The 259,141-nt window shown below is 37.5% G+C and overlaps 2 protein-coding genes across 16 annotated transcripts in view; both read right to left on the reverse strand.

Annotated features, from left to right (window-relative positions):
- Positions 1-7,492, reverse strand: part of GFI1 (growth factor independent 1 transcriptional repressor) — an 11,375-nt gene extending 3,883 nt beyond the window's left edge. The window contains exons 1-6 of one of the 5 annotated variants that reach the window (XM_070486837.1): positions 6,783-7,492; positions 4,132-4,342; positions 3,634-3,816; positions 1,336-1,811; positions 956-1,237; positions 1-98 (exon numbers count right to left, since the gene is read on the reverse strand). The exon at positions 1-98 is cut by the window's left edge and continues 68 nt beyond it. In XM_070486837.1, coding sequence (XP_070342938.1) covers positions 1-98; positions 956-1,237; positions 1,336-1,811; positions 3,634-3,816; positions 4,132-4,246 — 1,154 coding nt within the window. In that variant the 5' untranslated portion in view covers positions 4,247-4,342; positions 6,783-7,492. Of the gene's footprint in view, positions 99-955; positions 1,238-1,335; positions 1,812-3,633; positions 3,817-4,131; positions 4,343-4,487; positions 4,644-4,698; positions 5,160-5,179; positions 5,326-6,782 lie in introns of those variants that run through there. The other 4 variants (XM_044749434.2, XM_070486839.1, XM_070486840.1 and 1 more) reach the window with 4 other exon arrangements.
- Positions 7,493-25,702: 18,210 nt separating this feature from the next.
- On the reverse strand, positions 25,703-242,978 carry EVI5 (ecotropic viral integration site 5). Of its 11 annotated transcripts, none has more exons than XM_044748907.2 (20): positions 242,507-242,978; positions 199,934-200,163; positions 182,627-182,816; positions 181,747-181,971; positions 180,866-180,940; positions 176,403-176,528; positions 174,503-174,646; positions 173,189-173,278; positions 172,987-173,084; positions 154,194-154,254; positions 145,837-145,890; positions 143,695-143,727; positions 142,988-143,134; positions 122,434-122,568; positions 119,543-119,683; positions 118,223-118,381; positions 103,057-103,203; positions 95,145-95,240; positions 67,398-67,493; positions 25,703-30,963 (listed from the first exon to the last, which is right to left on the reverse strand). In XM_044748907.2, exons 2-20 carry the CDS (start codon positions 200,080-200,082, stop codon positions 30,649-30,651), a joined length of 2,481 nt encoding a protein of 826 aa, XP_044604842.1. In that variant the 5' UTR covers positions 200,083-200,163; positions 242,507-242,978; the 3' UTR covers positions 25,703-30,648. The 11 variants fall into 11 exon arrangements, with proteins under 11 accessions (XP_044604842.1, XP_070342936.1, XP_044604841.1 ...); XM_070486835.1 differs by lacking the exon at positions 242,507-242,978 and adding an exon at positions 241,936-242,462 and having other exon boundaries at positions 25,703-30,958; XM_044748906.2 differs by lacking the exon at positions 242,507-242,978 and adding an exon at positions 241,936-242,462.
- Positions 242,979-259,141: the final 16,163 nt, after the last annotated feature.

Consider the following 259,141-nt stretch of genomic DNA (forward strand, 5'->3'; position numbering starts at 1 on the left):
GGGTAGGGCCGGGTGTCTGAGTGGATGAGCAGATGTGTGGACAGCGTTGATGACCTCTTGAAGCTCTTGCCACAGATCTTACAGTCAAAGCTCCGTTCCTGCGGAGAGGAAGATGTGGCATTCCTAGTGCAATCATCTAGGCTGCCATTCTCCTCACCACTAACCAGACCCTAAAATCCCCAAAGCCAGGGATCTCCTTTCGGGGGCCCCCTTCCACATAGCCTGCCCCATTATCCTCTCTCTACCCAATTATTATCAAACTCCACCCTCCCCACCCTATCCTCTTCCCCTTTAACACTTTTTCTACCCAAACACTTTTCACCCACATCCCTCCACACCCCATGGCAAAACCTATCCCCACCCTGCTTTTTTTGACACCCATTTACAAACACTTCTCCAACCCCCTCAACAGCAGGCTTAGACCTCAATCACTCCAGATGTCACCTCCCTCCAGCCAGTGTGGTGTTGAGGGAGATAGGAGAATACTGTTTGTAGTAAATAAATCTCCGTAAGTAAGCATTCTCCTGTCATAGTTGTGTACCATTTGCTTGTCCTCCCTCAGTCTGTCAGCTAAACTGTAATTGTGGAGACGTCCTCTTAGGGACCTGGTGTGTTAGAGGATTCTCACATGCCCGGCGCCTGGAAGTTGGGCAACAAATATTTATAAACGAATGAATGAAAGAAGAGCTGCTCGATGTTCTAAATGAGCTGAGATCCCTCCTTTTCAGTCGGGAGGGGTCAGTGTGGATTAAGTGGCAGCCATTTAGTGAGAAGAAGCGAGGCAAAGAAACAAAACTAATAAATCTGATAGATCAGCTGCAAGAGTACATACAAACCCTCCTCAAACCCAAAGTCAACGATCGGGAGCACACTGTGGAGACTCACAATGACGCGACGGCAAGCTCTAGGGCTGCCTCTAGGCCTGAGCCGACCACCACCACCTCTCCCTACACACCTGGGCAAAAGGACGTGGCGGAGGAGACTGGGGGCAGTCCCGGGAAGTCCAAGGAGAAGGCTGCCAGGCAGAGAGCGGCTGGGGCCGCACAGAGAACGCGAAGACCTGACGAGGGCGGCGCGCGGCCGTGCGCCCGGCGCTTACCTGTGAGTGCACGGCTTTGTGCTGCTCCAGGCTCACCGCGTGCCCGAAGGTCTTGCCGCAGATCTCGCACGCAAAGGGTCTCGTGCCGCTGTGGGACCTGCGCACGTGCACCTCGAGCCCATGCGGCGTGGAGAACACCTGCGGCGGATGAGGCCGGGGAGAAGGCCGCTGAGAGGGGCCCAGGGGCGCGGGCGTCGGCTGGGCGCGGGGCGGGGGCGCAGGCGCGGGAGCCTCACCTTGCTGCACTTGATGCACTTGTAGGAGCCGCCGCCCAGAAGCAGGCGGGTGCACAGCAGCTCCGACTCCACCTTGACGCCGGCGCCCTTGTCCGCGTGCAGCCCGTGGCCGCGCTCGGGGTACAGCCCGCCCGCCGCCGCCGTAGGCCGCTCGTACAGCCCTGCCGCCGCGGGCCCGAAGTCGCCGTAGAGCCCCAGGCCCGCGCCACCGGCAGCGCTGCCTCCCCCAGGCGCCCCGGAGCCCGCGCCGCCCGCAGGCCGCTCCGGGCCGTACAGCGCCGCGGGGTGGCCCGGCTCCGGGGCGCGCTCGCAGAAGAGGCCCAGGCCGGCGCCGCGCTCCAGGGCCGCGCACGGCCGGTAGTTCTGCACCAGGTGCCGCAGATCAGAACCCGCCAGGCCGCTCCACGGGTACGGCTTGAACGGCAGGCGGAAGGGCTGAGCTTCGTCCAGCGACGGGCACACCGACTTCTCCGAGGCTGTGGAGGCACAAGCCGGTCAGGCTTAAGACGGCGGGGCGGGGGCCGCCTGGCAGGGTCTGCAGTCGGACCCCCCAGGCCCCCAGCGCTCGTGGGGCGCTCCCTGCTCCAGGCGCCGCGCTAGATGCCAGGGATGCCCCCAGGATAAAACGTGGGCCTGGTCCCTGGGGCCTCGAGGACCACTGGAGGCGGCAAGGCAGCGAACAGATTAAAATGACATCGAGTGAGGAGTTAGGTAAATTCTGTGCCAAGGCAGCAGAAGCGCACGACGTTAAAGGGTCTTTTCTGGCTGAACCAGCGCACTGGCGGTGCCATGGAGAAAGGAGCGCCACGCTGTCTGCGCTTAAAAAACCCTCTGGGCTGAGCTGAGCTGTGCGGGAGGAGAAGGCGGCGACCTTTCCGGCCCGGGACAGCGCACATGGGCAGAGGGCCCAGCGCCTAGCACCGGCGTCCTCCCGGCTCCAGGTCCCCACTCCGTCCTTTTGCTTTCCTGGGATCGATAAGGAGGGAGGCAGAGGACAATTAAAATATGGCCTGGCCTACCCGAGACGCTGTGTGATAAAAACCGGGAAAGCGTTAACATTCCTCAAAATTATTAAGTACCCAGTACAGGTAGAAAACGGGCAGCAGAAAGGGGACTTCGGGCTTGAATTGCCTGCCACATTCTCCCCATTCCCCTTCCTGTCATAGTTTAACGGAAAAAGAAAAATCTGAATTTCTTAGAGGATAATTTACGGTTAAAGTTTAGCCACCACCTGCAAGGGGAATGGCTTTCCGAATTCATGGCCTTCTGCACCCCGACCCTCGTGAATTTTGCTAAAACCAGATACCCAACATACACTTTCTCTAAGTGCACACAGATTCACAAATCTGTTCACACACAGCGCGGACTCCAGACTAGGTGCCTCAGGGAGAGGCGTCGCAGAGGGTCCGGCGGCGCCCAGTCCTTGCGGGGCGGTGTCCTGCACAGCCAAGAAGAACCCTTGGGTCCCGGCTCCCCGACACACTCGCAGGAGCTGTGGCTTTAGCCAAGTCAATGCGCTGAGGGTGGGAGGGGCGTGCGGGTATCTTTTAAAACTAGTAATTGCAATCTGGAAATAACCGGCCCTTGGCGGAAGCCGGCTGGTCTGCGCTCTCCTTCCCCCGGCCCGAACCCGAGACTCTCCCCTACCCAACGCGCAATCGCTCAGTTTGAGCGAAACTGATTGCTGTCTGGAAATGAAACCAGAAGGCTGGTCCCCAAGGCTGGGCCAAGGGGGCAGAACGAAAAATGAAATAGGCTCCCACTCCGCGCCAGCGAAGACCTAGCGGGGGGCCGAGATTTTCGTCCCAGCCCAGCCCCTCCCGCCCGCGCCCAGCTCTGCCATGCCCAGCCCGCGGGAGCCAGCGTGACTTTCAAAGGCAACCACTCTTCCCTCTCAGACTGCCCAGGTCTCCGTTTGTTTAAGATACGGGGGTCTGGATTCTGGGATCCCAGCTCTTCTTAAACAATCATCTCTGGTCAGCAAAACGAAATGTCGCCGTTGCTGCCGGTTAAGACGACTCATTTTTTCTCTCTCACCCACCGGCTCCGCGCGAACGAATGTTAGGGACGAACAGCCGCCGCCTCGGATCCAGGCGGCAGACCCCTCGAGCAGGCCGTCCCAGTCCCGGAGAAGCCGGAAGCCTCCCCACTGGGTCCCTCGCCCCACGAACAAGCTCCCTCCTCCCGGAAAGACTCTCCTCCATCTATTTAGCCTTTCTGTGCCCAAAGCTGCTCAACTTCATTCCTCACTGCGGGGTCCCTGTCGCCTGGGCCCCAGAGCTCCCAACGGGTCCCTACCTGGAGACACAGAGGGCGATGGGGGCCTCCAGAAGTCCTCAAACTCAGAGCTCGGATCGCAGACGCTGTCCTCACAGCTGCCGGGGGACGCGGAGGCTCTGTCGGGGGCCTCGGTCAGCTGCGCCTCGGGGGACAAACGGCCCCGGGGCTCCGCCTTCGCCCCGCCTGCGCTCGAGGTGCTGTCTGCGGGGAGGAGGCAGGACGGGGGCTCAGGCCAGGCCTGGCTGGGCCCGATGGTTCTGAAGTGGCTCCCCCAGACCGTGGCATCCGGGCGACCTCCTCTCTCCCCAGACCTGTCCGGGAACCCTCCCTCCCGGGAGGGAGCAGGGAGGCCGTGGCACCTAGGTGGCAAGCCTGGAACAACTCGGACGGTAGGAAATAAAAAAGGGCAGCAAAGGGAGCGTCGGGGCCGCCCTTCTCGGTTCCTGGGGGATGGTGTGGCGGGGCGCAGAGTCTATGGACCCAGGAGAAGCCCCGCCTGGCCCGCGCGCCCCGCACCTGCTCCGCCAGGCGCCAGTGCACTGTCCAGACGGAGGGAATAGTCGGGTCCGGGGGAGCGCGGCTGGTGGTAACTGTGAGCCTTCTTGCTCTTGACAAGGAACGAACGCGGCATGGTGGTCGGGCGCGCTCCCCACTCTGCTCCAAGGGTCCCAACACTGTCAGCCCACTGTCACCCGGAGTTCTTGCTCAGCCCCAGCCAGGCGGAGACCTGCGAGAGGAGAACCGGATGGAGACGCGGGTCAGCACGCTCCGGGGCCCAGGAGTGGGCCCCCGGGCGGAGAGAGAGCTCTGGCCGGGGAGGAGCGAGGAAAACCCGCGGGAGGAGGGGCTTGGCCCCGCTGCGCCGCGCTCACCAGGTGGCACTCGGACAGGTGGCGCGAGCCCGCCGCTGCCGCCACAGCTCCGCGGGAAAACCTGTCCCGGGCCCCGGGCTCAGGCCTCTTCCTTTTGCCCTGCCCACGCCCCTCGGCCCCTCCCCTTCCCTAGCAAAACGCGGTCTGGCAATCAAACCCTCCAGAGAACCGAAGTCCCCAACCGGCCAGTTACCCCAACTCGACCACTCACGGCCTGCCGGCTCTGCTTTGGGCTGGGGAGAAGGGCGGAGACGCGCAGATCGACTTAGGGCGGGGGATGTGTCGGTGGTCGAGGACCGGGGAGGGGCAAAGAGCCAAGCCTTCCCAGAGCCGGCGACAGACTGGCATGAAAGGGGGGCAGGGGCGGGGCGCACTAGGTAGGCTAAGGGGTGGGGTCGGGGGGACAGCGGCAGAAGGACTAGGAGCATTAGAGGCCGGAGAAAGAAGGCAGGAGGGTAGAGGGACAGGAAGGTGAGGGGAAGGAGGTGGCAGAGGACCGACCCTGGTCCCGGGAGGAACTCGCATCCGGCTCATTTTGCTCGCCCCTGATACTTGCCCCACGCGGGGAAAAAGTTGGCCCGGAGACGCGGTTGCGGCGGGAGCAGGCAGAGTCTGGGGTGAGAGACCCCAGACCGTGGAGACCTAACCTCGGAAAGCAAGGCCCAGGAAAAAGCACTTTCCATTCTGCTCACCAAAAACTTCGTCCTGGGGAAGCCGAGCCCGATCCGCGCGCTGGCTGGGAAACGCGCGGTTTATCGGAGTCCGAGGAGAACCAACAATTTAGCGGACGCGGGAGAGGACAGGCTGCTCTGGCAGGCCCCAGAGAACCGGGTCCCGGCGCAAACCTGGGAGGGACCTAGCTGCCCGCTACGCCGTTCTCATTAACCCCCAATCAGTTCACCTAATCCCGGGGTCGAAACCTGAGCCCAGCAGGGAGGCGGGGCAGCGGCTACTGCTCTGCTCGGGGTTCGCTCCGGGGGCGGGACCAGGTGGGCTCGGAGGTCTGGGGAAAACGAATCTGCCTTGGTCCCGGAGTGAGGGCGATCGGGGCCAGGTCTACAGTCCAGCTGCAGGCGCTTCGGGCACTGCAGCGCTCCGCGGTCTGCGCTAGTTCAGAAACAAGGGGTCTGGGACGCCTGGCCCGGGCAGGACCCCTCGTCTTAGGCAGCCAGACTAGGAGCCGCGGGGCTCCCAGGGCAGGATGCAGGACCTGGTCTAAGTCTGCGCGTTGGTGCTTCGGGCTCAAAACGAGTTCTCGGGGACTCGTTCCCTGGAAGGCATTCCAGGCCCCCAGTGTGTCCTCTTCCCCGGGAGAGGAGTGGGGACAGGCCTGGGAGAAAAAACGGCTGGGGCATTTAGCGGATACCCTAGCGACGTTTCCCCGCGTCCTATGTGCCAGAAGGCCCCTTGTCGTGAGGGTGCTGCCCGCCCCTAGGGTCCGGGCTTCAGGAGGCTTCGGGGTGCTGGGCGCCCCTAGGGCGCAGTTCTGCCGCTTCAGTTTTCCGTGCGCCCCGGCGTGAGCTGCCCCTTCGGCCGTATAATTAGACACCACAAACGCAAAAACCAATTCCTTAAACCACCATGAAACTCAGAGGAAAGAGAAAACGGGGTGGAACGGTCCCGAGGGCCGTGCCGCGGCTTGGTCTGCGTTGGCGCAGAGTGGGCGGTGTGGGGGTCCGGGGGCAGCTGTCCGCGCCGGCGCTGAGGCTGCGCCGGCCGGGACCGCGCGGGATGAGGCTGGCGTGGAGGCGGCTGCCCGACCCTGGCCACGGCCCCACGCTTCCCTCGCATCCTGGCTGGCTCTGCCGGTTCCTGCGAGGGCGGAGTGGGTCGGGGGGTGGTAGGGCCGAGGGCTGAGTGCGTGGGAAGGCGACCTCGCGCAGCAGCTGGCGGCTGAGGGGCGGGGCGGACCCCTCAGCGCACGCGGGCCCGCTGGGCCTCTCGCCACGGTCGGGGCCCGGGAAGGCGGGAGCTAGAGGCGCGGAGAGGGCAGCCTCCGGAGCCCCGCCGCTGCCACCTTCCCACCAGATGTTTCCTTCCCGGGGGGATCCTGCTCCCCTGCAGAACCACTGAACGGCCTGGCGCGCGTCCCCTGCGCCGGATCCCGAGCCCCGCCGTGCGGGTCGCGCCGGGACCCAGCGGGTAGAGCTCTCGCTCGGGGCGCCGGCCCAGCGGGCGGCAGCAGGTGGGAACCCGGCAGCGCCCTCTGGTCGCCCCCGCAGTGCCGGTGCCCCGCCAGTTCCCGCGGCCGCCCCCGCCAGGGAAGGAGGCGCAGAACAGGCGCAGCGGACCTACCTGCGGGGTCAGGGCGCGGGCACAGCGCTCCGAGAGTTTTCAAACTGAGCTGCTTTCGGGAGAGACCTCGCTGTCTCTCTCTCTCTCTTTTTTTAATCTCCTTCCGAGCTCAGCCCCCAAAACCACAAGCTTCACTTCCTGAGCGTTAAGGAGTAGCTCGCGTAGCCCTCTCAGGCCTGCCCCCCAACCCCCGGCGGGCGGCGGGGCGCGCTCCTCCTTTGCGCAAGGGGCTAGGAGGCGGACAGGGTGCCCGGCCTTTCCCGCCGCCCTCCCCGGCGGCCTTCTCGTTTTTTTTCTCTATGGGACGGCGGGGGATGGGGAGACCCGGAGGGCCCAGACACCCAGGCACTAGAAATGACTCGAAAGAAAATGAACTATTCTTGGCTCCTGGGAGACTTCCGTAGCGAGAAGAAGTCACAGATTCAGGACACAGATTGACTGGAGAGCCCGGGGGTGGCAGCGCCCAGCTCCGAGGGGGCCTCCCGGCCCATCTGGCCCGGGACCCACCCCCCCCAACCCCGCCGCCTGCTTGGGCCGCGCCGCCCCCGGGTCGGGGCCGTGAATCACCGGCCCGCGGTGCCGCCGGCCTGGAGCCCAGCGAGTGGCCGCGGCGTCCGCAGAGCGAAACCTGCCCCGCGGCCCCGAAATAGCTTGTTGTGGAAACACTTCGGGATAAATACGCCCAACGAGGCTGAAAATACCTTGACACCCAATCCGAGAGGTTTGCTCATTTCCCTTCGGATTTAGGTAATGGTTAAATTTGGAAGAGGTGGGCGAGCGCCGAGCCCCCGGCAGAGAGGGCGCTGGCGGCGCGTCCCGCGGGCGCCCGGCGTGGCCGGCAGGCGCGCCCCCCCCAGGCGGCGCTCGCCGCGCGGGCCCGGGTCTGCAGAGCCCGCGGCTAATTTCCGGTGGTCAGAGCTGCAAAATTAAAGAGCGCGCGGGCGGGAGCGCGCGGGGGCCGCGAAGGCGGCTGCTCGGCGGACCCCGCCCTGCCAGGGCGAGCCAAGGCGAGCGGCGCCTCGGGAGCGGGCTCCGCCACCGCCTGCAGTCCTCCCGGGGCACCCGGTCCCGGGGGGAGCGGTAAAGCGCCGTAAAAGCACCACCCTGATGAGTACTGAAAAGTAACTCTTCGCTAGGATTGTGTGTTCCACGAGGGTAGGCGCTGGATCTACAGCATTATGTTTCCGGTGGGCTCTTAAATGTCTGTGGACTGAGTAAATGAATAAATGGCGTTAATTAACTAATGAGTTTTACTAATAGGACAGGAAAAAATTAAAACCGCACCCGTAAATAAACAAATGCAACAACCTTCAACGCTAGACTGCTCTGTCATGATCCACAGTGTGGCCTGTTGTGCATACTTAGAGCCCAAACCCTTTCCTGACGAGGGTTGTTGTCGTTGTAATTATATTAGTTTCCTGAATGAATTGAGTTAGATTTTGATCACTACTTCGTGCACAGTAAGTCTCTAGCGTCAGATACCCGGACAAGGGAGTGGTGCTCCTGAGTTCTTGCAAAATAACGTACCATATTTTAGATTAATCCAAAATTGTCACGGATAAAAAAGTTCTTCAAGCCCTTCCCCTAGAGAATGTTTTTTAAGTGATTTTTAATTTGCATTGTTAAATCTGAAGATTTGCGGAAAATATTTGGTTACCATGGCAGTGCTTCAAGCATGCTTTAATAAATAGGTTTTACATAGCCATGGCTGCACACCTACTGTGTGCCAGGCACTGGACCATAAGACACATATCTTAATTGTCTGCCTAGTTGTCCTCTTACACTACTGTTCATTTGCTCAACACACCCTTTCTTTATAAATAAATCCAGAGGTAAGCAATCTTAATCAGAAGGATTGCAAATATTGATTAGCTGAAGAAAAATTAAGGTCATTTTGACAAATTTTTCTTCTTGTGTTCTTTGTCCTGGCCTAAGGTATAAAAATCTTAAAACAGTCTAAAACAAATCCTTCCCTTATTCTTTCTAGCCTATGCAACAGCAGAAAAAGGCAAAATTTAAAAGAAAATGATAAATGGGACAAAAGGAAATTTATCAATCATGTTCTAGAGAAATGGCTGAACCATTTCCTTTGCACATTAGTTAAGTTCAAAGTGAAAATTTCTTGAAAAAGCACTGTGACTTTTTAGCAGTTTAGTTGAGTGTTGCTGTTTGAAGTATCAGAAAACATGGGGAGGCTATGAAGGGGACAAATAATCACCTTGCGTTTGACCTTAGATTAGATCCCTCTCATTCAGATGAAATCTAGTCACCTTGCTTTGTTTGCCCTTCACAGCCTCTGAGTTTGCAGAATAAAACAGGGGACTGGGACAGGCACACGCAGAGAGATGCATGTGGGAGGGACACGACATCGAATCCCCCTTTATATGTTTTACGTTTTGAACCAAGTGCGTATTACCAATTCGAATAAATAAATATACATTAAAAAATATTTAACTAGAGAGATCAGGTCATTTCCCAAGTGTGTAGTGGTAAAATGTGATTCCTACACTTAGGGGGAGCAGAGGAGAAAGGTAAGAAGAGGGGCACCTGGAGAGGTTAGGAAACTTGCCAAGGAGCAGCGAAGTGCCAGATGACCTCTCATTTACTGCTAAACTGAGAGCGAAGAGAGTAAGACACCCTGCAAAGTGCGCATTTTTAAAAGCTAGAAAGAATCCCTCCCCCCAGATTTTTCTTTGCTGCTGAAATGAATTTAATGGTAAGCAGAACATAGGCTTGGGGCATAATTTTCTGTAAATACTGGTTCCCTCCAAAAGGATGTTAAATTTACTAATTTTGTCAGTAATTTACTAACTGTTATTAAATAACAATAATCATGTATATGTAGATGCCAAATAACAAATGATATGGCAAACATTTCCAAGCTCTGGTGAGCGGCCCATTTATTTCAAGCGTCATCTCATAGATCAGAATTTCCCTACAACAGAAGATTGGAGACATTTTAAAAAAGAAAATTGTAACAGGATATTACTAGTCTCTTGTTTATTTTTTTCACAAAGCTTTACAATTACCATCTCTGTTCTATCTAGGGGAGGCATCAGAAGAGTGGGTGACCCCGAAACCCCCGAGAGGGGTGATGCCCCTATTTCCAGCATACATTTCTGTAATGTCTGCCTCATTTGATCCTCTCAGCTATGCTGCTAGGAGGGAAAAGAGTCCAGGCTTTTTGTAGACAGGGATTTGTGGGTATCAGTCTCTGTTCTGCCAGTTACTAGCCCTGTGACCTGGAGCAAATGAGTTCAACTCAACCAGCCTCAGTTTCTCACCTGTGAAGTCAGAATACCCACTTATCTTGCAAGACCTTGCACAGGGGCAGTCCTTTGATTTCCACTCTTCACAGGTTCCCCTGGGAGCCCAGAATGGAAGAATGCTCCCAGTGAGGGGGTCCTAGGTTTAACTTCCTTCTTCCAGGTCTTGCTTCAAATTATTCCAACTTTGCATAAGTAAACTTCATTACAGCAATTTGCAGGAACTTTTCTTTTTACATCAAAGTTCAGGGAAAAATTATCAGGGACCTATTTTCATTTCTAGACATTCTATGGATTTATTTGGGGGAAGTTAAATAACTAACTTGTTTCAGGACTTAGTTTACCTGTCTTTAAAACCGGAAATGCCTCCCATGTGTCAAATACCGTGAGCTCCTGGCTGAGGAGTAGTTGTGGGAAATACACGGAAAGTAAAATCAGTGTTTAATAAACGCAGTAAAAAAGTGTTTTAAATCACAAGTTGGGACTGGGCATGAGGCTCCTCTGTAAGCCACATAAGAGATATGTCTATAAGGAGGTGGTGCTTTATTTTTTAAATATATTTTTGATTATAAATTATATTAAATATAATTTGATAAAGAAAGAAATCCCAGTAAAACAGCTTTCCAGTATTTTTGCTCTGCTTCTTTAAAAGAAACATAATTGTAATCATATCATAGACACGAATGTGTATTCTGCTTTTTTCACTGAATATTATAGTACTTCTTTCTGTTCTCTTTACTTTTCAGATTTTCTTTGGTTGAACAAAAAACTATTTTTATAGTAAAAATCATGACAATCACCTTCCTTGCTTTTACATTATCTTTCATCATTCTCAATTGCTATAAAAAGGATTCTATCAACTAGCTTACTATAATTTCCTCAATCACTCCTGTCTTAGTATTTAGCTCGCTTTCATTTTTTGCTATGTTAAATAATGCAATGAAAAGTTTTCTGGATATAGCTTTGCCCACATTTTAAATTGTTTCTTTAAGATATACTTTTAGGGGTGGAATTTCTGGATCCAATGATGATTTTTTTGTGTCCCTTGATACAGCCCAGAAAAAGTGTTTCGGATAGCATGTTTATGTAATGCATAAGCCAAAATAATTCATATCACTTAACAAACAGTTAAAAGATTATAAAAATCAACTATGGAAAAATTACATCTTGATTAAAGATCAGACATAGAACTGGTTTTTATTTTACGTACAAGAAGTACTTGTTAGACAATGGCCATCATTTTGTCCTCATAGTATTAAAAGACTACTTAATTTTTATCTTTGGATTCGCTGTCTTGGTGTCTTGGTGGATGTAGTCAGACGGAAATAAGAGTTATATTTTTTTTCTAAACTGTGTGAATACAAGCAAAATAAATGCAGGATGATAATTATGTGATGCCTTAATTGTTAGGTAATATAATTGTCTCCCTTCTACTCTTATGAGTAGCTGGCTATCAAAATAATACTCAAATGACACTCTAAGTCAGAATAAGATTTGATGGTATCATCATTTATGGAAAATGGGTAATGCTTTTTTACCAACATACGCAAACATTGGGAAATGGGGGAAAGGAGAAATTTGGAGATAAATTAAGACTTACACTATGAGTAAGACCCAATCTTATAGTAATATTTGGAACATTTTCAACCATGAGGAAAAATATTATTTTAATAAACACTTTGGGAAAGATATATTTAAATCTTGTCACGTTATAAAGTATATTCTAGTACTCCAAAAACTTTAAATTAAACTTTTACATAAAGGATTTCAAACATCTGAAGAGGAAGGGTGCTGTGAGCTTTAGTGTTCAGAGTTCAAATAAGAAAATTGTTAACCTCAACACATATATATTTTTACATTGTTCCTAAGAACAGATTGACTGAATGAAGTGTCATCTTATGAGTGGGCTGCATGAGATGACTCTTCATAGAAACAAACCCAGCGTGAACATTTATAGAAAAAAAGGAGTAGATTTTAGTTGGTGAATGGAAAATGTAACGAGAGAGAGAAAATGTAAAATTATTTTTCTTTTGAGTTTTTCATCATTTCCTCCAGGATGTTTGGTGATCATTTACCCTAACCCCAGATGAAACACTTTACCTTGAAACAGTAAAGTCTACATATTGTGACTTTTAAAAATTACTCACAAAACACACCTCCCCTGGAGGTGATGTCTGACCCAATACCTAGAGATAAGAGGGCAGTTGAGGCTCCTGGAGACCTCAGGCTGGCTGAGGATCAGCCCACATGAATACCCCCGCTCTCCCTCAGAGGCCAACCCCCGGGCAGACAGCCTGAACCGGTGGCAGGCAGATGCAGCCCACTGGGTGTTCTAGCTCTGCCGCTGTGCTGCCTCATGGAGGAGAAGGAAAGGCTGGAAGTTCTCCAAGGCAGGCATTAGAGTCATTTCTCTTTCCTGCATAAGGACACCAGTGGTTTAAGAAGCCCAGTTTCTGATAACTAGCAGCTTTTTAAAAGCCAACCAAGTCTGTTGATTCTAAATCTTGCCTCTTTGTACCAAACCACACTGCTCCAGCACAGGAAGGAAATGCCTTGAGCCAAAAGCCAAATGCCTGTCATGGGCTTGGGAGGTGATGAGGATGGTGGAGATCATGCTAATGACTAGGTTTTATTGGTGGAGGAGAGAGAACACATTCGGTCACCTCCTGCTGCAAGCTTCTAACCCATCAGTGAAGCAGTGGGGGTTATCTGGCGTGCTGCTCATCACAAACCCAGGAAACAGCGTGAAATGAATACGTTCCTGAACATGGCATGGCTATATGATACAACATTTGTAAAGTAGATGAAAAAAAATTAAAACACACTTCCATATTCCACCACCTTAGTTTAACCACTAGTAATATTTGTGTTTTTTTCCAATCTAAAAAAAAAGAGTCTAGACGGAGCTTTTGCATACTACAATCATACTATATAATTGTCCATTTAGATGCTATCTTATGATCTTTCATTCACCTTTTACCTAACAGCTGGATTCTCTTTTTCCCTACCATAAATGATGCTGTCATTTTCTTTAAAACTGCATTTGGGTTTTTATGTATGTATATTTCTTTCTTTAGGATTGATTGCCAGAAGTGGAATTACTGCATCAAAGGGTAAGAACTTTTTAAAGTTTATGAACACATATTGACAAATTATTTTTCCAAATGAGTGTAATAATTACACTCCTGCCAAGAAAAATTATAAATAACACAGTAACTCTGGGGCAGCAGAATATAGTAATTAAAGGCATGGACTCTGAACCAGATTTCCATAGTCTGGAAATTCTGGCTCTGTCATTTATTATCCTTAGCCAAGTTCTTTAACCTCTCTGTACTTCAGGTTTTCTATCTTTAAACATGATCACAATAATAGCATCAACGTCATAGGCTGTTGCACTGCACAGATGCAACAAGTTAATAGATGTGAAGCATAGAGTAGAGATTTACTAAGTCATTTAATATAGTTATTATTACTGTATGCCAGGCACTATTGGAGGCCTTTTTGCACATTATCTCTAACCATCCCAATAAACACGCTGTGGAAATAGACTTGGAAAGCTTTGCCTTCCCCAGATCACATAGCCAGAGAAGACAGAGCCCAGATTCAAACCCAGGCCACCCTGGCTGCAGACCCTGGGTGGCCTCCAGGAGGTAGGCCTCAGGGCCTCAGTGTGGGAGCAGTAGCTGGCATACTCCACACAGTGCCCGGGACTTGCTGGGAAGCATTTTAATATGGATTTCTGACATCCGCAGTCAGACGGACAACCTGAGACTCAAGCTCCGTTCGCTGGCTCACAGGCCTCATCTCCCACAGGAGGCCTTGGGTTCTGGGCTTTCCAAGATCACCTCCAATTGTCACTGTCTGTGTCCTCATCAAATTGAGTAGTTCATCGGGGCTGAAGCTGATAGAGGAGTGCCAGAGGATCATTGCCTCTTCCTAAAATATTCTTAACTATTCCTGTTGTCAGGTAAGGGCCAATTCAGCAGTAGGAGCCACCATGAGCTTTCATTTGAGCTTTAATTAAAACACTCTTACACAGCACACACACACACATCCCACACTTAACCCCCAATCCCTGTCTGTTGAGAGAATGAGCAGGGCTTCTGTACAAATCAGGGTTTGCTTGTGTATCTCACAGTCTCTTTGTTCACTACTGAAAGAGAGAACATCCTGGTGGCAACAAGGAAACACAAAGAATAGCACCGGAATGACCTCTGCCTCAGGATGTAACCAGGGTGACCAGCGTGGAGGCTGACCTTAAAAGCAGCCACTGAGGCCTGAAGGATGGAAAGGCCCAGTGCTGGAGGGATGGGGTTCATGGACTCAGATGCACAATTCAATTTAATTCAACAAATACTTATTAAACATTGGTTGAGTGTCATGCACCATGCCATATGTGGGGTACAGAGATGGATATGGGGGGAGGATCTCTTTTCTTCTTTCACCCACCAAAAAATGAATATGGCAGGGAAGGTGAGTAAAAGAAAAAAATTAATGAATGAAGAATATTTCCCTCTTACTCTGAGATGCCACCTGCCCTGGTGTACAGAGACTTTTCTTTTGAGCAGTGTGATGGTTAATTTTATGTGTCTACTTGACTGGGCTAAGGGATGCCCAGATAGCTGGTAAAACATTATTTCTGAGTGTGTCTGTGAGGGTAGGGTCTCTCTCCCTCTCTCAAGTCTTGATTTGGGACATCCATCTTCTCTTTCATCTTGATCTGCTCCTGCCCTTGGACATTGGGGTTCCTGGTTCCAGGACTTCGGCATCCATGACCTACACCAGCGCCACCTCCCCACCATCATCCCTCTGCCTGCAGTTTTCAGACCTCCAGTCTTGGACTGGAGTTACGCCATCAGCTACTCTGGTTCTCAGGCTTTCAGACACAGACTGAATTATACTATTGGTTTCCTAGTTCTACAGCTTGCAAATCGTACCTCCACAACAGTGTGAACCAATTCCTGTAAGAAATCTCCTCTTATATATGTATACATGTATCCTATTGGTTCTGTTTCTCCGGAGAACCCTAATACAACCAGTCAGCACACTGCACAGTTTCTGCTACAGATCTGAAACTCATGCAACATGAGTGGGGGATGAGGATTTTGGAACATCAGAATATTCTACCTGTTTCAGAAGAATTTGATCTGCTTTTTGCACAAAAACATTTTTGCTTCTGGTTTGGGAAGCATTTTGCAATTTGGATTGTGGAAAGGCATATTATTCTGGCATATTCCATCATGCACCTAATGAAAACTTCTTAATGTTTTTGCTTAGGATTCTCTGAGGAAGGAGTCAGAAAGGGTAGGTGGAAATGTTTTCTTTCTTTCTGTTCCTTCCTTCTTTCCTTCCTTCCTTCGCTCCCTCCCTTCCTCCCCCTCTCTTTCTTTCTTATCACAAAGTTGAGATTAACTATTACTATTAACTTTTCTTGATACCAAGATCAGATATATTTCTCTCTGGGATCCTAAAAAGTGGTTATTATGTGATAGAAATGAACAATATTCTCATGAATCCTTAAAATAGATGCAGCAAAAGCTGCTGTTTCTCACAACACTCAATATATGTTGTTGACATCATACAAAAGTACAGTTTGGTAAAAATTCTACTTTGGGAAACTACGGCACTGTCTAGCAAGGTACCAGCTGTCTATTGATCTGGTTTAATCCGTGGATGTGTTTTAGACTAGACTGTCTGAAAAAGTGCATAAGCTGGTGTATGCTTCAGATAATCCTCCCTGAAAATTGCTTCTCCCTACTGAGTTTTTAATAAATATTGGATGACAAGATGAGATTATACTCCTAGCTAAATCCTGGAATGCAGTTATTCTGAGTTGTCTAAATTCAGACCCTCTGCCTTAATAGACAATTCAAGGGTAGAATTTGACCTGTTAAGAAAGCTGAGGTCCCTGAGGACAGCTGGTTGTATAAAAAGCTTTTCTCACCTACATGGGAAAACCGAAGTCAGGTGTAAGCTTTTCCTGAGGAAATTGTTTTGAGTCTGCGTAGCACACAAACAAGATCCTAAAAGGTCACATCCATAGACCATGACCAAAATAATATTTTCCCAACTTTATATCTTCAACACAGAAAAATTTAAAGACTAGTACAATGATCATCCAAACAATTCCAACTAGATTCAACACCAAAATAACCTTAATATAAATTTTTTTAATATTAGCCCCAAAATAAAATCTTAATTAAGCACTCCCAGAAGTCATAACTTTGAGTAGTGCTACCTCCTGCCATACCCTCCAGGATAAAGCATTTGTGATGTACATGGAGGTAATTAAACAAAGTAACCTATATAACAGTGTTATAATATTATAAACAGTTAGAAGATAGGAAATACCTACCAGATACTTACCAAATGTAAATTTATTTTGCAAATATCCAACCTTTCTGGCAGTGATTAGCCAGGAGGGTTTTATCAGGAGCTCTGAGTTTTAGATAATAAGAATCATCTGACATGCATTTGGAATACTGTAGTGCTTGCTTTTTTGGCTTTTTTTTTTTTTTTTTTTACAAGAGAAAGGAGTTGTCTTGCTCATCTACAGAAACTGTTTTATTGCTCAGGTTCTTTAAGGTTAATATAAGCATTAATAGGGGGCAGCGGATAGAGTGTATCTGTGTTGAACTTGCGCAGTTGGCCCCACAACCAATTCCTGTCAATAGACCTAAAGGCTGAGAAAGCTCAAAGCAATAAAAAGTGTAATGTTGGCTTTTAATGGACAAGCCATGTCAAAAGTCTGCCTATTCCTTATGTACAATATTAGCCTGAAAAAAACCCCGGCTTGAAATTTGTCAATCAAGCTAATAACTAATTTTTATTGGTTGTGGACTATGAGATTGTGCCAAGTTCTTTTCCCATATTATCTCATTGAATTCTATAACCCTATGAGGGAGGCAGTGTTATTATTATTATTCCTATTTTATGTGTGAGGAAACTGAGGCTTAGAGAGGTAACTTTGCCCCAAATCACACTGTTACTTAATGGGATCCAAACCTAAGTGGATTTGGCATTAAAGCCCAGACTCTTACTTCTTTGGTTCTACTGCCCCCCATAATAAGCAAACACACTAGATGGTCCTTTATTCAGGTTGGCTTTTTTAAAGATGAGGTGAATGCTGCACTTCCGCCAGGCCTGATCATGCCTATAGAGAGAACAAGTCAGCAGTACCTCTTGTTAATAAGGATCAGAGCTTGTAACCCACAGCAATTCTTAAACAGCTCTAGAAATAAAGTTTTGGGTGCTTTATTCTCTTTTATAAACTTTTATTGATGTATAATTTACATACCGTGAAAGTGCATAAATCTTGAGTACAGCTTGGTTAATTTTTACATAGCTATACACCTGACTCAAGAGCTAGACTATTTCCAGCATCCCAGGTACTTTATTGAATTTGTAGTTTTTAATCAGTCGCTGAAAGTGGGAGACCATTACTGAGCTCTGGTTAGAATTTGGCTTGGGAGCTATGAAAATCTAGGCCACCGACCATGGTTTGTAGAGTTAAGTCAAGTGAGTCAACTCACATCTGGGATGCCACTCCATCATCTTACCTTGGAGACGGTGTTCAAACTGCCAGATCTAATGGCCTGACTCAGTTTCTTCCACAAGTTCAAAGCAAAGGAGGTTTTATTGTTTTTGTTTTGTTTTGTTTTCCTGGAAAATATCAAACATATATAGATAGAATAGTAAAACGTACCCTATGTACCCATCACCCAGCTTCAACAGTCAATCTATGGCTAAACTTGTTTCCTTTATCTCCCCACCCACTACTCCCCTCCTCCACCTGACTATTTTGAAGTAAGTCTCAAATATCATATCATTTCTTCTGTAAGTATTTCAGGATGTCTCTATAAAGAATAAGGACCTTTTTTAGCAACAACTTTTGAGGCAAAGACAAGGTATAGATCTTTAATTTCATAATAAAGTTATACATCTTTAATTTTATAAGGGTTAGGTGGCCATTCCAGATTTTGTTTCTTCATCATTAATCCTGCTAAGGTTTTCTTGGCTACCCAGCAGTCCTTGACAAACATATACTAGGAAGGCGATACCTTCATGTTCAGTGAAAACTGGTTATGAGTTTTCTACATCCAAAGAAGTTCATTTTAAATTCAGCTAATGGTAAATCACCAGGTGTCTGAAAGCTCTCAGCCACCTCACTCTTCTCAGTGCTCTGATGGCCCTAATCTAATTCTTAAGTATTATGGCGCTAAGACAGGGGTGCTCTTAGTTAAGACAGAGAAAAGATAACTCTATATGTAATCCAGAGCATTCATTCTAAGGATGGTTAGAAGCATAATAGCAATCATATATGTTGTAACTACAATCTGTGAAGCTGTCTCTCAGATTTTGTTGTTGTTAGTGCCGTCAAGTCTATTCCGACTCCTAGCGACCCTGTGTACAGCAGAGTGAAACCCTGCCTGGTCTTTTTTTCGCCATCCTCTCACCTTCTGGCACTAGGTCAGACAATGGTCTGCTGCTATTCATAGGGTTTTCATGGCCAATTTCTTTGGAAGTGGGTGGTCATGGTCTTTCTTTCTAGTCTGTCTAGTCAGGAAGCTCTGCTGAAATCGGTCTACCATGAGTGACCCTGCTGGTATTTGAAATATTGGTGGTATAGCTTTCAGCTTCATAGGAACACTCAGCTGCCACATTATGAGAACCAACAGATGGGTGCTGTGGTTCCCTGACTGGGAAACAAACCCTGCTGTGGTGCTGTGAGAGCACCAAATCTTAACCACTAGACCACTAGGGCTGACTATCTCTCAGACTAGAGGGAAATTTCCCCCAAATGTGTTTAATACCACAAGTTTCCATTTATAATAAATATATGTTTTCAGTTTAAATGAGCTTGTTTCCAAAAGTATGTTCCATAAGGAAAATGAACATTCTTTCATGTTACTAATGGGAATGTTAATTTGTGGAGGGTAAATTGGCAATATGTATCAGAAAAAAGTACCTAAAATATACATACCCTCTGATCTAGGAAGTCCACTTTTAGTAATATATCATAAGGAAACTTACTTCAAGCAGGTTCACGGCAACAATAGGAAATACATGCACCACAGCAGAACATTGGTTAAATAAATTAAAGAATGTTCATATGATGTACACCCATAAAAATATGTAGAAAAAGGTAAGTTTAAAAAATCAGGTCACATAACAATGCGTACATATATTCCCAATTCTGAAAAATAAACTAGCTAACTAACTAAGGAAAACAAGAGAGAAAAGATGGGAAAAGTTAGAGGAGCATCCAGGAGCACCAGCATCTCACTAATAGAATGGGAAAGGAAATTATCATAGAAATAAGAAAATATTTCCAATGTGAAGGACGTAAGTCTCCCCATTGAAAGGATCCAGTAAGGGCCCAACACAATAAATGAAAAAAAGCCCCCATATCAAGGGACATCATTGTGAAATTTCAGAACCCAAAGATATCGGGGGATACTAAGCAGTCTCTGCCATCCTGCCCTGTCAAGCACATAGAACAAAATCATTTTCAGTCTAGCAACATCTCACAACATTTAACTCCCATGCACTTTCCTTGGGAGGCAACTGGAGAATGTGGTGTAATTACCTAGAATTTGAGACTGATAATAAAGATGAGAAAAATTCCATCACTTACTAGCTATATAACCTTGGGCAAGTTACTTAAGCTCTTTATGCATTAATTTCCTCATCTGTAAAATGAAGGTAATTATATCGTTGTGAGGATTAAGTGACTTAATCTATAAAAAGTACTTAGCTAAATGTAATGAGGTATCCTGGAATAGATGTTGGAATAGAAAAAAAGGACATTGGTGGAAAAACTGGTAGGAACTGAATAAAGTCTATAATTTAGTTAAAACTATCATACCATTAATAATTTCTTATTTTGACAAATGTACTATAGTCATGGTAGACATTAGAGGAAGCTGGGTAAATGGTATTTGAGAACTCTCTGTACTATTTTTGCAACTTTTCTGTAAATCTAAAATTATTCCAAAATAAAAGATTTATATTAAAAAAAGTACTTCACTCCTACCTCATACCATATACGAAATGGATCATCAACCTAAATGTAAGAGCTAAAACTATGAAACTCCTAGAAGAAAACATAGTGACCGAGAATTAGGTAATGCTTTCTTAGATATGACAGCAAAAGCATCAGCAACAAAGAAATAGACGAAATGGACTTCATCAAAATTAAACACTTTTGTGCTTCAAAGGATACCATTAAAGACGTGAAAAGATAGCTCACGGAGTAGGAGAAAATATTTGCAAATCATATATCTGATAAGGGACTTGTATGCAAAATACATAAAGAATTCTTACAATTCAACAATAAAAAAACACAAACAACCCAAATAAAAAATGGATAAAGGATTTAAATAGACATTTATCCAAAGAAGATACGCAAAGGGTCAATAAGCACATGAAAAGATGCTCAGCATCATTAGTTATTAGAAAACTGCAAATCAAAACCACAATGAGATACCACTTCAAACCCACTAGGAGGGCTATTTTAAAAAGTTGGGGTGGAATAACAAGTGACAGCAAGGATGTGGAGAAATTAGAACCCTCATACATCAATGGTTGGAATGTAAAATACTGCAGACACTTAAAACAGTTTGATAGTTCTTCAAAATGTTAAACATAGAGTTACTACATGACCTAGAAATTCCACTCTTAAGTATATACCCAAAAGAACTGAAAACCTATGTCCACACAGAAACGTGAACACGAATGTTCAAGCAGCATCATTCATGATAGCAAAGAACTAGTAACAACCTGAATGTTTATCAACTGATAATGGATGGACAAAATGTGGGATACCCATGCAATGGAATATTATTCAGGAAAAAAAAAGGAATGAAGTACTAATGCATGCTGCAACATGAATGAGCCTCAAAAACATTATGCTAGGTGAGACACACACAAAAGGTCACGTATTGTATAATTCCATTTATGTGAAATGTCCTGAATAGGCAAATCCATAGAAACGGAAAGTAGATTAGTAGTTGCCAGGGACTGGGGGGAGGAGAGAATAGAGAGTGACTGCTAAGGGGGATGGGGCTTGTTTGGGGGGGGTGATGAAAATATTCTGAAATTGATGTGAACCATTTTCACTACTGGTGATGGTTGCACAACTCTGTGCCTATACTAAAAATTATGTAATTGCATACTTTAAAGCCTGAATTTTATGGCATGTGAATTATATAATAATAAAGGTGTTATTTAAAAAATGTACTTAGAATGGTTGTTGGCACAAAGTAAGTACCACATATCCAAATATTCACTGCCTGTCCTTGGAAGAGTCTTAGTCAGGTGACTTGCCTTATCCAATGAAATGTGGCTGGAAGTGATATCACTTCCTGGCAGAAGCGTTAGGAGCCAGCATGTCATCACCATATCGCCTTTCTCTCTGCCATAACAATCGTCAGTGTTCAAAATACAAGTAGCTTCATCAGCCCGGGTCCCAGAGTAAAAAGAGTGTAGAGCAGAGCAGCAGCCACCCTTTGATGGACATGTAGTGGGTGGGAAATGATGTTGTAAGCCACTGAGATTTTAGGGTATGTGATAATAATAACAACAACTAGTATAATTACCACCACTGGCAGAAATTAGGAATTAGAGACTGTCGGGCCATCACCTCAAACAATACATTTGTGTGGGGATACCATGTAGACAGCAGAAGTACAGAACTTGAGTGCAGATGAGCAGTCAGGGCAGGAGAAGGAACGTTCAGACCGATGACTGTCTCCTGAGAGGCCTGTGCTGGCTCTGGGGATTTGGAGGTGCAGTGCACGGGCCCTCCTTCGGCTTGCATGGATTGAGCACTCCGTGTGTGCCAAGCCCCTTTGGGCCCTGGTACACACGCTGCCTCCAGTCTCACCGAAGAGCAGTTTGGTGATGAACAAGCAGCTTCTCCAATTTTGACCCACAAATAAACAATTCTATTTTAGAGAAATTAGTGAAGCAAATGAAAGGCTGTGGGATCTGCTTAAAATAGCTACAGTGTCAAGGGCCATGAGCCAGACCAAACAACACACCTTCCCACACACCCCACTTGGGCCTGTGATTACTCAAATCCCAGCACTGGCCCGGGAGCTGCCTGCCAGGAGCCTCCCTCCGAAGAGCGCAACTGGAAAGCAGTTTGCCAGAAAAGGGCAGGGCTGGCCTGGCCTTCGTCGTTGAACTAAGAGTTAACTGTGGGTGGGGGAGGGGGGAGCGCAGGACATTTTTCTTTATATTTCTCAGTTTGCGCTTAACATCACGACTCTCCACTGTTTGGTTTTCCACCTCCTCACCTGGCAGTTTGCTTCTGCAGATCTGGCAGCAGCCCAGCCGGCTGAGGAGGTGGGGGAGAGGCATGTGGCTTGGAGACTTCTCTAGGCTGAGCAGCCTAAGCCTGACCAGAAGCTGATCTGGTAGAAAGCAGGCTGCAGAGATGAACGTTATCGGTGCACCAAAGGTTTACAACTGTCTCTTTGTAAATGGAGGGTGGCTGCCCCAATCCGGTGAAGGGCACAAGGGCAGAACCCGGACCTTGAAGCATACAAAACAGAAGTGACAAGGCAGGGCACTTGGGGAGTAGATGTCATCTCTTCTACTCACGGGGAAGAGTCAGCCTGGTCGGGGCTACACAGGTTCACACACAATTGTGCCTTGAAGGAAGAAGTCCAGCAAACTTCAAAGAGGGGCCTAGCCCTAGTCCTGGTGTGGGAAGGGCAGAAATGACACCACAGACCAGGAAAGCCTCTGCCTGGAGAGGAAGAAGAACTCGTGTTGGGGGAGGAGACAAAGTTTGAGGTGCGGTGACTTGACTGGCTGCTCTGGTCTGTTCTGCTGTGGAGGGCTGTGTGCAATGGCTGCCTGTCCCGCCCCCTGAAGCGGAGGCAGGGAACAGTTAGGAGCTCCCAGGTGCATCTCAACTGCCACAGCATCTTTCAGCCCTGGAGTCTCTCATGTGTACAGTATGCATTTCCTTTAAAAAAAAATCAGAGAAACAACATCTTTAAAGTCAACTAGTTTCTTTCCACCTGGCCCTGCTCTCTCCTGTTACTGAGGACAGCCTCAGAGAAGATTCTTTGCAGTCTCTGAAAAAATGGCCTGCCCTGAGTGACAAGGGGGTGAGGACACAGCAGCGGATTGATCGTACAGTAGCAGCTACCTTCTAAGAGTCAATTCAGGAGGATATAAAAAGGTTCTCTGGGCCTGAAATCCCACACACAGGTCTAAGATGCTTTATTTCTAGACAGCCTTGGAAAAACCTCGAGTGCAGGAGAGATGTAGCCACGCACTCAAATCAGGAGATATTAGCACCTGGGTAAGAGCAGGTCATTAGGTGGGGGACAATGGGGCACAGAAAACAGTTGTGACAGGGATTGTGGGCTCTGCCCTGGGTGGAGAAGGGCTTCTGCATGGACAGGGAGTGGGGAGGGGGCACAAGGAGGCCTGTCCCCCAAGCTGGACGTAATCTCTGAATTCCCATGGCGTTGCCTGTACCCTTGTACCTCTCATTCCACGTGTGAGGACAGGAGTTGGTCTGTTTCACCTTTGCCTCCTCAGCAGCGCCTGGTCGACCCTTGGGCAAAGCAGTCATTCAGCAATCAGCGACTCTGGAGCTGGGCTGCCTGCTTTGGGATTCTGCGTTTTCCACTGACATTTGTATTTCACAGATGTTGTTTATCTCGTTTTAACAGTGAAGAAACTGAGGTACAGCGATTTATTCAACTATTCATTCACTCACTCAACAAATATTTATTGTGAGCCAAGGCACTGTTCTGAACACTGGAGACAGAGACAAAAATCATAAAGCTTGCATTCTAGTGTGGGTAGACAGACAAAAACAAATGAAGATATAAAGTGTGTAGAACTTCAGACAGTCATCAATGCTATGGAGAAAAATAAAGCTGGGAAGGGGCTTTCAAAAAGGGTCAGAAAAGGCTGCCTGTGCAGGTGACACTTGAGCAGAGACCAGAGAAGGTGGGGAGCTAGCCTTGTGGGAACGCGGCAGAAGACCATGCCAGGAAGGGCCAGGCCCTGGGTGGGAGTCTGGTGCACAAGGAGCAGCAAGGAGGCCCTAAAGTTCTGCGACTTGTCCAGGTTTCAAAACCACAAAGCTTGAGTCCCAGTCAAGCGCTAGAATTTTACACCTAAAAAAACTGTTTTTATTTCATGGGCACTGTAAATTTCTTCATGTTTTAGGGTTTTTTTCCTTTTATATATATCTTTATTTGAACATACTTATAAGCTGACTCTGATTTTAACATGGCTTTTTTTTTTTTTTTACCATTTTAGCCATTTTTAAGTGTAAAATTCGGTGGCATTGAATAATTCAGTGTTGTGTAACCATCACCAGTATCCATTTCCAGAACTTTTTCATTATCCCAAACAGAAGCTCTGTATCCATTAAACAATAACTTGCCTTCCCAGCCCCCATAGCTTGGTAATGTTTACTCTGTCTATGAATTTGCCACTCTAGGTACTTCATACCACTGGATCCATACTATGTGTCTGGCTTATTTCTCTTAGCAAGTTTTCAAGGTTCATCCATATCGTAGGATGTATCAGAATTTCATTCCTTTTTATAAGTTGAATAATATTCTATTTTATATATATACCACATTTTATTTACCCATTCATCTGTTGATGGTCATTTGTTGTTTCCACTTTTTGGTTATTGCAAATAATGCTATATGAACATTGGTGTACAAATATCTGTTTGAGTCCCTGCTTTCTTTTGACGATAGTCACATGCGCGTAACATTTTGGTCAACAATGGACCACATATATGACAGTGGTCCCATGAGATTAGTGTGTGTTGGTTATACCATCTAGGTTTGTGTAAGTATATACTACAATGTTCGCACGACCACGAAATCACCTAATGATGCATTTCTCAGTACATATCCCTGTTGTTAAGCAACACGTCTATATATATATCTAGAAGTGAAATTGCTAGATCAAATGGTAATTCTAAGTTTATATTTTTTTAGGAACTGTCAAAACCTCTCCACAATGGCTGCACCGTTTTACATTCCAAGCAGCAATGCAGAAGGGTTCTAATTTTTCCATATCCTTACCAACACTTGCTATTTTCTTTTTTAATAGCCATCTTAATAAGTGGCACCTCATTATGATTCAGGTTCTACTCTTCTCACTGACTACTAGAAACAGTCAAATTTCTGTTCCATTTCAATAGGTGTATATATTTTTAGTTTTAGTCCTAGTGGCTCTTTGGTTTTTGACCCACTTCTAAATTTATACCAGAGATTCTCAATCGGGGCAATTTTCACTCTCGGTCTACCCTACTGGGGACATATGACAATGACTGGAGACATTTTGGGTTGCTACAACGAAAGGAGGAGATGCTGCTGGCAGCTAGTGGGTAGAGGCCAGGGATGCTGCTAAACATCCTTCAATGTACAGGATGGCCACCTGCAACAATTTGGCCTCAAAGGCCAATACTGCGCAGATGTAAAATCCTGGATTATAACTATCTTGTCATATTTCATATATCTTTATAAAGTGCCTTAAATCCTTTTGGGAATAAAGCAGAATACATAGTGAACTATTGTGTGTTTTTTTTTTTTTTAGATTGGCACCTGGGCTAACAACTGTTGCCAATCTTTTTTTTTTTTTTTCTGCTTTTATCTCCCCAACCTCCCCCGTACATAGTTGTATATCTTAGTTGCAGGTCCTTCTAGTTGTGGGATGTGGGACGCTGCCTCACTGTGGCCTGATGAGCGGTGCCATGTCTGCGCCCAGGATCTGAACCCTGGGCCGCCGCAGCGGAGAGCGCAAACTTAACCACTCTTTTTTTTATTTTTTATATGATATTGTGATAAAGATGCAGAGGCATAACTTTCTTTTTATAAGAGCCTCTATATGTATATTCAAATTATATAATTGGATATATTTATTGAATTAGTTGCTAATTTAATAACCTAACATACAATGTAAGATGAAAATACTGCCATTAATATTTTCAAAAAATTAGCATGTTCCTGAAGGAAATAAATCTAGCTATCTGGCTTTTCATTAAGCTGAAAAATATCATGTACCAGGCGCTCTGTTTGGCACTAATTACACACTGGTAGACCAGGTGGATACGGTCCCTGTACCCACAGAGCACAACGTCACCAATGAATACCTGGTGTTAGGCCAATCATTTCTTACCAGTGTTTTGATGCCTCTCCCTTTTTTTTTTATTTTTTTTATTTTTTTATTAATGTTATGATAGATTACAACCTTGTGAGATTTCAGTTGTACATTTTTGTTAGTCATGTTGTGGGTACACCACTTCCCCCTCTGTGCCCTCCCCCCACCCCCCCTTTTCCCTGGTAACCACCGATCAGATCTCCTTATCAATATACTAACTTCCACCTATGAGTGGAGTCATATAGAGTTCGTCTTTCTCTGACTGGATGCCTCTCCCTTTTTAAGTTAAATAGTTGAAGGAAACAGAAATTCTTGTAAAATGAAAAACTTTAATTGTTTAAAGCAAAGGCACAAGTAAACATTTTAGGTTATCATACAATGTTACAATAAGAAATTCCAACAGTAAAATGAAATACATTATAATTTTGCATCTCTATAGTATATCTAATGTATTATTCTATCATCTCTTCTTTGGAGTGAAAAGAAGGGATAGGTAGATCAATGGATGTGATGTAAAAACTTGGATTATAAATATCATCCACTCCACTTCTAACTGGAAATTTTAATTTCAGTAGAATGAATTAAAATTAATTTTTAAAAAACTTACCATTTTGTTAATAATAGAGCAGCAATAACTTTCAGGCTAAAGCTCATTGTTTTAATAAAGTAAATCACTGATTTCATGAAATGTTAGCTGTCGACGTCTGGTACTAGACAATAGTCAAGCTGGCTAAGAAAGGGCTTTACCAAAACACAATCCACATACTTATTTTACTTTAAATCTGAAAATTATAGTGTATTCTGTAAACAATAAAGAAGAATGAGGAACCAAATCATTTCTTATGCTGGAAATAAAATACTCAAAAAGGTCTAGATCTTGTTTTCAATCCAAGGCACTATCTGGAGAGTAACAAGCTGCATCATGTACAGAGCTAAGAAAAAGTTGTTTTTATCCTTCCAAAACAGCTGGCCAGTTAGTTGGGACTTGATGTCTCAATTAGTCATCAAACATTGAATGCCTAATATCAATAAAAAGGGTAGAAATTGTGTAAAGTTACATCTTTGACTTCTTTTTCCAGGAAGAAAAAATTTACCACTTATTTTTTAAAAGGCTGTTAAAATACTATCTTGATCTGAAAGGTCTGTTTCATCACCTCAATGCAGTTTCCATTTTATTCAGATCACTTGTAGCCTCCACTCTCAGCATTTCAACCCAGGATGGCAATGACACCAGGCAGGTAAATATCCTAAGGGAGTAAGTTTATTTTTTATTGTGAGTTTTTAATTTACTTCATTCACTCTCTCTGCCCTCTCGAATAAATAACATTTAAATGACACAAAAATACCAGAGATTAAATAAAATCTATCAAGAGAACACTGTCCAATGCCTCAAAGTCTTAACTTGAATGAAATGGAGTCAAATCAGAGCATAGCATCCTACTGCATTCTAAAGGCCAGAAGATTTTAAATGCTTCTAAGGAGTATTTGAGTCAAACATGTTGAAGGAGAAGACTGCTGTTTCTAGTTTTCCGTTGTCCAAATTACAAGAGTATCAACAGATTAAGGTTTACTTACCATGATTCTTTTAACACCGAATTCCTAGTAAGAAACAGTACTCAGGAAATTCTCTAAGAATATCTTTCAAAGTTTAGAATTTAAACATGATTCTAGAAACATGTTTTTAAAGTCAATTATAACACTGATTCAATGAAGCATACCCTAAAGGTCAATGATGCATGCTTTAAAGAACAGTACTGGGCTTCTGGAATTCTTTCCTTTCTTACTCCACTTCCAAAGGTACAGATATCTGTGCAAATTTGTCTATGGCATCAAAGAGTTCATGCTATAAAATAGCTGGTACACTTCCCATTTGGAATAGTTCTAAGTATAAGATCCACCAGGAAATTTTAGGTTTCCAAACCCCCGCTCGATAGCAAAAGCAAATGGTTTGACCTTCTACGGAAACAAACTGAAGAAGTAAACCTACATTCTAGAGTATCTAAATCAAGGGTCAGCAAACTTTTTCCCCAAAGAACCATAGCAGATATTTTAGGCTACTCAACTCTGCCACTGTAGCACAAAAGCAGCCGAAGACAATATGTAAATGGATAAGCATGGCTATGCTCCAATAAAACTTTATTTCTCAACACTGAAATTTGAATTTCATATGATTTTCATGTGACACAAAAACATTATTCTTTGGATTTTTTTCCCTCAACTATTTAAAAATGTAAAACCCACTCAGCTTGTGGGTCATGTAACAACTGGGAGCTGGCTGGAATTGGCCCATGGGCTGTAGTTGCTGTTCCCTGGGCTAGATCATTCAGATTTCTTGATGCGGGGGTCAAAGCAATCACGTGGCCATGAATCATCTTATTTCACTTGAGCATCAACCAGTAAGGAACCCCAAAGGAGAATTCCAAAAGCACCAGTTGGATAATTCTGACTAGTATCTATGCTCATATGCTGGGGAAAGCTTATGAATGTTGATACTCATATATCTATACATATATATATATAAAATTAGGAAACACATTGAAATCAAATTTATTTAAATCATATTAATTGTCAGAAAAGCAGGGAATCGAGAAATTCATTGGCTGAACCTTTTCAAATGCTTTGGTGTCAGAGAGATCTGGATTAAAATCTTGGTTCTTCTATTTACTAACTTGTGACCGCAGGTAAATTACTTAACCACTAGAATTTAGCCTGGTACTACAGACATAGCAGGCATGTTTTCAATCTTCCTTCTCAATCAAATAGCTACAAAAGGCTTGCTGGAAAAGCCTAGTCCATGATGTACCAAAAGGCTTAACTCCTGGTTTTAGACAGAAAACTGTTTTTGTTTCTTCTACGCCATTCTGTCACATACTTTTTTTTCTGCATGTAACATACTGTGCAAAATTGTACTTCCATATATACTGAATTCTACCTTCCTCTTTTCCTCAAAGGCTATTTTTTTCCATAGGCTGCTGATGAAAACGTGAGTGGAAAGCATCCAGTCAACACATTCTTGTCATCTTTCCATAGTGTAAGTGTAATTTGGGTGTTTCCTCCAAAATTTATCAATGACAGGCATTCAGTTTTCTAGAAAAAAAAGTCTAGATGATAAAAAAGGAAGAACTGGTAGGAAAGAATTCTTATGGCTTTATCTATAGATTAGTAACTACAGAATCTGAAGATACTGTTTATAGATTGTTTGCAGATATAATTGTTGTGTATCTTGGACTTCAGTCCATTGCTTAAATTATATTAAGTAAAATATTCGCACTAAGTAATACGTGCTATAATCTCATGAAAAATTTATTAGTTACATATACATGAAGTAAAAGATTTTACCAATAGTGTTTTTGAACAAGCATCAGTTATGAATTTGCTAGTGTTGAATGCTAAGCAAAATACTAAAGCTATTAAATATTAGTGTTTGGTTTTATTTTCAATTTTCTTTTAACCTATTATTTATAGAAGTCTTGTTAGAATGCTGAAGGCAGTCATTTTGCAACATGTACATTCTCCATATAAAATAATGTTCAATGTTGGCTGATGTAGATTTACAAATATGTACAAAAAAATATATTTGTAGTTAATCTACTACTCTGACTGGTAAGCAACACATGGAAGCATCATATGCACGTAAAAATTAGAAATTAAAAAAACCTTAAAACTCTCAAGACACATAACCATTAATTTGTATTTATAAAATTACACAGAAAAAAGGCTTTGTGTTTGGGAACTTTCAGTGGCCCACTGATAAAGCAGTACAGTCATGCGTTGTTTAACGATGGGGATACGTTCTAAGAAATGCGTGGTCAGGCGATTTTGTCGTTGTGCAAACACCATAGAGTGTACTTATACAAACCTAGATGGTATAGCCTACCACACATCTAGGCTATATGGTACTCATCTCATGGGACCACCATGGTATATGCGGTCCGTCATTGACCGAAATGTCATTATGCAGCGCATGAGTATAACTTTAACTGAAAAAAAAAATCCCCCAAACACAAAAATACAAGATAAATCAGATGTATGGTCAAATGTTTGTAGACAGATGCCCTCAAAACAAATGGGAAAACATAAATATACAATTTGTTCACTGAGCATAAAATATTGCACAAGAGCAGTTTTGTCTGAAGAAAATTCAATTTTCCATAGTTCCAAACTTTAAAATGTGTTCCCACATATAGATATAATTGCATTTTCTAAACAAGAAACATTAATATTCAGTAATACTGTTAGAACCTTATTTTCCCCATTAACCATACTCCAGTCTATTTTATGGCAATGGTAAGTCAGTGGTGAAGATTTGGCAAAGATAAAAAGGCAGATAAGATAAAATATATGTATATATATGTACATATGAAACAGATATGTTCCAAAAACCCTTAATCATATGATAACTGATCCCTTAAAAAAAGCCACAGTCTAAGTCACAGTGATGGTCAGACAGTGGTTGAGTATGACTCTCTTCTTCTTGGGGGCCGCTCCTTTTGAGCCATTCGATCCCTCTCTCTGGTCTCCAGCACACTGTCTTCTGTTTCGCTTTCACTGCCATCTGCCACAGCGCGGTCCAAAGACATCGGGTCAGATTTTCTGTGCAAAGGAAAACCAATGCCACATTCCCGTAAGGGATTATCTATAAAATCTTCATCAGAGGAATGGGATGATTCGTCATCTCCTATTAAATGGTTGACGATGTGGATTCCATCAAAAGGGGGTTGGCCTGAGAAGCCCCTCTGGCCTTTTAGGCACCTGAGCTGTCAAAACAAAATCCAAGTTAATATACTCAACTGGGGGAAACACACACATCACTCTAAGAAAGCAAACATTTCATATTTAAAGAAGGAGACACCTTGATCTTTTCCCATTTATAGATATAATAGTAACTACCAATTTTTGAGTGACTCCTGTGTGTTATGTAATGGACACATAACTTGTTATTTTAATTGAATCATCACAACAGTCCTATTATCCTCATTTCAGAGATTAGGAAATGGAGAGTCAGGTAGAGTAACTTGCTGAGGACACATGGCTAATAGCAAAGTTTAAATTCAAACTGAACCTTCATTATACCAGAGATAATATAATGTACTATGTACTCATCACCTAATTTCAGCAATTAACACATCATGGAAAATCTTGTTACGTTACACCTGTCTGGTCTCTGGATTATTTTAAGGTAAATCTCAGACATCCTATCAGTTCATCTGTAAATATTTCAGTGTGCATCTCTAGAAGACATGGATTTAAAGACCATACTCTGAACCATCACACTCACTGTCTTGAGAGCATGCCCCCATAATTCTGTGAATGATGAAAATGATTTACAAATCATTAAAATTTGCTGCAAGTCTCCATCCTGTTATGACATCCTAAAGACCACCACACCACTACCACTCAAGGCAGGAATGCTTCTTCCCACTAACGATATCTCCTTCTGCATGGGGTGAATGCCAGATGTGTATTACATTTCTGCCTTTTCTCCCCAGGAAGAAGGAACGACCTCTCACCAAGGAGTAGGGGAGAGAAATGACATGTTGCTCAGCTCTTATCCCTCTCAGTCTATCTTCAAGAACCAGATTCTGTTTCTCTAACCCTGGAGTTTTACAGGGCCAGACCCTCATGTGGGAAAGGTTGTGGAGATCAAATGCTACCTGCTACTTGGTGGGCAAGTCTGACTAATTCTAGAATTCAGTACTGAAAAACCCATTGTTGTCACACATCTAAACCACATTCTCCAAAACCAGTTTTATCATGATTAAAGGTGATTTCTTTTCATCATCTGCCACTTCTTTGCCTAAAATCCCTCAAATTCCCACCCTCCACCACAGATACTACCACTTCCACTACCATATAATTAAGACATCAATGCTGTCCTCAAGAGTTTGTTTTAAATATAAAACAATTTTGATATTGTCACTTAATTTCTCCCATACACCATGATTTTTCTCCTACAATAAAAGCAGAAGAGTTAAAAAGAAATCCAAGACAACAATAAAAAGCAGTTAACTACCAAAATCTATCTTGACTATCAAGAATTTTGCTGAAATATACTCCATGTGTCCTACCCTTATTACTCTCAACCTTCAATTTTGTTTCTCAGGGACAAATTCCCGGTCTCTTACCATCTTTCAAATCTTGAGATAAAGGCAATGTGAAATATTCAGGAAATATTACATACACTTTCAAAACTAACGGTTCTGAGAGTAAAGACATTACAGCTTTGCCATAATACCTCCCAGCTTTTCCTACAGACTTCCAAGAAGTGAAGAAACCTTAGCACTTCCTTGTTGGAATGAGACAATGGGAAACAAGAAGGATGCTGGGACTCAGTAGCACGATGTCTGCCTTGGGCAAAACCTTTAACCATAAAGAAATTCCTGTGCCCTAGGCCAAGAGAACAAAATTATAGTGAGGTACAATGTAACTTAAATAACACCTTCCTCCTTGGCAGAGAAGAGACATACACCTGGAATTGGATCTTTAGGGCAAGGGCACAGAACACCACAGACACCTCCCCACGGTTGTGATACCCACTGCATTACTACAACTGCCACGTTCTGATGCAACATCCTATCACCATATTGCAACACATGATTTATAGCTCCAAGTGTTAAATTAAGTCAGTTAATCTCTTCCTTTCTCTCTTTTCCCCAGGCCCTTTTGAAGAAATAATATGGAACACGTGTCTTCCTTCTTCCTGGCTGTTATAAAGGAGGAGCATGGCAGAAGAACCACAACTTCCCAATTGTTTGGAAAGCTGTAGCTTTCCTTTGCTCTAACAAAATTTATTGTAATTAAAATGCTGCAGCCTCATATCAGATGTAGTAAGTGACTTCAAATACAATATAAAACCAACTACAGGTTGAGGGGTCCTTCCCTCAACGTCAAAGGAGATGCAGTTAACGCTTCTTTGAGAATTGCTAACATAGAATAACGAAGGCATAGAGGAATTCTTTGGTGGAAAGAAGAAAAAGGTGAAGGTAAGGGACTATCTGGTAAAACTGAAGCTGTCCCTGAGTTATCTCCTGGACCTAGGAGTTGCGTACAGATTCTCAGAGTGAAGAGGCCAGTGCAGGCCCCGAATGTGGACATTTGGGCAAGGACTTCCAGGGGACCGATTCCAGAATGTGGGCTAGAAGGGGCTGGACTTCAGGAGGGGATGTGCTCTGGGACTCCTGTGAAGAGGGGTTCGGCTGGAAGAAGACCAGAGCTGGGCCCTCTGAAGTGCAAAGCCTTGGTTGCCTGGATCTAAGAGCTGTACTGCTTATCCTTATTACTAGATTTTTTAGGAGCCAAGTATATTTAAACTACAACAAAAAGCAGACAATTAACCTTCTCAACCTAACCTCCCCACAAAAACTTTCAGGGATATCATTGGTAGCAACTTACATTAGCATGTCTCAAAATATGGTCCACTGATCATCTGCATTAGGATAACCAAGGATGTCTACCAAAAATGTAGAACTGCTCCCCAGATCTAAGGAATCAAAATCCTGAGAGTGAAACCCTAGAATCTATGTTTTTTACAAGCATTTCAGGAGAGTTTTATAGACTCATTTTGAGAATCACTGTGGTAGCGGCTCCTCTGTTCAAACCAAATGGGGCTGAGTGAGAAAGGAGGTGATTTACCTGAACTAGAACTCTCAATTATTCAAGACAACAGTGCTTCTGACCTGTGAACACCTGCCTGTGTGTCTAGCACATTCAAATGGACCCCATGTTTCAGGAGTATAACCAAGCTGTTCCCAGCCAACTCCACCATCACAACTCCACAAGGCGCGGTCTGTTTAAATGTCTTTTCCTGAAACGTCTCCTGGTATAAGGGTAGGGTCTAGGAATATAAATATTCAAAAAAGCTGAATAACTTTGTTGCACATCTCAGGGTAAGGACCACTACGCTAGGCAATGGTTTGTTTGGGTCAATCACAGGATCAGGAATCTGACAAAAGCTACTGACTGTCTCGAAAAGTACACGCGCATACTTTAGCATACCCTTTTGAGGCCCATTGTCGCTTCTAATTTTTGGTTAAATACTATGGGAATATCTTCATTACACTAACAACAACAACAACAACAAAAACTTTAATTGTGAACTGCCAGTCTATACTCATATCATGGAAAAGAAAAAAAAGGATTATTTTTCCAGATGAAATTAGACATAGGTTTTAAAGTCACTGAACGTGCCTGGAAGCACTTTCGAGCTTCACCAAGCAAACAGAGCCACCGGGACACTCCAGAATTTTAAGTAAAGGAATTCTTCTCTGGTGAATCTTGGGATTCTCCAAAGAAGGAGCTCAGCTATATTACCCTACAATGACAGTCATAGTCAGAGAACCCTACCCAGGCATTCAGAACTTCCTGTCAGCTTTTTAAGTTCTCCAGTGTTAAAGTTTAAGCAGAGAGTCAAACTTATCAGACATCTGAGAAAAGCATCTAAGAGAAGCCAGAAAAAAGGCAACTAGGAGGAAACAGACTCTCTGGGGAGATGAAAGCTTAAAAAAAAATCATTTATTCCCTCTGAAGATACTGCATTCATGTAAAAAGAATGGGATACTCTAAAAAAGAGGTCTTAGACGTGAATTTCTCTAAACTGAAAGGCATGAGTTTTGAGACCGAAAAAGCCTATCAAGTGTCTAGGACAATGGAGAAAAGTAGACCTAGACTATGATATATCCCAATGAAATCTCAGGACAATGGGAAAAAAGAAAACATAAAGCATCTGGTTGAAAAGAAAAACACGTTTTACACAAAAGAATCAGAATGGTATCAGACTTCTCAACTGTAAAGACAAGAGAGCAGTGCCTTGAGAATTCTGAGAAAAAATAATTTCTAACCTACATTTCTTTTTTGGTGAGGAAGATTGGCCCTGAGCTAACATCTGTGTCAATCTTCCTCTATTTTGTATGTGGGATGCCACCAGAGCATGGCTTGATGAGTGGTGTGTAGGTCCACACACAGGATCCGAACATGTGAACGCCTGGCTGCCCAAGCAGAGCACATGAACTTAACCACTATGCCATCAAGCCAGCCTCTCTAAATTACATTTTAAAAAACCATAATTATCTTAAAAATTTTTTTATACCCACTCCAACTACCGATTAAATATAAGGCTAAAATATGAGTTAAAAGCTGCAAAAACTTAAAAAGACAAACAAAAAGAAAACCTCTTTTGGGTCAACTATGAGAACTGGAATCAGATAAAACCTTTTTATAATTTATCTCCCATAAATGTTTTTCTTTCAGAAAGGTAAGTGATATGCTCCACCAAAATGAAGCATATCAAGAAAGAAAGAGACATCCTTTTTTTTTTTTGATCCAGGAAAAAGGAAGTCCAATACAAAAGTGAGGCAAAAAGAACACTAGGATGACAAAAAAAGCTCCCAAGATGACGCGGTGCAGGAGGCCTAGAGACATCAGTCCTCACTGAAGTTGACTGGAACAGGTCAGAGGAAAGATTTCAAGAAGGTAAAATTAATAGTATACCTAAATTGTTTGAACAGGAGAGATTAACACATAACAGGAGATTTACATGGTACTAGAAGAGAGTTACACATAAGAGAACACACCAAGAAAATGAAAAAACTAAGATAATCATTCAAGTAAATGCATGCAGGTAAAATAATCACATTAAGACACTGTTTCCATGCAGTTGAATGCTATTTGGCAATAAAAAGAAATGAAGTACTGACACATGGATGAATCTCAGACACATTAAGCTGAGTCAAAGAAGCCAAATTCAACAGACAATATATTGCATGATTTCATTTATATGAAACGTCCAGAACAGGCAAGTCTATAGATCAGAAAGTAGATGGGTGGCTGCCCAGGACTGGGGGAGAGGGGAGGAGAAAGGGAGTGACTGAAAATGGACATGAGGTTTCTTCTGGGGTGATAGAAAATATTCCAAAATTAGACTGTGGTTATGGTTGCACAAGTCCTTAAATACATTAAAAGCCATTGAATTTTACACTTAAAATAGAAGAACTTTATGATATGTAAATTTTATCTCAATAAAGCTGTTTAAAATAAACTAGAGCCAGAAAAACAAACAACCTGCCTCCCCAAACACTGTTTTTCAAACTTTCTTGATAAGAACATCTTGGAAACTTGTGAAAAATAAGACTTCCCAGGCCTATCCTTGGTCTCCAATCCAGAGGAGAGGCCTGAGAGGCTGCAGCGTAAGCACCTGTATGCTGGATGTTCTGCCGTGAATGGCATTCGTAGACCTAAAGATGTAAACGTAAACTAATGATGCAGATCTTGAACACTAATGTAAACAAAATTATATTAATTGGAGGCAGGGATGAAAAGTTTGTGTTCATGGTGAGGGTGGAGAGAATGAAAAAGAGAGAAATCCTTCTCCATGTCAAGAAGCCAACAGATTGAGCCTAAAACTGAAAAATCAAGATGAAAACAGTAGCCTCTAAGGAACAGCAAAAGTGGAGTCTAACACTGTTTTTTGCAAAAGTCTTTTAATTAGCTCTGACTCTTCAAATGATGTGCATAATTGTAAAAGTTTTTAAAAATTAAAAACACTTCAGAAAAGAGAAAATATATGCTTCATCTAAAATTCAACAATAAAAAAGGGATGAAGTCAAAGCTGGGGAGTCCTTCCTGCTCCCTCAGTCCTATCCCCTACAGGTCCCAGTATCAGGAGTGTGGTGTTACCAACTCTAATTTTTAATTTAATTCTATCAGGTCAAGGTTGTAGAGACAGCCAGTCTCCCAATTTTCTTTTTGTTTTAGAAGCAGCCTGTCCAATTACTGAGCAATATCAAAGACCGATGCTAAATCATAAACAAATATTGTCACAAAATTATCAGTGATTTCTTGTACTTCTTTTTGTGTGGGCATTTTCACAGAGACCTTGAAGGCATAAAAAACTGTCAAAAAACTATCTTCGATATAATTCTAGTTTTATCATGTACATACTACATAAGCAACATATCAACTAAGGTAATTTAGAAAATAAAGCAATTCCACAACACACAATCCTGAGATAATCCCATTAACATTTTAATGTATCTTTCAAGACGATTTTTCTAACCTGATGTACTTTTCAAAAATGGATTGGCCACTAAGTATACTGTTCTATAACCTGCTTTTTCACTTAACAACATATTACGCGTACTTCTCAGTGCCGTAATCTTTTGACGGCTGCATGGTATCTCACTTAGGAATGTATCATGATCTGTTTAACCAATCCTTTTGTTGGGAAATTGAGGCTTCCGCTGCCTCACTGTTATAAACAGCACTCCCATGAACATCTTTGAACACACGGCTCTGCAGAGTTGCCTGATTATTTCTTTAAGACACACAGCCAGAAGTACAAAATACAGTGCTAAGTTTCAGCGTTCTTAAGGACCTTGACTTCTATGTTTAAGCTGTCCTCCAGAAAGGTGGTGTTAATTTACATTCTCAAAACACTGCCTGAAAAGTTTGGGTTTTCCTACAACCTCACACCACTCCCCTCCCCCCCCCCCCATTTTTGCCAATTGGAAAATAAAAAGTTTAAGATTTTTTATTATGGAATATTTTTTAAAATATAGAGAGTAATTTAGTACACTCCTATGTTGTCATCACCTAGCTGTAACGAGCATCTAATTACAGCCACTTTTGCTTCAATGTAACATCCCATCCCTCCAACCCTGGACTATTTGGAAGTAAATGAAAAAGGGTTTTTAAATACCTTTGGCCTGTTAAACCAGAAGATCTTTTAGAAAAATACAATACATAATCTAATTCTGTCCTTCAGACTATTTTATCCCCAAACATGACTATGTAAATAAGTAAAGACAAGCTTATTGTGCTATAAATGTTCCCTTCTAATGAATGTCTTCTGGTTTCAATAACATTTAAAAATAACTTATTTTAGGTATTAATCAGATTTGCCATTTTCTACACAGTATCTCCTAAAACAGCCACAACTACCAGAGAAATGATCACACTGGCTATTTGACTCAGTGAGTCACTCTCGAGTCCTTACTTCTGTGAGAATGTTAGTGATGTTAAGAGCATCCTTCTGACTTTCTAATTCTCTAGACGAGCAATTAATAAATTATGTTACGTATAAGAACCACCTGGGATTATTATTTCAAAAATATACAGGTTCCTGGGTCCTACTCTGAGATATGTGGATTCAGCAGGTGGGGCTCAGGAATCTGTATTTTAAACAAGTACACTAGGAGATTCTGAAGTGGGTGATCCATATCACATTTTGAGAAATATTGCTCTAAATGGACTATATTTAGGGATTTACTATGTTAGGATCACGTTAAGAAAATTTCATAAGGGTAAATAAATTTGGATTAAGGATTTCTTGTTTATTTATCACTGCCATCATCATACTGGTCACTGTCATATTTTAAAAATACAATGGCCTAAATGTGGACACAAAACCAAATAGGTGAAAAAAAGCAAATCAAAATGGAAAGAATCACGAAGCCAGTAAATATTTTAAGTCATGACTTATTCTTTGGGGTTTACAAACAGCCTCACCATCTAGTTTCAAGTCTAGGCTCCAGGGGGTAAGTGTTTCATGGGATTCATCACCGAGGAGTACCATCCAATTTTAGATGTCTCAATGTCCCAGTCGATATCCAAGTGAGAGAACATGCGGGTGAATAAAACAAAGTCAGAGTCTTCTCTTCCTCCTATCAAATGTTAGTCTTCAAGCTCAAATTTTACTCAGAGGATCAGCTTCATATGCAGGGGATGAATTATATCTTTTAAAGGACCACATGTCTACCCTAAGCTTACAGGCCTTGATGGAAAACCTACTTCTTAATACAACAACTCAAAGTCATATGAGAGAGACACACATGGGTGAGTGTGTGTGTGTGTGTGTTCATTTGTTAGGGGACGTGAGGAGGCATTTTGTTATAGTAAGATACGACTCAGTTCACAATTGGTGCTGATGACAGTGCTATGCTGATAAAATGCTTCTAATACATCTTGATGTTTCTTGTCTAGATTAGTAATTTTAGGCTGATTTTTGCAGTATAAAGTTAAAAATTTTTAATTAAATTTTAAATTTCTATGTTTGGAATTTCATGTATTAAAAACGATTAGGTACTGCTGCCGGAATTTTAAAAAACATCCCCTATGATTAGCTCATCAGGCATTGGTGCCATTACCGTCAGCCTACTGCTTCTTTCGGATCTAGGCTCTCCCATGAGAGCTCTAGAAAAGTTTTACTGTAATTGCACTCTAGTTTTAGACAGGTTTCAAAGACCATCTCTAGGGAAACTCAGGAGCTTTAAAACACAAACACACAAACACACACACACACACACACACGAATGAAATAAAGCTTTCTAAAGAGTGGAGCCCTTTCCACGTATTTGAGTAGGGCCCTGGTTTCTCTCTGAATGATTAAGTCTGTACCAATCATTCTTTCTGGTTAGAAAGTATCATGTGGTGTCACACATCTGAAAAGTCCCAATAGAGAGATGAAGCATGTGATCAAAGTATGAAGGCAAGAGAGAGCATGGGAGGTCTGAAGAACGGCTAAGCAGTTTCGTATTAGGCTGCTAGGGGTGTTGGGATTAGGGGAGTGACATGGAAGAATATTAAGTGCATGTTTGCTAAAGTCAAAGAAGTCAATCTGAAAAGCCTACATACTGTATGATTCCAACTATGTGACATTTTAGAGAAGGCAAAATTATGGAGACAGTAAGTAGACCAGTGGTTGCCAGAAGTTCGAAAGGAGAGCAGGAATAAATAGGTGGAGCACGGGGTTGTTAGGCAGCGCAATTATTCTGTATGATACTGCAATGGCAGATACGTGTTGTTATACATTTGTAAAAACCCACAGAATGTACAAGACAAAGAGTAAACCCTAATGTAAATATGGACTTTGGTTAATAATATATCAATATTGGCTCATCAGTTGTAACTTATGTATGACACTAACACAAGATGTTAACAACAGGGGAAAGTGGGGGAAGGCATTGAAGGGGTATATCTCTCCACTTTCTGTTCAAGTTTTCTGTAAACCTAAGACTGTTCCCTAAAATAAAGTCTACCAAATTTAAAAAATTAGATGTTCTATGGTATTTTTCTATGGCCACAATGCTATACTCTCAAAACTGCTTGAGGAAATTTGGAGAGTATGTCTTTTTCAAGACAATGTTTAGGCTCATGTTTTTAAAAAGTAAGATAAAACACAGTAAAGTATACCGATTTTAAGTGTACAGGTTGATAAATTTTTACTTGGGTATATGCCCATATAACTATCACCCAGATCAAGATATAGAATGTTTCCAGCACCCCAGCAGGCCCCCTTGTGTCCTCTCTTCTCCCAGGGATTACCCTACATTCCCTCAAAGGTAGCCATTATTCTGATATCTATCACTATGGAATAGTTTTGCCTATTCTTGGACTTAAAGAATCATATGGGATGTAGTCATTTGTGTCTGGCTCCTGTTATTCAACAATATGTCTGTGAGATTCATGCAGGGTGGCATGTATAGCAGTATTTCACTTTTTCCAGTGCAGTGTAGTATTCCATTATGTGACTATATCATAATTTATTTATCCATTCTACTGCCAATGGCCATCTGGGGTGTCTGTAGCCAATTACATATAATGCTGCTATGAATATTCTTAAATATTGTTTTTTGATGGATATAAGCACTCATTTCTCTTGAGTATATACCCAGGAGAGTAATTGCTGAGTCACAGAGAATATGCGTGTTAAGCTCTAGTAGATGTTGCAAAACCACTTTCCAAAGTGTTGTAATATAAGATCCTTAATTTTTGCCAGAGTTTCTGCCTTACCTTCTGCCAGGTTGGTTGTCAAAGCAAATTAATGATCCCTTAACTGATCATACCACATAACTTCATTCCAGGTTCTTATTAGAAAACATAACATTGAATTTTAAGCTATCTAATCATGTTAGTGAAAACATGGAATAGTAACTCTTGTAAACTGGTAGTAGAAGCGTAAATTGGTAAAGCACTTTTGAAACTGGTTTGGCACTATTTACTAAAGTTGAACATCTACATACCCTATACCTAGAATAACCATACATTATAATTTGCTTGGGACAGTCCTGGCTTTTGCTTGTTGTCACAGCACAATTGTTAATAGTGTCCTATTTTCATTCTCAAAATTGTCCTGGTTTGAACAATAAATAATACCCACTCAGCAAACCCATTCCTAAGTATATGAACAATAGAAATAAGGATAATACACTAAAAAACATTTATAACAGTGTTCACAGCAATTTTATTCATAATAACCCCAAATGGAAATAACCCAAATAAACAGTAGAATGAATGAACAAATTATGGTATATTCATACAAGGAGATACTCTCTAGTAACAAAAATGAATGAACAGACTACTGCTACATCGAACAACAGGGATAAATCTCACGTGTTGGGCAAAAGAAAGCCAACACAAACTAATTCATTCTGTATGATTTCATTAGTATAAACTTAAAAACCAGGCAGACCTAATTCGTGATGCTAGAATTCAGGACAGTGAGGAGATGAGAGTGGGTACTAAGTGGCAGGAATGATGAGGAAGCTTCTAAAATGCTGGCAATGTTCTAGTTCTTGACCTGCGTGGTTGGTAAACGGGCATGTTCATTTGTGATAACTCATCAAGCTAGACACTTATGATTTGTGCATTTTTCTGTACATATCTTATACTTAAATAAAAATGTCTATTAAATAAAAGCCTAAGAAATAATATCCAGGGAAGATTGCTGGAAAGACATGCAATTGCCATTCATTCTTCTATGAGTATTTCTAAATTTTACCTTTGGACCTAAGCAGGTGATCACTAAGTTATGTATTTGGACTCCACTGTTTTAGGCCATTACAAAATTGCCCTTACTTAGATGTTAGGCCGTTAGCCTAACACTTTCCTGTTCTGTACATTTTCCTGTCCCACATGTAGACTCATAAAAGAAATTTATTTCAAATTTAAGAAAGGAAAAGAGTAACTGGTTTGGTTTTGTCTTTTATTAGACACCACAAATCTTCAATATATCACATTCCCTGCTTTGCTCTGGCTCCCAAATATGTGGCCCACTCTGATACTGGATGCATCTTTTGTATGCTAGTATTAACTCTGATTTTACTGATTTTGCCTTAGAACTAATTCTTTTAACTATCTGATTGAACCATATGATATTGCTGTTTTTTGTAAATGAAAGTACAGTACAGCAAAGAAAGTATCAGTAATTTCATTTGGTTTAATTAACCTAATATTTGGTTATTTTTGTATTATATGTATTCATGCAAACTGCCTCAAAATCTTTGGGGAACAAGGTAGGGTATAAATCTAAAAACAAACATTTACCAGTGTGCATATTGAGTTTCTTGATTTCAATTATTGTTTAGGTGTATTCCAAAAATAAGGTCATCAATAAAACCTTCCAAATATGCTTCCAAATTTATTTGTAGCTTGACTATTTTGATAATAAAGTAGTTACACTCAGAACAAAACCCCCAAATAATCTACTAACAAAATAAAAAGATTAAAACTGCTTGCTTTACTTTTAAAAGTATTTCTTTTTTGTTTTCCAGTATTATTTTGATATTAATATTTTAAAATATTAGCATTTTTATAAACCATTATCATTTTATATTTTAATAATTAATAAGAATAATTAATAGGCATAAATGTTTCCATACTTTAATATTATACCGACTGACACATATACAAACATATATATGAGTGTATTGTCTATAGATACGTTTTTTCCAAATTATGATTTAACACTGCAATTAAACATCTCTTTACTTATTTATTTTATAATTTTTTTTTCTTAAGATGGACCCTGCGCTAACATCTCTTGCCAATCTTTTTTTCCCCCTCCTCTCCAAGGCCCCCCAGTGTACATTTGTGTATTCTAGTTGTAGGTCCTTCTAGTTGTGCTATGTGGGACGCCACCTCAGCATGGCCTGATGAGCCGTGCTAGGTCCGCGCCCAGGATCAGAACAGGTGAAACCCTGGGCTGCTGCAGTGGAGTGCGTGAACTTAACCACTCAGCCATGGGGCCAGCCCCCTAAATATTTAAAATCAGCACTGTTTGGAAAAATACGGAATGACTGGTTGCTGTACATATATTCTATCTCTTCCGTTAGCTCGTGATTGTGGGGATTGTTTCTTAATCATTTTTGTATCCTAGAACTTAGCATTCTGACTAGACAAGAGTAGGCACTTAAGAAATGTCGATGAACTACACTGAAAAGGCAGCAGGATTCTTGAGAAAAGCCCAGAAGTGCTGATTATTCATCCCATCCCTTTACATGTTGAATGAGAATATCAATAAGCAGACAAGAGGGAGTGGTAACATACAAGACCCAAATAACGTACTGTTTTCTTACCTGATGTGCACTGCTTCATCATGTTATGCATTAAGAGACAGAGTAAAAAGAGCAACATGTACAAATTATTTAAATAGTACTTATGACATCTAAGATACTCATTACGACTTAAAAAGTTAACAAAATCTTAACCTCTTACTATCAACAAAGAGATTAGATATTTAGGATTTCTCTGAATATATTTAACAATAATGACCTAAGAAAGCATTTAGTAACTAGAAAAGGAAAGTGATAAGCTAAGATATTATATAACTTATAAAGAATAAAGCACAAAATGCAGTATAGTTAATAAGAAAACAGGAAACTGTCATGTTCATAGTCTGATGAACGTAGGTTTTGACAGGAAACAGCAGAGTTTCTAACTGCATGACAGTAAAAATTCAAACACTAAAGAAGAGTATTAAAAAGCGTTACAGCTATTTCACATAAAAATTTTCATAAAAATTTTAAAGCTGGGAGAACCTGCAGGGATGAATATTCTGAAGCCCCAGAGGACTTCATAATCATTAAGGATACATTTTAAAATTTTTTGGTGAATCTACTTCATTAGATAAACCACTAAAGGTTAAGAGAGAAGTTTCTTTTGTAAAACAGAGAAGTGTCACAGTTTTAGAGATTTGTAGTCTTTAAACATAATTTCTTAATAAATAATAGAGAAATCTGTGCTAAGAAAATTTGATCATCTGGGCTAGTGTATATGTGGACAGAGGACACACCATGTTCTCTATGTATTTGCTTTCTTCCAGCATATTATAGAATACCGGTAATTTGAAGAAGTTAGGGTTGATTTTTACAGTTGATTTTAAAGAGACACGACAGGTTATTCTTCCTCAATTTTAAAATGTAGAGGTAATAGAATTAATAATAAACCCCTATATTTATATGATGCCTTACAGTTAAAAGTGCTTCCATGCATATTATTTCAAGCTAAAAATTTTTCCCCGTGTGCGTGATTGGAGGTTGAACTGTGCAGGCAACTACCACTTTCTGAGATTCAAAAGAAGAAGAAGGACTGCACTGAGTATTCTGAAAGACAATCAATCCACAACAAAGTGGAAAAAAGTCATCCACACACCAAAAAAACCCCTAACCAAATGAACTTTGATCACTACTAGACAGGGTTTAAACCATTGAAGTGAGTCATGTGACACCGAGTGAACTGCAAAACAGTTGCAGTAAGTTTCCAAGACTGAGTCATATCAGATTATCAAAGCTCCTATTTGTGCATTTGGGTTTGTATAATCAATCTTTGTAAAACATAGAGCTACAGCTTTTAAAGACAAATGTAACATTCCTGTAAGTGGTGTACAATATTAAAAACTTTAAATTACTGTACATTACACTTTGCATGGGAAGATGGACATAAAGTCCAATGATCACACAGTGTTTTATTTTTAACTTTCTAGAGACTTTATTAGTTTTTCCTCCAAAGTTTAATCAGTAATTTTGTTGGATTATTTATATAATAGTCTTAATAGTTTTTTCAGTTTTCAAAATTTAAAATAAACGTAAATGGAAAATGATATGCTAAATTTATTCTCAATAATAAGCTTCTTTAAAAACTAAACTGTACAAATGACAAAGAATAAAACTAGCAATAAGTAGACAAAGCAAAAGATTTCCAGTGAATCAGAATAGAAACCCAATAAAAGTGACCAATTGGAGTTCATGACTTTTTGACCACTGTGTTATATAGACAAGAGCCAAAATTCAGACCTACAGTACTTAAAAGTCAAATTAAGTTAAAAGATTCAAGAATTTTATTGAAATAACATAAAGTAGACAATGCTTAAAATGTTTTTGGCTTTAAGCTAAGTAAGTCATTTTTTAAAAGGAGACGCAACACTTGAAGTTAAAAAATTATAGATTTTCTGTTAAATGTATAAAATGCAATAGTTAAAACACATTTTTATAAGCAAAAAAAAAAGTGTACCCACATTTATAGGTGAAAAAAGGTGCAAAGCAAAGTGTGGAATTGAAGAAACTTATACTGTGCTTTTGTTACCAGGGAAGAAGAAAGAGGGAAAAAATAAAAGTCATTTACAAAGAACTTTTAGTCTTTCTATAGCATACTTAGATTCATCCAGTATATAGTGGGACAAACAAAATGAAACTGCCATTGTCCTCTTCCTGGCAGCTGACACATCTTGATAAAATTGAAACCATTAACATTATTTAGAAGGTACTCTAATGTCAATGGCGATGAGGTTAGGAATATATGAGGTTCTATGTAAATTTATGACCAATTACAGGAAATAAATCACTTCACACTTGTTTCACTCTGAACTTTTAAAGCTACATCAAAGTACCGCGTACATTTCACTTGATTTAACCTTTAGCTGAAGCACTGAAAAAATTCAAATCTTTAGCAAAACATCCTCATGAAAACGAAGTACTTCTTTTCTATCTGGATTGAACTCTGTGAGGAGAAATTATTCTTCTCTAAAACTAAATCATAGGTTTTATCAGTCTATCCAATCACTTAACCAAATTTTAAATCATTCATCTGATAAGGAACTTATATCTAGAATTTATAAAGAATTCTTACAACTTAATTATAAAAGGACAAATAACCCAATTATGAAATGGGCAAAGGATCTGAGTAGATATTTCTCTAAAGAAGATATAAATGGCCAGTGAGCATATGGAAAGATGCCCAATATCATTAGCCATCAGGAGAATTCAAATCAAGACCAAAATGAGATGACATTCACACTTACCAGGATGGCTATAATGAAAAAGAGAGATAATAACAAGTTTTGACAAGGATGTGGAGAAATTGGAACCCTTATACACAGCTGGTGGAACCTTACATACAATCATACGGCTGCTTTGGAAAACAGTATGGCAGTTCCTCAAATGGTCAAATATAGAGTTATCATATGACCCAGTGATTCCACTACTGAGTATAAATTCAAGACAAATGAAAACATATACTCAACAAAGGAACTTGTACTTGAATGCTTGCAGCAGCATTTTTTATAACAGCCAAAAAGTGGAAACAACCTAAATGTCCATCAACTGAAGCATGGATAAATAAAAGTGGTATATCCATATAATGGAATATTATTAGGCAATAAAAAGGAATGAGGTACTGACACATGCTACAACATGGATGAACTTTATGCTAACATTATGCTAAGTTAAAGAAACTAGTCACAAATGATCACATATTGTATAATTTTATTTAAATAAAATGTCCAGAAGAGAGAACCTATAAAGACTGAAAGTACATTAGTGGTTGCCAAGGGCTGGGGGAAGGGGGCTTGGGGGAAACAAAGAGTGTCTGCTAATAAAAATGGGATTAATTTTTAACGTAATAAAAATGTTCTAGGGGCAAGCCCGGTGGTGCAGCGGTTAAGTTCGCACTTTCTGCTTCTTGGTGGACCGGGGTTCGCGGGTTCGGATCCAGGGTGCAGACATGGCATCACTTGGCAAAAACCCATGCTGTGGTAGGCGTCCCATGTATAAAGAAGAGGAAGATGGGCATGGATGTTAGCTCAGGGCCAGTCTTCCTCAGCAAAAAGAGGAAGATTGGCAGTAGTTAGCTCAGGGCTAATCTTCCTCAAAAAAAAAAAATTCTAAAATTGCTTTGTAGCAATGGTTGCACAACTCTGTGAATATACTAAAAACCATTGAATTGTACACTTTAAATGGGTGAACTGTATTGTATGTGAATTACATCTCAATAAAGATGCTTTTTTATATATATAAATCAGATAGCCCTTTTGTGGGTATGTTTCCAATGGAGATATTACCAGATTGAAAATAAATAATTTTCTATTTAGGAAATGTAGAAAACTTAATTGACTAAAAAAAAATTCACCAACAATGTTAATCTTCAACATCCAGTTTTTCCCTCAGCAGAAAAAGAAAAAGAAATAGTGGCTACCTTCTACAGCTTCATTTTAAACAGGCAGAAAATATTTGCAATTAAAAGTTTAACCCTTTAGACTGAAGTATTAAGTAAAAGGCGATGAATGCATTTGTAGTATTCATTTTTTTCAGAAACTAAAACTCCTGATGGAAAAGTAATTTTAAAAATACATAATTTACATTTATAGCCACACACCCACACTATTTTGTCACTGAACACAAAATAAGCTTTCAAACAGACAAGGTTAGTATCCCTCTGTTCCTCATTCTGAGGTGCTCACAGGCTGCTTAGTTAAGATTGGGCACTTGCAAACCACATGACCTCATGAATGCTATCTTATCATATCAGAGGTTCCTCAGAATGACCACAACAACTTAAATCAGACAGGCAGCAAAGTAGCACTAAGTCTTTGACACATATTATTGGTACGACATTTTTAGCTGTCCAGCTTGCGGGGAGTGCAAATCTGATTATCTTATGTCCAACTGCATCTGTGAGATATGGTCCCTGGAAAGCACATGATTTACTGCACTAAACACTTCCAACCACAATGTAAAGTTTTTAGTTTTTGTAAATCTGAGAGACCTAGCAATTCTCCTTTAATTGACAGTAACTTTGTGAAGCACATTTTCAAATGTTCCTAGTTTGAAAAACTGTCAATACTATCTTATTGCTTCTTTAAAAAACCAGCATTTTAAAATTGAATTACTTGATGCAAAAGAAAATGTTTTTAAAATGACTTACTATATTTCAAAGTCCTGGCATGGTAGAAGCAACTCGACTTTTATATTTAAGAATGAATAGCACTAAAAAAAGAATGTGAAGTATTGAGTAGCGTGGTGGGTAATAGTAATTAGACCGAAAAGATTCAAATTGGCTCTGAAATGAATCATTTGGACCAAGGCCTTAAGAGGAATATAATTCAAAATATAATCAGGGAAGAAGATTGCATTTTATGGATTTCCTCTTGTTTGATTAAGAAAGCTTCACCTTCAGCCATCAGATCAATCCCTCTAAATGTTATTTTCAGAACCACATACTAAGAACAAACTGGTCAGGGGAAGTCTCTCTCCCTCTGGTGTGAGAGATGCCCCTCTCTACTGACTTCCCTCCTACTTTTATAGCTGCTCCTTCTCGGTCTCCATCGTGAGCTCTTTACTTCCTCCAAACCTTTGTATATCATGACCTCTGTGCCTAAAATACCCTTCTACTCTCCTTTTCCTGGCTATCTTCTGCTCCTTCTTCAATACAGAGCTTAGGCAGCCCCATGCCCAAAGACTTTTTGACACGCTTCTAGGCCATGGTGCCTATGGTTCTACCACAGCACTGCCCATACCTTCTGCTTCTCCCTACCAGTCTGAACTCCTTAACAGCTGGGCCTATGACTTCTGTACACTTAGCACAGGACTGGGATAAAAAGTACTTTAAAGATCATTTAGCATAACTGTTTTGGCATGTAGAAACTGAGGCAAGGCCTGAGGCATGCCTGGGAGCTGAAAGATGTTCAGATGTTGATTTTATACTGATTGCATGAATATATGAAGTCAACTGGCATCTAAGGTCACACAGTTAATCAGTGGCAGAACTAGGCATAGAATCCAGGTCTTCCGACTCTAAGTCCACTGTTCTAAAGATGACAGTTTGGTTTTTCAACCACCTGTAGTAAGACGGAGAACAAAAACAAAACTAAAGAAACCAAACTTATCAAATTAAAAAAAAAAAAAAGAAAACAAAAATCCAGAACTGCTATTAAGAATCTGGTAAATTGCATTGATACAGATTTTTCCCCCTCTTCTCCATCTTACGGACGTGTTTAGAAGTCCTGGCATGATAATGAAAGGAGAAAGTAAGAGTTAGATGAAGAGTAGCAGTAATCAGCTTCTGAATAAATGAAAGAAGCTTTGAGTAAATGAGTAAGTTCACTGGACTTTAAAACTGCAGTTCATTTTGTTTGTCCATATCAGGTTGAATGAAATCTTCATGTACCTCCCATCAGCATCACTCTAAATGTTAACAAATATATTTACTGCTGTAGTCAGGCTAAAATCTTATCAGCATCATACAGATTATTGAAATGGTTTTACACATTTATATCATTTTCCTCATGTCTGAGATCAAAGAGTATGCTATTAGATAGTCTCTTTGCGGGAATGCTGAAAGAAGTCTCTTCCAATCTCATTGAATTAAATCCGCTTAAGAACTGCTCTAAGTAACTATAAAATCTGTCACTGTAGGCTTTATAGTTAGCTCTATTTCCTTTAAAAAATGCTTCTCAGGGGCTGGCCTGGTGGCGCAGCTGTTAAGTTTGCACGTTCTGCTTTGGCGGCCCGGGGTTCGCCGGTTTGGATCCCGGGTGCGGACATGGCACCGCTTGGCGAGCCATGCTGTGGTAGGTGTCCCACGTATAAACTAGAGGAAGATGGGCATGGATGTTAGCTCAGGGCCAGTCTCCCTCAGTAAAAAGAGGAGGATTGGCAGCGGATGTTAGCTCAGGGCTAATCTTCCTCAAAAGAAAACAAAAATAAAATAAAAAATGCTTACCATTATCTGTCTTTATTTCTTATAACCCAAGTGGTATTTAATATGCAGTTTCCCTTGAAATGGTTTCTCATGACTTCCAATCTAATTGTCATAGAGTAATTGTTGGGACTACTTATTAAGCAATTTACAGATTAGTACTAACAAACATTGTTTTACTCTCATACATTGGAAAATCTAGCTATACTCATTTGATGTAAAAAGTACTATTAAAAATAACTTGCCACCTAGCACCAGAGAACACAGAAGTGCTCAAACACTACTGAAGCCAGCTTCAAAGAGCTGCCACTGGTCAAATCTAGGACAGTTTGAACACCAAGAGAACTGATTGAATGTGTGTGTACACAGTACTATGTTAGGACTTCTGAGAGACTCTTAAGAAATATAAGGCTGAATAAGACACAGTCTTTGCCATCAAGGAATTCACAGTATATCTTACTCCTGAGCATCAAGGAGAGTATAACAACCATTAATTAAAATAAATGAAATTAAGTGCTGTGTTATCCCCATTTCTGAACTATTAAGTACTCATTATCAGTACTAACCATACAGTCTTTATCAAATTAACTGTTCCACTTTTCCCCATCGGACTGCAAATTTGTCAAGAGTAAGACTATACTGTACTTCCCATAGTGTCTGGCACAATATCAGAAAAAAAAATCCCATCATCAGATGGGATGATACAGCTTAATATCCAAATCTCACTTTATAATTCCACCTGGTTCTGCTTCTTGGCCAGCAAGATATTATCTCTTGAGGATATTTATTTGGTCCTTTAATTCTGAGTACCAGATCCAAATCCTTAGTTTCAGATTGTCTAATTCTTTTCCTTATCTTTTAAATTTTCCTTTTCCAGGTGATATTATTTTCTCATCTTACTCTCTCCTACCAGACCTGTCTTTTCTGTCATGCTCTCATGACTCAACTCTAGTTCCTTAATGAAATTACCATCATTAGAAACACACATTTTCATTAACAAATTTAAAAATTTTTTTCTACCTATCGGAGGAACAGGATACATACATATATATAATTGGGTAAAAATACCTCTTTTTATGAATATAACATAAAGTTGGAAAGTGGTCTAAAAGTTTTGAATAAAAGTAAGGTATTCTCTGTGGGATTATTATAGTTTTTCTCTGAATGTGGTATATTATATATTCTTTTTGTAGGCAAAGAATGAATGGAAAGATACAGAGTCCTCGAGATTAAAAAAATTAATCTAGAAACAATTGCTGGAAGTTTGGTCACCAGTTAAATAACAAACTCTTGAAACAGAATGTATTGAAAAGCTGAGCTAATTTATGTCCTTGGGTAAGCTTGTCTTTCTTAAGCAATAGGTATAGATGAAATTGGATTGACAATTTTTATCTACTTCTATGCTTCTGGAAATGTCAAATTTGGCTAGAAAAATCTCAGTTGCCTCTGTTTTCAGAAAATCATATAATATTTAAAAGCTAAGATTTTAGTGGCACCCACTGGAAACTGAAGCAGAATCTGAAGCGTCAAATCAGACCAATTCCCCATTCTCAGATGGAACAGAAGTCCAGAACCTGATGCTGAAAGAAAAGTAAAGAAGACTAAGTGAGAGGAAATTTCTACTAACTAGACATTGGGTTCTCATCTGAGAGAAGTAATTAATTTTAATTCAATTAAACACTTAGGGAACTCCTACTCTATCTAACATGTGATCGTTAAGTGGGTCAGCAGGATTGTGATAGGGCAGTGGGATGGAGGGGATCAGAAGCCAGAATGCCCGGGTAGTAGTTCCGTCTGTCACTAACTCGCTGTGTAACTTTGGGTAAGTCCCTTAATTCTTGGGCCCTCAGCTTCCTCATTTATCAGGTAAAAACCAGATAAACTTTAAGAACATATCTGGCTTAAAAAAAAAATACAAATCTGAAATCTCAGCGTTAAGTCTCTTTTACATGGTGATACTATTCCAGATATAAAACACTATACATTGTACAATAATTTCTTTAATCTTATGACTTCAAATAAGATAAATTGCTTATCCAAGATAAAATGGAACAAATAATAGGAATAGGAGTAATAACACTCATTTAAAGAAGTCATTAAGAATGAATTTTTTATTCATAAATGGAGATTGTAAGATTAAAAAACAGTGCTAAACATTTAATTCAAGTGCCTTAAAGCAATTCTCATGAGTACAAACGTGATCTCTCATTATCTACGTGGGACATTTTGTTGAGGGAATAATTTCTTTTATTAAGAAGCTGCTGCACTGGGAAACCTAGCACTTCTTTTTTTAATGTTATGATAGATTACAGCCTTGTGAGATTTCAGTTGTACATTATTGTTAGTCATGTTGTGGGTACACCACTTCCCCCTTTGTGCCCTCCCCCCACCCCCCCTTTTCCCTGGTAACCACCAATCAGATCTTCTTGTCAATATATTAACTTCCACCTATGAGTGGAGTCATATAGAGTTCGTCTTTCTCTGTCTGGCTTATTTCACTTAACATAATACCCTCGAGGTCCATCCATGTTGCTGCGAATGGGCCAATTTTGTCTTTTTTTATGGCTGAGTAGTATTCCATTGTGTATATATACCATATCTTCTTTATCCAATCATCAGTTTTTGGGCATGTAAAACCTAGCACTTCTTACTGTAAAACATACATGAAAGTTTATAACTCCACATATTGAAATTTTTCTGAAACAGTAATACTAAAATCAAATTATCAGCAGCCATCAATAAAAATAGAAGACACTATGTTTGATTCTTATTTCTGCCTCCAGAAGTATACTGTTGCTATGAAGCAGCTTGTGAGTAAGATGTCAATGCTATGCTAGGTTATCGCTCTATAAACTAGATAATTACTTGGAGCTTTTCAAGACTTAAAAGGAAATCAAGACTGGTAGAAATAGTATAAAATACGCAGCCAGTTAAAAAAACAAAAATAGTATCATTCAGTTAGACATAAAGAGAAAAAAAGGCTGCCAATAAGTACAGAGCCAAATAACTAGTTCTTTTCTACCTTTAATACGCTGGTTTAATGCCTAGATGAAGACCAATGGTGAAAGAGTCTCTAAAAAGCTTCTTTTAAAAAAATTCAAGTTCAAATGATTTTATTAACTACCTTTAAACTGAAGAATATAAGCACATGGGAACAAAAAGATTCCAACAGCATAAAAGGGTAATCTGTCATTTGATTTTTAAAGTTCCTTATTTCAAAAGCCCTAGTTTAATAACAAAATGAGCACACATATTAAGCATATTAAGAATGTTTAGGACATTAAACATATTTTTTGGCAGATATTTAATTAAATCCATAGCTCAGGTAAAGAATAAACAGAGTTAACAGAATTTAAAAACTTAAGGAGTACTCACATATAAACATTTTCTAAGCCAATCTTCAGTGAGGGCTTTGTTTAGATTTTCTTTTATTTATTTAAACTCCTAATTTTGTACTTGGCTGGTAGAAATAAAAGAAGATTCTTATGATGACTTAAAAAACTCCTCCACACCAAAGGAGACACGATGACAGAAGACCTTCTGGGTACTGGAAACCAGCCCAATGGCGATCCTTAGAAAGAAAGGGGGGGGTTCACCTACCTGGGTTTATGTTGCTTACAGCACCCTATAACAGGTTTTGTTTGTTGTTGTTTTCTTTGCCAGCCTTGTCCTGAAATAGCTTACATTTCTCTAATTTCTTCAGGAAGGGGGTCTCAGTAATTGTTCAGTGAGAGATCATTCCACCTAAGTTCTTTCATAAATTATCCATCATTCTCTGATAAATGGTAAAAAATGCTGAAGAAATCTCTCCTAATAAATTCAGTCTTCAGAAGGATCAGTGACGTTTAAAATCTAACTAAAACAACTACGTTAAGTGCTCCCTTCTCGAAATGGAGGCTCTTGTGTCTCCACACTCACCAGTTTTCCTCCTATCCCACTGGTGGTTTTGGTCTCCTTTGCTGGCTCTCTTGACTTTAAAGGTCAGGAGTGCCACAAATTTGCTTCTGGACCCCCTTCTCTTTATCTATGAATGCCATTTATATGCCAATAACTACTAAACCTGTTTTTAGCCCTGACCTCTTCTTAGAACTTCATACTCACATAGCTATTGCCTACCCGGTATTTTCATTTGATGTTGAACAGGAATCTCAACCTTAATGTAAACAAAACAGAGCTCTTGATCTCCTGCCCTTCCTCAGCCTCAGGAAATGGCACCAACCACTCACTTAATCGTCAAGCCAAAAATCTCTGGAGTCACTGACTGTTTTCTCACGTTTCTCATACAGTCCATCAGCAAGTTCTCTACCTCTAAAACACACCTCTAACACATCTACATTGCTAACATTTCCACTTCTCCCACCCTTCTAAGCCACCTTTGCTCTTACCTGGACTATTTTAACAGCCTCCATTTCCCGTTTCCTTTCTTGCTCTCCTACAATCAACTCACCACAGAGCAGGAAGGGCCAATCAGATCTCATCAAAGTGCTTAAAACCATCCAAAGGCTTCCCACTAAATCAATAAAAAACCTGAACTATTTATCCTGGCTTACAAAGCACTGTATTGGACTTGACCCCATCTACCTCTCTAATCTTATCATCTATCATTTTTTTCGCACCCTCTACTACACTCCAACCACATTAGTATGGTTCCTCAAAAAGTCCCTTCATTTTCTTCTAGGGTCTTTGTGCTAGTTGTTTCTTCTGCCTGGAATGTTCTTTTCACTGATTTTCACACATCAGGAAGCTTCTTAGCACTCCTATCACAGCTTATACATTACCTTACCAGCAAAGCCTTTTGCAATAATCTATTCATTAGAAACATCTTCATGGAGTACTAATATATGCCAACATTGTTCTGGATGCTGGGGGAAGGTTCTTAATATTACTAGTAATTAGGGAAACACACATTCAAACCATAATGAGAAACCTCTTCACAGCCAAAGAATGACTAAAATTAGATAAAGTCTCACAATCCCACATGTGGATGAAGACGAGAACACTAAGAACTGTCTTCACTGCTCATGGGAGTGTAAACTGGCGTAACCACTTGCAGCAATGTTCTTAACAGACCAAACCGGAAATAATTCAAATGTTCACCAACAGCATAAATAAATTGTGGTATATTTATACAAAGGAAAATTATATAGCATTGAGAATGAATAACCTACATCTACATTTAAGAATAACATAGTTAAGAAGGATCCAAGATGGCGGTGTGAGTATCCTCTTTGTGTCTCCCCCTTTGAATCCACAACAAATTGGACATTCATTGCTTAACAAAGGATATCCATACAGCATCTCGGGACGCCTGAGAGACCCACGCGGCTACACATCGGAAGGCGGATGGACTTCCCTCTGGGAGGAGGTGGAGATAGGGGAAAATTCTCCAGCACCGACCGAACAGCCTAGTACCTGCAAGTGGCTTTCTTCCAGCGGATGCCCCCAGAGCATCGGCACACACCTAGGGCAGGAGGGAGCGCACACCAGAGGAGCGACGGTGGAAACAGGTGACCAGAGCCCTACCTAAAGCCCCCTGCAATTACACCTAAACCCAGAGGGAAGCTTCAGAGTTGCACACCTGAGTCCGTGGGGAGAGCCTCTGCCCGCCATTGGCGGGGAGGCCCCGCCCAGTGGCCACAGTGCCTGGAGGGTCCCGGAGAGAATCCCAGGTGGTGCGGCAGCCCACCAGCTGCCGCTGCCCACCCCACTGTCTGCCGGGCAGGGCACGGGATTGCCGGAGGTCTCCTGGGAGAGGACTGGGGCTGGGTGGTCCTCCAGCGACCGTCTCCACGGACTGGGGGGGATACTTCAGAGTTCCGCCCGGGCAGGAGGCAAAGTCCCTACCTGTCATTAGCGGAGAGGCCCCTCCCAGCATCCACAACACCGGGAGGGTCCCGGAGAGGAAAATACCAGGCAGGGCAGCAGCTGGCCAGCTGCCACTGAAATCAAGGTCTCCAGCTATCCCCTAGACAGGGCAAAGGGCTCCCCGAGATCCTAGGGGAGAGGAGTGGGGCTGGGTGGAGCTCCAGCGACCCGGCTCTGTAGCCTAGGGGGAAACCCTACAGTCTCACAGCAGCCTCAGAGAAAGCCTCTGCACACCACTAATAGAGAGTACCCATCCGGCAGCCACAAGGCTAGAAGACCTCGGGAAAAAAGTAGCATAGCTAGGTGAGCTAACCACAGACTGCAGAAGATGCCCATGGCTCTGCTGTGACCCATAGTGGACAAGTGAGATTTTGTGGGCGCCGACGTGACAGAGCTGCAAATATAAGTGATCCTGCCCCTGGCCGCTGGAAAAGCCCATAACACCATGGCAGACCGCAAGGAGGGAGCACGTCTAGGTGGTCTGCAACAGTAGGCACCAGTAGCCTGAAGCCCCCCCGTGACGGCCCCCACAGCTGAAGAGGGAACCCACAGGACCACTGTGACTATGAGGAGGGGCCCAGGCCCAGTTAGCAACAGCTGATAGGGTTCCTGGTTGGTGCAGTATAAACAGCTGCTCCCCCACCACACCAGTAGAAACAAGTGGAAGGAGTAACTAAACTCAATTTCTCTGCGGAGGCACAAATCTACAACATCAAGCAATATGAAAAAATCTATTAAATCTCCAGAACAGAAGGAAAATAACAAATACACAGAAAACAATCCAAAAGAAAGTGAAATATGTAACCTAAATGATGATGACTTCAAAACAGCCATCATTAAAAAACTCAATGAGTTAAAAGAGAATTCAGATAGACAACTCAACGAGTTCAGGGGCTATGTCACAAAAGAGTTTGATACTATAAAGAAGAACCAAACAGAAATACTGGAAATGAAGAACACAATAGAGGAGATTAAGAAAAATCTAGATGCACTGAACAGTAGGGCCGATAATATGGAGGAAAGAATTAGCAATTTGGAAGATAGGAATATAGGAATGCTGCAGGCAGAGGAGGAGAGAGAAGTAAGACTAAGAAGAAATGAAACTCTCCGAGAATTATCAGACGCAATTAGGAGATGCAACGTAAGGATTATAGGTATACCTGAGGGAGAAGAGAGGGAGAAGGGGGCAGAAAGCCTATTCAAAGAAATAATGGCTGAGAACTTCCCAAACCTGGTGAGAGAGATGGAACTTCATGTGACAGAAGCCAATAGATCTCCAAACTTTATCAATGCAAGAAGACCAACCCCACGGCATATAGTAGTGAAGCTAGCAAAAGTCAACGACAAGGAGAAAATACTAAGGGCAGCCAGGCAGAAGAAATTAACCTACAAAGGAACCCCCATCAGGCTATCAGCAGATTTCTCAGCAGAAACTTTGCAGGCTAGAAGAGAGTGGAATGATATGTTCAGAAATCTGAAGGACAAAAACCTACAGCCGAGAATTCTCTACCCAGTGAAAATATCCTTCAAATACGATGAAGAAATAAAAACTTTCCCAGATAAACAAAAATTAAGGGAGTTCATTGCCACAAAAACTCCTCTTCAGGAAATGCTCAGGAAAACCCTTATTCCTGAAAAATCAAAAAAAGGAAAGGGGCTACAAAACCAAGAGCAGAGGAGATAAGTAGAAGGACAACAACAGATTAAACCATGGGACGAGAAACAAAGGAAATTGAAGAAAACCAGAAAACAAGACATAAAATGGCAGCGGTAGGCCCCCACATCTCAATAATCACTCTAAATGTAAATGGACTGAACTCCCCAATCAAAAGACACAGAGTGGCAGGATGGAGCAAAGAACAAGACCCAACAATATGCTGCCTCCAGAAAACACACCTCAGCCCCAAAGACAAACACAGACTCAGAGTGAAGGGATGGAGAACAATACTCCAAGCTAATAATGAACAAAAGAAAGCAGGTGTCGCTATACTAATATCAGACAAAGTAGACTTCAAAGCAAAACAGATAAAGAAAGACAAAGAGGGACAGTATATAATGATAAAAGGGACTCTCCACCAAGAAGACATAACACTTATAAATATATACGCACCCAACACAGGAGCACCAAAATTTGTAAAGCAACTCTTAATAGAACTAAAAGAAGACATCAACAACAATACAATAATAGTAGGGGACCTCAACACGCCATTAACACCAATGGACAGAACATCCAGACAGAAAATCAACAAGGAAATTATAGAATTAAATGAAAAATTAGATCAGATGGACTTAATAGATATATATAGAACACTTCATCCAAAAACAGCAGGTTACACATTCTTCTCAAGTGCGCATGGAACATTCTCAAGGATAGACCATATTTTGGGAAACAAAGCAAGCATCAATAAATACAAGAGAGTTGAAATAATATCAAGCATCTTTTCTGATCATAATGCTATGAAACTAGAAATCAACTACAAGAATAAAGCAGAGAAAGGTGCAAAAATGTAGAGACTAAACAACACGCTTCTGAACAAACAATGGATTATTGAAGAAATTAAAGAAGAAATCAAGCATTATCTGGAGACAAATGAAAATGTGAACATGACATACCAAATCATTTGGGATGCAGCAAAAGCAGTCCTAAGAGGGAAATTCATTGCAATACAGGCTCATTTCACTAAACAAGAAAAAGCTCACATAAGCAACCTCAAACGACACCTAACAGAATTAGAAAAAGAAGAACAAACAAAGCCCAGAGTTAGCAGAAGGAGGGAAATAATAAAAATAAGAGCAGAAATAAATGATACTGAAACAAAAAAGACAGTAGAAAGGATCAATGAAACAAAGAGTTGGTTCTTTGAAAAAATTAACAAAATCGACAAACCCTTAGCCAGACTCACCAAGAAAAGAAGAGAGAAATCTCAAATAAATAAAATTAGGAATGAGAGAGGAGAAATCACAACAGATACCAATGAAATACAAGGGATCATAAGAGAATACTATGAAAAACTATATGCCAACAAATTGAACAACCTAGAAGAAATGGACAAATTCCTAGACTCCTACAACCTTCCCAAAGTGAATCAGGAAGAAATGGAGAATCTGAATAGGCCAATCACAAGTAAAGAAATAGAAACAGTAATCAAAAACCTCCCCAAAAATAAGAGTCCAGGACCAGATGGCTTCTCTGGAGAATTCTACCAAACCTTCAAAGAAGATTTAATACCTATCCTTCTCAAACTATTCCAGAAAATTGAGGAAGATGGAGTACTCCCTAACACATTCTATGAAGCCAACATCACTCTGATCTCCAAACCTGGCAAGGACAACACAAAGAAGGAGAACTACAGACCGATATCACTGATGAACATAGATGCAAAAATCCTCAACAAAATTCTGGCAAACCGAATACAGCAATACATCAAAAAGATTATACACCATGATCAAGTGGGATTTATACCAGGAACACAGGGATGGTTCAACATCTGCAAGTCAATCAACGTGACACACTACATTAACAAATTGAGAAACAAAAACCACATGATCATCTCAATAGATGCAGAGAAAGCATTCGACAAGATCCAACATCCATTTATGATAAAAACCCTCAAGAAAATGGGTATAGAAGGAAAGTACCTCAACATAATAAAGGCCATATATGACAAACCCACTGCCAACATCATACTCAATGGACAAAAACTGAAAGCCATCCCTCTGAGGACAGGAACAAGACAAGGGTGCCCACTTTCACCACTCCTATTCAACATAGTACTGGAGGTGCTGGCCAGAGCAATTCGGCAGGAAAAAGAAATAAAAGGAATCCAAATAGGTAATGAAGAAGTAAAACTCTCGCTGTTTGCAGACAACATGATCTTATATATAGAAAACCCCAAAGAATCTAAAGAAAAACCATTAGAAACAATCAACAACTACAGCAAAGTAGCAGCATATAAAACCAACATACATAAATCAGTAGCATTTCTATACACTAACAATGAACTAACAGAAAAAGAACTCAAGAACTCAATCCCATTCACAATCGCAACGAAAAGAATAAAATACCTTGGGAAAAATTTAACCAAGGATTTATACAATGAAAACTACAAGACTTTCTTGAAAGAAATTGACGACGACATAAAGAGATGGAAAGACATTCCATGCACGTGGATTGGAAGAATAAACATAGTTAAAATGTCCATACTACTTAAAGCAATCTACAGATTCAACGCTATCCCAATCAGAATCCCAAGGACATTCTTTACAGAAATTGAACAAAGAATCCTAAAATTCATATGGGGCAACAAAAGACCCCGAATTGCTAAAGCAATCCTGAGTAAGAAAAACAAAGCTGGCGGAATCACAATCCCCGATTTCAAAACATACTACAAAGCTACAGTGATCAAAACAGCTGTACAAAAACAGGTCCACAGATCATTGGAAGAGAACTGAAAGCCCAGAGATAAAACCACACATCTACGGACAGCTAATCTTCGACAAAGGAGCGGAGGGCCTACATTGGAGAAAAGAAAGTCTGTTCAACAAATGGTGCTGGGAAAACTGGACAGCCACATGCAAAAGATCGAAAATTGACCATTCTTTTTCACCACACACCAAAATAAACTCAAAATGGATCAAAGACCTAAAGATTAGGCCTGAAACAATAAGTCTTCTAGAAGAAAATATAGGCAGTACACTCTTTGACATCAGTTTCAAAAGAATCTTTTCAGACACTATAACTCCTCAGTTGAGGGAAACAATAGAAAAAATCAACAAATGGGATTTCATTAGACTAAAGAGCTTCTTCAAGGCAAGGGAAAACAGGATTGAAACAAAAAAACAGCCCACTAATTGGGAAAAAATATTCACAAGCCACTTATTCGACAAAGGGTTAATCTCCATCATATACAAAGAACTCACACAGCTTAACAACAAAAAAACAAACAACCTCATCAAAAAATGGGCAGAGGACATGAACAGACATTTCTCCAAAGAAGATATAAGTATGGCCAACAGACACATGAAAAGATGTTCATCATCGCTAATCATCAGGGAAATGCAAATCAAAACTACACTAAGATATCACCTTACACCCGTTAGATTGGCAAAAACATCCAAAACCAAGAGCGACAAATGTTGGAGAGGTTGTGGAGAAAAAGGAACCCTCATACACTGTTGGTGGGAATGCAAACTAGTGCAGCCACTATGGAAAACAGTATGGAGATTTCTCAAAAAATTAAAAATAGAAATACCTTATGACCCAGCCATCCCACTACTGGGTATCTATCCTAAGAACCTGAAACCAGAAATCCCAAGAGTCCTTTGCACCCCTATGTTCATCGCAGCATTATTTACAATAGCCAAGATGTGGAACCAACCTAAATGCCCAGAAACTGATGATTGGATAAAGAAGATATGGTATATATACACAATGGAATACTACTCAGCCATAAAAAAGGACAAAATTGGTCCATTCGCAGCAACATGGATGGACCTTGAGGGTATTATGTTAAGCAAAATAAGCCAGACAGAGAAAGACGAACTCTATATGACTCCACACATAGGTGGAAGATAACATATAGACAAGGAGAACTGATCGGTGGTTACCAGGGAAAAGGGGGGGTGGGGGGAGGGCACAAAGGGGGAAGTGGTGTACCCATAACAAGACTAACAATAATGTACAACTGAAATCTCACAAGGCTGTAATCTATCATAATCTTAATTAAAAAAAAATAATCCTACCGCAAAAAAAAAAAAAAAAAAAGAATAACAGTTAAAATCTCACAATTTAGAGCAGGAGAAGCAAGACAGAAGAATATATACTATAATAAGCCATTTATATAAAATTCAAAAACTTAAACTATTGCATTAGAAGTTGAGATCATAGTTATCTTTGTGGAGAAGGGAGTAAGTAGTGACTGGGAAGGGTATGAATGGGGCTCTGGGGTCTATTTCTTGGACCTGGGTGGTCGTTATATGGGCTGATCACGTCCTTTGTGGTAATTTATTGAGCTGTAAACTTGTTACCTGGGTACTTTTCTGTATATTTCTATACAAAAGTTTTTAAAGAGTTTCTGTTCTTTAAATTAGTCAAGTCTTATGATTATGAACCCATTCTACTATAGAATGTTAAGAATAATAGCTGGTGAACTCATACTAGAAGGTCTCTGTTATTAAAAAGCAATGAAGAAACTGTCATTTGGTCTTAGTAGCAGGAATAGTTGTGGCTCTTCTAACCAATTGGTCTGTTTTTATCATACAGACATTCTGAAATGTTTGAAGTGACCAGGTTTCCCATTTTGTGTTGACTGCTGAAAACCTTAGAGGCAAGTTTGAGGCCCACTTACAAGATATATATGGAGACTTTTGCGGTATGCATTTTTGTACTGGTCTTATTCATGACTCCATACTATATTCCTACAAGTCTTCTTTCCTTTTGCTCACAAAATTGTAGTTTGCTATTTCGTATCACTTACAAACTTGCTTCATTATATCTGGAACAAGGCAGGGTAGTAATGAATAAAAACGCAAAGGCTTTTTTTCTTTCTTTCTTTTAAAAAATATATAGTTTGTTTTTGTTTTATTTCATTCTAGTTTAATCCTGAATTCCACCTTCTGCCACTTACTGGTTATGTGACTTTGGACAAGTTTATTTAGCCTTTCTGAGCCTATAAAATGGCAATAATAATAAATTTCACACGATAATTGTGAAGATTAAAATAATTATCCAAAAGATCTACACCTGATTTAGCAACTAACACATAGAAGTGTAATAAAAAAAAGGGAAAATTTGCTCTATATGGAAAACCTACTAAGCAAATAGAACTAGAATTATTTCTGTGGGATTTTACGGACATAAAGCACATTAACACGATTTTATTACGACACCATAAAAATTCAGCAAAGCTGTTTAACGGGGAATTATTTAATTTTTAGTATAAGTGAACTATCTTATTCTGGAATAAATTCACCTATTCCTAGAACATCCACCAGAACACATCACCATCAAGAACAAGTGAAAATATAACTGGTATTTAAAAACATTTTCAAATCAGCTGTTTAGTACGCATTTTCCCATGAAACAATACTGTAAATGGTAGCAAGGCTCCAAAGGACCCAGAGAAGCCTAGTCAACTGGTAATCTGGCTGAACCATAGAATTATAACTTCTCAGTATGTCTGTACCTAAATGAGTCCCGAGTACATTTCCTTTGACTTCTAAGTGAAAACAACTTTCTACCTTCTTCTATCTCCCTTGGCATTTAGAAAACATTCTTTGTCTTTAGCGGTCAGCAGCTGTAAGAAGAGAGACCTACGTTGCAAAAGCAGACGGCTTATTCATCCCTGGAACCTACAATTTTGTTTCATGTCTCTGACTTACATGTTCCTGATGCCCAATCTCCCTGTTAAATTTCTTTTCATTTTTCAAAACCCAGTCCAGACACTGTTACCATCTAGTCCCTGTTACGTTACAAAGGAAGTTACATAGCATACGGTGGTGCAGTGCATGGATGGGCTTGAAATCTTATAGTCTGAACTAACATCCTACCTCTACCGCTGCCTAGTGTATGATCACGGTGAGTTAACACCTCAGAACCTCAGTTTTATTACATGTAAAACACGAATAACAGTGATGCTACCTACTTCATAGGCCCGGAGTGAAGATTAAAGGAGATAATGGAAGTATAACACTAGGCACAGCGTCTGCCACAGAGGGACCCTTAAACGAACGGCAGCTACTATAATGCTCTATTTTTCATTATGTACTCCAATTTATTTATTTGTATGCCTATCTCCATTCTTAGCCTGTGAGCCCCTTGAGGCTATGGATTGTATTTCAATCTTCTTTATCTTCATTTCTAAACCCAGTGTCTAGTATACAGTGGGTGTTGTGATGATAGATGGGTGGGAGGGTAGGGGGAGGGGAAGCTGGGTTAAGGAAAGCACTTGAATTGGGGCCCAGATTCTTTTCTATGTAAGCCATGAGAACAGGATGTAGAGAGAGAGGAGGATTTAACCACAGCTCTTGCCAGGTCTGGGGCAGAAAGGGTTTCCAGGGTGGCTGATGCAGGTCTTGGCAGGGTCTGAGAGGCTCCAAATTAAAAGATTTCTAAGGGAAGTAGATAAAGTTAGGAGCAAAATTAGTTAGGTGGTGAGGGTAGGAATTGCAGGAGTTGGGAAGCAGAGAAGAGACTTGGATGAACGCTAGTAAGCTGCTGCAGGAAGTGAAGATAAATCTCCATTTGCAATGCTAACAGGGAGAGAGAGGGAGCTGTAGAATTCACTTACTGGATGTATTCAAATTCACATGTCAGAGAGGAACAACACAGTTAAAATATTGTCATTAATTGCCATTCTTCAGATTTTAAATATTGATGAAATGTTTTCTAACCTAAAGTCTGTAAGCAGCAGAGAAAGAACTGACCAAACAGGATTCAACCCCGGCACAATCATTGACTACTTGTGTAACCATGGGCAAATCACTTAATCACTGTGAGTCTGTTTCCATATCCATCCAACCGAGAATACCACTATCATGTGGAATTATTACGAAGGTTGGTAATAATAAATATGAAGTGCCTGAAACAATGCTTGGACAATTTACCAATGCTTGGCAATGCTCACTCAATAAATAGTAACTATATTTTATAAATCAACAATATATTCAGCCATTCATCAAAAATAACCTGCTTAATCTCTTTACTATTTCATACAGCTAACTATGATAAGTGGTCATAGTTATAACATGTACAACATTGCTGTATGTTCAGGAAGATGAATCTGCAAAGTCTGTCTCAACATTTCCTTTGACATTTACAGAAGTACAAAAATCAGCTAACAAAGTGACTATTAACAGTCACATGTTCAAATATAACAATATTTGAAAGTTAATGTTTATGTTGAAAGACAAAGATTCTGGCAAATTCTAGCAAAAAGTTAAGTTGGAGAGATCAGATTGGCTATCTTTTTTGTCACTGTCAAGTGCTATATCACAGGAATGAAACTAGAATAAAAGGGTGACACCTTATTGAACTCTCTTAAGATGCTGGTCCAACAAACAGTAATTTTTGTAGTAAGTCCACTACAGCCATTATCTTGGTTTAAACTTTTACTTGTGTTCACTTATCCTTTCTTTAGTTATAAAACTGTGAAACAGGTGGAGGTATTAAAATCTGCTCAGGAAACATAATGAAAGGAAATCTCCAACTGAAGATCTATAAAGGTTTCATATTATCTAGTAAATTTAATCTCTTCTTTGCTTTGAAGAGTCACCATAAGCTGGCTCTGTTCAATCTATCCTTATTTCCCACAATTCAGTCACATCAATTCTTCATCTCCTCTAAACTCCGAACCCTGCACGCACTGTCACCTCTGTGCTCACCAACTGTACTGTACTCGCTCTCCTCTCCACCATGTTTTCTGCCTGGGGCCTGCTTAAGCCCAGGACTCTGGTCTACTCTGAATCGCACAATTAGCACCTCATCACAAACTGTTCTAAGTTTTGTTTTTTTTTTGAGGAAGATTAGCCCTGAGCTAACATCTGCCACCAATCCTTCTCTTTTTGCTGAGGAAGACTGGCCCTGAGCTAACATCCATGCCCATCTTCCTCTACTTCATATGTGGGATGCCTACCACAGCATGGCCTGACAAGCGGTGCCACGTCCGCACCCAGGATCCGAACCAGCGAACCTTGGGCCGCCAAAGCAGAACGTACTAACTTAACTACTGTGCCACCAGGCCCAGCCCCTGTTCTAAGTTTTAACTTGCACAGCTAGCTCTATATTTTAACAGTAGAAAATTCTACCTTATTAATTTTGTATTCATGTTTGCATAAGATAAACGACTGCTTTCACAGGCCACATATAAAAAACTGACATTAAAGTTAAACCTCGTGTGAACTATTTTCTGCCAGTCCTGATGAAGAGAATATCATCATTTTTAGTTAAGGTACATGACAGGCAGAATTAATGTTTGTTGACTGATTTTTAGACAAGTCTAAGAAATAGTCAATCCATATACAATTTTCTTAATTCAGCAACATCGAAGTTTCCTTATCTTCCTTAAATGGGAGACTGTTTTATTTTAGTCATAATTTTCTTTGAGAAAACCTTTTGAACACAAGGAATAAGTCCTGGGGTTCTCAAAAGAATAAGGATTTCTAGAAAATGTTTATTTGTAACTTGTTCTTTCATACATGGCTACTAGGGATAAGAACAGATTATAAAAAATGTACACAAATAAGTCAAGATTATACAAGATCCTGAATTCCTCAAATGTTCTCACGGCTGAATATCAGTATTTACAGGAATGACCCCCAAAATTTCAGGACAAATTAAATTAAACCACATCTAAGATTTATCATTTTGGTTAATGTTTTGTTTCTTCATTCGGAATTTACTTAGGTTGACTATCCAGGAGGTATCACCCAAAACACTCTGACTTTAACTGAAGGGTGTAATACCAGGAAAGGGTATTGTCCAAACTTTTTCCTTTGAGGTTTAAATTAATTTAGTGGCAAAAATGAGTTTCTTTCTTAACAAATGAGGTTTGTTACCCATTGAAATCTCATCACTGTGAATAAAAGTTATTGTACCAAAACTCAAGATAAGGGGCTGGCTCCGTGGCCAAGTGGTTAAGTTCACGTGCTCTGCTGCGGCGGCCCAGGGTTTGGATCCTGGGCGCAGACACGGCACCGCTGGTCAGGCCACGTTGAGGCGGCGTCCCACATCCCACAACTAGAAGGACCTGCAACTAAGATATACAACTATGTACGGGGCGGGGGGCGTTGGGGAGATAAAGCAGAAAAAAATAAAAATAAAAAAGATTGGCAACAGTTGTTAGCCCAGGTGCCAATCTTAAAAAAAAAAAAAAAAAAGATAAGAAACATGCTTTTCCATTCATGTTTAGCTAGATATTTATCATTAGAAAATAATAAAGGACAAGGAAATTGACTTACAGCCACATTAACAAAAAGTATCTCTCTAATCAACACACATTAGTTTAAAATAATTTCAATTACCTAGTATAGTACCTATAAAACCATCTGAAAATTTCACGAGTTGAATCTCACAGATTCAAGGTGGTGCCAGTTTAAAAAGCGTTCAGATACTAAGAAATCTGTTAACTGATGTTAGGCAAGTATCCTTTTTTGCAATCTCAGTAATACTACCACCACGAAGGGGAAAAGAAGACAGGAGTAAAAAGACTTCCCTCTATCTGTAACGGTAAATACCACAAATCTATTCTGTAGGTATAAAGAAAATTTTAGTTTAATTGAAGTAAATTTGACACCTAGACAGACTATCAAGGGTTTTCAGATCACAATAAAAAAACAAAATACTTGCCATGCAAATTTTAATTGATCATTTTAGATCACCATTAAAGAGGTTTAAGGAAAATTAATCCTCTATATCACAAGAAAAAAATCTTAAGAAGAAGGCAATCTTCTAAAATAGTATTATTAACTATAATCAAGGATTCACAGAAAACACTTATCATGAAAGAGTCAGTCATAACCAGTAAGCGTTGTTACAATACAGAGGAAGGAAGAAAGAAATATGTGAAGATCAAAATTTATCACTTACCTCATGATTCAGCTCCGCTATCTGATCTTTCAGTTCCCTAATATACTGGTTAGAGTCAGACTTGTTAAGTTGTCCTTGAAGCTTTCCTTCTTCTTTCTGTTTTGTGACAATACAAAAAAGCAAAAACAAGAGACCATTTTCACAGCAGGTACTCAAATATTTGAAAATACCGGACAGCATAAGGCATATCCTTTAACTGGCTAAATTCTGAACAAAGCTGTTTTCAAAGTATTTCAGAAAAATAATTCATAGTAAACTATACTGAATATTTCTAAATAATGCTTAATAGAAGTTGTTTAAAACAAATGCAACTTACAACGTACCTTTTGAGAGACTCTTAGAAATCAATACATAATCAAATAGGTCTACTAGTGAAAAAATTACTCTAGAATTTCAAAGCCATTTATTTAGTTATTTTGGGGGCAAACGATTTTCTATCCATAAGAGATTCAGTGCTTAGCTGAGAAGGTGGTGAGCCTCCCACAGCCACACTGGGAATCTGCTTTTGCTTGGGAAACAGAGAAGAAGGGGAAAAAATAAAACATTCTCTAAACCACTCTCCAAGAGGAGGACAGTGCTGAATCTCTTCTGTTTAATTAGCTCATGAATATGTGTCGTGAGGCCCAGATGTAGCGGATGAAAAGATGCTCCAATCCCTAAGGGCTAGTTCCAGAACTGTGCTGGGATCATGTTCCAGGGATAGACTGGGAAGGGGGGGAGCTGCCTTTTTCTTATACCACCTGAAAACAAATGTGAACTTTTAAGAGGAAGGGCTTAGTAGAGAGTGAAAATAGGTTTTTGCTATCTCCAGATCATCTGTAATTAGGAAGCCATGTGCTGATGCTTAAAATGTTAAGAAGCTCTGATTCAGAGACTTCTACTGAAACTACCGAGTAACTCCTGATAGCATAAAAGTACTGGTTTACTTTTAATAGTCACCAACCACTCAGTTTCCATCCATGGAGACGAACACTGTTAACAGTTTTTTAGTGTAATCTTCCCATGGTATTTTGTACATATATAATCAAACATACATGTATACACACATATATTTTTACTCTTACTATGGACACCATACACAGTTCTACTCTTATCTTTCAAGAATACAACTTGAAGATCATTCAATATCAGTACATACAGAGCACAAAAATAACCATTTTGATTTAAGAGAGCTTTGAAGTTCATGTAAGTTATCTTCATGCTATCTGAAGATTTATAGTTTTTTTTTAAAGTAGGTTTTAAAATGTGCTGTAGGTCCTGTACATTTACCTTGAGAGTAATGGGTTGCAGTGAAGAGCATTTTCCAACGTGGAGATCCCTATTACTACCTTTCCTTTCACAGTAAGAAGGGACCTGGGACATCATCTGGTTTGGTTCTCCGACTGAAGCCAAGTCCACCCTGTATGTTCCTTTTATACACCCTCCCCTAACATCCTTGGCAGAAAGAACTAACTAGAATTGCTCCAGCAACAGAATGGGTAGCTCCCCTGTAGAGTCAGGCATCATTCCAACAGGACTGCTCTTCTGCATCAACTGTCCTTGTAACAACAGGCCTACTAGGACCAGTTCAACTGACCCCATCTTATCAACAGAGTAATTGAAAGCTGTTTTTCAGGAATTGAGAGTCGACCCCTTGTCCAGTTCAGGCCAGTTGAGACCACCAACCCATTAACTGGGCCTGTGCAAATGCCCCATAGGCAACCCTTTTGATATCTGGGGACTGAAAACTCCACCCGGAGATCACACCAACACCACCATTTTGTGAACATGCGTCCTATGAAGAGCCATGAAGCTTGACTACACTTGCGCAGATCATCAATTACCTCACTTCTCCTCACCTCCCGTCCTCTATCTCCACACTTCAGACCGCCCTGCTCTTCTAGCCCATAAATTTTGCTCCAAACCCTGCACTGGGGAGACCTTGCAATAGAGCTTTTTCTTTTCTCAAAAGCTGAGGCCGTAAATAAGTGTTTTTTTTATGCACATCGGGCAGAGAAGCCCTTCTTTGTGCAGTACCATCCTTGCCACCTTGATTGCATTCTTATGTACCCTTAGTCTGTTCTTCAAGTCCTTTCATGAAGTTATTCCTATAAGCCCCCTCCCCCTTTTGTGTTTTTGGTCTTTTTCTTTTGGCAATATGTCTTAAAAACCATTTATTAAAAGATGGTCTGCTGAAGCAGTCTGAAGTAACTAGTATTTGTACAGATGTAAAAGAACAACCATAGTTTCAACAGGCTTCAAAACTTTTCTTATATACTTATTTTTAATATTTTTTTGTGAGGAAGATTTGCCCTGAGCTAACATCCATTGCCAATCCTCCTCTTTTTTTGCTTGAGGAAGATTAGTCCTCAGCTAACATCTGTGCCAGTCTTCCTCTACTTTGTATGTGGGATGAGTGGAGTAGATCCACAACTGGGATCTGAACCGCGAACCCCAGCCACCAAAGCAGAGCACGCAGAACTTTAACCACTTGGTCACCTGGCCCTCCCCCAAAACTTTCCTTACATATTTAAACACGTGAATATCACATATAATCATCTATGCAAAACTAATTTAACAATTACTATATTCCAAATGTGCTAGGTTTCTTAAATATATACAAAAGACACATGATTTCTTAGCCATAAGCCCATATTTGAGAAAAAATTTTTTTTTTAAAACTTAGTTAGAAATATTAGTTCGATGGCCAAAGAACCAACAGAAAAGCAGAGATACCAAGTCAGAGTCCTAATCGTACCATCTCTGAAGCCCTATCTGTTCTTTCATTTATACAAACAATAAAGTGCCTTTATTATTTAAATCAGTTTGAATATGGGTTTCTGTCACTTGCAAAAAAAATAATAGCTAACATGTCTTGACACTTATCAGACCTTCTCAGTTGAGGTTCCCCAAAGGAATTAAGCCCTAATGCCTAAAGCATCATTGTATGTAATGATTTTAACTTATCTCCTATGCATCTAAAATGGTACCAACTATGTACTATCCTTAGAAGAATTGAGAAAATAGTTACTCAAATTATTTTCTGTAGGACTTAATTCTCTTGTGGTGCCTGGGTAGAGAAAGACTGGGGCTTACAATGTGCTAAGAACTATTCTAAGCCCTTTACATGCGATCATCACAACAACCTTGCGGAATAGATATTATTATTCCTACTTCCTAGATAAGGAAATTAAATGAAGGATTTAGTGAACTGGTTGCGTAAGAGTTACAGAAACAGTTGATACATTTTTCACCCTAAGTTACAGCATTCTGAACATGAGAAACAATCAAGTAGACAGGAATATATGGAGATTTATGCAAAGGACCAAGTAAATTAGCTTTCTTAGATTTGTTACAAAAATCTGTCTTTAATTGAATATTTATTTCAGCCCCTGCTGATTTAAATGGGAATTACAATATAAAAAGAAATAAAGATGAAATGCTATAGCCACTTGCATTTATGGCTGTAAGCTAATGACCCATATTATCAATTTACAGTTGTCCAATACCACTTATGTGTACTTATGCCTGCATCTTATTTTTAATCACTTTATTTTTTAAGAGAAATATTTCAAAGGCACAGAACAAGAACAAAAGAGTAATATAATAAAGACTTATGAACCCACCACCCAAATTCAGTCTGTTTCATGACTATCTTGTCTTAAGATTTTCCTTGGCTCTAGTCTTACTCCATCTCAGTCCTATACATCCCCAAGCAGGAAAGCATGATGTCAAGCAGACAAGAGTAAGTAGTGAGCAAGCGAAGCGAGAAAGAAGAGAAGGAAGAATGGAGGAAAGAGAAAAAAAAAACATGGAGGGAGAATATTCATTGATGTAAAATAAACGAAGGCATTATTCCTATAGAATGTGTTTTCCAAATCCCATACGCAACATGAGAAATGACAGCAGCAACTGAGTAAGTAGATATACTTCCAAATGAGGATTAATTTGATGAGAAGTACTCATTTAGATATGTGTCCAGCTGTCCTTTTGGATGGTTTTTGCTTTTAGTCTAATTTTAGTATCACGTCATATTGATTCCCTTGGAATGGCTGATTGAATGAAAGCACAATCCACTACTAGGAAGAAATCCTTCTGGATGAGGTGGAAAGGCTAGATGTATGTGGTTTGGAATCAGACTTGGAGAAAGGTGCCTTTAAATATCGTTCCCAAGGAAGGCAAAGTTCTCGAGAATTTTGGACATCCCACAGCAATAATATCATGTGGGATAAAATAAAAATTTCAGGGCAAATAAAATGACAAAGCCCAAGGTAAGCTCTAATGCTGTAAGACAGAAGTTCAAGAATGCAGAAATACTTTAGGTTCGAAAGGCTGTAGAATGACCAGTAATAATAATTAGTACCAATTCTTTCCCATAGGGAAATATGCATGAAAAAAATTTGGCAATATAGGAATCATTAATCTGTTTTACAAAAAGTGACGAAGTGACTCCAAAGATCTGTTTCCTCCAAAGGTGAGTCTTAGTAGGATTTAGCTAAGAACTTTATTATAGCACCTTGATTTCTTCGGAAGAAAGGCAGTATTTAATGAAAAACAGGGCAGTTAGGAAATTTCAGGACAAAATATTGAAATGTTTTTACCTTAAAAAGAGAAGAGACTCCTGAAAGATACTTGTGAAAATCAAAGAAGCTCTCTTAGATTTATGACTAAAAAACCCAGGTGTTCCTTGACTTTCTATTATTGTAGAAAAAAGACAGAATTTCAAAGAGAAAAACTTTATATATTTGATTAAATCCAATTGTATATAATTGTTTTTCCTAGATTTAAATACAACTTAATAAAGCTTAATATTGGATTTCTTCTGCAAAATTTTTACATACAGAAAGTCAGACTATGACACCATTAAACCATTGTTTTTGTGGACACACACATACCCCTCAAGTAAAAACCTGTAAGGCATAGTGGCTAAACTGAGGAAAGAGGAAGGGTGGTTAAGCAGCTCCGGGCTCTATCAGCGACCCCAGGATGAGACAATCAGCATCCCAGCACACTTGTCACACATTAGTAGCACACCACTGTGACAGCCACGCCAACTGGAAAGCTCTGCATGGGGTATTCTGATTCTACAGTCTGCTTTAAGGGAATACAGCTGATATTTCAAAAACAGAAATAAAAAGTTAGAGATGTCCTAAATGCCATTCAATAAATAAAAAAGTATAAATGACCTTTCTTCTAAAAGTCTGTGATTTTTATGTTCTACAAATGGGCTCTAATTTAAATACGGTGATTCAAAGCCTTTTAGGATCCTCTTTGAAAGTAGCTGAATAACTGTATATTTCCAATTAACTTATATTCTAAGAAGTAGATATCAATTTAACTTCTGAGACAGTTAATTCAATTATCTAATGTTTAAGACTTCTTTGCAAGTATTTTTACAGCTTTCTATTTTCAGGCAATGTCCACATGGTTCTTTCTGATAAGCAGGTGGGAAAATGTCAGCTACACTAATAAATTTACCAGGAACCTGCATTTTCTTGAGGTTTTCTTTTGGTCCAGCTGATAACTACAGATTACCAGTTAACTGGTTTCCTAAGAAAAACTAATTAGGTAAGAAATAAACAAAGTAAAAGAGATCCAAAACATCAACAATTTTGTATTCTGTAATTTCAACTGAACAGACCTTAAATACACACCTTTTTGTCAAACAATAAAAGAAACTTTATAGTAAGAGCCTAAAGTAACATTTGCAAAAGAATAAAATGGACATTTCACTCTTGGATCTATCTTCGAATAATTACTTTAGCAACTACCATTATGATGTCTATAATAAGCTAATTCATATTAAGGCCTTAAGCCACAGAACTCTATATATGAGCCTCTTAATTAAAAGGTCATCAATAACTCTAGTTAATGAAATGCACGTTTAAGTGATTTGGGGTAAAGTATAACAACTTCATGTTAACTTACTCCGAAATGCATCAAAAAATAAAACTGCTAGGATGGTGGATAGAGGAGTATCTGATAAAGCAACAAATAAAACAAATACAGCAAAATATTAATTTTAGAATGGAAGTGGTGGGTTTATGGTGCTCACTGTACAATTCTTTCAATTTCTGTATGCCTGAAATTTTTCATAGTAAAATACTGGAACGAAGAAGTCATCAGTAAACAAATCAATTCATTCCTTCTCTCCCTGCAGTCTGCTAAAAAGCAAGTACTTAGTCTACACTGTAGTTCATTTACATTGTGAAAAGATATATATCTCCCAAAGGTTACTTAGCAGTTCTTCATTTAAAATCTACTTTTGCTCTAGGAATGGATATACTTTCTTCCCATGTTACTGGAAACTTAAGAAACTGAAAAGTAATATGATTAAATCACATAAATAATTACTTCACTAAAATGGAATATAATTTTGGAGCAGGCTGAGTTACAATTAATCTCTATAGTATTTTGTAGTAGATTTTATGGTTGTTACCTCAAGTTCCATTCTCTCTCTCCTTCATTACACAGTAGTCATAGGATTGGAATTATCCCCGTCTTTCACCCCACAGGTAGGGTTTAAACCAAACAGGATAATCCTATCTGTTTTGCACAGTGATTGGTTCAGGGGTGGCTCAAATAGCGTGACACAAAAATTTGCTGGAAATTATGGGATATAGCTTCTTATTCTGAATATTATGATATGTGGGTATAAAGCTCAACTGTTAGCTATTTCTAACACAATGAGGAAAACCTCCTGATAATAAAAAGGACAAGGAGGACAGAGCCTTCAGCATCATGGCTAGATGCAACGCTGGAGCCCGAACCCAACTCTTCCTGAAGCACATCCTACTTCTGAACGTTTCAGGTACATGCGCCAATAAATCTCCTTTATCATCTAAGCCATAAATAAATCCAGAACTGGGTTTTCTGTTATCTGCAAAAACATCCTACCTCAGTAAATATTTTTTAAAATATGGCTAAGTAAACGAACACCATAATGTAAGCAACATAATCTAGGAAATGCTTAACGCAGGATTCTTAAACACGATTATGGAGAAAAATCACTTTGGGAGTTTTGAAAACATATACATTAAGAGAATCCATTTTTGATGTACTGAATTCTAAATATGTGGGAATGGGGCTTGAAAATCTATATACACTGAAAGTTAAAGGAGTGGTTATTCTGATATAGCCAGTCTGTAGACCCAGACTTGAAATGCACTGGTTTCAACCACCTTTGAAAATTAACTATTTTTTAAACACAAATTCAAAATTCTATTTATATGCCAATTACAAAATACTTCTTATCCTATTTCTTAAGGATTTCAAATAGTATTTTATAAGTTTACACTCATTATAGAATTTACTTAGTATAATTTTACAAGTAAAAAAAGAGAAATATTTCTGTCAACTACCATCACAATGGTAAATGTGGTAAATGACCAAGACTCATAAACTTATTTACAAATAGTCTCTACATTTCCAGAGTGAATATATTTTAAAACAAAAATAGAGGAAAACTGTCAAGGGTTCTTAATTAATTTCTTTCAATTCTGCTATCAGTTTCACTTCACATTATTTCTATGTTAGTTTCAACTGGTCAGTTCCCCGTCTACAGAAGTTGGTTCGATTTTGAACTCAAATCCTTTTCTTGGTTAACCTAGCTCTCAAACAGAAAATATTATTTTAAAGTTCAGTAATGTATGATGAGGAACTAAATAAAATGTTTAGGATCTGAGAAAATTCCACATAATATGACCCCTATGACTGAAAACTAAGATAATTCTTCCAAAGAATTAAGACAAATCAAAGATTTGGGGACCAGCAAAATAATTCTCTAAAAACTTAACAGCATCAATATCTATGATGAGATAAGGCAACAAATAAGGAAAATATCAAGTCCAATTCTTTAAACTTTTTATTAGGTAACAGGTTGAGAGAGTCCAAAAGCTATGTTCTTTAAGATAACACATAAATGTGTGTAGAGCAATATTTTACTAAGAGCAGTGATCCTGGTGTTTGGCTACCTGGACTGTTTATTAATCACCTTGGGCATACACACTCACCTGTTTTTTCCCTGCAACCTCTGGGAGCTGTAATCAGAGAAAGGAAGAGGTAGAGATGGAATGTGCCCAGGATGTGTCACAAATCCTGTTATGGTTGATTGAAAAAAATCAATAAATGCTGTAGTCAGCAAGAAAAAAAGTGATTATGAATTTGTACAGTTTGTACATAGTCACAGCAGAAAGTGGACATTTTAATCAGAGATATCTTCATCTACATCTACTGTACTCCAATACACTATTTAAAAAGTTGCACAATTAAATGTGACGGTGCATTAAGCTAGAAGATTGAAGAGAAAATGTGCAAGGTTTTCTCTATAGCTCTAAGTAGCATGTTTTGCATGTATAGTGCAGCAAAACTGAGAGGAATACAATGTTAAGTTGCTTTGAACAAGTGTTTTGGAGAAAAAGTAGGGTTTAGTAGTGTATAATATTAAAAAATGCTGTGGAGATCAGAGAAGACGAGGCAGGGGCCCAGGGCTTTTTAAACTCATAAATTTAGTCAACCTCAGTTTTTAAAGAAAATTGTAAGAGGCATGCCCACGAGCCCATTCCTGTTTATTTGTTTCTTTATCTGTATTGTCAACGCTGGTTATAATGCGCCCTATCTTGCCACAGGAAGGATACTTGCTTAGACAGGAAGATAGCAGATTTTAAAAGCTGTGTTTTAAGCCATAGGCTTTTTTTCTTAGAAGTTTCTGTTTTATTTTTTTTTTAGAGAATTAAATCAGTTAACACCTAGTTAATGTACTAGATGCACAGATGAGGTAGTAGAAAGTGCCAAATATAAAAGCATCTAGTCTACTCTTTACATCTTGCAAAATTTTTCTCTAGCTTTTTAGTTTCCAAATTTTTCAAATTTACAGAAGAGCTGAAATAATAGTATGATACCCATATCTCCTTCAGGAATATTCATGAATTACTATTTTGTCACATTTGCTTTCATTCTCTCTCTATCTTCTGAACCATTTGAATGTAAATTCCATATAAGACACTTCACTACTATATATCTCAGCGTGCATCTCCTAGGAATAAGGAGCTGCCCCACATAATCAAATGCCATTATAACACCTAAACTAGTAGTTTAACCCCACAGTACCACTGAGCATGTAGTTCCTATTCACACTGTCCTAAAAGGGCCCCAAATGTTTTATCACCATCCAGAATCGAACTAAGGGTCATGGTTGTATTTGGTTATAAATCTCTTTAGCCTCTTTTAGTCTACAACAGTCCCTCTGCCTTGTTTTTCATGACATTGTTAATATTTTTGAAGAGTCCAAGTCCACAGATTGCATATTATCCAAGCTAAAACAGAAAATTTCCCATTCCAACAAAACTCTGTTAAGTACTATTTTCATTCCTTTTCTCAAACCAAATAGGCAGCAGAGTAAAACTAATACAATGTATATTTAATAGTTGGTTGGGTCAAGGGAGTAAGAGACATGGACACAGAAACTTAAATATCGGAAGCCAAAGACTCGGAAAATTTATAGGAATAGTACTAGAAGGCAGTACTTTATATGTTACACTGGTAAATACTCATTTCATTATTTATACATATTTGGTAAAAGATGAACATAATAAACATTATCAGTTATGATGTTTTTGCCTCTTATTAAGAGACTAACCTACAGGTTTAACTTTTCAGTCCTTTGAGGTCCAAAGAACTCTCTTCATATTTGACATCGTTTTAAACACACAAAAGCCTTTCAGCCCATCATTTGTCTCTTTGCAAAAATATTCTATAAAGTAGGTGGATGACTTTAAATTCTGGGAAAAGGATAGAGTTAGTCACAAAGAAATCTCTAAGAAAGAAAGGACTTGTCATAAAAGGAAAGCATCAAACAGCCACTCATTAAACTTCATCTTGCTCACTGAGACAGTGCTCACAGCTGAAAAACTCTATAGCTGAAGAAAACGTGATTCATCCTCTTGATAGCTGGAATTGTCATATTTTAATAACCTCATATTTCATGTGATGAGGGTTATCATCTCGGTGAAAGATTCATCTCCATTTTTGTTTCTTGGCTTTGTTTTCTGTTTTGTTTTTGTTTTTGATACCACAAAGCTAAACTTGAAATAGGCGCTCTTGTGCAGTGTGAAGCAGCTTTTGTCTCACTTTTTCCCCTATGAGGAAAGGACACATGGTGATATATCCTGTTTACCAGTGATAAACACTGTCACACTAGGCTGAGTTAAGACCTGACAAGCCCTTTGGGGAGTGCTGTCTTGGGATACCAAGACTTTCGAAGAATTATTTCCAAAAAGCCTTTCTAGAGCTATGCAAACGTCATTTCATCATTTTGTCATTCTACATTTTGCCATTCATCACTATTATTTCTCGAGATCCTCTTCTCCCAGCTTGATGACTATTATGGTCTAGACCTATTACTTCCATACTCTGGATCCTTACCACTTCTTCTTTCTCTTAGCAAGACTTTCTCCAGCCTGACAGACTACTACTAAGTCCCCTTTCTTGGTATGGTCCCTTTATCTGTGTATTGTCCTCCTAGGTGGCTTGACCTAAGCACAGCCTGGCTCCAACAGCACTAGAGGATTAAATAGACTCAGTGGCTAATTAACTTACAAGGATCATATGGTTACCCAGGAAAAAGCTAGGGGTAGAAATCGAGTTTCACTCCCAGTCCCATATCTGTGAGGCAAAATCACAAATTTCTGAGACAAATCACAGGAGGATATGTGCTAGACTTGTTTTTCTAAAAATGATGTTCCTTATTTTATGTTATTCATGTATCTTTTTCTGGACCCTCTGTAAAGGAGGTAGTAAGCCAAAGTTGGGGAGTACGCCCTTAGCTGTCAGATATTCTCATGTACCTTCCTTAGCATCAGATGACCAGATAGTTCCTATATATTCATCTCACTGACAAAACATGCTCTCTGTCACTTCTTTAAAGGACCCCATGTACAGATGACCTTGCCAACAAGCATTTTTATCAACTTATTAGACTACAGGGAGCCAGCTATTTTTATCTAAGTGTAGAGGAAGGCCAGTGTGAAAAACCAAATTATAATTACTTCATATCAATAATATTTTATACATTAAAGATCAATACCTCATACTATAAAGTTAATCTCCTCTCTCAACTATTTCGATGAGATGGTTTGGCTTGGTTGTGAATAATATGGTTAAGAGTCATTTTTGCCCTGCGTACATTCCTCCATCAAACATTCATCCCCTTTAGTTTGCGTTTTGGAGTTCACCTTTTATACAGAGAAATTTAAATGCTTGAGGAGGAAAAAGTAGGGAAAAATTTTAATTAAAAGACAAAGAGAATAACAATCATTTCTATTCATTCTTCCCAGAATTGATCGATGTTAAACATCTTGGAATACATGCAGCCAGTTTTTTCTTTTTTTTAAAGAAAAATAATTTTCTATAAAATTACACGTTTACCTCAAACAATTTAAGCAAAGCAAAAAATTACAAAGATGAAAATTAAATGTTAAATTTTAGCTAAAATTAATAGAAAAAAGTACAGTGAATGAAAAGTGTTTCTTCAATACAAGAGATATAATTTCCTTTAAAAAAAACCCTCTGATTTTAAGAGATTATGAAAAACATTCAGATGCTGAAGTTCATTTTTTTATTACATGCTTTAAATTTATGTGGTATTGACTGACTATCCTGCTATAAAAGACGGGATATGAATGCATTTATACTTGCATTCATCTCTCCTCCCTTTACTTCCAGATTTTTGTTAGCAATGTTATTTTTACATTGTCAAAGTTTGTAAGAAAAACATTCCAATCTGTAACATTATGCCCATATTTGTTTAGTATTAGTTTTGTATTTAAACTGATTCAACATTCACCACTCATCTTTTCAGATAGTGTCCACATTTCTTTTTTTTTTTTTTTTTTAAAGAGGATTTTTTTTTTTTTTTTTTCCTTTTTCTCCCCAAAGCCCCCCGGTACATAGTTGTGTATTCTTCGTTGTGGGTTCTTCTAGTTGTGGCATGTGGGACGCTGCCTCAGCGTGGTCTGATGAGCAGTGCCATGTCCGCGCCCAGGATTCGAACTAACGAAACACTGGGCCGCCTGCAGCGGAGCGCGCGAACTTAACCACTCGGCCACGGGGCCAGCCCCCAGTGTCCACATTTCTTATTCTTTATTTTGACTTGTTTTAAGCTGGATTTCACCATCTGGTAGTTTTTTCAAGAAAGGACCATGAGACAGTATCCAGCAGTCTTTTCCCACTGGAAATTGCCAACTTGTTTCTTCAATATATTTAAGTGACTTCTTGTTTGGCTGTAATATTTTTGGGTCACCCAAACTCAGAATTTTGTAGACCAGCACTAAGAGAACTTCCTGTGATGACGGAAATGTTCTCTACCTACAGTGTTCAACACTGTAGCTAGTAGCTACCACATAACATGAGGCTATGGAGCTAGAGTGACTGAGGGACTGATTTTAATTCTGTTTAACTTAAATGAGCTCAAATTTAAACTACCGCATGTGGCTAGTGGCTATGTATTGAAGAATGTAGCAGAATCACTGGTCTCTTGGTTTCTGGTATTAAATATGCTGTGAGAAATGTGAAGGACAAGTCTTAATTTTCCCATACAATTTTGTAGGTAATTTGCTTTAAGTGTTTATGGAGCATTTTGTGTCAAATTTTCTTAGAACATAGGGTGTTCTTTTAGTATGCGTATTTGAATCTTCCTTAATCTCAGGGACCTCCTCTTATTTATATTTTTGAATATATCTTCTTTCCATTTGTCGTTGAATACCAATTATGCTTAGCGTTAGATTACGTCAGTCATCCATACTGTTAGCTGATACTTGTTTTACATTCTCAATCTCTGCATTCCCTGTAATTATCTCAAGCTTTTCCTTCAGGCCAATATCCCACTCTTCAGCATTGTCTGCTGAATAGACTATTCTTCCGTAGTTTCCACAATGATGTATTGGTCTTCCATTTGTTTCCTTAGAGGTACAATCTTCCTTCTTATCTCATTGTATTTTTTTAATCATCTTTTGATTCCTTAATTTTACTGAATTCATGTTTAGTTGTTTTATAATGTGAAGCAATTGCAATTCCTCTCTTATCCTTGAATTACCTTTCTTCTTGGTTGGATCTTTTTTGAATGGTAATTCTTTCTCTTTCTCTGCTATAATAATATAAACCAAGTTGCTGTGCCATTTCTTCTCATCATACTCATGGCTAGGGGACTGCCCAGATATTCCAAATGCTTTAACTATATGGGTTACTTATTAATTCTCTTTTCACCATATTTAAAATCTATTTTCTTTGCCCTCCAAGCTCAAGTTTCTTCTCACTTTTCTATACCCTGAAGGATAGCACAGGGAAAGGAAGAATCTGGTTAACCAAGGGCTCTACTTAGGCTTCTGAAATTTTGTTAAATATCTTGTATTACCTAATTGGGAGGATATATGTCAGAACTTGGGTTTCAGGATTCAGATTATTTCCCAAATTCAGTGTGATGTCCCAGGGCCTTCACTTTAGTTAAGACTTAGAGGTTCACTTTCTAGTCTCTTTCACTGGGTTGTTCCTTCCAGAAGTTTCTACAACTCCTCAGTGAGAAAATTACATACTGATTTTCCTTCTCTCCACAGTTTGGATATGAATGAATCCTCCAGGAATTTTGCTGACTTACCTATACAGCTTGGTGAATGGGACAGGAGAGGGGAGACAGTTGAAGTGAGAAGCCAAGCCCTGCTGGGCCTCTCTGCTCTAGAGAATAATCTATTTCTTTCCTTAGCTGTCACATTTAAAGTTTATTGCATTAGGTTATGCTCCTTTTCCTCTCAGGCTGCTTTTAGTGGAAAAGTGTTTGCCTTAAAAAAAAACTAAACAACTATTATTTACTATTTTGTTAGATGGTTGGCGTGTAGGAAATTATGGGATCAGTTTTAATCTACCTCTGGGGTAGCATTTATTTAAATAAATGAATCCTTACAAATAAAGTACTTAGGACTGGCTACCTGGTTTTACAGCATAGAATATCAAACTCTCAACATGGCTGTTTTCTGCTCCCTAAAATTCATTCAGCAATTATTTTTTGAGCACCTGTCATATGCCAGGCACAAGGCATAAAGCAGTAAATAAGACAAACAAGATTCTATTATATGTGGGTGTGAGTTAATTTTTAAAGTGAAGATGATTTCAGACACTGATAAGAGCCATAAATAATATAAAACATGATGATGAAATAGAGAGTAACTGTGAGGGGCCAACTTTACAAAGGTGGTCGGGGAAGCCTCCATGAGTTAGTGACTTTCAAGTCGAGATATACACGATGAGAAGGAACCAGCCATGGGACGATCAGGGAGCACAGTGTTCCAAACATAGGCAAGAACAAGAGCAATAGCCTTAATGTACAAGTTATTGAGCTTGGTTCAAGAAACAGAAATAAGGTTGGTGTTGCTACAGCGTAATATGTGAAGGGGAGTGTGGTTTATGATCTAGAGAAGTAGGCAGGAGTCAGACAAGTCAAGAACTTTAAGGCTAGAGAAGGAGAGTGGCACTTCTGCTAGGTTGAAAAATTTTTCTTTGTGGCTATTTTCCTACAATTATTTGGAAGTTCTAATTCTTATTTCCATTCTAGCAGTGGTTACCTTAAAAATTACTTAAAGGTATGTACATTTAAAAAAATTACAATGGCAATCATATAAATTCATATAGTGTAAAATGTGAACTCCTGCCCCTTAATCTTTTGCACAAAGCCCTTTACTCTCCTAGAGGGAATACTGTCAACAGTTTTGATAGGTATCGCAGCAGACATTCCAATGCATTTATACAGACGTATATACACATATGCATACATACATAATACATACACACATATACTCTTAAACACACACGGAATTATGATATACATTCTGTCTATAATTCGTTTTTCTCATTTAATATGTCTTTCAGATCTTTCTTTACTCTTTCTTTACTCTTTCCTAAACTATTACAAGTACTGATTTACTATGGTTTAACCATTCTTCTATTGATAAGTAGCTACCAACATTTTTAAATCATAAAAACCATGTTGGATTTTGCATCCATCTTAAGAACTCACATGAAGAACACAAATCTAAAATAGAAGCAAGGAAATATTAAAATAAGAACAGGAATAAAACAGGAAAAAAAGGTGGCTTATTGTTTGAATTTGCCCTTGTTTAGTAGTATTCTCCTGGCCAGCGGTACTAGAAATACTGGCTACTAGAGGCACTATCGCTTTCTCCCTTCTTGAAGGCTCTACAGATGTCTAACAGAACACTCAATTCTCAACTGAAATTTACAATTACTTATTAGATTTTTATATAACTTTAGAACAGGAAATCAGTACTTAATATACTTTAACATTTTAAGCCTGACAAATTAAAACTTGAAACATGGTTTACAAATAGACATCACACCCTTAAAGGAAATAACAGAAACAATTAGTAATCTCTCTATGCTCTCTTCATAGAGATTTCAAAATAAATCTAAGGTTATACATAGGATGTGGGTTTTTCACTGGGAGTAGTATTACAGAAGGTTTGCGGTATTAGAAGGGTCATGACACAATGCAGGTTGCTTAGTCTAAAACGCAAGTGTAAAGCTTACATTTTAAAAATATTTTAAATTACACTCACAGATGAAAAATGTCACAAAAAGAGAGATTATGCTACGTAAAGATATATCCAAGCTCTCTCTCCCTTGTAAAAAGTTAAACTATTTCAGAGACTATAAAAAGGCAATATCTTGACTGTTTTAAAGGTTAAATACTACTTTTTTTCAAGACTATATTATGAAACTATGTTCAACGGTCACAGAAGCAACCATACTAACTTGCAGCAGGCGCACAAATTTTAAGTCCTAATTTGGTATTTTCAACTTATATATTAAAGCAAAATGTATTAAGCAAATTATAACTGCATATGAAATTACTATAGTAAAAGAAAAATCCATTGATTTGAGTAAATCCGTGACAGTTGATAAGTAATCACTGTGATTAATCAACATAACCTTACCGAAACATCAATAGCAACCACTAAGCTTTAGTAAGTTATTACTGATTTGCACTTCATCCTAAGAAAAATTAATCAGAACAGTAAATGTGGTAAATGGTAGCCTCTCCGTGACTTCAAGGTGACTCATTTGAAACACTTAACAACAAATCATACTCATATCACGTACTACTTGTAAGTTTCTGAAACAGTTTCCTGTAATTTAAAGTCACGGACAAAAAGGTTTGAATACTCTTTATGTTTTAGTAACTAGAAAAAATAAAAGTACATATAAATACTTTTAAGTAAATAGTAAGGGAAGCTGAAAAGTATGGAAGGGAGAAAATCAAATTTTTTTCTCAACGTTAAGACTGATTTAACTCCATTTCAGAAGAGAAATACACAAGAACCCATTGTTAAAGTGATGTTTCTTATAGGACCAGCTAAATGCAGACATGAATAATCAGTATTTGTGCAAGGTTCAAAAGCTGGAAAATATTTCTTAGAAATTATAGTTTAATTGGAAATGGATCAATTTTGTGACCAGTACTCAAAATTCTACATAATTCCAGGAGTTCCTAAAAACCACAGAATTACGTAAACTATATTTTATAATACTTTTTTTAGAACAGTTTTAGATTTACAGAAAAATTGATAACATAAAGAGTTCCCATAGACCCCCTGTACTCAGTTTCCCCTGTTATTAACGTCTTCCATTAGTATGGTGAATTTCTTACAATTAATGAACGAATATTGATACATTATTACTAACTGAAGTCTATAGTTTATTCATATTTCCTTAATTTTTTTTAAGCCTAATGTCCTTTTTCTGTTCTAGGATCCTATGCAGGGTACCATATTACATTTAGTTGTCACGTCTCCTTAGGTTTCTCTTGGCTGTGACAGTTTCTCAGACTTTGCTTGTTTTTGATGACCCTGACAGCTCTGAAGAGTACTGGTCAGGTATTTTGTAGGATGCCCCATAATCAAAATTTGTCTGCTGTTTTTCTCATGGTAAGATTGGGGTTATGGCTTACTGTACGACCACAGAGATAAAGTGCCATTTTCATCATATCATATCAAGGGTACCTAGTATCAACGTGATTTATAACTGTTGATGTTGACCTTGCTCATCTGGGTGAGACAGACTTTGTCAGGTTTCTCCACTGAAAAGTTACTCTTTTTTCCCCCTGCCCTTTCCATACTGTACCCTTTGGAATGAAGTCACTGTGCACAGTCCACACTTAAGGAATAGGGATTTATACTTCCCCTCCCTGAGGGCAGAGTATCCACAAAAATTATTTGGAATTATTCTGTACAGAGATTTATCTTTTCTCCCCCATTTATTACTTTATTCAATCATTATTTATAGCAGTATGGACTCATGGATATTTACTTTATACTTGGAGTGTAATCCACTACTACTTTAAATATTTTTTCTTCAATTGTTCCAACTTTGGCCATTGGGAGCTCTTTCAGTTGGTTCCTCCGTCCCTTTAATGTAAGGTTTCGTTTTGTTTTGGGGCACTTCCTTACTTTCTGGCATTACAAGACACTCCAGGCTCATCTCGTGTATTTCCTGTCCCAGCCCTGGAATCAGCTATTTCGCTGAAGAGCCTTGGTTCCTTTCAGTGGAGAATGGTATTAGAAACCAAAGTCTGTGTGCTAAGTGTACATACACTAATTTTAATAACAACAAGACGATCACTGATATTATGGTACTTAAGAGTCTAATCTTTCTTCACTAATTCTTCAGACACGAGTACGAGCTGGTCTTGGGTTTCTGAATGATATCCTTCATTTCTAGATAACGGCAATATCTTAAAAACCCCTAAATACTTAATGTCTTTATATTCAACTTGATACTGAAGTTGGATACCAAAGAATCATCCAGGAGCATTTTAGTAAAAAAATATTTATTTAAACTGAATTTTATGGTAACTAATGACTAGATAGCAAGCTGAATAAAATATTCTACATACCTAATTTCCTTTGTTGACAATTAGTGTTAAGACCAGGTAAGATTACAGAAAAGCTGTTTTTATAATTTAAAAGGCTTAATATTTTGAGAATTAAAGAAAAATGAGAAAAATTTTAATATTTAAGTAAGTTGCTCAAAACAGAAACCATTGTACTTCAAGGGGGAAAAAAATCTTCCAAAAAGAAGTTTGTTAGGCAAGAATTGGCATATAATCTACCACCTGTTGTGAAACTATTAACAAATTAGCTCAGGAAATTGGAAAGCACAAACTGAGCACAAAGTTTTATGATAAACTCCACCATTTAGTAATGTCATTGTAATTTAACATTATTAAAATATAAAATACTTTAAAGTTCAGTGGTAAAGATTTTATCACTTCCTCTTCATTTCTGTAAAAACTGCATACTGATCTGGGCACACTGATTTAAACCTAACTCCTTCACTTAATGTCAGAACAGAATTTTGAGTGGGTGTTTTTTAAGCCAAGAGTGGTTGGGGTATTGCCCAACTGAGGCATCCCTAGAGGTTATCTGCTGGGCAAACTAACCAAAGTGGGTAAATGCTACTGGGTACCAGGAAAAGAACAAAAAGTTGGATTTAAGTAGAACTCACTGTTTTAAATTAAAACTTTCCATTATTTACAACAAAGCAGCATTAATTTTATAGATGTGCTCAGCACACAGAAGCATTTAACATGGTTATGACAAATTAATATACATATCTTTATAATAATAAAAATCAAACTCAATTCCAGGTTAAATATCAAAAGGCTTGGGTTCAATTCCCATCTATTTTCTTTAACTAACTGAGCAAAAATTAACTTTTCTGTGTTTTGTTCCATCACCTGGAAAGTAGAGAGGGTTCTATTTAGTATTAATGTAAAAGTCCTCAACTAATAAATAACATTTGGATGTACAGAATAAAGGTGGAAAATTCCACTAAGAGAAGGAGGAAACAATTTTTAACCACCATTTCCTCTCATCTAAATACTATGAATTCTTATAAGCATTTTTTTCTGAATCAAGTTCAATTAAGTATTTTTAACAGGTTAAATGTCATCTAACTGATCACTCCTAGGCTCAAAACCCTCCAATGACTTTCCGTCTTACTCAGAGAAAGGCCAAAGTTCTGGCACCCTACATAATCTGCCCTACTTACCTCTTGGACTTCCTCTACTTACCCTCTTACTCGCCCAGGAACTCTACTCAGACATGCTCCTGACCTTAGGCCCTTTTCCCTTACTACTCCCTTAGCAGGGAATTCTTTCCCCAAATCTGCATGCCTCACCTGCTTCAAATCTTTGTTTAAATATCCTCCTCTAATGAGCGCTTCCTGACCAAATTATTTAAAATAGCAATAGTACCTTACCCTCAACACCCCAACCCTCTCCCTTTCCTCCATTTTTGCCTCCATTGTATTCATCATCTTCTAAATTACACACTATATGATTCATTTATTTTGTTCATCTGACTTCTCCCTCTATTATTAAGCTCGATGAGAAAAGGGATTTTTGTGTGTTTTGTTCACTAATTCTTCTAAAGTGTTTAGAATAGTGACTGGCACATTGTAGGTACCCCATAAATACTTGAATTGAAACCAATACCCCATTTAAATTCATAATTTAATCTTTTCTTCATATCTGGACTTTTAAATGAGAACAATTAAAATACAGCAGTCTCCCCTTATCTGTGGGGGATGCATTCCAAGTCCCCCAGTGAATGCTTCAAACTGTAGATAGAACCAAACTCTATATGTACTCTGTTGTTTCCTATATATACATGTCTATGATAAAGTTTAATTTATAAATTAGGCACAGTAAGAGTTTAACAACTAATAATAAAATAGAACAATTATGACAATATGCTGTAATAAAAGTTACATGAACGTGCTCTCTCTCTCTCTCAAAGTACATTATACTGTACTCACCCTTCTTTTTCTTGTGATGATGTGAGATGACACAATGCCTACGTGATAAAATGAAGCAAGGTGAATGAGTAGGCATTGTGACCTAGCATTAGGCTACTAATGACCTTCTGATAATAGATCAGAAGGAGGATCATTGGGCCATGCCAATGTCAATGGTTGGATGTTAGGAGCAGATGATAAGGATGGCTGGGGATCCAAGGGATGATTTATGTCTTGGGCAGGACAGAGTGGGATGGCATGAGATTTCATCACACTACTCAGAATGACATGCAATTTAAAGCTTATGAATTGTTTACTTCTGGAATTTTCCAATTAGTATTTTCAGACTATGACTGTAGATATAAGTGGACTACTATAGCGTAAGATAGTATAAGAGAGGTCTGTAACAGAGTGGGTTAGAGGAGGAGAGACACAACAAAATTGGCTAGGTTGGCATCATCAGGCAAGGCTGATCACAGCAGGTCAAATTTAAGCTGACATTTGCAATGATAAATAAGATCGAAGGAGAAGAGTAGAAAACCACAGAGTGAATCAAGATAATGGATTTGAAGAATTCCTAACTAGTTTATTATGGCTCAACTACAAGTATATGCCGGGAAGAGTATGAAATGAAGCTGGAAAGAGGGGCAAGAATCACAGCAGGAAGGGTCTTGCGAGGAAAACCAGAATTTGAACTTTGTCCTGAAAGCCATGGGAAGCTACTGAAAATTTTTAAGTGATGAACAAGTATAACTTTAAATATATAATAAGCAGAGTTATAGGAGGCAATCGATCTGCTATTAAGAAAATCCATAAAACTATCATGACAGTATCTCTAATACTAAAGAAAAAAAATTTCATTTTAATCCTGGAAAGAATTTAAATTACAGAGTGGGTTCTCATACAAACAACAAAATCTCATTTTAAAATCTTCTCTATGCCTCAATTTCCTCAACTATAAAATGGGGGTATTAACAACACTTATTGTCATATGGTTGTTGTGAAGAAGAAATAAGTGAATATACTTAAGTGGCTAATAATACTACCCGGCATGGTTTCTGTGTGTGTGTATGTGCTTTTATTTTATTGTATTTTTTTTAGGAAGATTAGCCCTGAGCTAACTGCTGCCAATCCTCCTCTTTTTTCTGAGGAACACTGGCCCTGAGCTAACATCCATGCCCATCTTCCCCTACTTTATATGTGGGATGCCTACCACAGCATGGCTTGCCAAGCGGTGCTATGTCCACACCCAGGATGCAAACCGGGGAACCCGGGGCTGCCGAAGCGGAACGTGCGTACTTAACCGCTATGCCACTGGGCCAGCCCCCCTGGCATGTTTTAAGTGTTCCATGATGTTAGCTATTAATACTTTTATTAGTAGTATCCTGGAAAAATTAAAGGTACAAGTAATAAGGTCTATATTCCCAAACATGGAAAATATATAAAAATAAAGAGTAAGTTAAATAGGCTTACAGTGGACAGAAATAAGCTCACTCAAGTATACATTTTAGTAAAAACCAAAAAGTCAAAGCATCTTAATTTGCAGCTATATATAATTCTTGGAAAGGGATAAATTCATTATCTTGGGTGGGTAAAAACTGTCTTGAAGGGAACTCAAAAACGTTTTGCACTTTCAGTTTGTTGTAATTTTTGGAAGCCCCTACAATGCTGAGTGTGATTTTTTATATATGATCATCTATGAGATGTTTTTCTGGAGACTAGTTAGGGAAGAGAGAACATGTTACACAGGCTTTCTCATTTAATCCCAACAACTCTAATGCAGGTAACTTTAGGATCCTTAATTTTGAATGAGTAAATAAAAAAATCAGTTAAATAATTTGTCACAGACAAGACAGTTAATAAGTGGTTTGACTTCAAAATCCATACTGTTAACCACTACAAAATCTCCAGCAATTATAAGAAAACAAAAAGACATAAAGTTTTGACCACAGAGTCATTTAAGATTCTAAAATCCTCTTGTTCCTATTAATAATTAAATTTTTTGATCCTTTTTATTCTGATTGGGATGTATCATATTTATTTTTGCAGCCTCCTTAACTTTCATTAGCTTGAGACATTCAACCAGAAAAGCTAATTTTAAAGCCTGCTTTTTTAATATAGTTATTAAAATGTCTTTGGTTTATTGTAATTGTGCAGTTAGCAAGAAAAAATAAATTTCTCCTTTAAAAGAAAAACCTGGCATTATCTCACATGTAACTAAAGCCATTAACACTAACAATAAATGTATATGAATTTTTTAAGGTTTAAATTCTATCCAACCACATTTCAAAGAAGGGATCCAGACTCATTCCTTCTGTATAAGGATAAACACATTTAGGCTGAGTCTGAATTCATTTTATCCTTCCTAACCAGTTGTGACCTAATGATAAAAGAATGTATGCAAATTGATACATATGTGAATATACTAATGATCTCTGAATTTAAAAATTTTGAACACTCAAATTACATACATTAAAAATCACTTGTAGAAACAACAGTAGATGAGTGAATTATTGTATTGATTTCATTTCTTCAAAAACAAATATTTGAGTGATGGTTATACACCAGGAATTATATACCAAGCACAGAGGAAACAGCAACTTTACAAGACAGGTGAGAATTTTTCTCTCATAGAGCTTCCATTCTGGTAGAGAATGTGAATAACAACAAAGACGTATAATTTTTTGCAAAAATTAGTGATTTTGAAGATATATAAAGCAGCATAAGAGTATAGTAATTAGAATAGGAATATTATTTTTAGATAGAAATTTGGCCAAAGGAGCTTTATCTAAGAAAATAACAAAGACCTGAATGAAGTGAGAGGTTTATATAGTATTTAAAATTCATAATGGTAACACTGAATTGTCAAAAAAATTAAAATGATATACTACATGTTATCACAGTGTTTTTTTTATTTAGTGGAAACTTACAGTCCAATCCCTTAATTTTATAGGTATATGATCTGCTCTAAACAAGCATTATAGTAGAATGGTGACTGAAATCCGCCAATAAGTGTCATTCTGTTTGAGAAGGAGGAAACTTAGGTGATACCTTTTGGAAACAGTTCTAGGAAAATGGCTAAAATTTGAAAGCTGCAACACTTAAAGAAGATTAAATTCACTGTGAGATATTAATATTAAACAGTTCCTCCAAAGACAGGGGGAAAGGCATTATTATAAAGAATATTAAGTATACTACAGATGTAGTCATCTCAGAATATTAACATGAAGGCAGATTACAAACTTTGTCAGACCTCAAAGTTTCAAGTTGAGTGAAGAATCTTTGAAACAAGTTTAATAAACTTCAGCCTCAGAAGTCTATCTACTACAGAATATTACAGTGTTTGAGTATTTATTTAATGTGTTTCCTCATCTAAATATGACATTTACAAAAGTATAATTTTCATAACTACATTTAAAAAGCAGGCTTTAATTATATCAAATAGATTACATAATAATATAATTTATTAAAAGAAGAGTTTGCGAGAATTTGGTTTTTGGGAAAACATTTTACTCACAAGAGAGTTAACAGTAATTGAAGAGTTGGTCTGAAGAGATTTGATGTATAAAAATATTTGACTAAGTTGAGTTCTCCCCCTAGTGGAACTTGAAAATGACCTAAGATATTTCCATGACTAAGAATAACCTAAAATGTATCATTCTTATAATTGAAAAATGAGTTTCAAGTTTTAACAACAGATCTATTTATGGATCTTAATCTGCATGTAATAAATAAATAAATAAAAGAGTGAAAGTTAAATCATTAAGACTTTTACTGAAAACACATTTACTAAACATACTAATCACAAACTAGCCAAGGAGAACTCAGTGAGCAGAAATAAATAAAAAGCAGAGGACTAGAGGGTATAGAAAAATATAATTTATGGAAACATAGTAGCATGTAGAAGGGTACTTGATTTTGAAAAAATGTGAGAATTTTGAAAAGAGAGTGTGTGAGTGTGTGTGTGTGGAGACGGTGGGGAGGTAATGGTGAGAGATGAAGCTAGAAATTCAGGTTTGAGCAATAGTGAAAAGACAAAACATTTTATGCTAAAGAGTTTTGATGTGATTTGGTACGTAAAAGGTAGTCAACAAAAGTTTTCATGTTTTAGAAAGATAACTCTAGTAGCTCTGTGGAAGAGCTGAGGTTAGAAAAAAAGAAACTGAATAGAAGTTACTTATGTTCAGTTAAGTGGAGGCAGATGAATTAAGGGAGTGGCAGGAGGAATAGAAAGGTTATGAAAGATTAAAAAAAAGTGTCTGAAATGATTAAAATGACCTTTGATTTAGTATTAGATTTACTCAGGACTTTTATCCTTTGAAGGAACTGAAGAGTTGAACAAAACACTTTAATCTATGAATTAAGAACCATCTGAAGGCAAATCTACAAAAGTAGATGAGCAGGTAAAATGTTAGTAGGGATGTTAACTAGCACAAGCACTTTGTAAAATAATACGGTATCATCTAATAAAGTAGAAAATTTGCACACTCTGTATATACAGCCTTGGTATATACGGTAGAGGGTAAGAAAAGCATAAGTGAAATTCCTACTAGGTTGAAGAATTCGATAATAGATGATATCACTGACCAAGACTTGAGACACAAAAAAAGAAAAACATTTTGGATGGAATAGGAACACATCTGATATTAAACATGTTGAATCTGAAGTACCTGTACCTGCCCAGGTGGAGCTGTCTACTGTCCATTAAAACCACTGGTAATATTCATCAAAAACACCACCAACAAAAGACAAGTCACAGCGTGAGAGCAGGTATTTGTAAAACATGACATCAATATTGAAGGAACTACATATCCATTAAAAAAAGACAGACAACCCAATAGGAAAATATACAAAAAAGACTTTAACAGGCACCTTACGAAAGAGGAAATCCAAATGGCCAATCTTATTAGTAATGAGGTCAATGGAAATTAAAACCACAATGAAATATCACTGCATACTCACCAGACTGGCAAAAATTAAAATATCTGACACCAAGTGTTAGGGAGGATGTGGAACAACAAGAATTTTCATATGCTGCTGTTGGGAGTTTAAACTAGTACAAGCACTTTGGAAAATACAGTTGAAGATTTGCATGCTCTATGACCCAGCCATTCCACACCTTGGTATACATGCTAGAGAGACTTGTGCACATGTGATCAGTATAGTGGACAAGATTGCTCACAGTCACAGAATTGTTCAAAACAGTCCCAGTGTGGAAATTCCCAAATGACCACTAATATTACAATGAATAAATACATTGTGATGTATTCATAAAATGGAACAAGTACAACAATAAAAATGGTAACTCTTACTAAAATAACATTGAACAAAGAAAGTAGAGACAAAAATAAAAATATTTAATATGACTACACAAAATTCATAAGCAGGGAAAACTAAACTGTATGGATCAGAGATACATAAAAAGATGACAGAACTATAAGGAAAAGCAAGGGAGTGATTACCATAAAATTCAGGATAAGGAAGTAGGGTGTGATTGGGTACACTTTTGGGGTACAGGTACTGTTCTCTATAGTGGCTATATGAGTAGCACTTTTTACACTTATTATAATCTAGCTTTGTTTATGAACTTCTCTGTATATTGTGTCAATAATTTTTTTAAAAGGTTTAAAAATTATTGGCTAGGGGAAACATGCTAGGGCTGGAGATAAATTAGGATTCATTGCTATAAAGATGGCTCCTGGAGCCATGTAAGTGAGACTCTTCATTTCAGTACAGTTTTTAAAAAGCCAAAAATTCTCCGAGGAATACAAACATGAAGAACTGATAAAGAGTGAAAACAACAGTTAAACAAGAAAGAAGAGAGTCAAAAGTGAGTGATGTAACGAAAGCCAAGGGAGGGGAAAATGCAATGAGGATGAAGTGGTCAACAATGACAAATGAGATAAGCTCAAGCAGGATAAATATTGACAAAACACCAGTGAATTCGGCAACTAGGATTCCAATGACACTTAAGAGCCATTTGATACTAACATACTCCTATTGATAGTAAAAATTGTATGCATTTTCTCTCCTATTTTTCAAAAATGACATATGTTACATTTCATTTTAAACCATGCAACATACCAAGTTCTTCATTTTAGTAAGTATTTCAGAATCAACAAAAAGAGTGATTTAAGTCTTGCTATTTTGTGACTAAGATGTATAGAAATGTGGCAAGGTTTTATAATTTTCTTGATATTAGAAAAGTACACATTAAATCCAGAATTGCATATGATAGCATGATTTAAATAGCTGATTATAAATATATTTTGCAGTCAGTTTATATCTGAACTTTTTCTGAATATGTGGTATTTTATGGGTAATATTATCAATAGAACACAAAGGATTTTTTTATAAACCTATGGAAATCATAATGTATTCTTATTACTTTTGACCCAGATCAAAAGATGAGGCTATAATATAATATGTGAGTTTTAGAAATTAACTGAATTTTGAATTGAAATTTAAGGACAAAAAGATATTTCAGGTGGGAAGAAAAGTCTAGATGTTGCATCAAAAACTGTATTATAGCTTGGAATAGAATATAATCAAAAACTTTGAAAGAAATAAGATTTTAAATATAATACTTTGCCCATATTAGAAATGTACTACTTGGTATTGTACAGTAAGAAGTAGGACATAAGAAGTGACAAAACATTTATTTTTAAAGCTTTGAAACTTCTTTTGAAAATATGGAAATATGATAAATTGTCATTCAAAAATGGACTTTGAGTACAGGCAACAAAAGAAAAAAATCAGTAAGTTGGGCTTCAACAAAAATAAAAACTTTTGTGCATCAAAGGACAACAGCAACCAAACAAAAAGGGAACCGGTGGAATGGGAGAAAATATTTGTAAACCATATATCTGATAAGAGAGTGACCTTGAGAATATATAAGGAACTTCCATAACTCAATAATAATTCGATTAAAAAATGGGCAAAGAACTTGAATAGAAATTTCTCTAAAGATATATAAATGATTTGCAAATAAGCACATAAAACGATGTTCAACATCACTAATCATTAGAGAAATGCAAATCAAAACTACAATGAGATGCCATTTCACACCCACTAGGATGGCTATTATAAAAAAAAAGAAAACAGAAAAGCAACAAGTGTTGGTGAGGATGGGAGAAATTGGAATCCTTGTGCATTGCTGGTGGGAATGTAAAATGGTGCAGCTGCTGTGGAAAAGAGCACAGCAATTCCTCAAAAAACTAAACATAGAATTATCACATGATCCAGCAATTCCAATTCTGGGTACATACCCCAAAGAAATGAAAGCAGGAACTCAAACAGATATTTGTACAGCATGTTCACAGTAGCATTATACACAATATCCAAAAGGTGGTAGCAACCCAAGCATTCATCAACAGATGAATGGGATAAGCAAAATGTGGTATACACATACAATGGAATATTATTCGGCCTTAAAAAGGAAGACGATTCTGACACACGTTACAACATGGATGAAACTTGATGACATTAGCCTAAGTGAAATAAGCTAGTCACAAAAAGACACTGTATGATTTCACTTATACGAACTACCTAGAGTAGTCAAATTCAGAGACAGAATAGAATGGTGGTTTCCAGAGGCTGGGGGAAGGGGGGAAGGAGGAGCTGTTTTTGCTGGGTACAGAGTTTCAGTTTTGCAAGATGACTAGAGTTCTGGAGATTGGTTGCACAACAATGTGAATATACTTAATGTCACAGAACTGTACACTTTAAAATCGTAAATTTTATGCTATGTGTATTTTACCACAACAAAAAAAACGGACTCGGAAATTAATAGGTGTTGAAAATAGAATCACAGTCATTAGGATGAAGCTCTAAGTCATTGTCCAGGTGCAGAGGGAAGGGACACAACTGCACTACTTTTATGTGTACTTTATTATCACCATGTGGTACCTGGATTTCCAGCTCAGCAATGTGCTGCTGTAGCTCAGCCACGGCAGCTATGCTATCTGCTTCCCGGAGTCTCACAGCCATCACTTCTTCCTTGTTCTAGGGTGGCAAACAAAAGAAACCAATAATAAACCACATAAATATAAAATTAAATAAATAAATAAAATATATAAATATAAAAAATTTTTAAAACATATAAATCAAACCAGTAATAAAACATAAACACTTGTGACCTGTCTCAACTTTAGAAAATATCAAATAGACCCATGATTAAATGAGAAAAAAGCTATTATTTCCTGAACTTGATATGAAGTGAATAAATATATAGAATAGCATTACATCTTAAAATATTAAGAAACACCCCTCATGTAAATATTGCTCAAAATTTTTAAATTAAAAATTAACTTAATGAATAAAAATTATTAAAATTACTGGTCACTATGAAAGCTGTTAATTTTTTATGCAAGAACAATTATTGAGAATTTTCAAACACAAATAACTAGGACAATAGATTAACAGAAAATATGGATACTAAGAGTGAGCTAGATAATATTAAAAAATTATATTCTTTCTGAGGCAATAAATGTTAATGAATATTTACATTACACTACAGAGAATAATAGAAATGAATTACATCACAATTCTGCATAACATTCATCTCACCTCAAACATTCATACTACCTCAAAATTTCACAAAGGGAAAACTCTAAAACCATATTCTAGAGTATCCATGCTAAATAATACTGATCCAGAAATAACAAAATACGAAGAAAAGGTGGTAGAGAAAAACGGGGTATGCAAAATTATTTTGCTCCTCCATTAACTTCAGTTGAAATTTACCAATTACTTAGTATCAAAAATGTGCAGCATGATGATCACAGGAGAAATTTAGCACCTGACAGTACTATAATGTCAAAATTTTAAAAAACATTAAATTTAGTAAAAGTGTAATCACTAAACTTTTAAATAAAAATTTATATTTATTCTTGTATTTCAGATATGATGTTGGTACTTCACTTCAAATACTGCTTTAAATATTTTTCCAATTTGCATATGGCCAGGACATGAAGTCTCTATACCCAGTGCTGTGCTGGTAAATGCTTAACAACCAGCTTTCAGGGAGGGGCATATATGCACGCGTGTGTGTACACATATGTGTTCATGTATAAGTTTATTATATATTTTAATATAAACTGACACAGAGGACGTATAGTACACAACATACAGATAATAAAGATATACAATACAGCCACGCGCTGCATAACAACGTTTCGATCAATAATGGACTGCTTGTACCATGGTGGTTCCATTAGATTAGTACTGTATAGTCTACATGTGTAGCAGGCTATAGGATCAAGGTTTGTGTAAGTACACTCTTATCATGTACACACAACAATGAAATCACCTAACGACACTTTTCTCAGAATGTATCCTCACCGTTAAGCAATGTGTGATTGTACTCATTATTGTAAATTCTATATAGTCAATATATTCTCACAGAATGCTTCCACTGATTTTTGCCAAACTCTTGTATCCATAAGCTACCTATGGTTGAAACTGAGGAATAAGTTAAGTTTTGATATGACTGTTGGTTAATTATTTTTGTTTATGTTAGAGAAATGAAAGAGAAATGCAGAAGACGTTAAAATTTTACCCATTTGTCAATGATGTGAGCAAACTTTTTACTAATTCTGATGACAGTAATCAAAGACTGGAGAAAATTTCCCTAATATTTTTGCGCTATTCATAATGCAAAGGCTGAAGATGCAACACACTGTTAAATTTTAATCTGCATTAACAGTCCAGAGCAGGAGTCAAAAACTTTTCTTTAAAGGGCCAGGAAGTAAACATTTTAGACTTGTGGGTCATACAGTCTATCACAACTACTCTGTCTGCCACTGGAGTGTGAAAGTGGCCACAGACAATACATAAATGAATGGGCAAGGCTATATTCCGATAAAACTTTATTTACAAAAACAGTCAGTCAGATTTGGGCTATGGGCTATAGTTTGCCACTTTCTGGTCTAGATAATCAACAAAACAATAAATCAAGCCCTGACTTGTAGTTTGCCAACTTATGTGGTGTAAATACTCCCACCATGGCTCCTTTCAAGCTGCCAACATCACATTATTGAACACAGAGTTGGGAAGAAATGTGCAGTAGCACACTATTATAAAGCATTTCACAATAGGTATAAACCTCAAAAGCACAGACAATAGTAAAATGTAAAAATAATTAGGAAATGATGACGTTTGAAAGTATTTATTATCTTTGTTCTACCATAATTTGTTTCATTATGCTATATAATTCAATTGGTCATATGGCTATTTAACATCTGTGTCACAAAATTCCTGAAAATCTAACAATTTGTTATCGGTTCTAGCAAGCCTTTACTGGCTGGCTCCAGCACATCACTGTGTCTAAGTTTAATAAAACTCAAATCTCATCCTGTCACTCCTTTATTTTAAACACTTTAATGGCACTCCACAGGTCTTGAGATAATATCCCAGGTCCTTATACTGGTGTCCAAGATTTTACCTAACAGGCTTCCTATTCACTGCTCTAGCTTCATATCTTACCACTATTCCTCTCTACACTCCCCTCCAGCCAGAATGAACTTCTTTTAGTAAAAACGACCAACCTGTTGTTCTTTCTCACTTCTGCTCTTCACACATGCTATTCCCTTTGCCTAGTGAACTCTCTGTTGCCTTTCCTTAATTAACTCCTTCACATCCTTAAGGTCTCAGCTTAGTCATTCCTTAGTGAGCCTTCCTTGAACCATTACTCTAACACTAAACTCCCATTATAGTGTCCTACATACCTTTTCAATCAAGGCACTACCCATACTGCCTTGTAACTGTGTCTTTACCTGTCTATATCCTTTACTAAGAGAAAGTCCTCGAGGACAGTGATCTCTCCAACAGCCAGCACCAACTTGTAACCACATGAATGAGCCCCCTAAAAAGCCTTAAGCTTTAGCTTCAGCTAAGCTTTCCAATGACTGCAGCCTCATGAGAGACTCTAAACCAGAACCACTTGGTTAAGCTGTTCCTGAATTTCTGATCCACAGACACTCTGGGATATTAGTACTTACTGCTGTTTTAAGCCACTATGTTTTAGGGGTAATTTTTTAAATAGCAGTAGAAAACTAATACATTTATACTGTACTAATTTTACTTAACATTGTATAAAAAATTATATCAATCACGTAAAAACCCAAATATTTGGGCATCAGTTTTCCCCTAATCTTTCCCCTCTCCAATTTAATCTCCAAGTCTTGTTGGTTCTCTACAAAAATAGATCTTGAATTGATATACTTGTCTTTATTACCACTGCCAATACCTGGGCCCAAGCTAATACCTCTGTCCTGTACTATTACCTGATGACCTCATATCACATCTCTCCCCAGTCCCACCTCAAATCCGTCTCCACACACAGTGGCATGTGTGTTCTTTTAAAAAATAATTAATTGCTAGAAGCAATAGCCCCTAATAAATGCTAAAATTACTTGATGAAACTTCAAGGATACTTGTGTGGCCTCAAACAGTTCCCCCAAAATATGTGTTCATTATCGCGGTGGTTTTAACATATGTCCTCAAACTCTTTGATCCTCTTTCCTTCAGGAGGTGTGGCTTAATGCCCCTGCTTTGCCCTCGAACTGTGGTCTGGACTTCGTAATTTGCTTGTAATGACTGGAGTAAAAGAGGAAAAAAGCTTTGTAGTGGAAAAAGCTGGCAGAGATCAACTTAATCAAATGACCAAGGTTACCAGCACCAACGCTAAGACATATCAATACAATAAGCCCCTGACACGGTGCGCTGAGAAGGACACTTCATCTCTGTATTCTCTCCTAAAATACACAACCTCAGTCTAATCGTGAGCAAACATCAGACAATCCCAAATTGAGAGGTACCCTACCAAATATCTGACCAGTATTCTTCAATAGTCAAAGTAATAAAGAAAAAAAATACTGAGAAACTGTCACAGATTAGAGGAGACTGAGACATGATGGGGAAATCCGAATAAAGTCGGCAGTTTAGTAATAACATTTGCCAACATTCATTTCTTAGTATTGATAAATGTACGATGGTTATGTAAGATGTTAACATTAGCAGGAGCTGATTAAAGGGTATATTGTGACTCTATCTTTGCCACTTTTCTGTAAACACAAAATTATTTCAAAATTCAAAGTTAAAAAAAAAATCTGAAACAAATACGGCAAAACAGAAAAAAAAAATCCTATCATATCATCTTGCTTTCCTACTTAAAACTTCCCAGTGGCTTCCCATAGCACTTAAGAGTAAAACCCAAACTCATTACCACGGGCTATAAAAATCTCTATGGTGAGAAGTGGAGTCCCAGCCTACCTCCCTGGCTATATCTCATTCAGTTTTTCATTATATACAAGACTCAACAACCAAGTTCTTTTCTGCTTTGGGGTCTTGAACTCTGTGATGCTTTTCACGCAACGATCTTCCCCTGGGTCTTCATGTGACTGGTTCTTTCTTCTTCCTGAGGTCTCAGCTCTGATACCACCTCCTAGCACTCAATCTTAATTCCCACTTCCCCTTAACTCCCAGTCTACAGTACATCATTAGTAATGATTCATCTATTTTTACTTATTGTCTCACTAAACATTGTGTCCATCTTCTTTACTACTGTATCCTCAGTTCCTACAAGAGTAAATGACAAACAGAAGACGCCCAAATATTTGACAAATACATAAGTAGATGCCATTGTTCTCTGAAGTTCCATAATCTCACCTCCTCCCATCCCTATTTGAGAATCACTGTCCTAGAATATGTAAATTATATATTTATATTTATTTAAAATGAAAATATTTGGCTACACACTTTGTAAATAACACAGTGAAGAAACAGGTACTATCAAGTCCTGCTGGTCAAAGTACAAAATGGTACAACCCTAAGGAGGGTTATCTGACCAAATCTATAAAAAGTACAAATGTATTTACCCACTGACCAAACAATCAATTTATAGGAGTTTATCCTATAGAAATGTGTAGCTATACCTCTATACATCTGAAATTATATACGTCCAAGGTTATTCACTAAACACTGCTTGTAGCAGCAAAACACTGCAAAACAGCACATATGCCCATCAACAAGCACCCAGTTGTACACTTAGGTATACTAAGGTACACGCATGCAATGGAAAACAATGTACCTTAGAAACTACAAGCACTGATACTGAAAGCTCTACAAAACATACTGACCAAAAAAGCAAAAAGCAGAACGTATATTAAAGTATGCTAACTTTCAGGTAAGAAATTGAGGAAAAGAAAAATTATATAATTTTACTTGCTAGTATCTGCCTAAAGGAGACTCTGAAAGGATGTATCAGAAAATAACAAAAGCAGCCACCTAGGAAAAAGTAAAAGAAGGGGTATGTGGTAGGGTCAGGAAGGGATTGAGATAAAAGGGGAGAGAGGTGTGGGCAATGCTTTCATTTATACTTTGTTAACAAAAGATCACAGCATTATAAAAAATGTGTATGCATTAAGTTATTAAAATTTATATTAAACATAAGCAACAGATTTAATTTCTTCCTATCATTATTCCATAAATGTACAATATTATAATCACAGTAAAATATTTTGATTGACTTTCCTCACTTATTATTTACTACACAATTTTACAATTGTGTATAAGAAGTAATATACCTTTTCTCACGGATATACATATTTCTTCGTAGAACTAGAGAATATAAAATCTTTCTATAATCTTCAAAGTTAGATTTTCAAGGAAATCCCACAATCTCATTACTGGAATTCTAGGGGCCAGATGTGTTACAGAATTTCAGAGTTTTTACATTTTAGAAAAGTAATAAGGTGCATAAACCATACATTAGTATTATCCAGCAAGATCTGAGGCAGCATCCATAATGAAACAGTATACTCAATGTTTACCACAATGAAGCAGTGATGAATAAAAACCTATACCAACTGAGATAAATAAAAATTACACATGGTTATATAACAATTCAAATTAAGTTTTACTTCCAAATGAATTTGTGTGAAACTTATGAAAAAATGTTTGGGTTTCAGAGTGTTTTAGATTTTCATATTAGGGATCATAGACTTGTACTATTTCATCTTTAAATGGGAACATTCTAATTCACTTATAGAGGGAAAATAATGTTAATATTAAAAACAGTATCCTGACATTTTGCATAAATGAAGAATAAAATGAGCTTTAATAATTACTTATCAACAAATCATAAGCTATAATCATATAAGACTAAATGAAAATGAATCAGATTATATAACTGAAGGACTGGCTTCCTTGAAAAAGTTAGGTTTGTTTCTACACAACAAGATAAAACACATATGTATTTGTATATGTACTAGGGTTAGGGTGACAATTAATACACTGGTCATTCTTGAAATCTGGAAAACATTACAAAAGATTGAATAAATCAATATAAAGCTCAAACACAGGCAGAGATGGAGTGAGCATCTGTAACATACTTCACAGAGGTACTAATGAACAATTAAAAATTAAATAAAATCTCCTATCTTTCCTTAAGATTATCAACCTGAGTCCACTACTTAGATAAAGTCAAAGACAACAGTTATTTTCATCAGCAAACTCCCCAAATATTTATTTCCAAAGAACATTTTACTTTGATTAAAAGGCACTAAGGCATTTGAAGAGCAATATTAAATCCAGTAACAGCGCTATCAACACGTTTATGGAAAACTTACACCAATAATGAAAAAAGATTAAATTTAGTTCTTTATTAAAAATAAGTCAGCATAGACAATATATCATAAAAACTCAATCAGATATTAGTATGACAAGTCAAACTGATATAACTTTATGTCACAACATTTTATTTTTAAATTAGTTGTCATATCCTTCAAAAGGGACTACTCAAGTTAGTACAAATTTCAGTACTGCCTACAGATTTCTGTCAGTGTAAATTGTAACAGTCATGCATATTTATTAGGATGTAATTTCAACTCTGGATTTCAGTGACACTGATAAACCACTCAAGCTTCACTCTTGGTTTTTAATGACACCAGAACAAGTTGATGGAATTACAGCTTTATATGTGCCATTGAAAGTCTTATTTCTTATCATAGAATAACAAGGCTGGACTCTTTAAAAATTAAATGAAAGTATCATTCCTACTATTTCATCACGGAAAGATGGATGTCTAGTTTATTTTTAAAATTCCATAACTTGTCCTCGGTAATTCATTCTAATGCTCAGACCACAGTCATCTCCTTAGTTATTTCAAACACAAACACACACACCCCTCTCCTTCTATCCCACTTCCTGTCTCCTCTTGCTCTCACCACTGCTATACCATAAATTTACTTCAGGAAAAAATGTACTTGCATTCAAATCCTTTTTCTTGCTTTATGAATCTAAATACTTCACAAAAAAATAGAAAAACAGATTAGCATAATAATGGGGAATGTGCACAATTTTCCCAACTTATTAGTACATGCACACATCTTTTGCTCTCTACTCTTATCCAGGAGACATATATTAATATTGACAGACCACTAATAAGGCAGCAATTAAAGCAGAGTTGCCCTAACCTCTCTAAATTGCCTATCTTTTTGGCTGAGACATTAAAAGCTTTGGTTTTAACAGATGACAGGTCAAAAGAAAAACTGTAAAGAGCTACCCATTTCAACCACTTAGTTAACTTGTTTCCTGCACTAGCGTTTTACAAAGTGGTTGAAAATGAGGTTTCTTGCCTGAAATCTATCCCAAAGCAAGATGAGCTAACCTGGTCCAAAAGCAACCATTAAACCAAGTTCAGGAAAAGTGGGAAATAAGACTTTTTTGGTTTTAAAATAATATAATCAATGATGAGACAAAAACAAAAAAAGCATTATTATATTGACAAAAGCAGAAACTAGTTAGTTGACATATTTACCTTGCATTCAATCTCTGCTTGTCTGCGCTTTGCTTCACTTAACTGAGTAAGCAGTCCTTTGTTCTGTGCAGAAAGGTACTGCACCTTCTCCTGCAGACTGATCACCTCTTGTTCTGCTCTTCGAAGATGGTTACTATTGATCTGGTTCTAATAATTAAAAATATAAATACTCAGACTTTAGATAAAGGGCCTGAAAAAACCCACAAACTTCTACCTACCCATTTTATGCCTTGACAACATTATAAAAAATGTTATTAGTCATATGCCAATTTTATTTAACAAGTAGTTAAATACTTAGAAAAAGTTTATAAAACTGCTTTAAAAATCAAATCATCCAAAAAAATACATAAGGTTCATACTGGAAATTCTCATTATAGCTCAATTTACCATTTATAAAATAAATACCCATAAACTATAAGGATGTTTATGTAGAACTTGAAGGTATTACTTTCTGAAATAAGCAGTGTGGTACAAAGTGAGTAGATATAGGAATATGATGAATTTAACTCCTCTTCCCAGTTGCCAAAAGCAAGCACAGATCTGGTGAAAGCTACCATCACCATTTACTGAACTATAAACTCCTTGATGTCATGACATGTGTCACGTGCACTCCTACATTCCTCCAGAGTATAGCACAGTTTGTTTTTAACAAACATGGACTGTTTTGAATTCTAGCTTGCTATTTGGTGATTAAGCAAACTAGTTAATATCTCTGAGTCTCTATCTCCTCATTTGAAAAATGTATATAAAAATACTACCTATTTCTCATTTGGTTGTCTTCAAAATTAAATGAGATAATACATATAACAGGGCTTAATATATCATAAGAATTCAATAAATGCTTGCAGCTCAGTGCATAACTACAGGACATGCTAAAATAATATATAGACCTTGACTGACATGAGGTAGTTTGCCCATTCAGGCTTGCCCCAACCTGAAATCTTTCAACCACAAATTATTCTATTAGGGGCCCGAAAGAAACAGAAGGGACTTTCATAACCAAAGATAGGTAAAATCTGGATCTTCATTTAACAGTTCTTCAATCTTGGTCAAGTTATTGAATCATATCAAATTTCAGTACACTGGTATAGGCACAGACATTACTACTTGCCTTTCAAGGCTGTGTTATAAGAATTATATGAGAAAAGTTTACAAAAAGTCTCGCACGACGCCTGAAATTTAACACACACTTAAAAAAATGCCCAGCTGTTACTATTATTATACCTATTCTACCTCACTCTAAGAAAATGACCCTGCTTCTAGTTTTAATAAAAAAATCTGGATCATCCAACAGATTTAAGCTCCAAAACTTTCTACCATTTTCCTTTTACTTATCTTCCTGACTCGCAGAAGAAATGCCTCCTTTCTAAGACCATCCTCTATATTGTGCTCTTCTATCTTACTTTCAATCAATGAATATTGTCTGTTTACAAAAATAAGAGGGAAATTCTTAATACTGTATTGAAAATTTTCCACAACCTCTTTTTACTGTCACACCTCCTAACATTAAAACAAATAACTACACTTCAGAGGGATATATCTTTAACCTAAGCTACAAAGAATTCCCACAGATAACCCTCCTCCCTGCGGCCCTGATTACAAGTCCATGATGCCAAATCACAAAACATTCACACACAAAAAAACACCAAGAACTGATCATGACTCAGAAACAGTAGACAAAAACGATAGCAAGAATAGATTTTTAGGGACTCTAGATAATAAAATAATCATATAAGGACTTCATATAAAATAGTGTATGTTTAAAATTATTAGACATAAAAAGAAGCAAAAACATAAGCAAAGAACAAGTCACTGTCAAAACAATTTTCAGCAAATGTGAAAAATAACCAAACACAATTTCTAGAAATTACTATAGCCACTCATATTAAAAATTCAATTAAAGGCTTAAATAAGAGGTTAGATATAGTGAAGAAATAATTAGTGTCCCATAAGAGGTCAAGAGACATAGAAAAGAGAACAGGAAGTACAAAATATACCTGGTAAGGGTTGCAGGACAAAATAGGAAAAAAAAAGTGAGGGCCAGCCCAGTGTTGTAGTGGTTAAGTTCACACACTCTGCTTTGGTGGGCTGGGGTTCGCTGGTTCAGATCCCAGACATGGACCTACACACTGCTCATCAAACCATGCTGTGGCAGCATTCCACATACAAAATAGAGGGATATTGCCACAAACATTAGCTCAGCAAAAATCTTCCTCAATCAAAAAGAGGAAGATTGGCAACAAATGTTAGCTCAGGGTCAATCTTCCTCACCAAAAAAAAAAAAAAAAAAAAGAGCGAGATATGATGACCTAAGGGATAATAGGTGAGAACTTTTCACAACTGAAAAAAAAACCACATATAAATCCACAGTTCAGGAAGCACAACTAGTCCCAAATAGGATAAATACAAACAAACCCTCAACAAGATACATTGTAACAAAGCTTAGAATGCTAAAGAAAAGAAGAGGTAAATCAAGGGAAAAACTGAGTAGCTGTGAGATGAAGACATCTCAAGAGGAAAAATCTGTAGTGCTTAAAAAAACAAATTTCATCCTACAGTAGTATATTGAGCTATATTATCATATAAGGGTGAGAGAAAAGCATATTTTAAGAAAATGAGAGAGTTTACAATTCATGATTGAAACTGGAAAGAAACTACCAAATAAAAGTAAGAATAGAGAGCAAAAAATTGGCAAACAAGTGGACAAATCCAAATGAGCACTGACTCCATAAAACACAACAATAATGTCTAGTAATTTGGAGGTATAAAAAAAGATGTACAGGGGCCGTCCCATGGCCGAGTGGTTAAAGTTCTGTTGCTCCCCTTCGGTGGCCTGGGGTTTACGGGTTCAGATCCTGGGTGTGGACCTTCTCCACTCATCAGCCATGCTGTGGAGGCATCCCACATACAGAGCAGAGGAAGAGCATAGATGTTACCTCAGGGCTGATCTTCCTCAAGCAAAAAAAGAGGAGGATTGACAATGGATGTTAGCTCAGGGCAAATCTTCCTCACACACAAAAAAGACGCACAATCATAGTAACATGTAAGAACGGAAGCTGGAAGAAAAGCACTTGAAGTTCTTCAAAGGCCCTTTACACAGTTTGGAAGGAAGACGGAGATCATTATTAACTTTAGACTGTATTCAGTCGGGTAAGCATTTTCAATTTTTTTCAGGTAATAAATGCTAATAGAAAAGAAAAAGAATTATAAAATTCAAATTAGTAGAGAGAAAGAGAAAAAAACTAAATTAATCCAATAAAAAGCAAAGGAGAAAAAAAGAAAGAAACAGAAAGCACAAAATAAAACAATTTCAAACACATCACAATAAAGACGATTTCTGATCATAGATGTAGAGAGTCAGAAAGAGCATTACTCCCACCCTTTTAACTAAAAAAGCCAAACAAAAAACAGCCAAACTGTTAAACACAGAGAGGTGGGGTCACAGGGCAACTGACTAACCCAAATCTAAGGAGACACAGGACAGATTCAGCCAGAAGCTGTGAAGAATAATTCAGCTAGAATAAATATCAAATTGGTAGAGGCCAAGTGTGAGCCGGCTAGCGAGTATGAAGCCCAAGGTGGGGAGCAAAGTTCAAAAACTCTTATATACTTTTTCTTCATTGACTCCAACAGGTACACTCAAAGACGACTGATGAGAGTCCTGAGAAAGAGAACTGCATGGTACAGGCCTGAGGGAGGTGAACAGCAGTTAACATAGGAGGGTCACTAAACCTTGCTTGTCTCCTCTAGGGAATAAAAGGTTTAATTTGCATGGAGCAGGGCAACCAGCACAGTTGCCCTTGAGGCACTGGGGGAACCACTGCATCTGAGGAAGGGCCAGGACTGTATTTTGGGCCTAGGACTATAGCTGGAGGTAGGGCAGGAGCACTGAGAAGGCCAAACACTCCAGATCCAGGGACACAGGGCAGCCTAAGACTGAGGCTTTATCAGATAATAGGGAAGAGTTGTTCTCTGCCCCTCCGACTTCCTATAACAAGTAACAGTGGAATACTGCTCGAGACTGACCCTCTCTGAAGTGCTGTGCAAAGGGAAGACCTAAAGACATTGAGAAAACCCATTGGCAAACCAGCCTCCAATCTAAAAATAAGATATTGCTAGAGGAATTTGAAGACTGTGGTGCAAAGAGGGTAACCACAGAAACAACAAACCTCAAACCCAGCCCAACTCCTGACTATATTAACTCAAATCCCCCACATTAAAGGCCAAATAGAAGGTAAGGTGTGCCCATTTCCAGGCAAAAAAAACTATTTACCTTAGTCTACTGTCCTACACGAGATATACAATTTTCAACAAAAAATTACAAAGTGTAGGAAAAGGTAAGAAAAAATAAAACACTACCAAGAGACAAAGCAATCAACAGAACCAGCCTCAAGTATGACACAGATATTGAAATTATCTGACAGGGAATTTAAACAACTGTGATTAATATGCTGAAGGCTCTAAGGGAAAGGTGAAAAACATACAAGATCAGATAGGTAATATCAGCAGATAAATGAAAACCATAAGAATCCAACAGAAATGCTAGAAATGGAAAACAACAGTAATAGATGTGAAGAATGCCTTCAGTGTCTCATCAGAGAACGTACAAAGTGGAGGAAAGAATCAGTGCTCTCAATAAGTCAACAGAAACACTTCAGTCAATAGAAACAAAAGCACAAAGAGAGAAAATAATGGGGGGGAGGGGAAGAACAGAACATCCAACATCAAACAATCTAACATATGTGTAACTGGAATCCCAGGAGGAGAAGAGAGTATGGGACAGAAGAAATATTTGAAGAAATAATGACCAAGAATTTTCCAAATTGCACGGCAGACACAAATCCACAAGTCCAAGAAGCTCAAAGAAAAAACAAAGCAAAAAACACATCAAATCATATCATATTCAAACTGCTAAAAAAGAAAAGACAGAGGAAATCTTGAAGGCAGCCAGAAGGGGCAAAAAGCATTACACACAGAGGAATAAAAGTAAGAATTACAACAGAATTCTGGCTTGCATGGTTTCTGACAAGAAGAGTAACTTAAAGTATTGAAAGAAAAACCTAACAACCCAGAATGCAATATCCAGCAAATAATATGCTTTTTTTAATTGAGTTAATGATAGGGTACAAACTTGTAAAATTTCAGTTGTACATTATTGATTGTCAGTCATATTGCAGGTGCACCACTCTACCTGCTGTGCCCACCCTCCACCCCACCTTTCCCCTGGTAGCCACCAATCTGTTCTCTCTGTCTACATTTTTAAATTCCTCATATGAGTGGAGTCATACAGAGATTGTCCTTCTCTAACTGGCTTATTTCACTTAACATAATTCCCTCCAGGTGCATCCATGTTATTGCAAATGGAATGCTTTTGTTCTGTTTTACAGCTGAGTAGTATTCCATTGTATATATGTACCACATCTTCTTTATCCATTCATCTGTTGATGGGCACTTAGGTTGCTTCCATGTCCTGGCTATTGTAAATAATGCTGCAATAAACATTGGGGTGTATAGGACTTTAGGAATTGCTGACTTCAAGCTCTTTGGATAGATACCCAGTATGGAATAGCTGGGTCGTATGGTAGTTCTATTTTTAATTTTTTGAGGAATCTCCATACTGTTTTCCATAGTGGCTGCACCAGTTTGGATTCCCACCAGCAGTGTATGAGAGTTCCTTTTTCTCCACAACCTCTCCAACATTTGTTACTATTAGTTTTAGATATTTTTGTCATTCTAATGGGTGTAAGGTGATATCTTAATGTAGTTTTGATTTGCATTTCCCTGATGATCAGCGATGATGAACATCTTTTCATGTGCCTATTGGCCATCTGTATATCTTCTTTGGAGAAATGTCTGTTCATGTCTCCAGCCCATTTTTTTATCGGGTTGTTTGATTTTTTGTTGTTGAGTTGTGTGAGTTCTTTATATATTATGGATATTAAGCCTTTGTCAGATATATGACTTGCAAATTTTTTTTCCCAGTTAGTGGGTTGTTTTTTTGTTTCAATCCTGTTTTCATTTTCCTTGAAGAAGCTCTTTAGTCTGATGAAGTCCCATTTGTTAATTCTTTCTATTGTTTCCCCTCTCTGAGGAGACGTGCTGTCCAAAAAGATCCTTTTAATACTGATGTCAAAGAGTGTACTGCCTACGTTTTCTTCTAGAAGCCTTATGGTTTCAGGTCTCACCTTCAGGTCTTTGATCCATTTTGAGTTTATTTTGGTAAATGGTGAGAAAGAATGGTCAATTTTCATTCTTTTACATGTGGCTTTCCACTTTTCCCAGCACCATTTGTTGAAAAGACTTCCTTTTCTCCATTGTATGACCTCAGCTCCTTTGTTGAAGATTAGCTGCCCATAGATGTGTGGTTTTATTTCTGGACTTTCAATTCTGTTCCATTGATCTGTGCACCTGTTTTTGTACCAGTACCATGCTGTTTTGATTACTGTAGCTTTGTAGTATGTTTTGAAGTCAGGGATTGTGATTCCTCCAGCTTTGTTCTTTTTTCTCAGGATTGCTTTAGCAATTCGGGGTCTTTTGTTGCCCCATATGAATTTTAGGATTCTTTGTTCTAATTCTGTAAAGAATGTCATTGGGATTCTGATTGGGATGGCGTTGAATCTGTAGATTGCTTTAGGTAGAACGGACATTTTAACTATGTTTATTCTTCCAATCCATGTACATGGAATGTCTTTCCATCTCTTTATGTCGTCATCCAATTCTCTCAGAAAGGCCTTGTAATTTTCATTATATAGGTCCTTCACTTCCTTAGTTAAATTTATCCCGAGGTATTTTATTCTTTTTGTTGCGATTGTGAATGATATTGTGTTCTTGAGTTCTTTTTCTGTTAGCTCGTTATTAGAATATAGAAATGCTACTGATTTATGCAAATTGATTTTATACCCTGCAACTTTGCTGTAGTTGTTGATTACTTCTAAGAGTTTTCCAATGGATTCTTTGGGGTTTTCTATATATAAGATCATGTTGTCTGCAAACAGCGAGAGTTTCACTTCTTGCCTCCCTATTTGGATTCCTTTTATTCCTTTTTCTTGACTGATTGCTCTGGCCAGGACTTCCAGTACTATGTTAAATAAGACTGGTGATAGAGGGCATCCTTGTCTTGTTCCTGTTTTCAGGGGGATGGCGTTCAGTTTTTGCCCATTGAGTATGATGTTGGCTGTGGGTTTGTCATATCTGGCCTTTATTATGTTGAGGTAGTTCCCTTCTATGCCCATTTTGTTCAGTTTTTATCATAAATTGCTGCTGGATCTTGTCAAATGCTTTCTCTGCATCTATTGAGATGATCATGTGGTTTTTATTCCTCAGTTTGTTGATGTGGTGTATCACGTTGATTGATTTGCGGATGTTGAACCATCCCTGTGTCCCTGCTATGAATCCCACTTGATCATGATGTATGATCATTTTGATGAGTTGCTGAATTCTGGTTGCCAAAATTTTGCTTAGAATTTTTGCATCTATGTTCATCAGTGATATTGGCCTGTAGTTCTCTTTTCTCGTGGTGTCCTTGTCAGGCTTTGGTATCAGAGTGATGTTGGCCTTGGAGAATGTGTTAGGAAGTGTTCCATCCTCCCTAATTTTTTGGAATAGCTTGAAAAGGATAGGTATTAAATCCTCTCTGAAAGTTTGGTAGAATTCCCCAGGAAAGCCATCTGGTCCTGGGGTTTTATTCTTTGGGATGTTTTTGATTGCTGTTTCAATCTCTTTCCTTGTGATTGGTCTGTTCAAATTGTCTGCTTCTTCTTGAGTGAGCTTTGGGAGATTGTAGGAGTCCAAGAATTTATCCATTTCCTCTAGGTTATCCATTTTGTTGGCATATAATTTTTCATAGTATTCTCTTATAATCCGTTGTATTTCTGGAGAGTCTGTTGTTATTTCTCCTCGCTCATTTCTGATTTTGTTCATTTGAGCTTTCTCCCTTTTTTCTTTGCAAGTCTGGCTAGGGGTTTGTCAATTTTATTTATCTTCTCAAAGAATCAGCTCTTTGTTTCATTGATCCTTTCTACCGCCTTTTTCGTTTCAAGAGCATTTATTTCTGCTCTCATTTTTATTATTTCTCTCCTTCTGCTGACTTTGGGCTTTGTTTGTTCTTCTTTCTCTAATTCAGTTAGGTGTAGTTTAAGATTGCTTATTTGGGATTTTTCTTGTTTGTTAAGATGTGTCTGTATTGTGATGAGTTTTCCTCTTAATACAGCTTTTGCTGTGTCCCATATGAGTTGGTATGGCATGTTATCATTTTCATTTGTCTCCAGGTGTTTTTTTATTTCTTCTTTAATTTCTTCAATGATCCATTGCTTGTTCAGTAGTGTGTTGTTTAGTCTCCACATCTTTGTGCCTTTCTCAGCTTTTTTCTTGTAATTAATTTCTAGCCTTATAGCATTATGATTGGAGAAGATGCTTGCTATTATTTCATTTTTTAAAAAATTTGTAGAGGTTTACCTTGTTTCCCAACATATGGTCTATCCTTGAGAATGTTCCCTGCGCACTTGAGAAGAATGTGTATTCTGCTGTTTTAGGATGAAGCGTTCTATAAATGTCTATCAAGTCCAATTGTTTTAGTTTTTCGTTTAGCTCCACTATTTCCTTGTTGATTTTCTGTCTGGATGATCTGTCCATTGATGTGAGTGGGGTGTTGAGGTCCCCTACTATTATTGTGTTGTTTTTAACATCTTCCTTAAGGTCTGTTAATAGTTGCTTTATGAACGTTAGTGTTCCTGTGTTGGGTGTATAGATATTTATAAGTGTTATTTCTTCTTGATGAAGTGTCCCTTTGATCATTATATATTGTCCCTCTGTTTCTCTCTTTACCTGCCTTATTTTGAAATCCGTTTTGTCTGATGTAAGTATTGCAACACTTGCTTTCTTTTGCTTGCTGTTAGCTTGAAGTATTGTCTTCCACCCCTTCACTCTGAGCCTGTGTTTGTCCTTGGGGCTGAGCTGTGTTTCCTGGAGGCAACAAATTGTTGGATCTTGTTCTTTAATCCATTTTGCTACTGTGTGTCTTTTTATTGGAGAGTTCAATCCGTTTACATTGAGGGTGATTATTGATGCATTTGGACTTAATGTTGTCAATCTGTTGCTCGTTATCTGGTTTTCCTGTATTACCTTTGCTTCTTGTCCTGTGTGTTTTAGCCTATCCATTGACTACTGCAATTTCTTATGCTGGGTTTCTTACATTTTTCCTTATTTGTGTTTTGTGGCTCTGTTCTGTTTTTTAGTTTAGTGGCTACCCTGAAGTTTGTATTTAGAATCTCATGTATAATATAGTCTATTCTCTGGTGGTCTCTTACTTACTTGGCCTAGACTAATTTAGTCCCTTTCCTCTTCCCCTCCTAAATTATTATTTCCATTTCTTATTCCAACTCATGTTATGAGTTTGTAGTTAGGGTGATAAGATCGTCTTTGCTTTGGTGGTTTCCTTACCTTTATCCTAAGGCTATAGTTGAATATTTGCTATCCTATTCTGGTTCTATCTATGTGTCTCCCTACTCTGTGGTTTGTGACCCCTTTCTCCCTTTTTTTCTTTTTTCAGGTATGAGAGCCTTCTTGAGGATTTCTTGTAGTGGAGGACTTTTGGTTACAAATTCCCTTAACTTTTGTTTGTCTGGAAAAGATTTAATTTCTCCCTCAAATCTGAAGGATATTTTTGCTGGATAGTGTATTCTTGGCTGAAGATTTTTAACTTTTAAAGTTTTGAATATGTCACTCCATTCTCTCCTAGCTTGTCAGGTTTCCGTAGAGAAATCTGCTGAAAGTCTGATAGGAGTTCCTTTGTAGGTTATTTTCTTCTGTCTTGCTGTCCTGAGTATTCTTTTTTCTCTTTCATTTTTGCCATTTTTACTACTATATACCTTGCAGTAGGTCTTTTTACATTGACAAATCTAGGAGATCTGAAAGCTTCCTCCACACACATTTCTCCCTCAATCCCTAGATTTGGGAAGTTCTCTTCTATTATTTTATTAAGCACACTTTCTGCTCCATTTTCCTTTTCCACGTCCTCAGGAATTCCAATGATCCTTAAATTCTTTCTCCTCATTGAATCCGCTATTTCTCTGCTATTTTCCTCATTTTTTAAAATCCTTAGTTCTCTTTCTTCCTCTGTCTGGAGTCATTCAGCCTGTCTATCTTCGATTATGCTAATTTTCTCCTCTATGGTGTCTACATGGGCATTCAGGGAATCCGTATTCTGTTTTATCTAGTCCACAGTATTTTTCATCTCTAGTAATTCTGTTTGATTCTTCTTTATAGTTTCAATCTCTTTTGTGAAGTAACTCCAGAACTCGTTGACTTGTTTCTCTATCTTTCCCTCTACCTCATTGAGTTTTTTGATGATACTCTGAACTCATTTTCACTTAGTTTACCTATTTCCAAGTCCTCAGGACTTAATTCTGTGTTTTTATTGTTTTCCTTCTGTTCTGGAGCTTTTATAAATTGCTGGATGGTAGAGGAGTGGTTTTTGCGCACGATGGTAGAATTCGGTTGCAGTTACACCCTGTCGCCACTAGATGGGGGTCGAGAGCCACACGTTCTGAGCTCTCCACCTTCAGGTAAGATGGCAGTGCTCAGCCTGGGTTCAGGGAGGAGGCGGAGTTTCTCTCACGCGCCAATCTGGATTCCGATCAGCTCTCGTTCTCTGGTCTCCTGATGCCCTGGCTTGATGGGGTCCCTGCACATGGAAGCTTTCCCCCGTCAGTGGGTTTCCACTGCACTGGCAGTGGGAGTCCTGGACGATCCCCCGGTCGCGTGGCCCCTCCCCCACTCCTTCCCCTACCCGCAGCAGTGATCCCAGTCTCTAGGGGAGGGAGCGAAGTTCTCTCCTACCCTGTTTCAGCTCCTCCGAGGCCAGTAGCAGCCTCTCCGTCCTCCTTCATCTTGGTGCTGTAGGTCTCTGATGGTCTGGCATTAGGTTTATTGGCTGAAATTCAGTTTTCCCAATCCTTTGTTGTAGTTTGGAGGGGAGAGAGTCCCGGGTCAGCTCACCCCACCATTTTGCTCCACCCCTTTATAATTTGCTTTTAAATTAGAGAAATAAATACTTTCTCAAACAAATGAGAACTAAGAGAATCCACTGCCAGTAGACCAGCAGTACGAGAAATGTTAAAGGAAGTTCTCTTCAAGTAGAAGGAATATGACCCCAGACAGATACATGGATTTATACAAAGAAATAAAGAGGGCTAAAAAGGAATAACTGAAGGGAAAATTAATTTCATTAAAAATTTTTAAAATTTCTTTGAAAGATTCACTGATTAATGCAAAATTAGTAGCACATATGATGCTGGTACTATCTGTAAAAGCAAAATATATAACAACAATAGCACAAAGGATAGGAGAAAGAATTGGGAATATATCATTGTAAGGACCTTACACTACATGTGAAGGGTAAAATACTATTTGAACGTAAGCTCTGATTAAAGATTTATATTGTACAACCTAGAGCAACTACTAAAATGTTTTTTAAAGGAATATAAATAAATAAGTCACTTGTGGAGATAAAATGGAACCATAATAAATGCCCAATAAACCCAACAAAAAGAAGAAAAAAGAAATAAAGAACAAATGGAGTAAACAGAAAATAGCTAGCAAGGTGATAAATATTAATCCAAATAGAATCACAAAACATGAACCAAACATGACAGCTAAAACAGACTGTGAGATCACATTTTTTTATAGCTTTATTGAGACATATTCACACACCATAAATTCACCTAAAGTGTACATACATAGAGTTCAGTGGCTTTTAGTATATTCACACAGTTGTATAACCATTTACTAGATTGGATTTTAACAAATATCCATCTATATGCTGTTTATCAGAGACATAAACAGGTTGAAATTAAAAGGATGGAAAAAGATATATAAAGCAAATACTAAATAATAAACAGCCTGGATAATTATATGAAAACAAATAGATTAAATAAAAAAGCATCCTTAAGGATAAAGACAGTCAATACATAATGATAAGATTCATTTTGCCACAAAAATATAACAATTAAAAGTTTGTATGTTCCTCTAAAAGGGGCTCAGAATATTTTAATCCCCCCCCCCCAAATCATCACAATTCCAAAGAGAAATGAAAGATCCACAATCACAATAGAAGATATCAATATAAATTAGTATTTGAAAGATCAGGCAACACAAAAACACTAGAAAAGATATAGAAGATACAAACAATACAGTTAAAAAGTTGGATCAAATGTAAGGTAAGACTCAAAAGACCATATTCTCTGACCACAATGCAATTAAGTTAAAATAACGACATGAACTACTAACGAAGTGAACCAGAAACCTATACATTCAGAAACATAAAAGATGCTGGTAAACAACTTTTGAGTCAAAGAAGCAATTTTAAGGAAAGTAAAAAAGTATGGAACTGAAGAATAAAAAATGTACTAGTAAAGAAGACACATAATATCTAGGAGTACAAGGAAAGGGGGAAAAAATGAAACCCAAGCAACATATAATGAAAGGGTATAATAAAGAATAGAACTGAACTATCTAGAAAACAATGGTACAACATGGAGGATCAACAAAAATTTTAAAATCCAATCTTTAAAAAGATTAATAAAAAGGGCAAACTTCTCCAAGGCTTTTCAAGAAAATAATGAAGGCACAAATAAACACTGTTAGGAATGAAAAGAGGGACATAAATATAGATTCAGTGAAAATACTTTTTTAAAAAGATAATTTAAACAACTTTAAGTGATAAATTTAAAAATTTAGATGAAATGGACAGTCTCCTAGGGAAATAGATTTCACCAAACCAGACTCAAAAAGAAACAGAAAATCTGAAAAGATCTATAAACCTTCAACAAGTAGGATGAATAGGTATCATTTCCACAAAACGAAAAGACAAGACTATTTAAAGGAACACATTCCAGCAAATATTCAAGTAATGGGTAATTCCAATCTTACATAAAATTTCTGAGAACAGAATAAAATCCAATCCAATCCAACCCATTCACCAAGTTTACTCTAACCTTGGTAGCAAAACCAGATAAGAGTCTCCCCCAAAAGGAAAATTATAGTACAATCTAAGTTAAGCACCAAAAATCTAAAACACTGAAAACTTGAATCCAGCAGTGGGAACGGGTTGTATACGTCTCTGTGTATCTGCTCTGTATCACAAACTTGTTTGGTTTTTAGTATTTTGATAACTGTACCTTAATACAACCGGTTTACTTTCTAATCCTATGTATTTTACTTTATGCATTAAAAAATATTATTTTGAGAAGGGGTCCATAGGCTTCAGACTGCCAAAGGGGTTGATGGCACACACAAAAATGCTAAGAACCCCTGTACTGAAGAAACTCTTAGAGATATACACAAGGAAACATGTGCAACACTGTTTAGAGCAGCACTGTTTGTAATAGCAAAAATCAGGAGACATAAAGAGGAGAGTGGCTCAATGAACTAAGGAACACTAACTAGGTGGAGTTTCCTGAAAGTCATTAAAATTAAGGAACTGGAGCTACATGTATCAACAAGGACAAACCTCTTAATCTGGATGCTGGATACATGGGTGCTTGATATAACACCCTCTAAATGACTAATATAGCGTTACCATTACACCACACTGTTTTTAATTATTTTTTTCATTTTGCAATGAGAAAACTTCATGGATCCTCACCAGTTTAAGCACTGGCGTGTAGGAACCAGTGCCTTACACCACTTCTCTTCCAGCAAAATCCACCCCAAATCAGACTCATTATAGTCAGGCCCAGCTTAAAATACAAATTCCTTAGGAAGCCTTTCTCCAAATCATCCCAATGGAATTAATTTTCCCCTCCTATTCTCTACAGCCATTTCTATTTAACTTTCTCATTACTAGATTTCCGAATTACATACTTTTACCAGTTTTACTGAGATATAATTACATACGGCACTGTGTAAGTTTAAGGTGTATAGCATAATAACTTACATATATTGTGAGATGATTACTACAATAAATTTTGTTAACATCCATCATTTCACATAATGAATTAAATTAAATATAGTTTGTGAGCGCCCGATTTCTCAAGTGTAGGTTCTTTGATGCCTAGACAGTGCTTTGTACTCACAAATTCTCAAAACCATTTTTGTTGAATTTGATTCATTCACCTACATCCACTGTGAAATAAATTCTAAACACTGGCTTAAAAGTTGTGTTTGCATCTTTAATATCTACAGAAATAGAATTTGATTATAGAAATAAAACATCCCGTTATGCAAGCTAGATTTCTACTTTTCATAATCTTACTGCTATTTTTAATTACAACGAAAAATATAAGATAATAACTTTGAACAATGTAAAACAAGATACACTTCTTCTAAAAGATTGACATGTTCAGGTTATGTTCCAGTTGGGATGACCATTTTGCACACAGGTATACAGAATGATACATGTGTTAACTATGCCCCCTACTGACTGAATAAATATTTGAAAGCCAAATAACGTCACAGAGAATACAGAATACAGCCCACACAAACGTAACACATAAAAAACAAATGTACTTTTATAATGCAAATGGGTTTCATAAGAAAGACTTTGCAGATCTTAAGTCAAGTACATTTAAGATAGGATTTATTAGAGAAAGCGGGAACTTGAGAAGAAAGAAGTATAATTTTGAAATTGACTGCTCAGAATCACCACTTCACACAACTTTAGGAAGCATCATTCACATTATATTCTACAGAGTGGTTGTCAACCAGAGGCAATTTTGCTGCCCAGGAGAATTTTTGTCCTAACACCTGGGCAGGGGGTGGGGTGGTGGGCACAGTGCTACTGGCATCTAATGGGCAGAGGCCAGGGATGCTGCTACACATCCTACAAGGCACAGGCCAGTCCCCACAATAAAGAATTATTTGGACCAAAATGTTAATAGTATCAAGATTGACAAATTTTTGCTCCATGCGAATATTCCCTCTCAAGTTGTGCAATAAGGCAACAGAGTCAAATAGAGTTTTATGACTTGCTTAAACTTTGTCGAATGGATCAAAGAAGACATTAAATCTCTGACATAAAAGAATACAGTTTTTAGCCCTTTTCATTTGGGCTAGAAAATTGCAGTCATATGTCCACCTTTTAACTCTATTCTATGGATGACAGAATCCGTGCATACACTTTTGATCCGCTAACAATATTTTTGAAAGCTACTGGGCTTTCCGATCATACCTGTGTTTCCATTTCCATCATCCTTTGTTTTATTTCTCTTATTTCTGCCTGTGTTTCAGCTTCTCTAAGTCGAATGGTCATCAGTTCATCTTGTAACTCATTCATAGCATTTTTCTTAGGTGGGTCTTTCCATCTCCCAGTAGTACGAGCTAAGTGGCGCTAAAACACAAAAATGATATCGCGACAAATATCCCCAGTATCAAAATAAGAACTAACTTTACTGAGCACTTATTTTAGGTCCAGTACTATATTAAGAACTTTATAGCATTATTTTATTTAATCCCCTGACTTAAAAGTCAGGCACTATTATCTTTATTATACAGGTAAGAAAATGGAAATTGTGATTAACTTCAGAAAGGTCACACAGCCAGTAAATGGCAGGTCTGGGATATATACTCAGATATAGTTCAAAATTTTTTTTATACTGTGGATTAATTACTGTAAAGAATGCAATTTTCACCGTAATTTTTTTTTTTTTTTTTACCAAGGGAGATTTTTCACATTATTTTTAATGAACTCCCAAGAAAAGGGGAAAAAATGGGGCCATTCACGAATTAAGGAAGCAATATTACAAGTTAGGAGCAGTGTTCTCAAAATATCCATGGTGAAGGACCAGTTTTGTTTTGTTTTTAATTTTCAGTTTATTCCTGCTGATACTTCCCAAAATACATTAAAAAAAAAAATCCATGGTAATATCAAGGACTAACTTCAGTCTTTGCTAAGCGCATCCTCTCATCCCAAATTCAAACCAAGATCATTACTCTGAAACTATGTCTAGTTTTCTTTTCCTTCCCTCTCTCCCTTCTATTTTATAGATTGTTTTGTTGTTGTTGTAGATCTTTTTCAACAGTTTCCCTCAACTGTGAATAAATCTGTGGGCATATAACTAGTTAAACGTCTGATTTATTTGGTGAGATAACCAATTTCCAAAAGAAGTTATGAATTTACAGACAAATTTATTTTGGTGTCGCCCTTCTGATGTTTCACACTGACCAATGGATTTAACAGAAGAAGTACGTACTAGATAAAGGAATATTTTCTTACAGTTCTTTAGGAAGATACATAAATCACAATCGTATAACAACAAAAATACGACTTGATCTCTATTTTATCTTCTATTTAATTGTAAGAATTAAAAAGGGAGAAATAGCTAAAAAGTTTTTTCAATTTATAAATGCTCTCAGTTTTGTACATTAAACAAGGTCTTTCTCATGTTAAACTCAAATCCTACAGTTGATCATCAGCTTCTTCAAACTCGTACAAACTGGATATTCAGTTTTAACCCTCTTTTTAAAGAGCACACAAAATACATTGATATACCTGCCAGTGTTCCTCCAAATCCTTGACTTGTTGTCTAAGTTCTTTCAAACCCATAATAGCTTCTGCTTCTCTCAGTTTCACAGCAATGAGTTCTTCCTGAAGCCTTGCAAGGTTATTCTCATCAGGAAAGGAGTTGTTTCTCTAAAGCAAGAATAATTTAACTTGGTATTTTTTTAGTTTAAAGAATAAAATAAAATATAGCATAATAAGAGCTATTTTGCCCCATATGTAATCATACCTAATTTTACAGAGTTTGATTGAAACATAATTCACAAACCACAAAATTTATTCTTTTAACGTACACTGGTCAGCGGTTTTTAAGAGTACTCACAGGGTTGTCCAACCACCATCACAATCTAATTTCATAACATTTTAATCACTCCCAAAAGAAATCCTATATCCATTAGCAGTCACTCCATATTTCCCCTCCCTCCAGCCCCAGGCAACTAATCTACCTTTGTCTCTATGGAGTTGCCTACTCTCGGCATTTCATATAAATGGAATCATACATAAATATAATATGTGGCCTTTTATGACTAGCTTCTTTCACTCAGCATAATATTTTCAAGGTTCATCCCTTTGTATTGCTAAATAATATTCCATTGTATGGATATACCGCATTTTATTTATCCCACCAGTTAGTGAAAATTTGGGTTGTTTCCTCTTTTTGGCTATTATGAATAATGCTGCTATGAACATTTGCGTAAAAGTTTTTGTGTGGATGTATGTTTTTAATTCTTTTGAGTGACATACCAAGGAGCAAAACTGATGGATCAGATGGTAATTCCACACTTAACTTTTAAGAAACTTTTCCAAAGCAGCTATACTGTTGTACACTCCCACCAGAAACATATGAGGGAAATCGTACTTAATTTTGAGGACGCAGAAGTCTAATTCTGCTTTGTTTAATAAAATTTTAACCAGAGTTACAGAACAACAAGATTAAAAGTGTTTTTCAGCATGGCAATAAACTTACTAACCTCTGATCAGAACTCCAAACAAAGCATGAACATCATTTATATTTTACATATTTACGGAAAAGAATAGTCCAAAATCTGCTTTGTTGTATTTTCTTAGCATGCCACTTTGGAAGGAATGCAAAATCTCTGTACATTAGTCACTATATCAATAGTCAATAAATTAATACCAAGGTGACCTAATATTTCCTTCAAGGGCACAAGACGTAGATTAATCTCCTACCAATCAAAGACTCACCTTAGGATACAGGGTAGCCCCAAATCAAACTGCTCTTGGAGTGACCAGAAGATCCTAAATTAGACCTTAGTAAAAGTTCCTTAGGTAAACTGAGGTACTATTGAGATTTCAAGCTCTGAATCTATGAAATATTCTATCTCTAAAATATTTCATGATGGACATTAAGATTTTAGCCCACAGAGATGATGGAATAAAGTTATTCTTGCCAACTACACATTTTCATGGTAGACTGTAAATATTTTCTCAATTGAAAACCAGAAATTTACTGCATATGCATTAAAAAGAAAAAAGAGACTCCTGAATGAAGAAATTACCCATAGAAAGCATGAAACCTTTCAATTTCCTTTCTACTCTATAATATGAATACCAACAAACCTACTTAAGAAATCCATCTTTTACATTGGAACCAAGGACGTTTCTTTCTATCAAATATTCAAAACTGAAAGATCCAGATTCTTACCTAAGTCATGGAGCCCAGAATACTCCTAAGTTAGAGATCAAATATTCTTTTAGGCATTTTCTACGGCATTCTTGCTGGCTTTTTCCTCAACAAACAGGGGAATAAATTTTCCAAAAATAACAGAAAAATAGCAAGCAGATTTCTAGCAAAATTATTCTACTACTGAGTGTAGTTACACCCTGCTCCATTTCATTAAGAAATAGTAAAGAACAACTTGAGGCTATCTGTCATGTCCATTATTTATGAGCCTTTGACTCAATAGCTAGATTCTACCTATGAGTGAATCATAGACCCCAAGACATCCACCATTTTATACATGAGAAAACAGAGATTCAGAGTTTGTGATTTAGAACACAGACTCTCAAGTCTGAGGGTTGTAAGAAATCTAAAAGCATTTCTATTTCCACTGCTTATCTAATCCTCAAGTTCTTTAGTAACTTGGAAAAGGGGTAAGTTAAATGAGCTTCCATAAGTACACCTCAGGCTAAGGTCATCCTGTGTATCCTGAGGTGGCGTGCAGTACCTTAGAAAGTTCTGACAGTTACAATCACATAAAATTTTCCCTGAAATGTTTACGCATTAATCACATCCTACCTCTTGCAGAGGAAGATATTACAATATTTGAAGACAACAGTTAATTTCTGTCCCCTCAGTTTCTCTCCTCCAAATTTATATCAAAATTATCCTGGTTGTTTTCCTCTAAATGGGCACTAATCTCCATTTTTACCCTTAAATATGGGGCTTTGAGTAGTATGGCAACAACAAAGAATAATTGGGAATCTTACAAATTTTTTTTCCTTTCCTCTCTCAGTAACTAATATGTAAGTTTCCTTTTCTTGTTATGATTTTTCTTTTCTTTTTGGTGAGGAAGATTGGCCCTGAGCTAACATCCATTGCTATACTTCCTCTTTTTGCTTGAGGAAGATTGTCACTGAGCTAACAACTGTGCCAAGCTTCCTCTACTTTGTATGTGGGACACCGCCACAGCGTGGCTTGATGACTGGTGTACAGTTCTGCACCTGGGATCTGAACCTGCGAACCCCAGGCTGCCAAAGCAGAGTGTGCACACTTAACCACTACACCACCGGGCTGGCCCCTCTAAGGTTTCTAATACGTAAAAACACTAAGAACAATTTAACTGCTCAAAAAGTACTTAACAAATATCTATTATGTGTCTCCTCTAATCTGGGAGTGACAGCATTTGTGTTGTTCTCACCTTCTCTATGTCCAGGACCTTATCCTGCATCTCTTTCAGTGCACATTGAGACTCAGCTTCACTCAGACGAGCTTGGACCAATTCCTTCTCTAGCTGTAGCACAAAATCTTCATTGTAGTTGGAACTGCATTTATGCTACAAGTTATAGACACATACTGAAATTTCACAGAAGTATGAACATGTACATACAATAAAAATAAATGCAATTAGACAATACAGTTACTGTTACTACAGTTACTACCAAGTAGTAAAAGTTCCCCTTACCCAATATTTCCAGTATATCTCCTCCAATTAACCTTCCAATGAATTAAAAAGCTCAGGTTTGATATCTATTAAGATGATCACATTATTGGGTGCTGGTAACTAGCAGTTACACTAGTCAAATTTAATTCATAGGAGATGAATATCTCCATTTATCTGTCCATCTACCCAGATATTAAGAATTTGTTTTAGCTCTATAGACCTGTACTGTACAACAGTGTAGCCATTAGCCACATGTGGTTACTGAGCATTTGAAATGCGGCTAGTCCGAATTGAGAGAGGTTGTAGGTATAAAATACAAACTGGATTTTGAAGACTTAATATGAAATAAAGAGGCAAAATATCTCATTAATAATTTTTACATTGATAATATGTTGAAATAATATTTTGAATACACTGAGTTAAGCAAAAATATCACTAATTTCATCTGTAATTATTAATTACTCCCTTCAATAGGGCATTTTAAAATGTATATGTGGGTCACATTATACTGCTATTGGACAGCACTATTACAGGCTACAGAAGTCAAGTACACATTTATTGAAAATTCTACTTTAATCTAATGGGAATAAAATAAGGCATGCACAATAACGTGAACCATTCCAAATTCCAACAGTAAAATGTATTTGGTCTTAGAAATGAGGATCTTTTCAAAGATATGCATGAAAATGACTACTGGAAGCAGAGAAAAAGCAGATGCTGCGTGAAGAAATTAACCATGGAAGCACGAACCCTTTCCATTTCCTTTTCTACTCTATAATGTAAATACCAATGCACTATCTAAGAAATCTCTTTTTAAACCAGTTTCTATACAAAGGTGCTCTAAAAAAGCAAAAAGATATCTAATTCACCATTATAAAAGACTTCCTAAAATAAACCATCACTTCACACTTAATTTATGTAGTAAAGAAAAAGTGACAACACAAAATTTCAAAATAGAGTCATAGAGAACAACTTCCTGCTGAAACAGCATGAGTAAAGAGTGGTTCCTTTAACTCTTCAATACATTAGGGACAAAATGAGGTCAAATGAAAACTCTATGAAAGAATTATTCAGTGCTTAATTAAAACATATGGTACTCCCTTGCCCCAGTTACCCAAAAAGATGTCATTTTTAAAAATGAACAGTTCACTGTTAAGCAAATGAGGATTTCTTAATTCAATGTATTACACATTATTTCTCCTAATAATTTTCTGATACTCTTAAAACAACATTTCAATACAAGAAGTACATCTGTAACAGGTATATCACCTTAGCAAATACTTACCTTACCAAATAGAGAAAAGGCACTCTTTTGGAATGACCACATCCACACTGCAGGTGCCATAATTTTTGTTTAATGAGATCATAGTTATTTTATGAGTAATACTAGAATTTTTTGCCCTTAATCTAAAGCCCTGACAACTGCAGTTCAGGTTTGTTTGCTAAGACTTTATATTAGGAGATCCCCAGGAATACATCAAACCCAAATGGCCCATATGAGAATGGAATCATTGATCCAGTATAAACCAAATAATCCAACTAAGTGCAAAAAACTGTAGTAATATTGGGAACAAATTTTCATCAAGAAAATTTGTGAAACTTCTAATTTCCCTCTATTGTTCAAGGGACAAATTCTAAATTCCATAGTTTACATATATTATTTCTCCTAACATACTTCCCATTTGTTCCTCAAGCCACTGCAAACTAGCTCTAGTCCTCAACCCTTGATTAAATTGCTCTGCTCACTAACAATATCAATACCCAATAACAGTATAAAAACTCCATGGAAAGCCCTTTTATTCAGCTCTTACCTTCACTAGACAGTCTACAGAATTTAACACGACCAACCACTCTTAAAACTTTCTCCTCCCTTAGATTTTGAGGTGTTACTCTGTCATGGTTCTCCTACCTATCTCCTCTGCCAATTCTACTACTTCAAATAGGTATCTATATCTGTGTGTGTGTGTATCAATCATAGTTCCCAGGGTTTCAGTATTGTGTGTTTTCTCTCAATCTTTTCATTAATTTTCTTATTTTGTAGATTCATCCTATGTGATTTCATCCCTTGTCTATAGAGTCTGCATATATAGGCAGTATCAGATACTGTCCATTTGTAGCAGATATTGTCTCTATACAGTCTATATAGTGGATGAAACCACCAAGGAAGAATCTATAAAATAGTAAAAAGGGGAAGGTAGAGAGAAGAGGGACAGAAAGAAGGAGGGAGAGAGAACATACAATGACAGAACTCTAGGGATGACAGATAGAAACAAACATGGACAGAGAGTAGTGACTCTAAGCTCCCTATTTCCAGCCCAGATCGTTCTATTAAGCTGCAGAACCACATTCACAACTTCCTACTGGTCTTCTCCATCTGGTTAGCCATACATTCACCTCACATTCAACATGTCAAAACTGAACTCCTTATCTTTTCCTCTTAAAGTATTTACTACTCTGCCAAGGATTCTATCACCTAACAACTAACCAAGTCAAAACTTCCCCTCTTCTATTCAACCCATATCATTCAACCACAAAATCTTAGTAATTTTTCTTCCAGATATCTCTTAAATTTGTCTGCTCCTCTGCATTTTCATTACAATTGTTTTTATTCATGCCTTCATCTTTCTCTGGACTACTGCAATAGTCTTACATATATCCCCTCCTAACTGCTGTAGCACTTACAGTGGGTATTATTTAATATTTTACGTCACCTCTCATACTAGGTTGTAATAAATAGAAGGCATTTCCACAGTTCCGCCATCTAGACCAGGCAGGTGTGTTTTGACCCTACTGTTTTCAGTCTGAGGAAATTTTGATTCCATGTTTATTAATACAAACATATTAATGAAAATCATACAAGCATTGATACACTTCAGTAAAGTATTCAGAATGAATCTCACTCTACTAAGCCAATTTCATCCCATTATCAAGTTGTCTATACAGCAATTAGCCCTGTCCAATTATATTCATATGCAATTTTATTGGGCAAAGTATTTTCATTGGGATCTATTCTTAATATTGATATGGGCTCAGTAAACAGAGATTCTACATTTAATGTTGCAGCTCAGGGAGTTAGAAAAGGCTCTAGCATTTGTTTGGTTGGTTGAAACATGGACCAAAAGGTGGCCCTATAGTGAGTGAATTGGAAATGCTGGACATGCCGTGGTTTAATGTAGAAGAAGGGAAAAGTGGTGATTTGGGGAAGATGTATGTAGATAGGCCTCTCTGAATGGGCTAAAAGCGTGAAGACATTTGAGTCCCACGTGAATGTTCATCAAAGAGTGACCTCAGAGGATTTTACAAATCAAGTGGATGACCCAGGCTGTGGATACTAGTCAACCTCTTTCCCCAGACATCCACCATTGCCCAACAAAGCTTATGAACAAAGTGGCCATGGTGGCAGGGATGGAGGTTATGCACTGGGCTCAGCAACAAGGACTTCCATTCACCAAGGCTATCGACACTGACAGCAACAGATACATAGATACCAAGCCCCTGATACAACTCCATTCCTTGGGGTGATCAGCCAGCTACTTTGTGGCAGGTTGACTACACTGGACCACTTCCACCATGAAAGGGGCAGTATTTTGTTCTTACTGGAATACCCACTTTCTCTGGATATAAATTTGCCCTCCCTGCCCACAATGCTTCTGTCAGAACTTCCATCCATGGACCTGTAGAATGCTTTATCCACTGTCATGGTGTTCCACACAACATCGTTTCTGATCAGGGAATTTACCCCAGCAAAAGAAGTGCAACAATGGGCCCGTGCTTATGGAATTCACTAGTCTTACAATGTTCCCTAACATCCTGAAGCAGCTGGCTTGATGGAATAGTGGAATGGCCTTTTGAAGACTCAGTTACAGTGCCAGCTACATGGCAATATCTTGCAGGGCTGGGGCCAGGTTCTCCAGAAGGATAAATATGTTCTGAATCAGTGTCTAACATATGGTGCTGTTTCTCTCATTAATAAGGATTCACAGATCCAGGAATCCAGGGGTGGAAATGGGAGTGACACCACTATTATCCCTAGTGACTTACCAACAAAATGTTTGCTTTGCAACTTCATGCTCTGCTGGTGTAGACGTCTTAGCTCCAGAGGGAGGAATGCTCCTACTGGGAGACACAACAATAATTCCACTAAACTGGAAGACTCACCTGGCCACTATGGGATCCTCATGCCTCTGAACAATAGGCAAAGAAGGGAGTTATGGTGCTGGCTGGGGTGACTGATCCTGACTACCAAGGGGAAACTGGACTACTACTCCACAATGGAGATTAGGAAGAATATGTCTGGAATAAAGGCAATCCTTTAAATTGTCTCTTAATATTATCATGACCTGTAATGAAGGTCAATGAAAAATTACAACAACCCAGTCCAGGAGGGATTACTAATGACGCAGATCATCAGGAATGAAGGTGGGGGTCACCTCACCAGGTAAAGAACTACGACCAGCTAAGGTGCTTATTAAAGACAAAGAGAATACAGAGTGGGTAATGGAAGAAGGTAGTTATTAATACCAACTATAAGCAGCCTATCTCTTAGACAAACAAGGACTGCAATTCTCATGAGTATTTCCTAATTTTCCTATGAATATATTTGTGTATCTGTTTTCTTTCTCTCTTATTCCCTTATCATTAGAAGTATTAACTTTATACCACTGCATTTAAACACTGCTAATTTTACATCGTGGTATTTAAGTTATAGGGTATCAATAAGAGAAAGCATCACTCAAGGACTTTACCTTTTCTGGGGAAGGTGTTAGTGCATTTTTGGTTGCGCACAAGATAACTGTATCATGTTAGGCAGAATTAAGACCTTTATGTGGAGGCTAAGTATGGTTTAAGAAGATGTACATAGGTGGTAAGCTGATAAGGACTGAACTTGTGATGGTTAATTTTATGTCTCAATTTGACTAGGTAGGTATGGGGTGCCCAGATTAAACGTTACTTCTGGGTGTGTGTGTGAGGGTGTTTCCAGGTGACTCAGCAGATTGCCCTCCTCACTGTGAGTGGGTATCATCCAACATGTTGAGGAACTGAAGAGAAGAAAAAGTGGAGGCAGGGAGGATTCACTCCCTTCCTGCTTGGCTGATTGAGCTGAGACATGGGTCTTTTCCCACCCTTGGCTGGGATTTACAGCATCAGCTTCCCTGGTTCTCAGGCCTCTGGACTCAGACTGGAACTACACCACTGGCTTTCTGAGGACTCCAGCTTGCAGATGGTAGACTGTGAACTTCTCAGCCTTCATGTCATGAGCCAGTTCCTCACAATAAATCTCCTTTTATGTGTGTGTGTGAGTGTGTGTGTGTATCCCATTGGTTCTGTTTCTCTGGAGAACCCTGACTAACACAGGGTAAATTTTACAAGTAAGGTTAAATTTATTGATTAGAGGTTTTGTTGTTGTTTCTTTTTTGGTCCATTTCAAAGTTGACCCATTAGAGCTTCTGCAATAGAATGCTCTTTTTTGGTCATTATTTCTAACATTTTCAATTTTCCCTGTTCAAATTTAGTCAGGAAATTGATACTTCTGTCAATGTCTAGTCTATTGAAAATTTTACCACGTCTGTTTGAGCTCTTTGTGAGTTTTCGTTTTTATTACTAGCAGTCTACGCCATTGGCTGAGCAAGCCAGTAGAATCATAACAACAGAATAACGTTAATATTAATCCTAATAATAGCTACCATTTGAGCACTCACTATGTGCCAGGCATTATTCTCGAGTACCAAACCACTTAAGTCTCAACAACCCTCTATTATATACAGGACAAACTATAGCACAGAGAAGTTAAGTAACTTGTCCAAGGACACACAACCAGTTAGTGGCAGAATTGGCATCAAAGTGGCAACATCAAAAGATGCTGCTGTGGACTGTAAACTAGCAGTTTCTGTTTTTTAAAAATTTTCCTCAGGGAGAAAAAAGGTGTTATTGATAAAACAGGTTTTAAAGTTTACGATGATAACAATAGTGATGATGATAGCAGCTAACATCCACTGAGAGCTTATTCCGTGCCAGGCACGTGCTAAGTACTTTGTATTCTCACTTAACCTTCACTACAACTTCTACTTCACTAATAAAGAAACTAAAAAGACTCAGCAAAGTCAAATAGCAGTTGGCAGTTCTGTTAATTAGGAGTATGAACTACAAAGCTCATGTCCTTAATCTTTAAGTCATCTAAGGGTTGAAATAATATTTTTAAGAACTTAACACATTGTTTTCATATATACTGTTTACCAAATGATAACTGCCACAATTATGATGATTGACAAATCAACAAGGGGCATTTAAAAGTCTACAAATAATGAATGGCTTCCTCACACTTACATCAGATGCACTTTTTTCAATGAATCTCTTAATGCGTCTGTGATACCAGCAATCACATTCCAATGAAACTGACAGGAATTTTTTTAGTCAATGGAGTCTCTGCTTTTCAATCCCATGTGCTTTTCTGGTGTTGCAAATGATATAAAGGTAAAGATAAATCAGAAAGCCCTTAGTAATCTTTTTTGCTTATGGTCTTGAGTAAAACAAAAAAACAAATTCTCATATTCAATGTTTGAAGGATTTTTGAGTGATATAGTGAAAAGCAAATATTTCCATTTGGAGAGGTTTGTTGTATTAGTAAGTGAAAAACTCCACAAATTGGAAAATGGATTGTCTACACAATCCATTTAATTATACATTAAGTAAGTTCAAGAGTTGATAATTATATGTCTCTTTCAAGAACCCACACATTTCATGGAACCCTGTATTCTTCTCTCTTGTAGCATTTATCACAACTCTAGATAATTAACTGCAATTCATTTTCTAAATGTCTATCTCTATGTATACTACACAAGCAGTGCCAGGGACAGCCTGACTGATTTACCACTGCACTGTCAGAACTAAACTGTGCTTTTCACAGTCGGGGAACAAACAATATTTGCTGAATGAATTTGCTATTCAATTCTTGGTTTAAAAAACAACAACCAAAAAAATCCCTCTATTAGATACTTTATATTAAACATGGGGAGTGGCAATTGAATACTGCCAAAATATCCTATAAAACTTGTTTCAGAAATAAACAAAATTTATAATAGTGTATAATTAGTTTCATGGATTTTCCCTATTTTTGTTTTGCACTGTTTCAATTTTATTGATTTCTACTCTTTTTATTAGTTCTTCCTTCTACTTGCTTTCAGTTGAATTTGTTCTTATATGTCTAGTTTCTTAAGGTAGAAGTTTAGATTACTGGTTTTAGACTTACTTCGTTTCCTAACATAAGCATTCAATGCTATAAATTTTCCACTAAGCACTGCTTTAGGTGGATCCCACAAATTTTGATAATGATGTGTCTTCACTTTCATTTAATTCAAAATATGTTCTAATTTCCTTGAGATTTTCTCTTTGACAATGGGTAACAATGTGTTGTTTAATATCCAAATATTTGGGGATTTTCCAGATATCTATTATTAATTTCTAACTGAATGCTATTAGAGTCAAAAAAGATACTTTGTAAGATTTCAATTGCTTTAAATTTGTTAAAGTTTATTTTATGGTCCTAAATATGTTCTCTTTGTAAAATGTTCCAGGTGCACTTAAAAAGAACATGTATTCTGATGTTATTAGGTAAATTTCCCATAAATATCAATCAGGTCAAGTCGGTTGATAATGTTCTACCATTCTTTTATATCCACACTGACTTTCCACCTAATTATTTCCTCAATTACTGAGAAGGGGGTATTGAAGATTCCAACTATAACTATCAATTTGTCCTCTTTGTCTCTCAGTTCTATTAGTTCAGCTTCATGCTCCTCTGTTGTTAGGAGTATACATATGGTAGAAGACAAATATTCCTAAATATATACAATTCTAAGACTGTTACATCTTCTTGGTGAACTGACCCTATTACTCTCATAAAATGTCCCCCTTTATTCCTGGAACTCTTCCTTGTTCTGAAGTCTACTTCATCTGATATTAATACAGACACTCCAGTTTTCTTCAGCTTAGTGTTTGCATGGTATATCTTTTTCACCTTTTTACATTTTTTTCCCCAATTACAATTGGTATACTGTGTCCAACAGTTAGAGGCAGACCACCTTGATCCTTCACTCCTGGAAATTTACTGTGGGGGAGTCACCCTCACAAGCTATCACATTATCTACATTTCCAATATCCATATAACAACCTTGTTGGCCTCTGTTATTGCTAACCTTTTTAACGGAGACCACCTCAGACTCACTGAGATTCTGCAAACAACATTATTCCTAAGTAGAGGAACATAAAAATCTCCATGTCTGCTCAACCTTGGCATATTAATGGAGCTGGCTTATCCAAACATCACATCCTTCCAACTCGTGTTAAACCGTAGTTGTGGGTAAAAGACCCCATATTCAACACCTGCCCAAGCTGCTTTCCCATTAGTCCACTAAACCCCTGATATTCCAAATTCTTGTCTCCTTTACATCTTTATCCCCTTGCCTTTAGGCTTTGGTTCCTACAGGCCACTGGTCTGACAACCTGTTGTAAGTCATTTCTCCAGTTGCCATCTGATCTGTGCTTTACTTCACACTGCATTCTCCCTTTAGGCTCAATACAATTGCAACTCTCATTAAGACATGCCCAATCCCAGCCCCGAGGGATATCCTAATTCTCTCAGGTTTCTCCTACAAGCTAGTTCACTTGGTTCTGGTCCTACCCTGACCTTAACCAATGGATTCCAGGACTGGGATGTTATATGTTCTCCCTTATTCCCACCTTCTATGGCAATCACTCAAAGTAAACGTGTTGTTTCTTTTAGCCTTATTTCTTTAGTCTTTTTTTCTTTAAACAATTTATTGAGGCAGAATTCAAATAACCATTTTAAAGTGAACAACAATTCAGTGGCATTTAGTGATGTGGATCAAGGTTGCCCCAGGGAGAGAAGCCCAAGGTGTCCAGGCCTACATGCGCTCTATATGACCTGATTCATATCTGAAGTTATACGACCACACGATAACCAGACCCCACCTGCACTGATACCATTTAATGACTTTTTAACATCATCTTTCCTTTGTCTGGTAAAAATAAGTCATGTACCCATGCCTTACAAATTTAGCCATAACCCTCAACACATTGCAGCCCTTCACTGCCCATGGGTCCTGTCCCCATGCTTGCAGCCCTTCATTGCCCAGGGGTCCTGTCCCCACACTATTCTCTGACTAAAAGAGTACTGCTACCAGACATTGACAGTCCAAGAAATCTTTCTTTCAACTCCTTGGCTTGCCAAGCCGGCATCATTTAATACATTCAGAATGCTGTGCAACCACCAATTCTATCTAGTTCTAAAACACTTCTCTTGGTCTAAAGGAAAACCTCTTACCTACGAAGGAGTTTCTCACCCTTTTCCCACTCCCACCTTCTGGCAACCACCAATCTACAGTCTATGGATTTATCTATTCTGGTATTTCATATAAAGGGAATCATATATATGTGATCTTTTGAGTCTTGCTTCTTTCACTTAAGGTTTAGGGGGTCCATCCATATTATAACATGTATTAATACTTCATTCCTTTTTATGGCTTAATGACATTTCATTGTATGTATATACCAAAATTTGTTTATCCATTCTTCCATTGATGGACTTTTGGGCTATGTCCATTTTTTTGTGCATAATGTTGCTGCCAATGTATGCACACACACTTGTTTGAATACCAGTTTTCCATTCTTTTGAGTCTACATCTAGGAGGTGAATTGTGGCTTAAATGGTAATTCTCTGCTTAACTTTTTGAGGAACTTCCAAATTGTTTTCCACAGCAGCTGACCATTTTATATTTCTATCAGCAATGTACAAGGATTCCAATTTCTCCATCAACTTCCCAATACTTGTTATTTTCTGTTTGCCTTTTTTTTTCATTACAGCCATCCTAGTGAGTGTGAATTGGTACCTCATCATGGTTTTGATCTGCATCTCCCTAATGACTAAATACGTTGAGCATCTTTTCATATGCTTGCTGTTCATTTGCATATCTTCTTTGCAGAAATGTCTAATCAAGTCCTTTGCTCATTTTGAAAATGGATTGTCTTTTTTGTGAGTGGTAAGAGTTCTTTATATATTCCAGATGCTAAATCCTTATCAAATATGTGATTTACAAACAGTTTCTACCATTCTTTAGCCTGCCTTTTCATTTTCTGGATAACTTCCTTTGATGCCCAAAAGGTTTTAATTTTGATGAAGTCCAATTTATCTGGGTTTTTTTTTCTTTTGTTCCTCATGTTTTTAGTGTTAAAGTACCCATATCTAAGAATCCATTGCCAAATTCGAGATCATGAAGATTTATCCCTATGTATTCTCCTAAGGGTTTTAAAACCATAAAACAGTTATGTTAAAATCATAAAATCCCTACTTAGAGCAAAGATCCATTTTGAATTAATTTTCGTATGTGGTATGTGGTAGGAGTTCAAGTTCATTCATTTGCATGAGGATATCTAGTTCTCCCAGCATCATCTGTTGAAGAGATTATTCTTTCCTCCTCAAATGGTCTTAGCATCCTTGTTGAAAATCAATTGGCCACAAATGTATGGGTTTATTTCTGGACTCTCAATTTCTATTTTATATGTCTATTCTATTCTATATGTCTGAATAAATGAATCAAACAGAAAACTTGCAAGATGTATATGTCTGTCCTCCTGCCAGTACCACACTGTTTTGATTGTTCTAGCTTTGTAGTAAGTTTTCAAATTAGGAAAACTCTGTTCTTTTTCAAGACTGTTTTCAACATTTAAGGCTCCTTAAAATTCCATATGAATTTCAGGATCAGCTTTCCCATTTCTGCAAAAGACCATTAGAATTTTCATACAGTTGACAGAATTGAATCTGTAGATCATACTGGGTAGTGTTGACATCTTAATGTTAAGCCTTCTGATCTATGAACATGGGATATCTTTCCATTTACGTATGTCTTCTTTAATTTCTTTCATAGACAGATAAATGGATCAACCATGAACAGACAAATAGATAAACCATGATCCATAGTTTTCAGTGAATAAGTCTTTCACCTTCTTGGTTAAATTTACTCCTAGGTACTTTGTTCTCTTGGATGGTACTGTGAGCTTAATTTTCTTTCCCAATTGTTCATTACCAGTACATTCTTTTACTTTTAGCCTACCAAGATCTTTGTATATAAAGTGAGTTTCTTGTAAACAGGTCTTATCTTTTTATTCAATCTTTTCATTGGTGTTTAGAATACTTACATTTTATGTAATTATTGATAAGGTTGGGTTAAAATCTACAATCTTGCTAGTTTTCTATTTCATCCATTTGTTCATTGTTCTTTTTTTCATTTTCTGCTTGATTGAATTTTTTTTTTAAAAAAGGCTCCATTTCACCTCTGCTATTCATCACTTATTTATATATCTTTTCTTTAAAAAAAAAATTTTAGTGGTTTCCCTAGAGCTTATAAATACATCTTTCTCCTCCTTGAATACTTCAAACTTATTCCTCACTCAAGGCCTTTATACTAGGTGTATGATCTGTCTGGAAGGCTTTTCCCCAGATCTTCAAATGGTTTCCTTCTTCATATTATTCAGTTTCTATTCAAATTTACTTCCTCAGGCAAGCTCTCCAAAGCCAACTTAACTAAAATAGCAGTACACCTACCACCTCACTCCTGCTTTATTTTTCTTCACAGCCCTTAACACCACCTAAAATTACTTTCATTTGTTTAACATGTCTCCTGAACTAGAACATACACTTCATGTAACAGCAGACCTTATTTTTCTTGTTTACTATTGTACCCTCAGTATGTAGGACAATACTTTGCTCATTATTTTTTGAATGACTGAATGAACACATGGCTCCATTATAAGATTGCCATGTCAAGTCATATAGGACTGAGCAAAATACAAACTGTTTACACAACCTAATGTGGTATCTTGACAATAAGCTAGAGACTAAAGAAGTAGTCAGAATGTTTTCTTTCTCATGACTAATTGGCTGCTAATTATATATAAGAGGAAAGAGAAGAGCTATAAAAAAAAATCTGCGACAAAAAAATAACACTTCAAATGTCCATTTGATATAGTCTTTGCATTGAAAAAATTCTAACATTAAAAGAAAGATTTGAGGGGCCAGCCCAGTGGTGCAGTGGTTAAGTGTGCACGTTCTGCTTCAGCGGCCTGGGGTTTGCCAGTTCGGATCCCAGGTGCAGTCATAGCATCGCTTGGCAAGCCATGCTGTGGTAGGCATCCTACATATAAAGTAGAGGAAGATGGGCACGGACGTTAGCTCAGGGCCAGTCTTCCTCAGCAAAAAGAGGAGGATTGGCAGATGTTAGCTCAGGGCTAGTCTTCCTCAAAAAAAAAAAGAAAAAGAGAAAAAAAAAGATTTGAACTACAATGAAACAACACTTCACACCTACTACTAGGATAGGTATTACTAAAAAACAACAAGAACATGAACAGAAAATAAGAGTTGGTGAGGATGTGGAGAAATTGATGGGAACCCTTGTAAATTGCTGGTGGGAACATAAAATGGTACAGCTGCTGTGGAAAATGTTTGGTGGTTCCTCAAGAAACTTAAACATACGAGATCAGCATCATGGTAGAGTGAGCTCTTCCTTTAGTTTCTCCCACCAAGACACAACAAAAAAGGACATTCATAAACCAAAAGAGGATATTTACGCAACACAATAGATGTCTGGGAGATCCACACAGGAGAATATACTTTCTTTTCAAGTGCACATGGAACATTCTCAAAGATAGACCATATGTTGAGAAACAAGGCAAGCCTCAATAAATTTATTAAGACTGAAATCATCTCAAGCATCTTTTGCAATTATAATGCTATGAAACCAGAAATCACCTGCAAGAAAAAAGCTGGGAAAGGGACAAATATCTGAAGACTAAACAACATGCTACTGAACAACCAATGGATCAATGAAGAAATTAAAGGAGAAATCAAAAAGTATCTGGAGAGAAATGAAAATGAAAATACATCATACCAACTCATATGGGATGCAGCAAAAGCTGTCCCAAGAGGGGAATTCAAGCAATACCGGCCTACCTTAACAAACAAGAAAAATCTCAAATAAGCAATCTTAAACTACACTTAATAGACCTAGAAAAAGAATAACAAACAAAGCCCAAAGTCAGTAGAAGGAGGGAAATAATAAAAACTAGAGCAGAAACAAATGAAATAGAAACCAAAAAAACAGTAGAAAGGATCACTGAAACTAAGAGCTGGTTCTTTGAGAAGATAAACAAAATTGACAAACACTTAGCCAGACTAAGATAAAAGAGAGAAGGCTCAAATAAATAAAATTAGAAATGAAACAGGAGAAATTACAACGGATAGAATGGAAATACAAACAATTATAAGAGAATACTGAGAAAAACCATATGCCAACAAACTAGACAATCTAGAAGAAATGGCTAAATTCTTAGAATCATACAACCTCCCAAAAATGAATCAAGAAGAAACAGAGAATCTGAACTGACCAATCACAAATAAACAGATTGAAACAGTAATCAAAAACTTCCCAAAAAATACAAGTCCAGGACCAGATGACTTCTCTGGAGAATTCTCCCAAACGTTCAAAGAAGATTTAATACCTATCCTTCTGAAACTATGCCAAAAAACTGAAGAAGACAGAACACTTCCTAACACATTTTATGAGGCCAACATCACCCTAAACCCAAAGCCAAACAAGGACAACAGAAAGAAGGAAAATTACAGGCCAATATCACTTATGAACATAGATGCAAAAATCCTCAACACAATATTGGCAAACCAAATACAGCAATACATTAAAAGGATCCCATCAAGTGGGATTTATACCAGGGATGGAGGGATGGTTCAACATCTGCAAGTCAATCAATGTGATACACCACATTAACAAAATGATAAACAAAACCACATGATCATCTCAACAGATGCAGCGAAAGCATTTGACAAGATCCAACATCCATTTATGATAAAAACTCTGAACAAAATGGGTATAGAAGGAAAGTACCTCAACATAATAAAGGCCATATGACAAACCCACAGCTAACATCATACTCAATGGGGAAAAATGAAAGCCATCCCTCTGAGAACAGGAACAAGACAAGAGTGCCCACTCTCACCACTCTTATTCCACATAGTACTGGAGGTTTTGGCCAGAGCAATTAGGTAAGAAAAAGAAATAAAAGGAATCCAAGTTGGCAAGGAAGAGGTGGAACTCTTTCTGTTTGCAGACAACATGATCCTATACATAGGAAACCCTAAAGAATCCATTGGAAAACTATTATAAATAATCAACAACTACAGCAAAGTTGCAGGGTACAAAATCAACTTACAAAAATTATTTGCATTTCTATACCCTAATGACAAACTAACAGAAAGAGAACTCAAGAATACTTGGGGGCTGGCCCTGTGGCCGAGTGGTTAAGTTCGCGCGCTCCGCTGTAGGCGGGGCCCAGTGTTTCATTGGTTCGAATCCCAGGCGCAGACATGGCACTGCTCATTAAACCACGCTGAGGCAGAGTCCCACATGCCACAACCAGAAGGACCCACAACGAAGAATATAAAACTATGCACTGGGGGGCTTTGGGGAGAAAAAGGAAAAAAAAAATCATTAAAAAAAAAAAAGAATACAATCCCATTTACAATCACAACAAAAAGAATGAAATATCTAGTAATAAATTTAACCAAGGAGGTGAATGACCTTTACAATGAAAACTATAAGACATTATTAAAAGAAACCAATCATGACATAAACAAATGGAATGATATTCCATGCTCATGGATTGGAAAAATAAACATAGTTAAAATGTCCATCCTACCTAAAGCAATTTACAGATTCAATGCAATCCCAATCAGAATCCCCATGACATTCTTCACAGAAATAGAATAAAGGATCCTAAAATTCATATGTGGCAACAAAAGACCCCGAATTGCTAAAGCAATCCTGAGAAAAAAGAGCAAAGCCAGAGGCATCACAATCCCTGACTTCAAAATATACTACAAAGCTATAGTAATCAAAAGTGCATGGTACTGGTACAAAAACAGACACACAGATCAACAGAACAGAAGTGAAAGCCCAGAAATAAAACCACACATTTATGGACAGCTAATCTTCAACAAAGGGGCTAATAACATGCAATAGAGAAAGGAAAGTCTCTTCAATAAATGATGTTGGGAAAACTGGAGAGCCACATGCAAAAGAATGAAAGTAGACCATTATCTTTTGCCATACACACAAATTAACTCAAAATGGATTAAAGACTTGAAGGTAGGACGTGAAACCATAAAACTCCTAGAAGAAAATATAAGCAGTACACTCTTTGACATCAGTCTTAGAAGGATCTTTTCAAATACCATGTTTACTTGGGCAAGGGAAACAAAAGAAAAAATAAACGAATGAGACTTCATCACACTACAGACCTTCTGCAAGGCAAGGGAAACCAGGAACAAAATGCAAAGACAACCCACTAACTGGGAGAAAATATTTGCAAATCATATATGTGACAAGTGGTTAGTCTCCAAAATATATAAAGAACTCAGACAACTCAACAACAAAACAACAAACAACCCAATCAAAAAATGGGCAGAGGATATGAACAGACATTTTTCTAAAGAAGATATACAGATGGCCAATAGGCACATGAAAAGATGTTCAATATCACTAATCATTAGGGAAATGCAAATCAAAACCACAATGAGATATCACCTTACACATGTTAGAATGGCTATAATTACCAAGACAAAAAACAACAAATGTGGGAGAGGATGTGGAGAAAAGGCAACCCTCATACACTGCTGATGAGAAAGCAGACTGGTGCAGCCACTATGGAAAACAGTATGGAGATTTCTCAAAACTTAAAAATAGAAATATCATACAAGCTGGCTATCCTGCTACTTGGTATTTATCCAAAGAACTTGAAATCAACAATTCAAAGAGATTTATGCACCCCTACGTTCACTGCAGCATTATGCACAATAGACAAGACATGGAATCAACCCAAGAGCCCAAGAACTGATGAATGGATAAAGATGATGTGGTGTGTGTATATATATATATATATATATATATAAAATACACACACACACAAAGGAATACTACTCAGCCATAAAAAAGACAAAATCCTCCCATTTGCCACAATGTGGATGGACCTTGAGGGTACTGTTAAGCAAAATAAGCCTGAGAGAGAAAGTCAAACCATATGATTTCACTCATATGTGGAAGATATACAAACACATGAACAAAGAGAACACATTAGTAGTTACCAGAGGGGAAGAGGGTTGGGGGGTGGGCACAAGGGGTAAAAGGGCACATATATACGATGACTGACAAATAATAGTGTACAACTGAAATTTCACAACTTTATAAACTATTATGACCTCAATAAAAACACAAAAACCTTAAACATAGAATTACCATCTGATCTATGATCCAGCAGCTCCACTTCTGGGTATACACCCAAAAGAGTTAAAGGCAAGGACTCAAACAGATACTTGTATGTTAATGATGACAGCAACATTATTCACGACAGCCAAAACAGAGAAACAACCAAAATGACTATAAACACGTGAATGAATAAATAAAAGGAGGTGTATATATATATATATATATATATATATATATATATATATATATATATATACAATGGAGAATTATTCAGCTACAATAAAAACTAATAAAATTTTGATACATGCTACAAAAAGGATGAATCTTGAAAACATTAAATGAAACAAGCCAGACACAAAAGGACAACTATTTTATGATTCCATTTATATGAGTTACCTAGAAGAGGTAAATTCATGGAAAAGAAAGAATAAAGATTACTAGCAGCAGGGTGGTAGAAATAGATGGTGGTGGTTGCTGCACAACATTATAAATGTATTTAATGCCACTGAATGGTGCACTTAAATACTAAATTTTATGTAGTATATATTTTACCTAAATAAAAAAAAATTGCCAAAAAGAAAAATAGAGTGAACATGCTAAGTGAAACAAGCCAGACACAAAATCCTCATACCTTACAATTCCATTTATATAAAATTCTAGAAAAGGCAAAACTATGGTGACAGAAAGCAGACTGGCTGCTGGGAGTGGAAAGGTGAACTACAAAGAAACACAAGGGAAGTTTTCAGGGTGATGGAAATACCCTATATTTTGATTGTGGGGGTAGTTATAAAACTATATATATTTGTCAAACATATCAAACCACACACTTAAGTTTGGTGAATTTTATTGCATGTAAATCATACTCGAATAAAACTCAAAAAGTCAAAGAGAGTGACATGAGATGGTCTAGCCCTATGTAATCGTTTTAGAGAAAAAAGAAACTGAGTCCTTGAGTATCCAAGGTCACACAGCAAAACAGGACTAGAATTCAGTTCTGTACATGAAATCCAGAGCTCTTCATGGCATATAAAATAACGCTCTTGGGAGTAGAGGGTAGTAGTGGTGGATGATTACATTGGTAATTCAATACCTCCTGCTGGAATACAGATTTGAAACCCTTATTCTGAGAGTTCTGAAGAACTCATGAAGTTATACTGGAAAATTGTAATCAAAACCTTTAGCAATATATGTTCACTTTCTGCCAGTAGAATGGTCACTACTTTGCAAAGCAACTATTCTATTTGTCAAAATTCCTAGGAATAAGATTTTGTATCCTTGGATCTTTCATGCAGTCTGCCCTCTGAAGTAACGTCAAAAAAAGGCTGATCACCTTTCCATAAGATTACCTCTCAAATACTTAAAAAAAGTTTTCTTTAGCATAGTTTAAAGAGTTAGGGCTTCCACAGTCTTTCCTATACTAGCCATAATATAGTCTGTAAACATTTCACATGAGTTTTGGTCTTCAAACTAGATGCAACACTACAGATTGCCTGCAAGCTACTTAGAATTGAACTGGATCATTATACTTCCACGAAAACTGTACTTGGGATTTGGCGGGGCTGGGGGAGGCAGGTATATTACATTATTGGCTAATTCCTGATTTCCCGACAATTAAAATTTCTAGGTCTTTGTTACATAAAGCATCACTAAGATATATCTTTGAATTTTAAACTTAAGGGCAAGACTATAGATTTGTTTCTGTGAAATAATTTTTTATTTTAGTTTCTGATTCTGAACAGATTGTTTACATATTTTGGAATCTTGATTCATCATCCAACACATTAGCTACATTTCTGAAATATTTCATGTATAAAATTCGTAAACACATCTTTTGTATGAATATTTAAATAATAGGTTAAAATACTTGAAGTGTAAGTTTAGGAGACAAAGACCACTGGCATCTCTTAACATAAACGGCTTTTCGATATAGCTAATCACCTATAAAACCACTTAAGTTTACTCCTTTTATTTCTCTACCTGGACCAGAAAGATAGCACGAGAGTGCCTACCAAATAACTGGGAAAACTGCACTTGCTGCACAATTTTTGTTTATTACAGAAACAAAGTTAGTAAGGACTAATACATAGTAAATTGGCTTTTAGTGAGTAAAAGTTACTTTTCCGATTGTTCACAAACCAGAAGTTCAAGGAATTTTTAATGAACCTTGAACCTCTTTTCAGACATCTAACCATTATCGCTTAATATAAGAACTGTATTTGTCCACCCCAAAGCCTTTAGTATCTCTTATATTCTAAAACCCTTTAAAAACAATAATATTTCTATGATCATTTCGCAAATTATTTTAATATCTAGGGATACACACTTTCCTTTGAAATTGGAAATTTACCCAAGGCTCTGTTACTTTCACCTATTTTGTCCATTACCGCTTTGCAGGTCTGTTTTACAGTTATTCTGTCAAAAAGTTTATTTACAGTTAAAGAGAATGTCTGCTTAGTGAGAAAAAAAATGGAAACAAAACTGAAGTAGAGAACTGCTTTCTCCGTATTATATCTTAGCCCCACAATGTAGGTCTATCTTGTCGTTGAAAAAGAGTACAAAAATTCTTTTCACTACATTTAATTTTCAAATGCTTTAGTTCATTCTGGCCATTTTTGCTTGCCTACTTAACTTTTTCTTTATAAACTCACATTCTGTATTTTTGGTACACATCTATCTAGAGGTCTCAATATTTGAAAAACTATGCAAAAACCCTAATAATTCATGATTCTAATGCATTATGACTGTAGCTTATGCTAAATGCAAATGTAATGCTCACCATTCCTTATAAGAAAATCACATTGCACTCTAACTCAGTTCAGCTTAATTCCCAACATGACTTCCCAATTCTGTTTTCTCTGTTTTTATGCTTTGATAGTATTGCTATTTCACACAAAGGCAGAACAAAATATTTGAGTTCCCATCTTTTCAGTATTCTTTTATCACTCTCCTATTCATTTTTCTTAACCATTTTCAATTACATAATTTTAGAAATTGATGCTACGGTTTTTTTGAATTGCCAATTTTTTTGCTTTTAGTTTTCTGATTTTTGTACCCAGATGATGATGTTGTTTTTTAATTTTACTGAATAAACGTTATGTCCAACTTTGAAGTCATGCTATTTACCTTCCAGACCCATAGAGTTCTAGATTTAACACAGCTTTTTATGCCCACCCTGTTGCAATCTAATGCTTACTTGAGAATAGATAACTGAAACAAGAAACAATATCTCTTCAAAGAGAAAAGGTTGGCTTTTCTTTTTATCCCTCATATTCTTAAGATCATACTAGCCTGAATTTGCCAATGGAAAATGATGTCTGAGTTGTAAAAGATACCTGAGGACAACTGTACAATCAGTAGCTGTTTGCACCCTAAGTTAGTTCACATAATTTTAAAAAGTTCATTTTTTTATTTTGACTTCTCTCCTTTTGAAAAAGTATAAGCACATACCTTAACTCATAATTTAATGCCTGGATGTAGAAAGATATGGCTCTAGTATTTCACAAGACCTAAATAGCCACATTATCAAAGCTTTAAGTGAGATAATTACATATATTTTACATGTTGGATAATATTTCATCTGCACAATCAATAAAAACTAGCTGAAATTAAGATTCAAAAATTACCCATGGCAAGATACCTATTATGAAACAGATTTCTAAAACCTACAAAGCAAGTCTGACGTACATCACTCATTTTCTATGACTTAGAACATAATGTAAGGAAAGAAAATATTACCTATTTCTAACAAAACTATGTAGACACAAAAAAAATATTAGAATGAGGAGTCTTTAGGCCACAATAAGACCTCTAAGTATTACAGAATATAAAATTGATTAAGAATTCAATTAAAGTAAAAAAACAAAATTATTTAAAACAAGAGCACAGAAGTTGTGCTTAAAAAAAAAAAAAAGGTTTAAAGGGAAGGGGATGAGAAAGGTGAGAAAAAGCACTACCAGACTCCTTACCCATTGTTGTTGGTGCTGGAGCTTCCTGATGGTATTTTCAGCTTGCTCCAGCTTAGCACTGGCCTCATCACTCTGCTGTTTGATGGTGGCCAACTCCCGTTTTATGAGGTAGTTTTCCTCAGCCTCCTGGGCTCTTGTCACTTGTCCCTTAGGACATAATTTGTGTGTGTGTAAAGCAGTTTACCATAGATTCAAGAAAGACTGCCTTTGTGAGGCTTAGTTATTTACTTTGACATGTTAAAAAAAATTACTTCAGAGAAAAGAACAGCCTAAATAATTATTAGCCAGCAGTTCATTATTGCTCCAGCCAATTTTGGGAAACTGAAAAAAGTCAACTGACAATCTTAAGAACAATTCTTCTTTCACTCAATAAAAATTCAATTCATGCAGTATTACTGGGTTGTACATGCAGGACTAAGATCTCAATGAATAGTGGTTAATTTCACAGAATCCACTGATTGCCATTTTGAAATAAATACTTTAAAGTAAGGTTAGCTTTAAAACGTGCAAAAGGTGTTTATTGTAATAAACCAGAATAACACACTGTTATCAAAAATTAAGTTTATACCCATGTATATCACCCCAAAAAATTATTTCTAGGAAAATGCATGTAAAATTGCATGCATTAAAATGCGAATTTCTAGGTTTAGGACTTCCCTTAGAAGTTAGAGAAAATGCTAAAAACAAAAACAAAAACAAAACTATACCTGTATCAATCTATCTGCCAAGGAAGCACTTTCCTACAAAAGGAAAAATTCAGATAGAAATATAAGAGAAAGAAATAAAATGAGGTGATAATTAGGAATATGAAGAAATAAAGCATACCCAAATTCCACCTACTTTTCATTGTAATTAAAAATGGACATTTAGATTTTAAAACTACTTTTTACTGAATGTGTTTTTATTCTTAAATCTTAAGAAATATATATCAAAACAAGGACAGACTGAAGAAAATCATGTGCTTCTAGAAGAGGCCAAACACAAACTCCAAGAGCTTTTTCATTATTTGGGACAAGCAAATATCTTCTTTTAAAGCATACTTATACATCTTTATTTTTAGAGTCAGCCATACTGTCAAGCCACTTATATGAAAGGGAGAAGGAATTTGAGTAAGCGATCCACTTATAAAGGGTGACAGCAATTTGTGCAACCCCAACTTCCAAAGAAGAAAAGCAAGGAAAAAATGACGAAATACATGAGCTCAATGCAATAAACTCTAGAAATAACTAAGTAAACTTTTTGCTTTCAGAATTTAATTGATACGTAAATATTTACAGAAATCTAAGTGCTAAAGAACACATCTAGGCCATCTAAGAGCCAGTAAAAGGTACTTCATTTTCTAGAAGCAAAATCCAAACTTAATACTTTCCTACAGTACCTTTATCATTCTAAAGGTTCAATGAAATAAAAGTGCTTTCTCTGTGAAAATGTCTCACTCCAAAGATAAAACCCAGAAGATACACCCAAGAAGATGTATATTTTACTGCAAACTGAGTATTTAGTGAAAAAAAAAGCATATATTTAAAACAACTTAAAAACAATTAAGCTCGATGTTTTTTGTTTTTTGGGTTTTTTTGAGGAAGATTAGCACTGAGCTAACCTCTGCCAATCCTCCTCTTTTTGCTGAGGTAGACTGGCCCTGAGCTCACATCGTGCCCATCTTCCTCTACTTTACATGTGGGACGCCTACCACAGCATGGCTTGCCAAGCGGTGCCTTGTCCGCACCCAGGATCCGAACTGGCGAACGCCAGGCTGCCGAAGCGGAAGGTGCACACTTAACTGCTGCGCCACCAGGCCGGCCCCTAAGCTCAATGTTTTTGCAGAGTCACCAAAAAGCAGAATTATCCTCAAAGCAACTCTAATAAGATAAAGGATATATAAGAAAACTATTTCTGACTTAATATAATGTACCTACAATTTGCAATAAACATTCTGTTCTTGTGCAGTGTTACTTAATTGGAAACCAGCAAAACTTTCAAACAAAAGACAAATATGCAAGCCATCCATATTTTCATTTATTTAATTCTTGAATATTGATCTATAGATTTTCAGGGAAGATTTTAAGATAGTTGGCAATATCATGAGGAGTACTTTTATACCTACTTACTCTCATCTTTGGATAAAAAAACAACAAAAACATCAAAAGAGTTTGTGAATACAGATGTTTTTCTTATAATTAACAAAAACGCTTACACTATACCCTTTATTACTCAATAAATTCTTACAGTACTAGAAACAAGACTACAGAAGACATTACATCAAAAGCACAATATGAAAAAGAACACAAATTTTCCACATTTGCCCAGTTATTTTATATGAAACAGAGAGGAAAAGGTAACAAGTGGTATGAAAATAATTCTAAGAACCAAAAGTTTAAGCACAATTCTCCTATGTTGAAAATCAATATCATGGTGAATTTTTACAAAAGAAATTTGTGAATCATTTTGACCAAACTTAAAGCAATCCTGGGCCTTAAAGGAATCACTGCCACACTTAACATGTGGCTAGAAAGTTGGGGCAACATTTGAACTCACCTTTAAAATACTATACAGAATTGATTCTCAGGTTACTTCTAAAGAAGGTACTTTTTGCAGATTATACGTATAGAAAACAAATGACATCAATATGTTACTCTAACAATAACCTTAGTTAAAACTTTAACATTAAAGCTCAAGGACTAGTAGCGACCAATTTTTATTAATGACAAGTTTAGTTAAGTAGCAAGCTGGCAATCTAAGCAGTCAATATCACAACTTTGGAGACATGTGCTAGACTTCCCGAGCCTAAAATGGACCAAAAAAAATACTGTGCATTCAACAGAAGCTTGCATAAGTAGTCATTTACTTACTTTTTCTAATGTTTCAATGCGCTGTTTTAAAAGTCTATTTTCTGTGCGTAACCTCTGCAAAAAAAAAAAAAAAAAAAAAAAGAAACACACACACAAAAAGGTTTGTTTGCAAGCATTCCTGAGAGAAATAAAGACACCTAAATCATAGTCTTTATAATGCACCAGCTTTTATAAGTAAGAAGAGTCTTAGAATGGTTATATTATCATCTGTCAAATTCTTAAAGTCTCAGAATAAGAAACATATGGCAAAGGAAATGATCACGTTTATCAATCCAGCTGTGCCTGAATTTTAAATTTAAGCTACAGTACATACAGAAATAACCCCTTTCTTTTCTGTACCTATGATAATGACTCATAATCAATATTTTCTTGTCTCATCCTCATTAGAAAAGATTCTAACTCATATATCACCTATGAAGCCTATTTTCATAAATAGTATTCAAATGTCTATCAAATAAACAAGAAATCTGGAAAAAATCCATGTTCAAAGGATAAATACTGTCAGTTTAGAAGTCGAGCAGCCTCCATTTGTAATGAACTGTATACACCAAGTTGCAAAATTCCTTACATTCTGAAAATATGAAGAATGAGTTACCTTCATCGAATGAATTGTTTATCACGAACTCTTTTAAATGTGAGAAAATTAAAAGCTCTAATTATTAGCATTTTCTCATAGTTCAAATAGTAAAACTAGACTAAAAGAAACTTCACTTAATTGTTCAATGCCTGACTGCCAAAACCCTCTCAAATTACTGCCATTAAATCAAAAACACTCTACATTAAAAAAAATCACCTCCTTTTTGCATATTCCACAATACAATTCATATTAATCCCCTATATAAATTATCCTTTCATTTTAGAATCCCATAAATGTTATCACTTCATTACGCCATCACTCTAATTTCAAATCCACTCTTACCTTTTTGTATCAACTTGCTCCAGAGCTCAATCCAGCCTTTTTCCAACCCTACCTTCCTCTCAATTCCGGCTAAACAAGTCTTCCTCAGAAAACTTCTATTGATTCAATCTGTTATTTTGCCAGTAAAGACTAAAATATAGTTTCTATAATATATAAAACCTCAGACCAAGGAAATAGAAGACTCTCTGAATTATCGTATCTTAATAGGTAGACCTCAAATTAGAACAAAGAAATCTTAGAGTTACTACAAAGATACTTTGCAAATTAATTTCCTTGTTCTATTCAGAACATATATAAATGATTTGAAATGGGTATTATTTTAAGTGTGATCTCAGGCTACAGAATGGCTTGAGGAGGAGAAAATGTTTCTCATGTCTTGGATACTCATACTATGTGTAGCATGGTGGTCTACACAAACAAGAAATTATTAAATGCTGTTAAAGTCTGGAAAGCCAAAGAAAAAATGCGATTCTCAAAATGTTCTCAACATATTTTATCAAAAATCATATAACATTTTGTTTATCCTAAAAGACTGAGAAAGTTAAGATCAACCAGACAATCGAGTGAATAAAGTTAATGTTACATTAAAAGTAACGCTAAAATAATAAAATTTAGAACTAAAAACATTCACCTGGATTTGCTTCCCTACTCCTTTAAAGTTTCTGAAATTTTGCTATAAAATCTAAATTGATTTTTCCCCAAACATCTACCCAAATGTCTTAATGCCACTTTTTAAATAAATCATCAGTTCCTCATCTGTGTGCTATCCACTTTATCATGAATTAATAAATACAACAGACTTTATCAATTAGTAAAGACTATTTCAGGGTTACCAATTAAATTTCAACTTTGTCTTTTTTGGACTAGTTTCACAGTATTTTGCTAATTATAGCTTTGTAATCCCTTTTAATATCTGGTAGAGCTAATTTCCCTCATTACTACATTGTTTTGTTTATCCTCCCCAAACCGTAACCACTAGTATACCAAATTAGTTAAGAGACTGGGTTTTGAAGTTAGGCAGGTTTAGGTTCAAATCCTCACTATACAATGAACACCTGTAGGTGTCATTCAATGTCTTAGAATCTCCATTTCCTCATCTAGAAAATCAGACTAACAAAACCTACAATGATATTGGAAGAACTAAATGAGATAGCACAGTGCCTAATATATACCAAACAGTTAGTAATAAGCATTGCTCATAATATTTTTGAAGTTAGGCATGAATATTATTTTATTACTTTTATCTATTTTTTACAATTATTCTTTAGATTTTTTATTTCTTTGAAACATCTCAAGGAATTAAATTTGACTGGATTTGTTAATGTGGATTTTGTGAGGAAATCTCTATCTTTATGTAACATGGCATTATTTTTGTCTCTCCCTTTTATTCATTTTTTAAAAATACCTATATGCAAAGTTTTTCAGTGTTTATTTCTTACTTTCTCATTTTTCATTTAGGTTATTTCTACATATACTTTTATTTTTATTTTAAATGGAACTTCTTTTTCTAAGATGTTGAAATGTTTATTGCTGATATATAGGAAAGTTAATGACTAAAATCTAACACTTATTTTTGAATATATTTCTTTTTAATCACATTTCCTCAACTAACTGAGAATGTTTTCTAAACTTTAAAGTGAAAACCACAAAGAGAAAGACTAACAGACATGTACACTTAAAAAAACACACAAACAAGCAAATTTTTTGACCTACGAGATTAAGAGAGACAGCAAGAATGAAATACCTCATGTTGGCAAATTATTAGTGAAATGGAAACTCACTGCTAAGAAGAATATAGTCCAGAAATAGTCTTTAGGAAATTTACTTAGTATATATCAAAAGTCTTAAAAATACTAATACTCTATAATTCAATAATTCTACTTTTTACAACTGGCTATGGAAAAACGAGATGCCAAAAACCTTTACATACAAAGATCCTAACTATAAGCATATTTTTAATAATGAAAAATAAAAACAACCTAAATATCCCACAATAGAGGAATTTCAGTTCCAAACAACTGACTCTTCAATCATCATCTCCTATTCTTTCCAGCTTATTTACTTTATGATATAACCCAAGCTCAATAATCCTCCTTCTCACAGGGCCAATCCAGTGATCCTCTCAATTTTTCACTGTCTTTCACTCCCTGATGTCCTCTCTTCCCTCTTTACAAAGTTTAATTTCCAATCATATATTTTGCCTTGCTTTTACCGCCCCCCCTTCCCCACCCCTCCCTCAGTAGTTAGTATACTTGCCTGGTGAAACCACTACTCTGGGTCAACATATTGATGACTCTGTGTCTGCACTTAGACTGGTAAACGTAACCAAAGAAAAATAAAACCATGATGTTTATTTAAATTAACAATCACTAAATTCAGCTGGACTCTTAAACATCCTAGCAATAATAATATATTTCCTTGGTCCATTCCTTCTCCCACTCTCTTAGGTCACTATTTCATACTTACTCTTCTTTCTTCAAACCAGCAACTGTCAGAAGACAATCTTGCTTATGATTTCACTGAAAAAATTGAAGCAGTCAGGATACAACTTCACAAGCTCCCACAACCAGTCTACATCTTACCTCTACTTTTGCTCTTACATTTTAGTTTCTCTCCTGTTACTGTGGATTAACTATCCATGCAAGGAGACCAAGTTAAGTCTCCTACCTATGCACTAAATCCCACATCCTTCTGACTCCAGCAATTATCCCCTGTCATTCATATAGCATCAATTTTCCCTATTTAATTATCACCATAAAAACATGTGCTTATTTCTCCCATCTTAAAAAAAGGAAAGAAAAACAAACTCAACATCAGTACCCTCTCTAGCTACTGTCTTTTATTTCTCTCTTCTTTATAGCAAACTCCCTGAAAGATATCTACACCTCCATCTCCAATTTTCTCTAGTTCCATTTTGAGTCAAGTTTTAGCTCCTACCACTTGTTGGCTCTTTTCCAGTTTATCTCCATGCTGATAAACCCAATGATTATTTCTCCATCCTCATCTCAGAAGAACTTTCTCCAGTACTTGACACAGTAAATCCTTCTCTCTTTCTGAAACACTCTTTTCTCTTGGCTTCTGGGACATGATATTTCCCTGGTGTACTCCTGCTTTGCTCCTTTGTCCTCGTCTTCCTAACTTTTACACGTCAGCTTAATCTCAGGCTCAATTCTTGAACTCTCTTTATTTTATTTACACTCATTCCTCAGGTAATCTCATCTACTCTCGTGGCTTTTCATCGTCAGTGTCAATAACTGCCAAATTTATATTTTGAGTCTGTCCTCTCTTAACTCCAACACCAAATACTGAAGGGGCTACTTGAACATCTCTGAGACATCTCATACTCAAAATATGCAAAATTGGGGTCCTGATATTCCTCCCCAAACCAGATCCTCCTATAGTCTTCCCCATCTCAGGTAATGGGAACACCATCTTTCTAATTGCTCAGGTCAAAATGCTTGATTCTTGTCCCTCTCACATCTCCACATTCAATCTGTCAGCTTTACCTTTAAAATCAGAATCTAGTCATTTCTTACCACCTCAGTCCTAGCCACCACCATCTCTTGCCTGCATTACTTCATCAGCCTCCCTGCATCTGTTCTTGCCCCCTGCAATCTACTCTCAACACAAGAGCCAGAAGGATCCACTGAAAACTTAAGTCAGATCTTGTCCTCCTCTACAGAAATCTCCAACTGCTTACCAGAGTAAAAACCAAAGTCTTCACATGGTCAGTAACACCCTACATTATCCACAATGTGCAGCATCTTACCTCCTGTCACTTTCCTCATCATTCATGTTTTCCCATCCACAATGGCATCCTTACTATTCTTTACCAGGCACACTCCTGACCAGATTCTACTCTCCTTCCAGATACCTATATATCTAGCTCCCTGTCTTTCTTCAGTCTTGATTCAAAAGTTATGTGGTCAACTTCCCTAAATTTTCAGTCCAAACACTACCATTTCCTTTTCCCTCCCCTAAGGTATTTTGTTTCTCCTGTTTAACCCTTATCACCATCTGAAATACCGTACGTTTTATTTTTCTGTTGTCTGACTTCCATACTAGAATGTCAACTCCATGAGGGCAGGAATTGGTTCATTTCATAAACATATCTCAAGTGCCTAGAACACTGCTGGGGCATGTAGCAGGCACTATAAATATCTGTTAAATGAATGACACTGAATAAAATATGCTATTGTACCCCCATTGGATGTTATTATGCAGCCATTCATTTTTTAATGAAAAGTTTTTAATATCACAGTAAGATGGGCATCCAAATCCTTCTTACATCACCAATACGTTAAATTCTCTCTTGGAAAGCAACACAGCGTATACAGTGAAGAACGCCTTAGAATAACACAAATCAGCATTCAAATCCTTGATTTCACTTTTCTAGCAATGTGCCCACTAGCATATTACTTGAGTTCTCTGAAGCTTAGTTTCTATTTCTTCTTGGAAAAAGAAATATAAAAACTCTTTCATAATGTTATTGTAAGAATAAAAGGAGATGATGCATGTAGATGACCCTTCATATATTAAGTGTTGAATGAATGTGAGGTCAATATTAATACCTCAAATTGACTGCTAAATATAATTACTGGATGATTTAGATAGAATTTGTCATGATTTTTTTTTATGCCAGGCAGTGGATACACAAGTGTTTTGATACTATTCTTTTTCAGCATATCTGGAATATTTCATAATTTCTGAAATAAGAAAAAAATATTTAATTTCTGATTAAAAATCAGTGAATTTCTAACACTTCCCATTTGCAGTTTTAGGTCTCTATGCCCCAAAGCACAAATTTAAATATGAATATTAGATTGTCAGTTCATATGTTTGTCTTAAATGGAGCAGAGGATAAAGGTTTTTCTTTTTTAAAGATTTGCGGGCTACCCTAATATAAGCTAGAATTTTAATATTTCTTACCTCCTCCCCCTCAGGTGGAACACATTAATAGACTGGAAGAAGATATTGATAAAGATGTTTCTACTAACAAAAATTTCACACAGTAAAATACAAGATTCTCTGTATGAAAGCATTATTATCAAAATCTTCCTATAACATTTTCAGAGTAGGTGTAGAAAATATTTAAAAGTTGCATCGGGATCACGGAACCCACTGACAGATATAATTCTTAGAATAAAAGGTCACCAAGCCAAAGGTCTTAGAATTTTGATTAAGGTAAAAACAATGGAAACCTTAAACACACTGCACAACATCAAAGGCTGATCTTTTACTTCCATATTACAACATCAAATAATTTGATGATCATACTATTTGTTTGTGTAAAGAATAGTACAAGACTATCCCCCTGAAGGCTTCTGAGGAGGACAAAGGCAAGAAAGTACTAGTTTAACAGAACTCATTCCCCTGTAAAAGGGACCTCAGTGGGAAGGGAAGAGAGTGTGAGTGAGGAAGTGGCATTTCTCATTTTAGAGAAAGGCTGAAACAATACATGGCTAATTTATTGTAAATAAGGTGGTCATCTGATCATGACTGAGACGAGTTGCCAGTTCCAAGTCAAAAATCAGACATACACACCCAAATATAAAGCAAAAAAAAAAGTGCAGTCACACAAAAATTGTTTTGGCTTTGTCTTTGGGGGTGGCAGGAGTGAAGAAAGAGCAGAAAATGGTACAAGAGTAAGAAAAGAACTACATGGAAACATGATTTCACAAAAAGAACAGACTACCTTTGAGATCAGTATACTTTATTTATCTGATATATTCCACTAACTTTTTAAACTTTTTCTTTCCAGATTCTTCTCTATAAACAACTTTATGCCACCTGGTATGCAAAAGTATTTTCTGAGGTATATAAACTATAACTCCCCCCCCCCAAAAATTTTTTTTGAAAAATAACTGCAAGTATAGGATAAAATTTGCAAAAGATCTTTCTGAAAAGGTCTTTTTGTATTCCTACATTCATGTGACAATTTTAGAAGAAACTTCTCCAAGAGCAAGGATTGTTCACAGAACTGTGATTTTTTTTTTCAATAACATAGCATGGTGAAATGACCAGGATGGCTTCCCCATCCTCAGATTCTTGATTTCCAGTTCCGAATATTCCTGGTATGCGATAACCCATACTCTCTCCCCACTCATCAGGATGACGTACTTTTTACTTTCAGTAGGTTGAAGTGGAGGGTATGATTTTATATTACGCTTACTCATGGTACCTAAAAGAAAAGCAAATGGTAGAGGAGCGGTTGGGTGACAATAAAAAAAAGGAGGGAAAAACATCCACAGGGATCTTTTCTTTCTCTCTCTCTCTCTGAAAAATGTAGAAGTATTTTTCCAATTGATAGGAAATAGGTGACAGAAATGGAAATAAACATCTAGAAAAGGGAAACAAAGTTGATGAGAGAGAGGTGACAGAAAAATAGGAGAGAGTGTCTCCTAGGAGGCTTCTGAGGCAGACCATGGCAAGAAAGAGTCCTAGGTTAATAGAACTCTTTCTCTTGTAAAAAGGACCTGTGGGGTGTAAGTAACACAGTGGTATTTTACAGCATGGCTGAATCAACACATGGCTGATTAACTGTAAATAAGGTGGTCATTTAACATCTTGCCAGGTTTAAGTCAAAAATCAGACACACCCAAACGTAGTTTAAAAAAAAAAATGGAGTCACTCAATAAAAATTGTTTTATTTTTGTTTCCTTTTCGGGGAAAGAGAAGAGGAATAAAGAGACAAGAAATGGCATCAGCAAGCCACTGAGATGCTTCACTAAATCACGGTCCTACTCATCATCCCCTCCCGAAATATCAGCATAAAAGCCAGTACAACTTTCCCTAATTCTCAGCTCGAATAACACCAAAGATCCTCAACTTAAGAATTTCTGGCCTTACAGGGGGTACAAATAAGGATTTTAAGGTACACACAGGAATTTCTATGTCCTTCAAATTGGAAATCTACCTATTTCTCTGGAGAGTAATTCAAAAGTATAACCTTTGTTTAGTGATGAGAATGTTGAATTAGTCAAAGCTTCTTGCAGCTCTAAGGCAGCCATTATTAGTTCGAGTGCAATGATTTGCTATTTGGTCTACCTTAAACTATACTGCTATTAGTCTCGGTATGGTATATATTAATTTCTCTGTAACTTTAAAAAATATGCTTAAATGGAATGATAATTATCTTCCCCAGAGAAGTTTTTTCTCCTCATGACCCACCAACAAATCTAGAAAAAGGGAAGAGCTGCTCTCTTTCAGACTAGAATGAAAACGACTTCAGTCACATTATCCCAGTTTTTGAAATGTCTGTTTTTAACTATAGTCTAGTGGGATGGTAAATAAATTTATCAATCAATAAAGACAAACATCATTGCCAAATTTACTACATATAGGTAACAAATATACCAATGTAACCTAACATCTATTGCCAAATAAGTGACTCCAATCAATTTATGTTCACCAGTTCTAAAAGTCCTCAGATGCTTACTTTAATTTCAACTTGCTCTTCCATTTCTTTAGTTTTTATTGTAGTGTATTCCTTTTCAAGCCTACAAAGAAAAAAGGAAAGTTAAAGGGATGTTTTCATTTCAAAGTAGCTATTAAATTATAAAATTTACAGCTATATATTAACACAAAACATAATTTTGCTAAGTTCTCCCAACATATAACTTGAGATACTTGATATGAGAAAACTCATCTAAAAAGGTACATGGATTCTTACTAAAAAATTTACTTCACAAATAACAAAAATAAGAACCATACAAAAGCAAACTTTAGAAAGTGAAATATATAAGGCACCAGAGGACAGATTCTATTCAGCCCTAAATATACAAAAGAACTATCCATCCTTCCCCCTCAAATTAAAATACATCTATAAAGTCCAAATGGATCCTAACCAAAAAAAAACTTGTACTAAAACTAAGAAATTTATAATGGGGGAAAAGGGACAACTATTCCTAACAAAAGAATTCCAATTAACAAACGTAGAAGGAATGAGGTGAATATAAAAATCACCATTAGAACTCCACAAGAATAACTGCCACAGGCAAGAAAAATCAATGGATGCTAAAATTAGTGGGTAAACGTTTAAGCATAGTCTCAAAGTATCTTTCCCCAAATATTTAGTAATTACAAAGGGAAAGATAGTAAATTTATAGTACAAATCCTAGCAGACAGCGTCTGAGTCAAAAGATCAAGGTTAACATCACCGGTAACACACACTGACATAATGCACCCCGTTAAGATGTTCTGAGAAGGGCACCTCACCTCTGTGGAATCCTTTCCAGTAATGCATATCCTCAATCTAATCAAGAGAAATCATCAAACTTCTATAAAACAATTGACTAGCTAGCTTCAAAAGTGTCAAGGTTATGAAAGACAAGAAAGACTAAAGAACTGTCATCGATGGTACAGGAGTAAGAAATGACAAATAAATGCAATGTACTATTTTTGCAATTCTACTATAAGCATAAAATTATCTTAAAATTTATAGGCTATAAAAAATTAGTCCCAACAAGTCATTTCTTTTTAAAGATTTTATTTTTTTCCTTTTTCTCCCCAAAGCCCCCCGTTGCATAGCTGTACATTCTTCGTTGTGGGTCCACCCAGCTGTGGCATGTGGGACGCTGCCCCAGTGTGGCCGACGAGCAGCGGCCATGTCCGCGCCCAGGATTCGAACCAATGAAACACTGGGCCGCCGGCAGCGGAGCGCGCAAACCCAACCACTCGGCCACGGGGCCAGCCCCCAACAAGTCATTTTTATATCTTGCTCTCAGCCAAAAAAGTTAATACATGTTTAACTACTCCAAATATTAACAAAATCAGGCTCCAAATAACCTACAGCTTCTTTAAAAAATCAAATTCTCCCTCAAAGGACAAAAACCTATTATTTACTATATACAACCTCATTAGCACACAGTAAATTTTTTTAATTGGCGTAAAATACAAGTAAGATAAAATTTACCATCTACTTTTAAATGTAGTTTTAGTAGCATTAAATACATTTATAATGTTGTGCAGCCATCACTGCCATCATTTGCATAGCTCTTCTCATCTTATAAAACTGAAACTCCACCCATGAAACAATAAGAGATGATTCCCCTCTCTCCCAGGCCCTGGCAGCAACCATTTTAATGTTCTGTCTTTATGATTTTGACAACACTAAGTATCTCACATAAGTGGAATCATACAGTATTTGTCCTATTGTGACTGGCTTACTACACTTAGAATAATGTCCCCAAGGTTCATACATATCATACCACACGTCAGAATTTCCTTCCTTTTTAAGGCTGAACTGTATTGTAGTCATTACAAAGACAATGAATTTCATTATACTTCTGCATCACATTTTGCTTGTCCATTCGACCATCAAGGGACACTTCAGTTGCTTCTATGCTTTAGCTAATGTTAGTAACGCTGCTATGAACATCAGTGTACAAATACCTTTTCAGGACCTTATTTCATTTGGGAGGGTATATACCAAGAAGTGGAACTGCTGGATCATATGGTAACTATATTTTTTATTTTTTGAGGAATCACAATATTGTTTTCCAAGCAGCCTTAGCATTTTACATTCCCACCAACAGTGTACAAGGGTTCCTATTTCCAACACCTGTTTTAGTCTGTTTTTATGATAGGAGCTATCCTAATGGCTGTAGGGGTGGTATCTCATTGTAGTTTTGAGTTGCATTTCCATAATGATCAGTGATGTTGAGCATCTTTTTATGTGCTTATTGGCCATCTGTATATCTTTTTTGGAGAAACGTCTATTTAAGTCCTTTGCCCCTTTTTGAATCAAGTTGTTTGTTTCTTTGTTGTTAAGCTTTAGGAGTTCTCTATATATTCTGGATATTAATCCTTTATCAGATATACGATCTGCAAATATTTTCTCCTATTCTGTGGTTTGCCTTTTTACTCTGTTTTGAGAGTGTCTTAGGATACGTGAAATTTAAAATTTTTCATGAAGTCCAATTTGTCTATTTTTTCTTTTGTTGCCTGTGCCTTTGGTGTCATATTCAGAAACCACTGCCAAATCCAATGTCATGAAGCTCATGCCTTACGTTTTCATCCAAGTTTTACAGTTTTAGTTCTTACATGTAGATCTTTGATCCATTTTGACTTAATTTTTCATAAGGTGTTAAGTAAGCATCTAACTTCATTCTTTTGTGTGTGGATGCCCAGTTTTCCGTAAACCATCTGTGAAAAGACAGTCCTTTCCCCATTGAATGTTCTTAGCTTATCTAAAATCATCTGACCATATATGTGAGGGCTTATTTCTGGACTCTCTATTCTATCCCATTGGTCTATACGTCTGTCTTTATTTCAGTACCACAATGTTTTGATTACTGTTGCTTCATAGTAAGTCTTCAAATCAGGAAGTACGAGTACTCTAGCTTTGTTGTTCTTTTATAAGATTGTTTTGCCTATTTGGGATCTTTTGGGATTCTATATGATTTTTAGGATGACGTTTTCTCTTTCTGCCAAAAATGTCATCAGGATTTTGATCGGGATTGCACTGAATCTGCAGATCACTTTGAGTAGTGACATCTTAACATTAAGTGTTCCAATCAATGAACAGAGGATATGTTTCTACTTATTTGTGTCTCCTTAATTTCGTTCAAGAATGTTTTGTAGTTTTCATTGTACAAGTATTTCACCTCCTTGGTTAAGTTAATTGCTAAGTGTTTATTCTACTTGTACTGTAAATGGAATATCCTTCTTGGATTGTTCATTGTTAGTGTATAAAAATGCAAGTCATTTACATGTGTTGACTTTGTATCCTGCTACTTTGCTGAATTCATTTATAGGCTCTAATGGGTTTTTTAGGTAGAATCTTTAGGTTTTTCTACATATAAGATCATGTGGTCTGCCAACATAGATAATTTTACTTTTTCCTTTCCAGTGTGGATGCCTTTTATTTCTTTTCTTTGCCTAACTGGTCTGGCTAGAACTTCTAGTACTATATTTAATAGAAGTGGCAAAAGTGGGCATCCTTGCCTTGTTCCTGATCTTAGAGAAAAAGTTTTCAGTCTTTCACTACTGAGTCTAATGTGAGCTGTGGGTTTTTCACACACGGGTTTTACTATGTTGAGGTAGTTTCCTTCTATTCCTAGTTTATTGAGTGTTTACCATGAAAGAATGTTGCATTTTGTCAAATGCTTTTTATGCTTCAATTGAGATGATCACGTGGATTTCTTCACCTTCATTCAGTTAATGTAGTGTATTGCATTGATCGGCTGATTTTCATATGTTGAACTACCCTTGCATTGTGGGAATAAATCCCATTTGGTCCTGGTATGTAATCCTTTTAATATGCTGCTAAATTTGGTTTGGTAGTATTCTGTTGGGGATTTTTGTATCAATATTTATAAGGTATATTGATCTTTAGTTTTCTTTTCTTGTAGTGTCTTCATCTGGCTTTGGTATTAGTGTAATGCTGGCCTCATAGAACAAGTCAGGAAGTATTCCCTCCTCTTCCACTTTTTGGGAAAGTTTGAGAAGAACTGGTACTAGTTCTTCTTTAAATTTTTAGTTTGGTAGAATTCACCAGTGAAGCCAGTAGGTCTGGGATGTTTCTTGTTGGGAGATCTCTGATTACTGATTCAACATCCTTACTAGTTACAAGTTTATTCAGATTCTCTACTTCTTCAAGATTTAGTTTTGAAAGTTTTTGTTTTTCTAGGAATTTGCCCATTTCAACTAGGTTATCCAATTTGTTGGTGTACAATTACTTACAGTATTATCTTATGCTCCTTTTTATTTGTATAAAATTGGTAGTAATATCTTTGTTTTTATTTCCGATTTTATTGAGTCTTTTTTTCTTAGTCCATCCAGCTAAAGGTTGGTCAATTTTGTTGATCCTTTCAAAGAATCAACTTTTAGTTTCATTAATTTTCTCTATTGTTTTCTATTCCCTTTTTCATTTATCTCTGCTCTAATCTTTATTTCCTTCCTTCTGCGAGCTCTAGGTTTAGTTTGTTCTCCTTTTCCTAGTTCCTTAAGTTGTAAATTAGGTTGCTGATTTGAGATCTTTCCTGTTTTTAATGTAAGCATTTATAGCTATAAATTTCTCCCTTAGCACTGCTTTCACTGTGTTGCATAAGTTTTGGTAGGTTGTGTTTTTGTTTTCATTCGTCCCTAAGTATTTTCTAATTTCCCTTGTGATTTCTTCTTTGATCCATTGGTTATTTAAGAGTGTGTTAATTTCCAAACAATTGTGAAGTTTCCAGTTTTACTTCTGCTAATTTCTAAGTTCATCTTCTTATAGTTGGAGGAGATACTCTGAATTATATCTATCTTTTTAAATCAATTGAAACTTAATTTGTGACCTAATATATAGTCTCCTGAAAATGTCCCAAGTGCACTTGAGAAGAATGTGTGTGCTGTTGCTATTGGGTAGAGTGTTCTGTATGTGTCTATCACACATAGTTGGCCTATCGTGATGTTTAAGTCCTCTGCTTCCTTACTTATATTGTCTGGTTGTTCTATCCATTATCGAGAGAGGGATACTGAAATCTCCAGCTACTGTTGTGGAACTATTTCTACCTTCAATTCTGTCTTATTTTGTTTCATATATTTTAACGGTCTATCATTGTTATATAAATGTTTATAATTGTTATATCTTATTGCTGTAGCGAACATTTTATTAGTATATATTATCTGTCTTTGTCTCTTGTAATCTTTTTAAATTTAAAGCCTATTTTGTCTGACATTAGTATAGCTACTTCTGCTCTCTTTTGGTTACTATTTGCATGGAATATCTCTTACCATGCTTTTATTTCAATCTATTTGTGTCTTTGGATCTAAAGTAAGTCTCTTGTAAAAGAGATATAGTTGGATCACCTAATTTTCTCCATTCTGCCAAGGTGTCTTTTGGAGAGTTTCATCCATTTAAAGTACTTATTGATAAGGAGGGACTTCTGTCATTTTGCTATTTGTTTTCTATATGCCTTGCAGTTTTTTGGTCCCTTATTTCCTGTATTACTGCTTTCTTTTGTGTTTAGTTGATTTTTTAGTAGTGCAATATTTAAATTCCTTACTCATTTCTTTTTGTGTATATTCTATTGTGGTTCTACGGAGACTACACTGAACATTCTGAAGTTGTAATACTCTAATTTGAATTTATACCAGCTTAACTTCAAGAGAATGCAAAAACTCTGCTCCTTCACAGCTCCTTTCCCACCCCTTTTGCTTGCTGATGCCACAAAAACACAACTTTATACATTGTGTGCTCCAAAACATAAACTAACAATTCTTTTAAATCCATGAGTCTCCTAAATTATGTGAAAAACCAGCTTTGGAGTCACAAACAAAAGGTACAATAATGTTAACTTTTAGACTAATAATTGTTTTTTAAAAATGTATTAGTCTCTTAAATCATGTAGAAAACAAAAAGTAGAGTTACAATGCACTGTTACAATAATAACAGCTTTTATAATTACCCATGTGTTTACCTTCAGACCTTTATTTCTTGATTCAATGAGTTACTGTCTAGTGTCCTTTCATTTCACCCTGCAGGAATGAGCATTTCTTACAAGACATTTCTAGTGATAATGAGTTCCCACAGCCTTTGTTTATCTGAGAATATCTTGATTTCTCCCTCACTTTTGAAGGACAGTTTTCTTAGAGATAGGATTCTTACTTGACAGTATTTTCTTTTAGCATTTTTAATGTATTAGCCTACTGCATTCTGGCCTCTGAAGTTTTTGAGGAGAACTCTGCTTGTCTTATCGAGGATCCCTTCTAGGTGATGACTTGCTTCTACCTTGCTGCTTTCAAGATTCGCTCTTAACCTTTTACAAGTTTAATTACAATGTGTCTCGGTGTGGGTCTCTTTGAGTTCATTTTACTTGGAGTTTGTTGAGCTTCTTGAATGTTTATATTCATGTTTTTCAACAAATTTGGGAAGTTTTCAGCCATTATTTCTTCAAATACTCTCTCTGCCCCTTTCTCCCTTCTCTTTCTGGGACTCCCACAATGTTTATGTTGGTATCCCACAGGTCTCTTAAGACCCATTCACTTTTCTTCTATATTTTTTCTTTCTGTTCCTCAGAGTCAATGATTTCCATTGTCCGATCTTCAAATTCACTGATTCTTCTGCCTGCTCAAATCTGCCTTTCAATGACTGTTGTGAATTTTTCATTGCAGTTATTGTACTTTTCAGATCCAGAATTTCCTTTTTGCTTTTCTCTTCACTGATATTTCCATTTTGTTCATATATCTTTTTTCTGACTTTTTCCACATCTTCCTTTAGTTCTGAAAGCATCTTTTAAATTCTTTGTCTAGTATGTCTGTCATCAGGTCTTTTTCAGGGACAGCTTTTATTTTTTTCCTTTGAATGGGCCATACTTTCCTGTTCCTTTATATGCCTTGTGGGTTTTTTTGTTGTTGAAAACTAGATATTTGAATATAGTAATGTGGTAACTCTGGAAATCGGATTCTCCTCCTCCCTAGGGAGTTTGCTGTGTTTTGTTACTGTTTTTGTCTTTTTGATCATTATAGGCTGTCTCTGTGCTAATAATCAACCTGAACTGTAAACCTGAAGTATTTTCAGGTCTTTTCTGAGCCTTTCCCTGAGCATGCACAGTCACATTCTAATTTTTCCCATATATGCAGTTGTTTTTGAATGTCCTAGTCTTTAATGTCTCATTCCCAAAAGGGGAAAAAGAGAAAAAAGAAGAGGAGAGAAGGTCAACAGCCCTTTAAGTCTCCTGGCAGTCACTTCAGCTGGAGGAGGAGGAGCTTGCCACAATGAGAAGAGGTGCCAACAACAATGGTTGCCCACTTCTTTGCACCTCTGTGATCAGAAACAGCAATCGGCAAACAGAACATAGATCCCCAATATCTGGAAGACAAGGTTCTTTTTGCCCACCCTGGCTCCCACAGGTTACATATAGGTTGCTCCAGGAAAACAAGCATAGTTGTGAGCCATGTGGCTGAGGGGTGGAGGATGGGTATCTGCTAATGTGCTAAGAGCTGAAGTTGACCAAATTAACGCAATTCACCATCTAAGCCTTCCCCTATAAGTTACAAGCCTTCAATAGACTCAAGGGTTCCAAAATAGTTATACCAGATTCTGCCAGCACAATTGTTGTCTGTATGGGAGACAGATTCCTGATGCTTCCTACTCTGCCATCTTCCCACAATCCTCTGTCCACAGTGACTTTTTAATATAGGTTGTTCTGCCAATTTTGAGGCTTAGAAAGGTTGAGAAACTTGCCTAAGGTCACACCCTTCACTACAACACAACTCTGTCTCATTTTGGTATAGCTAAAAGAATATAGGATATTCACAAGAGTTTATAAAAGACTCTAAAGAGGTGCAAAACATTTTGAATAATGGCTGTACTGTTGAAATAAGTTTAAAGCCTTCACAAATGACTACTCTGAAGTAGATATTTTGTTACATATTATGTGATAAATGTCATTGTTACTCATTCATGCACCAAAACGAAACACTAAGAGTCATCATTTAATCCTTGCTTTCCAATTCAGTCACCAAGTATGTTCAATTCAACCTCCTTAACAATGCTCTAGAATTCATTATTACTTCACCTGTATTGATAATGGTTTTTCAATAAACTTTATACTTAGAACAGTTTGGGATTTAGAAAATAATTGAGAAGAGTACAGAGTTCCTACATACCCTATCCCCAGTTTCTCCCACGTTTAATATGTTATATTAGTATAGTACATTTATGACAATTAAAGAACCAATATTGATATATTATTATTAATTAAAGCCCATACTTTATTCAGATTTCCTAAATTTTTGTCTAGTGTCCTTTTTCTATTCTGGGGCTCCCATCTAGAATACTACATTACATTTAGTTGTCATGTCTTCTTAGGCTCCTCCTGACTGTGATAGTTTCTTAAGACGTTCCTTGTTTTTGATGAACTTGACAGTTTGAGGAGTACTAGTCAGGTATTTTGTAGAATGTCCCTCAGCTGAGACTTGTCTCACATTTTTCTCATGATTATACTGGGGTTATGGGTTTAGGCGAAGAAAACCACATAGATAAGTGTCATTTTCATCACATCATATCAAAGGTACAAACCATGAGCAAGACCTTGTTGTTGATGTTGACCTTAATCACCTGGCAGAGGTACGCTTGTCAGGTTTCTAGAAAACTACTTCAAAGCAGCTACAAAGACATTTCATTCTCCTCTCCCTGACAATATTTTTAGGCCTCCATTATAGCTTGTCTAAATTACTACAGAACACTTCTAATTGTTTTCTCTACTGCTAGTTTCATAACTCAATCTTTTCTGCACACGATTACCAGAGTGGTGTTTTTAAAATGCTGATTTGGATCATGCCACTCCCAGAGTTAAATGGCTGCATTATCCATTATCTTCAGACTATGTTTCAAAGATTTATTAAAAGCCATCAAGGCTCTTTGGAAAAATGACTTATTCCTGTGCAGGAGCAGGTAAGGTACAAGATGAGGCTGGAATATATTGCTGCCCTGAAAGTAAGAAAATTCTCAAAGAATCATGGGGACACGTCAAAAGGACACAGCAGCCAGCTTGAAGGAGCCCCAAATGGACAAAGCAGGGTCAATTTGAGAGTAATGGATTACAATTCACCAAGTAAAATAAGAGTTCATGAATTCACACTGATATAAATGAATAAATAAATAAGAAGGGAAAGCTCTTCCTTACAGAATCCCAATCAACACAGAAGGAATGAGGGAGTGAGAATATCATAAATGGATTTAAATTTGGTGAGGAAAAGTTTGATAAGGAACAAGATATATAATCTCAAAGTGTCAAATTAATAAACAGAAACCTCATCACATTGCAGCTGGGAGGCCAAAAGGGGGAGCTCTCACGCTCTATGTCAATAGCCCAGCCCAAAAGGAAAAAGAAAGACTTCCTCTTCTTGACCGGCAAGAAGCTCAGTCAATGAGAGATTGTCACAACTCAGCTAATGAAAAGCCACTACACATAGAACTATCAACTCTTCCAACAGACTCTTTGTTCACAATAGCCTTCCCAGCTTCCTCTTCCCTTCTATAAAAGAGTTTCTCTTCCTTTGCTGCTGGGGGATTTGCACATGGCTTGCTATAGTTGCAGACCCTAAATTAGAATTCTTTGCTGATTCTGAATAAACTCATTTTTGCTGAAGAAATAACTGGCTGTCAATTTGTTTAAGTTCAATAGTAACAACACAAATTACTTTATAATAAAAAGCAAAATAATAACTTTATAGTAGTGAAACTTGGCAGACGTCACTTTAACCAAGTGATCAAAGCTAACATCATCAATTATGAGACAAACCAATATCATATAACTGTTACATGGTGAACTGAGAAGATATAACATCATTGGTGCACCTGCCAAAAAATGCACAACCTGAATCTAATCATGAGTAAATATCAGAGAAACTCAAATTGTGGGACTGTACACAAAATAAGTAGCCTATACTCTTCATATATATCAAGGTCAAAAAACATAAAGTAGGATTGAAGGAGTGTTTCAGATTAAAGGAGACTGAACTGACACAACCACTAAATGCAATGCATGATCCTGGAGTGGATCCAGGACCCGGGAGCTGAGGGGTGAAGAGTAGATGGGACTAGGGTTTTGGAGTGGCTGGGAGGGGGAGATTGTTATAAAGAATATTATTGGTAAAGTGATAAAATTTGAACTTGCATTGTGGATTAGACAGTAGGATTGTACAAATGATAATTTTCCTGATTTTGATTAACTATTAGGTTATATAAAAACCAAAAAATCACTGCTCTTAGGAAGTGCACATTCAAGTATTTAAGGATAAAGGCTGCAATATCTCAACTTACTCCCAAATAGCTCCCCAAACAATGGGTATGGATTTTACGTACACACAGACACACACAATTATTTCTTTTTATATATGGGGGGAGAGAGGATAACAAAGAAAATAGGGCAAAATGCAAACAATTGGTGAATTTGGATAAGTGGTATATGGGAGTTGCTTGTATTATATTTATAACTTTCTAAAAAGTTTAAAAGTATACCAAAATAAAAATTACAACAAAAAGAGCCAAACACTAAGACTGATCGTTTATAACGTTCATGTCTTAAAGGAACCTCTGAGCCTCTGTATATAGTAGCCTTCTGCCTAAAATGCCCTCCTTCTCCTCACCTGACCAACCTCTACTTACCCTTCTAGACACAAAAAGAGTGAAATTTTTAAAATGAGATGATGTCAGTTTTCTCAAAATTCTCTATTGGTTTCTCCTCGGGTGTAGAATATAAATCTGGCCCATGAGGAAGCCAATAATGTCCAATAGAACTTTTGAAAATGTTCTGTATTTGTGCTGTCTAACACAGTAGGCACTAGCCACAAGTGAGTGACTAATGAGCATTTGCAGTGTGGCTAATATAACTGATGAAATGAACTCTTTAATTGCATTTAATTTAAAAAGCCACAAGCAGGTAGGTAGTGGCTGCCATAAAGGACAGCACAGCTTTAAATACTCCTATTCCCCCTCCATGTTTCGGACCTCATTGCGCACCACACTCCTATTTACCTATGCTACAGTCACACTGGCTTTTTGCTGTTCCTTAAACATATCAACCATATTTTTGCCTCAAGCATTACATTTACTATTCTCTCAGCATGGAATACACTTCCCCCAGATAATCACACAGCTCTCCCTCTCACTTCCCTCAGGTGTCTGCTAACATGACATCTTTTCAGTCTGTGTGCCCTATCCTTGAATGCTCTATCAAAAATAGCACCCCCATCACTCCACATCCTTCATTCTGCTTTATTTGTCCTTCATGGCACTTTCACTGATGGACATTATACTGTATATTTATTTTCTGTCAATCTTTTGCATTTCTGTAAGTTGCACACAAGAGGGCTTCCTGTTGTAGTCATCATTTAACCCCAGCAATTAGAAATATAAGTTCTTTGAAATGGTACTCTGGTGCTATCTCCACCAGAAAACAACCCCCATCTTCATCCACTGCCATCCTCTTATCTGACCAAGTCAGTGGTCTTCCAATCTTTCAATTCATGTACCTGCTAAAAGAATGTTTCCCCTCACACATTTTAAAGACTTCTAAAAAAAGTTTTTTTAGAAGTATATATAGTTGCAAAGGATGTAATTTATATGTGCTTCAAAATTTTTCCACTAAAACTTTAAGTGAGATTTACCTCATTTAATTTATGAATAATGTCTTATAACCTAAGTGGCAGAGGCAGTCATTGTAATTGAACCAATGAGTGAAATTGTATTTACTTTCTGTCATTAAAGTCAGCCTTCATTTTTCAACTCAAATAAATGTATGTTAATACTTGCCCCCATGATCACCATTCTACTTTTCAATTCTAACTGTAAGAAAGATAAGGCAGCCTTGCCAAGTTACTTGTGAGCTGTATGAAATAAAAAGCTGCTCCATGAGATGTTTCTTGCTTTGCTCTCTCAGGCGATTCTCCCTCTGGAGCAAGGCATTCTGAAATTGCCCTTTTTGTTTGGTACCCCAGTGATTTTATGTCCCAAAGTAATGTACCTTAACAACATTTGGAAAGCGACAGGTTTGCAATCCTTTTATAAAGTGGCAGAAAGCAGACTGTGAAAGAGGAGGTGGAAAGGAGTATCAAGATATCTCTATCATAGGAATATCATCAGGCAGATAAATGTGAGGAAAGAATACAGATGAAAATTGAAAATCCAGCTACCATGCTCTGAACATTTTCCTGACCCCCAGCAGACTATGAAAGACAGACATTAGGCACCTCTCACATATTATATTAATAACCTGCTATATTGGCATCTACCAGATTGTAGTTGCTATTAAGCTATTTACTTCTCTGTTTCATCACCCCCCAACCCACAGGAAGCTTGAAGCTTCTTCAGAGCCAGGTCCAAGTCTAAGTTTGTTACATATTCCAAGAGTGTGCTTAGTAGAAATAACCGGATGAGACTCATTTTTTAATACTGATAAAGGATTACTAACCAGAATATGCATAAAGAACTACTAACAACTAAAAAGTAGTCAACGCAGTAAGAAGTAGACACTGCAATAAAAAAGGGAGGGGAAAAAAAGGAAAAACATGAGGCCAATTAACATATGAAAAGATGCTTACTCTTAATAATTAGGGAAATGCAAAGTAAGTCCAAAATCAGATACCATTTTAAACTCAATAGATTGGTAAAAATTAAAAATAACCAGTGTTGATGACAAAGTAGAACAATGAGAACTCATATATTGCTGGGTGAGACTATATTATAGTAGCACATTGGCAAAATTTTGTAATGTTAACATGGCCTACCCTGCAGCCTAACAATCCCACTCCTAAATATTTATCATAGAAAAATTCTTGCACAAATATTCATAGTATTTTAATAGCATAACAGCAAACAAGCTAACCTAGAATGTCTGAAATGGCCATCGGGAAAATAGATAAATTATAGCAGATTCACTCAATAGAATAATATAGAGGAGTGAAAATTAAACATCTATAGCCACAAAAAAAATCTAATGAACTGTACTATCATAACGTCAATCAATAAACTCAAATCACAAATGATATAATACAGGATGATACAATTTTCATAACACTCAAAAATAAACACAACTACTTATATATATAGTAAGACTATTTTTAAAAAACCAAGAGAATGAATAATGAATCCAAAATTCAGGATAATGATTACCTCTTGCAGAGGGGCACTTAGGCCATGTGATACGTTCATAAGCATTTGTTTCATCGTTATGCTTCATAACTTAAAACATTATATATATTCTTTTGTGTTTATCAAACGTTATACTTTTGTGTGTATATGATAAAAGTTTTTAAAAAATAAAGAGATAAAGTTGAAAAATAAAATAAACTGATCACCTACATCCAAAATTAATATATCAAGTATAATTAGGAATAAAAACCATCTATTGGAACTGCAACTGGGAAATAATTATTTCTTAACATTTCAACCGCTATCACCCTAATCTAAGTTTTCATTATTCTCTAGTCTAGATTATTTCAATAGTTTGCTAACTCCTCTCCCTGAATCTACCCTGACCCTACCTCCTTTACTGTCTATTCTCCACATGGCAGTCAATGTAGTTTTGTTAAAACACAAGTCCTTCCTCTGCTCTTACTCAAAATAAAAGCAAAAGTCTATCCCAAGGGCTAAAAAGCCCCATTACCTCTCCATCCCATCTTCCTCCCTCTCTCCTCTTGGCCCACTCTGCTCCAGCCATCATGGCCACAATGGTGTTCATCAAATGTGCTGAGCACACTTCTACCTCCAGGCTTTTGAAATACTTGTCCTCTATGTCTGGGAAGCTCTCTGAGTTATCTGCATGGCTTGCCTCTTACTTCTATTAGGTCTCTGCTTAAATGCTACCTTTTAAGAAAGGCCTTTGCCCACCAGTGGACTTAAAAAAAAAAAAAAAGGCACCCATCTGTTACTCTCAAGTCTCCTTACACAGACTGTCTTTCTTTCTTTTTTTTTTTTTGATGAGGAAGATTCACCCTGAGCTAACATCTGTGCCAATATTCCTCTATTTGGCATGTAGGATACCTCCACAGCACAGCTGATGAGTAAAGTAGGTCTGCAGCCAGGATCTGAACCTGTGAACGAGGGCTGCCGAAGTGGAGTGTGCAGAACTTTAACCACTCAGCCACGGGGCCAGCCCCAGATTGTCTTTCTTCACAGCACTTACCTACACCTGACACGTAATTCTGTTTAATTTCTGCCTCACCACACGCACTAGAACATAAACTCCCCATGACAGTGGCGATTTTGTCTACTGGGTTCGACATTTTATTTTCAGCACCTAGAACAATGTCAGCACGCAAAAGAACTATTTCTTGAATAAATGAATAAAGAGTTTAAAGAAGTGGTTTTAGTGGAAGGAGTAAGGGCAGATACCAGATTACAAAAGTTTAAGAAATAAATGGTTAAGGAGCGACATCAGCATCACGGTGGAGTGAGCTCTTCCCTTAGTCTCTCCCCTAAGATACAATGAAAAGGACATTCATAAATCAAGAGACGAGATCCACACACCACTACAGACATCTGAGAGATCCATGCAGCCACACATCTGAAGGTGGGGCTGCCAGAGCCCCTGGGAGGCAGTGGAAGGAGGTGAGCGGATCTCCTCTCCCTCCCCAAGCGGCAGTGGTCTAGGGTGTGGGACTTCGCGTGGCAGTGGTGCATGGCTGAGAGGAGAAGGGGGAAAAGTCAGCCCTCCATGGGAACGCTTTTGCTCTCAGAGTTGCCTCCCAGACCATGGAAACCCTCTACACAGAGGTGGCTAAGGAACTGCAGGGTCGCCCTCTCCAAGCTGAGCAGCCCAGGCAGCCAGCCAGTAAGTGCAGAGGGGGAGCATGGGCAGGAGAGGAGGCGCCTCTTTCCCCCATCCCGCCTGGCCAGTAGGCCAGGACAGGGGATCCCCGCCAGAGCACCTGCGCCTATGTATGCAGGGCAGCAGTGGGCAGAAGCAGCGAGCCCTGTTGGCACAGCTTCCAATGGATGGGCACAACTGCCAGGGGTCACAGCAGGCTCAGAAAACATAGCTCCTGTCCCCACCAGTGGTGGCAAGTGGAATCTACGAGAAGATATGAACACTATGAGATGGCAGAAGTCCACCTCATCCAATAGCAAGAAGAAATATATTAACACTCCAGACCAGAAGGAAAATGACAAGTACCAATTATAAGAGAATACGATGAAAAACTATATGCCAAACAAATTGGACAATCTAGAAGAAATGGATAAATTCTTAGAATCATACAACCTCCCGAAAATGAATCAAGAAGAAATAGAGAATCTGAACTGACCAATCAGAAGTAAAGAGATTGAAATGGTAATCAAAAACCTCCCAAAAAATAAAAGTCCAGGACAGATGGCTTCTCTGGAGAACTCTAACAAACATTCAAAGAAGATGTAATACCTATCCTTTTCAAACTATTCCAAAAAATTGAAAAAGACAGAATACTTCCTAACTCATCCTATGAGGTCAATATCACCCTGATCCCAAAGCTAGACAAGGACAACAGAAAGAAGGAAAATTACAGGCTAATATTGCTGATAAACACAGATGCAAAAATCCTCAACAAAATATTGGCAAACCAAATACAGCGATACGTTAAAAGGATCCCATCAATGGGACTTACACCAGGGATGCAGGGATGGTTCAATATCTGCAAATCAATCAATGCAATCCAACACATTAACAAAATGAGGAATAAAAATCACACATGATCTCAACAGATGCAGTGAAAGCATTTGACAAGATTCAACAGCCATTTATGATAAAAACTCTCAATAAAATGGGTATAGAAGGAAAGCACCTCAACATAATAAAGGTCATATGACAAAACCACAGCCAAATTCGTACTCATGAGGGAAAAACTGAAAGCCATCCCTCTGAGAATAGGAACAAGACAAGGGTGCCCACTCTCGCCACTCTTACTAAACACAGTACTGGAGGTTTTGGCCAGAGGAACTAGGCAAGAAAAAGAAATAAAAGGGATCCAAGTTGGCAAGGAAGAAGTGAAACTCTCACTGTTTGCAGACGACATAATTCTATACAGAGAAAACCCTAAAGAATCCATCGAATAACTATTAGAAATAATCAACAACTACACCAAAGTTGCAGAGTACAAAATCAACTTACAAAAATCAGTTGCATTTAAGGGCTGGCCGTGTGGCCTAGTGATTAAGTTTGGTGCACTCCCCCTTGGCAGCCTGGGTTCGGTTCCCAGGCACAGACCTACACCACTCAGTGGTGGCCGTGCTGTGGCAGAAAGCCACATACAAAATAGAGGAAGATTGGCACAGATGTTAGCTCAGGGCCAATCTTCCTTACCAAACAAAAAAATAGTTGAAGTACTGTTAAATCTAGATGATAAGCATATGGATATTTACTATTCTAGTATCTCTGTTTTTCTGTATGTTTGAAAAATATCTCAATTGGGCTCTGTTTTTCTGTATGTTTGAAAAATATCTCAATTGGGAAAAAAAGCAGATGAAATATGATCTGGAACTAATGACTATAAACTACTTTTTCCTTCACTGTTAAGCTTCATAAAGGGAGAATGGAATGCTATGTTGAGAAAAGTTTTGTTTCTGTTGTTTTGTTTTTTATTGAGGTAACATCACTTTATAACGTTATATAAAGTTCAGGTGTACATCATTCTATTTCAATTTCTGTGGAGACTACATCATGTTCACCACCAAAGACTAATTAACATCCATCATCACACACATGTGCCCTATTACCTCCTTCGTCCTCCTCCCTCCCCGCCTCCCCTCTGGTAACCGCAAATCTCATCTCTGTATCCGTGTGTCTGTTTTTGTTGCTTTTAAGTCAGAACTCAAAAACAGCTTCATATATTGAAGAAAACGAACAACAGAGAGAGAGATTGAAGATAAAAGACAGACGAACAATTAATGGAGGAAGGACCTGGAAGAGATGGGAATGAATAACATTCTACACTCTGATTTAGCATTATAAAGGAATAGAAATATGGTATTCTGAAAAGGGAAGAAAAGAAATATGGCTAAGTCTGTAATCTGGAACTTACAGCAGAAAAGTTCAGTAAGTCTGAAAATGATGGCTGATGAATTAAGAAGTAAGATAATCTGCTGGATATGGCAAAACGGGGACGGGATCTTGGGAAGAACGGTAAGGTGTGAAATAACCACTCTGAGGAAAGAGAGAACTAATCCAGGCCAATGAAAATATACATGGAGCGGAACTTGAGACACAACTTACTGCCAGCAATCTCACTAACAATGCAATTTTCTCTAACACTCAGCTACATGAATACAGGGTACAAAACGTCAGAGGAGGTATACTTATTCAGACCAGACAAAGGCTATTAGACATCAAACTAGGAATCGTGATAAAGCAGAACAGAGGCAATAGGAGTAAGAGAATGAAAGAACTAGAGGGTCAGACTTTTGATAAGCAGATAATTGAAATTTCAGAAATGAGATTATACTGGTAATATACAAGATCTAAAAGGAGAATCAGTTATCCTGTTCTCTACAAGTCTTTTTTAAAGTAAAATAAATTCTCTTTTTGGCTAGTGTGATTTAAATTTGGTTTTACCAAGAGGTGGAAATTGAGACGGCTCCTTAAGGTTTTATCAATTACTGAATAGTTCAGTTTTTTGATCTTATAATGTCTCAACATGATGATGTAATGTGACTGGTTATTAGAAATTTCACAAGTAATTTATTATTAATAACAGTTGAAGTTCATAAATTGGCTTGCTTTTGCAAATTAGAGCTAATTTTTTTTTTTTTTTGAGGAAAATTAGGTTTGAGCTAACATCTGCTGCCAATTCCCCTCTTTTTGCTGAGGAAGACTGGCCCTGAGCTAACATCCATGCCCATCTTCCTCTACTTTATATGTGGGACACCTGCTACAGCATGGCTTGCCAAGCAGTGCCATGTCTGCACCCAGGATCCAAACCAGGGAACCCTGGGCTGCCAAGCGGAACGTGCACACTTAACTGCTACACCACCGGGCCAGCCCCAGAGCTAACTAATTTTAGTAACATAATTCTCACTCATATTCTAAGACATTTTCTGAAGTAGGAACTTCCATGGGAGTATGTTGTACATATTATTGAGAACTGCCAACATATAGTACCGCTATCATTTTAAAGCATCTTGTACCATAGAAACTAGTGTCAGGAATGCTAACTATGATCTCAGGCTAAAATTTATTTAAGTACTGGAAGCCAGAAGACTAAGAGCTGTCATTCTTAATTAACACCTTTTACTATATTACAAAAATTAATCTTTATGAGTCAAAACTGCTTATCTTGAACTTTTATGAAATACACATCAAGAAAAGTTTCATTAGAAGGTAATACACAATAAATAAAAAATTTAAGTTCTCATTCCATTCTTCATGCCTATCTTGTTGGTTATGCTAATCTTGAACTTAAGTGACAATCTGGGGTCAACTGAAAGAAAAAGAATGTCAGTGAATTGGACAACACCATAAAAGTGGTTTTTAAAATAATAGCACACTCACATATATATACTTACCAGGTTCCTAATTCTAGTCAATATGGAATGGGAAAGGGGAGTTTTAAAGGTAATCCACAATGGTCTGATGCACTGCTATTAAGAGCAGTATGAAATTCCAACATTAATTTATGTTATATTGAACCAATACCATCAAATAAAATACTACAGTTCTATAAACTGAGAAGGAAAACTGCACTAATCACTAGAATGTTTTGCCACTTCCATTTAATTTCCTATATGCTACAACAAACCCCCATAACTAAAAACGAAAATATAAAATACTTACTTTTTCATTTTTTTTGAGTTATATTTGACTTGGTAAGCTGCCTGGATTAATTTGTCTGGACCACCATCAAACTGATGTGGAATGACCTTCTGAAAGTGCTAGATAAAATAAAAGAAAAATGTAAGAACTACTTAATGCTGTTTATTATCAACTAATTAACAGTAAAATCTAAGGAAATTCAGGAAATCATGAACTGACTTACCTGTAACATCCCTTCCATGTCGAGTTGCATCAGTTCTGCCTGATTCATTTGAAGAAGTGCTAATCCTACTCGAAAGACTATTTCTAAACCCTGAGGAAAAAAATTATATAAAGCCAAATTTGTCTTACTCTTCCATCAACAAAAACTAATCATTCAAAAGAATACTAAGGTAAACATTTAGGGATCTAAACGAGAGGTTGGCAAATATTTTCTGCAAAGAGTCAGATAGGAAATATTTTATGCTTTATGGTTGCTGTCACAAATACTCAACTCTGACATTGTAGCCCAAAAGCAAACATAGACGACACATCAACAAATGGGCATGGCTGTGTTCCAGGAAAACTGTATTTACAGAAACAAGTAAGCACAGATTTGGCATGCAGAACCAGGACAAATCAATACACAAATCATAGTTTGCTGGCTCCAGACTAAACTAATTTAGCTTCGTAATTCAAATTGACATTCCCAAGATGTAATTAATAACAATTAACACTGGGTTTAAGATGTAATTAATAACAATTAATAATACTTTCAGGTGCTATCCACCATTGATCACCTATTCTTACCTTCCTATCTTCTCACCCAAAATACAGAAGACCAAGAATCACTACTACATGTCAATGACAATTAAAAGGACTACCTGCAGTGTGTTCATGGAATAGAAGAAAATTACACTCATTAATTCTTGCTCTTTGGGTAACAGACACATTGCAACAATATTAACTGCAAAATTAACTGAAAATTGCAAATTTTCTCTCTCACTAATTCTCACTACCAAGAGGTGACACAGAGGTTTAAGAGTGTGGGATTTTTTTTTTTTAAGATTTTATTTTTCCTTTTTCTCCCCAAAGCCCCCAGGTACAGAGCTATGCATTTGTTTTAGTTGTAGCTCCTTCCAGCTGTGGCATGCAGGATGCCACCCCAGTATGGCCCGACGAGCAGCGCCATGTCTGCACCCAGGATTCGAACTGGTCAAACCCTGGGCCACTGAAGCAGAGCATGAGAACCCAACCACTCGGCCACGGGGCCAGCTCCCTGGGCTCCAGATTCTGATTGCCTACATTTGAATCCTGGTTCTACAACACTTATGTGCTATACGTCCATAGATAAGCTACTTAACCTTTCTCTAAGACTCAGCATCCTCATGTATCATCTATCAAATGGGGAAACTAACAGTACTTGATAGGGTTGTTACCGGCTTAAATGAGAGCATACAAGTAAGCAGTTTAGCATGGGATACGGGTCTCCTTTATTGCTCTCCTCATTGCCCTGCTCTAACTAACCCAATGATAGTTTGCCCATTCGTTAGCTTACCTCAGACATAAAGATATCAAATATCCTTGTTGCAATTGGTAGTGGAAAAGTCGTAAGAAAGATAGTCAGAAACCAGGATGATGCATACATTGAGGTATGAAAACTCTGAGACTGAAAATGCACAAAGAGCTCTGGAAGATGTTCCTTAAGAGAGGAAAAGAATTAGTCAAAACATAATAAAATTGAGTATTTTAAACCAGATCATTGTGTAAACACTAGATTACCCTATATCAAACACAAAGATAAGATTAGGCAACATAAGGAGAAGTTAAGATGCAGAAATTGATACATTCAGGTTAGTGGTTACTATCTGGGAAGGGAAAAGGGGAAAGGATGTGGAGTTGGAACTCTGTATTTACAACATTTGTTTCATTAATAAAAAGAAAAATCGAAATAAATGAGCAAAACTTTTAGATTTGTTTAATTTTGTTGGTGAGTACATAGGTGTCTGATTTATTTTCTATATTCTTCTATAATATTTTTAAGATTTTTTTTAAAAGAAATGCTATGCTGAAATACTTTCCGATGCAGTCTATCATTGCTCACCTATCCTTGCTTTCCTACCTTCTCATCCAAAATACAGATGCTTCAGCAACTCTAGCAACTCAAAACATAAATGACACATTAACTGAAAACAAACCCAGAGAGTTTAAGGTTGATAAAAAAACAAGCTTACTATTTCAGAAAAAAATTTAACTAAGAATCATCTCAAGACCTACGTTGTCTTTTTCTCTAAAATGTAAAAACAGGGGCTGGCCCGGTGGCACAGAGGTTAAGTGCGCACGTTCCACTTCGGGGGCCCAGGTTTGCCTGTTCAGATCCCAGGTGTGGACATGGCACCGCTTGGCATGCCATGCTGTGGTAGGCGTCCCACATATAAAGTAGAGAGAGATGGGCACGATGTTAGCTCAGGGCCAGTCTTCTTCAGCAAAAAGAGGAGGATTGGCAGCAGTTAGCTCAGGGCTAATCTTCCTCAAAAATAAATAAATAAATAAAATAAAATATAAAAACATTTTGAAAAAAAGGAAATTAAATAAATAAAAAATTTTTAAAAACATTTTGTATATCTCCTTCCTCCAGCTACATATAGAAAAGTTAGAGGATTTTAAAATTCCTGTGGGTAAGGCTGCCAGGGAAAAGGAGACTCACAAAAATGGCTCTGATGCCAGCTGAATCATTAACCTATATTCTTAAATTCTGCTTATCTAATTGAAATTTAAGTAAATGAGAATATTTACACCATTGTATTACAAGACAACATAGTAAACTTATTTATATATAGAATATATAAATTAAATTCAGAAAATTAAAATATTTCAGAGGTGTTTTTCACTTGATCTTGATTCCTCTCTTCTTTACCCTCACATAGTCACTAGACTCCGAGTCTTAAACTGGCAACATAAAAAGGACGGAAACATTATTTTTAAAAAAGATTACAACCTGGCAAAAAAAAAATGAGATAAAAAGGGAAAGCAAGAGGGCAGGACTAAAAGAGAAGGCAGAGAAAGTCTCAAAGGAAATGAACTGACGTCAGTGTCATAATGTCATGGGTTCCTGTAAGAGAGCATAGTCTACGTAACAGTAATAGGATATAATAGGGCATAATAAGGAAACTCATGCATTTGGGCAATGGGGTGGTGAGACATTTGACACAAATAACTGAGGTTTGAATATGAGAACTGCAGCCACATTCCTGACTGCGTTCCACTGCAGAGAGCACCAACGGGGAAGTAGGTCTAAACTGTCCATTAATGGACCAACAACCACCATGTGATTAAAACACTGATTTTTTTCCAATTGCTTTGATGCTTTTAATGTTGAATTTGTTTAGTTGTCACTCAAACCAACATGGCAAAAAATATAAAAGCAACATGCCCTTTTGTTAACTCTACACTTTTACCTGTATCATGCATTCAAACTGGTACATACAAAGGCCCAGCTCTGCCATCGTTGGTTTAAAAAGTTCACGAAGTCTATAATCTTGCATTAATTTAACAAATACACAGAAAGCTTCTTCTTCGGGCATCTACATTAGGAGAAAAAAAATAGGTTAATGTTCTGTGATACACAAATAAGCTAAAATATATTTCAACTATATTATATAAATGCTGTGTCAAGTGGCCATGTGATGCAATGTTAAGAGGAATGGACTAGGGGCTGGCCCCGTGGCCGAGTGGTTAAGTTCGCGCGCTCCGCTGCAGGCGGCCCAGTGTTTCGTTGGTTCGAATCCTGGGCGCGGACATGGCACTGCTCATCAAACCACGCTGAGGCAGTGTCCCACATGCCACAACTAGAAGGACCCACAACGAAGAATATACAACTATGTACCAGGGGGCTTTGGGGAGAAAGAGGAAAAAAATAAAATCTTTAAAAAAAAGAAAGCTATAAGAGGAATGGACTAGAAATCAGAAGGTTCTAATCTCCCATTCTATCACTGAGAATAGGAAGTTAGAGAAATCTTACAACCTATATGACTAACTGCCTCACTTGCCTATTTCATTAATTCAACCAACAAATATTCATTTAGAGCCAGATATTTCCCTCTCTCTGGATATTTACCAGTGAACAAAATAAACACAATCTCTACCCTCAAGGAGCCTGAATTTTCCAGCAGGGAGAGATAGACAATACATGGAATAAATCAATTACTATATATGTCAGATGGTCATGAGTGCTATGGAAATCAAAAACAAAAGTAGGGTAACAGGAAAAGCTGGGAAGATACACTGCTATTTATGCAGGTAGGTCAGGCAAAGCCCCGTGACAAAGTAACATTTGAGCAGAATACTGAAGAAAGTAAGGGAGTAACTGAGGAAACAGTCCTGGGAGAATAATACAAAGGCTTTGAAAAGGATTTGCAGCTCAAGGAACAGCATATAGGATATTACTAAATTAGACATAATGTTTCAAGCAGAGATTAGGTTATAGAGGAGAAATAACAGACAATAAAATTACGTGGGGCTTTAGAGGCCACTGTAAGGATGTGGACTTTTACCTTAAGTGAGATGGTAAGATTTTCGAAGATTCTGAGCAGAAATCATATGATATGGTGTAAGTGTTAAAAGAACTTGTAAAATAAGTTTTCAAAGATTCTGTAATTGGAGTTTAAAGGTATCAATTTCACATTTTATGTGTAACTCACAAGAAAATTATATCAAATCAGATAATGAATGTAAAAGCTCTGTAAAGAGCTACAGAGATATTCGGAATATTTAGTCAAATAACATTTATCCAAATTACCGTCTTTCTCAAAATGATAAAATTTTCTAATGCTCATTCACTCGCATTATACCAGCGTGTTTCAAAAGAGGAAACCGGAAAGAATCTCTAGGCATTCCTGTTACTGAAGACTGCTTCTAATAACAATACATTTTTCCTGGCCTCGACACAGCCACAGAGAGGAGCCAAGAGTAACTCTTGGCAAAACCCATACTTTCTTTCTCCCAATGCATATGGCTACAATTCTGCCTTGCAGACATCCTTATTAACCCTATCAAGTCCTACAGCCCCATTGATTTATGTCAGTCACTACAAGACACCCAACATCCCAGAACTCTCATCCTAGGTAATTTTATTGCTCCCCTAATCTAAACCCATTTCCAACCTTCCCTAAACATTTTCCACAGCAGTTTCTGGAACTCATAATCTGCCATCAATAAAATATCCTACCTATAACCTCAATCTCTTTACTAAATGTCCTTTCACCTTCCTCCTCTAACTGAAATCGGCTCCCACCTAACGTGGCTGTTTTCTCTCCCACAGCACTGGAAAAGGCCAGGGAGTAGAGGAGTCTGTGTTCCTCCCTGGACCTCACTGCCTCATTGCTATTACATTAACTCCCCCTTCTCTCTGAAACACATGCCAGCAGATATCATTCATTACTCCTCTTTTTTTTGTAGCATCTACAAACCTCTGGGTCACCCTCCCAAAGCCTGCTCATTTGCAAGAGGATGAATTCCTTAGCCAGCAGATCATTGACTTCCTTTCCTCCAATGATCCTGGCAGGCAGTTACCAGCATAGGCTCTGGAGCCACACCACCTAAGGTTCAAATTCCACTTAACAGCTTAATTGCAAGAGCCTCCTCACTGGTCGCTCCACCACCTCCCTTGTATTTCCTTCCCAACAGTTAGTCTCCATGCAGCACGGAACTGCCAGAGTGATTCTTTCAAAGCATGAATTAGATCATCTCACTCCGCTGCTCAAAACACTCCAGTGGCTTCCAATATCCTCAATAAAAGCCCAAATCCTTACACGGTCCTACATGTCGTAACCCCATACTCCAACCTCATCTCCCACCACTACACTCCCCGTCTACTTCTTCCCTGACCCCTCACTCCAGTCACAATGGGAAGGAATCAATTAATCTCCCTTTTCTGTCTTAGAAGAATTTCTTCTCTTCCCAACATTTCAAAAAAACCTTCATTCTCTCTTCTGCAATAGCATTGATATGGAAACTGGGAGAGGGTTTAAAAATTGGCGATACTTTAAAAAACAAGTCGAAGTGATTGAATAAAAAACCAAAAAGAGGTAGAAAAAATATCACTGGGTCCTTCTCAAAAAGACTGAAACAACGCACACAAAATGAGAAAGTGTGACATCGAGTAAAACAGAAATATGAAGAACATTCACCCAACTGTTTTATAGTCGTTCCTTTCTATGAGAAAGAAATCTGCACACCTGAGTCTTAGCACAAGCTGCTGCTACACACTTCAGGACACTGAGTTAATAAGAACCCATGTCTTTTGTGAAGGTCTAATGGGGACATTATCTACCTAATTTTATAGGAGCACTAAGATATACACAAAACATATATCCAGCACTTTTAACTATTTTTGTTTAGCAGACTCACTGAGCTACGTTTCTAACTAATATATAGGAGGCAATATAGCATTAAGTACAAGAGAATAAGCTTTAGAAACAAAGAGAGGGGCTTTTAAATCTGGCTGTATCACACTTTCTAACTTGCGGCCCTGGGTTATCAAATGATTATTGTTTTGTTTTTTGTTGTTGTTGTTCTCCTTTTTTTTCTTTTTTTTTTTAAAGATTTTAATTTTTTTTCCTTTTTCTCCCCAAAGCCCCCTGGTACATAGTTGTATATTCTTTGTTGTGGGTCCTTCTAGTTGTGGCATGTGGGACGCCGACTCAGCATGGTTTGACGAGCAGTGCCATGTCGGCGCCCAGGATATTCGAACCAATGAAACACTGAGCCGCCTGCAGCGGAGCGCGCGAAGTTAACCACTCGGCCATGGGACCAGCCCCTCAAATGATTATAGTTATGGTAGTGTGTTAGCTGCCCCTGACAGCAATAGTTAAGTAAATCAACCACTGAATGAAAGTGAGTATCACTACCAGCACTGCCTGCAGTGTCCTAAAGGGAGGTGCGATGGCCCCTTGGGCTTCCTAGAGAGCTAAGTCAGCTATCGTGAGATTCATGCCTCAAATGGGGAAAAGCGGCTCTTTCGATGCTCAACAGAAGTAACTACTGAAAGGTTATTTTGGAGCTAATATGGAAATAAAAGGAATAGAACTGGGACAAAAATCACTGGATTAATAATATGGATATTTGAGTTCAATACTGAAAGGTCTACCAATATTAACCAAGTACAAATTAGGAAAATTCTCATTTTGCAAAATAGCTATACTTCAACATTAACGAAATTGTTATCTCCAAGGTTTCTTTTCAGACGATGTTTTAGTCTGAGACTGACTACAGAGCATGATGGACTTCAAAAAAAAGTTTCTACAAGTCTAAAAAGATAATACTATATGCCATTTCACTTCAAAGCTATGACGACTGTCCTGTTCCTGACTTCTGAAAACACCTGACCCAAACCCTCTCCAAAATAAGTCACTGCCAATGGAAATATATGTTATAACTCTGCGGCAGTAAAAGTGACTGAGTACCTCCATCTTAGAGCCTATATCACAATACCCTTAACAAGCCCTTAGCTTCATGACAAACAAAATTCCTGAAAAAGTTTCCAAAGACGCTGTACAACATAAGTAAGATTTTCATACCAACACTTTAATTGCGTCCTCCTTAGTTGGGAAAGATTACTCCTCATTAAATATTGCCATATAAGTTAAGATCTAAAAGTAGATACAGGTTTTCATAGAATATTATGGTCCAAACGTAGATACCAAGAAGTTGAAATTTCATTTAGTGGCAGGATATTATTGTGTGTTATTTTCAACACTTTTAATATTTTAAACTGCAAACTAAATATTCTTATTTAAATTATGCCTAGCAGGAAATGCCCAATATCCACTTATACTTAATAAAAACAAAGATGATTTTTAAATTCTCCAATGCAATTTTAATAAAGAACTTAATTGGACATTTAATACTTGTACTAACTTACCTGCATAAGCAACAATCCAACTATAAAAGCACTTCCTTGACAGTAACCAACCTCACGATCCACTAAAGAATATGCCTAAAAAGTAAAGAAATGTTCAAAATACTTTACCATGTTATATCTTCCTTACCTAAAAACCTAAAAATATTAAGAAAGTGGATTAGAGACCATTTATTTTTCAGAAAAGCTATTGCTTGCTTGTTGTAGATGTTATCCTATAAGTATTTAAAAAGCAAATGATTTATTACATAAAATCTTCTTTTGACAATTTCCCAATTACAAACTGACAGCTCTGAAGGACAAGAAAATAAAGGAATTTGTACTCAGGAAAGCAACAGAGTTTAAAAATCATTTTAAATGAATATCTGAAAAAGATAAAACCAGAGTAGGACTAAGGTAAAGCACTGGCAAAGATGAAATGGTTTAACAAGAAATCAATATTTCACAGAGGTAGCTAAAAGGGAAAGGAGCTATGGCAAGGGAAAAGGCAATACTGAAGAAAAAATTACAATGGCACATACACTTTTAAGGGCTAAGAGCTCTTAACAATGCTAGCCATAGACAGCAGAAAAATCTGCTCCCCTCTATGAAACTCACAGAAGGTGAAATATTGATTTTCATAGAGAATATCTCTACAGTATCTTGGTCTATAGATTATTTGATTTTGGCCAAATAACACCAAGCAATATGATGAATTTTCTAATAAATTCTCCAAACAAGACAGTGATGTAGCATCAGAATTACAGCAGAAATTATGCTAAAGCCAAATTTATTGCCAAAGTAACTGATTATTGGAGTGAGAATTCGTGCTCACTGGCGGAAACATGTAATTTCAACCTTCTGGGAATTCATTTCATTTCAAAAAATGAATAAATAGAACTTACCTTCATTACATTAAATAAAACCTCCTGTCCAAGGCTATCTTTTTCCTTAAAAAAATTATGTTCAGGGTAAGTTCTAGCAATGTCCCTTCGGATCAATTTTTCACAAGGTGAGGTCATTTTCAGGAGTTCTGAATACTGATCCTTAATTGGCATACTCTGTGCACTGCATAAAAGTTGCCAAACTATTGCTCTAAAGTGGTGGGGTATCCCTTTACGAACAAGTTCCTAAAAAGAAAAATACAAGTAAAACAAAAATTTAAAAATGAAGTACTTAAGTCTCTTACCTTGAAATTCAAAGACTTATTGGGGGTTGGACTGGAGTGGAAGACTTTACCAAATTTGTAATTCACAAAGCTACTTTCACAATAAGACTAGGGAACTTTTTAACCAAAGCTAAGATTTAGCCCTTGAGTGTACCCTGTTCTGGTCTGGGGGAATACAATGCCATGGGTCAATTCTTGTCATTTCACTCAGAGTATGGCCTCTAACGGTGTTAAGGACTTGATAATCTGCAGAGCTGTGAATGATAGCACAGTAACCATCATCTTTTAAAGGGCTGCTTTAGGCAAAAAAAAAAGTAAAATACTGATAATTCAAGGATGTAGGATGTTACAACTTCATTTCTGAATCTATAAAATGAGAGAATTAAATTTCCAAAATAATTTTCAGCTATATATTTCTACAATTAAAAGATCTCTATAACAACTGATATTTACAAATCAAAACTTCTATGGGCATGAATAAATGAAAACACATAAAGCAGCCCTTTTTATTACAGCACTTGGAATGTCCTAAAATCTGATTTGTTTTTATCCTCTATTAATCCATACCAGATGTCCTTTGGGATAAGAGGAAGAACTTCAACAAACAATATGAATACCTTAACTTGCTTTTCCTTCTTTTTGCGCACATCTTCCCATTCATTAACAATTCTTCCCCAAAGAATCCAAGAATCTTCTTCAAGGTGGCTGAGGTTGCTAGAGGCTGATGAACTTGATACAAGGGAGGAGCCACTGTTTCTTCTTGACCCATTTACAGATCTTAAAGACTTACTATCCGTCTCTAACAATCTAAAATATAATTAAAAGTTGCTCAAGTTCTAATCTCACAGTGATACTAGATGAAGCAATGATGATACTTAGAGCTTCACTACAGCAAGTTAGCCATGGTTTAAAAATATGCAGAATTTCAATAATGTCTGGTTGGCATCTATAAAACTACTGCTGCATTTTCTTCATCTAAACATAGCAACTTCGAAATTTAAAATAATAAATTTTGTTAAATATTTTAGTGTTATTAGTCCCATCATAATTTCCCATCACCTCCCCTAGAAATTCAAATTAGGAGAAATCTGGTAAGAAAAGTGGTTGGGAAGGCTTCAGGAAGAAAGAAATTGTACTTGGAAGAAGTATAACAAAGTCTACAGAAGAACTAAACCTATCATGTTTACAACATGTCCAGGGCTAAAAAAGTAAGGCAGAGCCACACGGATTAACCAAACCCCTTTTCTTTTTTCACTGTGCTTCACCCATGCATACCTAATCTAACCAAACAAAAAGTGTTTTGCTTGGCCTGTGCAGTATGTAAAAAACTGAACAATTACTAATATTAAAATTGGAAAATTTCATTTATTTGTTTATACACACATACATTTATATTTATTTACAATCCTGGATTCTCTTGAAAAATGAAAAGATAGGGCAAAATCAGGCCAATATTCCTGCACAGGAACAACAGGGTATCTGTAGCAGGGCAGGAGCTTCTCCCTTTAGATGAGAAAGGACTTTGATCCACTCAGTCTCCATAATCCCTACCATCTCCCAAAAACTCAGGCCAACTAATAGCTGTTATTTATCTTTGGGCTTCACTGTTAAACAGACCTCTCAACTCTAAGGCCCTGTTGGCCTCTGAGTTTGCAATCCTGTTCTAGGCCGCTTCCTTATCTGCAGAAAGACAGGTCCCATTCCATGACTCATCACAACATCAAATCCATTATTTCTTTCAGATCTACACAGGCTACAAGGAAAGGCTGAAAATGTGGCTCTCTCATTATAAAGATGAAAACTACACATCATTCAAATAAGGGGCTTACAACATCACTTGTGCATTTAACATGGCTACTACTTACTTCCAGTAACTCCTTCAGAAAGTCATCTGCTTACAGTACAAAAAATGTTCCCAATACTAATTTACAATATATAAAAACTAAGAAAGAAAAGAAAGATATGGGTCAAACCCTACTTAGCAGATTATAGAAACACTCTTTGTGAGCCAGATTTATATCTTACTCATCTTTATATCCCTGAGAGCATTTAGCTCAGTGCAAAGTACATTAAATATTGACTGAATTGAAATAAAATAAAAATCTCCATATTAAAAACATCTTCAAATGCCCAGATATGTCATATTCAATAACACAATAATATAAATTGAACAAATTCTATCCTTATTCATGGGATAATTTAATACCTTTTCATGGCAATAATAATTTAAATAAAATGTCCCAAATATTGCAAGAAACAGAAAAATTTATAAAACAGCCAAATAAAGGGTCAACTATTTGCTATATATATTCTCTATTAGAAAAAATAATAATGCTGTTTTACTTGATTTTTTTAATTTGATTTTTTTTGCTGAGGAAGATTTGCCCTGAGCTAACATCTGTTGCCGATCTTCCTCTTTTTGTATGTGATCCACTGCTACAGCATGCCCACTGACAGACAAGTGGTATAGGTCTGTGCCCAAGAACTGAACCCAGGCCGCTGAAGCTGAGTAGTTAAGCTGAACGTAACCACTAGGCCACCGGGGCTAGCCCAAAGTTTTACTTTAAATACTGTTTTTTCCATATACATTATTTCAGTAAGTCCATAATATACCTTATGGAAAAATTAGTGTATGTACATAAGTAATTTTAGGTATGATTCTAAAGCTTAAGAATTCTAAATGGAACAGAGAAACAAACTTTCCTGAAATAACCTGAACCTAAGTTCTTCATTTCACTTAATTATTCATTGAATGCTTGCTATATGCCAAATAATTAAAATACACCACTGACATCAATCAATAGAGAATCAGGCAGTTAAAAATAAAATAATGGTATTTCCTAGGTTAAACGTAAGCTTAAGATATAACGGAAGTATAGATGAAAAAGTGCCTAAAAGAAGGCTTCCAGAGAGTCAGAAAGCTCTCAGAGATTGCCAAGTTGCAACTTTCAGGATAAGCAGGAACGCCAAGTGAATTCACTGGTGGGCGAGAGAAAAGGGTTAAGTAGTTCACCTTCAGAGGACATTGAAGTAACATATACAAATATACAACACTGTGAGAAACATTTACAAATGAAATATTCCAAGACATAACTTATGTAAAGATACTGTCCCTGCCTTAATTTACTCGATATACAAAAATGACTCAAAATGCACAAGAGGCCTGAATATAAAAGCTAAAACTATAAAACTCCTTCAAGAAAACAGAAAAAAGTCTTCAAGCACTTAGAGAAGGCAAAATTTGTTAAAGGGATACAAGGAAATACTATTAAAAAAAAGTGATTAAGAAATAAATTGGACTTTATCAGACTTAAAAAGCTCCGTTCTTCAAAAGAAACCATTAAGAAAATGAAAAGGTAAGCCATAGACTGAGAAAAAATATTCTCAAGATACGTATCCAACAGAACATTGGTATCCAGAATATATGAAGAACTCCTAAAAATCAATAATTAAGAAGGCAAACAACACATTTTTTAAATGAGTAACATAAACTGACACTTTCCAAAACAAGATAATCAAGGGACCAATGAGCAATTAAAAAATGTTCAAGATTTTTAGTTATCAAGGAAATAGAAGTTAAAACCACACTATATACACATTAGAAAGGCTACAATTCTAAAGACTGACCATACCAAGTGTTGCCCAGGATGGGAGCAATTGTAACTCTCATACATCAATGTCAGGAGTACATAATAATTCAACTGCTCTGAAGAATTGTTTGGCAATTCTTTATAAAGTTAAATACATTTTCATATGACCCGCCAACAGAAATGAAAATGTATGTTTACAAAAAGACTTGCAGTTGCAAGTTCATAGAAGCTTTATTCATAATAGCCAAAGCCCAGAAACAACCCAAATATTCAGAAAAATAATCAAATTGTGATATATGAATTCACTGCAATACTAGTCAGCAAAAAAGAGAAACAAACTACAGACACATACATTAACATGGATGAGTTTTATAAACGTTGGGTTGAGGAAAAAGCCAGGTGCAAAAGAGCACATACTACATGATTCCACTTATATGAAGCGCAAGAACAAGCACATTAGAGAAGAAAATATAGGAGTAAATCCTCATGACTTTAGGTTAAGTAAAGCCTTCTTAAATATGACACTATAAGCACAAATGGCAAATAAATATATAAACTGGACTTCATCAAAACTAAAAATGTTTTGTATCTCACTGGATGCCATCACAAAAGTGAAAAGAAAACCCACAGAATGGGAAAAATTATTTGCAACCCACGACACTTGTACCTAGAATACATAAAGAACTCTTACCACTCAATAATAAAAAGACAAACAACCCAATTTAAAAATGGGCAAAGAATCATAATAGACATTTTTCCAAAGAAGATGATACAGTAATTGTTTTGAGGCACCATGAACCGCATCCATATAAGATTGAGAACTTAATCGATAAATGTTGTGTGTGTTCAAGACCTCAGTGTAGGAAGTAACAGCAGATGTGGTAGAAACAGCTAGAGAACTAGAGTTAGAAGTGGAGCCTGAAGATGCAGCTAAATTGTAGCAATCTCATGATAAAACTTTAACGGATGAGGAGCTGCTTCTTATGGAAGAGCAAAGAAAGTGGTTTCTTGAGATGGAATCTATTCCTGGTGAAGACGCTGTGAAGACTGTTGAAATGACAACAGAGGATTTAGTATATTACATAAACTTAGTTGATAAAGCAGCAGGAGAGTTTGAGAGGATTGATTCCAATTTTGAAAGAAGTTCTACTGTGAGTAAAACTCTATAAAACAGCATCACATGCTACAGAGAAATCATTCGTGAAAGGAAGAGTCAATCAATGTGGAAAATCATTGTTGTCTTATTTTAAGAAATTGCAACAGCTACCCCAACCTTTAGTAAGCACCATCAACCTGATCACCCAGATGCCATCAGTGAGGTAAGACCCTCCACCAGCAAAAAGATTAAGACCTACAGAAGGCTCAGATAATGGCTAGCATTTTTTAGCAATAAAATATTTTTGAATTAAAGTATTACATTGTATTTTTAGACATAATGCTATTGCACACTTACTAGACCACAGTATAGTGTAAATGTAACTTTTATATGCACTAGGAAACCTAAAAATTTGTGTGACTCAGTTTATTGCAGTGGTCTGGAACCAAACCCGCAATATCTCAGAAGTACACCTGTATACAAATGGCCAATAAAGACATGAAAAGATATTTGACGTCATTAATCAATAGGGAAACACAAATCAAAACCATAATGAGACACCACTTTACAACCACTAGGATGGCTATAGTCAAAAAGGCAGTAATAAGTGTTGGTGAAGATATGGAGACACAGGAAGCCTTGGACACTGCTGATGGGAAGGTAAAATGGTAAAAGCACTTCAGAAAACAGCCTAGCAATTCCTTTAATGGTTAAACACATAATTACCATATGGACCAGCAATTCCACAACTACATATATATCAAAGAGAAATGAAAATGCATGTCCACACAAAACTTATATGACAAATGTTCACGGTAGCATTATTCTTAATAGACAAAAAGTGAAAACAACCCAAATATCCATCAACTGTTGAATGGATTAAAAACACTAGTATATCCATACAATGGAATATTATCCGGTCATAAAAGGAAATGAAGAAATGATACATGCTACAACGTGCATGAACCTTGAAAACATGCTCAGAGAAAGAAGCCAGTCACAAAAGGAAAAATATTATATGATTCCATTTATATGAAATATCTAGAATCCAGAAAGTAGACTAGTTGCTGCTGAAGACTAGAGTGGGAGTGAGGGGAGCAAGGAGGGATGGGCAGTGACTGCTGATGGATATGTGGTTTCTTTTTAGGGTGACGAAAATGTTCTCAAGGTAATTGCAGTGATGGTTGCACAACTCTGCGGATACATGAAAAACCACTGAACTGTACACTTTAGATGTGAGAACTGTAGTTAACTATAGCTCAATAAAGCTGTTGGATAAAAAAAAGAACAGGGGAAATTTATCTACAACAAGAAAAATCAGAAGAGAGGTTTTAGGAGGGTAGGGTTGCTAGAAAGAGCACAAGTGAATTTTCTGGGATGATGGGAATTTTCTAAGATTATAGAAATCATCTATGTGTTAATGGGCATGAGGGTTATATACAGGTGTACACATTTGTCAAAACTCAAACTGTACACTTAAGAATGTGCATTACTCTGATTGCAAATTATACAACTTTATAAAAATATTGTCTCTGGTTAATGACACTAGGGGCAGCGAAAATCAGGTGAGAAACTACTACTTTTTACTATTGGAAGCCCTTCAGAACCTGTTTAAAAACCATGACTATTACTGTTTTTGATATATTGAGTGCATCTACTTTGTAAAGGAAGGAAGGTATGAACATTATTTAATTTTTTCCTTTTTAAATTTGTTGCTCATTCCAGCAAATTTTAGAACATTCTAAAGAAAAATTTCAGAATTTTTTTCACCGCTATAGGTATAATGAAGAAGTCTTTCTGTCTGAGAGAGTTGAAACACTTTCCAGAAGAAGTAATACTTGAAGTGATACTATCAAGTCTCTCCCTACTGAGCTTCTTAGTCATGGTATGCAGGAAAAGAATTTACATATTCATTAAGAATATGTAGGGCCTGGCCCAGTGGCGTAGTGGTTAGGTGTGCAAGTTCCACTTTGGCGGCCCAGGGTTCACCAGCTCAGATCCCGGGTGCAGACATGGCACCGCTTGGCAAGGAATGATGTGGTAGGCGTCCCACATATAAAGTAGAGGAAGATGGGCACTGATGTTAGCTCAGGGCCAGTCTTCCTCAGCAAAAAGAGGGGGATTGGCAGCAGATGTTAGCTCAGGCCTAACCTTCCTCAAAAAACAAAAAAGAAAGAAAGAATATGTAGACTTTATAAAATGTGTATTTAGAATCATATATATTTATTCCCTATTGCTAACAGCGGTGATGAAACAACTCAGCAAGATTCCTAAACAGCTGTTACCTAGTTTCAGTATAATTAAAATATTCTGACATAGCAGTGGAAGGCATTACCGCCTGAAAATCTTAACAATTTCTAGAGACTTGACTCTGGCAACTGGGAAATGGTAATACAGCATTATTCATAGGTCCGTGGGCTATTAAGAAGTCTATTCAAAACTTACTCATTTCTTTTCCTCTTCCCAGAGCACACGGGTTCACTGCCTTGCATGGATTTATTGCAAAAACGGAAACTACCTTCCTGCCCCATCATAATTTCCTTACGACTAATACAAGAAGAAATTTGTCAGATTAAAGGACAGGAATACTGGCCCAGCAGGAATATTGTATGCTACAATCCAAGGCTTTCACCATAGGTTTGTGTGGCCTCCTGACCATTTCTTATCTGCCACGGCTATACAGTAATTCACAAGCCCACATTTATTCATCCTCCCAGAATGCTGTCAGATTAAGACATCCCAGCTTGGATCTATATTAACTGGGGAATACATAATCCTCAGTCTCCTAACTAAGCAACTCCAAGTTCTGATAGAGTAGCTCCCGCTCTGAGGGAAGCATTCAAAATGCCTACAGCCCCACCTTATCTGATGTGGGAGCGCTATAAGCCAATTATCAGTTGCATTTCAAATAGTACCAAGGAGGAAGAGAGTCTAGGATTGGTTGCTTCCAGAAACTTACCAGACTTGGTAGAGAGAAAGCATTTCCAGCTCCCTAATGGACAGGACTAGAGACTAAATTGAGAACAAGGGCATATACCAGCACAGAGAGTAGTGCAGGTTTTATCTTAGACAGATTACCTTCACCACATCTTTGCTACTGAGAATTGATCCTTCTTCTCACCAAGGGCCGCCTATCTAAGAAAAATGGTAGAGTGTGCACTTCATCATGGGCATATGAGAGAAAAAATGGTAGCTTGTGTGTGGCAGCACATATTTGCTATACAATACTATGACTGAAAAATACAAAGGAGGAGAGGAGAAAGAATGGGTTCTCTTCTGGGTATTTGGAGTTTGAAATGCTTGGGGGGATATCATGTAGATAAGAAGCACGGAACTTGAAAAGATGGATCTGAACCTCAGAAGAGAGGTACCGCCTAGAAATAGAAATCTGGCAATTTCTGCGAACAGCTGATACTACTCAGCATAATACTTTCCTACGAATACCAGCACTAAGAGAGCAGGACACAACAGCAACAGGTCAACAAGCCATTCGGTAATGTGTAAATTGCTGAGATAATTTATAAAGAGCTAAAGAAGAATCTAAGAAAGCTAGGAAAGAAAATCGGTATATGAGAAAAACACTTAGAAAGCTAAATATAAACTGGCACTTATTGCAGATGGAGCAACTTTTCAAACACAGGGTTCAAACCTCTCTTGTGATGTTACGCCAAAGAAACAAAACATGAACACGCTGGGAGAAAGACAGCAACTTGCTACCTAAAAGAAAGGCAAATCAGTAGCAACAAAATACATGCCTGACTCAGGGAGCAGTCATACCCTTTCACAACAACATCATCAAGCACAAATTCATGTCTCAGACTAACAGAAACAAAGAAGGGAGAATTAAGAGAAGACACAGGGAATTAACACAGGAAACAACTCAAAGACAATTCAGAAGAGAGATCCCTAAATGACAGAGATATCACGAGTTCTGAAAGCACAGGGGTTTTTCTCTTGCTTTCGTTTCTTTAAGATGAGGTCTCAGAGAAGGTAAATATCTGAGACTTATAGCCCTCTCCCAAATATCCTGATCAGAAAGTGATGGTTTGGAGATTACTTTATACAGACATTCCAGACAGAGAAGCATAGCAGATTAACTTCTTGGACTTCTTAATTTAAAAAGAGACAATCTAGAGGCTGGCCCAGTGGCACAGTGGTTCCGTTTGCATGCTCTGCTTCAGTCGCCCCAGGTTCACGGGTTCGCATCCCAGGGGTGGATCTATACATCGCTCATCAAGCCATGCTGTGACAGCATCCCACATACAAAAAATAGAGGAAGACTGGCACAGCCTTAGCTCAGGGACAATTTTCCTCAAGCAAAAACAGGAAGATTGGCAACAGATGTTGGCTCAGGGCCAATCTTCCACACCAAAAACAGAAAAAGAGAGAGAGAATCTAAAGCTAAGCTAGCTGCAACAGAAAGAGAGAAAGAGCAGCACAATAAACTCCTCTAATTAATTATATCATCAAATTCCTCAGGAAATCAGATAACTGATAAAAAATTTAAAGCAATCTTCAATGAAAAGAAAAAGAATAAAGAGTTCAAAAGAAGATCTAAAGGCCTCTCCTATGATTAAAAATACATGAATTTTTAACATGGAGACTTGAAAATATCTGTTTTGCTCAGAAGGTTTTTACTTCCTTAATGTTCATGGCTGTATTATAGAGAATATCCTCAAAAAAACTAAGTTGATGCTGTGGTGGTAAAATTATAAGATGAAAGTTAGATAATCTAGATCAGCACTGTCCAAGAGAAATACAATCCAAGTCCCTTATATAAATTTTTAATGTTCTAGAAGCCACATTTAAAGTAAAAAGAAACAGGTGCAATTAATTTTAATAATTTATTTTATCAAATATAGTCAAAATATTTTAATACGTGATCAAAATTTTTTAATAATGAGATATTCTTTTTTTCCAAATCAACTCTTCAAAATCTGGTTTATATTTTACTCTTACAGCGCATCACAATTCAGACTAGCCAGATTTCAGGCGTTCAATTGCCACACGTCTAATGGCGACCATGCTGGACAGTGAAGATTTACGTGGTGGTATGATATAAAGAAGATATATAAATTAAGGTTTCAAAGATTACTGCTTACTATATTTTAAAAAACATAAAAGACATTTACTTTAAAACAACCCTTCCCATCTCCTCATTCTCATATCTCACCCCCAAAAATCTGATTCCAAATAGAAGAATGTAAAAGGAAACAAATGTGCTTGTAATGCTAAACTTTTAAACCACACAAATAATGGCTCATTCAAAATTTAGATTAGCAAAATTCCCCTCCTTAATTAAAATGCACTGCTATTACACTTGAACCTTACCTTTTTAAATTCATTGCTGCCAAAGCCTTTGTATTTTTAAAATGAAAAAGAAAAGCACATTTAACACACAGAAAAAAATAGCTGTCTCATTTCAACTTCAAGGCTATCAATTATTAACTTTCAGCAAACAGATCTTTGACATGGTATTGAACCATCTCTTCATATCTTTCTGGAGTTGACACGTATTTATTTTTAAAAAGTGGTAAATGCAGTAAAACAATGGGAAAGAAAAAGTTTCTTTATGGAACTTGATATTTTCATGTTCCTTACATTTTAATTTTCTAAAATACTGCCATTTGTATACTTTCTGAATCAAAGAGAGTTATGTAAAGTAACCAGAGACTCATCTACATTTGGGTAAAAGAAGAAAAAAAACTAAATAAAAGCATCTCCCTGTTACAAGTAGTAGTTGCATCTCATAATTTTTACTTTAGGTATATAACTTGCATATCTACATCACAAACAGAAGAAGTGGTCAGAGAAAATTTAAGTTATCATTCTACAATTTTTCCTTGGACTTAATACATTAATGGGGTAGTAGGGCAGAACAGAGAGAGACCTACACACCACTCATCAAGCCATGCTGTGGCAGCATCCCACATACAAAATAGAGGAAGACTGGCACAGATGTTAGCTCAGGGACAATCTTCCCCAAGCAAAAAGAGGAAGACTGGCAATAGACATTAGCTCAGAGCAATCAGCAATCTTCCTCACCAAAAAAAAAAAAAAAAAAAAAATTCTTTCCAATGTGGAAAGGATTGTTTTGTTCCAGGAACAAAACAAAAAGACAATCCATCAACTGGGAGAAAATATTTGCAAATCCTATATCCAACAAGGAGTTAATCTCCAAAATATATAAAGAACTCATACAACTCAATAATAAAAAACAAACAACTTGATCAAAAAGTGGGCAGAGGATATGAACACACATTTTTCCAAAGAAGATATACAGATGGCCAACAGGCACATGACAAGATGTTCAACATCACTAATCATTAGGGAAATGCATATCAAAATTACAACAAAATATCACCTCACACCTGTTAGAATGGCTATTAATTACCAAGACAAAAAATAACAAATGTGGGAGAGGATGTGGAGAAAAGAGAACCCTCATACACTGCTGGTGAGAATGCAAAATGGTACAGCCACTATAGAAAACAGTATGAAGATTACTCAAAAAATTAAAAATAGAAAAAACCATACGACTCAGCTATTTCACTACGGAATATTTATCCAAAGAACCAGAAATCAACAATTCAAAGAAACTTATGCCCGCCCAAGTTCACTGTAGCATTATTCACAATAGCCAAGATGTGGAAGAAACCCAAGTGCCCATCGACTGACGACTGGATAAAGAAGATATGGTATATACATATACGCATACCTACACACACACACACACACACACACACACACACACAATGGAATACTACTCAGCCATAAAACATGACAAAATCGTCCCATTTGCCACAACATGAATGGACCTTGAGGGTATTATGTTAAGCAAAATAAGCCAGACAGAGAAAGACAAACACTGCATGATTTCACCCAAATGTGGAAAATAAACAAACACATAGACAAAGAGAACAGATTAGTGGCTACCAGAGGGGAAGGGGGTTGAGGGTGGGCATAAGGGGTAAAGGGGCACATATATATGGTGACTGACAAATAATAACATACATCTCAAATTTCACAATGTTATAAACTATTATGACCTCAATAAAAAAAAATCCTTTCCCATGGATTCTGGGTTTTAGTAATTTTAAAAAAGAGAGAGAGAAAGAGACTCAAAATGTGAACTCAAAAAAGTACAAATTTTTGCATAATTCCACCCAAGAACAAAGGGTAACAACCTTCTGCTCCTTTTACTTCTTCAGATTCTTCCTTGTGAAAATCTCTTTCCTGAACATCTTCAAACGACTCTAGTAATTATTCTTTAATTGTTAACATATACGCTAAGTACATTCTGGAGTCAACTGTGAATTATTTGGAAAAAAGTTCTTCTATACCCATACCTCATTCACAACAATTTTTAACACAGTGCTTTGTATATTTTAGTCATACAATAATTATTGATCACAATCATAAAAAATAAATTCAACTTTGGTCACTTACAAACTCAGCACCAAAAGTTATCTTTTGTGCAAACTATTTTTCCATGTAAGAACCAATTCAAAACTTACAAATCCTTTACACCCTTTAGCACTATCCATACGTGCTTCACTTTGCCGGTCCTGCCCTGGCTTCATATTCCACTCAGTTTTCCACACCATACCTCCTTTTGTTCTCTTTAATGGTCTCTGTCATTTTCTTTTCTCTGAGGATCTATTTGCTCATAACTGCCTTCATACAACCTACCACTCCACTTTGTTCTTTCACGACTCTATTCCAAATTCACTTAATCAAGAAACTCTGCCAATCTACACTTACGTTAGAAGACCGTGTCCTCCCAAAACCTCAACACCAAAAGATTTTGCTCAAAAGCTTTAAAATGTAGTAAGCAAAGGGGCAGAAAGTCAAAACCAACACCTACATACACACATTAAACCCACATAAAGTTTTCATCACGTGGCACACTGAGCTTTCTACCTTACCCATCAAATGCCAAGAGCCAAAGAAAACCTTTTAAACTACTTTCTAGGAAATGAACATCAGAAGAGGGTAATTTCTATCACCTGGTTTGCATGGGCTAATATCAGGTTCTCTTCCAGATGGCTCATTTGGGCCAGGTTCAAAATCTCTATCTTCTAATTCCTGCTTCTAGGCAATTTCTTTCATGCCTCTATTTTCTGTCTCCATGTCAACAGGAAGGAACCAAGCCTGAGGACAGGTCTTTTTAAAGCAAAAATTTCAACAACTACCTCAGCAATAAATTTTTCTTTAAAGCTGACCAGAGGTAACATTCAGAATATATTAAATATGGTATTAACTCCAAAGGTGGTCTAGTGATTAGGATTTAGTGCTCTCACTGCCACCACCCTGCCCAGGTTCAGTTCATTTCCCCATTAGGAAACCACACCACCTGTCTGTTGGTTGTCACACTGTGGCAGCTGTGTGTTGCTCTGATACTGGAAGCTATGCCTCCGGTATTTCAAATACCAGCAGGGTCACTCATGTTGGATAGGTTTCAGCAGAACTCACAGATTGAAACAGACTAGGAAAAAGGACCTGGCCACCCACTTCCAAAAAAATTGGCCATGAGAACCTTATAGCAGCAGAGCATTGTCCGATGTTACACCAGAAGGTTAAGAGGACAGCGTAAAAAGACTGGGCAGGGTTCCGCTCTGCTGGACACAGGGTCGCTGGGAGTTGGAATCAACTTGACAGCACTAACAACAACAAATTAACCCCTAAACCTAAGTGTCAAATAATATAAAACAATTTTTCTAACCTTATTCAGACTTCTTCCCAATGCCAAAGGAAAATGTAAAACTTTATAAAAAAATTTTTTTCATTTTGGCCATGATGGAGTAACAGAGACTAGACTCACCCACTCCCCTGAAACAACCAAAAAAGAATGGACGAAAATACATGAACTTCATGACAATGTTTTCTCAAGACTTTAGACAACAGGCAATAACAGACAGCAATTTCTGAAACTCAGGAGATAGTGAGGTAAGCCCTATGATTGCCTTCTTGCCTGCTTTGAGAAAGTTTCCAGGTCCTGGCACAGGGAGGGAAAATTCAGACAGAACCTAGTACACTCTGAACGGAGTAGAGCTAAGGGCCTGAGGGGACCAAGGCGGCTAGAGTTCATGGGACAGAGTACCACAGAGGTAAGAAGCACACAAACAAGATCTTCAGACACTGGCAGAGGACACCCATCAAGCATTCAGCTGAGAACTCATCAGCACATGTGTGTCAGGAAATAACCTAAGGCTAGAGGAAAAATACACCAGAAAAGACTGGATTTAACAGTGGCCACCATTCACACAGGGCCAGAAACAGTATCTGTCCCCACCAGCCAGACTGGAAAACCTCCTGTTTCAAGGCACCTGTTTCAAGGGTGGATTTTATGGTATGTGAATAAACTGAAAATAATAATACAAAAAAAGGAGCTGAAATAATAATAGTAAAGTATATATTTTCCTGGATCCATCTCTGCTAAAAGATTGTAATTCTCACTTCATGACATAAGGTATGATACGTGATTTGCTTTGGCCAATAAAATGTAAGTTGAAGTTATGTGTACCATTCCCTAGCACGTTTTAAGGTATTTCCACTAAATACTTTTCCATTTGCCACGAATCTGGTTTATCCTGGATAGGAGCTGGTCACTGGTCTTGGAATGAAGAAGTAAGGAGCAAAGACGTACTCAGCCCGCAGCCTGAGATGAATGTGAATGTGAGCAAGAAATAAAAACCTTGTTGTAAAAAAAAAGAAAAAGGAAAAAAAGGTCTAAATACCCCAAATAAAAGGCAAAGATCATCAGACTATAATTTAAAAAGCAAAACTCAACTATATGCTGTCTCATTGATAAATTTTAAAGGAAAAAATAGAATAAAAGTTAAGGATGGAACAATATATAAAATTTTAACACTATTCAAAAGAAAGCTAAAATGACTTTATGAAATAAAGTAGATTTCTAAGCAAATAGTATTACCAGGAATAAAGAAGGCATTTCACAAGAGGACAAAACAATCCTAAATGTTTATATACCTAATAATACAACTTTAAATTACATAAAACAAAGACTGATAAAATTTAAAGAGAAATAGACAAGTCCACAATTATAGCTGGAGGTCTCAATAATCCTCTCTCAGTATCCGATACAAATAAACAGAAAACCAGCAAAGACATAGTACATTTAAACAACACTATCAATCAACTTGAATCAATTAACATTTATAGAACACTCCACCCAACAACAGCTGAATACACATTCTTCTCAAATACGCATAAAACATTCACCAAAATAGACCATGTTCAGGACCATAAAACAAGTCTCAGTAAATTTAAAGGGATGCTGCTAAGGCAGGGCTTGAAGAGAAATGTAAAGCACTAAACACTTAGAAAAACAGAAAGATCATGCAGACATTAAAAGGACACAAGACATTACAGATAAAAGTCAAAGACCACAAGGCAACTACAGACCAATTTCCCACTTTAACATAAATACAAAAATTCCAAACAAAAGTTTTAGCAGATCAAATTCAACAATATTTTATAAAGATAATACATCATGACCAAGTGGGGTTTATCCCAAGAATGCAAAGTTGGTTTAACATTCAAAAATCAAGGTAATTCACCATATTAGACTAAAAGAGGAAAATCATATGATCATTTCAATAGATGCAGGAATAGCGTTTGACAAAATGCAACATCTGTTTCTCATAAACTCTTAGCAAATGAGAAATAGACAGGAACTTCCTCAGTCTGATAAAAGCTAGCTACAAAAACCCAAAGTTAACTCCATATTTAATCCTTTCCTCCTACGACTAGGAAAACAACAAGGATGTCTGTTCACTATTTATATTCGAATTTGTACCGCAGGTACCAGCCGGTTGCAATAAGGTAAGAAAAAAGAGATGAAAGGCATCCAGATAGGAAAGGAAGAAGTAACAGTGCTTCTGTTCACAGACGACACACTCATCTATACAGAAAATCTAATTGAATCTAAAAGAAAACAACCAAATCTACCAGAACAACAGGTAAGTTTAGCAAGGTGGCAGGATACAAGATCAATAAAAGAAAAACAACTGTATCTATATGGTACCAATGAACAATCAAAAATTAAATTTACAAAAACAATACCATGCACTAGTAATAAGCAGATGAGAAATATATTGTGTTCATGGGTGGAAGGCAATATTGTTAGGGATTCAATGCAATTCCAATCAAAATCTCAGCAAGTGTTTTTTGTAGAAATTAACAACTTGGATGTAAAATTCCTATGGGAATGCCAAGGACCAAAAATAGTCAAAACAAAAGAAGATGGAGGATTAACACTCTCTGATTCCAATAATAATATAAAGCTGCAATAATCAAGACAGTATTATATTGGCACCAAGAGAGACAAATAGATAATGGAACAGAACGGAGTCCAGAAATAGGTCCGTGTATATGGACAACAGATTTTTCACAAAAGTGCAAAAGAAATTAAGTGAAGAAAGGATAGCCTTTTCAACAAATGGTACAGAAACAATTAAATATGTATATCCAAAAAATTAACTTTGATCTATATTTTGCTCAATGTACAAAATCAACTCAAAATGGAACACAGACCTAAATGTAAAACTTAAAACTACAAAACTTCTATAATAGGAGTCAATCTGTGTGACCTTAGGTCATCAACAGCACAATCCACAAAGAATAATTTCAAATTGGATCTTAACAAAATTTTAAACTTTTGCTCTTCAAAAGATACTGTCAAGAGAATGATAAGCCACAGACTGGGAAAAAATATCTGAAAGGCACATATCTGATAAAGGACTTGTATTCCAAATACATACAGAACTCACGAATCACAATAATAAGAAAGCAAACTACCTAATTTTTTTTAATGGGCAAAAATTTCAGGCAGACATTTTATCAAAGAAGATAATGGCAAATAAGCACACAAAAACATGCTCAATATCTTAAGGGAAATGCAAATTAAAGCCACCAATCCCTATCAGAATGGCTAAAATCAAAAAGACTGACTATACCAAGCGTTGACAAGGATGCAGAGGAACTGAAATATTCAGACACTGACGGTGGGAATGTGAAAAAGCATAGACCGGCTGGAAAACAGTTTGCCAGTTAAATGTACACTTTCCATATAAACCAGTCATTCCATTCCTAGGTATTTGCCCAGGAGAAATGAAAGCATACACTGATACAAAGGTTTATCTACAAATGTTTACAGCATTTCATAACAACAGATGAGTAAGCAAACTGTGATATATCCATACAATGTAATGCTACTAAGTAATAAAAAGGAATGAACTATTCATACATGCTACAACATGGATGAATCTCAAAGCAATTATGCTGAAATAATCCATTTAAAAAGAGTATATACTACATGATTACATTTCTATAACATTCTAAAATTTCTATAGAAACTCCATTTCTAAAAAATTATAAATTTATATAAAATTAATCTATAGTGACTGAAAGCAGATCAATGGCTGCCTGGGGCTAGGAAGGGGGATAGTGGATATGTTCATTTTCTTGATTTTGGTGATTATTTCACAAGGATATACATATGTCATAACTTATCAAATTGTACACCATAAGTATGCGTACTTTATGATGTAAGTGATATGTCAAAAAAGTTGTAAGAAATTATCTGTTATTATCCTTAAAGCCAGTGGTGGTATATATCTTGACAACACAAAATGCTGCTCTTCCAGTAATTCTTTTGTAGCTGATGCCCTTAAAAGCTTCTAATAATATAGTGAAGGGTGACACAGGTTCCAGAGTACACATTCCTAGCACAGTAAACAACTATTCTATTTCATATTCAATAAGAAAAAGGACACTTTGCCTTCCATGAACAAATTTATGAGATTTCCACTTTAAACCAAAAATCAGATATCCATCCTAAATTACATTATTTTACAACTTCATGAACGGGGAGTATTTAGAGAGTTTAAAACAAAAATGATAGTTTTATTTGCCTTAAAAAAATTTCTAAAAGTCAGGAAGAATTTAGGGAATTTGCTATACGACAAAAACAAATCTCAAAAGCTCTCTGAGCCAGACGAAAATTTTAGTCCAACTTTAGTTTTAAGACCAGCTCCTGCAAAAAAGACTTGAATACTTTTAAGTAAGTCTGATAAACAAGGAGCCAAATACTAGAAAATAAACATTCTTAATATGAGTAAATATTTAAAATTTTGAATATGGTATATATACATACATGAATGGTTGAGTTTGTATGATCATTGGAGAGAGAAAAGCCAAGCAAGGGCACTCACCTATTTTGTTCCTCCAGTTTAGCCAGGAGTTCTAAGTCGTCTGGACTCAACTGTGATGGGGAAGATGGCGAAAGGCCTGGCGTTGATAGGGTGGTAGATGAGGATGTAGTGTGTAATGAAGTAGATGGACTTGCCACCTGACTGGCCATTTGACTGACTGTATGTGATACTGTGTTCTTCACCCATGAGAGAGTAGAACTCAGCTTTTCTGCAACCTTGTCTGTCGCCACCTAAGGATAAAAATAAAAGTTGCACATATTTTAGTTTTACTGTATTAATTAACAAGAACTTGATAATCCTGTTAAGTTTTACTTAACAACCACCATCAGTATATTCTCTTTGAGATGATGTAGGTAAAACTTGTTTTAGCAACAATTATCCTAACATCCAGCTTTTGGAAACTGTTCATTTCAGTTCTGCAGCATGAACAAATTAGAACAGTGATTTTCAAACTTCAGGCTGAAATCCATCCAGGAGTCATAAAATCAATTTAACAAATAACACCAGTATTTCTTAAAAATGAGAAAGAGCAGAAAAAGATATGTTGTCTGACAAAATTTTTGTTTCAGTCACAAATATGTAGTAAAACTATGGACTACATGTATATACATATAGGTGTACTGAGTTGGAATATAAAGTGTATTCTTTCCTGGGGTTGCAGTTAAAAACACTTGAAAGCCAAGGAATTAAACCATATCCAGTAGGTGATGAGGATAGAGAAATCCTGTAATGTGGCTAACATTTCACAAAAACTGGGCTTGCTTAGCATAAATAGGATGTAATGAGACCCATGATACGGCTTCAAACCACGAAAGAGTATTTTTATAGAAAAAGGACTAGTTCTAGAAGAACAAAATTATGATAAATGATTGAGTTAGAGTGAGAGAGATTCAAGGTACAATTTTCAAATAGTTAGAATTTTTCAGAACTAGAATGGAATGCCCAGAAAGAGCTGACATTCCCCACCAATGGCTACAAGAAAGCAGCAATTATAAGAGCTGAATGTGCAGAGTTGGTTGAAGACAAGTTTCTGTTTTAGGTGGGCAACCAGGACTAGACAAGCCTTTAAGACCCTTCCCATCTCAAAGACTCAATGAATTATACATATGTCCATGTACTCATCATAAATCATGCCAACCTCCTAAGCAGGTATGTACACAAGTTCAACTGAAAGACAAAATATCCATAAACAATATTCAAACAAGGCATCACTTCAGTAATGAAAAACAATGTTAACAATAAACATATTTGAATATCTATATAAAACTAGACATTCTTAATGCTACATGAGTTTACAAAATAAGGTATAATAGGTTTTTTAAAGGATTGTACTTTTTAAAAACTATCATAAAAAGAGATTGTTGATTGTGAAGTGCTTAGACATATAAAAGCTAAAAACTATGAATGCTTTTACATGCTTTGAGAAGATCTTAAATTGTATGTAATAGGTAAATGGCTACAGCATTATAAATTATTTTCTGAATCAGCATATTCTCAGCTACTCTTGGTTATATTTAGCAATTCAAACATACACAAATTAAAACACCAACATATACATACAAATAAAAATCCTACCCAGACTATCTTAGTAGATACAACTCTCTCTCATGGGTTGCTGCCCAAGGCTTTCCTCCTCACCTCAATACATACAGGACTCTCTCTTTCTATCCCTTTGCCCTGACTTCCTTCACCACAACCCAGCAGGAAAATTCAATGTAGGGAACGGATAAAATGGAAAATGGATACTAAGGTCATAGTTAAGCCACTCGACTTGAGGTTGGAACTTCTAAGAAGATTTAATTACGAGTGCTGAATAGGGGCAAGAGTTTTATTAACCTAAGGATACCCCTCATTTTTTTTCATTAACTTTCCCCTTTTAGAACTTACTTCCCTTGGGAATGATATTAGAGAAGGGATCAGGGGATTCTTAGTATCAAGGAAAGCACCCCCAAGAAAGACAAGCAGGATGAAGTAGCGGGCCAAGGAAAAGAAGCATGAGACAGATCATTTAGGCTTCGAGGCAAAAGAAGTCCACACATTGCATAGACCTGTAGCACAGCTGATCAGGGCAAAAAGCCAGATAGGAACCAAAGAATAATTTAGTCAGAAATTCCTTTGTGCCAGGAAACGGCAGGAGCCATGGTAGACAACTGTGAAGATAGCCTACTGTTATTTGTTATCCTACGGATCTTCTCTACGTAGTTATTAAACTACAAATTCAATTGTGAAGATGGCACTAATTTACATGCCAAAAGCACACTATATTTTAAAACAGAAAACCTAACATGCAAAATTTATAGAAATGTTACTTTTTACTAATACCAACCATTAATTTCAAACATACTTACAACTTTATAAAAATTAATGCTTCACATTTCCATTATATAAAAGTTCTCTACTGGAGTTAATTACAGCAAAGGCAAAAGACACTTACTACTTGCTTTGACTTATTAAAACAAATAAATTTATCATACCCTTTCTGCACACTGTAGCAGCAGGCTTCCATTTAAAGAGTTTGGAATAATGAAGAGCACAATGGTGGCATCCTCTCAACCCTGCTGAAATGAGAAGGCTCAACAACCCATCTTCATATTTTAAAGTCTTACATGTAATTGGAGTATTTAATTGCAGTTGCACTTCAATAACATTTAATACTCATGGTTCTAGAAATCCCACAGGACTGAGCTATTTTTCATATATCATCATGTCTTATTTTTCCTTTAACTCTACTTTCCAAAATCTCCACCCTGCCACCTCTTAACCTTTCCCTCATCCTATGGTACACTGAGGTCATGAAGACATAGTAAATCTGACAATGCATTATGTCACAAAGTTCCTGTCTACCTCATAGAGGTGTTATGCATTTATTTTTAAATATGAACATACTTTGAAAAGGTTAAAGCCATCATTAAAAAGGCTTAGTAATCAGACACAAAAGGCCACATACTGTATGATTCCATTTACATAAAATGTCCAGAATAGGCAAATCCAGAGACAGAAAGTACATTAGTGGCTTTGAGGAGCTGGAGAAGCGCGGCTGGAGAACGACTGCTAATGGGTACAGGGTTTCTTTCTGGAGTGATGAAAATGTTCTGGGATGGGGCTGTGGGGATGGTTATACAACCTTGTGAATATACTAAATATCATTAAACTATATAGTTTTAAAGGGTGAATGTTATGGTATGTGAATTATATCTCAATTTTAAAAGGGCTTAGTCAATCTGAAAAAGCCACATAACGTATGATTCCAACTATATGACATTCTGGAATATTCAAAACTGTGGAGACAGTAAAAAGATCAGTGGTTGTCGGGTTGGGAAGAGGGAAGGGATAAACAGGTAGAATGCAGAGGATTTTTAGGGCAGTGAAAATACCGTGTAAGATACCATAATGATGGAAACATGTCATAGATTTGTCCAAACCCACAGAATGTACAACACCAAGGATGAACTGTAATATAAAGTATGGACTTTGGGTAATCATGGTGTGTCAATGTAGGTTCACCAATTGTAACACATATTCCACTCTGGTGGAGATGTTGATAATGGGGAAAAGTATGCAAGTGAGTGGCAGGGCATATATGGGAAATCTCTGCACTTTCCATTCAATTTTGCTGTGAACCTAAAATTGCTCTAAAAAAGTAAAATCTTAATAAAATAATAAATAAAATAAATACAAATAAAGTTTAGAAAAAGCCTTAAATATTACTACAATACTTGAATAGATCTCCCATGAGAAACAATCATGGTTCCTTTATCACTTTGTATTTTATTAGAAGTTATGAGGCTGGCCCAGTGGCCCAGTGGTTAAGTGAGCATGTTCTGCTTTGGGGGTCCAGGGTCACCAGCTCGGATCCCGGGTGTGGACATGGCACCACTTGGCAAGCCATGCTGTGGCAGGCCTCCCATGTATAAAGTAGAGGAAGATGCGCAGGAATGTTAGTTCAGGGCCAGTCTTCCTCAGCAAAAAAAAAAAGGGGGGGAGGAGAAGAGGATTGGCAGCAGATGTTAGCTCAGGGCTAATCTTCCTCAAAAAAAAAAAAAGAACTTATACGGATGGTCTAAACTCCCAAAAGGGACTACTTTTTTCTTTTTATTGAAGTATAGTTCACATACAATATTGTATCAGTTTCAAGTGTACAATATAGTGATTCAACATTTATTTACATTACAAAATGATCACCCTGATACAACTAGTTACCATCCGTCATCATACAAAGTTATTACAATGTTGTTGACTATATTTCCTATGCTGTACACTACATCCCATGACTGACTTACTTTATGACTGGAAGTGTGTACCTCTTAACCCCTTCACCTATTTTGTCCTTCTCCCTAACCCCCACCCCTCTGGTAAGCACCAATTTTTCTCTGTATCTATAAGTCTGCTTCTGTTTGTTTGTTCTTTTGTTTTGTTTTTTAGATTCCATATATACATGAAATCATATGATATTATTCTTTGTCTGGCTTATTTCACTTAGCGTAATACCTTCAAGATCCATCTATGTTTTCACAAATGGCAAGATTTCATTCTTTTCTATGGCTGAATAATCCCTGTGTGCGTGTGTGTGTGTGTGTGTGTATACACACCACATTTTCTTTATCCATTCATGTACCAAGGGACACCTGGGGTGCTTCCAAGTCTTGGCTATTGTAAATAAGGCTGCAATGAACATATGGGTGCATATATCTTTTCAAATTAGTGTGTTTGTTTTCTTCAGATAAACATCCAGAAGTGGTAATGCTGGACCATATGGTAGATCTATTTTTAATTTTTTGAGGAGCCTCAATACTATTTTCCATAGTAGTTGCACTAATTTACATTCCCCCCAACAGTGCACGAGGGTTCCCTTTTCTTCACATCCTCGACAATACTTGTTATTTGTTGTCTTTTTGATAATAGCCATTCTGATAGATACGAGGTGACGTCTCATTGTAGTTTTGATTTACATTTGATGATTACTGATGTTGAGCACCTTTTCATGAACCTGATGGCCATCTGTGTGTCTTCTTTAGAAAAACGTGTATTCAGGTCCTCTGCACATTTTTTAATCAGATTATTTTTTGATATTGACTTGCATAAGTTCTTCATATATTTTGGATTATATATACACACAATATATTGGTTAATCTCTTATTGGATGTATCATTTGCAAATACATTCTCCCATTCAATAGGTTGCCTTTTTTTGTTGTTGATGGTTTCCTTCACCGTGCAAAAGCATTTTAGTTTGAGGTAGTCCCATTTGTTTATTTTTGCTTTTGTTACTCTTGCCTGAGGAGACATTTCCAAAAAATACTGCTAAGACCCATGTCAAAGAGTTTACTACTTATGTGTTGTTCGAGGAGTTTTATGGTTTCAGGTCTTAAATTTAAAACTTTAATCCATTTTGAGTTGATTTTCATATATGGTGTAAGAAAGTGGTCCAGTTTCATTCTTTTGCACATATGTGCCCAGTTTTCCCAGCACCATTTATTGAAGAGACTGCCTTTTCCCCATTGTATATTCTTGCCTCCTTTGTCATAAATTGACCATATAGGTGTGGATTTATCTCTGGGCTCTCTACTCTGTTCCACTGATTTATGTGTCTGTTTTTGTACCAGTACCATACTGTTTTGATTACTACAGCTTTGTAGTACAGTTTGAAATCAGGGAGCGTGATGCCTCCAGCTTTATTATTTTTCTTTCTCAAGATTGCTTTGGCTATTTGGGGTACCTTGTGCTTCCATACAAATTTTAGAAATATTTGTTCCAGGGGCCGGCCCCATGGCCGAGTGGTTAAGTTCGCATGCTCTGGTTTGGCAGCCCAGGGTTTCCCAAGTTTGAATCCTGGGCACAGACATGGCACTGCTCATCTGGCCCTGCTGAAGCAGCATCCTACATGCCACAACTAGAATGGCCCACAACTAAAAAAATAGACAACTATGCACCAGGGGGCTTTCGGAGAAAAAGGAAAAATAAAGCCTTTAAAAAAAAAGAAATATTTGTTCTAATTCTGTGAAAAATGCCATTGGTATTTTAACAGGGATGACACTGAATCTGTAGATTGCCTTGGGTAGTGTGGACGTTTTAACAATATAAATTTTTCCAATCCATGAGCACGGCATATCTTTCCATTTATTTGTATTGTCTCCAATTTCTTTCATTAGTGTTTCATGGTTTTCAGTGCACAGGTCTTTCACCTCCTTTGTTAAATTTATTCCTAAGTATTTTATTCTTTTTGATGTAATTGTAAACGGGATTAAGGACTACTTTTAAAGATCTCAATTTCAGATCCAAAATCTAAAATATTCTAAAGTAGGTATCACTATTTTCCCCATTTCAAAAGTAAGGAAATGATGACAAAGAGAGGTTACACAACTTACATAAGGTCAGAAAGTTAATAAGAGTCAAACAAGAATTGGGTGTAGTCCCTATCAGGAGTGAGCAAGACCAAAAGTTGGCAATGGATATGGTCACTAATGACCTCAAGTGAGTCCATTTCACCACGAAGGAAGCAGAAACCAGATTACAGTGGGCTGAGGAGCATCTGAGAGACGAAGAATTAGGAGGTGCAAAATAGTCTCATTTCCACCACTATGATCTTTATTCTTGAGACTTCTTGATTCAGACTGATTACCTGAAGGCTGGAGGTTCCAGAAAGTTGGTCAGAATTCTACTATACAACAAAGCTTACTTCCCAAAATTGCCTTCAAACAGACACTAACTTCACTTGATTTTATTAAACAAAGAAAAAAATTGGTACAATTCAGATAACTAGGCTGTTACAGTTATTTTTTTCATCATTGTTGGGTTAGTGTATTTTACAATTATCAAGGCCAATTCAATGCAGTATTTTACTTTTTAGGATTTTCACTTAATACAAACTCATTTAATGCTTACTCACAATTCTGTAGGACAGGTAATGTCTTCATTTTAGAGATAAGAAATCCAAGTTAAGATCATTTAAAAGATTTACCACTACCTCAAAATGGATCAAAGACCTAAACATAAGGGCTAAAACTATAAAACTCTTAGAAGAAAATACAGGGAAAAAGCTTCATGACAATGATTTGGCAATGATTCCTTAAATATGATACCAAAAGCACAGACAAAAAAGAAAAAATCAGATAAACTGGACGTCATTAAAATTAAAACTTTTGTGCATCAAAGGACACTATCAACAGAGTGAAAAGGAAACCCACAGAATGGAAGAAAATACTTGCAAACCATATATCTGATAAGGGATTATATGCAGAATATTATACAAAGTTTCTGAAATCAAGAATAACAAACCCAGGCAGCCCAATTAAAAAATGGGCAGGGACTTGAAATGATGTTTCTCCAAAAATATACAAATGGCCAATAAGCACAATAAGCATATGAAAAAGATGTTCAACATCACTAATTAGGGAAATGCAAACCAAAGCCATAATGAGATACTACTTTACACACATCAGGATGGCTACTATAAAAAAAGAATGGGAAATAACAAGCGCCGGCGTTGCTGATGGGAATGTAAAACAGTGCAGCTGCTGTGGAAAACAGTATGATGGTTCCTCAAAAAACTGGACAGAGAATCACCATATGACCCACCAATTCCACTTGTGGATATATAACCCAAAATACTGAAAGAAGGGCCTCGACGTTCATAGCAGCATTATTCACAAGAGCCAAATGGCAGAAGCAACTCAAGTGCTCGTCAACGGATAAAATGTGTTATAAACACACAATGAAATATTATTTGGTCTTAAAAAAGAAAGAAATTCTGACGTATGCTACAACATAAATGAACCCTGAAGACAGTATGTTAAGTGAAATAAGCCAGTCACTAAATGACAAACACTGTATGATTCCACTTCTGTGAGGTACCTAGAGTAGTCAAATTCACAGAGAGAGAAAGCAGAATGGTCGCTGCCAGGGGCGTGAGGAATGGGAAGTTTAATGGGTACTCTGGAGATGAATGGTGATGATGGTTACACAAGAGTGTGAATGTACTTAATGTCATGGAATTATACACTTAAAAATGGTGAAAATCAGAAATTTTTTGTTATGTATATTTTACCACAATTAAATTTTTTTTTGAACTTAACCTCTTTCATTCCTTATATTAGTAATTTCTGTCTTCTCTCTTTTGGTCTTCATTAGCCTGGCTAGAGGTTTGTTAATTTTATTGATCTTTTCAAAGGAAAGCTTTTAAGTTTCGTTGATTTTCTCTATTGTCTTCCTGTTTTCAATTTTATTTATTTATGCTCTAATTTGTATTATTTCTTTTCTTCCACTTGTTTAAGGTTTATTTCACTCTTATCTCTAGTTTCCTAAGGTGGAAACTTAGATTACTGATTTTACATCTTTCTTCTTTTCTAGTATATTCATTCAATTCTATAAATTAACCTTTAAGTGCTGCTTTTGCTACTTTCCATTTCCCTTTAGCTCAAAATATTTTAAATTTCTCTTGAGACCTCTTTTGACCCATGTGTTATTTATAAGTGTGTTATTTAATCTCCAAATATTTTCAGATTTTCCAACTACCTTTCTGTTACTTCAAACTCAATTCCACTGTGGTCTAAGAGCACAAGTTAAGGTGCCATGGCCCAGAATGTAGTCCATCGTGGTGACTGTTGCACGTGAGCCTGAGAAGAATGTGTGTTCTGCTGTTGCTGGATCAAGTACTCTGTAAACGTCAATTAAATCCACTTGATTGAAGGTACTGTTCAGCCATCTACTTACTGATTTTCTGCCTGCTATATCTATCAGTTACTGAAGGAGAGGTGCTGACGCCTCCAACTAGAATGGCCAATTTGTCTATTGCTCCTTGAAGTTCTATTCGTTTTTGCCTCACCACTGTTGTCTTCTTGGTGAATGGACCTTTAAAATCATTACATAATGCCTGAAAATTTTTCTTCTCAAGTCTGCTTTGTCTGCAATTAACATAGCTACTCCAGTTTTCTTTTGATCATTCAAAAAAGTCCAAAAAGTAAATAAATAATTCACACAACACATGGGTGGGTTTGAAGGCCATCTGGTTTCTAGTTTCTGGCTGGTTTTGGCCCAGGGACACTTTCCTTACTTTCTTGGAAACATAACTTTGCATTTCAAAGGATGTTTGCATTTCTAGATGCTTTATATAGGAAGAGTTTTTCCAAAAGCTATGTAGCAAACCATCTTACTGCAAGTTGAAGCCCTGAAGATGAAGTGAAATTTTTTTTATTATAGGACGTCTCAGGGACATAACTATATCACTGTACACTGTCAAAGGTAGAAGGGAGGGGAAGGTACTTTCCAAATTTGGCCAGAAATCCTTTTTTCACCACTTTCTGCAAAACATATTCTGAGAAATGCTGCTGTTTCCAAACAGTACTCATTCTTTAAGGTGTTTATAACTGCATGTTCTATCTCACTTTTCTCTCCATTTCTATGGCGTTTTTGAATATAGTAAATATTTTGACATTCATTAATAAAGATAATAGTAAATACTTTCTGAGCACTTAGATACTTGATGTTATCGCCTAATTTAACCTCCACAACCCTATAGTATATGTGTCACATTATTCTTAAATTGTTATATCATTAACCATTTAGATATACTGCCCCTTAGTTCCTCAAGAAATAAAAAGATTTTTTTTACATATATTCATATTGTCACCCAAAAAGAATTTAACAGATCAAACAGACTACTCTTTACTTTTCATGAATCCTCCTGATGACTTAAGAACAAAGCTGTGTGAACAGCAGGCACTTAATACTCCCTTAATAACTTTTGATTAATTTTGATTGTTAAACACAACACATTTCAATGAATGTAACTCCTATTCCAACTTTCTTTTGCAGCTATATACACTAACAACTTTTAATGCATTATACTCCTTCACCAAAAAATGTTAACATATAAACTAGACTGACAGCTATTAAAACAACCCCTCCTGGTAAGTTTCTGTTGGATAAAGAAAAGTGTAGATGGGCAAAATGACTATACATCATTACCAGGTACAAATGGAGAAAAAAAGCTATAGAATAATTTTCTATACACAACACATCTGTAGGAGATTGTATTTTCCAAAGATGGCCTATATTAGTTTACTAGAGCTTCCATAACAAAGTACTACAAATTGAATGGCTTAAAACAACAGAAGTTGGGGGCCAGCCCGGTGGTATATGGGTTAGGATCACATGCTCCACTTTGGCAGCCTGGGGCTCGCAGGTTCAGATCCCAGGTGTAGACCTACACACTGGTCATCAAGCCACAGTGTAGTAGCATCCCACATACAAAATAGCAGAATACTGGCACAGATGTTGGCTCAGGGACAATCTTCCTCAGGCAAAAAGAGGAAGATTGGCAACAGATGTTACCTCAGGGCCAATCTTCCTCACCAAAAAATAAAAAAGGAGGGCTGGCCCAGTGGTATAGTGGTTAAGTTCATCACACTCTGCTTCGGCAGCCCAGTTTCGCAGGTTCAGATCCCAGGCACAGACCTCCACCACTCGTCAACCATGCTGTGGCTGTGACCCACATGCAAAAAATGAAGGAAGACTGGCACAGGTGTTAGCTCAGGGCTAATCTTCCTCAGCAGAAAAAACAAAAACAAAACACAGAAATTTATTGTCTCACAGTTCAGGAGGCTAGAAGTCCAAAATCAAAGTGTCAGCAAGGTCATTCTCCCCCTAGAATCTGTAGGAAGAATTCTTGCCTCTTCCTAGCTGCTGGGGTTTTGCCAGCAATCCTTATGGTTTCTTGGCTTGTAGCTGCAGCAGTTCCAATCACTTCAATTTCTGCCTCCATTGTCAAATGGCATTCTCCCCTCAGGCGTCTGTGTCTTCTCCCCTAATTATACTTAGAACAACTCTATTTCCAAATAAGGCCACATTCTGAGATACCGGGGGTTAGGGCTTTAACATATCTTTTGGAGGACACAATTCAACCCATAACATGGCCACATTTCCTATCCTACATCCTCCCATTGAGTGGTGAAGTCTATGTCCCCTCCTCTTGAACATGAGCAAAGCTTTTTGACTGCCTCAACCAATGGTGTACACCAAAGGTGATTACTCACACTGACTCTTGGAACCCAGTCATCATGCTGTTAAGAGGCCTAAACCAGCCCAAACAGGGACCCCCTGGAGAGGCCAAGTATAGGTATTCTAGCTAACAGCCCACTTGAGCTTCCAGCATCAACCACTAGACATGAATGTGAATACACCATCAAATGATTCCAGGCCCTAGATGAAGAGTCAACCCCAGCCTCTGAGTCTTGCCAGCTTTGCAGCTTCACAGGCATCATGAAGCAGAGACAGGCCCTCCTCATAATGCTCTGTCCAAATTCCTGACCCACAGAATCCAAGCACATACTAAAATGATTGTTTTAAGCCACTAAGTTTTATGATGTAACAAACAGCTAGAGTAACTGGAACAATATCCTATTATCTCACAAAACAAAATTAAAATATTTAACAATGCTTAAAATAAAACCAGGAAATTAAAAGTATGGAATATTTTTAAAGACATCATTGTTAGTGCTGTCGAGTTGATTTTGACTCCTAGCTAATCTGTGCACAGCAGAGTGGAACCCTGCCTAGTCTTTTTGTGCTATCCTTTCATCTTCCGGCATTACATTAGACAATGCCCCACTGCTATTCATACGGTTTACGTGGCTAACAAGGACATCATACTGAACTTGTTTTTGGTTTTCAGGGGATGGAGGACTCACATAGTTGAGAAAAAACATCTTTTTCATTACCTGTAGCATGCTATGAGTAGGTACAAAAACAGTACACTAAGAAAATGTAAGTAAAGGGGCCTGCCCCATGGCTGAGTGGTTAAGTTTGTGTGCTCCCCAGGGTTTCACTGGTTTGGATCCTGGGCACGGACATGGCACCACTCATCAGGCCATGCTGAGGCGGCGTCTCACATGCCACAACTAGAAGGACCCACAATGAAAATATACAACTACATACTGGCGGGATTTGGAGAGAAAAAGCAGGGGAAAAAAAAAAGGAAGATTGGCAACAGTTATTAGCTCAGGCGCCAATCTTTAAAAGAAAAAAGTAAGTAAATATTGGAAGCAGAAAATTCCATAAATGCACTGGAAGCCTGACAGAACAGCATTTAATTAAGCTAGGAAAGCTTATCATTGATTTGTGGCTCAATGTCAAATGCATTTAAATCACGTCATTACTTTTTCACTGCTATTAAAATGGCATTTTGATTAGTATGATAAAGCAATGCCAAGAAATAAGATATTCAAGGAAGTTTTCCTGAAACAGGAATCTCGGTTTTTGAATAATATAGGATATAAGTAAGTTGAAGACTTTATTGTAAATATTTATATTTTCACTAAGATAAATGAGTAAAACAAAGTAGAAACATTTCAGTAAAGATATTCAAAAGAGCTTAGTTCAATGACATAAGCAGTTTATAACTAAATTTACATTTTAAAAAATTTAGGTCACAGCTATAAAAAGGAATGAAGTACTGATACATTCTATAACATGCATTCATCTTGAAAACATTATGCTAAGTGAAGGAAGCCAGTTCACAAAATACCACATATAATGGTTCCATTTATACAAAATGTCCAGAACAGGCATTATCCATAGATGGAAAGTTGATTAGCGATTGCTTAGGGCTGGGGAGGATGGAGGTACAGGCAGTGATAGCTAAAGGGTACAAGGTTTCTTTCTGAGGTGATGAAAATGTTCTAAAATTGACTATGATGATGGTTGCACATATCTGTGAATATATTAAACCATTGAACTGTACACATTAAACAGTTGAATTGTACCATATATGAATTATATATCAAGAAAGCTGTTTTAAAAATTTAGGTCGGGGCCGGCCCAGTGGTGCAGTGGTTAAGTTCGCACGTTCCACTTCGGCAGCCCGGGGTTTGTGGGTTTGGATCCTGGGTGCAGGCATGGCACCACTTGGCCAGCCGTGCTGTGGTAGGTGTCCCACATATAAAGTAGAGGAACATGGGCACGGATGTTAGCTCAGGGCCAGTCTTCCTCAGCAAAAAGAGGAGGATTGGCAGCAGATGTTAGCTCAGGGCTAATCTTCCTCAAAAAAAAAAAAAATTAGGTCAGAACAAATTTCTCCATAAAATAAAGAGCAGATAATGATTCAGGCAATGTTTCACAACCCTCCTTATCTGAAAACAGGTCACCAGCATAGTTCTATCTTCATGCTATTCCCAGCTTTCTTTATCATGTGGTTCTTTAGACATTCCCAAACAGCCTCACCATAATGAAGTGAGTTCCTCATTTACTTCTTCATTCAGCCCAAAACACCTTTGTCTCTTACCTCAGAATAAGGTACCCCTTCTACTTGCCAGTACACCTTATAACTTTTAGAAGGCAACCAGTCTATAATGTGAACAACAACGAAGCCTGAGCATTCATAAGTTCTCAATAAGGTTTTTCTCAGTTTTATCTACTACGTGACTTCCCCCCAAAAAGTGACTGTGTCTTGAATATCTCCATATCCCTGGGATCAAAGCTTGTGTCTATCATACAGCTGATGCTCAATAAATAACTGCAGAATAAAAGAATAGTAAGTTCTACATATAAAATAAGCAGAGAATGATAACTAGTAAATACAATGAGTATTAATTTTAATTAGCCAAACGATGCTAACCTCAGACAGCTAAAGGAAAACTCCCTCCCCATTTAGAGCACATGAAACTATTGGTAAATAAAACAGTTTGCCAAGCATTCAAATGGTCACTAAAATGTGGATCAAACTTATCAAACACAACCTACATCCTGCTAAAATCGGGGCCGCAGCCTCAGATTTCCAAATATCCATACTAATTCATGTTCACGGAACTGCTCTTGAAGTCCCCTTACTTAAAAAGCTCAGTCAAGCCAACAAAGTTGACACAGATGGAAATAAGTTCACAATTCAAGGAAATAAAACTCAAAAAATAACAAATACAGAATTAGACACACAAGCACTTCAACTATTAGAATTACCAAATACAGAATATAAAATAAGTACTTCTAAAATGCTTAAAGCAATAAGAGAATTTTTTAAGTGAACAAGGAAAAGGACACTAACAAAGATCAGAAAAAAGAGTGACATCAGCATCATGGCAGAGTCTGCGGGTCAATTGCCTCGACTCGGCCTGCTGAGCTCAGCTGGACTTGAGCGTCTCTCATTCTAGGACCCAGGCTGAAGAAGCAGCATTTCCCTGTGGCATGTTCTTCTCCTGGTGGATGGCACACGCAGAAGCCAAGCCAAGCCAAGCAAATGTGTATATAGCTTAAAAGATATAGCTTACTGCACGCCTGCTCACGCTCCATTGGTCAAGGCAAGTCAGAGCGCCAAGACCAAAGTCAGTGGGATGGGAAAATATTCACTGCCTAAAGACAGTCACTGAAGTCTCAAGGTAATGGGGCTGGGCATCTAATCTTATTTCAGGGGGAAGTGGAAGAGATGGAAACAAGCCAATCTACCCCAGCTACTGGGCCAAATACTTGCCATTCTTGCTCTATGAGACATCTGTCTAATGTCTGCTGCGCTGGGATCTTTTTTTCTTCAATAGAAATTACTATATTTTAAATTCTGACTATAAAAGTAAAGATGTCAGACAATACAGAAATCTCTACAACGTAAAAGCTATAGCCCCATCGTTCAGGGTTAACCAATGTTAACAGCTTGGTGTTCATTCTTGCACAATTTCCTACATATATATAATCACACTCCTGTTATTTTTAACATAATCAGGATTATGATATACATACTGTTTTGTAATCTCTATTGTTTGTTAAAATTTCACGAATACCATCCTATGTAAAAATATAGATCATCATTTTTAAATGTTCATAGGAATTTTATGGTACTTAAAACATTTTGGATGTGTTTATAAATATTTTTTCACCAATCAAAGAAAAAATCAGATTTTTAGAGTAACCAAATGGAACCTCTGGAAATAAAAAATTTAATAAATAAAATGGAAAAAAAAAACATTAGGAGAGGGGAGGATGGAGGCACAGAGGGTTAGACAGATTATCAGCCACTCATACAGGGAAAATCGGTGAACTACAAGAGCTGAAGACGCTCATTCAAACACCACCACACAGATACAAAGCAATACTCTGGAGACTCGTTTTGATAAATGACCAAAAGCAAAATAATATTTAGTTTCCCAAAGTCAGTTTTCATGCAACAAGATAATGAAATAACACATGAGGAAAAAAATGAATCAAAAATCAACACCAAGGGGCCAGCCCCGTAGCCAAGTGGTGAAGTTGGCACGATCTGGGGTTTCACGGGTTCGGATCCTGGGGGCGGACATGGCACCGCTCATCAGGCCACGCTGAGGCAGGTCCCACACAGCACAACCAGGGGAATCTACAACTAGAATATACAACTACGTGCTAGGGGACTTTGGGGAGGAGAAGAAGAAAAAAAAAGGGAAGATTGGCAACAGATGTTAGCTCAGGTGCCAATCTTAAAAAAAAAATCTGAGACACTGCATTTGTGAAAATATCTTTATTCTACTGTTAACACTTGAAAATTTGGCTGCATAATTAAACTAGATTAGAATTAATTTTCTCTCAGATTTTTGAAGCTATTGCCTTCAGTTGTCTTTTACCTTCCAGTATTCCTGTTGAAGAGTCTAAAATCACTCTAATTTTATTAATTAGCCCATTTTCCCTTGACCTCCGGGAACTTCTTCTCTTTGGCCCCTTAGTTGTGAAACCCTGCATGGAAATGCCTTAACATAAATCTTCTTTTCATCCATTGTGCTCGGCACTCTCAGGGGCCCTTTTAATTTCGAAACTCATGTCTTTCTGTTCTGGGAAGTTTTCCTGATTTATTTCTGTGATGAAATCCTCCCTGTATTTTCTCTTTTTCTTAAACTCTTACTATTCAGCTATTGTACTTCATGGGCTGGTTTCTTTCTTTTTTTTTTTTTTGCTGGGAAAGATTCGCCCAGAGCTAACATCTGTTGCCAGTCTTCCTGTCTCTTTTTTTTTCCTCCCCAAAGCCCCAGTACATAGTTGTATATTCTAGTTGTAGGTCCTTCTAGTTCTTCTACGTGAGCCGGGGCCACAGCATGGCAACTGACAGATGGGTAGTGTGGTTCCACACCCGGGAACCAAACCTGGGCAGCCAAAGCAGAGTACACCAAACTTAACCAGTAGGCCATCAGGACTGGCTCTGGGCTGGCATTTTAATCTTATCTTTCCTCCCAATTTAATCACTACTTTCTACAAATCCTCATTTCACATAACCTCACTTGATATTGTTGCCAAGCAAGACCACTTAGTGGTTGAGCACTTGGGCTCTGAAATTAGAGACCTGGATTCAACTCCAGATCTTCTACTTACTACTGACATTCAGTCTCAGCTTCTTATTTATAAAATAGGGATAATCATAACAATAAATAAAATGTACACAAAGCACTTAGCGTATGCCTCGCACTCAATAAATGCAGCTATTTTTATACCAACAATGTTTTTCCTTCTCTCACTCTCTTCCCGTGGCTTTTATGACAATATGTCCTTAGAGTTTCCAGTCCACTTCTCAGTAATCTTGTGTTGGACCCTTCTTATGCTTTTTCAGACACTGTCCTCCACAAATCCATTTCTGGCCACTTCTCTTTTTACTCTATGCTGGATTTAATACGAACTCTGCACCCAGCTTCCAGTCTCGTCTCTACCACCTACTAGCTGTGTGACCTTGGGCAATTTACTTAACTACTTGATGCCTCAATCCCTCATCTAAAAAAAGTGGGTTAATAAATTTATCAATCTCCTATGGTTTCATGAAAATTAAATATGTTCATGTGACACTTAGAACACTACCTGGCATAGTAGGCACTCAAATGTTTGCCATTATTACAGCCTCCACCGCCTCTGCTGCTGCTGTTGCTGCTGTTACTACTACTAGTACCACTTAAAGGGCGCATGATGTGCTCCTCACCTATCTCCTAAGCTTTTCCAAAGGTTTAAACTAATTACATATATCAAAATTATATTTGGAATCTTGGTTGTTTCCTTTCCCCATCTTTGACAATTTACAAAGTAAGAATCATCCTCCTCCTCCAGGCCTCTGCTGCTATTGATGGGCTTATAATCAATATGGTACGAACTAGGCTAATTAATCTTTGTTTTCTTACATTCAAATGTGTGGTTGTGAAACTAATGAAGAAAAAAATCAAACTAAATTGATCTTTCTGATAAGCATCCTTCCAATAGAGGTAATTTCTTAAAGAATTTCATTCTTAACTTAAGCAAGAGAGATAACTGATTACTGACTAGAATACTGAGTTGTATTCTCATAAACTCAGCACATCAAGGAATGGCCAAGAAAAAGATAACAGCCAAAACTCAAGCGAACAAGGGTTCATTTACAAGTATTTCAGCACTTGTTATTTCTGAAGTCTGATACGATTTAAAATGAATACCCTAACTACCCTTACAAAGAAAATAAAGCTACAGAAAATAACTCCTGGAGGAAAGAAATAGAGGTAACGCTTTTAAAATTTTATTTACAAAACATGACAACCCTCAAAAGCTCTAGGTCACACAATACATGTAACATTGTGTCAAACTATCAGATGCAAAGTTGAAGAACACTCTGAAATGCAGGCTAAATTCACAGACTATGTTTCATCCAAATGAATCTTAATTTCCCAGAGGGCACAGGCCTTTACATTGGTACAACCCCTTATAGTTTATAAAATATTTTCACATATTTGATTCTTACAAGAGACCTAAAAAGAAGATATTCCAGTATTACTCATTTGACAAGTATTTAGAACTACTCTGAAAGAGCACTTCACTGGCTGCTGAATATCTATGAACATACAGTCCTAAACAAAACAGACAGTTCTTCCCCTCATAGAGCTTGTTAAGAAGTCAGACAAATAGTGAACAAACAAATGCAGGGAAGGATATACAAGATGCAGGCAACACACAAGAACTTGATTTGATAGGGTGGTTAAGGACTGCCTTTCGGAGAAGACAACATTCAAGTTAACATCTAGAAGACGAGCAGAAAGAAGCCAGCTGTGCAAAGAGCTAGGCAAAAAAAGGAACAACATGTACAAAGGCTCTGAGGAATTTAAACACTTGATAGCTTAGAAAAGGGCTGTCCAATAGAAATATAAGGTGAGCCACAAGTGCAAGCCACATAGTTATTTTAAACTGTCTAGTAACTATTCTTTAAAAAGTAAAAACAAGTAAACTTACATCTTTTATTTAGCCCAAACACATCCAAAACATTATTTCAACAAACAATGAATATTTAACAAAATATTTTACATTCTTTCTTTAATATGAAGTCTGAAATTCAGGGTGTATTTTACACTTACAGCACATCTCAATTCAGACTAGCCACAGACCAAGTGCTTGGTAGTTACATGTGGCTAGTGGCCTCCATATTGCACAGCACAGGTTAGAAGAACTAAGAGGAGACTTGTTATGCCTACTGCATAGTAGTTTATGTGGAAGTGCAGAAGGTGAAAATGGAAAAGCTGATGGGGGCCCAGTCATTAAGGGTCTTCTAAGAAAGTAATCTGGAATCTATTTGGAGCACAACTGGGAGTCACTTCGGGTTTTAAACACGTAAAGAATCGTATGATCTTTTCTGTTCTATAAAGAGTACTCTCCTAAATAAAGAGATTATAGGGAAGCCAGAGTAGGGAGACTAGGCAGGAGACTGTTACAGAAGCACAGGTGAGAAATAAGTAAGGTTTAGGCCATTGTGGGGGCAGTAGAGACAAAGAAAATATATGTATTTTCTTTGCATATTTGTAGGCAAGACAGTATTGTGGAAGTGGAAACAAAATGACTTTCTGATGAAGCGGATGTAGAGAATGTGGAGAAAGAAGAATCAAGAGTGCAATCTACCCTGACTTGAGCAACCAGGGGTGCCATTTACTGAGACTGGAGAAACTACTGTTTCACTGTTATTTGGCAGGGGGTGCTGGAATTCATGGAAATGAATCAAGAATTTCTCAAAAAAAAAGAAAAAAATAGGTTCAGAGAGGCTCATACTTACTAATAAATATTAAAAGTGAGACAAGCCTAGTTATTCTAAAATTAGGTATAATACTGTCTGCGGTAATATATTGCATCTCCATATCTTTAAATAAAAATAATCCATTATCCACAAGGGTGTAGCTAAGCACCGCCTCCTGCTACATACACCAGCAAAATCTCAAGTGAAAGGCCTTTAGGTCTCTTATAATTCTTTCATATTTGAAAAATGAAAAGAAAAAATTTAGCATCAGTTAATATGCCTAGGAGTCTAAAATTAAAATCTTCCACAGAAAAACATTTTCTCCTAAACCAAGCCCCAAAGAACAATAGCAAAGTAGAAGCCAAATGCCAAGCCTTCAAAATCAGTGCCAACTCCTACAGCCAAAGTAGCATTGTAGTTCAGAAGCTTACTACGGCTACTCTTCAGAATAAACAGGGTGGTCTTTACATGCTACCTAACGACTCAACAATCTAGCTCTCTCAGCTTCAGGACTGAATATTTCTTCTAAGTTCTTTTCCTCCACTGGAGTCCTATCAATTTCACTCAACAAATACTTACTAAGCATAGGTATAGGGCTAGCAAGGAGTGGGAAGATGAGTAAGACACGTGGTTCCTGTCCTGTCTTGTCCTCAACTAGCTCACCAGTAAGGGAGTATGAGAAGACAAACATGGAAATAATTATAGTACATTGTGATAGGCATTTATGTTATTTTTATTTTTACCTTTTCAGTCTTAAGTATTTCATTACAAAAAATTGATACTGGGGCCAGCCCCATGGCGTAGTGTTACGTCCAGCGTGCTCCACTTCAGTGGCCCAGGTTCAGGGGCTCAGATCCTGGGTGCAGACATACACCACTTGTCAAGCCATGCTGTGGTGGCAAACCACATACAAAATAGAGGACGACTGGCACAGATGTTAGCTCAGAGCAAATCTTCCTCACAAAAAATTAAAATTTAAAATTTAAAAAACTGATGTTTCACATAAAGCAAATGAGTATTTTCAAACACACTATTGCTGAGTACATACATTAGTATAGCTGTTTTGAAGAACTACCTGGAAGTATATATAAAAATTCTACATGTGCACAGGCTGACTCGGCAACCTGTCCAAAAGAATTATTTACTTTAATAAAGACATATGTGCTAAAATTAATAAGAGAATTATCTATAATAGAAAAGAATTGGTGATGACGACAATGCCCATTAATCAAAGAATAAGCAAATAAATGATGACACCACCATACAGCAGTATGCAATGCAGCCATTAAAAAGAATTTTTAATTCCCAATATGAAAGAATCAAGCAATTATTGGTGAAGAAAAGGATGTGCAGTATAATTCCATTTTTGATAACTTATATATCAAACTATTAATAATTACCTCAAGAGAGAATTTAGCAAAGGAAATAAAGGCAGAGGGAGAAAACTTTCCTTTTCCACTTTAAAGACTTCCATACATTAAAATTTTTTAGTACTTCATATTAAAAATTTTCAGTATCTTCTACTTTTGTAACTTTTGTGGTTGTTTGGTTTTGTGTTAAATAGAAATAAATGTTATTTTTCTAAAATAAAATGTATAAAAATAAACGTTATTTTTTAGAACAGTTTTAGGTTCACAGCAAAATTGAGCAGAAGGTACAGGGATTTCCCATATATCCCCTGCACCTACACATATATAGCCTCTATTACCAACAGCCCCACCAGAAAGAATATTTGCTATAACTGATGAACCTACTGACACACCATTACCACCCAAGTCCATAGTTTACATTAAGGTACTCTTGGTGTTGTACAATCTCTGGGTTTAGACAAATACATAATAACAAGTATTCATCATCATAGCATTATTCAGAGTAGTTGCAATGCCCTAAAAATCCTCTGTTCTCTGCCTCTTCATCCTTTCCCTCCCCTCAACCCCTGGCAACCACTGATCTCTTCACTGTCTGCATAGTTTTACCTTTTCCAGATTGTCATATAGTTGGAATCATACTGTGTGTAGCCTTTTCAGATTGGCTTAGTAATAGGCATTTAAGTTCCCTCCGTGTCTTTTCATGGCTTGATAACTCATTTCTTTTTAGCACTGAATAATATTCCATTGCCTGGATGTACTAGTTTACTTATCCATTCAATTACTGAAGAACATCTTGGTTACTTCCAAGTTTTAGCAATTATGAATAAACCTGCTATAAACATCCATGTGTAGGTTTTTGGGTGGACATAATTTTTCAGATCCTTTGGGTAAATACCAAGGAGTGGGACTTCTGGATTGTATGGTAAGAATATATTTAGTTTTGTAAGAGATGGCTAAACTGTATCCCAAAGTGGCTGTACCACTTTGCATTCCCACCAGTAATGAATGAGAGCTCCTGCTGCTCCACATCCTTGCCAGCATTTGGTGCTGTCAGTGCTCAAGATTTTGGTCATTCCAAAAGGAGTGTAGTGGTATCTCACTGTTGTTTTAATTTGCATTTCCCTGATGGCATATGATGCGGAGTATCTTTTCATATGCTTATTTGCCATCTGTGTATCTTCTTTGGTGAGGTGTCTGTTAAGGTCTTTAATCCATTTTTGAATCATGTTGTGTTCTTACAGTTGAGTTTTAAGAGTTCTCTGAATATTTTGGATAACAGTTCATTACCAGATATGTCTTTCGAAAATATTTTCTCCCAGTCTGTGTCTTGTCTTTTCATTCTCTTCACAGTGTCTTTCACTTTTAATAAAGTCCAACTTATCAATTCTTTCTTTCATGGATCAGGCCTTTGGTGTTACATCTAAAAAGTCACCTAGATTTTTTACTATGTTATCTTCTGGAAGTTTTCGAGTTTCACATTTTACATTTAGGTCTGTGATTCATTTTGAATTAATTTTTGTGAAGGATGTAAGGTCTGTAACTAGGTTCATTTTATTGCACATGGGTCCCCAGTTGTTACCACACCATTTGTTGAAAAGATTGTGTTTTCTCCATTGTATTGTCCTTGTTCCTTTGTTGAAAATCAGTTGATTATATTTATGTGGGTCTATTTCTGGACTCTCTATTCTGTTCCATTGACTATTTGCCTATTCTTTCACCAATATTCTACTGTCTTGATTACTGTAGCTTTATAACATATTTTGAAGTTGAGTAGTGCCAGTCTTCCATCTTTCTTCTTCTCCTTCAATATTGTGTTGACTATTCTGGGTATTCTGCCTCTCCATACAAACTTTAGAATTGGTTTGTAGATATCCACAAAATAATGCTGGGATTTTGACTGGAATTGCATTGAACCTGTAGACCAAGTTGGGAAGAACTGACCTTTTCACAATATTGAGTGCTCCTATCCATGAACATGGACTATCGCTCCATTTATTTAGTTCTTTAATTTCATTCACCAGAGTTTTGTAGTTTTCCTCATATAGAGCTTGTACATATTGTTAGATTTGTATCTAAATATTTCATTTTTTGGTGTTACTGTAAATGGTATTTTGTTTTTAATTTCAAATTCCACTTGTTCATCACTGGTATATAGGAAATCATTTAACTATGTGTATTAACCTTTTTTCCTGTAACTCTGCTATAATTGCTTATTGGTTCCAGAAGGGTTGGTTTTTTTTTTTTTTTTTTGGTCAAATTTTTTTAATTTCCTATATAGACAATCTTGTCATGTATGAAAACAGTTTTATTTCTTCCTTCCCAATCTGTATACCTTTTATTTCCTTTTCTTATCTTATTGCATTAACTAGGACTTCCAGTAGGATGTTGAAAAGCAGTGGTGATAGGGAAATATCCTTGCCTTGTTCCTGGTCTTAGTGGGAAGATCAAGTTTCTCACTGTTAAGTGTATTGGCTGTAGATCTTTTGTATATATTCTTTATCAAGTTGAGGAAGTTCCCATCTATTCTATCTTGCTGAGAGTTTTTATCATGAATGCTGGATTTGGTCAAACGCTTTTCTGCATCTATTAATATGATCATGTGATTCTTCTTCTTTAGCCTGTTGATGTGATGGATTCCATTAGTTAATTTCCAAAAGTTAAACCAGCCTTTCATACCTGAGATAAATCCTACTTGGTCATGGTATTTGATTCTTTTTACACATTGTTGGATTTAATTTGCTAATATTTTGTTGAAGATTTTTGAATCTATGTTCATGAGAGATTTGGGTATGTAAGTTTTCTTTTCTTACAATGTATTTGTCTGGTTTTCATATTAGGGTAATGCTGACCTCACAGAATAAATTAGGAAGTATTCCCTCAGCCCTATCTTCTAAAAGATATTATAGAGAATTGGTATAATTTCTTCCTTAGATGTTTGGTAGAATGCACCAGTGCACCCACCTGGACCTGGTGCTTTCTGTTCTGGAAGGTTATAGGTTATTGATTCAATTTCTTTAATAGATATAGACCTATTCAGATTGTCTATTTCTTCTTGTGTTGAGTTTTGTCAGATTGTGTCTTTCAAGGAATTGGTTTTATGGTCCAGAACGTGGTCTACCTTGGTGAATGTTCCATGTGAGCTTGAGAAGAATGTGTATTCTGCTGTTGTTAGATAAACTAGTCTACAGATGTCCTTTATACCCAGTTGATTGATGGTGTTGTTGAGTCCAATTATGTCCTTATTGTCTGGTGGATCTGTCCATTTCTGACAGAGGGGTACGGAAGCCTCCAACTACGATAGTGGGATTCATCTATTTCTCCTTGCAGTTCTATCAGTTTTTGCCTCACAGAGTTTGATGTTCTGTTTTAGGGGCATACATATTAAGGATTATTACATCATTTTGGAGAACTGACCCCTTTTCCATTATGTAATTCCCCTCTTTATCTCTGAAAACTTTCCTTGGTTTGGAGTCTGCTCTGTCTGAAATTAATATAGCTACTCCTGCTTTTTCTTTTCTTTTTTTTTTAAGCTTGGCACCTGAGCTAACAACTGTTGCCAATCTTCCTTTTTTTTAACTGCCTTTCCTCCCCAAATCCTGCCCTCCCCCCCTCACATAGTTGCATATTCTAGTTGTGGGTCCCTCTAGCTGCGGCTACTCCTGCTTTCTTTTAATTAGTGTTAGCAACAGTATATCTTTTCTATCTTTTTCTTTCTTTTTCTGTCTGCTGCCCTTGTTCTTTGTTCCTCTTTTCGTCTTCTACTCTTTTTCTGCCTTTTGTGGTTTGTTGTTGTTGTTTTCTGAGGAAGATTCACCTGAGCTAACATCTGTTGCTAGTTTTCCTCTTTTTCTATGTGAGCAGGCACCACTGCATGGCCAGTGACAGATAAATGGTGTAGGTCTGCACCCAGGAACTGAACCCAGGCTGCCAAAGTGGAGCACACTGAATTTAACCAGTAGGCAACTAGGGCTGGCCCTGCCTTTTGCGTTTTTAAGTGAGCATGTTATATAATTCCATTTTCTTTCCTTTCTTAGTATATTATTATACCTCTTTTTTTTTTTCTACTTTTCTTAGTGGTTGCCCTGAAGTTTGCAACATACAATTACAACGAATCCAATTCCACTTTCAAATAACACTATGCCACTTCATAGGTAGTGCAAGTACCTTATATTAACAAAATATCGTAATTCCTCCCCCATCCCTTGTATCATTGCTGTCATTCATTTCACTATGCATAAGCATACATATATACATAAGTATAATCAAATACACCTTTGATATTATTTTAACAAATAAATTCTATAAATAAAATTAAAAACTTTATAAATAAAATATAAAGTTGTTAGCTCAATTAAGAATAAGAAAAATAAATTTTATTTTACTTTAACTTATTCCTTTTTCAATGCCCTTCCTTATTTAATGTAGACCCAAGTTTCTAACCTATGTTATTTTCCTTCTTTACAAATAACTTTTAACATTTCTTGCAAGGCAGTTCTACTGGGAGCAAATTTCCTTAATTTTTGTGTGTCTTAGAAAGACTTTACTTCTCCTTCATTTTTGAAGAATAATGTTGCAAGGTAGAGAATTTAGGTTGGTGCTTTTTTCTCTCAGCACTTTAAAAATTCTACTCCACTCTCTTCTCACTTGCAAGGTTTCTGACAAGTCAGATGCAATTCTTATCATTGTTCCTCTATAAATAAGCGTGTTTTTCCTCTGGCCCCTTTCAGGATTTTTTTACTTTATCTTTGATTTTCTGTAGTTTGAAAATAATATGCCTATATGTAGTTTTTTTGGCACTTATCCTGCTTGGTGTTCTCTGAGCTTCCTGGATCTGTGATTTGGTATCTGACACTAATTTGGGGTAATTCTCAGTCACTATTGTTTCAAATATTTCTGCTGTTCCTTTCTCTCTTTCTCCTCCTTATGGAATTCCCATTATGTGTATGTTACACCTTTTGTAGTCGGTCCCACAGTTATTGGATATTCTGTTCTGCCTTTTTCAGTCTTTTTTCTCTTTGTTTTTCAGTTTCACTGGATTCTACTGAAATATCCTCAAGCTCAGAGATTCTTTCCTCAGCCATGTCCAGTCTACTAATAAGACCACCAAAGGTATTCTTCATTTCTCTTTTTGATCTCTAGCATTTCTTTTTGGTTCTTTCTCAGAATTCCCATCTCTCTGCTAATGCTGCCTATCTGTTTCTTGCATGCTGTCTGCTTTATCCATTAGAGCTCTCAGCATCTTACTCATAGTTGTTTTAAATTCTTTCTTGCTCTGATAATTCCACCATTTCTATCATATCTGAGTCTGGTTCTGATGCTTGCTCTATCTCTTCAAAGCATGTTTTTCGTCTTTTAGAACGTCGTGTAATTTTTCTTGATAGTTGGATATGACGTACTGGGTTAAAGGAACTGCTGTAAATAGGCCTTTAATACTGTGGTGATAAGGTGTGGGGGAAGGGAAACATTTTGCAGTCCTATGAGTAGATCTTAGTCTCTTAGTGAGCCTGCATCTCTGGACTGTGAACTTAACAAGTGCTTTTCAGTCATCCCCCTCACCCCTCACCCCACTTCCTTCTGTTGGACAGGATGGCTAAAGTGGCCTAGAATTGGTTATTTCTCTTCCCCAACATCAGTCAGGCTCTGATAAAAACCCCAGGAGGTGAAGCTCTGGTTAAATATTTTCTCCTAAGGACAGATCTTGTTACAAACAGAATGCTCTGGCATATTTCAAAATGGTTCCTTCTCCCCTCCCCTAGCCAGAAGCATGAGGGGATTTTTCTCTGACACTCACTATGAGAACCTGGTCAAGTTCCTGGAAGTAAAATTCACAAAAGCATAGGGCCTCCAATGACTGGATCCCCATGGAGTTTTTATCTCTCAGACTTGTCCACACTGAGCCTCTATGAATTTGTCAATTATAGTTCAGGTATCCCTTCCCCACCACTGGTTCCCACAGACGTTTCAATTTGTGGGTTTCTCTCCAGTAAGCGTGATTCTCTGTATGTGCCTGTTTCTCCAACTTTGGGAGCAGTGATTTGTCCCATCACCTCACCTCTCTGATGAATCTAAGAAGAACTGTTGATTTTTCAGTTTGTTCAGCTTTTTACTTGTTGTTAGGGCAGAGTGGCAACTGCTATGCTGGACCGGAATTGGAAGTTCTAACTTTGTTTTATGGTTAGCAAGACAGTAAGGCAGACCACATGCAGAATGCCAATGAAACAAAAAGTGAAAAAAGAACTCAAATTATATATACATTCTCATTAGAACAAAGATATAAGCAAAGAATAGAAGAAAATACATCAAAATTAAAACCAGAGTTATGTTAGAGTAGTGAATTTGGGGATGGGGAAGAGTCCTTTTCTTTCTTTTTCCAATCATTTCCAATTTGGTTATACATAACCTGTATAATGAAGGCATGAGATACAAACATCCAAAAAAAGAGAGATGATCAAGAAGAGATAAAGCATAAAAGAAATAAAATACTAGATAGTAGGCTAAAGAAGGTAAATACTATCTGATTTGATTTTGTTTTTAAAATAATTCTTATTTATGGACTTTTTTTCATTATAAGTGATCCATATTTATGGCAAAATATAAAAGAAAACCAAGAAGAAAAATTAATTATCCATAAACTCACCACTCACTCAGTGCTAGCCTTTTTTCAAAAATGATGGAGGATGAATGAGGGAGCCCTCAGCCTCACTTAAAACTGTGACCTAGCCACAAGCCGCTAAGCGTTCCAAACAGACTTCATTTCCTCATTGTGATAAAATATATATAACAAAATTTTGCCATTGTAACCACTTTTAAGTGTGCAATTCACTGGAATTAATTACATTCACAATGTTGTACAACTATCACCACTATTTCCAAAACTTTTTCACCACCCTCCAAAAAAACTGTATCCATTCTTCCTTCTCCCCAGTCTCAGGCAACCTTTAATCTACTTTCTGACTTGATGAACTTACTTATTCTAGACACATAAGTAGAATCACACAACATTTGTTGTTTTGTCCCTGGCTTATTTCATTCACTATAATGTGTTCAAGGTTCATCTACACTGCAGTATTTATCAGAACTTCATTTCTTTTCATGGCTGAATAATATTCCATTATATATATATGCTTCTCTCTTTCTTCAAGATGTTGGAAACTTTGAGTCCGTGGAAAACTTGATATATTTAAGGTTGGAAGACAGATATATCCACAGATAGTTATAGATAAATATCTCTACTCATCTGTTGTTATCCATTCTGGACATTTGGGTTGTTTCCAACTTTTGGCTATTATGAGTAATGCTGCTATGAACATTGGCATACAAGTGCTAACCAGACTTTTATTAGTTTGCTCTGGCTGGAAAGTCAGCAAAAGGACTATAAAGGAAAACAGCAATAAAAGCTGCCAATAGTAATCATCACAATGGAACTGAACAGAATATAAGACATTAACTTGGGGCCGGCTCAGTGGCACACTGGTTAAGTTTGCATGCTGCACTTCAGTGGCCCGTGGTTCATGGGTTTGGATCCCCCGTGCAGACCTCCAGACCATTCAACAGGCCATGCTGAGGCAGCATCCCACATACAAAATAGAGGAAGATTGGCACAGACGTTAGCTCAGGGCCAATCTTCCTCAAGCAAAAAAAAGAGGAAGATTGGCCACAGATGTTAGCTCAGGGCCAATCTTCCTCAAAAAAAAAAAAGAGAGAGAGACTAACTTTACAGCTTTAGTATCATTTACACTTCTGATTTTTCCAAATTTTCTTGAATACGTATTATTTGCATAAATGAGGGGAAATCACTTCTGTAGAATCCTTTGTCATCACAGAATATATATATTAATCTAAAAAATATACAATAAGAAAATAAAAGGGAAAAAGCACAATGCTGAAGCAAGATATTAAGAAATCATTACTGAGGTCAAGATTGCAAGTTAGGAGCACTACCTGAGAAGGGAGCAGAGTTGAAGCCTGAAAGCATCTTGTTTTTTCTGTTCTGACCAAAGAGAAGGTATTACTTTCCCCTCCCATGATGCCTTGCACAGTACCTGGTATATACTAGACACTGAACAAGAAAGGCTGGCTGAAAGAACAGGTGGATAAATCTACAGATATCTCAGCTCTTCTACCTACATCATATTTTTAAAATTATTTGTACTCTTAGTTTGAAATTGACTATTACAAGCATCTCAAGTTTCACAGTAAGTTTTATAGGAACTCATAAGTTTAGGGGGAAATTCGCAGGTAGGTAAATGACAGGCTATTGTATTTCTGTGATCATTTTTTAAACTACAGCTCTGACTGCTTACACAAGATTACAAACCCCAGACCCCACTGACCTATAGCATCATACTTTTTTAGTGGGTATTGTCTAAGTGTTTATAATGCCAAATGGATCCAGAGAGGTCTTTTCTTATTTGCTTCCAAAATAAACAGCAATGTATCAAACTTAGAAGTACATTCTAAAATGTTGGCTCAAATTTCAAAATGGTCTATGTCAATGTAACTATAAAAAATCCTTGACTTGTACCTGTACACATTGTTACTTCTCTTAATTCTTCAAGGTGGTGGAAAAAACTCAATATACAACTGAATAAACATGTGGAAAGCAAAAAAAAAAAAATGTTTTTATACTCAACTTTGTTCCTCTAGGATTGAATATTGGCACAAATGCAACATCTATCTTCACTCTTTTAAGCAGGTTATAAGAAAGTATTGTTCCAACTCTGTAAACATGGGAATAAATAACATTATTATATAAACAGCAATGTCTTGCATGTTTTGAGAACTCTCAATAAATAGGGAGTGTAGATTTTAAAACATAGCCTGTAAATATCCACAAAGAAGAATTTCAAAGCATGTCTTCCACTTATTTAACAGCTGTCGGAGATGAAAGAAAGGAAGGTACAGAGCACTGGCTTCAAGAGGAATCAAAAAACAGAAGAACAGGAATTACAGTGAAAGGGGAAAAACAGGAAATAAGAGCAACACTGCTGACAAGTCTCCTTCCTTTAGATGTCCACATGACAAATTTCTCTGAGTTAATTTATTTTCTGTAGGCATCCTTCCTACCTCTAGAGCTAGATTTCAGAACAGCAAAACTTGGATACAATGACACACTACTGCTGCTGCTATCACCATCATCCACTGCAGGTTTTACTGTGTACCAGGCACTGTGATGAGAGTTACATTCATTATCTTATTCAATCCTCGCAATGACCCTGAGATAGATTTTCCTGAAGTTCATAGAGGTTAAACCACTTGCCCAAGATCCACTAGCTAATAAATGATGGAGCCAGGGTACTAAACATTAGAACATCGGGCCCTAAAACAAAAATGTCCTGACAAGTATAAATCACTGATAGAAAGGTGAACTAAAACTATAGAACACAAAAGTAAAAACACAGCACATCAGAACATATCATGACCCTGAGGATTTTATTTGACTGACAGACACAGCCTGCCCAAAACCAATCTGATTACCTGTTTAAGAAATTCAATTAGCTAAAATACTGAGATGGAAATTATATTTGAGAATCAAACTGTCAACATATCACACGCAAATTCCTACCTGCTTTGACAATAACCTATTATAGACTGGATTTAATCTTTTTTTAATCCATGTATAACACTAGTGTAAAAATAAGTCTCAAGAATATCAACAAAAACCTCTTTTATAATTTTTTATTTTAAATGTGAACAGATCTGTAAAACAGTCTGGAGAAACATTTGACATTTTCCTGACTTTACATTTTGCACAGAAGGAAACCTTTCCACTTTGACAACTAAAGCAATAGTTTCTAAAGAAAAAGAAGAGAAAAGAAAAGAAAATGAATAGAGAAAAGCAACCAATGGCCCTCACATCACAATTACATGCCTATCTTGGAGGTAAGCGGAATTTTACCAAGGCTAACAGAAACATCCAACTAATCTAACTTGTTTACAAGACTTAAGTTTTTTAAAAAATCTTCTAAATATATCAGTTTTGTGGCTTTTTTATATTTAATTGCTCCAATAGTATGAGTTTATGGTTTAATAGTTGTAAATATGTATTTCTATTCACTGTTAAAGAATTTTACTAAAGGGTATCACATGCATTGTTCTCTAGCTAACTAAATTCCCGTAATTCTACTGGACTGCCACAGCACAGAAATACCTTAAGCCACATACAAAGTTACCAAGCACACACACACACACACACACACAGTTTCCAACCCATTCAAAACATCTGAGTATTGCGGATATTTATATGCTATCGAATTGAAACCTTTCATGTGAATGAGATACTACCCAGTTTTAGCATTTTAAATGTCTAAGATATGCACAACTGTACTAGATGCAGCATGCAAGTACCTTGAGAAATCAGCATTCATTTAGCCTTTGAAACCTAAGAGCTATACGACTTCAATTTTACTCAAAAATTTAGTAAATATTTTAACTGGCCATTTCATCTAGTACTCAGTATCAAAAGATTTTGATTTTTCATGTTAATACATTTAGTATATTCATTGCTAAATTACACTTATTTCTTAAGAAAAAATAGTGAGCCTTTAAATCACCTTGATCAAATAACAAAAATTACCAGGAGCTATCTGGATCTGAATTAAGTTTTGTTCATGCTAAAAAATGATGTCTTCTTTATTGCTATACAAACTTCAGTAAACACAATCTATAAAAAAGTTATACAAACCTAGACTCTCTCCTGCTACTAGGCCAATATAAACCATTCAAAGAATAAGATAATCAGTATTTTGAAGCACATACAATGCATCAAACAACAACTTTATGAGGTAGACAATATAATTTCTCATATTAATATATGAGAAAACTGTCCGATAGGTAGTTTTAGTAACCCACTTGACCATTCTGGTAATTCAAAATTGAATACAAAACCAATGCTGCTACCAGATAGATCCTCCTTATATATTACCTTCCATTCCATTTGTACTTTCCTCATTTTTTAGACTTCCTTTAATAGTATCCTAATCACAAAGTCATAATAGCTGCTATTTATATTGAGCATCAAAACATATGCCAGGCACTGTTCTAGGTACTTCTGTTATCTCCATTCCTCATGACCAACTTTGCACAGTAAATATGAAAACACACATTTTTCTGATAAAGAAATAGACCCAGAGGGGCCGGCCCGGTGACGCAGTGGTTAAGTGCACACGTTCCCCTTTGGTGGCCTGGGGTTTGCCGGTTCAGATCCCGGGTGCGGACATGGCACCGCTTGGCAAAACCCATGCTGTGGCAGGCATCCCACATATAAAGTAGAGGAAGATGGGCACGGATGTTAGCTCAGGGCCAGCCTTCCTCAGCAAAAAGAGGAGGATTGGCAGATGTTAGCTCAGGGCTAATCTTCCTCAAAAAAAAAAAAAAAAGAAATAGACCCAGAGAGGTTAAATGACAAGGAAAATGATGAAGCAAAACACTTGTTCTTTCTACTATATACCATGCCACATTTCTTTGCCAGCCATCAATTCTTATCATATGATGAAATTCTTGGCAATACAGAATTTTAGCAGATTCCCAACAAAAACTAAGCAGAGAATGCTGTCTAAAATAAACTGAACAAGAGCACCAGATAACTAAAATTTGATCGTTTCAGCTGCACCTAAAATTGCTAGAGCTAAGGTGTTCAAGTTCACGTATAAAGCTAAGCCTGCTCCCTGATCTCACCATTCCATTGTTACAAATACAAAATTGTTCAAAAAAAAAAAATGGCATATCCGCACACACAATTTTTTCCTGGCAGCAGCAAGAGTACAAAATACCTGTTTCCTTATGCCTCAACCTAGTCTGAAAAAAGCACAAATTCAGAACAAAATCTCTTACATCACATATTACACATTTTTTATTTAGTATACAAAATACATCAAGCACTGTGTAAAGAAGTGTAAGTACTTTCACTTTCAGTACTACGGAGTGAAATGGAGTGAAATAAAAATGAATTACCACTGTGTTGAAAAGTCCTAACATGGCAATAAGAATTTGGAGAACATAACTCTCCAAGGGGGTAAATAGTGCACAGATCATGGCAAAGGCCTAAAAATTCTATTTTAGTGATAGTCGTGGTAACTAATTTAATTACACTGATACCAGTAACGGAAGAGTGATGAAATTATGAGGGGGGAAATGTATGTTAATCAAAACTGGATAGAAGGATACATATGAAAAATGAGGAAATTCTGGCACAAATATAGTAAGTATCAATGAAATAGTAATTTTAAAAGAGGTCCTCAGCATCTCAGCAAGGTAAAAGGACCAGGTTCTATTAAGAAGATATGTACGGCCTTCACAAGTTATTTAAGTTCTTTGAACCTTGGTTTCATTGTCAGCACTTGAAAAAAGGTTGGAGTGAATGATATCTCCAGTGCTCTCCTGTTGTAACATACCAAAATCAAAAGGAAATTAATACAAACCTATATAAGCAGATTTTTTATGCAATGATTCGTTTCAATGATAACAGAAAAAAAATCCCTAAAATGTAGCACTAGAAAATTAAAGTCTCCTACCCCAAACCTCACATACTAGGCTACAGAAACAATCAGAAGTTTCTGGGACAAACCAACACAATGAGAGTACATTAGCAAGACGAAATTTACATAGCTATGCAATAACTTTAGGCTTTCAGAAGATGCCAAAGAAACATGAAGGATTACAAGAGATTTTTTTTAATCTGATAACATTAAGGGAAACTAAAATGTTATAAATTTAACTACTACCCATATCCACACCTCTCTAGTTCTCACCTCCCACAGGCAAGTGGGTCTTCTGTCTAAAGTCAGAAGACCTCAGGCCTCATGCTCTTTGAATTATCCTGGAACTCAGGTGATTGCTCTCTTCTTCCCAGTTTCTGCTCTCAACTTTTAAACATGCTGCTCTGCCATACTTAAAAATCTCACTGCATCTTACATCCCCCCAAGTACCTCTGGTCTCACAGCATCCTCCCTTCCCCATAGCTAAGCAACTGGAAAGATGTTTAGCTTTCACCCTCACCTCCCACTTTGTCACTGCAATCTGGCTTCTACCATACCCTTTTACTGAAACCGCACTTACCAAGGTCGCTCACCAAGAGCCTCTTTCTTGCTAAATCCAGCAAACACCTTACAGTCCTTACCTTACTTGATCTCTCCGAAACATGTGACCCAGTACAGTCCTCTCTCCTTTTATTTATTTATTTTGATTTTTCTGATTAGAACATACATGTTAATTAAGAATTGAAATATCACAGGAAAAAAAAGGAAAGTTTAACTACTCTGTAATCCCACCCTCAAAGATAGTCACTGTTAGCAGTGTGGTATATATTCATCAAGATTTCTTTTCCATACATATACTAACATATGGGTATATACATATTTTTTTAATTTAACAAAGATTAGAAATTTTTTTAAAATTAGATCATACTATACATATTTTTTGAGAACTTTTTTACTTAATGTACCTTGATCTTCTGGCATACCAATATCCAGCAGCATATGGCAGATAAGTAGGGTCACCTGACCCCTCCCTTCTCCTCACTCCACATACCATAGCTCTAGAATCCATAAGATTCTCTCCCTTCCTATCAAGTCCTTGGAACAGGAATATATCAGCTTTCAACTACATTACCTCACTAGGTGTTTTCCCTATCTCAAGTCCTGTATCCCACTGTACCAGAATAATCTTTCTGAAATTCAATTTTGATTTGTCACTCAAGGAGACCTTTCATAGATTGCTAGTTGGAATGTAAAATGGTATAACCACTTGGGAAAATTGTTTGGCAATATGTTCTAAAGGTTAAACATATATCTGCCCTATGACCCAGTAATTCCACCCCCACTTATTTATCCAAGAGAAAAGAAAATGTATGTCTATAAAAAGACCAGTCATCAAGTATTCATAACAGCCTTATTCATAACAGCCAAGAGGGAGAATGGATAAACAAATTGTGTTATACAATGGATTTCTACACACCGATTAAAAAGAACAAACTACTGATGAGCAACAACATGGATGAATTTCAAAACATTATGTTGAACATAAGAAGCCAGACAGAAAAGAATACATACTGTATTATTCTATTTATGTGAAGTTCAAGAACAAGAAAAACTAATCTGAACTAAAAGATATCAGAATAACAGGAACCGACTAAAGGACCCATGAGGGATTACTGGAGGAGGGAGGGAGAGAGTCACACAGGCATGTACATTTATCAAAACTCACTAAACTGCCTAGTTAAGTTCTGTGCATTTATCCATCAATTTTACATCAAAATTTTTAAAGCAAATATTAAGATTTAAAACTTACTTCACTCAGTGTTTTTCCTTACTAGTTATAAAAAGTGTCAAGAATTAAGACAAATTAATCACTAAACTATTAGCCTTTTTAAAAAAATTATCACATCACTCAAAACCAAGAATATATCAACTGTGTCTTCCCCTGGTTTATAAATTTGTGAGAGCAAGGATTTTGTCTACATAGGACAGATCACCGTTATCTTCCCAACACCTACCATTATGCCTTGACACATAGGAGATATTAAATATTTTATCTTTGGTGGGTCTTAATGACTTATTGACAATGTTTATAACTTCATTAAATTTCTAGATCATTTACTGACTCATTTTTCTGATCTTGTATGTTAAATGTAAACGCATCATCATGCTTGACAAACTTTATAACCTTGCTCATCTGGCTGCAGAAAAGCAGCTTATCCACATTTTTAGAAGGGCAGCCTAGTTGAGTCTAACTGTGTGCTCATCTTTTACATGTATTTCAAATAAATAGTCAAAGGCATTACGTCTTTCACGGGCTTATTCCCTAAAATTCATTCTCAGTTTACTTCAACATCTATCTTCTCACCATCAAATTTCTGGCTCAGTCTTCTAAACTATCCTGATTTCTGGTATACCTGAAGATATTAAACTTTTCTTCTAACTTTCTCTCATGTATCTCATTCAAATGTCGTATTATACAATTGTCATTAAAGCTATACTTTTATCCAGTATCTGTTAACACTGTTCTAACAAACTTACTAGCCAATTTATAAGAATGCTGGATTCATCTTTGACATTGCAAAACATCTGTACCAGGCCAAAGAGAGCAACTAATCATCCGAGCACCCACTCAAAGGTAAGACAAAACCCTCTTTTTCACTTCTATATCAGCTTACACTTTCCTGTGAAAAACAAAAAGAGCAATTGATCCCTAATAAAGCCAGTTCTGTTCCTATCTCTCATCAATGTCCCTTTCAGGAACACATGAGTTAGCAGTTCCTTAAGGAGAGAGCCCTAATCATGAACTCACAAGACACTGAATAGCAAAATCAACAATGAAGGCCCAGATAATAGCCAGTTTAACCAGCAGGGAACTCTTCTCAAAGTACACTGTGAGGGCTGAATCAGTACAAAGAACAATTAACAAGCACTAAACTCACATTGTCTTTGGCCACTTCAAGGATCAACTGCAAACAGCAGAGACAGGGGAAGCTCTCTTGAAGTACAGATACAGTAATAAACAGCTGGGAAAGGCAACAAATAAACACACCAGGTAACTTGCAATAACGAAAAACGGGATGACCCTTTCTGAGCAAACACGGGGCCACAGTCAGTTCTAGCCACAAAGCAAATTAATTAACCGACACGTTTCCAATGAGGAAAGACTATCATACCACCAAGAGAGATAGTAATAACTGCCAATGTTATCTTTGATTGATATCTTGAATTTTATATGCAAACATAAAATAGTTAATTTGTGGAGGAGCAAAAAGGCCAGTGAGACTTGCGTGTAGTGATAAGCAGAATTTGTATTTTATAAAACTTCCAAAAATTAACTTGAAGAGCAACACAGGTCTGTCAGCTTTTTACCAAATAAAGACATCACAGAAAATAACAAACCCACCCACTATCTCACATCACAAATTTCATACGAAAAACGACATTTTTACACAGAAAAGGACATAATTTAAAGGTGAATACATTAAATTTTATAAATCTAACCTAAAAGAAAACAAATTATATTGAGAATAATATTTTCATTTCATCATGACCTTTATGGTAAAAACTGTCTCAAAGAGCATCTGGAAACCTACTGTCTTAGCACAGCAGCACCCCTTATCCAGGGTTTCACCTTCCAAGGTTTCAGTCACCAGGGACCAACTGCAGTCCGAAAATACCAAATGTAAAATTACAGAAATAAACATACGTTTTAAATTGCGCACCATTCTGAGTAGCGTGATGAACTCTCTAGCCATCCCATTCCGTCCCACCCGGGGCGTGAATCATTCCTTTGTCCAGTGGATCTACTGGCCTGTTAGTGGCTTACTAGCTGTCCAGGTTATCCGATCCACTGTGGCAGTACTTGTGTTCAAGGAACACTTATTGTACTTAATAATGGCCCCAAGGCCAACTTTATTATTATTGTTGTTAATCTCTTACTGTTTACTAATTTATAAATTAAAGTTTATCATAGGTATATATGTACAGGAAAAAAAACAGTATATAGGCTTGGGCACAATCCACAGTTTCAGGTATCCACTGGGGATCTTGGAACCATCCCCAGCAGATAAGGGGGGGACTACTCTAAGTGTTTTAAAGAAAATAAAGAGTGCAAAGAATAACAAAGCTATTGGAGAAGCTTAACATAGATGCTTTAATGGGTGGTTTTAATTAATTTATCAGTTTATATTAACTACAAACTAAGATTTCTACAACTTTAGCAATAGTTTTCCATTTTTTTCTGGTATGGAGTCTTTTGTCAAAATAAAAAATTCTGAGTATTACCTCCCTCCGTGACTGTAGCTGGATTTAAGTATTATTGGTTGAAATGACAAAACCACTACGACTTTTCAATAACTTCTTTTCTTTTAAAGATTGGCCCCTGAGCTAACATCTGTTGCCAAACTTTTTTTTCTTCTTCTTCTTCTCCCCAAAATCCCCCAGTACATATCTGTATATTCTAGTATAAGTCCTTCTAGTTCTACCATGTGGGACACTGCCTCAGCTTGGCTTAATGAGTGGTGCTAGGTCTGTGCCCAGGATCCCAACTGATGAAACCCTGGGCCGCCAAAGCAGAGCGCGGGAACTTAACCACTCGGCCACGGGGCCGGCCCATTAATAACTTTTATTTGTTACAAATATACAAGATCTATTATATATTCATTCAATATTAAATGTTTAGTGCACATACGGATTTTCAGATCCCTTGCAGAGACCACAGCCCAGTCCATTTCTCCAGTCACTCGTCTCCTCTTTACCATGAGTTTCCCACTACACAAAGTATCGAATAGCTCACTAGGCTAGTTTATCTTTAAAATCATTTCCAGTCCTGAGATTGTAAAATTCTGGGACAATGAAGACTTCTCAAAAGAATTTTGGGGCTTCTAGAGAAACGACAGTTTGATCCAATATTTAGGTGCTCTCCCTCCTGACATTCCATTTAGATAACAGTAAAGAAATTTAAAAGCTATAACCCCACAAGGAGGAAACAACAGTGGAGGACAGACAGTAACGCATTTTTGTATAATGGAAAGTAGATGACGAACTTCCAGGTTAAGATGGCAAATTGAACACACACATCTAATTTTGCTCCCTCTTCAAAACTCTGCTAAAACAAAGATAAAGAAAATTTTGTTCTTGTTGTGTTTAGGACACAAACCATAAGGACAGAGAGAAGGGAAGAAGAGACAACAGCAACAAAATTTTGGAAGCTGGAAAGAAGATGGCTGAGTGGTAACTGACTTAGTCAAAGACAGGCAAACTATAAACCAACAGTGCTGACAACTAAGAACAAACCCAATGTACACTACAGTATCCTCAAAAGGCTCAGGAACTGCCAGAACAGAGGGGGAAGATGAGACTAAAGGACTAAAGTAAGAAAGCATCAGGCGTAAGCTGTTAGAAACCTAGACCCCATTCCTCCTCCAAGGTGCTGAGTGGCCCACTCTCAATGCAGCAGCTGACGGCAGATTTACTCAAGAGGGTAAACCATACATGGCGGAAGACAGAGGTATCCTAACAAAAAGAGGCAAATTATGTGACTATATTCTAAATGCTCTATGGCTCAATACCCAGCCCTCTTTTCCTGAGTTCCCAGATCACTGGCAACCAGACTTCTGCCCTCCAAGCAGAAAACTGGAAGATAGTCCATCTATCTGGGACATCTGACGAGGACAAAAGGAAAGACAGAGGCACTGGAGACAGCCTCAAACCATCCACCCAAACCAATGGTTTCAATCTTGGCCACACGGGCAGCTTTAAAAAATACTGATGCTGATCTATTCAGATAGAAATCAGACTTGTGGTTGCCTCTAGGCAGGGAGTGGGGAAGAGAGAAGAAAGGGATTTCCTAGAGTTTTCACAGTGCTCTGGATCTTGTGTTAATTACATGAGTGTATACACGGCAAAATCATCAAACTATACACTTAAAATCTGTGTATTTTACTGTACGCAAGCACACCTAAATTTTTTTTTAAATAGTGCTACCTAGGTCCTACCCCCAGAAATTCTGATGTATTTGGTCTAGCAGCAGCATGTATATTTACATTTTTAAAGCACCCCATGTGGTTCTAATGTGCAGCCAAAGTTGAGAACCACTGTTTTAGACTCTAGATTATAGAGTAAAACTGGAAGTCAATAAGCCCCACCTACAAGCTCAGGGCTTCCAAACAGCTTTTATTCACCCACTCCCATTCATGCAAACAACCAAGATAACCAGACCTCTGCCGAGGGCCTCTACTGTTGAGACTAAACCAATCAGAAAAAAAGTAACCTGGAGGAAACAAACTATGCAATGAAAAGAAAGTTTAAAGAAACTATCTTTAACATTCTTAGATAAGAGAAGATACAGCATCCACTAAACAAGAAAAGAGATGGAGGAATAAGTAACTGAGAAGAGAAGAGGAAGCTAAACCTATAGGCCTGCATTTGAGAATATGGTCAAGAAGCTGCTTTGCCTCACTCACAGAATCCCAGAAAGGCGCAGGACTTGGGAATCTCCAGGTATCCTGTCAGGTGGGGAGAGGTATGGGCTGAAGAGCAGGTTAGCAGTTTAAAGTCTTATACAGGGGCCGGCCTGGTGGCACAGCAGTTAAGTTCGCATGTTCTGCTTTGGCGGCCCGGGGTTCGCAGATTCGGATCCCAGGTATGGACCTATGTACCGCTTGGCAAGCCACGCTGTGGCAGGTGTTCCACATATAAAGTAGAGGAAGATGGGCATGGATGTTGGCTCAGGACCAGTCTTCCTCAGCAAAAAGAGGAGGACTGACAGCAGACATTAGCTCAGGGCTAATCTTCCTCAAAAAAATAAATAAATAAATAAAGTCTTATGCAGACCCTCCAGTTTCTCTTCTCCACCATGACATCCTCTCGTAAATTTATTCTCTGGAAACTCTGACCTGGAGAGAGTCTAGAAGAATGGAGTGAAGCTCAAGGCTGAAAGCCAAGGGATGAAGCAGAAGCATGTATAGGGAATAGCAGCCCCCACCCACAGCCCACTTCCTTTGCCCAGCTTTCAGAACAATGGGAGCCAGGCATACTACCTCCCTCACAGTTTGATTTAAATGCTACTTTTGCATGCAGCCAAACCAATTTTCATTATAGCTCTTCCAGTGGAGGATAAAGGTCTTTTCTTGAATTTCTACTAGCCCTCAGAGACTCTAAGCTCCTTGAGGGCAGGGGCAGCATCTTAATTAGCTTTGTATCCTTAGAGCCTAACATACTGACTGTCAATATACTAAACACTTTATAAATCTGTAATTGGTCCTAGATGCTGGAGAAACCATGCAAAAAAGAAAAACCTTGGAAAACTAAACATACAAGGTGTAATTTGAACTAGGTCCTGAATGAAGACTTAGAATTTACTGATGAAATGATATCTGGGATGTTTTAAAGTAATTCCAGAGCCCCCACACACACCAAAAATCAGCTGTATTTCTACAGGCTGGCCACTACTGTTTTAAAATATCATTTACAATAACATCAAAAATATCAAATACGTGAGAGTAAATAATAAAAGATGTGCAAGACTTTTGCACAGAAAACTACAAAACATTACTGAGAGAAATTTTAAAGGACCTAAATAAATGGAGGAATACACCATGTCCATAAATTGGAGAACTCAATATTTTTAACATGTCAGGTCTACTCCAAATTGATATTTAGATTCAACTCCAATTTCCAAAATGTGTAGACAAAGACAAGCAGATTCTGAAATTTACGTGGAAATGCTAAGAGCCAAGAACCACCCAATCTTAAAAAACAAAGTTAGAGACTTATACTACCACATATCAAGGCTTATGACAATGTTACATTAATTAATACAGTGATATCGACACAAGGATAACAACCAGACCAATAATACAGAAGAGTGTCCAGAAACAGATCCGCACTTACAGTCACCTGATTTATGAAAAAGTGCCACACAGCGCAGAGCGGCAAGGATGGTATTTTCAATAAATGGTGCTAGGTCTAATAGATACCTATATGGTAAAAAGTGAATCTTGACTCCTACAATCCATCTGCAATTTACTGTAAACCGTATACCTAAAATGTGAAAAGTAAAAACAAAATAAAACTTCTGTAAGGAAACATGGGAAAATATCTTCATACTCTAAGGCTAGGCATAGATTTCTTAAACAGGGCACAAAAATCAGTAATCATAAAGAAAAAGATTAAGTATATTTCATTAACATTAAGAATTACCATTCATCAAAAAAGACCATTAAAAGAATGAAAAGGCAAGACACAGAGTGGCAACAGATAAACTTGATTATACCTATATATATGTGTGTGTATATATATCTCCCAGAAAGACTCATACCCAGAATAAAGAATTACAAACCAATAAAAACTAAAAAAAAAAAAAAAAAAAAGGGCACTTCATAAAATAGGACACAAAAATGGCCAATAAAAGATACTCAACCACAATCATCAGGAAACTGCAAAATAAAACCACACTGATGTATTACTGCACCTCTACCAGAACAGCAAAAATTTTAAAAACTGACAAGCATCAGCAAGGATATGGCAAACCTGGAGTGTGATTCCCTGTTGATGGGTACAACCACCTAGGGAAAATGTTCAACAATATCTAATACTAAAGTTTATTATTCACATACCTCTCAAACCAACCATTCCACTACTAGGTATAAACCCCAACCTAGCAATGTTCTCTTTCTTCATCTGTGACGGTATACTTGGTAAAAATTCTTTACCTGCACACTTAGGATTGTGCACTTTTTCTGCATGTTATACTTCAATAAATCTTCTAAGATCTCCTTGACACAAGGTTCTCAGAGACTTTAAAGGAGCTTCTGTAAACTGAGGAAAGTTTACTAATAAAAGTAAAAAACAAAAAAATCTACTAACACATATCAGCCCAGAACAAAGGTAAAAACTATCAACAGATAATTTTCTTGATCTTCGTGAACCTGTGGATTTCCTTCTTTCAGCAAAGAAAGGAGCAGATTATTCTAAACTGTAACCCAATGAAAAGATATCTTTGCAAGAAAATGCTGCTTTTCGAGATCTCCTCTAACAGCAATAGATAGGAGGAAAGCGAAGGAACCATTCCCAAAGTTTTAGTTAACTCTTCAGTGAAAAGACGCCAAGTGAGCTGATCTAAGACGACCAACAGACAGACAGAAAGGAAGACACAAATAAATCACAGCAACTCTAAAGCAAACACCAACACCACAATCCAACCTACCGGAAATTCTGTGGTTAATTTGAGGCTTGCCCCGCTAGTCATAAGGTGATTCAGTGATGGCTACGAGCGCTGCCCAAGTGCATCCTTGGGAGTCATCTAGTACACCTGGCTTACCCATCATCTACCTGGAGACACGACCTTGCGCAGAATCCCGGAGGCCAAATAAAGACGCCAACTTCGCAAGCAAGAGAGGTGCATGCAGTCGCGCCCCATCAGATCACCCAGAGGGACGGACTTCGGGCCTCGAGGGCGGGGGTGAAGGGTCAGTATCCCCCACAGGATTTATGAGGAAGCGCCCCTGAAACTGCCCCGTCCCTCTACCTCCCTGGGACTCCCCTGGCAGACCCGCTGGCAAGATTCCCCGCAGCGCCCACGGGAGGAGGGTCTCGGGCTGCGGCGGCCGCAGGGAACTTAGGCCCCGGCGGCGCCGGGCGCGCCCGCCCGGCTCGCGCCGCAAGTTTGCTGGCCGCCCCGACTCGTTGCGCCGCGGCCCCGCCGTGCACCCTGCGGAACCCGGGTCCGCGGCCCGCCCGGCCTCCCGGCCCGCCCGGCCTGGCGCGGCGCCCCTCACCTTGGAAACGTTGGGTGTACTCCGCCGTAAACATTAACTTCCCATCCAGCCGGCAGCCGCGCCGCCGCGTCTCAGCGCCTCGGCCCCGCGCCCGGCTCGGCGGGCCGCCTTCCGCGCCCCCTCGAGCGCCGCGCTCACTGAGCAGCTCAGGGCCGCTGACCGCTCTCGCCCACCGCTCCGGGCGCCGCCGCTGTCTCAGCACCACCCGACCCCTAGCCTGCCCGCCAGCCAGCTCCTCCGGGGTCCGGCCCGGCCGCGTCAGGAAAGCCCAGGGCGCAGGCGCAGCAGGGCCTTAAAGAGACCGGGCCGCCTCTACCGCATAATGGGTTTGAGCAGGTTAGGGGCCGGCCTGGCCGGCCGAGAAAAGGAGAAGCCGAAGGGATTGGACCGCGGGGCCCGGGGGCGGGGAAATCCCGCTCCCTCCTTCGCCACTCTTTCAAAGCCCCGGCCCTTGGCCGCGCTAATTGCTGACTTCCCCAGTCTCTTGAACCGCCCCTTGCGTGTAAGAGCTGCACAGGACACACCCCCTCCGGGGACCGAAGCGACCCCGCGCTCGGGGCTGCCGGCCTTGCGCTGCCGCACCGCCCACGCGCCTGTCTCCCAGGCCGCGGACAGGCACTGAGGTCGCGGAGGCTTCGAAAGGCCGCCTGGGCTCCCCCGGGAGGTAACCTAGGTCACTCTCCAAAACAGTAATCTGCGTGTAAATGACACTTGTCATTGCAAATCATTCTACGATCAGTGGTCTCGACACGCTGGTTTTATGCAGAGTCCGGCAGAGGGCAGAACATGGGCACAAATATGTGAGGTCCAGCCGGGCAGCCCTCCAGCATCAACGAAGAAATTCTTAGAAGGAAAGTACTTAGTTTGGGACAGAATCAGCCTACTGATTCTGGTCCAAACCCAGGAAAAACAGGCAAGAAAAATAATAAAGACAATATAAATTACCTTCATTATACATTTTGAAGAGGCAAAATGATAGTAATCGTCAGCACCAAAAATATCCAAAATTATTTGCCTAGAAATTAGATAGCTCTGGTTATTTCCTAATTTATAAGACACAACCTCCAGAAGGGGTTCCACTGTAGTAATCATTTCAGAAAAAAGAACTCTGTTTTTTTAAACAAGATTAGGAAGTATCAGAAAACGGGAAGTAGAGCCATGACCTCCACCCTGCTATGAAACTTTGACATTTTACATGAGGCAAAATTTTGCATGATTTTAGAGCAAGCCATTATTTAAAGTTAATTTCAATTAACAATTTCATTGTAACTGAATCCATCTTGTATAAGAAAGCTGAGACATCCTTGATAATTTACCTTTCTCTCCTATGTTCCATCTATCAGCAAATCCTGTTGATTTCACCTCCTAAATTTTCCTTGCATCTTCCATCCCCTCCATCACCACCCTAGTCCAAACTGCCTTTGCAGTTCGGAAGAGGGGCTTGTGAAGAAGACTACTAACCTAGTCTCTTTTTTTTTTTTTTTTTGAGGCAGATTAGCCCTGAGCTAACATCTGCTGCCAGTCCTCCTCTTTTTGCTGAGGAAGACTGGCCCTAAGCTAACATCTGTGCCCATCTTCCTCTACTTTATATGTGGGATGCCTGCCACAGCATGGCTTGCCAAGCAGTGCCGTATCCGCACCCAGGATCCAAACCAGGAAACCCTGGGGCTGCCAAAGTGGAACATGCGCACTTACAAGTTGCACCACCAGGAGGCCCTAACCTAATCTTTTTCATTGGTTTACCTACAGCCCTCTAGCCCCTCTCTAATCTCTTCTCCACACAAAAGGCTCTTGTGACCCTGCCACTTCCCAGTATAAACCACTTCAATAGCTTCCCATTCTCCTAGACAAAACCGCTTAACTAACCAAACCCTGCAGCACCAGGTGCCTTGCCCACCGCTCCGCTTTCTCTCACTGCTCAGACCTCTTTCTATCGTGCTTGCTCCCTTTGCTCCAGCCTCTCTGGCCTCTTCCAATCCCTCAAGTCTTCCTCCCTCCACCGAGCTTTTGCATATGCTTTGCTCTGCACCTGGAAAGCTCTTCCCACCCTCCTTCTTCTGACCTCAGCTCTAGTGTCTACCTCTGAGAAGCGCCTTCTGACCTCCCAACCTCAGTTGCTTCCTATCACATCCCACTGAAACTGATTGTATGATTATTCTGGTGAATTTGTTTCCCCCGCTAGACTGTTAGATCCCTAAAGCCAGGAGCTTGCTTTTGTTCGGTTCATGGTTGTATTTCCATATGTGTTCAATACATACTTATTTAATCAATGAATGAGAATCATAGAATGCTAGAACTTGAAGTAGATGTGGCTTAAAGGTTACCTAAGTCATAGAAAGACGAAATGTCACAATTTGACATTTGGAGTAGGAGTCTAAAGAGAAACTCCAGTTATTTGAAAACTGATTTTATATTGTTTTAGCTGGGTTGTCACAAGATTCTTTGAGTAACCTTTAAAACTGAGCTCTCAAAGCACCTTGTATAAACTCCAAAATTAATAGTGACAGCTGTGGGATGGGCCCGCATGAAGCTAAGAAGATTGTTTGCTTCAAGGAAGGAAGATTGAGTGACTAGGGACAAGGCCAGGGACTGCCTACCCTTTTGTACCTTTTCAATTGCAAACCATGTGAATGTATTACCTGTTCAAAAATAAATAAATGACACAAGAGAGTGCATACTGTGTGACTCTATTTATTTGAAATTCTAGATAAGGCAAAACTAATCTGTGGTGACAAAAATCATAACTAGTTGCCTCTGGCAGGGGATTGACTGGGAAGGTACACGAGAGAAATTTATAGGTGATAAAAATGGTCTATATTTTGATAGGGGTGTGAGTTACACAGGTGTATTCATTTCATCAAAAATGTATAGTGGGGCTGGCCCTGTGGCCGAGTGGTTAAGTTCACGAGCTCTGCTTCAGCGGCCCAGGATTTCGCCTGTTCGGATCCTGGGCGGGGACCTAGCACTGCTCATCAAGCCATGCTGAGGCCGTGTCCCACATGCCGCAACTAGAAGGACCCACAGCTAAAAATATACACCTATGTACTAGGGGGATTTGGGGAGAAGAAGGAAAAATAAAATCTTAAAAAAAAATAGAGAGTTAACATTTCAATTAATGTAAATTTTACCTAAAAAATATAAAAATAAATGAAATTATTATAATTATTTTTTTTTCTGAGGAAGATTAGCCCTGAGCTAACATCTGTGCCAATCTTCCTCCACTCTATATGTGTGTCATCGCCACAGCATGGCTGATGAGTGGTGTAGGTCTGCACCCAGGATCCAAACCCACAAACCCAGGCTGCCAAAGTGGAGCACCCTGAACTTAACCATTATGCCACAGGTCCAGCCCCTGAAATGTTTTAAAATAGTAACACACGGTTATTATTTTTAAAATAAGCTGACACATGGTTGAGCACTGGCTGTGCACAGGTATTGGCTAAGAGCTGTTCATACGTTATTTCTTGTAATCCTCATACCATCCTCATGAAGTAGGTATTATTATTATAACCCCCTTGGGTATGAGAAAACTGAGACTTAGTAGATACCAAGTAATGTGCCCATGTTCATACAGTTGGAAAATAGTGGAGCAAGGCTTTGAACCCAGTCAGTCCAATGCCAGAAGCAGTTAAACACTAGAGTCTATGGCACTTTTCTAAAATCGTAATTTTTTGGCTTATGCATATTGCTTAGCCACTAGACCAAGAGCTTCACAATGACTGAAATCAGATTTTGTCTTAGGCTTCTCAGTAGCCCCAGCACTTTGCATAGTAGCTGTGCAATGTGTTTTGAATGAGTGATAAAGAGTGATTTTATCAGTACAAGTTATATATATAAATATATATTTACACATATATGTATTTCATATTTAAATATATCATTTTATATGTTATAATCGAAATAACACTGCTGTGCTAAGTGCCTGAGATGTATTATCTCAAAGGAGATCACGGGCCTGCGGAGAGAGGCTTGTACCATTAACTCTGACCCTCCAGCACTATCCCGGCCTTACCCCTTTCCTTCATTCACCCTGAGCACATCAGTTTATTTGATGAAAGAGCTTACACTTTAACTTTTCACTGAAATAGCTAAATCTAACCAGAGAAGTAGCTAATTGTAACCTCTCACAAGTGCTCGTGCACTTGCGTCAGTGAAATTCCACTGTGTGAATTTCACACCAACACCACCTCCGCTCCAGCTCTCACCACTCTGCTGCTCACACTCGGGAACCTCAAACTAGAGTGGAAGACAAAGGAAGCGTGGGCGCAGTGGGCAGTGACACCCTCCTTAGAGACAATTTAATTTGAGGTAAATTCATTAGCAATTCAAAGTGTTCTGTGTTCTAATGCTGCAGACCCTTAGCATTGATTTTGTCACTGTCTGGGAGAGGAACAAAAGGAAGATCTGAGTTTTATACCCTCTAAACCTCGCAAGGGTTAAACTCAGAACACTATGCTCTCAACTGCCAGGGGTGTTTTATAAATCAACCATGTGAGCCTCATTGCTCATAGAAACGAAAAGCTAAGGAGGCATTCCCTGAGAGGCAAAACTACCAGGGTACAGAAGAAGAACTCACCAGTGGAGCCAAACCCACTGGTGAACAACACCCTACTCTCACAATGAAACAGTGAAAGCCTATTTCACGAGGCTCATTTCCTTTCCACAACACGAATCCAAAAGGTGCTCAAGCACCAAAGCTGTGGCCTCTCCATTTATTGAGGTTATAAGAATGGCTTTAACCTCACCACTTCACCTCCACCACATTTCATTGTTTGCAAGACACACTATCTTAGGAAATAACATTGTTACGAGGGACACAATTTTTTGGGGGTGGGGGAAGAGTAGCCCTGAGTTAACATCTACCACCAATCCTCCTCTTTTTGCTGAGGAAGACTGGCCCTGAGCTAACATCTGTGCCCATCTTCCTCCACTTTATATGTGGGACGCCTGCCGTAGCATGGCTTGACAAGCAGTGCATAGGTCCGTGCCCAGGATCTGAACCGGTGAACCCAGGGCCACCAAAGCAGAACGTGTGAACTTAACCACTGTACCACCAGGCTGGCCCTGAGGCATGCAATTTTATTGCCATCTCTTGGCACTTGTGCACAGGTAGACACTAGATCTGCCATGGTCGTGGTAAAGAACCAGCTTTCTGACTCCAGAGTTTGGACATCATTTCCATATGCGATATTGGACATTCACACCATCAATCCAACAACGGCTTTTGAAACTGCACCACCAAAATGGGACATCACTAGGGTGGCGATTTCCACCACACCCACCAAGAGAAGTCCATTCTTTTCTTAACTTCTTAAAATATCTGTTTTAAAGCAAGATAAAATTTGGTACAACTAGAGTAGTAGTTCCACTTAAACTTTCCAATTATCTGGGAACTAGTAACCTCTATATTAATGCAAAAGACTAAATTATGTGTGCTTGCCAATAGTATGCTTACCCTCTTTAAGCCCCAATCTTCTCATCCATAAACTGGAGATAATAATAATATCTACCTAAGCATCGAAGTGACAAATTAAATAATATGTGTAAGGCACATAATAAGCATTCAACAAATGGGAGCTACTGCAATTGCTTTTATCCAAAGGCACAAAGCACCAACGTACAAAAATAAAAAGATAGATTAAAAAGAGACCCTGAATTAGAAAAGTCCTGGCTCTACCACCTGCTAATTGTCTGGCCTTTATCTTTGCAATCTTCAGTTTCTTCATCATGCAAATAAGGATAAGAGTCGCCAATGATAGATGTGTTGAGAGATGTGTTGTTTCGTGTGAAAACGGTCTAATAACAGTAAAGTCAAGTACAAACTTTAGCTAGTGTTAATTAGCATTCCGCCCCCACCTCCACCAAAAAAAGATGAGGAAACGATGTTGGGAAGGTGTTGCTTTACAGTAAAGTTAATTTAGCTTTCATTAGGATCTGCACTCCTAAACATCTCGGGGAAGCAACCCCTGCTGAAATCATCACTGAGAGGCCACGCCACCATCAACATTGGCACCAAATAGAATTAGTGAACGAATAGTACTGTGATAACCAGTCATTTTCCTCAGCTAATCTTTTCTCCACATGAGAAAATTGAAGCCCTTTCAGACACACCAGGTCTCCTCTGAGAATGTACATTCAAAAAAGATAACCAGCAGCCAATTACAGCAAGGAGAGAAACAGTGTTGAATTACAAAAAGCCCATTACTAAAATTACTAAAATACCGACTTCTTATGGGTGTGGAATTAAACATAACGCTTCATAAAATCTTGTTCATCACTTGAATGGCCACAATACAATGAGATAACATTCTTAAAATAAAACTGAAGAAATGTTAACAAGCTGTTTCTATTTTGAAGATTAAGCAAAGGTTACAGATCCCAACTCAATAACAAAATATTTCCTGTTGCAGCAATTACGTTTCTGTAAGTTTTAATAAAAAATCCAACGTTGTTTTAGACATTTACCTGTTTCCCATTAGGGTTTCTAAAGGCAGCAGTCATTTTGGTGGTAACCATGATAAGCAGACAGGGAGTCTGGGGATTTGAATTGAATTTATAGCTGACTCATAGGGAGTGTTTACAAGGACATTGCCACTGGGATCCACCCATTAAACACCCTTTCAGTTCCATCCTATACATTTGTTAGTTGGTACCTTTAGGGGAAGGTGGGAATGTGGAGGACTAGGAATGCAGTAATAAGCTTTTTGGTCTCATGAATGCTAATTGTTTTAGTTTTTCTTGCACCTTTTCTTCCTTTCTCCCTCACTCCCTCCCTCCCTTTCTTTCTTCCTTTTTTCTGCCTTCCTTCAATGACTCTATTTGTCTCAGAACAACACCTGGATATTAACTGTTATTGTGTTTAAGGCATTGGCTAAAAGCTTCTATAAATTAGGTCGTTTCACCTCTTAGAATTTGACACTAGACAAAATTATTAATTTGGTAGGACTTAACTTTTTGGTTACTTTTTTACTCTTTAGCTGAAGTTTTGGAATACTGCAGGCTATTGTGTTCTGTTAATGGATATTGCATTTGTGTTACTATTAACTGTGTGCTATTAATTGAGAGTTTACTATGAAATACAGAAGCAAGTGACACACCTTGTGAGAGATATCTAAATAGAGAAAAATCCACTTCCTCTGTTCTCTTGAAAGATACCTGATATAATATGTTAGTTTTAAATGATTGCCTCTCTAACAATGACAGCTTATTTTTTAGAGTACCTACTGTGAGCTGGGCCATGGAAGTACTTTTCATCTATCATCTCACTTAATCTCTGCTATAACCCTATCGTTATCTTCATTTACAAGTGAACTCCAAGCAAATAACTAAGAATGCTTGATTTATTTACTCATTCATTCATTCACAAACATAGTAAGGGCATACAATCTTGTGAGGCACTTTCCTAAGAAGAAGGACAATAACTAACTAGTCAGGCTTCTGTCATGTGTAACCAAGAGTCCTGGCTAATACTGGGGTAGTCAGAGAAGTTTTCACAAAGTAAGTGGCATTTGAGGGAGATCTTAGTGAACAAGAATTCCATTCTTTCTGTTAGGGAATGAAGAGTGTGTAGGCGTATTTAGTCGATGTTTATTGAGCTCACTTTCTTTGGAATCTCACCTCTTGGGCTATCTTCTGTATGTGCATATCATTGTATATGCTGTATCATTGGGCTTCTGCTAGTTTATGCTGTAGTAACAAAAGCCCCAAAATCTTGGCAGCTTACACCAACAAAGATTTATTTTTCACTTACACTTCTTTCCATGGCAGGTTGAGACTGTGGCTCTGCTCCACACCGACTTCATTGTATCTTTTAGATAGTGACATATAATTCTTGGAGAATTGTTGAGGATGGCTTCATTATGTTCATTCATTCATTCAACAAATATTTATTCCACACCTGTTTCATGCTAGGCAAGATCTGATTTCCTAGAGCATATGTTGAAAATGAGAGATTAAACACATACAAAATAATAATAACAATAATGACTGTATTCACAAATAAAAGCTATAAAATTTAATTACTTCATTTAAATTAAACCAATACAAAATTTATTAGAACTAAAAATCTATTCAATTTGTAAATTTACCTTTCTTGTTTGTTGTTGCACGGAAAGCCCTGATAGTGGCTTCCCCACCTGACATTATCAATTCTGTATTAATGGGGGGGAGGGTGGAAAAGAATATTTTATCTTTGTTTGTAATTCAGTGTAAGTTCTGGGACAATATGCAGTTTACTAGTCCTGGATACTAACATGCACTCATTTCAGCATTTAAGATTTTCATCTCTTGATGTGAACCTGAAACTATAAAGTAGAATTATATTATCTCCATCATATCAGCCTTTGAAGGGGCTTAACTTCCCTTTAAGTATGATCCAGAAAGTTTTCTCAATAATTAAGTATGCATAAGTGTAATTAAGTATAAAATAAGTATATGTAAGTGTAAGTATAAAATTCTTAATATAACATATTATACTCAACATAATTACATTTATTATAACTATAATGTAACTATCTCTTCTGGATTTTTATCTTAGATCTTCCCAAATCCACTCCACAAGAAAAACTCCTAATCTATCCAAAGCTGAATACATTGTACTAAAACAGAAGAGTATCAAAGAAAATATCTGAACAGCAGCTAGAGAGAAATGAATGGCAATTAGATGGACAGCAGGTTTAAGAGCAAAAAAGTAAGTTACAAGAGAGTGAAATAAGGTTGTTAAAAATGCTCAGACGAAATAATAGTTAATGTAGAATTATGCACCCATTCGAGAAGAACGGTGAAATGAAGATCTTTTGAGATAAATAAGAACTGAGCGTCTTTATCATGAGAGACCTGTTCTGAAGGCATTTCTAAAGGGAATGCTTTGGGGCAGTGCATCTCAGACTTTAATTGTATACACATCACGCAGGAGTTTTATTAAAATGCACATACTGATTCAGTGGATCTAGAGAGGGACCCTAAGAGTCTGCATTTCTCATAATTGCCCAGGTAATGCTAATGCTGCTGGTCTCAGACCGGAGGAGGAAAAGAGAGAAGAAAAATAATCCTAGCTGGAAGATGGGAGATGAACAAAGCGTGATGAGCAAAGATATAGGTAAGCGTGCAGTTAAGTCTAAACAAATACCTGTATAACAATAAATATGGCTAATTTGGAGGATTAAGAAAAGGATTAAACTGAAAATAATAGCATTTAGTTTGGGAAGGCAATGACCGGAGTTAAAGAGTTCAAAGATCCTTACGTTGTTTGGGAGGAAATATATTAACTTTGGATTTTTTTACTTTTGTATGTTTATTTTTTGTGAGGAAGATTGCCCCTGAGCTAATATGTGTTGCCAATCTTCCTCTTTTTGCTTGAGCAAGATTGTTGCTGAGCTAACATCTGTGCCAATCTTTCTCTGTTTTCTGTGGGATGCCACCACAGTGTGGCTTGATGAGCGGTGCTAGGTCCACGCCAGAGATCTGAACCCATGAACCCCAGGCCACTGAAAGGGAGCGCGTAAACTTAACCACTACGCCACCAGACCAGCCCCTGGACATTGTTAAGAATGCTTCAAGGGGCTGGCCTGGGGGCACAGCGGTTAAGTTGGCAGTTCCACTTCTCGGTGGCCTGGGGTTTGCCGGTTTGTATCCCAGGTGCCGACACGGCACCACTTAGCAAAAGCCATGCTGTGGTAGGCGTCCCATGTATAAAATAGAGGAAGATAGGCATGGATGTTAGCTCAGGTGCCAATCTTTAAAAAAGAAAACATTAGATTATTCATAAAACAGAGATTATAGGATCTTCCTCTGTCATTACTACGATAATTTAGTGACATATGGGAAGTACTTTCCACTCAATAAATGTTACCTACCTCCCCTCACTTTGCCTCCTAAGCCCTTTCCACAAGATCTTCCAGATGTTATCATGTGCCACAATCTCTGCATCCCCCACGTCTTCCCAACACATTAATCCAGGTTTACATTACATTAGACTTTTTAATTTAATTTTATTTTTTTGGTAAGGAAGATTCACCCTGAGCTAACATCCATTGCCAATTGTCCTCTTTTTTTTTTTTTTTTACTTGAGGAAGACTATCCCTGAGCTAACATCTGTGCCAATCTTCCTCTATTTTGTATTTTGGATGCCTCCACAGGATGGCTGATGAGTGGAGCAGGTCCGTGCCCCAGATCCAAACCCGGGAACCCTGGCCTCCGAAGCAGAGTGCATGGAACTTTAATAATTCGGCCAGCTGCACATTAGACTTTTTAACATTTATTTTCCACTATTGATACATGAGAAACTTCAGCTTAAAAAGCAAAAATACATGAAGTACTACTAAATTTAAAAAAATAGATTGGATTAAAAAATAGTAATAAAATCCAAGTATAAACTATTTGCAAGACATATATCTAAAACACAAGAATATGGAAAAGTTTAAAGTAAAACAATAGAAAAAATACATCATCAATGTTAATATTCTGGCTGTGATATACCATAGTTTCGCAAAACGCTATCTTTGGGAAGAACTGGGCAAAGTGTACGAGAGATTTCTCTTTATTATTTCTTACAACTGCATTTGAATGAACAATTATCCCAATAAAATTTTAACTAGAAAAAGTAGAAAAATCAGGCAAATATCAATTAAAAGATAACTGTGGTAAAAGTCTCAAATTTTAGTGTGCTCAGAATCACTTGGAGATTTTGTTAAAATACAGGTTGCTCCTACCCCAGAGTTTCTGGTTCAGTAGGTCAAGGGTGGTAGGTGTATTTCTAGCAGGTTCCCAGGCAGTGTTGATGTTGCTAGTTGGTAGATAATGCTTTGAGTAATCCTGGTATGATGTAACAAATTCTAAGTACCATCACTCATTTTGGCAATCTTGTTTAAATATCTCTCCAATTTTTTTCTGAAGGAGTAGGAGGAAGTGGAGTATATTCAAGCAAATTCTGACAGCAAATCATTTCACCTGTAAATATTAAGAGAAAATTTAAACAAAGTAATTAACAACCTTGATTCATTACATAAAGATAGAAACCTATATCCAATAATTTGAGAATACTCATTCATCTCAAGCACACATGGAAGGTTTATAAAAATTGGCATAAAACACTTCTAAAAATTGGCCAGTTTTCAGACCATAAAGCATGTCTCAACAAGTTTCAAACAATTGATATTTTATGGAGTATTTTCTCTGACCAAAATGCAATTGTTAGAAGTTAATAAGAAAAATTTTATCTATTTATCTTTCTATCTTAAAGATAAAAAGATAGATAGGGAAGTCAGTTTTAATTCCCAGAGTTCTCAATATTTGAAAATAAACTTCTAAATAACTTATGTTTTCCAGCAATAACTCCACACCATGGAAGTGTATGGGCAGCTAGCCATCTACACCGTATAGGTGTAACGAATTGCAGAGTAAATTGTACTTATTGCTTGAGTTACAGTGAAAAAAAGCATGAAAGCTATTGGCCTAGTAAAACTCTTACACATGTATATCAGGAGGTAAGTTCAAGAAAGTTCGTAGAGTATTGTTAGTGATAGAAAAAATTGAAAACAAACCAAATATCCATTGACAGTTGAATGTATATGGTATATTAACTCAATGAGATATTACCTAATGGTGAAAATGAGTGAACTACAGCTCCACACAACAACGTGGATGAACCCTAGAAACATAATATTGAGTTGCGGAAGCAACTTGCAGAAAGTGTCATAAGATGTGATACTATTTTTAGGAAGTTCTAAAAAGAACTAAGTAATACATTGTTTAAGGAAATATGCATACCCAACAAAACTATTAAATAGATATGAAAATGGTAACAACATTCAGGTTAGTGTTTTTCCCTCTAGGGAGAGAGGCTGGGGAATAAGACAGGAAGGGAGTGGTCCAGGTACATGCAAAAGCATTGATAATGTTTAGTGACCAGGTAAAGGTCTGGGTTCAAGGCCTTCTGTTTTATCATTGTTTCATTACATACAGATATGCTTTTTCTGAGCGAATATTACATACTAAAAAAAAATTAAGAAAAGAAAACTCTGATTTAGTAAACAAGAAGTAAAACTATAAAAATTCCAATTTTAGGGAATAAAAATACTCAGTGACTTTTCATTCTACTTCAGAGAAAATCCCAGAGCACAAGGACTCAAGGACTGGGATCCTCCAGCGTTTGGACTTGCCCATTGTTCCTCTCCAGGAGAATGTCTCTAACTCTCAGTCACTCAGAGCCTGAGAAATATGCATAGGTCCCATCCTGGACAATGCAAGCAATTTAGCACAGTTTTTGCTGACCAAGACCTCTTCTCTCCCACTCCTAAAGAATTTCTTCACGTCTGCTTGCCTCTCATCATTTCCAAAGTGTTCTGGTGCTTAGGGTGGGAAAAGAGTGGTTTAAACTTTACTGGCTAAGTCTCTCTGCATCCCTCCAGCCATACATCCTTCTTTTTATTTTATTTTTTATCTGATTACAGAAATGTTACACATTAATTGTATAAAATGTGATTACAGAAAAGCACAGAGATTAAGATCACTTGTAATCTCATCACCAAATGATAATCACCATTGATTTTTTGGCCTATTCCCTTTCTGTCTCATTTCTAAGTATATGAATGCCTATTGTTTATAAAAATGAGATCATACTTACAGATACATTTAAAGCCATGAAATTGAACTAAGGGAATGAGGATAGATGTTAAAGAGGAGAGGCTCAAAGACTGAGTCTTAGCTGTGGCGGAGTTAGTGATGGGGGAAGAGGAACTAACAAAAGAGACTGAGAAAGAGCAGCCAGTGAAGTGGAAGAGAAGCCAGGGGAGTGTAGTATCTGGGAAACCAAGGAAAAAAAGGATTTCAAGAATACTGTCAGAATACAAGAGAAATGACCTTTGGGTTTAGTAATATGGAAATTGTTGGTGACCACGAGCTGTTTCCATGAAACAGTGTGGGCAAAAGCCTGACTGGAGTGGGTCTAAGAAAAAATAAGAAGAAAGAAAATGGAATCAGAGAAGCAGAAAAATCTTTGAAAAGCTTTTGCTGTAAAGAAAAGGTGAAACATGGAGGAGCAGTTGTAAGAAAGTGGTTTTTGTTTGTTTTTAAAGCAAGATAAATAACATCATGTTTGGATCCTGATGGGAAAGATGTACGAGAGAGGGGAAATTGACGGCGCAGGAGAGAAGTGGGGAGAATTGCTGGAGTGACATTGCAGACAAGGTGAGAAGGGATGAGATCCAGCATCGGAGTGGAAGAGCTAGCCTCAGATGGAATCATGGACAATTCATCCACTGTTACAAGTGGGAAGGCGGGGTATATGCACACAATAACGTAGAGATGGGTAGTTATGCTGAGACTTTGTGAAAATTCTTTTCTGATTGTGTCCGTAATTTCTCAGTGAAATTAGGAAAAACATCATAATCTGAGAGTGAGGGTGGAGAAAATGTTGGCAGTTTAAGAAGCCAGGAGAAGGCATGAAATAGCTGTCGAGGATAGTGAAGAAATAAATTCACTAGAGAAATATAGTATGATTGCCAGGCATCATCAATGACCTACTTGAAGTTCATGGTCACAGATTTAAAATGAGAGCGGTCAGCATGGTTGTGGGTTTTATCCCAGACACATTGAGCCACCTGGATGTAGACACAGAGTAGGCAGAGATACAAATGAGATGAAAACTCAGACTTTGGTCAAATGAACAACCTTTTTTTCTAGGATTTTACAGCTGCATTCTTTTTTTTTTTTTTTTTTAAAGATTTTATTTTTTCCTTTTTCTCCCCAAAGCCCCCTGGTACATAGTTGTGTATTCTTCGTTGTGGGTTCTTCTAGTTGTGGCATGTGGGACGCTGCCTCAGCGTGGTCTGATGAGCAGTGCCATGTCCGCGCCCAGGACTCGAACCAACGAAACACTGGGCCGCCTGCAGCGGAGCGCGCGAACTTAACCACTCGGCCACGGGGCCAGCCCCCTACAGCTGCATTCTTGCTCAGCTTGTTTCCTTGAGGGAAAATAGAATGAAACATATTTCTACCAGTACAAAATTTTACCAATATCTGCTCAATATTTGCCTCCTCATTCTAATCTTTCAATTCCATGGTTATCAGCTTCAGTGTCTACCCAATTCATCCTGACCCCTCAGTTTGGCTCCTGAGTCAGTCCTCCAAGCTTTTATTAACAGTTTTTACCCATTGCTGCATTTCTGCTTCCTTGTCACCTCCTTTTGGGCTTGGTAAATTCCCGGGTACCCTAAGGAAGACAGCTTTCACTGCTTAGTCCTGTCCACAGGCCCTTTTTCCCTACCCTTGAGTAAAATCTGGGAAACATATGAACCTCTGATGGAATGTAATTAGTTCCTTACTCAGATCAAGCTTTTTCAGAAGTAATTTGGCCAAACAATTACGTAATTTCTAACATATAGCCCCTGACATTATAGCGATCTTCTAGCTCCATTTTTGGAAACACTTTTTATATGGGAAGAAAGTTTCATTGAGTTTTAATTAGAAAATAAAAATAGATACTACTATTTTATGTACTTTTATTTAAATCAGAGAAAGCTCATTATTAATTATGATCTGATAAAACTGGAATTTCAGGAAAGTGAAACTTAAAGGAAGTATGGAGAATAGATGGAGAGAGAAAATGCTGACGACAGGTTAGGTTACCCATTGTGCAAGAAATTTAAGTTAGATAAAAGTGTGTTTAGGGGCCGGCCCTGTGGCGCAGTGGTGAAGTGCGCACGTTCCACTTCAGTGGCCCGGGGTTCTCCGGTTCGGATCCTGGGTGCGGTCTTGGCACTGCTTGTCAAGCCATGCTGTGGTAGGCATCCCACATATAAAGTAGAGGAAGATGGGCATGGATGTTAGCTCAAGGCCAGTCTTCCTCAGCGAAAAGAGGAGGATTGGCAGCAGTTGGCTCAGGGCTAAACCTCCTCAAAAAAAAAAAAAAAAAGTGTGTTTAATTGGCCGTGTTTAGTCAGCTAGGTATTTAAGGTCTGTAATACAAAAAGATATTTCTCACTGAGACAATCCACACTGGTAATATGCACGTTAGGTTTCCCTTTGTTCAGATGGTCTTCAAAGCATAGTAATGCCTTGCTTTTTCAGTAATTTTAAGCAGAATGTAGAGTGACTTTTGAGTCATTTGACAAGTTGAATTTTTAAAATCTGAATCATTAGTATGAGCAACATCTAAACAAATCCTGCTTAAGGAACTGCTTCATTGCCCAGATCCAGCAATTAGTTTATCTAAGTTTTCATTAATACCTGGGTGCCCTCTGGGACTCTAAAACAGCAACTTCCAACTCTGATCCCAATCATTATGTTATATCTACAGTCGTTTTGGAAACATACGACAGCCACTACATGACATAAACCAGGAAAGAGTCCATCCTTGGAATCTCAGAGGTTGGAGGAGATTTTTGTTGCCTCACATTTTGCTGCCGTTTACCTTTTGTCCAGAGCCACTGAGGAAGAGGAGGCTGGGAGAGCCAGTCTTCCTGCAACGTCTCCGGTGCAGCATCATTTCACCTTTGGTTCAACTGTCAAGTCCTTGTGCCGCGAGGAAAGCAGCATCTCTGACAGCTCCTCCCAGGGAATCCCAAAGGGCCACAGAGGAAAAGATGTGGGAGAGCAAGCAACTCACAGTGGAAGAAGATCCTCAGGAATAGTGGAGTAAAATTCTCTGGAGGGGCCGGGCCTACTTTGTGTAGCCACTTTGGGTTGCACGCTAGTTGAGGGACTCTCAGTTCCTGGGGAAATTCTGATTGGGTCTAGTGAGCTATTTAGAGGATCCTATATTTCCTAGAACCTCTCTTGCCCGCTCTCCCTCCTTCCACTGTTGGATTTTCTAAAACTCTGGTGTTGATCTATGCCCCAAGTATACCCCACATATCAGCCAGGGTTTTCCCGAGAAAAGAACCATTAGGATACACACGCAATTCTTTTGTTCTAAGGAATTGGCTCATGTGATGGTGAGGACTGATTAGTCTGAAATCTGTAGGGTAGACTGGCAGGCTGAAAACTTAGGCAGGATTTTATGCTGCAAACTTCAGGCAAAATTTCTTCTCCAGGAAACCTTAATTTTTGCTCTTAAGGCCTTCAACTGATTAGATGAGGCCAACTCACATTATCAAGGGTAATCTCCTTTACTTAAAGCCAACTGATTGTAGATGCTAACCACAGCTACAAAATACTTTCACAGCAACACCTACATTAGTGTTTAATTAAGTAATTGGATACCAAAGCCTAGCCAAGTTGACACGTAAGACAAACCATCATACACCCACACAAAAATAATTACAAAAATAGTTTTACTTTATTGGGCATTTACTATGTGCCAAGTGTAATGCTAGGCACTTCACATGAACTATATTATTAATACCCACAACCACCCTGTGAGATAGGTTTAATTAATTCTGTTTTACAGATGAAGAAACTGAGGTTTACAGCAGTTAAGCAATTTGCTTAAAGTCACCCAATGAGTAAGCCATTGAGTCACGACTCAAACCTAAGCCTGTCTAGCGCCCAACAAGTTCACATTCTAGGAAATCCCTTTGGTTTCTAATAGATCTCCTGTGCTTTCTTCGTCCCCAAGACTCTAGTGAAGTCATACAAACTACCTTAAAACTGTGAGCCACAGGTCTGAGAGCAGCCGACACACTCTCTGTGATCCTC

The sequence above is a fragment of the Equus asinus genome, chromosome 16, assembly GCF_041296235.1.
Source record: "Equus asinus isolate D_3611 breed Donkey chromosome 16, EquAss-T2T_v2, whole genome shotgun sequence".
Lineage (NCBI taxonomy): Eukaryota > Metazoa > Chordata > Mammalia > Perissodactyla > Equidae > Equus > Equus asinus.

Coding starts and splice junctions, on each gene's coding strand:
- EVI5 (XM_044748906.2), bottom strand. CDS start 241,977: ATGACTAGCGGGGCAAGCCTCAAATTAACCACAGAATTTCCG. Junction 180,941..181,746: donor TTTTATTTAATGTAATGAAG/GTAAGTTCTATT, acceptor TTTACTTTTTAG/GCATATTCTTTAGTGGATCG. Junction 67,494..95,144: donor TTGCTGAGCTGGAAATCCAG/GTACCACATGGT, acceptor GTCACAAAACAG/AAAGAAGAAGGAAAGCTTCA.